Source organism: Motacilla alba, chromosome 14 (assembly GCF_015832195.1).
Source record: "Motacilla alba alba isolate MOTALB_02 chromosome 14, Motacilla_alba_V1.0_pri, whole genome shotgun sequence".
NCBI classification, from domain to species: domain Eukaryota; kingdom Metazoa; phylum Chordata; class Aves; order Passeriformes; family Motacillidae; genus Motacilla; species Motacilla alba.
The window spans coordinates 2,425,382-2,630,363 of record NC_052029.1 but is presented as its reverse complement, the minus strand read 5'-3'; the positions used below and the strand labels follow the sequence as shown (position 1 = coordinate 2,630,363).

The window sequence follows — 204,982 nt, the reverse complement described above, 5'->3', positions numbered from 1 at the left end:
GTACAGGGGGACAGCCATCTGCTGCAGAGCCCTGCCCTGTCACCATGCCAGTGCTTGTTCACAACACCCAAGCCCTGCTCCATCAGCACCTTGTTCATACCTGGGTGCTTCACCATCCCACTATCCCCCGACCTCCCCTCATCCTCCTCAGAGCCACCCACCATTGTTTATCCCCAGCTCCACCAGCTTGGCATGGCGACAAAATCCTGGCACACTGAGCTGCTTCCAAGTGGGGATGTGCCAGGTCTGGGCAATCCTGTGCCCAGCCTGGTTCAGGCACCAGCTGTGGCACAAGTGGCTCCTGAGCTGTGCCCAGAGACTGTCCTTGCCTTGGTGTCACTCCACAGCTGCTCTGCAGCTTCCTGCAGCCGCTCCAGCACCTCCCTGCCAAAACCCAGCCCCTGGGGAGGACATATGAGCCTGTGAACCTGGGGGGCTGCAGAACCTAGGCAAGGCAGGGAGGTGTGTTTATGGTAGCCCAGAGTGGCTAGTGAGAACATCCTGAGAGATGCCCCAGTGTGTTCCTGGCAAGTGGGATGTGGGGTTGCAGCCCCCAGGCCTTTGAGCTCGTTCAAAGCTCAAACCTCCTGGGACCATGGGCAGTTGGGCACCTTCTACATCCTGCAGCTGCTTTATTCTCACCCAGCCCCTTCTCCAGACGGGCAGCCATGTCCTCCAGGTCTCTGAGCTGGCTGAAAACAGACACCAAAGCTTTGCTCTGGGCAGTGCCAGCCCCTGCAGGCCCCCAGCAAAGCAACATCCCATACCTGGGTGGGCTTACAGTGGAGACCCTCTGGCACTGCTGCCAGGCCCTGGGCATGGCCGGCACCGGGGTGCCACAGAGGACAGTGACCACGTCCCCCCAGCCGCGTCAGTGCACAAGGCAGAGGGACAAGGGGGCTGCCAGTGGCCTGGGGACTCAGATGGGCTGAGTGTGGCCCTGCCGTTCACCTGGCAAAGGTCTGGTGGCACAACCTGTCACAGTGGCCTGGCATGACAGAGATGTCCATGCCCATGGAGCTCTCGTGGCTGACAGGTCCCTATGGCCTCGTGCTGCTCCAGCAGTCAGCCCAGCCTGTGTGGGGCCTTGTGGGCCAGCACTGCAAGCCTCAGAACTGACCTCCCAGCCAGAGCTTCTGAAACCAAACAGCCCCTGAGGTTTTGGGAAGAGAGAAGAGCCCCAGCCATGCTGGAGCCAAGGGGCATTACCAGCACCTGAGAGCCTGCAGCACCTCAGCAGTGAGCACCTCACAGAGAGCACTCTGGTACAGCTCCTGAGACAGCTCCACTGTGACCAAGAGAGAAATCAGCCCTTCCACCCTGCTCCAGGAGGGAGAGCCTGGGCAGCCCCAGGGATGGGGCAGGAAACTCCAAACCTTGACACCACTCCCAGTGCCATCTCACCCCCAGCCCTGTGGGTCTCACAAGTCAACATTTTAGAGAGCAAAATCCTGCCCTGCAGGAGGGACAAGAGCAGTGGATGTGGCCAGGACACTGGGATAGCAGGGGTGAGTGGCTGCTCCAGTGGCTGTGAGACACTGACACAGGCAGGTCACTGAAGCCAGAGCAGCCTTTTAGGAGGCTTCAGTGCATTTTCCATAAGGATTTGTGAGAGCTTGTCATACCAGTCATCCCATGCACCTGTGCCATCCAGGTCTCTGGGGAGCCCAACCTCTCTGCAAAGAGCTCTCCAGTAACTGGCCCAGCTCTGCTGCATGCACCTCCTGGAAATTTGTTGCAGCTGGGAGCCCTCAGCAGTGATTTTCAGGGAGCAGAGGGTGGTGATCATCTGCAGCATGTCTGTGACCTGAGGAACATGGGTTTGACCGCTGGTACCAGGTCCCCACAGGCATGGGAACATGGAAAGAAGGGAAGCTAAGAAGTGTGTGGAGAAGACCAAGGGTTGGGGTTGTTTCCCTGGGACCCCCAGCACCAGCCATACCAAGCCAGCCCACAGTGGTGCCCATGGAGTTACCCCAAACTGAAAGATGTCCAAAGGAGAGAAATGTCCCTGCTTCAGCTTTGTCATGCTGGCAAAATGCTGTCGCCTTTGCTCTGTGGTTGTGCTCAAAGCCAAGGTCACAACATGTGAGGTGGGACTGCCCTGGGGCTGCCAGGTCTCACAAGGGATGAAGTGCCAAAATTGCTGCAGGCCAGACCTGTGCTTCCTGTGGAAAAGACAGGAAGGCACAAGGCCACCACAATACATTCTTGTGCTGCAAGGTGTGAGCAAGGCAGATATTTCTGATCTTACATACAGCATTTCCCACTTAGAGTCTAAACTTTAACTTGGTGCTGTAGCAATGTCTCCCACTTGATTGTGCCTTGACATGGGGACAGCCTGCTTGTCCCACTGTCACCTGCACCTCGGCCACTCCCTGTGACACAGGGAAGAGAAGAGGAGCTTGCAAGGCACATGGCTGTTCCTGCCTGGGGAGTGGGAGCTGTGTGCTCCAGCCCAGAGGGACCCCAGGCAGAGCTGCCAGGGCAGGATGGGACCCAGCACACCTAAATCTCAGAGCAAGTATCTCTGGAGCCCTAGGGGCAGGTGAGAAGTGACTGAAAACATCTGTGGCCATGTTAGAATACTGCTCTTTTAACTAGTCCTTGCAGTGCAGCTAAGACCACTGGAGCCAGAAAGGTGACTTTGTGATTCCACAAGCTCCCTGGTCTTGGGGCAGCCAGAATCCATTGCAAGGGCATGTCACTGTGTGGGGCAGGGCATCATGTGGAGCATCAGCTGGGACACCTGGTAGAGACGGCACCATCGGGGACGGGGGAAGAGACAGTGCAAGGGAGACCTCAGAGCCCCTTCCAGGACCTAAAGGGGCTCCAAAAGAGCTGGAGAGGGACTGGGGACAAGGGCATGGAGTGACAGAACAAGGGGGAATGGCTTCGAACTGCAAGAGGGGAAATTAAGGTTAGATATATAGAAGAAACTCTTCCCTGTGAGGGTGGGCAGGTCCTGGCACAGGGTGCCCTGAGAAGCTGTGGCTGCCCCTGCATCCCTGGAAGTGTCCAAGCCAGGGCTCGGAGCAGCCTGGTCTGGTGGCAGGTGTCCCTGCCCGTGGCAGGGGGTGGAACGGGATGATCTTTACGATCCCTTCCGGCACAAACCGCGCTGCGATTCCGTGAGTCTGCGGCTCCCCGGAGCTGTCCGGTGCAGCGGGAGCAGGCCGGGCCCGGCCCCCGGCTGGCCCAGCGCGGCCCAGGCCCGCCCCGCCGCGGCACCGCCCGCCCAGTCCGGCCCGCCCCGCCCGCCGCCGCCAGGTGCCGGAGCCGCCGCCGGGAGCCGGTAGGTGCCTGTGGGCGGTGGGGATCGCCGCGGGGCCGGCGGGACCAGGGGGGCTGCGGGGCCGCGGCGGGAAGGCGGCCCGGGCCCCCTCAGCCCCGCACAGGCCGCGGCGGCCGCCCCGCAGCGGGGCTGGCCGGACACACCGGAGGGAGACACTGAGAACCGGGGGTGACACCGAGCACCGAGGGGGACACGGGGGGACACTGAGAATCGGAAGGAGGATACCGAGCACGGGAGGACACTCGGCACTGGGGGGACACTGAGCGCAGACGGGGACGCAGGCAGAAGACCAGCACTACGCTCTTGGGGAGAAAAGGGATGGAAATCAAGCCGTGGTTTTAACTCTGTGAGGAGGAACCAGGCCGGGGGAGGGCTCGGTGCTCGGCCGTGGCTGGAGCGCTCGCTGCGGAGCCGGGGAGGCACGGCTGGATGGGGACACGGGCCCGGAGAGGAGCGGCAGGCAGCCCTGGCCTCGGACGGGCCTTTGACGCTGACCGAGTGTCGCAGGGTACCGCTGAAATCTTACAAAGCTTCAGCTCTGTGCCCTCAGCACTGCCGGGAAGGGTTGGGACGGGAGGGCTGGGATGAAATTTAATCGGGTGGAAAGCGAGGTCATGTACTTGGGAAAAGACTTCCCCGTGTAAAGCGAGCGCTGCTGCCCGGCCGAGGTCATGAGCTGGCGGAGAGACCGGCGGGAGCTGCAGGGAGGGCACAGCTGAGAGAGGAGCAAATGTGATCCACACAGATCCCAGGAAAGCAGGGGAGCAGGCCTAGGAACGAATGTGTGTGTTTGCAGTTATCCCTGCTCGGGAGAGACTAGCTCACCCAGTGGTCAGGGATGATGAGCCCATTTTAGAGGAGCCGAAAGAAGCTGAGATGTCTTGACAAGCAGGAAGAGAAATGATGATGGTGAGGATGATATTGGCACACTGGCAGTGTGAAATAAAGAGAGTTCCTTCAGTTAAGGAATAGTGTGGCACAGCAACAAAACAGGGAAGAAACATTAGTGGGAAGTTGTGGGGTTTTTAACCATTAAAATGGTGAAGTCTTGGTTCTCCCTCCCAAGGGGACTGGAAAGGCAGAGGGTAGCAGCTGTAAGGCAGTGAGTGTTTGGTTGCTTTAGGAAAAGCACAGGGGGTGGTGTTGGTTGCTGCTTAACAGAGGAATCAGGTTGGGATCCTGGGGAGAGCTCCAGGGCTGTATAGAGGAGTAGGAACATGCAGGCTGGGATGGACACGGCCATGCCAGTGTCCTCTGGATCCTCCACATGAGCCATGCTCAAGGTTAAACTTCTCCAGGTCCCTACAAGTGTAGGTTTGTGCCCCTTGGCCGGAGGAAAAGCTGCTCTGAGGTGGTCTTCTTGCACCAGTGAGAACTGGGGACTGGCAGTTGTCAGTTCTAGGCTGAGCCTAAAGTATCAGGTGGTAGAGATGAGGTCAGGCACAATGATTTTAAGTGGAAATTTTTGAAATTATTATTCTAGTGGGTTTGGGCTGTGTGTAGAACTCTCTGAGAAACTCTTTGGGAATATGCACAAGAGCCTTCTGTTTGTTGCCTTCACTCAAAGTACTTAAACTGGGCTTTAATTTCAGCAGGGGCCCTGCTGATTTCAGAGTGTGACCGGAGTAGACAGCAGGGAAAACTACAGTGAGTATTAGACAGACACAGCGTGGTATATAACCACAGTCTGCCATTCAGTCATGTTCAGCAGCTACACAAACTCGTGTGGAAGCACAGGCTGCAAACTTCCCTCTCCCAAAGGCTTCTCTGTCTCAACGTTGTGGTGACATCCATGTGCTCCAGGAAATCCCCAGAAGTGTTCAGCCATGTACCCGCTCTGTTCTCCTCAGGTGTTATGTGAGCAGCTAATTCCTGCTTGGAGGCAGGCAGGTGGTGACTTCATGGCTGTGACAGGGGCGGGGGGATGGAGCAGTGTCCCCAGATGTCCCTGAGCAATGCCAGGTGGAGCAAACGTGGTCAGTCCTGCCCAGCTGCTCTTACAGGGGTGGTGGAGCTGCGGTGGCCGTGTGTGCTCAGGGTGGTGCTGGGAATGGGATGTGTGTGTTCCTACCGAGTACAAAACATCCTGCCACAGGTGTGACAGGGACAGGCCACACTGAGGGAGCGTCTCTGATTTCAGAACCCTTCTGAATAAGATGGAAGACCGTGCTGAGCTTCTTGTGTTCCCTCAAGAGGTTTTGCACCTCAAATTCAGTTCTGAAACTCACTTCTTGTGTTCCTGCTCTGCTGTGTCTCAGCTGCAGTTACCAAGGGAGGGAGAATGTCTCCCTCAGCACCTGGTGTTGGTTTATGAGCATGTTTGTGAAGGCCCCTTCCAAATCAACTCTTTCTGTGCCTGGGAAGCCACAATGGGCACTGCTTTCCTTCTGGATGGAGCAAACATGTCCTGGGAGCACAGCTAAGGTGCTCCTGTAGCTGAGGGATGTTCAGGCAGGGCCCAGACTAAAGCCTGTCCACAACACCTGTATGTTTTGGGGGGAATTTGGGTCCTTGTCATGGTGTTGGCACCTGCAGAAGTGTTGCCACTGCCAGTCTTACTCACTAACACAGCCAAAGAAGGGATGAAAGTAATTTTATTATTTAAAAGAATATTTTTTTTTCCATTTCAGCTGTGAATTTAGCAGATAAATGCACGTGTTTAAAGGATGGTGTTGATCTTCCAGTATGTGGATGAGTGGTTTTGGAAGGAAATACACAAACTTGTTAGTATCTGCTGTGATCCAAGACTTGTTTTCTGCTTGTGGGTAAAGAGAAGTATGAAATTCAGTGTTCTATGTCTGTGTGTGGTACATTGTACAGCCTTTTATGTGATTTCTTATGATTGCTTTAATCAGGAAGAGACTATCCTGGACGGAAAGAAACTATTTTTTTTTTAAATAGTGGGTTTTGTGGGATCTGCAGTGGGGCTGGTGCTTCACTCCTGCCACTATTAGCAGGGCTCTGTACCATGTGACAGTTTTCCTGAACCTTTCCAGGAAAGGCTGGTGGCTGCCAGGTGAGCCAGAGAGGCAATAAATAGCATTTGCATAATGTGGAGATTAAAATAATGACAAAGGCAGCAGAACTAAATGTCTCTGAGCTTCTAGACAGGTGTGCCAGCTTCTCAGAAGGTGTTCTCCCACAGTGGGCTGTGCAAAGGTGCTGAGCACAGGCTGGGCAGGAGAGTCAGGAAACAGCAAACAGATGCTGATATGCCTGGTGGCTCTTAGCAGCAGTCACTGATGTCCCAAAAGGACTTGAATTGTGCACTACTCTCCCCTTTTCCCTGATACCAGAACAGTAATGGTTTGTAGTGGGAACTTTAGTAATTCTGCAAGATGCTGGAGGTTTTTGGTTGGTTTTGCTTCCAGGACCTGATTTTGCAGCTCTTATGCAGGCAAAGGACTCCAGCCTGGAGCCAGTCAACTCTCCTGAAGGTTTCAGAGCAAGGCACCTGAGCACACAAGTGTGCAAACGCAGAGGTCTGTGTACACTTTTTCCTTCAAAAAACACACAATGAGCAACTTCTGCCTTGGGATGGGATGTTCACTTGCTGTTTTCCTGCTGTTCCCAAACAGCACAGGGTATCCGTCTCACAGCTGGAGAGAAGCAGTGCCACTTTCATGAGCAGTGTCAGATCTTCACATGCTCTGCATAGAACCTGTCTCCTCCTCTGATCAAAGGGAATGCAATTGGAGCAGCTGCCATAGGAAACCACAATCAATTTTCTCACCAGAATAAAGTCTCTGAGGCAAGGGGAGCTCAGATTTTATTTCTGGCATGAAACACTCAGGGAGACTCTTGGCTGCTGTTACAGTTTTGCTTTGGGCCCCTTAGTTCTGAGCTGCCTTGTGGCTTCAGTCTTAGATTTGTGTGTTTGTGGTGCTGAGAAACAGCTGTTTGAGAGCAGCCCTGTTCTGGTCATTGATCTGCGTGGAGGATGGGGCAGGAGCAAAGTGCTGCATGCTGCACATCTCCACGTGGGGCACTTCAGTGCAGCTGTCTTTAATCTGGGCTCTCTTAGCAGGCCTGCATTGAGGGTAAGAAAATAAAAGAAACAGCCCCAAAAGGTTGCAATGTGATTAACATCTTAGGAGCTGTGCAGAGCAGCTGCTGGCAGAGCGTGTTTGACTTTGTACCACTTGGCATGATGGAGCCTGAGATCATCAGAGAATGAAGAGCTGACCTGGGGCTTTCTGTGCAAATTAAGTGATATATTTCATTTTTACTGGAATTAGTAAAATTACTGTGTATTACTAATAGTTCTATCCTTTGCCTCCTTTATACATAAGATGGAATATTACCCAGCTCTCCTGTAGATTTTAGGAGAAAGCATTTGTGCTGAGATGGGGGTCCCACTGCCCTGAAGTGTCTCTCCTGTGCATGCTCCTGAACCTTCTCTGATACCCAGTCTCTGCATTTAGAAGGAAAATCTTCCCTACCCTGCACTAACAGCCTGGCTCCCTATAAACAGTTTTGGAAGATGTTTTTGGAAGAAGTATTCTGCTTTAAACTTACACATTTACTGTTCCATCCTGCATTCTGTCTTACAATCCTAAATTCCATCCCTCCACCTTACTGTGATTCATGCACATCAGCCCATGCTGCAGCTGTGTTTCATCTTTCTTTGCTCCTTGCCTTTTGCAGAGAAATGAATTTCACCCACAGTTTGAACCACGAGAGCCTGTTTGCTTTGGGACAGTTTCCTTGAGCTGTCATTCTGGAGTTTGTGTCAAGGTTGGCTCTATATATGAAGGGCTTGTGGTTTTCCCAGCCATTCCCAGAGCTGGGAAGAGGTGAGCACTTACACCTGAGCACAGGTGATCTGCCTCAGGCTGGGGACAGCAGGCTTTGTCCTCTGGGGACCTATTCCCCACAGGCAGCAGCTCTGAGGAGCTTCCCACTTCCTACCTGTGCAACTTCAATCTGACAGTACCTTACAGGGCAAGATAGAATGAATTGAAAGGTGTTTTCCAGATATCTTTTCAAGCATAGCTGTTTGAGTGAAAAGATAGATGTGGCAGCAGCGCTCTGGCCACAGAGAGCAGCAGGCACCACTTTCCCAGGCATTGTCCTGGGGAAGGCTGTGAGAAGATCAGAGAAAAAAAAAAAGATAAGCAATTCTTATCTTCACTTGCTGCACCTGGTGCTGTGAACTGGTGGAAGGTGTTATGGAGATTTTTTCACCAAAGGGTGATTTCCTAATTGGCCAGTGGTGATGGTGTTTGGATCCAAGAACCAACTGAGTCCACCTGTGTCATGGCTGGCTGGAAGGGCGATGGGTTTCTTAATAAGTGTAGTATAATAAAGTGATTGATCAGCCTTCTGAGAAGCAGGGAGTCAATGCTAATTATTACCCCTTTAGGGATGCCATGTTATGACAGATGGACACCCCCCTTTCCCTGATTTGTGAGGGCTCATCAAGGAATTGTATGAAAAATAAGCCCCTCATTGCTCAGAAATCTCTTCCTCCCAGAGCCCCACAGCTGGAGAGCAGGTGTAATCTCTCAGATGATGGGTGAGTGAACAAGATTACTGTCCTGGGGAGAATTATTGTACAATTGATTTGATTTAGGTCACAGAACAAAGATTGTCGTGTGGGAAGTTTTGCTGGGGGCCAGACAGGCTGTGCTGAGGCTGGATGTGAGATGGGAGCTCTTGGCTTTGGCTCATCTGTTCACAGAGGTGTGGGAAGCCTGTGCAAGTCATGTTTTACCTCGTGCCCTTCCACTGTGGGGAAGGGAAATGGCTCCTCACCCTCTGCTAATGGCATCCCTGAGATGGATGTGCTTTTCCACAGGGAAAGCACTTGCCCAGCCTGTAAATCTTTTGGATGCTAATGCTGCAGAGGAACAAAAATCCGGGCAGAAACTCGGAGCAATTTGTGTCCTGGCAGCCAGGGGCTGGTGCTGGGAAGCACCAGCAACTTTTCCTGGTACAACAATTTGCTTCCCACAAGCAGAGGGAGGGTCAGATGAATTTAATGGCAGTGCCATTTGTTTGCAGAGCTTTTGAAAATAAAGATTGACTAATATGTTCTGGATTGACTTGTTCATATCTCCAAGACTCAGAACAGCTGCTGTCCCATGGTTTCTCTCCTTCCCTTTTGGGTTGGTTTGTTGTGGGTTGTTTTTTTTTTTCCAAATGGCCATGACTCAGCCCTTCCTTGCCGCTCTCTGAGTTTCCTGGTTTCTGAATAGGCTATTCTTGGGACAGCAGTTCCTGACGGATAGGAACAAGGAGAGTGTTGTGTTGTTTTCTTCTCTGTTTCTTCTGTGACCTGCGTAAATGCTCTGCTTCCCTCTGATTTTTGCATTTTTCCCACGTTACTGAATCCTCCTAAATTGCTGGATGTCATCTGGGGCACGTTTTTGCCCTTGTAGCAAAGGAGCCCTCTCAGACAGGATCCAGGCTTGCACAGCAGCAGCTTTTCTTTCCCAGCAGGACGGTGGGGACAATCCTGAGCATGGAGGGCTAGACTGCTACAGCTCTGTCTATTGTAAAGCTTCAGTCTGCCTTGGTGTAGCCCCTCTGACTCCAAGGAGCCGTGCTTGGCTCTCCAGTGATCTCCTGGGCAAGGAGTAGATCCAGCTGAGGACCAGCACGTGGTGCCACGTCCGTGGAGGGTCAGGTGGCTCAGCCTGGCTGTGAGTACACGCTGCCTTTGTGTGTACTGTGACGAGTAAAGGGAAAATACTGCCTAGAATTTAAAAACAATGAAAAAAACCTTCTGATGGCTTATTATTGCACCCCTGCAGATGGCAGGGGCTAGGAAGCTAAAGGATGCCCTCTCTGGAACACTTCATGGTGCAGTTACTCAGCCTTTTGAAACAAAAAGCTTTTGGATTTGTCTGAAGTTTATTCCTCTGTAGTATGGGCTGGGGAAAATCACCTGCTGTGGCAGGGAGCACCCCCAGGCCAGGTGTGCTGGCTGCTGCTCTTGATGTGCAGTTGGAAGGGAATGAGTTGTCTAATACTGAACAACCTTTGCTGGGTTTTAGTTTTTTTAAGAGCCCAGCTCTTTCTGTCAAGACAGTTGTATGTGAGGGGGAAATAGCCTAAACTGTTGTATATTTGCCTTGAAATACAGTTGGCTTTTTGAAAAACCAGAGGGACTCTATGTTTTCTCAAAGCCTGTAGTTACCAAGAGAAATTTCTCAGACCAGAGGGCTCAAAACACAGGGGCAGTGTTCTTCCTTAGCATCCCTCCACGTTTTTGGATATGCTGTATTGTTGTTAAGCCAACCAAGAGAAAAGCTGCTCTGTGTGAGGAGGCTTTGAGAACATTCACTGCCAGATTAAATTAGCCTTTCTGAGAATAAATTAGTCGTTGTGATGCAGGCAGCCCCACTCTCTCCAGCTGTAAAATCTGCGCGTGCTGGTACCCGCAGCAGATAAATGATGTGTTCAGGGCTGTGCTGTTAACAGGAGATTACATTTCTGGCTGGGGATGAATGAAAAGCAGCCTGTTAGATTTTATTGATTATTTCTCCAAATGAGAAGCATTTCCTTTTACAGCATTTAATTTTAAAGCATTTTCTTTTAAAAGGAGGGAAAGGAGCCCATGGGATTCAGTGTCGCTCCATTCTGGGAGGAAATAATGGACTAGAGCCAAAGCTGTACCCTTGCTGCAGTGACTCCAGCCTGGGATGCCTTTGGGGTCCTCAGGGGTCCCAGTCACCCAGCTCATGACAGGAGGGGAGCTGGATCTGTGTGTTGGAGGGAAGGATAAAGCCTGGAATATGGAGTAGAGGAGTGCAGTGGGGATGGGATTTTGGCTGCTGCCCACTCTTCTGGGCTTGTGTTTTTAGCTGAGCACTGGATAAAAAGCTGCTGCTGGTGTGTGCATGCTGCCCTTTTCTAAGAGGCATCTTTGGTTTGTCTCCTAATTAACTAAATGCCTTTATTCTGCTTTGTGCTAGATCAGGAAGTGCTCGCAGGAAGCTGGGCCTGTGCTGAAGCCTCAGCTTGTCATTCCCCCCTGTGCTGCTGGGACCATTCAGCTCCTCCAAAATCTTCACATAGGCTTTGAGCATGTGGGGACTACAGACCCTTTCCTGGTGTTAAATATCAGCTCTTTCCCTGGGCTTGTTGCAGGTCTTCCACAGAGATGTCATCTGGAGCAGATTTGTGTTTTGGGAGCAGAGGTTTCCCCCAGTTTGTGGCTGCCACAGGGGGTGTTAATTTAGCCTTTCAGACTCTCCTTGCTATGATTCAGGATGGTTTAGCATGGTGGGAGCTCAGTTTGGAGCTTCCTGCTGAGCTGTTCTGATGCGAGAGGAAACACTTCCCAGCCGGTTTAGTGTCATAACTGTGGCAGCTGCTCTGTCTTCCTCAGGCTCAGGAGAGGATTTGAGCAGCTGAGCTGTTTACCTGCCCTGAGGGCATCCTGCTATTATGGGCTTGAATCTTCCCGTCCCATCCTCTGCTGTGGGAGCAGTGACCCTGCCTCAGGACTGCTCCAAACCCCTGAGCAGCGATGATTTTCGTGGAGCAGCAAGGCAGTGAGGTGTTGCTGTGACAGAGAAAGGGCTTGAAAGAGCCCAAAGCAGGGCCCTGGGGAGGGCTGTTCTGTGTGTCAGGGCTGCTTGGAGTCCAGCTCTGTCCTAGATTTTCAGTAGGAGCTTTGGGGAGGGGGTTATTGAGGAGCTGGCAGGAACTGGTGCTGCAAGTTGAAACCACAGTCACGGAGGAGTGAAAATTACTCACTGGACCTGGAAGTCAATGTGGACTAGCCAAGTCAGGTGGGAACTGGAGGAAGAATTGGGGATGGCAGGAGCTCTGTGTCACTCAGGGGTGCCCAGCACTGGGCACACTCAGTGGCTGTTGATTATTCCAAGGGTTTTCCCCTCTGGGACATCATCATCCATCTTTGAGCAGCCAAATGAGTTGGGCTTGGGAGCAGGGCAGTGCCAGGTACCCTCCTCCTGTCCGAGTGCCATGGGACAATCCAGCCCCATGCTGGTGGCCCTGGCAACTCCAGGAGAGGTCGCAGTCTGGAAGTGGGAAGTTCTGTGGGAGCAAGGAAGTGAGTGTGGTAACAGGAATGGCCTCAGCATGGAAGAGTTCCTCCAGTGCACATCTTGGGATGTGTGTGGATGCTCCTTGCTGGCAGTGGGACTCAGGAGAGATCTCAGATCTCACACACACGATCCTGCTGAACCCCAAACCACACTCCTTAGCAAAGAGTGAGCCTTGGCCTTACATAAAACCAAGTGACACGGAGTGCTTCGCGCTTGTCCTCAGAAAAAGCGCAAGGTGACATTGTACCAGTTAAATCTGAGTGTCAGCAGCTTCTGTGGCGCCGAGGCAGGGGGATCTGTGAGCACGGGAAATGCTCATGCTGGAGACTGGAGCCAGTGCTACAGCGAGCTGCTGCTCTCCTCGGGTGAGGAAACATCAGTGCCTGGCATGTGTTTTGTACAGCACTTGAAAATGGATCTGGAATCACCACCAATGGATTCAAAATTATTACATTGTGTTGCAAAATCTGCAAGGGAATTCTGAATACACTCTTGGGCTCTGATTAATTCTGAAACTGAAATGCAAAACTGCTGATCAGCTCTGATTCTTATTTCCTCCTCCCTTGGAGCTCTCTGTGTCACTTAATGGACGTCACACATGTACTCAGTCTGATTCAGCAATGATGTAGCTGTGTGGACTTTCTCTCCAAAATTCTGTAGAATGAGGGAGAAATGAAAGAGTGAGTGTTTAAAGATATTTTATATCTTTAATTTGATGCTGGTAAGGGAATCTACAAAACCCTGGGGTTTGCTGTGAGACATAGTGGGCACTCATTGTATATTCACCTTCTCTGTGCTGGTCTCCCCCAGATGGGAGGCAGCAGATGCTGACAGCAGGAGATGCTTTTTTGTGAAGAGCCATACTTGGTGCCTGGGAATGACCTGGGGTGCTCCATGGAGAACCTCCAGGCTGCCCAGTCTCCAAAACCATGAGTGCTGGGAGTGGGAGGGACTGACAGTTCTGCCTTTGATCCCTTCCTAACTCATCCTTAAGTATCTGTTCTGGGCTGCCATCGGAGGTGAGCTCGGATCTGTGACTGTGCTTAAGAGCTGTGAATCTTCTCCCGACCTCCCGAGGCTTCTGCTTCTTGATAAGCTTCTTGAGCTGGGGTATTTTTGTTTGCTTGTTTAAAGGAACAGCTATTCTTGTGGCACAGTTGTGTTTCATGCTACATTAAATCACGCTGTTGGAGTAGATGTTAGATTTAGTTGCTTGAGATTCTGGCAGGTTGTGTTATCACCATTATTAACAGATATCAAAGGGATGATGTAATGCAGGATGTATCCTCTCAGGGGAGAAATTAAGTAGATACAGAGGACTGGAGGCAACAGCTGCTGCTGTCACTGGATGCTTTCCCATGGATGTTATCAAGTGTTAGCTTGGATTCTTTGTGAACTGCAGTGAAAGTCTCATGGAAAAGCTCTCTGCTTCCCCAGGGATTTGGCTTGCAGCCCCCTCCTTTTCTCATCTCTCTGGAGCGCATTGGTAGGATGCAGAGGAGCTCAGCTTTATCTTTAATGTTACTTTAATCACATCCATGAGCACACCTGGTGTTTTGCAGCCCGTCTTCTCCCGTGCAGCCAGGAACCTGCTGGAAGGGTCTGAACAGCGAGCACCTCCTGAGTGGGACAGTGGCAGCCTGTGGGGCAGCCCGGCTGCAGTGTGCGCCCTGCTTGCTCCGTGTTCACAAAACTGGCTTTTGGAAGCCAAATTCAGCTGCCCTGGTGGAGCAGAGTGCTCTGTCTACACCTCAACTTCTCCCATTGTCCTGGCACGTGGAAGAGCTGGGGTCCAGTTTTGAAGTGTGAGGTTGTGACCCCTCCTCCCTTGCAGCCCCTCGTGGCTCCTGGATGTCACCGTGAGCTCTTGCCAGCACGTGATGCTTCCCACAGCCGTGCGCCACATCTTGGGAGCCAACAGCAGAGAGAACGAGCTACCCTAGTTTGTTCTTTTCATTTCAGCTGGTTTTTCTTTAAATATTCAGGTTAAGCAGGTCCTGACAAGGCTGTTTCTGCAGCCCAAGTGTGAAGAGCCAAGAGCGCTTGGTCAGCCCATCCGGAGGCGAAGGCACTGGAGAGAATCCCAGAGGCAGCAGCAGGTCCTGCAGGCGCTCCTCCCGCACGTAACCCTTTGTGGGAGTCGCAGATGGAGCCTCCTTGTTTTAAGCAGGGAGGATTTTGTGTCTGGTTTTCCTGATATCCACGCAGAGGAGCCGCTGGAAGCGGTAATTTGAATCTCTGGCCAAGGACAGCTGAGCCGGGGCTGTGCTGTGGAGATTATCTGCTTGTGCTTTGGATTTAATGCCCTGAGAAATCTTGCTTTGGATACAGCACCTGGCTGCCAGCGAGGATCCTGCTCTGAGGTGATTTGTCTGCTGGGTGATGGTGGCACACAGAAGGTCAAACGATACGTGCAGGGTCCCCAGGTAAACAACTGCAATGGAGAAGCTCCTCCGGAGAGTCACGTACTGGAGAGCAGAGCAGGGAGCTTTGGCTGTCTGACATACCTGGTTCAAATTATGAAAAATCTTCTTCTCCAGCATTCCTTTGTTTTAAGAGAGAGCTGCTGGCCTGCCTTGCCAGCTGAGCTTGCTGTGCCTGCACTGAAGAAACAGCCTGACCCTCCTGGAAGAGCAGCAGTTTTCTGCAGCTGAACTCCTAGTGCAGAAGTGTGGAAGAAATCTGCTGTTCTGGGAGCAGCCTGGCTGTTCCTGAACAGTGGGTTTGTGCTCCCTGGCAGTGACTTGGACTTGGGAAAACGCAGCTGAGTTGCTCAGGAAAAGAACAGAGCTTTCCTTCAGGCCTTCGCTTGGGTTTCCGTTTCCATCGGCACCTTGCAGAGCGTTGCAGGCATGCGCCCTCTTGCTGCCTTGGCCGAGAGCAGGATGAGGAGTTGAGGAGGTGCTGCCAAGGTTAACAGCGGGTAAAGGAGCGGGTACATGGTCAAGGATTGCCAGGACATCCTTCTCTCTGAAGGAGGCTGAAGCACTCTGTGCTGTTTATTCCTCCCCTCCTGGTTCCGGGGAGGTGATGTGCAGGCTGGGGGCAGCAAATGCGCATGGGAAGAGGCAAAGCTGAGGGGGAGCTTCGGCTTGTAAGCATGGAAAATATCTTTTTGTTGTTCTGCATAAAAACCAGGCAGAAATAACCACTGATAGTGCTTGTTCAGCAGAGATTTATGCTGTCTTTCCTTTGGAGGTAAGAGCTGTCCGGTGGGATTGCGCGTGGTGGGAGCTGAGCCACATCCTGCACGCTGTGCCAGCGGGCACAGCACGGAGAGGGCAAAGCCTGTGAGCGCTGGGCACAGCATGGAGAGGGCAAAGCCTGTGAGCCCTGGGCACAGCACAGAGAGGGCAAAGCCTGTGAGCTGGAGAGGGCAAAGCCTGTGAGCTCCGGGCACAGCATGGAGAGGGCAGCATCCCTGTGAGCTCTGGGCACAGCACGGAGAGGGCAAAGCCTGTGAGCCCCGGGCACAGCATGGAGAGGGCAGCATCCCTGTGAGCCCTGGGCACAGCACGGAGAGGGCAAAGCCTGTAAGCTGGAGAGGGCAGCATCCCTGTGAGCCCTGGGCACAGCACGGAGAGGGCAAAGCCTGTGAGCCCCGGGCACAGCACGGAGAGGGCAAAGCCTGTGAGCCCGGGGCACAGCACGGAGAGGGCAAAGCCTGTGAGCTCTGGGCACAGCACGGAGAGGGCAGCATCCCTGTGAGCCCCGGGCACAGCACGGAGAGGGCAAAGCCTGTGAGCTCTGGGCACAGCACGGAGAGGGCAAAGCCTGTGAGCTGGAGAGGGCAGCATCCCTGTGAGCTCTGGGCACAGCATGGAGAGGGCAAAGCCTGTGAGCTCCGGGCACAGCACAGAGAGGGCAAAGCCTGTGAGCTGGAGAGGGCAAAGCCTGTGAGCTCTGGGCACAGCATGGAGAGGGCAAAGCCTGTGAGCTCCGGGCACAGCACAGGCAGAGGGCAGCATCTCTGTGAGCTCTGGGCACTGGTGTAACACAGGGTACATGCAGCTCCAGGCTGGGTTTGGAGGTGCCATTCAGAAATGCCATTGTGGAGGAGGACAATTGGGATTGCCACAGTCAGGGTATGGCTCTGTCCCCCTCAGCACACCCTGCTTGGTTCTCCCTCCTTGCTGCTCCTAAAGCTCCTTTTGAAGAGTAACAGACTTTGGCTCAAATGACATTTTGCCAGCATCTGACTGGCCTTTTGTGCCTTCCTAGTCTCAGTATTTCTCAGTTTCTGGAGCACGTAACCTGTGGCACACAGGTGTCTTTCCTGGGGCCAGGAAAACTGAGATGGTGTTAGCCACAGTGCTGTTCCTATTTCTGAAGAAAGGGTGCTGGGCTCAGTGAGGGCCCAGCATCTTCAGGACTCTTGGCTTTTAAAGCTGTATTTCCAAAAGCCTGGAAGCTGCAATCTGCATCTCTTTGATGTGCCGTGAAGCTGAAAGTGCTTGTATATTTTCTCTTATTCATTCATTGAATTTTAGTGTGGCTTTTTCCTTTTTCAAATATCAGGAGGTTTTTTTTAATGGAGGAAGAGCTCCAAAAATGTGCAGCAGCAGCTTTTGAAGTGTCAACGTCACTGAACGTGGCTGAGTATGAACAAATGCTGCTTCCTGTCTCAGGGGCTGGAGGTGCTGCTGCCATGGAGGAAGCAAAGCTGAATTGCTGTGCATCTCAGTTACAAGTGCAGCAGGAGCAAGGACAGCACAAGCTGTTTCAGCTGTGGGATGGATCTCAGTGGTGCTGTGAGGCTGACTCAGAGCTGCTGGGGCCAGCGCTGCACCACCAGGGCTCACACGTGAGTTGGACCTGCCAGCATCTGCTCTGCCCTTGCCAGGTTTGTCTCACCCGTGGAGATTTCATCTGTGAGGAGGCAGCTTGAAGCACAAACAGCTGCTGCTGGGGAAGAATGGCATGAGCAGACAAAATCTGAATTATCTGTGTCCATCCTCTTTGTGGCATTATCTGTTTGATGGTGTTAGGAGCTGTTCTGGTGGCACGATATTCCCTGGTCCCGCTGCACACCGGTTGTTTTTGATGAGTGGTGCCCACCTTATCTGTTTGGAAAGCAGGTGGGATGTGCAGACCTTTCCTCTTGCCATGTTTGAATCCCAAACTGCTTCCGCAGTGATGTATCAGAGGGAAATAGAGCCAGCATGGGACGCTGGACCCTGACACATCAGCTCCTCTCATCACTGCTGTGTCAGTTTTGTGTCAGTTTTGTATCAGTTTTGAACATGTCAGTAACGGGATATTGGGATATTGATCGGTGCCCTCTGGACAAGGGCCTGCAGTGGCAGGACAAGGGGAAACGGCTTCACCCTGACAGAGGGCAGGGTGAGATTGGAAAGTGGGAAGGAATTCTTCCCTGGGAGGGCGGGCAGGCCCTGGCACAGGGTGCCCAGAGCAGCTGTGGCTGCCCCTGGATCCCTGGCAGTGCCCAAGGCCAGGCTGGACAGGGTTTGGAGCAGCCTGGGACAGTGGAAGGTGTCCCTGCCCACGGCAGGATGTTGTAATGAGATGGGCTTTAAGGTCCTTTCAATCCAAACCATTCTGGGATTCTACAGTCTCTCTTCAGCTGGGTCAGGGCTGCTGAGCACAGGAAGGAGGTGGGTTAGAAAGCACTGTGTTCCACAGGCAGGGCTGCGTGCTGCCCCACTGTGCTTTGGCTGTGGGAGAAGCCTCAGACAGACCTCCTGGGGCTGAGAGCTACACCTGTGATCTGAGCAGGGGACCTAGAAATCTGCTGTCATCTTCTCACCCAAAAGCTGCCTGGAACGAGGTCAGGGAGCAGAGAGCCAGGGGAGGACACAGGGATTGAGGCCACAGCCAGGGTGGGCCAAGCCCTTCCTGCGTGGAGGCTGTGATGGAGCAGTGCAGTCCTGGCTATGTCTGTCACTCTGCTGTTCCCCAGCAGGTCAATGGGAATCTTTTTCTTTAGCAAATATCAATTTCCTGGGGGACATGGGGGTCCTTTGCTTGCCTTCTGTGTTTAACTGATTGCTGTGGTTCTGGTTCCATACTGGATTTATCCTCTGTAGTTAGTTTGCAGAGGAGACCAGTAAAAGCTGTTCTTCCAGTTGAGAAGAGCTGATCTGCATTTGTAGCTGGAAATAGCATCTCCTCTCTCCATCCTGCTATCATAACCAGCTCCTTTTGAGTCTCAGGTTCTTGCACTGTGTCCTTGCTCCAAAGGACCTGCACAAGACACTGGTGATTCCATCAGATCTTAAACCTGGTAATTTTGGAATACTGCAGGGCTGTCAGTGCTGGGGTGGTGAGGGATGCTCTGGGGCAGCTCAGTGCCAAGGGAAGCCAAGTGCCCTCTGGTATCCCATGGAGCTCTCTGTCAGAAATGGGCTGAGTTTTGTGCTGCTCACATTAAGATGAAAGAAAGCACAGGAGAGAAACAGCTTCTAAGAGGCTTAAAAGCAACAGGCTTTCTTTTCCTCCTGGGAAGGGCACACAGCCAACATCTTGCTCTTTACAGATCTCTCTTAATAAGCAGAATATTGCATTAGGAGCAACCGAGCCTGCCAAGTACGAGCAGAAGGGCCCTGCATCCCACAGCTTCCCTCATCCCAGGGCACGTGTGGCTCTGGGACCCGGGCTGGCACCCTCGTGGCTGCCATTCCCTCCGGGGCAGGGTGGCAGCATTCAGGGCTGCCTCACCCTGGGGCTGTTGCTTCATCTGATGGGTGTTGGTGCAGGGGCTGGCGGAGGCCTCCTCCTCTCCTGCCTTTTCTTGCCAGCTGCTTTGATGGGGGGAGTGAGGCTGGGAGTGTTGAAAGATTATTATGGGAAAGCAGCATCTGAGCAGGAATGGGAGGAGATCTCTTATGTTAGAAAAGCTGTGGGCACAGTTGGCCTGTGAGGGAAGGAAAGCTCCCTGGCAGGCTGGTGTTCCCAGGTAAGGACCGTGGGATGCTCTGGTTGGGCTGGGCTCATCCAGAACCCCTGCAGGCATGGGCACAGGAAGGTCTGAGGCTCCTGGATGTGCAGGGTTGGCTACTTTGAGAAGAATAAATCCTCCTTTTCTCACATCCCCACTGAGCTAAAAGGAGCACGGCCCAGTTTGAGCTTTGTAGGTCACTGAAGGACAAGGCAGGCTCTGCAGTGTGCCTGGAAATGCTCTGTGCCATGGCAACTCTGCTTGCCTGGGCTCTTAAGGAAGAAACTGGAGTGAGAAGCAGGAGGAAGATGACCCTCAGCTGCCCTGGTGTTACTCTTTGAAGCTGGGTGGCTGCAACTTTGGGGGAGAAATTCTAGTCAGGAAATCTGGACATCCTGGGGGCAACCCGTGCCTGTTAGGAACCCGCTCAGCTCCTGGGGGGATCAGTGTGCTCCTGTGTGAACAGCAACAGGTCAGGTGCTCCTCCAGGCACTGATTAAATTTCCTGCTAGCTTGCAGGAGGCTGCTGGGTGGCAGGAGCATGAACTAGGAAAAAAGAAGCAGAATAAAGCAAAGCCATGCGGGTGAGGGAGGGATGGGCCTTCCTGCCTTGCTTGCCAAGTCTTTGGCTCTGCTCGACCTGGCAGCTGCAGGTGGAGGTGGCTGAGCCCCATGGGCACCTCTGTGGGCACACCTGCAATGCGGGGCTGGGGCAGCACTGGCTGCCTGGCCTGGTGCCCGTGCAGGCCGTGCCATGCTGGGGAGGTTGGCATGCTCTGGGCTGGCTGCCCAGCATGTGGCTCTGGTGCCAGCAAACAGGACAAGCAGGGTTACATTTGCTCCTGGCCCGTTGGGGTGAAGGATGGAGCTCCCAGCACTGCTCCCTGGGCTCTGACATCAATGTAACCCTGTCCCATGCCTGATGACAGCTGTCCCAAGCACGGAGTGAGCACCCTTTCACTTGTATTTCACAATTTAGTCACATCCTACCAGCTGTAACTGAGCCACTGGAAATGGGGAAATCAGGTTTCTTGATGTTGTTGCGCTTGCTTGGATCTCAGAGCGTGTCAGTGGGGCTTTGCCACGTCCAGGGACACAGAGCCTCATGCCTGCCATTGAGGGGGCACATGGGGAGAGAAGGGGTTTGGTGTGGCAGCCAGGACAGTGCTGCAGCTGTGCCTCCTCTCCATCTCTGTAATTCACTTGCTGTCTCCTTTTACACAGACCCAGTGTGTTCCAACTACGCTGCGCAGAGGAGCTGCTTCTCTCAGCTGTCAAGGCCTCTGAGCTGTTCCTGCAGGGAAGAGGACAGGTAAATTCTACTCCATGTAAAGGAAAAGCTCCAGCCGTTAAATGTTCTTAACTCACTGGATTTATTTAGAGATTTATTTAGAAATGCTCCGTGGGTTTGCACCCTCTGTCCCAGAGTTTGCGCTTCAGGCTCAGGGCAGGGGTCCTGCCATCCCTCGGGGCACAGCACTGTGTCACTGAGGATGGAGGTTTGGGGCTGTGGGCAGCTCTTCTCCACCTGTGGTGCCCCAGTGATGCAGCCAAGTCTTGGCACAGCACATTCCAGCCCAGCACTGCCCCGGAGCGTGGCCACACAGTGCAGAGCTGCCCTGATGAGCTGCTGTGCACCGGGTGGGCTTTACAGGGAAGCCCCATGGAGCTGGCAGGAAGATTTTACACCTTGGAGTTGCTGCCTGCTCAGAGCCTGTCCAGCTTTGGGGCCATACCCTGGTTGTGCCTGGGGGGGAAGCTGAGGCCGGTGCCGTGGTGGCACCAGCCCTGGCCTCCTCCAGTACCTGTCACCTCCATCCCCAAGCACCGTGCCAGCTCCATGTGCCTGTGGCACCGAGGGCTGCTGTCACCTCAAGGCTTCTGTCCCTGCAGGGCTGCCTGGAGCAATGTCCAACGACCCTCCCCCTCCCTACCCGGGGGGCCCCTCGGCACCGCTGATAGAAGAGAAGCACGGCCCCCCCTCTGCACCAGGTACTGGGGTGACACTGCCACACACACAGGCCCCAAGGAGCGTGGGTTCCCTGGGACTGCCTGCCTCTGGCCTCTCCTCACAGCACGCTGGGAAGGATGGTGTAATGCCTGGCTCCCTCTGTCCCTGTGTCACCCTTGGGGGAGGCAGGAGGGGTCCTAGGGGCAATGAAAAGAGCAGGAAGCATCCCAGCTCAAAGCCTGGCACTGCTCCCTGCTGTGGGGTGAATTTGGGTTTCTTGTGGCCCAGAGGAGGATGCAGCTTAAGGGGTTGCCCCCCCACCTCTTGTCTTCCTTCCCTGTTGGGGTTGACACCCTGAGCACACAGTCAGGACACCATCTTCCCCTCAGTTGTACTGCTTCCTTGGCTGCTGACTGCATTTCCTTTCAGAGGGTGTCACCCCAGTGGTGGGACAGCCCCAGGGGGTTCCTATCCCCCCTCCTGAGTTCGGACCCCCCCCATATGAGCCACCCTCGCAGCCGGGGTTCATTCCCCCCCACATGCCCACGGATGGCTCTGGGCCCTACGTGCCACCAGGTGAGTCCTGCAAGGGGTTGGGGGACAGGGGGTGGGGATTGGCAGCAGCACGTGTTTCCCGGTGCCCTGGGGAGTGGGAGGGACACAAGAGGGGGTTGGGGCTGCCATTTGGAGCTTGCATCGAGGCTGCTTGGGTCTGTACTCAAAGGGTGGTGTTGCAGCAGGGTGGGGGCCTCCCCAGTAAGGATCTGGGCTCTCCTGCCATGTTCAGAGGTGCTCACTTGTTTGTGTTTGTCATTCACAGCAGGATACTACCCACCCCCAGGCCCTCACCCCCCCATGGGCTACTACCCTGCTCCAGGCCCCTACCCCTCTCCTGGTGGCCACACGGCCACAGTGCTCGTCCCACCGGGAGCTGCCACCACAGTCACAGTGCTGCAGGGAGAGATCTTCCAGGGTGCCCCCGTGCAGACCGTGTGTCCCCACTGCCAGCAAGCCATCACCACCAAGATCTCCTACGAGATTGGGCTCATGAGCTTCCTTCTTGGCTTCTTCTGCTGCTTTGTGGGGTAGGTGCTGCAAGCAGAGCTGGGGCTCGTGTTGGGTGCTCAGCCTGGTCCTGGGCAGCCCCAGTGCTGGTGGCCTTGGCTGAGCTGTGGTGGGGACCTTGGCACAGAGGTGGCACTGGAGCAGCAGAGGTGTTCCTGGGGTGGCAGCCCCTACAGTTACACACCTCTCTTGCCCGTGGCCCCATGCACAGGGGCTGCCCCAGCTCAGCATCTCTGCCTCTCCCTGTGCCCCAGGTGTGATCTCTGCTGCTGCCTGATCCCCTGCCTGTTCGATGACTTCAAGGACGTGACACACACGTGTCCCAACTGCAAGGCCTACATCTACACGTACAAGCGCATGTGCTAACGGCACCCGGGCGCCGCTGGAACGCCGCCGGCCCCGCCCCGCCGCCGTCCGTCTGTCCGTCTCCCGTGTGCATCGCCCCTCGCTTCCCGCCGGTGGTGTGTATGTGTTATCCCCGGCTCCCTCCCGCCAGAGCTGCCTCCACTGCCCCCAGCTCTGCTCCTCACCGGGAATAGTTGGATTGGTGACACTGGGGCCCAGGGGAGGTGGGCCCAGGCCCCAGACGCCGTGTGGGAGCTGCCCTGCAGTGCACAGGAGTGGGGGGCGTTGCTCTGCACCCCATTACGCTCCTGGTGTGAGCGAGGCCCCTCTCCCCTGGAGCAAGCCTGGGAAGAGCAGCAGCTGCTGGGGGTGCCCACCCCAGTCCCACAGTGCAGAGGGTGCCTGGCTGCAGGGATGTGCTGGGATGGGAGCCCAGGAGGGGACCCAGGCAGCCCACGGTGCCCTCAGGGGCTGCAGCACAGCCTTTGTGGCACTTTCAGGAAGGGGCTCAGTGACAAGGAGACAGGGCAGCGCCACACACCAGGTTTCCGTGTGGTTCACGGCCCCCTCCAGCCCCGTGGCAAAACAAAGCCCCTTCCCGAGGGGAGGCAGAGCTGCCTCTAAGCACGGAGAGGGGCCCGGCAGCAGCACTGCACCCTTATCAGCACCTCCGTCCTGCCCGGTGGCCACGCCAGCTGCATGCGCCTCCTCCCCGCCCCGCCGCGGCTCTGGGGACAGGGACAGCCCCGAGCAGCCCTGGCCCCCCAGCAACCTGAGAGCCAAACCACACCCGGCATGTCCTGGCTGCCCGGCACGTAGAGTAGAGGAGTTTGTGACCAGGCTGCAGCTCCAGAGCCGTCCTGGGCCCGGCAGGGTCTGTCGGGTCTCCTTGCATGTGGTGTAGGGGGTATTTGTAGCTCACTCACCTGAGGCAGAAGGAAGGGGCAAGCAGGCAGCGACAGGAGCTGCCAGCAGCACTCCCACAGCAGGGGTGAGAGGACCTGGGAGCCAAGTTCAGCCTCTCGGGGCTGCTCCTCCCTCCCCTGGCCCTGCAGCTCCCAGAGCAAAGTGGGGGGGGTCTCTCAGTACACAGGTCTGCAAACACAGCCTGGCCTGCACAGGCAGCTGCTGTTTGCTCAGGGGTGGAACTGTGGCACTAGTCGGTGTTTTTATGTAAATAAATAACAGACCCTGAACTCGTGTGCTTCTTTTCTTCTCTCCTGCTCAAAATTCCCAGCAGATCTGCCTGCAGGGGAGCTGAGGATGAGGGCAGGGTGGGGCAAGCACAGGAGGAAGAGCAGCAGCTTCCCCACCCTACCAGGAACCCCCTCAATACAGGAAAGCCCCCAGCCCTGCTGGCACCTGGCTGTGTCCTCAGCAGGCCAATGAGCCTCCCCCCATGGAAACCCCAGGGGAAACAGCAGGGACAGGGGGGTGCCAGGGCAGGAGTTTCTCAGGGACTGCATTAGTCAGAGACAAGTGAAACAGTGTGGGATGGCTCTCCCTTTCTCCGCCTTAACCCCCTCCCCAGCCTCCCTGTTCTCACAATGATGTGCTTTTGGCTTCCCCAGCTACAGCATTGCAACTTTTATTCCAGTCAAGGCTTCAGGAAAGATAACCAACAACCAACCCTCAACCCCGAAGTTGCACAATACACATCTGTCACCTCCAAACCCCACCACGGTCCTGCCCCCCTCCCCAAGGAGCTCCCTCCAACAGGAGTCAGACTTGGTTCCTCAGACATTGCACCAAACAGGACACTCCTCTGAGCTAGCAGCCCCATGGCACAGCCTCAGCTTCTCAGGGTAAGAAAGCAAGTGCTCGTTGTTTGGAAGGTTGATGACACATTCTGCAGATGCAACCCAGGGCAGGAAACCCCCTCCAGACACTGCTTCAAGGGATGGAGATGAAAAGCATGTGAAACCATTGCCAGGACAGGACAGGACAGGACATCTCTAGCCTTAAAAGCTGCCCCAGCCTGGGTAGGGCAGTGCTGCAGTGGAGGCCTCACCCCCTGGCACTGACCAGTCCATGCACAGCTAAAGACGTTGTGTTCCAGCGGTGTGCAAGGAGGCTTGGACAGTCCCACAGGATTCCTGTTTATTTCCTTACTCCACTCTGCAGCCAACTCACCACCAGCAAGGGAAAGGTCGGAAAGCAGGCAGGGCACGTCTTTCCCCTTGCCCCCAAGCAGAGCCACACCGTGCCTGTCACAGGATGTACCAGGCTGCAGCTCCCGCTGCCACGGCCATGCAGGCTGCCAGCACCAGCTGCACCAGGGGCTGCCTGGCCAGGCCCACGGCAGCGTGGAAGGGGCAGCTGGGGCTTGCTGTGCCTGCAGGACACAGAAAGCACCGTTAGTACTGCCGCTCCTGTGCCACACACCCGTGGCAGCCCCCTCGTTGCCACCACCTACCCAGTTTGTCTGCATAGTAAGGGCATTTGCGGATGTCTCCTTTTCCATCGTGGACTGGAAAGCCTCCATCTTGGGCTTCTTCTCCCAGCGACCTGCCAATCTTGTCCAGCTCATCGAACACCTGCAAGCGGTCACAGCGAGCACATGAAGCAGGCAGAGCCAGGCAGCTCTCAGCCAGACCCCTGCAATCATCTGGGGAACAGGCCAGCACCACTCCTGCTTCCCTGTCCCCAGCTGCCTTTCAGGGCATCCGCTGCAGAGCTGGGGAGACACCTGGCACATGCTGCAGCTCCAGGAAGGCACAGCCCATCCCAAGAGCATTCGGTCAGAGCCAGGAGCAAGGCAGCACCACCCTGCTGCTCACTGGCCAGCCTGCTGTGGGTGGGAGTGTGGGGCAACAAGCTCTCCCCTCCCGCTGCAGACCCTGGAGGATCGCAGCTCCTGCAGCGGTCAGGCAGCCCCTCTCACTGCCATGGGATTCCCTAAGGATCCTGACAAAGGAGCCAACCACACCTCACCGTGTTTCTGGCCAGTTTAAATCCCACTGACCTGCTACAAGCACAAGATTAAAACTTCCATCCAGTAGCTAAATCTGTGTTCATCCCCTGGGGCAAGCAGCAGCTCAGTCAGGTTTGATGAGAGGCAAATGCTACGGGAGGAACAGGAGGCTCCAGACATTTTTGACCATGGGCAACAAGTCAGACCTGGGACAGGAGATGAATTGTCACCAGGGTGGTGCAGCACACTCAAACTGTTTGAGGCTGTCCTGGCACAAGAGCTCTGCTCCCCTCAGTGCTTCACAGCCACACAGCCTGTGGGAATCTTCAAGTCATATTAATTTTGCCTTAATCAAAGCGCTTGGCTGTTGTGTTGGAGCATGGGAGGAATTCCTGCCTGAAGCCAGTCAAAGAGCTAGTTCAACTAGAATCCCAACTCCTCAAGGAGGGGCTGTGGTGGTCTGAGCCCCAGACCACTGACTAGGTGAGTGGTGTGACGGGATTAACCTGGGCCAGACCTAAAAGCTGCAGCACCAACACATGCAGAAGATCAAGGGATTTGTTTAGTACCTGCATGTTAAATCTGAAGGCTTTGTTGGCCTCCTCCACGATCCTTTCCTTGGTGTTCTTGTCCAAGTCCAGAGCATTCATTCTTGCTCTGTAAAGCTGCTTGAACTGCTGTGCGTTGGAAATGTTGTCAAACACGTAGAATTGGATCCCTTCCTCAGTACTGGGCAACTTCAGGGCCCTCTGGGCTACCTTCTTCAGCACCTGGCCACCTGAGAGGTCCCCCATGTAGCGTGTGTAAGCATGAGCCACCAGCAGCTCTGGCTCGTGTTGGCCCACATGATGGATTCTGTCCACATATTGCTGAGTTGCCTCTGAACACTGGATCTTTTCCTTCCAGTCTTCCCCATAGAAATATTTGAGGTCTTTGGCCAAAGCTTCTCTCCGGTGAAGCTCCACGGGGAAATACAGAGGAGCAAAGAGTGGGTTGTCCTTGTTGCGATCCATCTCCTCTTCCAGAGCAGAGTAGGTGAAGTAAAGGGCCACAGTGGCCAGCTACGGACAGAGCACAGCACACGTGAGAAGCTGCTCACTGGATGGGCACAACTCATCTCATGACTACTCCTGCCTACAAGGAATTTGGGTAAACAAGAGCAAACCCCCAGACCTGGCACACAACCAGCCTGGAGAGCCTGTGCCAGGCAGGCACTGCCTGAAGGAGCCAAGGCTCTGCTCCACCTACCACCATAGCACCCAGGGCTGCGAGGCTCTGCCTTGGGAGTCTGCAGCAGTCACTGGGTGCATCAAAGAGACGGGGAGCAGAGCAACACCCACCTTGAAGAGCTCCTTCTTGATGCGGCCCTTCAGGAAGTCCTTGACAAACTGAGTGTTCTCCGCGCGGTCGTGCGATTCCTTCGTCCCCTCCTTCAGCAGCTCCGAAAGGTCCATGGGGCTGCAGGCAAACAGGGAGCTCCCGTCACCCCACGGCCTCAGGCAGCAATGAGTTTGTCCCTGCTGTGTTTGGAGGGATCCCCCACCATCAACCATCCCGGTTCAGAGAATGTACAAGGTGGCACCCTCAGCCACCCCGCGGGCTGAGCTGGCACCTGCTGGAGGGAGCAGCAGGGTGGCAGCAGCCCATGTGCCAACCAGACTTGCCACTCCAGGAGGGCTGGGGCTTACCAGGGGCTCTGGCCCAGGATGCAGAAGCAACTGCCAAGGACCTGCTGATCCCTGCGCCATGACTTTTGCTTCTCATCCATGTGAGCCAACAACACTACACAAGGAAGCCTTGAGCGTATGGGGAGCAACTATCAGGGCAGCCCAAAGGGCTTGGGGGCCTTGGTGGTATCTTCTGCTGGAGAAGAAAAAAGGCTCAGGTAGGTCCCCCACCTTTCCCAATCTGGATATCAACTGCTGGTGAAGAGATAAGAGCTGAATGGTAAAGCAGGGCAAGAACACCCTTTACAAGTTTTTCTCCTGCATTACACTGTTTTTTCAAGTTTCCACAAGGTGTCTTGTTTTAAAAGAGACTCAAAACATTAAAATCTATGATTTTAAGCTACAGGCACTGCACCCACCTGGACACAGGAGCACAGAATGAACTGGGTTGGAAAAGACCTTTGAGATCACCAAGTCCAACCTATGACCTAACACCTCCTCATCACCTAAAGCACAGCACTGACTGCCAGTCCAGGCTGTCCTTAAACACATCCAGGGACAGTGACCCCACCACCTCCCTGGGCAGACAATTCCAGTGCCTGTCACCCGTCACTCTTTCAGTGAGGAATTTTTTCTGTTGTCTGACCTAAACTTCCCCTGGGGCAGCTTAAGGCTGTGTCCTCTCATTCTGTCAGTGTTCCCTGGGAGAAGAGCCTGACCCCCTCTGGCTACAGCCACCCTTCGGGAACAGCATCAGGCCACTGGTACAGTATCAATACTCACTCAAATCATGCCAAAGTGCACCTCACAGTTTTTATCTCTAGTTTGCTATAGCTAGCACACTCGTGTTAGCTCTAAGAGAGGCTTTGAACACTCCAGACCCACTCAGTGTGCCAGCAGAGCCAGCAAACATTAACCTCTCATGAAGCCGAGCCTGTCAAGTCAAAGAAGTTGACCAGCCTGTCTAGATCTTCTAGAAAGCACCCTGGCTCACCCTTCCTGTTTTCCAAGTCTGAAGCCTTGGCTTTTAGAACATGTGTGTGAATTTGTTTTTTAAAGTAATGTCCTAGAAAATGTCCTTGCCTAGACCTGGGTATTCTGCAAAGGCAAGAGCTCACCAGAGTAGAGTTCACCTCCAGAGTCAGTTTTCAAAACAAGAAGCCTGCCCAGCGAGCCATGGAAAACTGGCTCCCCTCGGCCAGGAAGACACAAACACAGCTGCCAAAGAGTCAAGAGTGTTTCTGACATGTGACTTTCATAGTCAAGACTAGAGAAACAACTGTTTGTTGTCAGCCCTGCCAGATCACTCTTGCCCATCCCTTCCACCCTTACAGTACAGTTTGGCTCAAGGTTTCACAGCACATGTATTTGACTGATCCTTTTTTGGGGTCTCTCACTTCTTTCAGATGAGAAGGATCACTCCTTTACCTGGAAGATCTCTTGCCTTGCCCAAGGCCGTGTCTGTGCCATTGTGTGGGATAGAACTCACCTGACAGCATCATCTTCTATCTCCTCATAGTGCAAAACGTCTTCCTCTCCCCCCTCCGGGCTCTCCAGGGCTGATGGCATTGTGGTCACTGCTGGGATCAGTCTGAAAGGCAAAATCAGAGAGAGGCTTTCAGGGGAAGCTGCCTTAGCAAAGGGATGGGTGTGAAATGCTGAACAGTACAACCAGGACTTCTCTGAGCAGCCCTGCCAGGCAGGGCAGTGAGGAGCAGCCTCTGGCTGTTTCCACCTCACACCAGGCACTTCCAGGGATGCAGATTTGCCTGTTCAGTTCAGCCACTTCAGGTGAACCTCAACACTGACAGCCAGTTCACAAAACATTAATCACAGCAGCCTGCATTCCATTTCCCCCTTCAGGATGGCTCCTGGCTGAAGATGAGACCTCCATGCTGGCAATCTGCACCCGACTTATGAGCAGGCTGCTTTCCCTGGCGCTACCAAACATTTCCCCCAATGTCACACTGAGCAGAGAAACTGGAAAGGGAAGACCCTCTTCACTCAAGAGGAAGAACAAGCTACATGTACAAGAACAAAGCTTCCTGAAGTAAGCAGTGGTGAATTAGGCCAGCTGAGCTCTGAAGTCAGGCAGCTCACAGGGGAAACAAGAACATTCCCTGTGACAGAACAGAGGAACAGGAACTTCCAAAGCAGGGGCAGATTTCACTGCTCTGCATTTCCTGGGCCACTCTCCAAGCAGAGTGAGCTGCAAACAGCTCCTGCTCCCACTCACACCCCTCCTCACCTGCCTGGCAGAATTTGGTTCAAATCCCATAAGTAACTGGGCTCCCCCTCCTCATTTGCAAGAGGAAATAAAATGTCCTTGAATGTAACAGGGTGCGCAAGCCTTACCCGGGAGCAGGAGCAAGACACACCTGGATTACATGGGCTGAGCACAGAAATCCAGGCTCCTCATTTATAAAATGGACCTGTAATCAGCTTTGTGCAGAGCAACACCACCACCACCTTTCAGGCAGCCTCGGGAGAGGAGCAAGGAGCCAAGCTGATGCTGGCTCTTCAGAAAGCACTCACCAAGGGACATTCCTCGTGCTCCCCACTTCAGTTCAGCCCCCCTTGCTGGGCTGCATCCATGGATTCACTGCTCAGCCCACGGCTGGGGACTGGGAGAGCCAACAAGCAGCTGGTCAGCACAGGGCCAGCGCTGGCACAGCAGCTCACACCAGCACACCACTTAGAAATTAATTGCTCTCCAGTTCCTCAGCCCAGAGTTTCTAAGCCCTGCTTCACAGCCACCCTCAGTGCTCTCCACACCCCAAGCAGGAGCCAGGGCTGAGCCCCACCCTCAGGTGCAGCCCAAGGCCCCCCCAGCTCAGGCACAGCAGCTGGTCTGGGGCACTCATCACCAGCTGAAGGTTTCCCCTGGGATCACAGAATCTTCACGTTTCCTGGGACAGAGCCCTCCCAGGGGAAGGCTGACCAAGTGCAATGTTTGTGATGCCAGGAGCCCAGGGCTGGGACAGAAGTCATTCAGGGTCACATGGGGTGGCAGTCCAACAGTCTCACCAGCACTCCCTTGACATGGCTCCGTGCAGCCTCCCCAGCCCCGGATAAAGGTCAGGCCAGAAACCAGCCTGGGGTGCTGTGCTGCGGGATCACTCACCAGGAGCTCACCTCGGGGACACACCTTCACCCCTCACACAGCTGCAGAGTGGGGAAGGGAAACCAAAGCACAAAGACAAATGAGCCAGCTGAGCTCAGCCAGGAGCCTGCTGTGGGCACAGGAGGAACAGCACGCTCACCACCTGTCAATGTCACCAGCTCTGTGACACCCTGCCTGCTCTGCTCATGGCAGCTCAGGACCTTCTCAGGAGATGTAGATCCCAAAATGAAACTAGACAAACTAGTTCAAATTCATCTTATACTCCCAGAAAGACAGAGTCCTGGAGGTGAGGTGCCTGTCTCCACATGCCTGAAACAGCCACTGGTACAAAGCAGCAGGTGAGAGCAGAGCTACAGAGCACTTGAGCCACACTCATCCCTCGGGAGAGGCCTGAAGGCTGACATCAAATCCAGCCCAAAGGAACACACCAGGCCAGGCCCCAAAATCAGTGGTTAACAGCAGCAATGGCTCAAGGCTCCCCACGGCCAAAGATGGCCCTGAGATCATCACCTGCTCACTCATCAGAGCCTCACTGCCACAGCCTGAGCACGCTCGTGTTCAGCGGGGTCTCAGCAGCCTCCAGCCAGCCCTGTCACTGGTGCTGCAGAAGCACAGCTAATGGGAATGGTGAATGACTGTCCCAGGAGCACAGTCTGCTGCTGGGAGCAGGGGTTACCATGCAGAAAGTCACTGAAGGCCTCTGGTGCATTCTCAGACCTGCATTTCCCCTGGCATGTTTTGCAGGGCTCAGCCTGACAAGTTCTTCTCGTGGCAGGGTTACACCAGTCCCTGTAGCCCCAGGTGAGGGCAGAACTCGTGCAGGAAAACGTGGAAGCTGAGATTTTTCCCAATACAGTCTCTAGCACAGACACATCCCCAACAAGACAAGTCAGCACAAACCCCATCCTTTCCCTGGTGGGTCACTGCAGAGCTGGGGGGAAGGCAGAGCCACAGTGTCTCACAGCAGCACACACTGCTGCTTTCACTCCAACACTAGAACTGCAAGCCTCAGTTCGTGGTCACAGCCCTGGTTTCTCTGCTCCTCTGAAAGGGGACACGTCCCACACGCCAAGGAGAGGCTCAGGCACTGCCACCTCCTCTGCAGAGGCTGGAATGCCATTTCATTTGCTGCAGGGAGCTCTGCTCATCCAGGACCTGGCTGATGTTCAGGGTACCTCCCAGTGCCCAGACACAGCCTGCCTGGGAGCAACCAACAGCCATCGCCTGGGACAGCAGGGCTGGAGAGCGGGGAGGAGGTTTGGTACAGGACACCTCAGCATTCCAAACATTTCTTCCCTAATGACAGTGTTCAAACTCCCGGAGAAAACACCTCTACCTCATTTCAGTGAGTACAGTTTGTCCCTACACACATCTGCTCACCAAGCTGCACGCCCCAGAAGCACAGCTGGTCTTCTCAGGGTAGGGAAACATTTAATCCAAATAATCCCGAGCCTTTTGAAGGAAGAAGACACTGCTGCTGCAGGGAAGGAGGACTGGGAGACCTAGATTTGACTGGGCACTCTGGGAGAAGTTTGGTAACTCCCAAACACCCGGGCAGTACAGAGTTCATATCTGCTGTTTAATTTGCATGCAACTTCAAGGCATTTCCCCACACACAGAGCTCAGAGTGTAGTTGGACCTACCATCACTGCAGTGGAAACAAACCTCAGAAACCCAGGCCTAGAGGCTTGAAGAATCATCCCAGAGATTACCTGGCAATCCAGCAGGAGAGATTCTCATCTCCATCTCCTTCTGGGATTTGGCACTGGCTGCTGCTGGAAATGGAGCCTCAGGCTAAATTACCATATTACCTGATCCCAGGAAAGTTAAGATTTCACCTGGACACAGCCTAAATTTAGCCAGTAATTCAAGTCCCAGACACTTCTAGCAATGCTCACACAAACACTACTTGTCTTCTAGAGCTGCAGCCCAGCACCTCAACAAACCGACCAAAGGAAGCTCCTGGTGACCTCAAAGACCTTGTCCAGTGCTGCCCTGTGGTAGTGGCACTTGTGTCAGCCCATCAAGAACCTATTTTCTCACCCTGGCTACAGGAACAGACAAGGGAAAAGCCAGGGTTGGATGTGGGCTGAGAAAGAAAACATTGTATCAGACACACACAATTACACCAACAGCCTTTGTTCGGCGGAGAGCCAGAGCCTGTCCCGGGTCGTGTCGGCTGTCAGCTGTGCCCGGGACACGCCAAGCAGGGCCAGTGACAGGCACTTAGGGCTGCTCCGTGCAACGCAGTGCTGAGGCCTGAACAGGACAACGGCCAGGACTGGAAAAGGAGGAATAGCAAGAGGCCTTCAAGGCTCTCCAAGTGCTTCTCTGAGCTCGGCGGGGCCGAGGAAAGCCCAGCGGCCCCGTGGCCACCGGCAGCACGCAGCGCAGGGCTCCGGCTCCCGAAGCCCCGGGCGCCGCTCACGAGCAGCCGTGCAAAGTCACGGCGGGGCTGAGGACCCGGTGCTGGCACACGCCGCCGGGCAGGCGCCCGCTCGCTCGCGGGGACACGCGGCAGGACCGGGGAGGGCTGCGAACGGCCGGCCCGGCCCCGCCCGGGCGCACGGCTCGCGGCGGGAGTCGCGGGCCCGAGCGGCCCGGCCCGGCCCGCGCAGGGCGGTCACGCCGGCCGCGCCGGCCCCGGGCCCCGGCGGGCGGCGGCCCGGGAGGGCTTCCCGGCCCACCCGCCGCCGGGAGCGGGCAGAGCCCCGCCGGGGGGGCCCCGAGGGAGGGATCGGGCCGCGGGGTCGGCCCGGCCGCGTTGCCATGGGGACGCGCCGCACTCACCGCTGCCGCCGCCCTCGGCCCCGGCGAGACAAAGCGCGGCCCCGCGGCCCCGCGGCCCCGCCGGCCAATCGCGAGCCGCGCACCGCGCGCACCGCACGCGCCGCCGATTGGCCAACGCGGCCCGGGCGGCGCGCGAGCACCCCCCCCTCCGGAGGCGGCCGGGGCGCGAGGCCGCGCAAGCGCAGAAGCGGCCAATGGAAGGGAGGCGGGAGGGAAGTCACGTGGTGCCCCGCCCCCCGCGCTCACCTGGGCGGCCCCGCCCCCGGAGGGCGGCGGGAGAGCAAACGCGCGCATGCGCAAGCGACGCCGCCAAGGGCGGCCGAGGAGGAAAGGTGGAGGCGGCGCTGCGGCAGCGGCGGCTTTATTGGCGGCTGCAGCAACGGCACCAGCGCAGCTGCCGCCACACAGCCCCTGCAGGGCCGCGGGCACACACGGAGAGCCAGCGCACAGGGCCGAGGGCACCAGGCCTTGGGCTTCTTTGGGCTGCGGCTCCAGCCCCTGGAGTGACGGAGGGAGCTCGGCGCCTCTGCACACAGATCAGGAACTCTGGCTGCCTGAATGTTGCAGGCTCTCAGATGGTCCGTGTGCTTCAGACTGTCAGTTGTCCACTCTGTGGGCACGGAGTCATTTACCTTCCTCTGACATACACGAAGCACATTCCAGCCTTTTCAAAGCACGTTTCTCTCCCAAGAGCTTTCCGTCCGAGCACCACCAACTGCCCCTGCTGTGTCCCTGCTCCTCTCCAGACCTCCCGCTCCTCTCCCCTCATTGCACCGCTCTCCTTTAGGACTCATTCTCTTCAAGGAAAGAGCCTTCTCGCTCCGTGAGCAGGGCGGTCGGTGAAGAGAACGGAGACACCGTGACCGCGGGGATCAATCAGAGCCGAGGGCTGCCCGGCCCTGTGGCGGTGCCGGTGCCGCCGGAGCGCGGAGCTCACGGCGCAGCCCCTCCCGCAGGCGGCACAGGCGCACGGCCGCTCGCCGGTGTGGGTGAGGCGGGCGCTCTCTCTGAAGCTGTCCCCGCAGTCGGTACAGGCGTACGGCCGCTCCCCGCCGTGCACCCGCCGGTGCCGCAGCAGGGCCGACCGCCACAGGAAGCTCTTCCCGCACTCCGTGCACTCGAAGGGGCGCTCCCCGGTGTGGAAGCGGCGGTGCTGGATGAGGTGGGAGCTCACCGTGAAGCTCTTCCCGCACTCGGAGCACCGGTACGGGCGCTCGCCCGCATGGAAGCGGCGGTGCTGGATGAGGGCCGAACTCAGGGTGAAGCTCTTCCCGCACTCGGAGCACTTGCACGGCTTCTCGCCGGTGTGCACCCGCTGGTGCTTCATGAGCTCGGAGCTCTGGCTGGAGCTCTTCCCGCCCTCGGTGCAGCCGTAGCGCTTCTCCCCGGTGCGGAGTGCCGGTGCCGCGCCAGGGCCGAGCTCACGCTGAAGCTCCTCCCGCAGCTGCCGCCCGTGTAAGGCCTCTCCCCGGTGTGCACCAGCTGGGAGTTCCACAGAACCTCTTCCCGCACTCGGCACAGCCGAAGGGCCTCTCCCCGGTGTGGGAGCAGCTTGGAGCTGCCGCTGAAGCTCTTGCCGCACTCGGAGCGCTCGTAGGGCCTCTCCCCCGTGTGCACCCTCTGGTGCTGGAGGAGATGGGAGCGCTGCCCGAAACGCTCCCCACACTCGGTGCACGAGAAGGGTTTCTCTCCAGTGTGGATCCTCCGGTGCTGCACGAGGCTGGAACTCACACGGAAGCTCTTCCCGCAGTCCCCACATATCATCAGTCTCCCCACAGAGGAATTTCTCTGCTGGATAATATCTGGTAGCTTCCTGAAACTTTTCCCACGCAGCATCACTCGGCTTTGCCTCTTCTCGAGAGGTCTCTGAACCCTTCCTCATCTCCGTGGAATGACTGGGTCCTGTGCAGGACTCTGGGAATTGTTCTCCTTGGAGAGTCCTGAGACTGAAACCTCCAGCTCTGCTGGCCCAGGGATGCCCTGGTGGGGATTCTTCTCTTTTTTGCTCACAGTCCCATCTTCAGCTGCAATAAAATGAGAATCTAGATAGAAGTCACAGACAGGAAACCTTAAACAGGGGAAATCAAAAGGGATCAAATTCTAAAGATTCACCAGATTGACTCTTACAGAAAGGTCTGATATTTCCCTTCAAACTACACAGTGGATTTCTCAGGATGTTCACAGGAACAAACCCTGGGACAGCCCTGTGTGCTCTGACAGAGCCTGACTCCACTGAAATTATTGGCATGTTAGAGGTAAAAGTTTAGTGCTTGAATGGGAAAGATGGCTGCTCTTCCAGGACACTGAAAGGTTATTAAAAGCTGAACTGAGAGTCATGGAAGTGCCACAAAGAGCTGTCCTACTCAGCAGAACAAATGCAACATCCCTGATCTGCTGCTGCTGCAGAGGCACTGAGGGATGAAATCAGACACAACAAACATGGCTTATGCCAGTCTTAGAGGCAGAAGAAAGGCAACTGTGCTCCCATGGATGCATGGGAGAGCACTCAGAACTGGGATGAGAAAGTGCTGTCTTGGAGCAGGAAAGGCACTGCAGAACTAAGAAAGGAGAGTCCAGAATTACAGCCCAGATTATCTAAGATCACATCTGATCTTCCTCTTTCTGGCAGTGTAAGAAAACACCACAATGTGATTTCACAGTGGACTCCTGAGATGCCTTTTACAGTAGCTTGGTGTGGCATTGACACTTGATACAGTTTTCCTTAAAATTGTTCCATGAGAGCAACAGAAACTGGAACTTTGATAGCCATGTGTCTGCAGCTACTCCATCCAGGTGGGATCTGGAGGAAAAGAGAAGAGGGACATCCAAAGACAGGATAAGGACATTTCTGGCAGCCCAGCCTGAAGCCCTTGCCCTGTGGGTCAGACTTACTGAGCAGACAGTGGAGCTTGGGAAGTTGCTCCGTTGCTGTTGTCTGTAAAGAGTTTGATCAAAATCATGAGGACAGGACCTCACTGGAAGTGTTCAGGTGAAAGGTGAAAAGAGAATAAGTTCACAATGTTCAGGAATTCATACTGGAAGTATAAGGCTCAACTGGCAAAAAATTAGTAAGCAAGCAAGCAAGCAAGGAAGAGTGTGGTTCTTCCTCAGCCCATGCTGTAGGAATGTGCCCCCTATGGACAGAGTGACAGAACCTTCCTCTGTCCCCCAAAAAGGAAAGAGCCCAAAACTTTCTCCCAGTGATCAGGTAGAAAAGTCACTGATAGGACCTTGGGGCTTCACCTCAAGTTTGGGGACAGCTAATTGGCCATAAGCCAAAAGGTCCCGCCTGGGCCATTTAGTAGAAAAGGACAGAACAAAGAAGCCAAATCGCTTTTGTGAGGTGTCTCTTACCAGGAGCACAAGTCTGTGGCACCTGGATCGGTTTGAGTTTGTTATTTTGCCTTTTATTAAACCTTTTTTGTTCCTGACGCTGTCACATCAGCCTCCTGCTCCTTTTATGCCTCCCAATGAATGCTGAGCTATTCTGGCGTATAATGTTGGGGTGTTGAGAGCAAAACCCCCGGGCAAAACGTTATACCATGCCATTTGAGTTGATCTCAAGCCTCTGATGTGCCCAAGACTGCCAGTGCTAAGATCTGAGTCAAGCTCCAGGTAAGCAGAGTAAGTGCAGACATTGGGAAAAAGCCTAAGTATCACCTTAAATGTACCCTTGGATCTCTTTCTCAAGAGAATCCACTTGGAGTTCTTGAGAGATGTCAGAAATTTTAGCAGAAGGAAGGTCTGGAGTCCAAAGGCATTCTCAAAGACATTCATCCTTCACCAAAACTGGCAAGGAAACTCATCTGCCATGGGAGGAATGACCTTCATGAGGTGGGGAGGAAGGCAAAGGGGAAGTGTTTATGATTCTGCTATTCAGACACAAAGCTGACTATGAACTGTGTCACAGCCTGGTGATGCTGACCAACCAGGCGACAGGGGAAGGACAGAGGACATTCACTGCAGGTAAACAAAAAAGTGCAGAGGGAAACAGCCTCTATACCAGGAGGTGGTATAGAGGGCTCCTCTATGGATGGGCCTAGGATGTTCTTGACATTATTCTGGAATAGCCCCTTGGAGCAGATGGATGAAAACTGCAGCTGCCAGGCAGACAAAACAGCTCATCAAATGTTAATGATTTTCAGGAAAAAACAGAGAATAAAGAGAATGCAATTGTGCCCTTGCAGCTCAAACCCCACAGCTTGACTGTGTGCAAGGGCAGGGATGGATCCCCCATTTCAGAGAAATTCCAATAGAGCTGAGGGGGATACAGAGCATGACATGAATAATAAAAGGCATAGAACAGCTTCTGCACTGGAGATAAAGGGTGCAGCTGACAGGGGTATTGCAGAGGACTATGAAACCACAAGTGGCCCGTGGGGTGGGGATCCCTCCTGCACCATCAGCTCTGAATTAAGAACAACTGACATGAAATGAGCTATTAGAAGGCAGCTTCAAAGCAAACTAAAGAAGGCAGAACTCTCACAAATCAGCTGAATATGTTGTGGAACTACTGGCAGCAAGCTGTCACAGATGTTAAAACATGCACAACTTCAGACAGCAAGAAAATACAGAGAGATGGTGGGACATTGCATATTTTTGAAGCCACAGAGTGCCAGGGCCTGGGAGAGCATCCAGGAACACACCTCTGTCTGTGCCTTCTCTGGGACCCAGCACTGGCTGCTGCTAGGGACCCCTGGGAGGACAGGGGTCCATCCTGGTATCACCACACCTATGCATTCTGGTAGGGTCTGGGAGTCCTGGAGCAGTTTTTTCTCACACAGATGTGCTGGGTTAATGGTCAGACTCCACAATCTTAGTCAGCCTTTCCCAGCCTTAGTGACTGTATGACTGTACCATCCCCTTACCTGCACAAGTGCTGCTCAGCACTGTCTTGGACATCCCTCGATAGGCGCAGAGGTGGGAGAACCACAGTTCCTCCTTCTGATACATGTGGGAGATCATTTCCAGCTGCTTTCAGGGGACCCGCTCCGGGGGGAAGACACGGGGCGGCTCAGACGGGCCGGGATTTCCCCGAGCGAGCAGGGGGTGCCTCTGCGGGCTGCAGCAGAGCCCCTGAACCGCTGCGGGCCCGCGGGGCTGGAAGGGCTGGGAGGGCACGCGGGGCCTGCCGGTGTCCTGTCCCAGCCCCAGCGGGGGTCTCGCCCCAACCCTCTGGTGTTCCCGACCCCAGTCCCACCGGGGGTGCCGTCCCGGCCCCGCAGCTGTCCCCGATCCAGCCCCGCCGTGTCCCCGTCCCGGTCCCTCAGCCGCGCCCGCCTCCGCTCGGGGCCCCGCGGCCGCTGAGGCGCGGTCTCGTGACGGCCAATGGCGGCCAGTGGCGGCCCCGCGGCCCTGAAGGCGGCCCGGGATGGCGGCGGCGGGGCTGAGGCGGTGGCGGTCTCGGCCTCTTGAGGGCTCGGGACCCGTCACCTGGTGCCCGCTCCGTCCCCAGCCTTTCCCCGTGTGCTGGCCGAGCCGCCACGGCCGCCGGGGGTTTCCCTTGTGGAGCTTAGCCGGGCTTTAGGCGCGAAGGGAAAGCCCGGCCCGGGGGAACGCGGAGCCTTCGCTGCAGAGGCTCCGGCAGGCAGACGCGATGGCAGCCAGCGCTTCCTGAGGGAACAACATTTCCAGATAGCAGAGCAGAACTCTGGAGATCTGTATCCGGGCTCCATGTCCTTCCAGGACATCGGTGCCCAACCTGGGCACTGCCAGGGGCTGGAGCCACCCAGGTCTCCAAAGTGTTGCGAAGGGAGCAGTGGGATTGTGCTGATCTTGGGCATGAATCTGAACTCTTAGCAATCACACATGGTTTGAGTTGGAAGGGACCTTAAAACCCATCCCATTCGACCCCGTGCCATGAGCAGGAACACTTTCCACTATCTCAGGTTGCTCCAAGCCCCATCCAACCTGGCCTTGACATCTGCAGGGATTTGGGGTCCACATCTTCCCTGGGTAATAACAGGGATGGCTCTGCCAAAGGCTGCACCACCTCTCCCAGGCACTTTGTGTTCCATCAGATATCTGACATAAAATGCCTCTAGAAGAAATTTTATACTGGAATGGTATGGAAAGCAAACCAGCACATTTGAAACGTGCTTTCTGAGCAGCTCCAAGTCCCCCTGAGGAACTGCAGGAAGGATTGCTCTTGGATTTATCCCTTCCATATCTAAACGCTGGCACTGTAAGTGTGGATCTGTTGGCCCAGTACAGGGGAAAGGCACTGCAGTCACCACTCTGGGCTTTACAGCATTCTCTTATTTTTTTAGTTCGACTGCATCCTCCAAGGGTCTTGACCATTGAAAGGGATTGCAGCCACTCATGAAATGCTGTCAAACAGGGTGACTGTGCTCACAGAGCTGGGCCTGTGTGAGAAAACAGCTCTTTTCTCACATCCAGAATTATTTCATAGGCACCTGCAGCACAGCCTTTCAGAATAAACCTACTTCGGCTGTTTTTTTCAGGCAGGAAATGTGACAAAACACAAACTATTATGGCGTATCCCAAATCAATCCCACTGCTCATTTGATTGCCACAGCAAATTTAGAAGTTCACACGGTGCTCACATAAGACAAACTTTGTGCAATGACAATAATATTTCCTTAATTAAAAAAAACTCCAACAAATAATTTAGTTGATTCTTCTTGGCAGCATTGAAAGTGTTAAAAGCAACAGAAGTATAAAACTAGTTTTGGTAACGTCGGAAATAAAGAGAGCCCTGGGGGAGCAGAGCTGGGCGGGCCCGAGGGCGCTGGGCCGCCGGGGCAGCCCTTGGGCCGAGGCGCGGAGGCAGAGCGGGGCTGAGCCCGGGGCGGGGCAGGAGCGGGGCCCGGCTGAGCCCCAGCGAGCCCCGGCAGCGGCGGCCGGAGCTCTGCTCGCTGCAGCCTCTGCCCGGGGCAGCCCGGCCGGGCCCGGGGCTCTCTGTGCAGGCGAGGCCAAAGGCTCAGCCCCCTGAGGCCCCCGCGCCCCTTCCGTGGGCTCCCTGGGCTGCGGGGCACAGGAGCCAGAGCGCCTCGGCCTCTGCCTGGCCGGGCTGCCGGGGCCGCGGCTGCTGCCGGGAGCTGCTGCAGCGCTGCTGGAGGAGCGGCCCCGCCGAGGCGCTGCCTGCGCCCCCGCTCCCGGCAGAGCCGCTGCCCGGAGGGAAGAGGCGAGGGCAGCCTGGCACGCAGGAGAGGAGGAGGAGTGACGCTTCTCACCTCTCCTCTGACTCCCCAGCCCCAGCTCGTCTCTGGGCTTGCTGGACATGGCAGGGAATGTATGACCAGTGCTGAGCCCGGGCACTGGGACATTCCTGCCCACAGGTGTTAGGAACCCCTTTGTTATTAGGAAAATAGGTTTCCCAGAAGTCTTCCCCAGCTCCAGTTGAAGTTTTTCAAAGAGTTTAGGTATAGGCATCCCAGTCATGTTCTCATCCCCTAGCTGAAGATGGGAAGAGCAGTCTAGTTCAATAAAGTTCATGTTTTCTATACAATCCTGTGTTTGTTTACTGTTCCATATGAGAATGGACAGGATTTAAATTGTTTATTGTATATAATGTAAATAAAAATCAAATTATGTATAAAAAAAATGTCCAACATATACAAAGACATCTAGAAATCTGACCTCTTTTTGTGTTCTGTCCCTGTTTTTCAGTGAGCCTTTGCACACTCAGAACTGCCAGAAGTCAGAAGTTGTCATGAAGGTAAATATTCAATATATAAAATACAACAATTTAGGGTCCAAGACTTCTCCAGAAGTCACAGACACTTTACAACTGGGACCAGTCCAGTTTGGCAATGGGACTGATCCAAGCAGTAGCTCAAGCTGTGAGAAGTGCTGAAAAGTTCCAGTGCTCACTTAAATATTTTCTTAAAGACACCTCTGCCAGGGGCTTTCCTGTGACATCAGGTGTCAGGGGTGCTTTTGGGAGGTGTCACAAAGGGAACAGAACAAACCCCTGCCCTGTTCTGCAGCCATTTCAGAAACACAGATTTAGGAGTTTTAGTAGAGATTGCCAAGTGAAGCAAGAAAAAAAGCCTTTTCTGTATTTCCAGAGCATTCCCTGCCTTAAAAATCAGCAGTGCAAACTGTGCTGAAGAAGTGAGGATGGAAGTCACAGGGGTGTAAACAGGCAGTGCTTGACAGAGTGGATTGAATCCTGGAACGTGAAGGGTGAGCCATTTCACAGCCCAAATCCAGGAAACAGGTCCTGGCACTGAGGGAAGCACCAGCATAAAGAGAAGTTGAGGAGTTAAGATCTATTGGAATAATGGAAAGAAAAGGCACAAGAGTCAAACTGGGTGAAAAGAGGTTGCAGGTGAGCTGTGTGCTGAAGGCAGGGCAGCCACGGGGCGTTTGTGCAATCAGAGCAGAGGGCCGGCAATGGGAGCGCAGCTCAGGCCCGTTCTCCAGGATGTCACCTGGGATCAGGCCACGAGGAGCAGCAGTGCTCCACCCATCGCCTGCTGCCGGAGCAGCAGCAGCAGGGAACGGGGCTTTCCAGCTCGGCAGCAATCCACGTACAGGATTTTCAGCACGTAGGGGTGGGCTTCACTCGGTATCGCCGTCTCTGTTTTCTGCTCTCCTTCCTTTTCTGCTCCTGCTCTTTCCGGGCTCTGGCCATGGTAGATGTGATGCACTGAGAATCCAGAAAGTCCAGCAGCTTTGCCTTGGAAATTTTAATGCCATTCTGTTTGAGCTCTGCGTGCAGATCAGCCAGCTCGATGGGCTCGTAGAAGAGAATCCTGTTGTACAGGGCCGTGTTTGAGCGGATGTAGCACCTGACTGCCTCCAGCTTCTCCTCTTCCCGAGCTGCTGCTTGAGATGCTGGAAATTCCTCTTCCTCCTCCTCAGATGTAAAACCACGGGTTTCAAATCCATTCACAAAGGAACTAAAAGTAGGATGAAACAGACCAGAGGTCAAGGAAAGAACAGGCCAACAAGGACAGGACCAGAGCTCCCCAAATCCCTGATGGTGAAGCCCTATGACTTCCCTCTGTGGGATCACAGACTCTGCACCACCAGCACCCACAAAATGAATGAGGCAGAACATGTCAGGGCTTCTGCAAACTTCCCATCCGAGCCAGGACAGCGCTGGTCCAACCACCCAGCCCAGAGCTGTATGGAATTTCTGGCTCCTGGCCCTTCCCTCCTGGCAGGTTCTGCCAAGGGGTGCTGTGCTGTCCTCTCCCAACTCCAGCTGCAGGTTCTCAGGCAGCATGGAGTGCTCCATGTCACTGACCTGCAGACCAGGCATGCCAGATTTGGGCCTTGCTCATAAGCAGCCCTTTATGTTCTGGGAATAGTTCAGTGGGAATTAGGCTGAAAATCCAAAGCCTGTTTCTTTAGTAGGAGTGTGCTGACCTCCACGTGACACACTCAAGGAGGTAACAGGGCAACTATAGGCCACAGGGACAGTCACCTCTGTTTGCCTCATTCCTACCTCATCTCTGCCCTGCCCTCCTGAGTGTTTTGTCTAGGATTTCACTGCCTCACCTCTGTGAACCAAAGGAGATGTCACTTCCATCCAACGAAGAACGTGCCGACTCCTGGGATGCCGGCAGCTCCTCGCCATCAGCTGCCAGGGACAGAGATGGCCTGTCCTGCTCTTTGGCTCCTTCTGGGTGATGTGTCACTTTAGTTCTGTTCTTGGGTGCGGCACAGCCTGTTCCATGGGATGCACCATCGGCCTTGACAAGCTGCTTCCTCTTGCCCACAGCCCTCGGGGCGCCGGCGCGATTCCTGCCCGCAGCCTGGCCTGCCTTTGGCTGCCTCGGGGACTTCTGTGGGAGGGGCTGGGAATAGGAGATTTCATCCTCAAAGTCAGAGTCCCCATCCTGGTGAGTGTACTGGAATATCTCCTTCAGCTTCAACACCATCTGGCGCTTTGGGAGAGCACGGACACCGAATCTGAGAGAGAAGGAGGGAGTTTAGGTTACAGTAACGTGGCACCTTCCATTGGCACAGCTCAGCAAGAGGTTCAGGCCAGAAGTGCAGCTGGAAAAGTGTGATGTGGCCTCAGAAAGCACTGGCTGGAGCTTCACCATGGCTCCCCTTCTTTCACACCGCCTGCCAGCAGGTACCTCTTCTAAAGAGCCATCCTGGGGGAGGTAATGCTCACCTGCTCAGCTCCTTCTTCAGCTGCGGGGTCTCCATGATGGAGTAAGCTGGCATGGGTGTCACTGGAGTGCTGGGGGACCTGTTGTTCTCCTGACAGGAAGGTTCTGCAGCAGAATAAAATTACTGTGATGAGAATCAGTACAGAAAGGACTTAAAATGGCTGGTAACTTCTCCTCTTAGTGGCAGAAATCCAGTATTATCTAATAATTGTTTAATATTTCCTTATAAGCTGTTTTAGTTATTACTCAGCTTCATATTGGATAGAATAGTCAGCACTTTCCCCCCGCCCCCCCCTTAATCATCAGAAAACAGTTTAAACTGGGACATATGTCACATCTGAAAATGAGGCCATTCAGGGCTTTGTTAGAACAGGCAACATTTAGAAAGCAGCTAAAACCAAGTTTACTGAATTCTGTGCAGTGGTCCTTCTCCCAGGAAGCATATTTCCTAACAGAGTCTTGATGCATAAAAAAATTGAGCAAATCAAGCCACTGGGGTCTGCAGTTAGATACTAATTTAATGATACCAGTTTACTGAGACTGTGAAGCACAGCCAGTCTCACACATCGTGTTCTAATCACCCCTTAAACTAATCATTTAGTATGGCATAATTTAATTACATACTGCAACATCAGTTACATTAATCCACTGGCAAGCAGGCCTGTGTTTTGTTCTGCTTTGGTTGTTTTTTCTCTATCCATAAACCCACAGCTTCTGCAAGGAGCACTGTCTCTACCAAAGGGCTGGTGAAAATGAAACTCTCCAGGAGTCCCACATTTACATAGGCTCTTTCCCACAGCAAATGCCTGCACCTTCTTTGTGCCTGGCCCTGCCAACTGCTTTGCATCAGAAAGCCCAAAGACCCTTTCAGTGTGTCAAGTGCATCCCAGGTAAGATAATCACTAAAATAAAAGCAGTCTAACCTAGCCCAATAAATCTAGTATCAATACAAGCTCTCACCAGGAGTCTTGACAGGATCTGTCCCACCGGCCCCTGCTGCAGCTGCCAGCCTCTGAGACAGAGGCAGAATCTCTGGAAGTTCATCTTCCTTCTCTTCTCCATTCCAGTCATCCCAGATTTTGGAGTCCAGGTAACTGGCTCTGCTGCCCACTGATGAGCAGGGCTCAATAGGGCTCTTCTCAGGGCAGTGCAAAGTTGTTCTCCTGCCAGCAGGACTTCCTTGGAGAGGGGTGCTGCCCTGAATTCCCTGCACCTGGACTGGGCTCTCCCCCTGCTCCTGCCAAGAGCCAGGGCTGGGGCTGCTGGCCATGCTGGTCTTTGCACGGCTGACCTGGCCGGAGTCATGGCTGTCACCTCTGGCTGGTGACAGATACCCAACGTGCCAGCAGTCATCAACAGGGATTGGGGGCTCCTCACACAGCAGGACACTGCTACCCAGAGAAGGCAGACTTACTTCCCGGTCACTGTCCTCCAGCTCAACCACACTGATGTTGATTTTATCTTCCAGTGGCTGCTCCTGGCACGGAGGCACCAGTGTGGGTAAACCTGAGATAGTGGCACATTTGCCTTCTGTGCTGGTGTGGCCAGGGGAGAGGAGAACTGGATCTACTGGAGAAACTGGATGGGGGTTCTTGGAAAAGGATTCTGCTGCTGGGCTGCTGGGTGGGCTCCTTCCACTGGCCAAGGTCTCCATAGGCAAATGTTTGTCTGACAATGTTGTTTCATGAACTTTAATTAAATTTCCAGCCATTTCATGGTTACTATTACCTGCTACTAAGTTCTTAGTGCTGAGTTTAGATCCTGGACCCTTTAAAGAATTAATACTTGTGACCAGAGTCTGTGTTGAAAAGCTTCTGCTTCTGCTCAGAACAGGTGTTCCTGGCACAAGCCAGGAGCTGTCTGTACCTGGAGACATTTCATTACTGGGCCTCTTCCCAGGACTCAGGTTCGGACTCTGTTTGGTCTCTCTACAAGCACCTGTTTGTCTGCTGAGAGGAAATTCAGGGGACACCTTTACATCACCACTTACACACTCTGTGTCTGTATTGCCACATGAGACCTGGGCTGATCTCTGCTCTGTTTCAGGGACTGATGAGTTATGGTCAGGTTTTGGTATGTCAGGACCTTGTCCCATGTCTGTACACTTCAGGTGCCCAGGGACTTCCACTTCCTTCAGAGCAGAGTCAGACTCTGGCAGCTTCTTGCCTTGTTGTAACTCCATTTCATCATCAGAAGAAGATAAAACAATAACATCACCCTCCTTGATCCCCTGAGCTGCAGCATCCTGAGTCCTGCCTGGTGATGACAACACTGGGACATGTGTGTGCTTGTTTGATTCACTGGGAGGAAGCTCTGCTGGAGAAACTGTGATCTCATTTTTTGATGCAGCACCCAGCTCCATGGCTTTCTGGGAGTGTATTTCATCAGATGGGAATGATTTTTCCTTTTTGTTTTGCTTTGGTGTTGACACATGCTCCCTGGCAAACCTTCCCTCTGATTTTGGAGATGCAGGTGAAGAGCCAAGAGCAGGAAAAAGGGACACATTAGGCAGGGGAGTTGGACTCCCACAAAATCCATTCTTACATGGAGAGCAGTCTTTTTGTGACTTGCTGAACACAAGTGAATCATTAAGACCAATATGTTTTTTACTAGGGGATTTTCCTGATTCTTTGGTAACTCCTTTCACTGGGGAAGGTTCACAGTGATTCCCCTGAGAGGCAGAAAACAAACGTTCATAGCTGTCATTTATACCAGTATCACCCTGGAAACCAGGAAACTGCTCTTCACAGTGATCTGCCTTGTCATGTGAGACCTGAGGTGACCTGGAATGCTTCACATCCTCACATTCCCCAAGAGCCCCTCCTTCATTAGCACCATGGGATGTTCCATCCCATTTCTGAGGTTTAGTGTGGTGAGGCACAATAGAGGTCTGTGGATCATTCATGCTCTTGCACCTATTTATATTCTGTATCTTCTCTTCTTGTGCAGACAAGTCACATTTAGATCTTTCCACACTGTTGCCATCTCTTGGATCTTTGAGGCTGTTGCTTACTGAAACAGATTCAGGTCTCTTTACCTCTTCCTGCTCAGTTTGCTGGTTTGTACCTTGGGCTGCCTCGGTGTCACTGCAGATGCTGCAGACTGTTCCCTTGCTCACCTCTCTTTCACCTTGAGCCATCTTTTTCTGAGTTGCAGCAAACTCATAGATTTCCTCCAGCTCTTGTTCTCCCACCTCACTGTCATCCTCCTTCTGGCACTCAGGGCTCAGCATAGCTCCTTCTTCCTCATCTTCACCCACCCACACTGACTTCAAGAGGTCTTGGAAGTTCTCAGCTCTGTCCTCACAATCTTCATCATCCCTCACAGAGATAAGATCATCTTCTGAATCCACTCCGAAGGACACCTGGCTCTCTCCAGTGCTGCTTTCACACTCTGCCATCAGTTCCTTCACACCAAACCTGCAGGGATACAATAGCAACACTAGTATTTCCTCCTCCAGTATTTCTTCACCATTTGGCTGTCAGATGACTTTTGTGAGCTTTGTAAGGAATTTACAGGAAAATGTTGACTTTCTAAGATGTACAAGATCCAGTGTACTCCTAAAATTCCAAATACCCTTTTTTCAGGTGTTATTAACATGAAAGTATCAGGCACATTCTTCCTCTTCTCTGTTTGAGACTGACTACACTAAATCCCCGTGGAAATGGGAAAGTCCCATGGAATGGCTGGGGCTGGATAATATCTGCCATGTGCAAGATTCCTGGCTTTTTTGAGGGACAGGGCACCTCTCTATATCCATTTGGCAAGCCCCAACCATGTCCCACCCATATCTCAGCAACTGCTCCTGTTTCAAGCTCCTAGTGCCTGCCTAGGACAACGACTGAGAGGATGGCTGACACAACACATTAAAGCCTGAGCATCCAGTACATTCTACAAGTATTGTTCAGATGAAGTGACAATCACATAACAGTAGTTGTGCTCAGCATCTTCAACATCAGCTGCCAACAGACATCCTGAGACAAAACTCAGCCAAGGTCTGCTGAGCATATACTGAACACAGAAACTCTCATACAGTTTTTCAGCTGAGGGCAGGATGTCCTTATGGGCAAGCTCCATTTAAGATGTAGCAAAGGACCGTGGAATTTCGAAGTCCCTAAAACTGCAATGGAAGATCTCAAACTGGGGTCTGTGTGGCTGACAGCCTGAGGGGCTCCAAAACACGCTCAGGGTACACACCTGGCAGCCAGAGCCTGCAGCTGGGGCCGCAGCCCAGCAGGGAAGTTGGTGTCAGCAGCATAGAGGTACCGCAGGAAGGCAGCCACAGCCTCGGCCGACACATCGCTCAGCAGCGCCCGGCGCGTCGGCGCGGCCCCGTCCTCCTCCACCAGCAGCCCCTCGCTGTGCACCTGGGGCAGAGAAAGCAAAGTCTGTTTGCTAATAAAGCAGCACAACACCTACCTTCATCCTTGTTCCCATCAGCTCGTCCCTTCACTCGTGCCCGTGCCCAGCCCCGGGACCAGGATGCCATGGCGGGACAGTTACGCAGAGCTCCCTGTGGAACAGGCCATGTCCTTCCTGCCCCTATGGCTGTTAACTTTAACTACTTGCTTTAGTCACCTGTATAAAACATGGTCTTAGAGTTCTCCGCTCAGTTTTGCTATCAAATTACTTCCCAGCCCAACTTCCATCTACACCTCTCTGTATGAGCTTCATCAGCTCTGTTTTGAATTTACCTGGAAGCTGCACAGGAGCAGGCTGGGCACTATTCAGCCTAACATGCTCTGGGAATGTAACAACTCCCTCAGCAGCCTTGCAAAAAGCAAAGTCAGTGCAGGTACCTCCAAAGCAGGAGTGACAAAACCTCTGTGAAGAGCATTTTAAAGTATTTCCCAGAAACTTCCGATTCCCTGCTCACACTTCCCAGCCTGAGTGACAGGCAGGACACACCAAGATGGACAAGGCAGTCTGTGCTTGCACAGGGACAAAAATGCAAGGTCAAGAAGCACTTTGAAAGCTTCCTTCGTTGCTCATGGGTGGAATGCAAGGATCCTTGACTCCCCATAGCCTCCCTGAATAGGATAAAGTAGCACATCTTTCACCACTTTGTCAGGATTTATTCTGGTTTCCTAGGCTGAAACACCGCTGCAGGTCCTGAGGCATTGCCATTAGGGCCAGCAGTGCTGTGTGCTGGTTTGGGGTGCTGGCTGGCTGTGGGATGGGGCAGTCTGGGCTCTCCTGAGCAGGAGCAGAAGGAATGCCAGCAGCACTCACAGCCTGAGCCGCCGCCGGACACCGCGCGTACAACACGAACAGGTGGGCGTAGAGGACGTCCCCGCTGTCCACCTGGAACTGGACATCACTCAGGTGGGGGTTGTTGACCATGGCACCAAAATCTTGAGCCAGCAGCCCGAGAGAGGACTAGGACACAGAAGGAACGCAAAGACAGGCATTATGTTACAGATGTCAAACTCAAACACTTTCCCAGAAAAATAAGAAGGGAGTAACCCAGTTTGTCAGCACTGCTGTGCTGTGGGCCCAGCCTGGACATACCACCTCTGCTTCCTGAAGGCAATCATCAGCTTTATGAACTTCAGGTCTTCCACAGGACAAGCACACAAGTCTAACAGACATTCCTGCTCTGTTTTCCTCTAGTTTTTCACAGCCTGCCCACTGTGGAGAAAGGGCAGTTGTGCTGTATTCTGCTGTACTAGTGTCACGGCACATTATCACCCTCAGATCTCACCACACGTTTCCTGCTGTGGTCTAGCCACAGCCTAGGCTGGCCTCTTGATCTACTGCCTCCCACCACAATTTTAGCAAACTGTAACTTCCACTTCAATAGACTGGAACTCAATTCACTATAATCAGGGTAAGAGGAAAGAGGATGGCTCAGGAGGGGGTAATGAGCCTTTCTTCTCTCTTTTTACTGTCTGGCAATGACAGCCGAGAAGAGCAGCTCTGCAACAAGGGGCCCCACAGAATAAAACTAATGTGGGCATCCAGTTCAAAGGAATTTATGAGCATGCCACTGAAACCTCTTTTGTACATTCCACTCCATTTTAAAAAAGAAACACAACTTTTATTATCATTCCAGAACCCCTGGCTAGAATTTTGGGGAGGCTGAGTTACCTGTGGCTGGTTGTGGTGGCTGTAAGGTCAGGCTTGGGGTACGCTGCCAAAGACAGCAAGGATGGCAAGACAGCTCCTCTGGAGCTGCTCCCAGGCAATATCCTGAAGACTCAGATCCCTCCTAGTGTTGCAGCTCTGGAGGTGGCCCTGGAGTGCTTCAGAGAAGTGTGAAACACCCTCAGATCACAGCTGGGTTGAGAAACTGCCTAACTGCACGTGAAAACCAGTTTATGGTTAACACCCTAATCATTGACCTCGTGCTTTTCAAACCTACTGCAGAACTGAGGAACTGCAAGTTTTATTCCAGGGAACATCTGCAGGACATGCAGTTCCACCTGGAACAACACAGCTCTTCGTTTTCTTAGCAGGTTTCTACATTAGCAGTGGGCTGTGGAAAGCCAACCTTTCGACTTGCTCCATCCAGCAGGAATTAGCAGCACACACCAGAACACTTCTCCCAGCCTTCATAGGTGGGCTAGGGAACATTCTGCATGTTGTGGCAGTGCTGTGGACTGATCTCCAAAAGGAAGGCGGGAAACTCAGTTTGGAAACTAATCTGACTCCTCTTGTTTTCTTATTCTTGGCAGGTGGGATACCTGTGAGGCTGCTCTGGGGCTGCCAGCAAACACAGGCTCCAGATGTGACCTTCCAGGCAGCGAGCCCAGAACAGCTTTCCTGCTGGGGCTCAAATTATCAATCAAGAATGGGGAAATTAAACAAGGCCAGAAACCTCCTGACTGCTCCATTCTCTGTGCAAGGCAAAGAAACCGGCCAGAAGGCAGCTCTGAGCAGGTATGAGCTGTGTGCTGGAGAACACACCAGAACATTCTCCCCTGCTGAGGAGGCCACCGAGACTGGAGCCCACTGATGTGACCAAGGGGCTTCAGCACAGGGGGTGTGTTACCAATGCAAGGAGTGCATTTGCTCTACATGGTTACACTGTTTGTGCTCATATAAGGCACAAATGTCTCCCACTGGCAATCCAGCACTTCAAACACTTCACTGGCTCAGGAAAACTATAATGGAAACAGACAGACTGAAAAAACGACTATACTTGCTTTGCTGGGAGCAACTGAGTTTCAACAACAGTGTGAGAACAGTTTCTGTATTGCTAAAGGCCTCTGGTTTAATAGAAAAACAAAACAAGGCCTTTTCCTGCTAAGGATATATTTTTTTAATACTCCCAAAGAATATCTGGAGTTTCTGTACCAAGTAGCTGGGATCCTCAAGTTTAATATCAATTCTCACCTCAAGGAATTGTCTCCTTTTAAAAGTATCTTAATTCCTTAAGTACAATATGAAAGTATGTTGTTAGAGCATCAAAAATTATCCAGCACCAAAATGTACTTCCTTTCAGGGCAGGATTATTTATTATCAAACAAAAGATAGTAAGTTTCATCAGATAAAGTGGATGACCTTGGTAAGAAAATTAATTAGTTTTACTTTGTATGAACTTCAATTGAATAAAACTGATTATACATTCATGGAAAATTCCACATCCCCTGGTGCACGTGGGATAAGATGACATCTACAGAACACCACAGGCTTTGTAAGAAAATCATCTGTGACTTACTAGGCTGTGTTTCTCACTCAGTCACCATAGAGCACACACTGATTTTCAAACTAGATCCTCTGTGTTCCCACAACTGAGGGCTTTCTACACCAAACCCTTTAAAAGTTCATTTAGCATGAAAACCTGTTCATCTTCCATGGCCTTCACAACATTCCATCATCTACCAGGCTTTTATGCCAGGATCTAGTACAAGTCAACCAGTCCTTGCAAGAACTCCCCCTCCCACTGCAGCACCCGGCGTGAGGAAGGTGCCAGAGGAGGAAGGAGCTCCATTCAGAACCAGCCAGAGCTGGGTGTGTGAGCCCAGAGGGAGCAGCAGCAGCTCTGTCTCTCCTGGATAACCTGGGCATTAAAGCAGAGTACTGCATAACATTCTGCAGCTGCATCCCTGCTTCCTACCCCCAAACGCTCTCAGTGCTACAGCTCCCTCACCTGCACAGCCTGGCCTTCTGTTCCCTGGCATTTAAATCATCTCTCATCAGGCAGGACAAGTACTGAAAAATCCCCAGGCTCTCGTGGGCAGGGATGGAACAGCCCAGGTGTGCTGATCTCACCCGTGCCCATGAGGAATCCCCAGGTCACTGTGAACCTTAAGCACCACTTTGTTTCCTCAGAAAGGAATGGGAAATATTCCACACTTCTTTAAATTGCACAAAGGCAAGAGTTTTTAATTGTTATAGATGAATATATAAAGAGTGGGGAAAAAAGGTTATCCTTACTCTTTTACTGCTGCTCCTGAGGAGGCTCTTCTTCTTGGATGGGGGCACAAAGCCACTAAGTGGAGGATCACTGGAAGTCAGTTCTTCTCCTCAGGGAAGAAAATGCACATCACAAATCACATACAACTTCCTTGTGAGACAGAATGATCTAAGAACTCCTGAGAGGATCCTTGCTGTGACAGCTGCAATGAGCAGGCTGGCTGGGCTGAAGGCTCAGCCTCTCCCTCATGGCTTTTTGCAAGGTTTGGCTCTGGGTTGTGACAGGCTGAGGGTACCTAAGCACCATTTCAATGTTATTTATATACACTAAAGGGCCAGGGACCATTTGCTGCAGTTTAGCAGGGGAAGTGAGGAGTATTATATACAAGTGCAAATGCAGACAGCTGAACTTAGGAACAGTGTTCTCTTTCACAGAGGAACAGGACACACAATAGATTCTGCGGAAGAGCCAGAGCACTTTAAGGGGTACCACTGCCCTCAAAATGTGCAGTTGTGCACCACATGCAACTGTGACTGGGGACATTAGAGAGCTGCCCACAGAGGAATTGCAGGTGTTGTATTTTTTCAACCCTGAGTAGGCACTGATAAACTTCAGGTTTGTGTAATCGATGTCCAACACAAAATCATCCCTCTTGTGCATCTCTCATCTGACTGTCTCAAGACCTGAAAAGAGAGTGCACAGAACAGAAAGGCTGTCCAGGCAGAATCATGGAATCATAGACTGGTTTGGGTTGGAAGGGACTTTAAAGGCCATCCGTGGCCACCCCTACCATGGCAGGGACACCTTCCACTTCCCCAGGTTGTTCCAAGCCCTGTCCAACCTGGCCTTGGGCACTGCCAGGGATCCAGGGGCAGCCACAGCTGCTCTGGGCACCCTGTGCCAGGGCCTCAGCACCCTCACAGGGAGAAATTTCTTCCCAGTATCTAATCTAAATATAAGCTTCTTCAGTCTGAAGCCAATCCCCCATGTCCTGTATGCCCTTGTGAAAAGTCCCTCTCCAGCTCTCTTGTATGCCCAAGATAAGCAGGAATGAAAATTTTGTTCCAGCTGTTGAACACATCCAGGCTCCCTCCTGGCAGAAAATACTTTGATTTCTTTAATTTTAAAATAAAATTTAGTATCTGCTGTCCAGGAATTCTCTTAAAAGCTGGGATTTATGAATCATTGCAGAAATACCAGGTTGATTGTATTTACATCTTATTGCAGGAAAATGTGCCTCCACTATATCACCTCTTGGAACAACACCAACAGCCTGTGGGTGCTGCTGTGGCTCTCTGACTCAGCCCAGCCCCAGCCTGGCTCTGTGTAGCTGAAGGAACCAGGGCCAGGGCTCACAAAGCTGCCAGAACTCACCTGGCTGCTCTGCTGCCTGAACATGGCCAGTGTCAAGGTTCCACTGAGTAAGGGTGAGTCCTTCCCTGGCCAACTCCACCAGGTCCTGCAGGGTCTGAATGTCCTTCTGGCTCGGGGATAAAAGCTGCCCATCTCCTTCAGGGCCTGGCTTGGATTCATCAGAAGTTTGGCCTCCAACTTTTGTGCAAGTGGGTTCCTGAGAACTGAGGTCAGGCTGAGTTTGCTGGGATACTTTTGGCTGATGAGATCCCAGTGATGGCTGAAGGCTCTCTGCCTTATTCTGATCAAGTGAGGAGGAAAAAAGACACCAATAAATTAGGTCTTCTTTCATGTATTTGCAAAGGTCAGAGTACAGTGTCTACTTGATACACCTGAAACACCTATGAAGGATCACAGAGCACTGCCCAAGCACAGGGGATTCAGAGGAACAGCTCTCTGCAGCTCTATGAAGGACTCTCCACAGATAAGACAGCTCTGAACAGAAGAAAGAAAACTACAGTGGAAAATGCAGAAAAGTTGGATTCTCCAGGAGCATGTCTGTGCAGGCAGCTGCCAAGCAGGGAGAAAGGATGGGGAAAATGCTCCCAATTCAACATCTAAATATTTAATTATAGCTGGAGTTCCTGGCAAAAGTCACGGCTGAAGCTCTCAAGGTGCTTCTGTTCTGACTTCTGAAATGCTTTTGCAGTTACATGTAACTAAATCAAACTTTCACCTTGGAGTGAGTGTTTTCCAGGTTTGGTCTTTTTTTCCCAAAAAAAAATTTTGCTTGTTTATTTCTAAGTAAAAATAGTTCAGCCATTTCTGTGAATGGAAAGAATCAGAGGAAAAACACACTCTTGCCATGATTTTAAAGACCTTCTTGCTTTTTATTTTTAAACTTCTCTGTCAGTTTCTGGCTTGAATGGAAAGTCAAAACTTCCTAGAATGGAGTCCCTCCTCTCCAGCCTCAACCTGCAACAAGCCAGAGAAACATTGGGCTTTGACTAGGGAAGAAGTATTAAATAAAGCACCTAAATATGCACAGTAGATTTTGAACAGGTGTTTTGAGCACCAAACACTTCTTCAAGAGAGCAAAAAGGGAAGAAAGAGAAGTGTTATCCTTCTTGGAGAAAAGAGATTGAAAGAGCTTTGTCTGTTTCTGTGGGCATTTTTTATAATAATACAGAGCACTGGAAGAGGCAGATCCAGGTGGAATCAAAATGAAAGAGTGGAACTGAGACCTGGACCAAAGCTCACATGCAGCAGGAGGCAGTGGGATGCACAGGGGAAGCCCGAGTGCAAATGCTTTGCTGTACAACTCCAGGCACCCCCACCTTCTCTGTGCTAGTAAATATCAGGTTTCGGTTTAAATTTTTCTCCCCAGCCCTTTTTGAGTGCAACATGGGCAAAGTTCACACTAGAAACAACCAGAAAGAAGTGCCAAGTACAAAAACAAGAGCCAAGCTGCTGTAAACATGGACAAACTAATGGCACAATGAGCAGGATGGGGTCCCTTTACTCAGTACTCTCTGTTACCATCCCTTTTACTTTCTGAAAGCTCAAAAACCATGGTAACAGGAACCTTGTTCTCCTCTCCAAAAGGCAGAACTGAAAGTTCAAGATCCTCAAACCTTACTGGGTAAAACCAGGGGAGAACAGGTCACAGGCAGTGAGTGTGCAGAGAGAGGGGATCACTGGTTTACATTCCAAAACAGGAAACAGAAGAGACACAGGGCAAGTATCAAGAACTAGGGCACACACATATCACAGCAAGGACAACAGAGCCCCACCTGCACAGGCTTCCAGGGTACAATTGGAGGGGTTAAGGCTGCAGTGTAGAATGATTCAGGGTCACAGGGTCCTGTCAGAGCACTGATGTTCCATAAGAAGCATTTCTTGGCTTTGCACAATGGCATGAGCCAGGCTGCTTTTCCAGATTTGTCCTCCAGAATCCTGCTAGTGGGCAGCTGAGGGGTGGGAGGGAATTCCACCTCTTCTGTCAGCATCATAGCTACTCTCTCCTGGATCCTCTTGTGGACCTTCTCCGGGTCCTGGAGCAGCAGAGGTGGAGGGGCACTGGTGCCTTTCCTACGCCTTTTTTTCTCTTTAAAAAGAAAAGGAACCCAAGTAAGTAAACAGCTGAACACACAGGGCAGAGCAGATCAACACAGCAGCTTCTTCAGGGCTGTAATCAAAACAACCAAAAGGCACACAATTCTTAAGATTGTGCAGGTAGTCCAAAACCTCACATGGCCCTTACAGGGGAAATTAACTCCACCAATGCACCCATGAAAAGGACTCCTTTTCTTGTGTTCTGGTCATGGGTGATATCAAACCACAGCTCACACAAACACTGGGAAGCTTTCATTTGGAAATGCTGTGTCTTACTACCTTTGCCTTACTAATGCTTAGCCCCAAATCCAACTGGCAGTACCAACGGGCAGGAGCAGGGCTGTGAAGAGTGCAGTCTCCCCTCTGTACAGCTCTCAAACCTCTCCCCTCTCCCCAAAGGCCTTTCTAAACCCTTCTGCACTCTGGAATGGTGAGGCCCTGCTCAGCAGCATGTACTGGACACACATGGCACTGCAGAAAGGACTAAATTATATGACATAACACTGGAAAAGCTGCATTAATCCAGGCTGCAGCAGGATGAACAGGAAAAGAATCTACTACAGGAGAAATAACAATCAATCATATTTTCATATTATTTCTCCTCACTTCCACAGTTTACAAGAAACAACAGCTTAAGACTATTTTATAGATTCAAACAAACAAATCAGTGAAAAAAGCACATAGGATTCCTGAAATCCATGGACATCCTGCTGTCACTCTTGACTGCATGTGGATACTGCATATTGTTAAAGCTCTGACAGCTTAAACCAGAAACAGGGCTGTCATCCCTCCTGTATCCAACAGGAAGTTTTGGTGGAGAGCAGCCCTGTTACTCCTGCAATAACACAGCCTCAGACACTAACTTGCTGTAACACATACCTGATCCTGGCTTCCATTTGATCGGGAAAGCAGCCACTGCTTTCACATTTGTAACTGATTTTGCTTGTTCCTGCTTTTCTTGCTCCAATAGAGAGCGTGACATTGCCATGGCAACCTGCAAATCTTCATCCTTAGGCTCCATTTTGGCCCTCTTCTGTGTTTTCCTCAAGTCCTCGTTGGAGGGGCCTTTCCGCTTTGCCCTGCTGGGCTGATTGCTGAAATCCAAGAATGCAGCAGGAAGCCCCAGTTAATGTGGCTGGATCAGAGACAACAATCACAGAGTACTCCAGAGCAGCTGTTCCATTTGCTCAGAGAGATTCCCATGTCAAGCATAATAAAAACCATTCAGTACTTTCTTTCCTACCAGAGAGCAAAGGATTTCTTATCATTCATGGAATTAAGAGCAATTTAGAGAAGTCTTATTTTGGGATGTAAGCATCTGCTATCTCTACCTTGAATGACTTTTTCTACCAAAGGGGAACAAACAAGTTGAAGCAGGGAGAAAACCAGATCACCAGAAAATGCTTTCCCACCCCTCTGCTTGCATAGGGAACAGGAAATGGTCCCTCCTTGGCACAGCAGGACTTATGAGCTCCTCCACAAACTCACTCAGGCACCACTTGGTGCACTCTGAAGATTCTGCTCAAATTCAAGCGAGCAGCTCTGTACCAAGCACATTCCAAAACATCACATCTGCTTCCTCTTTGGCTCAGGATGAAAGGATGTTCCCAGGACAGCCATGAACTGAGGAGCTGAGGCACTGGCACCACAGATATCAGGAAAGGCTCCACACTCATACTCAGTGGTTCACTCAATAAGCTCAAACACACCCATTCAGCTTTACTGAGCAATTGCCTCACAGAGCACAAATCATTCTGACAAACCACTGCGAAGTTTACTCCCCATTTTGCTCCTGCCTGCTGGCTTTTAAAGTCATCCACCACCTGACCTCTTCTGAGGGAAATTCAGGTGATTTCTCCAGCTGACTGCCACATCCTCCTCACTGGGTCATGGCTCTACTTGACCTGCTCTGGGCTCAGGGTTCACCCAGTGTGTGAGTGAGCCTTGCATTTACTGCTCTTCCCAACCTCCAACACCTCTCAGGCCAAAGGAAGCAACCAGCATCTTTTTCTTCCCTACCAGCTTACCTGGGACACTGAAGAGCAGCGTCACCAAGCGTGGCCACCTGCAGCTGCACTGCCTGAAGCAGCAGGCTGGGAGGCACATCCATCTCCACAGCACAGCGTTTCAGGTGACTGACTCGGCTCTGCGGGGTTTGGAACTGCTTCCCACAGATGGGACACTCAGGGACCACTGGTTTGCTGGAGGACGACATCTGTGCTTCTTCCATCTCATCCAGACACCTGGGAGACAGTGGCAAAGCTTACCTATGGAGACTTTGAAGGGTCCATGCTAAGACTGAAGCCATTAATATATTAATATTAATATCGATGTAATTAATAGAAAGCACAATCACTTCTAATATCAGTAACAGCCATGAACATCCACTAAAGGAACAAGAACTATGAGCCCACTGCTGTGATGAACACAACATGGAACAGTTACATGGACATAACGGTCTCAGAGGCACATTAAAAACATATTGCTCAAAGGCAAGTGCAGCAAATAACTTTAGAATCGTAAAATCCCACACAGTTTGGGGTGGAAGGGACCTTAAAGGACATCTTGATCCATGTCCCTGCCATAGGCAGGGACACCTTCCACTAGAACAGGTTACTCCAGCCTTGCCGTGAACTCCTCTTGGAATAAGGAGTCCACAGCCTCTCTGAACGACACACTTCATGTGTGTCCAGCACCCAGTCCCTCCTCCTGCACTCATTCTGATACTCCAGCTCATTTATTATTCCCTGTTAACAGAAAAGGAGCAGCTGAATTGACACCATGCTCCAGAGTGCAGCACGATGAACTTCAAGCAACTTCTGGCAGGCCAAAACTGTGTAAAAATTTGTACTTGTTCTTTTTCTGTTCTTTCCAAAGAGATTCAGGGTATAAAATCCTGGATCTGCAGGACTATTGCAAAAGTCTCTCCCTGGTTAGATAATGACACACACAGGGCTGTGCTAAGAGACCTTTCAGCACTGGTGATTACTGGTGTGCCAGTGCATCTGTCCATCTACAGCTCCACTCTTGGGATGAAGGCTGCTATAAAAATCCCTGGCTAGTATAACCTTGTGATCTCAACACGTGATTACATGTGAATAGTTCAGAAAGCCTGACTTTCCAAAAAACATAACTAGCACTGTCACTGTTTTATAGCTTTTGTCCTCTCAAGCAGCACAAATTGTCTGAAAACAGAAACAACACAACACCTAGAAAGCTGCAGGTGCAAACAAAGCTGATCAGTGGGAGCCAGTCAGTAACATGATGCAGGACTGGACAATTTACATCACTCCTGCTATCTGGAAGTGCTTGAATTAGGAATACACAGTCATTCATATGCGTTGTTTCTGATATTTTGTCAACAGAAAAGCACAGTTTCAATTTCCAGAGAGCTGCCTGTACATAATATATAGTGTTTGATTTTTATCACTAAGGAAATTGTTAAGTGAAGGGCAGTAATTTCAATTGAGTCCTCTCTCTGAGTAGCATCACATTTCCCTCAGCAAACAGCTCAGATACAGTGACATACCAGATGTCCTTAGATGAATTTTAGCAGAACAGAGCAAACACAACTTTGTTGGCTGAAATCAGTAGATCTCAAAATTTTCATTAGGGAGTCATCACTAATAGAATCACTAAGGTTGGAAAAGACATTGAATATCACAAGGCCCTTTCCAATGGCAGCTCCTCTGCCACACTGCTAATGAAAGCACCTGGCCATACAAGCAGAAGCCCTGCAGGGCAAGGCAATCAGCCTCTGCTTTCACACCAAAATGACTGGTTAATTCAAGCCTTAAAGGCAAAGACCCTTATGCAGAATCCCTGCTCCCAGTTGTTCCCTGGCTGGGCTGAGTGAGGAGTCTCTAGGGGCTGGATGGAAAGGACAGGTCCTGCTGGTGTTTGACCTGTTGACGTGCTGCTCTCGCCGCAGGGTGTTCATGGCTGTGAGATCCTTCTGGCAGATCTGACAGAAGAACAAGCCCGCATCCTCCAGGCTTGCCAGGGCTTCCTCCTTGGATTCCTGCTGAAGAGCCAAAGCCAGAACACTGTCGTGTTCCACGGATGGGAGATGGTGGGTATCTGGCAAAGAAGGCAGAGATGATGTAAGATGGAAAACTAAATCCTGTAGAGAAGGTGAGAAACTGGTACACTTGTCATTATTAAACTAGACACACAAAAATTCATGGCAATCTTTCTCTTGCATCTTCACACCTGATCTCCACGAGGAAAGGTACAACCTGCTCCTTTCTAACACTCCAAGACTGAACCAGCCCAGGAGCAGGAGGTGACAATTCACTCACAGTGCATCACATGTCAGGGAAAATAAAGGGACAGTTTTGGCTGAAGTCTCTGGGGAAAATATGGACTTTTATACATCAAATGTATAACACAGCAGATTTTCATGTCTATATTGAACCAACAGGGACTTGATCTATAAAGAACCAACCAGAGTAAATTTGCTGTGAATTCCATTTATCAACACAGAACATAGCACCTCAGAGAGTGCTTGGAGATGTATCAAAGATGGGGCTACCTAAGAGCTTACTAACACTGTCCCAAGGGAAGGATGACCAAGTTCACTGATCCTGTTGGAAATTCAACCTGTTTCCAAAAGACAATTATTCCTCTAGAATTTACGTGAGGTTAATTCAGCCTTAGAGAAGAGCTGGGAAAAGAGTACGGATAAACCTTTAACAAAGTTTTCTCAGGGATCTGGAGTGATGTGAACTGCAAGGAACAAAGCCCTAGGATCCAGGACTGCTCCTCAGGCAACCATTCTCACCGGCCACTCATTCTGCACACACCAGAGCCAAGAGGAGACACGTACCATCCTCAGGAGGCTTCTGCTCCTGGCTCCAGGCAGGGCAATCCCCGCTGGCCGCAGCCTTTGGCATGCTCCCGTCCGAGCTGTGCTTCAGCTGCTCAGGTGCCACCCTCTTGAACTGCTGCATTCTCTCCACCACCAGCTCTGCCACCCGCACCTTGGGGGTGGGTGAGGAGCAGGATCCTGGAGGAGCAGCAGGAAGGAAAGGTAAGGTAGCCTGGGAACTTGGAGGATTTACTAGAGGGGGAGAAAACACCCCTTTTACCAGTTTTAAACACACTGAGAGCTGCTGGAGGCCCTTCCCTGACAGCAGCCTGGGCCAGGCTCAGTTCTGCAACAGCCCTTCTTGGAGAAGTGAACAATCTGTGCAGCCACAGTAACAACACTGGGGTTCTGTGCTACAGGGCCATTTAGAGACCTCTGTATCCCTTTTATAGGCAGGAATATTAAGGAAGCCTTGCATGGTGTCCAGCAGGGACATGGAAGGCAGTCCCACAGCACTGCTCTCCCAGCATTCCCACCACACAATGTCCCATTCCTGACTGACCTAATTTATCAGTTTAAGGACCTCCATCACTGGTGACTGCATTCTGGCCATCATGTTTAACAGCTACTGAAGGACTAATCCTTCATGAATTAATCCAACACCCTCCTTAACTCATTCATGTTTTTGCCCTTGACAACATCCAGTGACAGTATGTCACCACACAATGAAGCACTGAGTGAAAAAGCACCACAATATACTCTGAGCTTGCTTCTAGATGATCTGAGAGTACTTTCCTCAGCTCTGATACTGCAAAAACAGTGAATAATGACTGGCCAATAAATCACTTTGTACCAAGGCTTCACCTTACTGAGGGACACCTGCCTGAAGCACAGAACACACTGCTAGGTTAAACCTGTGTAAGGTGCAAGCCTTCCAACAGTGCTACTGCATGCCCTCTGGATGGGCTTATCAAAACCTTCACAGGGCTACAGAGTCCTTCCAGTCCTTGCCTATCTTCTGTTTGAACTGTTTCAGGTCACTTACCTGCCAGAGACCTCTGGCTGCACTCAGAGGTCCCTGTGCTCAGCTGGCTGGCAGGGAGAGGGCTTCTTGCCCCATCCCCCTGTGCAGTCTCACCACTCCAGGCTGCAGCATCATCATCTTCTTCGTGCACCAATGCTTGCTCCTTTGGACCCAGATTTTGAAGTAAGTTTTTCTCCTTCACTGCTGGTAAGTGATGATGGGTTTGGCTCTTAGCAGCAGCTTTGCCTCTTCTTAATTTGCTTCGTGTTGTGGTGCTCTTTGGCCTGTTCTGAACCCTCTTTGCTGCCTCAGCATCCCCAGCCTTTTTCTTTGCCCCACTCAAAATATTTGCCCACAACTCTTTAAAATCATTGTCCTGCTCATCCATTGGCTTTCCAGGAACACTGTGAGGACTGTAGGGCAGGGGAAAGCACCAGAATCAGTCAGATTTGCATCAGCCCTTCCAGCACCTCAGAGATGTCCATTCTCCAGACTCCAGTGAGGTCACCAGACAGAATGGGCACTTCCAACAGTTCATTCTTCCACACTTAATCCACATTCAGCAGAGCATGTTTTCTCTCCAAGGACCTCACCTGCTTTCGAAGCTGGTTCTACAGAAGACTCTGGATCATAAGGTAGGCACCTCAGTTTGTGCAGAGCACGTGCAGGACCATCATGGTAAGCTACAGAGCATCAGAGGGACACTTACGAAAGCCCTTAAACCAAGAAACAAAAGCAGGTGGTCATGCACGATGGCACAGGCAGATGCACTGTGGGACAAGGTGTAAATTGCTGAAGGAGAAGAGAATTTGCATGAAATGCTAAGATTAGAAACAGCACATATTGACCCCAAAGAGTGTCCCCATAATTGCACTACAGACATGCCCAGGCCACATCAGCAAAGGAGAAGAGAGATTTTAAAACAGGTATCTGATACGGGGTAGGTTTTTGTCTTGGAGCTCTGGATTCAGATAGTCCTTCTGTTATACAACATTCCTACTTATTTATATAGCACAAGACCAGCAAATGCAGCAGGGAAAAACCCCATCCTTCAGCTCATGCAGTGATTCTTGGAGTGTTAAACTCTGCTTTGAGACACTACAGTTTCAGAGAAGAGAGCACAATCTCATTTAGAAAAGTAAATAAATGGAGTTTCTGGCACTTCAGAAGGGGTTTTAGGACAAGTCAGAGAACAATTCCATTAACCACGTTCACCTTTTCTCTCCTCTTACTTCCACTGTTGCTCACTTAGGATTAGCTCTCCTGCTCCTGCTGAATTCTTCCCCTGAGTACTCAATAAACCACAGCACTGATCATGTTTCCCAAACTGCTGTCACATATATGAGGTAAACAGACTAAAGAAATGGTATTTTTAAATGAATTTCTTAATCTTTTCAGCTACAGCAAGAACAGCAGTACTAGGCAGGGATTACCTGGAACAGCACTGGGTACAGTGTCCAGATGGAAATGTCATCAACTCCCAGGCAACATTAAAACTAGAGCTCTATTCTTACATGTTTTTATTGTCCCCTTCTTCCTAGTCCTGAGTTCATGATGGTTCTGGCTATTTTACCAGGGGTTTTTACTGCTCCCAAAACCTACTTCTTTCAAACCTAAACCAGAGTGTTTCACTTGGAATGGCAGCAGCTGCGCTCGAGTTACTCCAGCAAAGCTCTGGGCACAGAAAGACTCAAAAAGCAGGAAAAACACATGGGGGATTGTTTTCCCAAATGGCTTGGCTGCAGACACGAGAGGCTGAGGAACACTGGTTCCACACTTCCATGGGTCAGCCTTTCCTATAAGCAATTACAGATGTTAATGGATTTATTTATTTTAAACTCAGGCTCCCAGACCTGCAGAGGATTTTGCTGTGAATCTTGGAGTAATTTTCTGTTAGAGAGAAACAAAGGTTTTATGTAGCTGGTTCATAAATTTACTTTTCTGGACAGAACACTGGGGTAGTTATAACTGTAAACTGACCATTTTCTTCTGAGGAGGAGACAGCATGTGGAGAAGTCCCAAATCTCACATCCTACATGGCTTTAAATACCTCAGACACATCTGTACTGCTGGATTATTTATGGTGAGCTCCTGATACTAAACTTGGAAACAAATCAGCACTTTGGCATTTGCCATCAATGGTCAGTGTCCCAAGCAGATCAGATCAAACACATCTCTGATGCAAAACTAAGAATTTATCTGTATTACTCCTCCCTTTCCAGACCCACAGGTTCCTATTCTGTTCAACATCTCAGTATTTCTGAAGCTGCTGCTGTTACTGCCCCTAATAACCAGCTTTGGCACCAATTTATTTGGCTCAAAAAGTAATGTTTTGAAAGTAATTTCTTTCAGTATAACATTCAATTCTGGATGAATTTAGGACTCAACAAATCACAAATAAAATAATCAGCAGCACTTACCTGTTCAGTGAGGTGCCAAATCTATAGCCCAGCCGTGCCCTTCAAGTAAACATGGATCAGCAAAATGGTACAAAGCAGGCCCAGTAAGAATGAAAAACAGAACCTGGAAATGGAGAGGAAAGGATGGATTTAGTGTATTTCAAAATGACAACTCTTGATGATCCTTTGCACCATTTCAATAGGTACCTGATGGGAGCCTGCAAAAAAGATGGAGAGGGACTTTGGGCAAGGGCCTGGGGTGACAGGACAAGGGGCAATGGCTCCCCACTGCCAGGGAGCAGGATTAGATGGAATATAGGGAAGAAAATCTTCCCTGTGAGGGTGGTGAAGCCCTGGCATAGGTTGCCCCATCCCTGGAAGTGTTCCAGGCCAGGATGGACAGGGCTTGGAGCAATGTGGAATAGTGGAAAGCGTCCCTGTCCAGAGCAGGGGGTGGAACTGGATGATCTTTAAAGTCCATTCCAACTCAAATTATTCTGTAATTCTATGACTTAAAAGTATGCACCTACTACATACCTTCAATTTACTGCCTTGTAATTACTTAGTTAAATCATAAAACCCTTAAAAAACCCCAAACAGCTAAAACATCTGTCACCCTCCCACTTCTCAGAGCAGCCTCTCTTTTAACCCCTGAAAACATTTTCCCACCTGCAGGCCAACTTGACACGCTCTCAAACACACAGCATTTGGGCCTGCTCACTGGCTGTTTACACTCTCTGCCTGTTCCAGAACAATTCTCCTGCCAGCTCAGTCTCCAAGAATATGTCAGCACCGTGGCTACAACAGCCCATCCGTGCTGGGCAGGCCTCCACAGCTTGCACACAGCAGATAGCTTCTCCCCTCCTGAGCACCACAGCGGTGCCTCAGCACATCTCCTCCTCAATTCCTCATCTTGAAAGAAAAATTCACTTGATACTTCCACAAGCAGGAAAGCGCCTTGGAAGCAATCTCCTGTATTTCACAAGAAATGCTAAGGGAAATGGGATTATTTAACATTGGAAAGTGAGGCAAAAACAAAACCGGAATTATTGTCTGGGGTCCCCAGTACAGGAAGGACATGGAGCTGCTGAAGGGAGTCCAAAGGAAGCTACCTTCCTACCCCACCCCTCCCTCCAGCTTCACCTCAGTCTTCAGAAATCAGCTAATTGCCAGGGCCTGGATGACCCTGCCACTAATTACAGAGTGCTGGCAGCAGCAGGATGATGGGATGCACCACTTTGGGTTGGCACTGGAAGCTCCATCACCTTCTTCTCCTTTTGTGGAAGCTGCAGCCAAAGATCTGAGGGTTAGTGATAAAACTTCCAGTCAAGTCAGACCAAATACTGCGAGAGGGAAGAATTTCTGCAGTGTTTTTTCTGGCAGCCACACTGGAAGGAGGTCTCTAGGGATTCCTCCAGACCAAATCTTGTAATAAGAAAAATCTTCCTACTGGTTCCTGGTGGAGAAGAACCTACATGTCAATGGTGTGACTTCTGAAAAAGCACATTATCCTCCAACCTTTTATGGATTATTCACTAGACCCTGTTCTCTGCAGGCTGCTGCACTAACCAACACCTTTATCACTACTTTATAGAGACATGACACTGCATCTGTACAGTGCAGGGTCTCTGTGGCTGCAAAAGTGCAAAAAATTTAACACTGAGGACAACGGGGCTTAATCTGTGAGGAGGGAACAGATGAAAGTGCAAAACATGAATCCAAAGGGGTACAACTCTCTTGTCCTGGCCTCTGCCAGCTTCCACGTGCCAGAAAAAGGTAACAAAACCAGATGTGGAAAATAGGAAATGAGAAATTGAAAATTAAACTTGAAATTAATTCAAGTCTCTATAAACAAGGGAATGCAAGGTAGGAAAATCATACTGAGACTGCAAGGAGCAATCTTAGCAGGGATCAGCATCAGTGTCCATCCAGCACCACCCACTTCCACATCTGATATCCCTTCAGTCCTCACATTTCTGTTCAGGGCTACACCTCCCCCTGCCAGCGCCCTGCTCATACAGCAAAGCATTTCAAAGCATTTCACAGTCACTAAAACATCTATCACACTCTAGACAGAATCTTAAATCATTACTTACACAACAAAGTGGCCCTCTACCAACACGTCTCCAGAATAAAACATTCACTTTATATCTCCTCTGGAAGGACAAAGGGGAAGTGAAGAGAAAAATAAAAGCTAACGGTCACTGCGGTGCAAATGCTCCTGGTTGTATGCAAACACAGCAGCACACAAATCACAAAGAGAAGCAGCTGGTGATGCAAAAATCAAACTGGTTTGACTGAAAACAAGTTATTAATTTGAAGAGAATAATCCAATTCAAGGACCGAATAAAAACATTTCGGTAGAGGCCCCAAAAATCAATAAAGAGAACAATGCTTGATGAAAACTCACTTGGTTTGCAGAGAAGGAAAAGTAACCAGAGTGATAATAAAAACAAAGATGTAAAATAATATCATGGGGATGGAATTGGATTCTGAATATAAACAACGCAATGGATTAAAACCAGGAGGTAAAATCACCTTGTCAGAAAAAGTTAAGGACTTTCAAAAAATACCTTTTTTGGTCTACATGAAAACCAAGAAGAAAAACCTAGCAAAGCCACTACATCAAACTGTGGAACTGTTAATCCTGCAAATATGAAATGTTTCCATAATATCCAGCCCCTGATGGTGCTGAGAGCAGCCTATTTTAGGAGCAATCCAAAGCACGCTGAAATGCAGCTGCTGAAGGTGTTTCTGTCAACAGAATCAGATCACTTGCAAGCAGAAGTCACCGTGATTTTTCAAAAAGGACAATTAGGGAAATAAACACCCATCCTGCAGACTGAGCTCAACACCAGGCTGATAAAGAAAGGGCTTATATGGAAACTGATTAATAAAGAGGGATAATAAAATTAAACCAAATCAACACAGTTTATAAAAACCCAGACCTCCACTCAGCTAATAATGAGAGCTCTCTGTGTCATCTGAGGGGTAATTCTCCTGTAAACCACCAAAGAGTACCAAGGGACAATATGATTCATTAAAATCCAACAAAATCAATACAAGGCATTTAAAATTATTAAAATGCAGCTAGATAAGTTTCCAAGTGCAGCTGCAAACAGCTGCCATTGAGCACTCACGTTTCTAGTGCCACCCCACAGAGATGAACTCTCTGCCTGTCCTGTTTGTCTGTTCTTTACCTTGGGAACTGAGCTGGGAGAGATCCCAACCACCAGGATCAAGCTGACAGGAAAGGGAACCCCTGGCCAGCCCAGCATCCTTCCAAACCTCAGTGGGAGCTCCTCCAGGTGCCTGACTCCACTCCAACAGGGATAACTGTGACCATGTCAGCCAGCTCTGCTATTCTGTAGATCAAGAACGGAGCAGTGATATTTGTGGCAAGAGGATGAACTGAATAAGTAATGAAAAAATTAAAATAAGGAGAAGTAAGAACATTCCCATGTTAAACATTCAAGCCATTCCTTCCCAAGAAGGCAGTGTTATTCTGAAGTGCACATTCACTTAAAACAAGGGCAGTTCTACTGACTTTTTCCCAAAAACAATGTCTTCTGATTTGTGATTATGTTGAAGCCAAATATTAGGGGAAATTTAACAAAGTATCCTGATTTCTCTAAAACAGGAAGACGCTCTCTTTGAAAAGGTGACCAAACTCATCATGGATTTCTTCAGGTGACCTGATAATGCATCTTTCTCTCCATTAATTCATAGCAATGAATAACTTGCTCTCTTATCAGCTAAAATCACACAAGAGCTACACTGAACCCCTCAACACTCTGCACGTAATGAAAATTGACCCAGTGGGAAAAGCAAAGAGTCAAAAGAACCTGAGGTCCATTTTCTTCCAAATGTAAAGCTTATGGTAACAATTCTTTGTTTCCAGTTTGCCTCTGACATACCTTTACTGGTGTCCAGATAACTGTTCTCATCCAAGCACCAAAATCAAAGGGCAGAGAAGAGACCAGGACAGGAAGAACAGTATTTTAAACAGATACAAAAGCCAAGCACATAAGGGCCTTTTTTTGTAGACAAAATCCAGTTTGTGATTTTTAAGAATTTGTACAGAGTCAACACTGAGCAACAGCCAATGTCACTGCCTTTAGGCTTTATTGGAGTCAAACTGGTTTTGCACAGCTGTAACTTTGGCTTTATCTAAAATCTGCATGGTTTAAATAAACACCTGTGTGTCTGCACGTTCAGGGGCCAAGTGTTGTCACTAAAGCAGCTGACACTGCCTCCCTTCAAGGCAGGCCCACGTCACAGAATCATGGAATGGTGGGGCTGGAAGACACCTTAGGGCTCATCCCATCCTCACCCCCTGCCATGGCAGGGACACATTCCACTGTCCCAGGCTGCTCCAAGCCCTGTCCAGCCTGGCCTTGGACACTTCCAGGGATCCAGGGGCAGCCCCAGCTGCTCTGGGCACCCTGTGCCAGGGCCTGCCCACCCTCCCAGGGAGCAATTTCTCCTCAAAATCCCATCTAACCCTGCCCTCGGGCAGCAGGGAGCCATCCCCCCTCGTGCTGTGGCTCCAGGCTCTTGTCCAGAGTCCCTGTTCACCCTCCTGAATGCGCTGCTCCTGTGCCCCTGAGCCTGGAAACAACAGATAACATTCCACGTGCTTCAGCGACAAATGCATCAGAATTGCTTTCCCTGGTAACCCTGCTAGAGAGAAGTCTGCTTTGAAGCTGGGCCCGTTAAACGTTTCCAGCGAATCCTACCGGCTGTCAGGGGAAGAGCTGCTCGGATCCCTGCCGCCCTCGCCTCCTCACCCTGAGCAGCTCTGCCTCTGCTGCGCCCCAGCTGCTGCCTGGGATGCCAACACGGAGGACGGAGCTTCACCCTCCCGCACCGTTCGTCCCCGGTGCTGCCCCGGGGCTGAGCTCCGGCCCGGGCCCCTCACCCCACACGGGGCCCGCCCCGTGCGCCCCGCCAATGACGTCATGGATGACGTCGCTCCGTTGACGCCATACCGGTGACGTGACGCCGGTGATGAGGCCGGCCCCGGGTCCAGCGCCACCCCCTCCCCGCCACCAGGTGGCGCCGCGTGGCGCTGAAAGTGCCGGCGTCATGACGTCACACACTCCCGCCTGCCCGCCTGCCGCCGCTGGGAGCGCTTCCCGCCCGCCCGCCCCAGCCCGGGCAGAGCTCGCCGCCGCGGCCCGGCCGCCCACCCACCCACCTGTCCGCGGCCCGGGCTGGCGGCCCTGCCCGCGCCACCGCCACGGCGGGGAGCCCCGGAGCGCGGCGGGAGCGCATGCGCGGGGCTCCGGCCGTGTCGTTCCGCTCGCTGCGGGCACGGTGCGCACGCGCAGGCCCGGCCGGCGGGACGTGGACGGGGCCCTCACGCTACCGCGCGTGCGCACGGCCTTCCCGCCGTCCGTTGTAATGGAGCTCGTTCCCGCCCGCCCCCGCCTTCCATTCCCCTCACGGGGCCGGGGGGCTCCTCCCGCCCCGCGGCGGGGCCGAGCGGTCCGGGGCGCTGCCCCTCGTCGTCCCCGGAGTACAGCCTGGGCCTCTCTCCGTCGGGGCGGCGGTGTCTGCTGAGGCGAACCTAGCACGAAGCGGGCGGGCCGCGGCCACCGGCGGCTGCCCGGGCACCACGTCCCGCCTCACGGCCCCAAGGAGCCCGGCGGGAACGTAAAGTAAGAACATGGAGGGCGTTCGATCAAGTCCTTGGCGCCTTCTGTCACTGAGGCGAATGGCCAACACCACCGAAAGAGGAGAGCATATGGTACAGCACGGCTCGTTTGTATTTTTAAGGAGTTCCAGTATATAGAAATCAAGCAATCTATTGATAAAAATATAAATTTTAAGTAGGGAGAGAAATACACAGCACCTGCTCGTGAGCACGAAGCTACCATTTAAAATCACTCGTCTCCACCTTAAACCCTCAGGCGCACTTGTGCCGGCTGTGCAGCTGCAGCTGAAGCCCGTTACAATTGTAACGTTTTGGGGTTGTAATCAATGCTGTGCTGCTCATGTGGAAATTGATGGCAACACTGAAATTTCACGGTGAGCAGTGGCATAACTCGAGCTTTTCTGTCAAAAGAACATTGCCTCTTTTTTTGTACTTTTTTCTGCTTGGAGTTGAGCAGGAAAACAAGTGCTCTACTCACTACATTATCTCCTCAGGGCTCAGGATCCTCAATGAGTATCACCTTGGAGTCAGGATCAACAGTAATTTCCTCCAAATCATTAGCTAATTGTGGCCAGAGGTTTGCAGGTGTAAAATCACCTGAGATGGGGTGGGAGGGTTCATATGCTGGATCTGCATTTTGAATGTGTGGTTGAAATTATGATTTCAGTGTTGAAATCAGAACTTCTTTCTCAATGCTTGGTCTGGCTGTGGCAAGAACCAAAATCACTCCTGAGCAGCATTTCATAACAGGCCAGGAGGCAGAGGAGAGAGGCTTGGTGGTACACAGAACATGCTGGAGCTTTGAAAACATCAAGGCAGGCACTTCACTAATAACTGCAACTCAGTTCTAATGGTGAACGGTGTGATGTCTCCTTTACACATAACATTGTCCCATAATTACATCTCACTCCATGATTTGACGTCACCAAAAGAAGCTGAGGCTGTTATGGCATTGCCTGTTCGGAAACCTTAAGAGAAAGGAATCAACTACAACTTTGAGAATGAAAGAAGCTCTTGAAGCACTGTGAGTTTTCACTTCCAGCAAAGCAATTTAATTTTGAATCTGTCCAAACCATTTTAGCTGGAAACCCTTGAATTTTAAACAAAGAATGGTTATTTTGGGAGAACTGAGGGGTGTATTTTCTGCAGTGAATCTCCCCTGGAGATGCACCGTGCCCCTGTCAGTGCAAAACTGAGGAGAAGAAATCCTTTGGTTTGTGTCTTTCAACACTTCTGTTGGTTTATTCAAGCTCTTGCTCAAGTTGCTGCACTGATGGGAATTAGGAGCCCTCAGAAGAAAATCCTGCAAGAACTTGCAAGAGCCCATTGCACAAACAGCCTGAAAATACTCCAGTTCTGAACCAAGACACAGGAACCACAGCAAGGCACAAGAGCACCTCGTGTCACAATGCCCTAAACTGAACTCAGAGGCACTCAAAAGCCAGATGAACTGTGGGATTCCCAGGGAAGATGCATCCAGAAGCACTGGCACTTAACGGTCCATCCTGGCTACCAAATGGCCATCTATCTCACAGCACATTCAAGGCAGCAAGGACGTGGTTCTCTGGTCACTATTTGTCCCCAACACCAGCTGCAGGATGCAGCAGCAGTGACAGCTGCAGCGAGGAGAAGCAGCCCTCCCAAAATCGGGCTGCCGATCTGACTCGCACTCCCAATTTTTCAATAATTCACTTTTCCTCCCCCCCAGGGAGCTGCTCTGTATCAGATATGGCTCAGAGCTCCAGTGGTTTAGGCTCCGGAATGAAAATTTTGGTTTAATTGGACGTGTGCACAGCCCTGAGTCACAGCACTTGGGACACGCTGTGAGAGGCAGGATATTTACTGGCACCCTGGGCCTTTGGGGTGTCTCTGCAGACACCCACCACGATGGGACTTGTGAACGTTATTGCTGACATCAAAAGGTTTTCAAAATAGCTGCTAGGAGTGGCTGTGCAGTGGGATTGATAGTAAATATTATCTACATATCTATAAATAGACAAATTACATGTTATACAGAGTGTACATACTCATCCCCAGTGTGCTGCAGTCAGCGTTGCTCAAAATTTTGTTTCACTTACTTTCTGCTCAGTTTAAGAGCAGATCCCCCGCTTTCTGTTAAGAGTTGTAACATGTTGGCTCTTTGGCATCTTCAGATAAACTTTTCATACAAATTGATTCAATTCAGGAAGCAGCCACTGAGGCCATTCCAATGAGGAAGGTTTGGGTTTGCATCAGTTTATTGTGTTAATCTCCTTTCTGGATGACAGTTCGGTGCAAACTCAGCACAGAGGCTTGAAAGGGCCAAACAAAGGAAAAGGCAGCATTTTCCTCAAGAGCAGCTTGGTTTGTTTTCCTCTCAGGTGTGAATTTTGGGATGGTACAGGCCACTATATCCATCTCCTCTTGTAGGCCTGCCGGGAAAACAAGCCTGTTTCCTTTCAGTAACTCACATGGCACGAGTTTGAGTGGTATAAACCAAAATCCATCTGGTTCTCCTGGGAAGTGAAATGAATTACCATTTCCAAGAAGAGTCACCACCACTCAGCCAGGGCACTGGGCATTAAAGGATCTCTAAACACATTAAAAATACAGTTCCCATCTAAAACCCCTAATCCCTGTCCTTTGATTTCCTGCAGCATGGTGCAAGGTAACTTTGAACACTTGTTTTATAAAATACCCGCTAAACTGCTTGGGACGGAGCAGGGCCAGGGACTGAGAAACAAAACTGCAGCTGAATCTCCCTCTGCCTCCTGCCTCAGCTCTGCCTTCCTGGGTTTCAAAGGCTTTCATGTGGCACAGTTCCACGAAGGACTGGTGTATTGGTCCAGCTCTGGACTGGGTTTTAACCACAGTTATGCCTTGTTTACTTGGGCTGCAGAAGAACAAGCTCTGCTTGGCTCCTCAGTCTGCTTCTGGATTAACTGACCCCAAATCCCCTGCAGATCCTGTCATGGCATTTGGAATAACATTGGATGGATGTTTAATGGACAACTCATTACAATCCCTTTTGCCATGTGGATTTAAAAAGAGGAAGAAACTGCTTCTTTCCCTAATTTTTCATCTTTCCTGCTGCTGTAAATAGATTTAACAATGAGACCATCAGGAGTCTTTACAAATTTGAGTACTTACTGAAGCTTTTGGTCCCTGTGCTCCTGCCAGCTCTTCCATTTCAGCCAGGACTTAATGGCAGACTTTACTTATTCCCACTTGTTTGCGTGTCAAACCAGTTCCAGGAGGGATGTGATGGGAAGGATTTTGTGATTTTAGATGAAATTCTTGCGAGAAGGAGCTCCAGTACCAAGGAACACCTCTTATCCTGGGAGAATGAGTGTCCAGGCTGAGAAAATCCTCTCCTGGCCTGGGCTGCACCAAACCACAGCATCACCCATGGAGTGCCCCGGGGAAGATGCAGGTGAAGTGTAAAAAGGGAGGTAACAAAGAAACAAAAGATCATTCTGAGAACAGAGGGAGAACAAATGACCTTTTTTTTTTTTTTTCCTGGTAGAAAACCTTCCTGCTGATGAAAGAAGAGGAGAACCCATGTTTCACTCACTGCAGAAGCATCAGGTGCTGAGCAGTACTGGGTAGAGAGCAAAATAGATTTTAATATCCTTTTCTTCCCAAACAATAGGGGAGAAAACCAGCTGGAAAGGACTTAGTACAGGGTAATTCCAATATGCAGCAAAGCTTCCATAGATTCTCTGAAAGCTCAGGAATTTATGAACGCAGGAGTTACTGGGAAACAACATGATTTCAATGGGTTAGGTTTGGGCAGACCCAGAACTGCCCTGGGAAGAACTTTCAGCTGAGCAGGTGTTGGGCAGAGCCTCTTGAAGGTGCTGTAAGTTTGTGTTTACTGCCTCACCCAAATCCAGCAGGTATTTTTTCTCATGCCTCTGCATCCTGGAGGGGTCTGTTTCACTTAGTGCTGGGATTCTGGAGTCCTGTGCTGTGTCCTTAATGCAGATTGACTGTGTCTCTTAAGGAAATCTATTTAAGCTTCATGCAGACCTTATTTGTACAGTAAGAATGATTCTGTCTCACTTCACAACAAGAGCAGGAGGATTAATTAATAACTGCAGAAGTGCTAAACATTATTAATGGCTCCCAAGTTTTCTTCTCTTGGAAACAGTGGCCATTTCTTCCCATAATGTTTTAAACAGTTGCTGCTCAAGGAGCTTAGAGTGCAGATTCCTGGCTTGTGGTTTGTCCATAAATCACAGACCTGGAGCCTACCCAAGACACTCTTGATGGTCTCAGCAGGAAGTCTGGACAAGAGAAAACTGTTCTCAGTCTGGCCCCCTGAACCGCTTTATGGCCAGTCCAGTTTCAACGTCCCACGCCAGACGTGAGAGGGATTCTGTCCAAGTTTGAAAGCACGAGGTCTCTGGAATGTCCTGTCAAACTGCATTTCACTCCCCATAAATATTTTCCATCCTCTGCCCTGGAGAATATAGGTTTGACTTCACAGATGAGCCTGGGCAGGGCAGGAGAGTTTATCACCAATGGCTTTTCAGCACACAAAGTTTAACTTGCAGTGAAAAATGAACAACCCCCCTACAAAACCCCAGGAACCTAACACAAGATAAAGTCAGGCAGCTGTAAATAAGGTCCCAGAAAAAAAATTAAATCCGGTAGATCAATTTTCTGCACAAAGCAGCACTGCTTACAGGAAGCTGTTTACCAAAGAGCCTCTGTTGCCTTTTCAGACGTGGAATCATCATCCAGACACCAGCTTTAGAGCAACTCGCCTGTGTTCCTATCAGCACTTCGGTTTGTGTTCATCAACATGATGCCACCAGGATCTGCTCTGTTAGCCAGGAATATCATCCTCACACACCAGCATTCCCTGCAGGTGTTTGCAAAAGGGAGAGCTGAGTCCCAGAGATGAGGAGCCAGTGGCTCAGACAAAGCAGTGATAGAACGTGTGAGATTTGGGCCAAAGCACTCTCCTGATCCTCCTGCTGTGGCTCATTCCTGCATCCCAGGACCATCACCACCTCTCACCATGTTTGATGGCACAGGGACACAGGGGAGGTGTGCACTCCAGTAACAGACACCTTATTTGACATTTTAGTCACAAATCCCTCATGGCAAAAAAAGAGCATCTGAAGGGCTGCTGGGGTTCCTGGAGGATTCACAGGATGGGGAGGTTAAAGATGTGTCAGGCAGCTCATGGCCAGCTCCAAGCACGCTCTGCTTCTCAGAGCAGTAAAGGTAAAGGTTACAAACCAGCATCCAGCCTCAGCTCATTGTATCAACACTATTTTAGGCACTTTATCAGGTGTGCAGCTTGCAGGATACCACACTCACTGCTGTGCTGCTTGCAGCACAAATCACCAAAGGTTTTAATTGCTTCAGTCCATGTTACAATCACAGAATCATTTGGGTTGGAAAAGATCCTCAAGTCCAGCCATTAATGTAGCACTAGCCCCTGTCCCAAGTGCCACATCCACATGTCTTTTGAATCTCTCCAGGGATGATGGCTCCACCACTGCCCCGGGCAGCTGTGCCATTGCCTGACCACCCTTTCAGTGAAAAATTTTTCCCAATATCTGATCTGAAGCTGTCTTGGTTCACTTGGCTGTTTCCCCTCATCCTGTCCCTTGTTCCCTGGGAGCAGAACCTGACTCCCACCTGGCTGTCCCCTCCTGTCAGGGAGTTATGCAGATCCAGAAGGTTCCCCCTGAGCCTCCCTTTCTCCCCAGCTCCCTCAGCTGTTCCTGGTGAGGGGCTCTGTTCCCTTCTGTGAACGCGCTCCAGCCCCTCAGTGTCTTTCAGGACTGCCCCCAGGACTGGAGGTGTCTCAGCAATGCCCAGGGGGACCGTCACTGCCCTGGTCCTGCTGGCCACAATGTTCCTGACAGGTTGTATCACCAGTGCTGTAGGATGGAGAAAGTGGCTCCTTGATTGTCTCAATACCCTCTAAACTGTCACTATTTTTTTCCTCTTTCACATCTGAATAAAAATGAAATGATAGGTGATGTTAATAAAACTTCCCAAATGGTCCCCAAGCAGCAGGAATTTTTCACTCCTCTGTGCACAGCCAGGCTTCCTGTAGCTCAAAGAGCTGGAGGTTGTCCCGTCCAGCACAGCATCCAAAGAGTTAACCAAACCCAGTCCCAGCATCTTAATGTGGCAATTTAAAGATAAGCTAAACAAATACCAGGGCTGCTCAGAGCCCCACTGAGCAGGAGAAAGGATTCTTATAAAGCATTTGCATGGTGTAAAGCAGACACAGAGGGAATCTAGCACGGCATTTCTGTCTGAACAGCCACTGCTTGATTCAAACCAAGGGCTACATCCCATTTTCAGAGACAAAACTAACAGGGTTCACAGCTACAGATTCTCCTGCTTTCCCTCTACACTCTTGTTCTCACATCCCTCTCCTGCCACCATGTCCAGTGCTTGATGCCCTGAAGAACCAAACAGCATCTGAAGAGAGACAAAGCAATATCACCAGCTGGAAGACATAAAGACCAACAAAATAAAGAGGAGAGTGAAGTGGGGGGATGTCTGGAAAATAAGAACTGTTTATTTATCATAAATACAGATCAGCTAGGTGTGCAGTTTATGCCACAGACTCTCCAGAAAGCCAGACAGTAGAAAGCTGCCTCCCAGTTACTTCCCTTTTACCACAGGACCATGATGAATTCACTTATCCAGCAGCTCAGTGATCTTTGCTGCCATGGGATTGCACTGACATGTTCCACCAACAGTATCTGTGTCTGCCAAAGCTGTCTCCATGCCAGCAAACTCCTCCTGCCTGGTCAGACCTGGAGGTTTCTTAACTAATTAATTGATTTTTCCAGTGCTTGTTCAGAGCACAAAGGTGAGCAGGGATTTTGTGGATAGGGGGGTGTATTCACAGACCTAACTGGGAATCTTGCTGCCAACATCTGTTTTGAGAAAGGCCATTTTTAGAAACAGTATGAAATGAGGCTCTTCGGGCTCATGTCAGAAATTTGGGCACATTATTTAAGCAACAACCTCTGGATTTTGTCCCCACTAAGAGCACTGCACTTTGAACAAGCTGATGATGTGGCATCTGATAATTACAGGTGGCTCCTCCCCGTCAGGGAGGGCTGGATGTCCCCAGCACTGTCCCTGCCCTCTGCCCAGGAACCTGTGCTGGACAGTGCCTGCAAGCAGCTTCTGAGAATGGCTGTGCCTGAGGCAAGAGATCAGCACAGAGTTCATCCTTCAGTCCTTCGGGCTCAGTTCCTCTCCAGGATTCTGGTGAGGAGTTCGTTCAGCCGGTTCACCATTGGCCTGGGATCCTCATTCAGCCCTGCTGCAATCATGGCATTCTCATAAATCTGAAAAAGAGAAGAAAGCACTAAATAAGCACCAGAGCAACTTTCCAGAGGGAGGAAGGGAATGTCCCTCCCAGGACCTGCATGCTGAAACCAAGAATGTTTTCTAGGGCACCTGCTAGGAAAACATCGACCACAAGTCCCAGAAATACCCAGGGGCCACAGAAGGATGTGACTGCTGCCCACTGTAATGGTTCACCCTGTTCTCTGCCATGCACGGTCTGCAAGCTGGTTCTAGGAAGGATGGTGCTGCTTTTGGAGAAGGTCTGGCTCTTACCTGGTCGAGCAACATCTGGGCCAGATCAGGCTGACTGTCCTTCAGCTCGCTGAGCTTCTTAATCAGAGCATGCCTGTAAGGGAGAGATTAACACTGAGACTTGCTGATTTAGGACACAGTGAGAAATTTATTTCCAAAATGAGCAGCTAAGTCACAGTGGGTCACCAAAGTCAACTTCCCTGCTCCTGTTCTGGGGCTTCTCTTTTCTCTCCTGTCTGTCCCTACAAACCCCATGGTCCCCAGAGGGCTGCACACTGTGTGTGGGGGGGCTCACATTGAAGGTGCCACGCAGCCTCACAGATTAAGGCTCTGTGGCACTGACTGCACTTAATGGGGAGGACTCTGCTAATCGGCAGCCTTACGCTGCCTCCTCTCTGCCTCCACCTCTGAGAGGCTCTGTGTCCCAGGCCTAGGGCTGGCGCTGTCCCCCTTACCCTGTGTTGATCTCCAGGGTGGGCTGCAGGAGCTGGGCTCGCTCCTCCTGGGTCTTGGCCAGCTGCTGCATGCGCAGGAAGTGGCGGGCGGCGCCCATCTCCAGCACGGTGATCATGGCAGGGTGCGTGTCCAGCCGCGTGGTCACCTGGGGCACAAGCACCGGTCAGGGCTGCCATGGACAATGCACGTCCAGAGTGCAAAAAGGTCACCCGAGGCTTGCAAGATCCCCATCCTGCCTTGCCCCAAATGACAGAGGCCTGCAGTAAAACTGGCAGCCCTCAGCACATAGCTACCATTCAAGCAAACGCTCTGGGAGAGAGACTTGAGAAAGCTTTCACAAATCAAACAGAAGCGAAGGATGACAAACTTGCGAAAACCCTTGATGTCCTCAACTCAACACTTCAGCAGAACAATATGAGACATTGCAAAATGAGACTTCCAAAAGACTGTTATCAATGAGGAAAGCCTGGACATGTGGGGAAAGTCTGAGGATTTGCAGTCTCCTCAGCACAGGTCCACACCAAGCCTCCACATGATTCATTCCCATCCCACAGGAGCTGCCTAGACCAGCAGGAAAGATGGGGGCCCAAATGGCCCCACAGTCCACAGGCAGTGGGCTGCAGCTGGACCCAAAGCATTCCTTTCCAATACACCTTTCTAGTCCACAAGCAAGGAAAGTCACCAGCCTGTTCTGGCAACCTGAGCATCGACTGCAATATGGGCTTTGCTCAGTACACAAGGAGATGTGGTTCTTCTGCTGCCGCACTGACCATCCAATGACAAATGCCAGCATCCACACCACGTACACACAGGAGGCACAGAGAAGAATGCCTTCCCACAGGGTCCCAGCAGTTCCCCATCCACCTGTCATCTTTCTTCCCCTGGATTGTTACGTACTCAGTTACCCAGACACAGAATACCCACCTTCACCCCAGTGACTCGAGAGCCTAAGGCATTCCTCATCCAGGCCATCAGATCCTCAGCCTCCTTCTCTGTCAGACGTTCTCCAGCTGGCAGAGAAAGAGGGCACATCTGAGTGTGCATCTATAGTGTGCAATGGACAATGAGCTAAGTTTTCACTCTTCCATTTCACACTTTCGTTTATCAGTTCTCTTGTGGGAATGCAGCACCGCTCAGACACACCTCCATATCCTCATCCCAGACTGTGCCATACCTGGAGAGGGCAGGCTCATGCCTTGCCAGGGGCTGCCTGCCTCTGTCTGGGCACCAGATGTATGCATGGGGTAGAAATAAAATCATGGCAATTCCACACATGACATTCCATTTAACTTTGATCATGTGAGATGAATCCAGTCTGCAAAAACTCTAAGCTGCCTCAGACCATGAGAATGGGAGGGTGGAAGGCTCTTGCTCGGGAGCAGCAAGAGCAGGGGAGGAAGGTGTCCCCTCACTGCTTGCTCAGAGTAGCAGGGCAGTGCGCAGCAGGAGGGGACAGGGGAGCCTCACGGTACCTGGGCGGCTCTCCTCAAACTTCTCTTCCTTATAGTGATCAACAACAATGTCTGTCTCCACAGAGATCAGCTTCTTCTTGTCAAACTCCCGGAGGTGCAAGAGTGTCAGCTCATCAAACTGCTCATAGCAGAACAGCACCTGTGCCAACAAAGGGACAACAACACGTTGTTTGGGATGTAAAAGCATTCCCTCCTTCCCAAGGCAGCTCCCTACCAAACAGCAGGAACATCACACAGGAAACCCACAGGTTCAACCGCACAGTGACTGTCACTGGACTGTCACTCAGGGCCTGACAGGAAAGCAAACCCTTGGAAGGATTTGTTGCCATGGGTGGCAGGTCTGCAGCTGAGCAAGTCCTGCTGCCCAGGGAAAGTGAGAACCAGCACTGACTCCAGTCCTGAGAGGGCCACCTGTCCACAGAGGACAACTGTAACACAATTACAGCCCTGCACAGCAGCTCCCAGGCTCCTGCTCTGGGCTCCAGCAAAGGCAGGAAACAGATATAAGAACCAAGTGTCAGTACAAGTACTAAATCACAGAATATGCTGAGTTGTAGGGGACCCATCAGGATCATTGTCCCAACCCTTGTCCCTGTGCAGCGCACCCCAACAATCCCTGTGCCTGAGAGCATTGTCCAAATGCTTCTTGAACTCAGACAGGCTTGGTGCTGTGAGCACTTCCCTGGGGAGCCTGTCCCAGTGCCTAACGTCCCTGGGTGAAAACTCTGTCCTGATACCCAACCTAAACCTCCCAGCTGAGCTCCAGCCATTCCCTTGGGTCCTGCCACGGGTCATGAGAATGAAGAGAATGACACCTGCCCCTCTGCTGGCCCTTGTGAGGATGTTGAAGACCACAGTGAGGTCTCCCCTCAGTCTCCTTTTCTCCAGCTGAACAGACCAAGTGCCCCCAGCTGCTCCTCATATGGCTTCTCCTCCATGCCCTTCACCACTCTCATGGCCCTCCTTTGGATACTCCTAAGAACTGAATGGTTTTTTGTTAACGTTGCGGTTAAGAGCATGTGACAGGTCCCTCCTCATGCCACAGAGCAGAAGCCGAGGGGGCCAGGCAAAGGCAGCGTGCTGGCAGGGCTCTATCACAGGCCTCGCCGCCCTGCTCAGCTCTCAGAGCCAGCCCCAGCCACTGCTGCAGCAGCTCAGGGTGTTCCCCTGGCTATGGCACCACTGCTCACCCACCTCCATGTCCTTCTTCTTCATGGCCTCGAAGTAGGGCGAGTGCTCGGCCAGGTGCCGGTTGGGGGCACACAGGTAGTAGATGTTCCTGCTGCCGGCCTTCATGCGCGAGCCGTAGTCGCTCAGGCTGGTCAGCTGCCCCGCGGGCAGCGCCGACGACTCGTAACGCAGCAGCTTTGCTATGTCCTCCTGCAAGAAACGTGCTCCTGTGAGCCCAGCTGGGTCACTGAGCTCCACCCGACCCCTCCCAGCCCCAAGGATTCCTGTGCCTCTTGGGAGCCCTACAAAATGGCTCAGGGGATTCTGAATCCCTCCTTTCCTGCTCCAGATATTAAAGAGACAGAAAAGTGACCTAAAGAGGATGTAGGTCAAGCTCTCCTGGAATGGGAATCAGGCAGAAGACAACAGGAGGGAAGGCCCATCTTTATTGCCTGTTGTAGTTGACATTGCACCAGGGAGGGGTGACAACAGTGTGGGTACAGAGACTCTGCGGGGTCTCAAAATAAATGGGAAGCAGCACCAGTCAGAAAGAGTGAAAGTTTAGGCACTAGAGAATCCACAGGTCTTGGTAGACCCAGGAACACAAGTTCTGGGTGTGCAAGTTCCATGGGATGTAGCAGTCTCCCTCATCCCAGCTCACGGTAATCTTTCCCATCAGCTGCAATGTTTCAAGACTCATGGTACCTTGACGTCCTGCTCTGCTATCGTGACAATCCCCTCTCTCATGAATACCCCGTACTCCTCAAAGAATTTGGCATATTTCTCAGGGTCCTTCTTGCTCTGGTCAATGAAGAACTTGATCAACCTCTTCTGCAAAACATCACGGAGCTTCCTGCAGGAGGAACGAGCCTTTTTTAAGACAGCTGCTAGAGCCAGACAAGAAAATTTAGGTGAACATCTCTCTGTGCAGGGTTGTAGTAAGTCCACTGTCCCCTTTCCCTCATGGCTTGACATCTTTTCCTTGTATCTCAGTCCAGAGATACTCTTGCTTACCTGATCAGGGCACTCTCCTGCAGAAGCTCCCTGCTGAGATTCAGGGGTATATCCTCACTGTCCACAACACCTGGAACACAAAGCAACCCTTGAACAGTGATGCAAACACAAGTGTCAGGTTCAGGAGAGCAGCCCTTGCCTCGTCCCTGTGGAAGCCATCATTCACAACCTGCTCTTCCTGGTCCCACACCCACCTCTAAGGAAGCGCAGCCACTTAGGCAGGATGTCTGCAGCTTTGGTTTGGATGAGGATTTTGCGACTGTAGAGGGCAACGCTGGAGCCCATTTCCCTGCTGATGTCAAACATGGATGGCTTCTGCAGGAAAAGAGACAGGAGGTAACAGCGGCACTGCGCAGGGTGCCCACATCACACTGTGGTCTACCCAATGAGAGCTGAAGTCTTGGCTCTCTTCCCTAGGGACCTACCAAGCCATCCCCCTGCTCCTGTCGTGGCTCAGTATCCCAACTACCCTGCGGCACCCAGCCCACTGCAGAGATTCCTCCCTGCAGCCATATCTGCCTCCCTTCCCTAGGGAGCTCTGCCATTCTCCCCTTTCAGAGCAGCTGGGCAGGTGTCCCACGTTCCAGCACAGCGCACGTACTTGCTCGGGCACGTAGAAGATGCTGCGGATGTTGAGGGGAGCGTCGGTCTTGTAGTGCAGGACGTAGCGGGGCTTGTCGTAAGCCTGCGCTATGAAGCGGTAAAACTCCTCGTGCTGCCACTCGCCGATGTCCTTGGGCTCCAGCATCCACAGAGCCTGTGCAGGAGCAGGGAGAATAGTTCCCATCAGCTCTGTGGCCTCCAGGATGCCAGAGCAGGGAAACAGAACCTTTCAAACAGACTCTTCTGCACAGCCTGGGAGCGAGACGTGGCTCAGGCCACATCGATAAACAAACTACTGCCCCTCATCTGGCCTCGGGCCAGCCCTCAGAGGTAACTCTTGCCCTGCAACATATATAGGGCAGCTTTGTCCAGCCCAAAAGCAAAAGGGATTTGGCTAACCTCCTTTGCCTCGCACTTGCCAATGGCCATCCTGGGCAGATCCCACAGCTCAACTGACTGGCAGTGCTGGTTAAGTTCTCAAGGCCTAACCAGCAAGCAAAGGAAAAGCAAAAGTTTTAGTGAGCCTTTTGCAACCAACCTGCCTCTCTGATGGAGGTCACTGTCTCAGCTAGCTAAGAGCTTGTGAAGCAGCTCCTGTACTGCTTTCTGCTGATTTGTTCAGCAGCTTGGCAGCTGCTTTGTGAACCACTGCAGGGTCACTGCTCCAGCACTGTTTCCCACATGAACACATGCCATGAACTCTAGCTTCCACCTGCTGCTGTTCTAACTCCCCCAGTGCTTTCTGAGGCACTCAGCCCACGCTCACAGCACGTTTCAGTTTCCAGTACCTGAGCAAAGGACTTGCACCCAGCAAAGATGTGGGACTCAATGCAGAACTGTGTGTTTCCAGCTGGGTGGAGCCCATCTCAGTCACTGCCTCTCTTTGCCACTCCAGCCCAAACGAGTGACAGGAGCGATTTCTGGGGACAACACCAACATCCAGCCCACCCTCAGAGCCCAAGGGTTTTGGGTCCCTGGCAGCCCTGAAATCCTTAATGATTCCTCTGCCTCAGAGGCTTGTTCCACAGGTGGCTCCCCCTCATTTCCAGCACACACAAGTGTCCCGGAGGGTTTGCAGGATCACAGGTAGGATTATGGACTCACTGGGAGCTAAGGTGTTCTACAGAAGCTGTGTTAGGGAAAGTGCTGCATTCTCAGGAGCTCACTTGTAGCAGCTAACTGTTATCCCAGTTAGACCAGAGAAGCCCCCAGCTCCATGCTGTGAGCATTCAGGAGCTCATTGAGGAGAAACCCCACCAGGGAACCAGCTGTGGCTCTGTTTGCAGTGAACTGATGCTGATGTGTGGAAAAACACAAAGCCAAGATCCTGGGTAAAGAAAAGGCATTAAATGGGAGCATAATGAGAATCAAGCTGTTGCTGTAACCCAAGGGAAAACAGACTTTCTGATAAGAAGATAAAAGTCCATGACTCTATTTAGGGCATTTCACCCCTTGCTCTACTACTGCTCTTCTCCAGGGAGCCTGTTCTATTGATTGTCAGGCAGAGAGAGCAAACAGCTGTCTAAAGCTATTTCTGGTTTTGTAATTTAAGGGGCACAGCTAGAAAGCCTTTGGAACAGAAACACTATTATGCAGGAATCCAAATAAATAATCAGTGACTAATAACACCGATTACAGAACCTTAGATAAATTAACATGGTAAAATGTTTAAACACAGTCTTGAAAGTCTGTGCAGTCAGTGCCACATTCCAGGAAACAAAAAAGCCACACACATGCTCTCTATCTGCTCTCTAGGTGAGAAAGCTTTAAACAGTCAGAAGAGGAGATCCTGGAGGAAAATGATTCATAGATTTCAGTTTTAAAGATAATTAATTTCTCCCAAGTGATGCCTGCAATTGGGCCAAGAACATCTGAGTAAAATAGATCTGGCTGCAGTATAATGCCAGTGGTCAGAAAATGCCAGCATCAAGCAGTGCTCAGCTAGGAGCTGGGAATAAATCAGGCTGTGAGCTGCTGAAAAACCCCAAGCACTCCCTGGCAGTGGCTATTCCATGTAAAGGACAGAAAGAACTGCAGTGAGAGGTGTCAGCACACCAGCAATATGAGCAATACCTACAGCACTAACACGTCACATGGCTTGAACAGAATAAGCATTATAAAGCACTGAAATAATAATTCAGGACAAGGGAAGATACAGATCTTGCTGATCTCCAAGACTTTTCCACAATAAGTGCAAAGAAGCTGTTGCAGGTATGACTTCAGCTGGATTGTCTCCTTTTGTTCTAATTAAATCATCAGTGCAAGATCTGTGATATCCTGGACAACCCTCCCCTGGTCCAGGGACAGCTTTATGCTGTTTCCTGTCTCCAGTGGAGCATTACAGTGGCTCATCTCCATGAGTGACCTGCCTGTGGCCTCCACCTCACCTGTAATGTGTTAATTCTTCTCCCATTGAGGTACAGGGGGAAGCTGATGAAGTTGCTGTATTTTGTCACCACCTCTGGAATGGAAAGAAGACACAGAAGGGTCACCTTTGTGGAAACAACACAGCAGGAATTCCCTCAGTAACAGCAGGTGAAAGGAGTTGCAGGAGAGGAAAAACCCTGTAAATTCACCTCCCATCTGTGAGCACCAACAGAATTCACAGAGCCCCAGGGACAACAGATTCCCCTCCTCTACTCACCCTTGACTCGGTCTTCATTTGCAAACTCTTTGCAGTCTTCTTTGAGGTGTATAATAATCTTAGTCCCAGTTCTGACCCCAGATGCTTCTGCAATCTCAAACATCCCTGAACTAGGATTAGAAACAAACACTGTGTCAGTTTGTGCCTCAGGAACACTCATGATAGCACAGAGAAATCGTTTTTTCAACTAAGAGGACACACAACACACACTTCAAGGCCAAGAGGAAAAGGCAAAAAAGTCTTGAATGCTCCTTATGCCTCTGAGAAGCCCCAAATGCCATGTGGCTGTTTTCCCCACACACCCAGGACACACTGCTCTGCAAAGACACTAGCTACTGAAAACCCAAACCAGTCTGGTGTCTCAGTTTTCTCAAGAATTTAAATAATGTAGTACATTCTTTATTCGGAGGAAATTTTAAGGGGATGCTGAGCTTGTCACCCTCGGAAGCTCCAATTCCAACACGTCCAGCAGCCCACAGCTTTGCCATCACGGATGTTTGCAACTTCAAGCAAAAAGGAAAGGATGAGCACACAGCTGTGACCCACGGGGAGATGTGCCTGCAGACCCAGTGCTGCACGAGCTCTGCTCTCTGTGGGTGCCTCGAGCCAAACCTCGGAGGATGATTGGAGCAAGGAGGTTCAGTTTGTCCCTGTGCTGTGGGCCCCCTGAGCTGCAGGGATGGAAAGAAGAGGCAGGTACTCTGTCCACAGCATGCCTGCTCTGACAAACCAAGTCTGCCCTTGCAGTTTCCACGCTGGCACATTTGGCCATGCTTTGCTCCTGTGTATAACTAGAGCAGGACCTAAACCAGCCAGCCAGGTCCTGAAAGAACAAACAAGCCCTGTCTTTGCAGGGCTTTCAGGCCATGCCTGGTCTGGACACAGTCTCCCATGCTGCCACCCCACCCTGCAGCCTCACCCATCAGATGACCAGTGGTAGCCCGGGCTGCCTGGCTCTGCTGACTGTGAGAACACCTCCACTTTATCAGCCACCATGAAGGCTGAATAGAAACCCACTCCAAACTGGCCGATGATTTTACTGCTGGCTTCAGCTTGGCTCTGCAGAGCTTCTAGAAAAGCCTGCAGGAACAAAGGAGACACAAACCAGCACACAGTGACTTCAGGTATTGCTGGAGGTTGTGATCAATCCCCAGCTGGGCTCCTCAGGCACTGCAGCCTGGCAGCCCAGCACCCTCAGCCCATGCTCCTGCATCAGTGCTCTGAGGAAGGTTCCCAAGGAAAAAGGTTTCTCCACAGGGACTGCACCTCTGTGCAGAGCAGTAAAAAGAAAACAAGCAAGAGCTCGGTCATCAGGAACAGGAAACCTTAAAACGGTGCTTCCAGAGATGAAAACAAAAATCAGGTACACACGTACAACACCTTGCTGTGGGGACGGAGCTGCTGCTCCCCTGGACACGGGGTAAATGCCAAGTGGGTGGGTGCCCCTCTGTAAGGATGGCTGGGCAGGAGGGTGTTTGGAGTGAGGGCAGTGGGTGCAGCAGTGCTACACACAGGGCCCGTCAGCACTGCCTGGGCTCCCTGGGCCTCCCGCAGCACAGCAGGGACCATTGAAAGCCAGAAGATTCCACAGGCAGGTTTCACCTTCCAAGAGAGGTGTAATTTCACAGCTGGGCTGAGGGCCAAGGGACAAAACAGAATGAAAAATTACTGGGAGAACAAAAGTGGTTGTAACTGGAGAAGAGTTTTCTAAGGGAGGGAGAAGGGTCCTCATCCCATGTTACCTTTGAGCCTGATCGAGCAATGGTACCAAGGTTAGAAACCAGCTCCTCCTGGGTCATCCCAATACCCGTGTCCTGAAAAGAACCAGCAATTGCAGCTGAAATATCAGCAGGGAATCATTGCTCCAGCAAACAGCACCCAAGCAACTTCTGCCTCCCAACTCCCACTCTCTCCTTCCCCTCTGAGTAGTAAATCCAACAGCAGACTTCCAGCTGTGACTGCATCTGCCCATGGGCAGGAACACAGACTCAGAGGGCACAGAGCTCCAGGGGCTGCCACAGCTGCCTACAAACCACCAGAAAGCTCAGAGACTCCGGCCATTTCTCAAGGAAAGACAAAACCATGCCAGGACAGGCTGGATTCTACATCCCTCTAAAAAGCACAGGATGGCAGTGCAGGAAAGAGATGTCAACCCAGCCACGGCCCCACAGTGCCAGATGTCACGCACAGAGACACCCTCCATTCCTGAACTGGTCTGAGGGGGAGTTGAGGAGCAGAGAGAAGCAGCTTGTTTGCAATCTGCAGATGTGGAACACTGGGAATCAGCAGCAGAGCAGCAAATCCCTGACTCTCAGGTAATGCAGACCCTTGTCTGCAAGCACCCCATGAACTGATCTCCATCTGCTCTGCCTCTCCCTCCTTCCTCTCCCCCTCACCCCGTGCTCCACGGTGTGAGCACGAAGCTGTCAGTGTCCAGGAGAGCTGGCTACTGCATTCCCATGGGAACAGCCTGATCCCAGCCAAAATACAATGCACCAGCTACACTTTGTGATGCTCTGCCCAAGCTTCAGAGGCACACAGCTCCTTGTCATCCCTGGGTTATTCCAGAATTGCACTGCTGCATGCAGATAAACATCTCCCTGCAGCTCACACATCTCAGGCAGCAGAGCCTGCAGCAGCACCACCCAGAAAAGGCTGCAGCAAGTCTCAAACCTGGCTGCAACTTCAATTTGCATGGCACCCCAAGGCAACAAAGGTCACAGCAAACCCCAGCTAGAGATGGCCACCCTCTCACACAGGGCCCCAGCAGAAATCTTTCCCTTTCTGTTGTCCAATGTGTTTTCAGACTTGCTCCACACACATTTTCCACAGGAGCAAAGGGCAGCCTACTGCCTTCAGGATGCCACTTGCAGGAAAAAAGTGCCATTCCCCCTCCCAAATTCCAGCAGCTTCTCTACCTGACAAGCATCCCAAGAACCCATTGTTACATGTTCTCTGAGCCACTCTCTGAGGTCAAAAGTAGCCAAGTGAGATGTGATTCTCATTCCCATGAGGGATTCAGCTCTACCTCAGTACCTGTGAGCATTGTTATCGCAGCTGACAGCACCTGGCATGTCCAGAGTGGGCTCACACATCCCCAGTGCCTTAGTAGGGTGGGATTTGGTTTGCAGGGTCAGCAAAATCAGCTGCAACAGAGCTGGCAGCTGCTAGGTGGCTCGGAGGTGAGGTGCCAGAGTGACCTCTGCCACCCATGGAGCATTTACTGGGCTTGTTTCTACCAAAGTAAGGTAATGGCAGTATGGATTTCTTAATGCAGTGTTTAACTGCACCGAAGGACTGAACTCTTCAGCTTGTGAGGTGCCATGTGGGTAAGACATTTTCCTGCCCCCCCACAAGTCAGGGCACAGCAATCCCTTTCCCTTGGTTAAATACAGTAAGGCCAGTCAGCCCTCCTGGCTGAGAGCAGGGATGATGCCCAGTACGATCTCAACAGCGAGAGATCAAAAGCCAAGCAAAACAAACAGCGTATGGCAAAGTCTCAGGAATCTGACATGGTCCCTTCCCCCAGGGAAGAAAAAGCCAGAAAGAACAGCTTTCAGCATCTGGTTCAGTTTTTCTTCATGCCAGACCCTGAACAGAACTCTGATCCACTTCTATTTATAGCACAGCATGTCATTCCCAAATTCCAGCGTGTTAAAAAAAATACATCCTCACCCCATTAATTTATTGGCTATTGAATTCCTAATGCCCTGCCAAACTTACTGCAGAATGCTTAATGACAATTCCTGGAGACTGCTTTGATGAGGGTGAATCTCATGAACAAAGAAAGCAGCGCTCAGACAGCCGGGATGCTGACAGGGAGAGCAGAAAGTGAAGATCCTGGCAAAGCAGACATTCTCTACTGCAGGAAAACACCTGGGTGGATTAGGATGAAGGCTCCATCACGATTCAAGCCACCCTTGCCATGTCCACATTTCCTGCAGCTGCCCTTTGGCTCCCTTCACCACATGGAGCTGCTCGGGGGAATGGGAGTAACGCGGCAGCAGAGGAGAGATGGGAGCTGGGCTCTGCAGAGCAGGAACTCTGCAGCCATGGGAAGCAGCTGAACCTGCCCGTGAGCAGCCCACCTCAGGCTGGGCCCACACAAGTGCTGGCAGCTCCAGCTCCATGAAATCCAAGGAAGCAGCTGGTGGAACTTCTCCTGCCCTTCTCACACCGCTCCGTGCTGCACCAGCTGCTGCCTGGCTGCTGAGCATCTTCACCAGGAACCACCATGGCACCACCCAACCCCTGCAAACTCCTACACACTCCTACACACCACCATCCAGCCTTTGCTCCACCCACAGCACCACAACGTCTCTTCCCCTGCACACAGTTCTAGCCCTCCCTTCAGCCTGCAAGAAAAGCTTTATCAGGCTGACCACAGCCACAGGAGAGCTATTTGTAGCAGCACAAAGCAAACTGTATGTGGGGCTTCTCAAATTACAAAATGTGAGGGATATGCTCAGAGTTCCATGTGCCAAGTGTTTCTCTACAGCTTGGAGAGACCAAGACACAGAGTTCAGTGCGCTGACCCTTCGTTAGCTGAATGCCAGTTCCAGAAGACCTGCTGTCACCCAGCAGAACCACTACCTCCTCACCTGGCTGAATTTCTCCTCCGGTACTTCTCAGAGTGCAGAGTAAAAATCCTCCCCCAAACCATCCCCTATAAGAGACAACAAGGAGGCTGTAGACCTTCAGACTATGAAGGGCTAGTGGCCACAAGTTTTGAACTAAACTCAGTAACATTTACCCCAAAGACACATCAGCTGAACTTTGTTTCTAGCCCCTTTTTATGTGTGGACACCTCCAAGGTACCAAAGCTGCTGCTGACCTGCACCTTTGTGCCTTCTGAGCCCTTTATTCTAACCCTGTGGTGGGGGTGCTGCATGTTTGCAGAGACCTGCTGTGTAAGATTAGTTTAGTTTTGCTCATTACCTGAGTCCAATTTAAAGTATTGCAGAGCTTCCTTGCACCTAACAGCCCATTAGGCAGCCATTACCTGCTGCCTCTGCCGTGACTGCATGGGAAGGAATGCTCCCAGTTAGAGGTACCTGGTTGAACTAGTGTGCCTTTCACTTTGCTTTGTTAAAAAACAAACACTTGAAACATTTATTTCAGTGTAAAACCTCAACGGGGCATCAGAAGAACACTGACTATATTACAAAGACATGCTGCTTTCACCAGTTGATAAGGTAATAAAATCCCAAAATGTCTGATTAGCAAATGTGCCCACTGTTATTTCAATACCTTGATTAAAGACTTGAAATTCACAAGACCAGGACAGCAGCTGCACTAGACAAAGTTCTGGTTTAGAATCATTAAAGCATCTGCAGCAGCAGCAACCAGCAGATGAAAAGCCAGAATAAAACTGATGCCTGTGAACACGAGGTAATCTTGGCCTAGTGCATGGAAGTTGTCCAAAACAGAGAGCCTGAGCTTTCCTTTGCAAAACCACAGGCTCGGCCTCCACCCATCCAGGTCTAAATACCCACTGTCCAGAAAAGTACTGCCTTTCATCCACTCTGAATTTCCCATTCTTATACAGGATTTGCTCTTATTCTGCTGCAAAGAGAACTAAAAGATTGTGCACTTCCTTCCTTGGGCCACAGGTTATTTGAGATGTGTTTATATTTCTGGGTCCTGGGCTTATTTGTTAAAGATGATGCAACCACTGGAAGCTGCAGCCCGTCCCTGCAATCTGTGGCACATTTCTGCAGGTTTAATTGCACCTAAGACTTGCTAAAGTACAGCCAGATTTACCCCTCTATCTCCACCTGTCCATCTCCTGCTTCCCCAAGTCCAAGTGACACACAGATGCTGCAGTGCAGGTCACTCTCTCTGCTGCAGCCTTGTCCCACAGGGGAGAGGGACCTGCTCTCCACCTGCCCCAAGCTTTGTGGGACATGAGGGTGCATCTGCACTGACCTGCTGCAGCCCAAAGAGCCCAATCCTCACTGGAGCCCCAGCACAGCCCAGTCCCTGTTCCAGGCTGTTTGTAACTGGTGAGGCAGGAGAGATCTGCTCAGCGATACAGGGAGCTGTTGCAGGGAGGAGTGGTGTTTGCAGTCATTTTAACTCCTCCCAACACAGCAAACTGGTGATTTTGTGGCTTCACAGACACCGATTTTGGATGACGGCAACAGAGAGATGAAAGCCCAACAGAGGGAACTGAGCAGCCCAAGCTCTGGCAGAGCCACACTGCTCCCCCGTGCTGGAACAGCAAGCACACTCCCTCCCCCAGCAGAAGCAGCCATCAGCTCTGTAAACATTTCAAACCATTTCCTCTAAACTGTCCTAGCCCTAAATTAAGCCTCAGCGAGGAGCAGGGCTGCAGCCCTGAGCTCACACATCAGCACCAGGCACAGCAGAACTGCACAGCTCCAACACCACCACAGCACAGCCAAGCGCCTGTCACCTGCCTGTTACCTCGTGCAGCTGCTGAAGGTGAGCTCTGTGCTCACTGAGCCTTGGGGTCTGTAAGAGGCTCTCTGTTCCCACCTCAAAGGGTCCAAAATCACATTGGTAAAGCTTCAGCACGGGGAACTGCAGAGCTCTGCAGAGCTGTTCTCACTGGAAACACACCCCTCACATTTTCAAATGGATTTTCTTAACCACTCTGACCTTGCAGGCTGTGGCTGCTACAGATGGAGCTGTCCTAGAAACATGAGGCAGTTTTCAAAGGGATGCAGGAAATGGTGGAATTTGCTAAAACAACAGGACTTTGGTGAAGGAAGCGAGGTGGTGGAATTCAGTCAACACGTCCCTCTTAGCAGATACTACACTGCAATGCTCAGGTGGAATATCTCTGGATGAGGACATCCATCAGAATTCTGAGTCTTGCTGTGCTTATGACGGGAATTCAGTGCTGGCAGAGAACAAGGAGAACTGCAGTCACTGAAGAGAGATGAGTGCAGTCCTATACCAGATCTACATAATCCCCCAGCAATGTGCCTGTAATGGCCACCACACCTTACAGACCTGCCTCTTCTCAGCTCAATGAGATGCAAAGAGATGCTACAGGGCTTGGAAGAGGAGGGGAGAGATTCAGCAGATCCAGAGGCACAGAGCAGCATGAAGATCTGAGAAGGATCCAGGGGTCAGAGTGAGACATTGAGACCTTTCTAGGAATAAAAAAGGGGTGACTGTTGCTACAGGTCATGTATAAGGGACCTGCTGCCTCTTTTTTGGAAGGTCCTAGTAGGTACAGAAACAAAACAGTGGCAAAGGGAAGATCCATCTCTGCCTCAATCACTGCAGAAAGCTTTCTTTTACCTTTGCATTCCTGAAAGGCAGAGAAATGTTCTGAATGATGCTCGTTCACAGTAATCATTATATGCAGTTTGCTTCTTCAGGAAGTTATAAATAACCCCCTGACTGGAGGTAAGGAGCTTTGGGCACTCTGGAGAAGGCAAAGCTATTAAAGAGATTGGAGCAGCGCTGTTCTCAGTGCTCCCCACAGCCCAGGACTGCTGCAGTTAAAAGCTTCCTAGTTAAGACTCATTTAATGGCATTAGAGAGGCACTGGCAGCCAGGCAGGGGGTTATAAAAAGCCCAATCCCTAACCTATCTAACTGGGATGGCATCAGAGGCACCCTGCAAGGTGGGCAAGCAGCTCTCCAACCAAACTGCCAAACAACGGGAGAGCTTCCACAGGGTCAGGGCAGGAGAGGTAACAATGTCTTGATGGAGTCGGATGCTTTGTGTCCACTACAATCACAAAAGGGAAACATGAAAGGCAGGAATGACCCCCTGCCTGGGGCTAAGCGAGGGCTCCTTAAGCAATTGGTGTTACACAGGAGTCAGAAACCTGCAACAGTGTGACAGGAACAGCAAAGCCCCTGCACCATGGTTTGAGAATCTCTGCTTGGCGATTGTGTTGCCCACTGACAAGCATTAACTTCCCCATGGCAACTGCAGCACTTGCTCTGCAGAGGAACAGAAATATAAAATAACTGTGCAGCCTCCAACAGCCCTCTGTGCTTTTGTCCCACGTGAAAAATATCAGTCTGTGTGCAGTGTCTGTGCCACATCTCCCCTGGACCTGCCATGGTCACTCAGGGCTGCCTGCTTCATCCTCCTCCTTCTCTGCTCTCCTAGGAATGCCCACAGCCACACTCATGGCCGACACAGCTCCACAAGGAAAATGACAGTTTGCCTTCTGAACATTAGGAACTCTGCCAAGAGAACACCAAAACTGAGGCTCAGCCTTCCCCCCTGGACAAGAGCCACAAGCAAGATCCAAGTACAGAGAGAAGGCTCAGCTCCATGTCCCTCCCCACGCTGAGGCCCACAGGTGACTGCTCTTACAAACTCAGGCAGCATTTTGTCACCAGCAGGGACAACCAAAACCCGGGCACAGGTGAGTGCTGTGGACTGCCCAAATCCAGAGTCCCAATTGTGCCTGAGGGCAGAACCTCAGCAGAAGCTGGACTCAGCCTGTCCTGGAGCAGGAAGAGAGAGAGACAGGCAGGAATGGGAAGTTCTCACAACCCTAGCACTTATTTTCCCTCTCACCCAGGAAAGAAAGAAGGTCTACAAGCAACCTCAGACTTAAGGAGGTGCATGAAAACCTCCCCAAAGGTCAGGAGAAAACCAGATTCACAATTTACCCACTAGTGAGAAACTCACACAACCTGGGAAGCACGCTAGGCAAGGGTACGGGGAGAAAAGCCACCAGTACTTCCCAGTAGGGAAAGAAGGAGCAGCAAATTTTCCTATGGCTACAAGTGGGGAGCAGATAGCATTGCTGGTTTCTCATCAAATCCCGAGGTTACAGCCTCCTGAACCAGAGCCCAGCTGAGGACAGCGTATTTGGACAGGCTTGGGGACTGTGCTGCCGCTCAGCTTCCAGTGACTCTCCACAGGACAAAGGCCAGCGATGAGAGCAGCAGGGAATAACACCCTGCAGCTACCAGAGGGAACTACCTGGATGGTGATGGTTCCCTTTCCACTGTCTGTCTGCAGGTGGATCTCCAGCTCTGGCAGGGCCTTCCCTTCTGTCATCAGGCGGTGCCGCAGCTTCTCCAGCGCATCGCTGCCGTTGGAGATCAGCTCCCGGATGAACACCTGGGGACGAGACACAGCCCGACCCTGCAGCCTGGCCCTGCCCCCTGCGCAGCCCTCCCACAGGCCTGGGAGCTCAATGGCCCCCACAAACTAATTCCCAGCTCCCCAGACTGTGCTTCCCCATTATCTGCCAGGAGAACAGTTGGTCCAAACTCCGTGTGAAACTGCAGAGGCTCAAGGCTCAGAGTCACTTGGCTATACCTACAAATTGTTTCAAAAAGACATTTTCAAGGTGTCTTAAAAAACATCATTCAAGAAAGTCTGACATGGATGCTCAGGACTCACTGGGAACTGAACGGTTATTCTCCCAGCTCAACCATTTTGGAGGTATTCCTTGACAGAGACAGGGCTTTGCCAACAGAAAATCCCCCAACAAGTTGAGGGTGTCTTACCTCTTTCTCTGAGTACAGGGAACGGGCAACAATGTCCAGCAGTTTCTTTGTTTCAGCCTGGAACTCATGTTTAGAGGCTGCACCTGGAATAAAGGTTAGGGTTGGGGTTGTTCAGCTTGGAGAAGAGAAAGCTCAGGGAGCACTTGGAGCCCCTTCCAGTGCCTGAAGGGGTGCAAGGAGAGCTGGAGAGAGACTTTGGACAAGGGTGTGAAGTGACAGGACAAGGGGGAATGGCTTTACACTGCCAGAGGGCAGGCTTAGATGGGATATTGGGAAGAAATTCTTCCCTGTGAAGGTGCTGAGGACCTGGCACCGGGTGCTTAGAGCAGCTGTGGCTGCCCCTGCATCCCTGGAAGTGTCCAAGGCCAGGCTGGATGAACACATCTGTACAGCCACCCCTGCAGGTAGGGAGCTGTGCCCAGGAAGAGAAACCTCCTCAGAAAAAACTAAAGCTACAAAACATCTCAGCTGAAAGACCATCCTTGGCCTTTTAAAAATAGCAAGAGGCATTAGAGAACGCCTTTCTCCTGCAAGAGGCATTAGAAAACTCTGGGAAATACACAGGGAAAAGCCACAAGTCCCACATCACCTCTGCCATGCCCTGCTGGTGAGGACGTACATCCCCCCGGGATGGGGTGAAGCTGGAGTGTGGGCACTCAGCACATCAACCCCACCAGGGACTTCACAGCCTGGCAGTCTCAAAAGTAGCTCCAGGAAAACCACAGAGGCCCAGAGTTCAGATGCTATTTCTGTGCTGGAATAACTCATTGCTCAGACTGCTTTAGAGCACCTGCCCCTGAAGCTGTGCAAAGCCATTCAGTCTAGCTAAAGGGCTGACACCAGGACTCTCATCACACCTCCACGACCCACAGCAATGACCTGGGCAGGCACAGCTTGCTTCTGGGACAGAAAATACTCTTCAGCCCATTCCAGTGTCAGTGGAGCCTCCACACACACACACATGACCATCAACTGCCCAGCCAAGCCCTTGGATGCAGGCTTGATGTCCTCGTTTCTCAGTAAAGGCCATGCTGACCTCCACACCCAGATTTTGGGAGGTGATGGTGCAACACAAATAGAAAGGATGTGGTGAGCAGTACCTGCACTTCCTCCCGAGGCAGCAGCACTGCTGAGGAGGGCTCACCCGCACCACACCTTGACCCAGGAGCACCCCAAGAGCATCTCCACGAGACACGTGTGCCAGGCCCACCTTTCACGTTCTCTGTGTTGCTGATGATGGTGTGCAGGGGCTCCTCCTCCTTGCTCTCTGCTGTCTGTGTGCTGTACATCCTGACAGCAGCAATGCTGGAGGCAGGAACGTTGTGCTGGAGGCTCCAGCGGGGGAGAATTTGTCTTTGCAGACATGCTGCTCCTTTTGCTAAAGACACAAATGAAGACATTTCAATACACATCGCAAGTCCAGTACCAACAGGAGCACTCCTCAGAGGTCCCACCTAGGTAATCCCATGGGAGTTACACTGTCTGAACAGCTCCCTCACAATCCAACACCCACCATTCCTTTCCAGAATTGCCTTCACTGCATAAAAAGGGCAAGCTACTACTTTGGCTCTTCTGAATTAAAATTTTATCCAGGAGATGACAATTAGCAGCTTTCCCATTGAATTAACCACTCAGGAAGAGGCAGTCTGCAGCATTCACTACTGTTTCCTGGCTAAGCTGAAGACAACTCTCACATCACTGCCTGTGAAAATACAAATTGGCAACAAATATTTGGCTTTTGACTGTCCAAGCACAGGGATTACACCTCCCAGCAAAGCGGGGTCCAGGGCAAGCAGCGCATGCAGCAGCAGCAAGGCCACCAGTCACAAAATAGTGGGGAAAGTGAGACCAGTCAGGAAATGGCACAAACCCCCTTAAGGTCAGGGATTCCCAATTCTCCTCCTTTCATTATGCCCAGGTGAACCCAGCAGTTTTCTCTCTGTTGGGGGATGAATCAAAGCCAAACCTGGTCACAAAAAGACCGTGGCAGCACCGCAGACCTCTGTCCAAAGCCTGTTCCTTGGAGTGATTTCTGAATTGCTGGGAGAATGCCAGAGCCAGATCCCAGAGGGTGCAGACCTGACCCTGCAGCTGCCCTGGGGAAGGCAGCATCTTGGCCTCCCCCAGTGCTACAATGAACATAACAGGCTGGATGATCTGGAAGTAGAGGAGGCACCAGGACAGCTTGGGCAGAGCCAGGAGAACATGGATAAGCAGCACAAGTGGCTGGAAGCAGTGGCAAGCTCAGGTTTCCCTTACAGCTCACTCTGTGCCTGTCGGCTGTTTCATCCAGCAAGGGAAGGAGGCAAACCCTACACCTGACGTTCTCAAGGGATCCTTTCTTCAGATGACTGGGTACAGAAACAGCCAAAGACTGAACCAAACCCCATTAGCACAGTGAGAGTCCCAAAGCACATCTGTGACCTCCTCAGAAACAGCTTCCAAGGCCATTCCCTGCCCTCCAGGCCAGCTGACATGCTGAGGGAGCTCAGTCCCTCCTGAACCTTCCTCCACCTTGCCACAGCCCTGGAGTGAACTCTGCATTCCAGCCTTTTCACCAACATCCCTCATCCTCGAGCTCAGGCTCACTTCACAAGCGCTCTGCAAACCCCCTGCCCCCCACAGCAGGTCCTACAGTCAGTGTGGTCATCAAGAACAGGTCTTGCTGCTCCAGACCATCATGCTGGGCTCTCACTTGCTCCAGATCAGGTGAACATGAACCCCTGAGCTTTAGCAGCACTTCTGTCTCCTGCACCTCATCCTCAAGAGCTGACAGAGGAGGCTGTCAGTCCTCGTTCTTCCTCCTCCTCCTCCTCACAGAAAGCTTTGAATTAAGATCCACTTCTCCAGCCAGAAGCTTGAATGACTCCCCAGTCATTCTGCCCTTAAAGAAAAGAGCCCACAAATAGTTCTAAATGCATCTGAACACCTCCCACACACATCACTGTGCTCTCTGCGTCACAAACAGCTCTGCTGCATTATCTCAGGACACCTTCTGCAACCTCCATTCCACTGCCTGGGAAAGTGGCAAACAACCCTGGCTGAGGTGGCGAGCAGCAGAGCACTCACTGAACAGCCCCTCAAGCTTCAGAGGGAAAGGGCCTGCAGCTCAGGTTTATATATATTTTATTTAGGTATTTATGTATTTTATACTAATTTTATGCTGGGTGCTGTAGGATACTGCATTGTACATAAGCACACACACAGACACACACACAGATCTCCCAAACAGCAGAAATAAAAGAGAATTTTGCTCCCTCTCTGACTCCAGGATCCAAAAAAGACACAGATCAGCAGCAGCTTAAAAACCCTAAGTTCACTTCTATCATCAGACGTCCAGGCAGCCAAACCCCAGAGCCCCCATACAGGTCACTCCCCAGCCCATGATCAGCAGCTGACTCTAGAAACTACAGCTACTTATAATTTTATTTCTGGCTATTTCTAATTGTTGATGTATTCACATTTTTTTGCCTCCCTACCTCCAAAGCACGATAACAAATCACCGCCCATCAATTCGGAAGTTACTGTCAGATTTGTGCAATGTTTGGTCTCATCATCCTTAATTAGCAGCCTGTCCCATGCCAGGGAGACACAGCTCATTAAACACAAGCTGCAACACCTTCAGCCCATTTGCCTCTTGAGAGTCCTTGCCTGGAGCAAGGGAGCAGAAAAGGCTCCTGGCTATTCTGGGTCTGAAACCACAATGATCAGCACACAAGAGCTGCTGAGAAGCACCTGCTGAGGTAACAGGTTATGAGCTACTCATAACGAACCTCAGAAACAAATTCCTAAGCCCAGGCAACAAAGAAGGAATGGCTCTTGCCTAAGATGTGCACTGTGATGTGTTGGGGCAAATCAGGGCTTTTGACAGTGAGTTAATCAAATGTTGGGCTTTACCACAGCCCGCAGCCCTTCCTGTTCCCATCGCCGCACCGTGAGGGTGGAGAGACCCACAGTGCACCCCAAATTCCTCTCTGTGATCCCAAGTGATCCCAGCGTGCCACAGACCTGCCTCACACACTCACAGCAAAGCCCTCAGGGGCTCCTTTCAATCCAGACACCTCAGTGATCCCCCGGCCAGCCCCCCAGGAAACACAGCCCAGCCTCTTCTGGACAAACCCCTGCAGGGAGCAGAGCCCAGCACCAGGCAGAGCTTTAGGGTGGGAAACCCTGCACAAAGCGGTGTGTGGCTCCAAACAAAAGAGAAGAATTTGGGTCAGCAGGAGCCCGGGGAAGCTGGTGCAGGAAAAAGCTCCAGCAATTCACACTCCCAGCTCAGATCTCCTTACACAAAGGGCTCCCGAGCTGGGCACCAGATCCCCGAGAATGTGGGGAGAAGAGATTCCCTGCCTGACCCACTCACACCAGCACACCTCCTGAAAAGCTCTGCACCAGCTCCAGCCTCTGAAACGGTGAGAGCAAACACTGCCAGCCCTGCCCGCCGAGGGAAGGGAGGGCTGTCCCTGCAGCCCGGACCTACCCAAAGGGGAATCCTGCCCCTCCCTCTTCATCCCCACCCCACACAGCTCCTGCTCACTGCTTTTTCCCTGAGGGGCTGAATGACAGGTTAAGGGATAAAACTTGGGCTCTGCTGGAGTATGTCCAACCCACCAGAGGCAGCAGCTTTGTTCCCAGACATGGATGCTAACAAGCCTCTGGGGATTTCTGTGGAGGAAGAGCTGGATTGCCCAGAAACACCCAAGTGGCACTCCATGACACAATAAATCTGACAACCCGACCCTGAAAGTGGCCCTATTTGTCACACAATTTCCCCTGTCACATTTTCTCTTCATAACCTGCAGGGAAACCACAGACCACACCAACAACAGCAGATCTGTCAGTTAGGGGCCACACAAGAGATAAGGAAACACAGCACGGGCTGCTGGCAGCCAGGACACTCCTCACCATGCTTCGGTTAATGGCAGCTCACAGGCACGTCTCCAGCCTGCAAGGGCCTTCATAAGGGAGCACATCCCATAACTGAGGCCTCAGAGTTTGGATTTTCTTGGCACTCACTCCTGTCAGCTGTCTGAGGTGAAACTTCAAGTGCACCCCTGGCAAACGCAAACCCTTCAGGCTCATCTGTAGAGTCCCCTGGTACTGACTGGCCAGAGAACAGCAACTCTGCTGCCTTCTGCTCTCATGCAGGTACTGGGCTGTGCACCCTGTGTGAGCTGGGACATGCACCAGGACATGAGACAGGATGAGAATATGCTGTGCAGCCTGTATGAGCCAGCAGCTACCTCTGGATGTCCTGCACACCTTATAAAGGCCAGGAGATGAACCAGGACATAAACAGGGACATGTTACATACCCCCTACACGAGCCAGGGCATGAACCTCACCATGCCGCACGATCTGAGCATGCTGTACACCCTGTGTGTGGCAGGACATGGTCCCGGAGCCGCTGAGCGCGCTCCCTGCCCGACACGAGCCCGCGCAATTCCCGGCACAGCCCCAGAGTCACTCGCTCCTCCCCCGGCAGGAGCGCTGGGCGTCCTCGGGTCAGTTCGCCGGGCGCTGTGCGCGCTGCTCCCGCTCTGCCGGGCCGCCGCCCGCGGCCGGCACCAGCCGAGAGCGACGGGGCGCTGCCCGTGGGACACGGACCCTCCGCACCTCCAGAGGACGCACAAGGCCGAGCGCAACTGCGGGCAGGCGCGGCCGTCCGGGCCGAGCCGTGGAGGTCCGGCCGCCCCCTGAGCCCGGGGGCCCGCGCCCCTCGCGCCGCCCGTCCCCCCTCACCTGCGGGCGGGCGCAGCCGGGGCGCGGGCCCGGAGCGCCGCAGGGCCGCGAGGAGACACCGCCCGCCCCGCGCCGCCGCCATGCCCGCGCTGCCCTCCCGCGGCGCGCCGCGATGACGTCACGGGGCGGGGGCGCGCCGAGTCCCCCGCGCGCGGGCTGTGCTTGACGCGCGCGCGGTGACGTCAGGCTGCCCCTCGGCCCGCGCGCGCTGCTCCCCTCAGGGTCCGCCCGGGTCCCCTCACGGCCCCGGCCGAGCGTCAGGGGACACCGGGGCTCGCTCCCCTCACGGCCCCGAACGAGCGTCAGGGGACACCGGGGCTCGCTCCCCTCACGGCCCCGGCCGAGCGTCAGGGGACACCGGGGCTCGCTCCCCTCACGGCTCGGGCCGGGTCCCCTCACGGCACGGGCTCTGTCCCCTCAGGGCCCCGCCTGGGTCCCCTCACGGGGGCCTTTCCAGGGCTCTGCCTGGAGGTCGGACGCCAAGCCCAGGACGCCGTTGCCAAACCGCTCCTGTTGTGATGGTTAAAATCCTGTTCGTGTTTCTGAGGACTTGCTAGGAAAGGAGTCAGGCCCAGGTTACAAACGCACCCGGCTCTCCCTGTGAAGACACCCCCCGATGTCTCCCAGTGAGCGGCCTCGGGAGCGCATTCCCCGGGACGGGCTGCGGCCGGAGCTCGGTGATCGCAGCTGGCGGAGCTCAGCGCGCCGTGGCTCTCCCCGTTTCCAGGGGGCTGAGGGCCGAGGAAAGGCTGCGCCAGGCTGGGAGCAGCCCTCAGGAAGCCCCTACGTGCTACACCTTGGCCGGGCAGCCTGCTCGACTCTGGGCCAATTGCTTAACATTCCATTTTTCCCTTTCTCTCGAACTCCTCATCTCCCAGGCTGTTTTAGCGTACATCATTGAGATCTAAGGGGCCGAGGTTCTGGACAAAGGCTTTGGATGGGATGCGGGTGAGCGAGGAAATTAACCACTCTGGTGAGAGCCGAATTTGGAATGTGTGTGAGAGCAGAGCCTGGCCTCGATGAGCACCACCGCCAAAAATAAAAGATGGAGCAGGTCTCTTTCGGTGAGCGCTAACCACTTCCAGACCGAGGAGCTTTCAGGAGGGAACCGTGCCCACCGAACAGAGCCAGCTTTGTAATCCCAAACCCGGGGGAGCTCGCTGGAAAGCTCCGTGTGCAATTCACTCGTGCTTGCAGCTGATCTTTTGGGACTATGCCGAGCCGAGTGTGGTTTTAGAGGTTCGTATCTAGGAAACACCCGCACGGAGTGGGGTTTGGGGGGCACTCCACGTTATGGATTAGGTGCAACAAACCCAGCACGAGCCTTTGCATCACTCTGACACCCTTCCACTGGCTGCATTCCCACCTGGAACCAGCTCCAGCCCTTCATCGAGATTCCCTGTGCCGCAGCCAAAACCCGAATGACTTCTGAGCCGGTTGCAAACGCTTCCCTCCTCTCGCTGCGCTCACTGCTCCCTCCCGCTGACCCCACGGCACTCCCGAGAGCGGCGCTGCCCCAGAGCTCTGGTCCCTGCCGTGGAACACCTGAATCCTCCTCCCGCCACCAGCCACGAAGCGAGCTCCTGCAGGGATCGCGGGGGATCTACACAGATCCTCCCTCTGTCCAGGCTCGTTTCAGTTACCGGGGGCTGGCTCTAACTCGCTCCATCCCTGCGCTGGCAGCGTCCTGCTCCGCAGTTTCAATTCCCGGCTGCGGAGAAGCGCAGGGAAGCGCAGGCTGCCCTGCACAGCACCCTCTGCAGCGCTTCCCCAGCTCCGGGGCGGCTGCTCCAGCTTCCCTGCCCTGGAAGAACCATGGGCTGAAATCTGCTTTGGGGAAGCACCCGACGCACCTCCAGATCACCCTGTGAGCCACGAACTGCTGTTACTCACTGCTGTCACTCACTGCTGTCCAGTGCCACCGGCTAGAAGGGACAGCACCTACTGCTGCCTTGTGACAGTGACCGAGGGGGGACCGTCCCAGCCTGTTTGGCCAGAGGGCTCCTCTTCCTCCCGCTTTGCTCCAACGCATGCGGGGGGCAGAGGCGCGGGGAGCCCTCGCACAGTGCTGGGGGCAGCTCTGTGTCGCTAGGACAGGGAGGAGCCATGAGGGAAAGCTCCCAGCCTGCGGCAGCAGGAGGCAGGAGCCAGGGCAGAGCGGAGCAGGGTGGGCAGCCTGGGAAAACAGCAGGGAACCATCGCTGCAGCTCGACATTCAGATTGGAGCACCTTCTTCCACTCCAGAACTCGGCGAGGAGAAGGCCTTACCCACCCTCTTCGGTGGTGAAGCTCCCGCACCAAGCTCCGGTGCACTCTCGCCTTATAAATTCCCATGTTTCTAGGATGCTGTTCCTCACCGAGCTCCCCGTCAAACAGACAGGGACTTGGAAAAGCCAGGCCCATCCAGATATGCTGAATTTTGTATCAGCACTCACAGGAGTGAAGCCCCCCGAGGCTGCAGGGCCTGCACCCCCAGCCCCTCCTCAGGTTTGATTTCAGCTCTGCGTTTCCCTTCTCCTGGTGACACATCTGCTCTTACCTAACACACCTGGCTATCGGGGCTACATGGATCCCGTGGCGCTGTGATCTCGCCACAAACGATTCCAGTATTTGCTTCCCGTCCGTTGTTTCTTTCCACTCTTCCCCGGCCTGGGCACCCCGGGAGCTGCAGCCTGGGCCGCAGCAGCTCCGTGCCGCACAGAGGGCTCGGCTTATCCAAATCCGGAGCGGCGGCGCCGCCTTTAAAATGGAGGCTACTTAAATGGAGAGCAATTAGTGAGATTGAGCGCAGCGATCTTAACCTCGGGCGTCAGGCTCCGCTGATCCTCACGGCCACCAGCCAAGTGGAACCATCCTTCAATCCAAGCAGTTTTACCAGCTTTTATTAGAAACACCAGCACATTTCAAGTTTCCTCTTTTTGATCACAAATATAGTGTTTTTCCTCTTTTTAAGTACACAGCATGAGACACAGCATCAGGGCTTTCCATCTCTTTTTTTCTGTTTGTTGTTTTTTTTTACAGCAATTTCTTTTGGACAAGCTTTGGGTTTAGTGTTCACTGACCTCACCCCAGCCCCAGATTTTGACATCTTGGATTGCTGAAGACAATTGCGTGGGCAGATGAATCCAATGGTAGTGAAAAAGGTTCAAGAGTTAAAAGTTTGCAAGTAAAAGTTGAAGCAGAGACCCTCTCCAGTTAAAAAGGATGAAGTGGCGCCGCAGTGCACCATTTTCACAGAACAGGGACAAAAGCTGAGATAAAGATTTGCTCTTTCCCCCCGTTTTCCCCGAGCAGTGTCCCGATAAAAAGGTTAAGGCTGGAGGAAGCGCTAGCGGGATGTGACAAGCCTCGTGTGCCCGGGGCTCCCGGGACAGGCGCTGGCTCGCTGCGCTGCCCACGGCACACGGAGCCCAGGCGCCGCGGGCTCTGCGGGGCGCCGCTTCACGCTCCTCCTGGTCTGAGCTCACACCTGCGCTGGGAAATTTCCCCTGGGCTTTTTAACTCCGAGAAAGCAATTCACTGAGGGGAGGAGGAGTGAGCACCCCGGGGACGTGAGGGCATGGTGACAGGATATTAAAGGGAACATGTACATGATTTGTTATTTTTTATTCCACAGAAAACCCTCAAATCTAGACTCAGAGTTAACAGCAGAAAAATAGTGTTAAAGTCAATAGGTTCATATTTTACTGTAGACTAAATAAATTAGCCTAGAATTAACTCAATACTCTCTATTTTCCTTTCATTGGTGATCCTTCTCTAAATTAATGCAGTTTTTAAAAAGCAACGGCTATTAATAATTTATTCCAGTTAACCCTTGTGGATGAACACCTGCGAAGAGCCGATGTGTGGGAAGCATCCCCTGTCCTGTCCCTCCCCTCCAGGAAGCAACCGCTAAGGGCGCTGTGACACAGACACGCCAGCTCCAGCATCCGCGGGTCGCGCCTCTCCTACCGCTGCCTCTGGCTGCTCCGGGTCATGAGTGAATCCTCATAGCTATGTCTTACAAAGAACATGATCGAAAAAATATATAAATAAATAAAAACCTTAAACATTCTTACATGGATTTTAAAGAACAGAATACATGTTAAAAACTTCAGTAATTTATATCAATTTTAAGCAATACTTTATATACAATGGAAAAAAGACATGCATAGTCCAAATACAATGTTGAAAACAGCATTTTCATAACAAAAAACCCAAACACTAAGTGTTAATACCATGTACATGGATTCAAGAAGGACCACCCTTTTTGTCTGTTGCACACAGTTTATTTAACAATATGATATTATAAGTAAGAAATGAGTTTTTTTTTTCTTTTTACCATTCTATACAGTGATTGAATCTTCTTGGATTTTCTTATTTATAGTAATTATAGCGCTTGCATGATTTACACTAGAATTGCTTTCCTCGTTTCAAGTTTCACACAGAAGAAAGAAAGAAAAGAATGTTTCTTCTCTATCCAGATCAGCACGGCCTAAGAGTGATCATCCCTATTTTCATCTAAGACCAGTTTTATCAGAGAAACAAAGCAACAATTTCTACATCTGCAAGACAAGGATTTTGGCGTTGGCCAATGTGTGCAAGAGTCAATTCCTATCTTCCCAGGGGTAATACTTCAAACGCCTGCAGAGTTCACTATAGAAAACAAAAATCTTCCCGCCATGTGTCAAAGTTACCGGGATACGCTATAATGTTGCATTATTTCAGGAAACAGTTTCTGAATATTATTTTTTTTTTCTTCTTTTAAACTCAAACGTTTAAAGTCTTGAAAATACAAATAAAAAATATGAATATAATGAACTTGTTTTCCCCGTTAAAAAAAAGGTATGAGTCAACAGCAACAAAAAAATAAAAACCAAAAAAACCCACAAAAGAGACCAGATATTTTAACCGCCTGGCTTTAACAAAAAAATATATTCTTTGTATTGTTTTTTTTTTTTCTTTTTATTTTTAAACAGCAATTAATTCTTCCATCTGTAGGAAGCAGCAGTTCCATCTAGGATTCAAAACAACCCAGATGTCTGAATTTTTCAGTACAAAATATCCAAGAACACGAAAGGAAAGAAGAAACAAAAGTGATGCTCCCATAATGCTACAAACCCTCCACAAATTTCTCTAATGTGTCCCCGGTGGTGTCACCGACCAGAGACAATTCGTTAGACAACGCGCTGCGGTTGGGGGTGTTTAGTTGGGGAAGCATTGCACTCTGTTCTGGGTTGCCCAAGTGTCCCTGATCCATGGAGCTGGCCATAGTGACCGCGAGTCCTGGGTGGGGGGAACCAGTCTGGGGAGAGACGTGGTGCGGTGACGGTTGGGGCTGTATCCTGGGTGACGGGCTGGAATGTGGCGGCTGGGACTGGGGACGGGGAGACTGAACGGGCGCCGGGGACCGCACCTGGTTGCTGAGGGAGGTGGCGATCTGCTGGCCGGGGAGATGAGACGCCTGCGGCTGTCCTGAGAGCATGTGCTGCTGTGGGCTCATGGGGTTGGGCTGCCCGGGGGACCCTATCTGCTGCTTCATCTGCTGCTGCTGCAGGATGCGCTGCTGCAGGGCCTGCTGGATGTTGGGAGCGCCGTCCGCCCCCAGGCCGGGCTGGCCCATCTGGTTCAGCTGTCCCATCTGAGCCATCTGTCCCATGGAACTCCCCTGTATGGATAGGTGCTGCTGCATCCGCTGCTGCTGCATGGCTTGGGGGTAACCTCCCGGGCCTTGGGGCTGCTGGAACTGGTTGTGAGCTGCCATCCCTCCTGCCATGCCGGCCCCTCCCTGCTGCTGCTGCTGTTGCTGCTGCTGCTGCTGCTGCAGCAGCTGCCTCCTCAGGATCTCGCGGTACTGCGGGCTCATGTTGGCCATGCTGGGGTTGTGGCCGGGGTTCATGATGTTGATCGCCTGTCCCTGGGGGTTCATAGCTCCGATCCCTTGCTGCTGCGGGGGGACGCTCGGTCTCTGCACTCCGGCTTGCATCGCGTTCATGTTCTGCAGTCCCGCCTGCGCGTGCATGCCCGGCTGTTGCATGCCGGTCTGCGGCTGCTGCATCCCGGGCTGGGGCTGTATCCCTGCTTGCGGCTGCATCCCAGGCTGGTTCGCCACGTATTTGGCCGTTCTTTGCTTTATAAAAGCTGCCATAAGCTGAGGGTTGGATTTAAGGATATTAAGAACCTGCTGTTGCTGCTGCGGAGAACTCGGCGATTTCAAGGTCCTCAGCAAGTCCTGAAGTGCGTTGGGGGGGATGCTCCGCGGCGGCTGCTGCACGCCCGGCATCCTGGGCCCGGCCACGGCTTGCGGCGTCGCCATCGGCATCACCGGTCTGGCCATTCCCGGCTGCATCGGCTGCTGCTGCGGCATCGGCGCCGACTGCCACTGCCCGGGCTGCATGTTGGACATGACGGGGCCGCTCACGGGGTTGGGCCGGGGTACATTCATGCTGACTTGCGGCATCTGGTTCACCGAGCCCACCGCGGGGTTCACGAGGCCCGGGCGGCCGGGAGGCAAACCGTTGTTCATGTTGTTGACCCTGTAGAGCTGCTGCTGCTGCTGCTGGGCAGCCTCCCTCTCGATCTGCCGAGCCGCTTCCACGGCGGCCGGCGGCGGCTGGGCCGGGGGCGGCGGCGCGGACACCGGGTTGGCGGGTTTTCCCGTCGAGACGGTGGTGGGGGGCTGGGTTCTGGACACGCTGGGAAAGCCGGCCGGCGACATACTTACAGGGGAGGGCTGGGGCTGGGGAGCGGGCTGCGGTGTCTGCGGCGTGCTCGGCTGCTGCGTTGGGGTACCAGGCGTTGCTGAGGTAGGAGAAGGCAAACTTTGCTGAGGCACGTTTCGGGTGTTCATGGTAGCCATCCTTCTGCGCATGAGCTGAGCCTGCTGCAGGCGGTGCTGGATCTGCTGCTGTCGGAGCTTGTGTTTGATATTGATACAGAATGGCACGGGGCATTTGTTCTCTTGGCAGTGTTTGGCGTGGTAGCAGCAAAGAGCGATGAGCTGTTTGCACACCGGACAGCCACCGTTGGTCTTGCGCTTGCAGCCCTTGGTGTGCTGGACAACCCGTTTCATCTTCTGGCAGGACGGCAGAGAGCAGTTTGCGTTGCGGCACTGGCAGGCGTGGACGAGGGACTGGATGCAGCGCTGGATGCTCAGCCGTCGCGACTCCTGGGGGCTCTTGGACTGCTGCTCTCCTTGGTTGTTGCTCTCATCATCCAGACCCAGGCCCCACTTAACCATCTTGTGGTCGTGGCTCTTAGTGTTGTAGCAGTTGATGCAGAGGTCGTAGTCCTGCAAGAAAAGAAAACGCAGAGCTCAGCCGCTGACAGGGCACGAGCCGCACGGCAGAGAGCAGCGCGGTGCCAGGGAGCAGCACCAGCCCCTGCGGGGCACACGTTGGGTGCTTGTGGGTACAACCACGCAGAGCACAAGCAGGGTGACAGTCACACGCTGCCAACAGCTGCCACTTCACTTCACACCTGTACTCGGCCAGGGAAGTGGCTGCACGGCCGCCCCGGGCAGTGGGAGTGGGCTTTGGGGCAGGGAGAGCAGCAGCCTCAGCAAGGGCAGCCTGCAATCACAGCCCTTCACTGTGGCACGTCACAGGGCAGTCAGGGCTATCATTGTGTCATTTTGTTACACGAAAAAGTCTCGCAGGAATTTTTTTTCCCCCAATTTTTCCCTCTTGATGACATTAACTGTTTATTTTTCAGTGATGCCTACTGGGGTGCCAACACCTCCAACTAGTAAGATAAATCTATGGTCACTCCAAAAAAGTAGGGTCTGGCCCTCCATTTATCCTTAGTGTAATTACTGACTAATAATTACCACCCTTAAGAGTGTATTTTTAAAAATCTCTAAACAAGAGCAAGTTTCATGCAAAGACAGACACTTACCTGAAAACCCCCACATTTTTGCTGCCCTGTCCCTTTTGTGGCTGGAGGAAGGGCACTCCCTTACACAGAGGTACCCAGGGGCAGCCTAAAGGCCCTGCCTCCTTCCACCACCTCATTCCCCGTGTGTGTCCAATCCATGTCCTGCAGCCTCGCCCCAAGAAGCTCTGCTCAGTGCTTTCCTCAGAGGGATTCATTAAGATTCTTCCCCCACAAACCTGGGAATAACTTGCGGTGTGAAAACGAGGCTGCACTTATTCAAACTTCTTTTGTTCAGCTGCAGCCAGAGGTGAACACGAGCCCTCAAGCCTCCCAGTACAGCCCCGTGGATAATCTCTCTCTAACACGGGCCCTAAAATTTGAGCAGCCTGGGCTAGGGGAAGGTGTCCCTGCCCATGGCAGGGGGGTGGAACAAGATGGTTTTTGAGGTCCCTTCCAACCTAAACCATTCTAAAATTCATAATTCTTTAAAATTAAGTTTAAAACTTTTCTATGCAGAGGAGCAGTAGCAGAATAAACAACGCAGCAGGAGCTGTTCCAGAGCAGTGGTGTTTCCCATGTTGAGCAACTAAAGTCACTTATTCTACAAGAGGCACCCATCTCTTCTACCCACCCGGCAGCCACCTCCCCTTAAGGCTTTGCAGCCTTTTACAAGGATGAGCTTAATTTGGAGGAACTTCGGGCAATATCCAAAAAAACCATCAAACTCAGCTGTAGGACAAGAGAGGGCCGAGTTCTGAGGCGCCCCACAAGTATGTCACAGACAGTGCCATGCCAGCATCCCTCAGACAGTGCAATGCCACCATCCCTCAGAGACAGAGCAATGCCAGCATCCCTCAGAGACAGAGCAATGCCACCATCCCTCACAGACAGGGCAATGCCACCATCCCTCAGACAGTGCAATGCCACCATCCCTCACAGACAGTGCAATGCCACCATCCCTCACAGACAGGGCAATGCCACCATCCCTCGCAGACAGGGCAATGCCACCATCCCTCGCAGACAGTGCCATGCCACCATCCCTCGCAGACAGTGCCATGCCACCATCCCTCACAGACAGTGCAATGCCACCATCCCTCAGAGACAGTGCAATGCCACCATCCCTCACAGACAGTGCCATGCCACCATCCCTCACAGACAGTGCAATGCCACCATCCCTCAGAGACAGTGCAATGCCACCATCCCTCACAGACAGTGCCATGCCACCATCCCTCACAGACAGTGCCATGCCACCATCTCTCACAGACAGTGCCATGCCACCATCCCTCACAGACAGTGCCATGCCACCATCCCTCGCAGACAGGGCAATGCCACCATCCCTCACAGACAGGGCAATGCCACCATCCCTCACAGACAGGGCAATGCCACCATCCCTCGCAGACAGGGCAATGCCACCATCCCTCACAGACAGTGCCATGCCACCATCCCTCACAGACAGGGCAATGCCACCATCCCTCACAGACAGGGCAATGCCACCATCCCTCGCAGACAGGGCAATGCCCCCCGTGCCACACGTACCTCGCAGACAGTGCAATGCCACCTGGTCTCCACGTGGTGCTTGCACTCGTTGCACGTGTAGACGAAGCGGTCCTGGCCCTGGGTGTGCAGCTCCACCAGCATGCACAGCGTGGACCACTTGGAGCGGCGCAGGGAGGAGAACTCCCAGTGCTTGTCTCTGGCCAAGGTGAGGAAGGCGTCCCGCCCGTCCATCAGGTCACAGCTCAGCAGAGGATCCGGGTCCACAATGGGGTGCAGAGTGTTAATCACGGGCCCCGCGTGTAAATGAATCACAAAAAAGACCTGCAGGCAAATGGGGAAGAAATAAAAAGCGAAGAGGTCAGGTAATGTCGCAGGAAAGAGCTGCTGTCCTCTGCAGTGAGAACCTTATCTAATTAACTTCGTTTAGGCTAATCTCTTCCAATATGTTGTTATGCAACAGAAACATTCCTAGCCCAACCACAGGGTTTATTCCTCCTGATTTTTCAGTTCTGAATATCCCTGTGCCTGCATTTACAGGAATAAATCCTACTCTTGTTACAGCGGATTCCCACAGTACCTCTTTATGCTTCTCCATGGTGGCGTAGAGCTTCTGAGACAGGTCATTGGACACGTTTGGCATGCTGGGCTTCTTCTTGTTAGCTCTGCTGATGCTGCTCTTATTCTTGTTGGTTTTTTTGTTATTCTTTTTCTTGGCATTCTTGCTGTCGCCCTGGCTCCCCTGCAGCAAAGGCACGGGAGAGATGTTACACTTTGGAGAGCTCTCTCCATTCACCGGGCTCACAGTGACACACTTCTGCTGTCAGGAATAGAACTTTGTTCCAATGCCTGTAAATCAGCCCTCCTGTGTTAAATATCTTCCAGGAAAAATCAAAAGCCAAACTGGCAGGCAAACAAATCCAAACACTGTTTAAAAATAAACTTTCAAAGTATGTATACGTTAAAAAATTCCCATTTTACACTGATTACTTTTCCTTCTCCAACATCATACTTCAGCTTCCACTGCTTTAGATCTTGCAGCTGATGATAAAATGACACAAATAAGATGGACTTAAAATTCCAGGAGTGCAGTACTTTGCCTTACTGTGCATTTGGTGTGTCACATACTTGCTTGAGCTCTGATTTAATGCTTGTTTTCACTGAACAGATTTAGGGCTAGGACACAGACAAGAACATGCAGGATTTGAACTGAAACCAACAAAACACATTATTCTCCATCCTGCAGACTTCCAGCTGCATGTGCAGCTCCCAAAAAAAAAAAAAAAAATCTCCAAAACCTCCACTTGTGCCCAAGTTACAGCACAGACCACAGTGGCCATGCACTGAATGTTAGATGTAAGCAAAGTAGATGCAGATGATGCTATTTAGATGACCTGGGAAAACAAAAATAACTTTCAGAGTTCTCATGTCCTTGAAAAAATCAAACCCAAGCCCTCGGCAGGGAGGGCTCAGGAAAAAGCCCTCTCCAACTTCTAGAATGTTGGTCATCATAAAATTAAAAATAAGCTACTGAAATACTTGGATATATATATATATATAAATATAAATATACACACATACACAAGCAAGTTCCATGAACACTATGTACAAGCAAACACAGGGTTTGTCCACAGGCATATTTATTCCAGGAAAACAAAAATATTCCAAGTGCAGAAAGCAATTCTATTTATGGACTGCTGCCATCCTTCCATTCCATTCATTAGGCTGGGACAGGGATTCCCTGTCCACTCCTGGTTCTCTCTAACTAATTTTGAGGATTTTCTGACCAAACCTGTTTGGAAATGAAAATGAGACTCTTTTATGGGGTACCAGATGGAGCTCCAAGTGACTTGAAGGGATTCAGAAGTGAGCTGTTTTATGTTCCCACCTTGACTGCCCCCAAGTTTCCTTCCACTGATGGACCTGGAGCCTGCCCTCCTTTGCCTCCACATCCTGAAGCACCAACTGAGATCTTTAAACTTAAACACCAAAAGGAAGAACAGACTAAAACTTACCAAACAAGCCAAGTCTAAGTTTTCTTTCTACTCCACCTTTAGCAAGTTTATATTTGGCAAACTGGACAAAGTATTCCAAGCTGTTTCAAGAGTCGTAGGGTTGTGTTTGTACCATTTCATTCTGACATTCAGCCTCACCAGCCAGAGATGCTGATGGGCAGTTCCTGGGGGAGCCTCACCCCTTCAGAACCTTTGCCAAGAACTCTGAATATTTACCAGCTCTTTACTCTCCCTTTGACTGATACCTGCAGCACATGTTCACTTGCAGAAGTTTTCTCTTCTCATGCACAAAATTTAGGACAGAGAATGTCAGAGAGATTCTGTGCCATTTTGGTACCAAGATCCACGTGGTGCTTGTACCCACGGAGATCCCCATTGCGGGGCAGTTTCCTCCATGGAGTGACCCAGTTTAGGTGTCTGCATGGGGGAAGTTCCCATATTTCAACATTTGCTCCTTTTCCTGAGTCAAGAGGCAAAGACCCCACTGTGCCATGACTGGGTGACACCTCAGCAAGCTGGGTGCAGGTTGTGTCCCCCTGCTGCTGCCCCAGGCATTAAGGGGGAGCACAGAGATGTTCCCAACCAAGGCTGCACCGTCTCATTTCAGGCCACAACTGTCTGAGTTCCCAGTGAATTGTTCTGGGCTTTTTCAAACATCTTTTACCCCCTCCTAGATGCAGAGTAAATGCTCACACAGCTGTTCTCCCTGATTTACTGCAAGTGATCCTGTTAGCAAGAGAGGGCCGCTGCCCAATTCCAAGCCTTGCTTTTCACTTCTTTTTATACAGCAGTGCTTGCTGAACTATCTCAACATTCAAAGCTACATTCAGAAAGAACAAAATGAAAGCTGTTAACTTTGTGGTTCCATTAAAACATAGCCACAAACTATATTAACTTTGAAAGAGCTGCTAAGGTTTAACAGAAGGAACTTTCTGACATCACAAAATTGGTGGATTAAGGTGCATCCCTCCACATCAATCCCATGTAACATAGACTGAAGGCAAACAATCATAGCATCTAAGCTTCAAGGGGGCTTTCCCCAGGTAAAGCTTTTGGTTCTACCTCAATCTATTAGACTTCAGATTTTCCTACAACATTTATTTTCAAAATGTCTTGCTGCAAATCTCAAGCGAAAGGGACAGTATAAAAGTGCTGAGACCATTTGGTTGCAGATAAAATCAAGATGGAAATAAAAATGAATGATGACATTCTGTCCAGGGCCCTGAAAGACTTGGTTGTTGATTTTTTATGGTTTTTTTTTTGGCTTGGTTGGTTTTTATAGACAAAGAGAGGATGTTGGTGAAGGAACAGCACCATCAGGATCAACTTTTCCCACCAACGCAAAGCCTGCAATAAACACTTTCAAATTTCAGCCCCTTACTGTTGCAAATGACTACAAGTACCTGTGCTTAAATAACAGCTGTGTTTCATTCAGCTTTGAAAAATCCAGCACCTTTCAAAATGCAAATGCTGGAGGTGCTTTGCAAAGGTGTGAACCAGAAGCTCAGCCAAATGACTGCGAGCAAATGTAGCGTGGCAAAAGCAGCTTAACACATTTCTCTGAGAAGAGAGATGAGGAACTGACATAAGTGACTTCTGAGTCTGTTAAAAAAACCCAAACCAAGCCATCAGTGATTTGTTAACCAAGAAGAAAAACAGAAATGCAGTTAAAGGGAGCCCTGGTTTCATGTCTGCTGTAAATGATCTTTTCTGGTTTATCTGGTGTGAGTTCTCTATATTAAAGCATTAATTACCAGCTAAGGGAGAATATAGCACATAAAGCTAACCCACCTCTGTTGTTTCACTAGCTGCAGTGCTCTCTTCCTTCTTCCTCTCCTCCTCCTCCTGCTCCAGCTCCTTAATGCTTTCCTCCAGCACATTAGGCCAGAAATCACCTTCAAAGTAAGGCAGCTCCTTGGCACTGGTCAGCCTGTCCTCAGTTGCTTGTTTGAAGATGTCCTGTTGAGCACATCACACCAGGGCAGGAATAAATAAATGAAGATCACTTAGGAGAGAGAGGAGAGAGCCAGAGACACAGCCCAGAGCTGCACGGAGCAGCTGGGCCTCACCCACAGGAGCTGCTCCTGCCAGGGCTCCTTTTCTGGGGCAGCTCCTGAGCCAGCCTGGCAATCCTGGCACAGCCCCACTCCCTGCTCCATCTGAGGATCAGTGCTGAGGCTTTCCTGACCCCTGTCATGCCATCAGTTCATGCTCCTGACATGATGGGAGATACCAAGATATCCCTGGAAATTGCAACTGACCCCTCCCTGGTTTCAAAACCCCCTTAGCAGGAGGCCCAGATTTCCCAGCTCTCTGCCACACTGATGACAAGGCTTGTTAGAGGCTGTTCCTATTCCACACATTTAGGAACTGTCACTTGCCATCAAAACATCAATTTTTCCCAGCACTGTCACTACCATTAAGGAATTCTTGTACATTTTAGCATGAAAGGAGTGGCAAATGCTCCCTTTGCCACCTTCTACTTATTTCCTTGGGTACACGTGTGATATTCTGCAGTTATGAAAATCATTCTTGTCAAAAGGAGCTCTTTTATTTCACACTGATGGGGTCCAGCATTTCACCTGCTCCTCCAGAATCACCAGAAAGAAACAGCTTCCATAAACCTTGACAAGCTCCATATTTCCTTGCCTAGAAAATGCAGTGAAAGAAAAATACACAAAGGCAGGTTCTGGCAGATTTTCCTTCAGGCAGACACCAGACCTAAGGAATTTTCAGCCTGAAAGGCAGGACCTCAAGAAAATCTAAGAAAATGAAGACACTGGTTGAGAATTAAACCTCTTGTACAACATTACTCCACTTTTCAGGCGTTATGAAACAACAGTAGCTCCCTTCAAATGAGAACACTATAAAAATGGAATCAGAAATTAACCAGTAACAAACCTTGTAGTCGTGAATGATTCTCTCAGCAAATGCCTTGTCCAGCATCTTCTTATACCATTCTTGCAAACGTTTGGGTTTGGGTATTTTCTGGTCAGGTGGGTGGCAGTGAAAGATGTAATCATCTCCTTCACTGGGGGGACAGGCCCAGATGTGCCCTGTCACATACCTGTGTCACACACAACAAACAACATCTGTGATTCCCACCAGAAAGCTAACTCAAACCTCGTCACAAATTCAGGCCTTTATTTATTAAATTTTTAAGATTTTTTTCTTTGTAGCAAAGATGCTGAGGCAATAACCTGTATTTTGACAAGGGATAAGGTCAGGGCTATAATAATGAAGCTTAAACAACAAGTGAACCTCTGACCAGAGGAATGATGTGCTGTCGTTTTAGGAATCCCAGCAATAAAAACCACCTTAGTGACGAAACCCCAGATTCTCTCTTCACTGCAGAAGAGATGCTTGCTCCACACATCTCAGAGAGGTCAGAAGGAAGCAGAGACCACCCCAAGTGAAAATCCACTGAAGCCCCAGGTTTCTCTGCTGGCCCAGCTCTCACTCACCCCAGCTTCTTGACGTACTCCAGGTAGCCGATGAGGATCTCGTGGTACACGGCGGTGCGCAGGCAGCGCGGCCGGAAGAAGTGAATGCTGTCCAGGTAGGAGATGTACACACGCCTGCAGGGACAGAGGGACACACTCAGGGCTGCCTCAACACTGCTGTGCCTACTGACAGCTGACTTCTGCACTGGACAGACGTGCAGAAAGACAAACAGATGCTGATGGCGTTTTGAAGCATATTCAACCGTCTTAACGTGGTGTAAACAGAACTCAAAAGCAAAAGAGGGGCTGTATTTCTTTAGACAGCAAGAATATACATTGAGAGGCAAAATTAAAAGCAGAATGCAAAAAAAAGTAACATTTTTGTTTGTTATAATTGTATCTTTTGTAATTCTTTTGGACTTATTATTTTGGTGGATATAGGAGGTTGTTTGAGTTGATGATTAGGATAAGTATTTATCCTAATAAATTCCATTTTTTGCTATTTGTCTTTCCCTTCAAAGTCATCTGCAGTCCTACAGCAGGACGGATTTGTGGCCCAGCACGGAAATGCAGGTGCCAAGTGTCTGCAGTGACAGGCCAGGGGCTCTGGGAGGATGCCCCAGGAGGGTACCTGGTGTTGGGAGGGGGGCAGTCCGAGCCGTACTCCTGCACGTGCATCCCAAAGAAACACACGTCCACGCCATCGATCTCCTCAAACGCAAACAGAGCTTTGGTACGGTAAGGGAAGGATTCTGACATCTCACCAGAGTCCACAAATCTGCAGGACAGGGCAGCAGGAGAAAAAAACCCAAAAAAAAGCAAAATTATTAAAGCGGTGTCCTACAGAACGAGGGAATCGTTGTCAACCTTATTTTTAACTCCTTAGGAACATTTTTAGGCAGGAGTTAAATGGGGTCAGATCAGAGCTGTAGTAAAACAGGGAATCCTGTTCCTGCAAATTCAGGGAATGACTGTTTCCATATAGAACACAGGGCTGAACAGGCCAGCATTGAGAACATGAATATCCTCAGAGACCACAAGCCTTTAAATAGGCTACAGAGCAGAAAATGTGATGCATTAGTATGAAGTGATGTCACATAAACAGTTTTTATGAATTTAACCCAAAATACTTCACGGACTAAAGATTTTAAGCTTTTCATTTATAATGGAGCAAATTAAAAATTACTCCTGAAAGCTGAAGTGTTTCTAAAAACACAAAAAAAATGAAGGAAGAGTAAGGAACAGAATCTCAGCAACAGCTCCAAACTAAACTATGAGTTCTGTAACCAAAATGTGGTCACTCTCAGGATGGAGTGACTCAAAGTGCCAGTACTATAAGCAAGCATGTCCCCACTGTCCCCAAAGCAGACACTTCCTCTACATTTTTTAACCTTTCATAATCCTAAACATGCCCAAATTTCAAAAATGTGGAAAGGCATTAAGGAGCGAATTGGCACAATTTTACCATAGCCCTACAAAGAGACTTCAAAGTGAAATAAATAAAAAGGATTGCATTCATTATGATGAACAGGACTAACCTGGATTTCATTCCTGGTTTAACTTCCACTGTCTTATCTGAGCTTGCTACCACTCTGACAAAGACCTCTCCAGCCTCAGGATGGTTCTGACGCCGCAGGAATTTGTTCACTCTGTCTTCCAAATGGTTCCCTAAACGTGTGGTCTGCAGCCCTGCAAGGGAAGGGGGAGAACCACCATGGAAATGTTAACACTGGAGCTGGCAGGCTGGTACTGTGCTCCAGAGCTCTTTCAGCTTCCTCCTCTGGATGGAAGTAGGATTTTCCCTTTTGTTTTACCTCTGTATGAAAATTGGATGGTTTTATTTATACAGTCAAAATGAAGAGATGCAAACCCATCCCTGCTTTTCCCCAGAAGCAAAACCCCCCCTGCTTTGCACACCCCACCGTGGCAGCTGAACCCACTGGAGTGGCACAATTACCCTGTAAGTGAACTAACAAAGGCAGCTTTACGTAGCATTTTTCAATTTCAGCCTTATTTTATGAACCCTGCCAATGTTTTCTCCTCCCAGCCCCACTCTGGCTGGCTGACAGAGATTACATCACTTCACAGATCTGGCTCCATGCCACACCTTTTCAAGCGAAGCAAAGCAAATCAACAGAAATGAAAAGCCTTTTGACTTCAATGGAGATTTCATTGCTTTTGCTTTTCTTTTCAAGAGAGCTTTTGGGCTGCAGTTGCAGCAATCTGCACATCAAGGTTAAATAGTTCCTGCCCAGAATGGAGCTCTCGGGGAGTTCAAGCCCACAGATTGTCCAGGTGCCCTCACTCCATCTTTACATTCACAACTGGCTTTTGTGGGGAGCTGGGTTTGTGGTCTGACAGGATGTGATGGTTTTCAAATAAATCCACAGCAAATTACAGAGATCATGATGACTTTGGGTTAAAGTAAGAAAGCAGAAGGACCCCACTGTTTTGACTTGAAGATTTATGACTATTTCCCTTATCCTGCTGTACTTATTTTACCACTCATATTTCTACTTCACTGTATGGTCAATCTGCTATCTTTTCCACAGTAATGGTGTCATCTACAGATGATAATTTTAATAAAATGCCTTTAATTTTGGCTCTCTGTAACTTGATTTTTCAGTTGATATTTGGCTCCTGACAAAAGGCCCTTGGTTCCTCCCTGACTCTGAGCCTGCACACAGAATTCCGCAGTGACATATCTGTGCTAAGCATTACTTTGGGCTCCAATACTGGGGAAAAAACTCACATATACTCAAAGGACTATTTCACTTTCTAAGGGTTTTATACACTTAACATTTTATTTTATAGAATCATGGAATGGTTTGGGTTGGAAGGGCCCTTAAAGCCCATCCAGTGCCACCCCTGCCATGGCAGGGACACCTTCCACTGTCCCAGGGAGCTCCAAGTCCTGTCCAGCCTGGCCTTGGACACTGCCAGGGATCCAGGGGCAGCCCCAGCTGCTCTGGGCACCCTGTGCCAGGGCCTGCCCACCCTCCCTGGGAACAATTCCTAATTCCCAATGTCCCATCCAGCCCTGCCCTCTTGGCAGTTCAATTACAATCAGTTTACAGAAATTGCCAAAGGCAGCAATCTTGATTTACACCTTTTAGCTTGTCTCTCCTTGTCCAGTGAGATTCTGTGGTCCTAACCAGCACAACACTAAGTATCATTTACCTGGCAGGAATTAATAATTTGAATTTAAAAATGAAATTTGAAGGCAGGTTGAAGTAAAAACACCATGTTCTTTATCAATTCCAACACACTGAGCCTTTCCCAGGATCTCCCACTCCAACACACTGTATTGGCCTTTACATATGTAACAGCAGGGGGATGACTCTAAAGGAAATCCACAAATACTTCATGAGGGAATTGTTTTGTTCTGTTCATTTTTCTGAAGACAAACAGAATAAGAAGAAAGGGCTCCATTTCAGCTGATGAGTGGGAACATTTTCAGAAAGCCACTGGAGTTAACTCTACTGTCTTGTTGTGTTTTCATCTTTTCATCTTCCCAATGCTAAGCAACCAAGGAATATCTTCTTCTTTCCTTATGCATTACAGCTTGGAAACCAACAAACCCAAAAAGACCAGATAAGGAGATAAAAGAAATAGGCAGCATTAAAATTACATGTACTGTAAGAAGAGAATCTATAACTTGCATATTTTGATCTCTTAAATGTGAGTGAAAGTTGGTTTAGAAAGCAGTTGGATTCTGATTCTTGGGACAGTTCTCACATATGCACCTCTAATAAAGGCTCAAAGCTCAGTGAAAACTGCAGTGCAAACCTGGGAAAAGGCATCCAAGCTGCTGAGGAGAAACCTCCAGCACAGGTCTGTGACAGCAGCAATGGCCAGACCTTTGTTAGTGGCTGAGTAATTGGACAGAGAGGAAGAAAGTCCAACTCCTTCTTGTGACTTCTTGTCAGGAAACTACTTTGGGTGACTTATTTGTCAGGATATCTTTTGTCTTTGAACCTCTCTGCATTGGCTACTGGTGAGCTAATATTTGTAGATTTTCTTAGCAAAATAAATACTTCAAAAGTTCAGGGTTTTCCAGCAGAACCCAGCTGCACACTGGTTATATCTGGCAGGCTATCAGTTAAAATAACCAATTTTACTCACTATACATTAGGAACATGAATGTTCCACAAGAGCTGAGCGATGTGCTGTCTTGGTTATCAGCAGTTGTGCCATCAGGCTTGAAAGAGTGGAGAAATTGATGACAACTTGGGCAGTAAATGTTTTTATAAGTAGAGGGAACATGTTCATGTTTCAAACTTGCACTGCTTAAGTTTGCTTTCAGGTCAGCAGCAAGACCAAGGTTTTGATGACAAGAACAGACTTTCCTTTCCCTGCTCCTGCATTCCCACCAGAGCACTGCTGAAGAAAGCTGATCTCCAGAGCTGAGCCCACCAGTGGGTTACAGCTGGCAGCAGGACTCAGATCCCCAGGGGAGAAATTCAAACAGCAGGGAAAGGAGAGGGACAGGGAGGAAAGGGAAAAAAGCACCATTATTTCCCTGTCCAGAACAGGATAGTTTCCTTGAACGACATGGCTGGTTACTCAAACTTTAACCAGAGCCACAGAACAACTGCAGACATCCAGGGAATCACACACTTATTTTAAGGAAATTTACATCAATCCATGCTGTAAAGTCAGCACAGAACAGAGGAGACATCCATTTAAAATGGGTGTCTAACACTACAGTTGGATTTCATAATTTTATTAATGTTCTCCTCCAATTTTAATCTGTCTTTAATGAGTCTAATTTAGGCTCTTTAACAAAACTCTCTTGAGTGCATCAGGTTACTCCAGAGACTGCTCTGATTGCTGGAACCCACCATGCCTCACACAACATCATCATCATCTGCAAACCACCCCTTTCACACCTCCTGTTACAATCAAGCACACGTGAAGTTATTAAGAAGTCACATTTTTAATGCAAAACCTTGCCTTTATCCCAGCTTGGAAGTTTCAGGCTTGTGCAGGCACAACATCACCCAGTAATGCCCAGAACTTCTAAGGATCAAAGAAGGAATCAAGGGATCAAGGGAGGAATGAAATGTCCCTGCAAGTTCTGCTTGTTCAAGTGCCTGAATCACCCCCTGGGTGTCTACACTCACTTTTATTTTTCTGCCCTCTGACTCTGACTCTCCACTTCCAACACCAGCCCCTTCTCTTGCCCCACCTGACTTGCATGAATAAAAATGTCCCAGTTTTGTTCCCTGTGTAAGGATTCTGGAGGCTGAGCCAACCCAGCCTGGCATCTCCTGGCCCTCTCTTCAGTGCCCACCTCGACCAGACCATGGCAATGGTTACTGCCAGGAGCACCCAGTGCAATGAGTGACTCAGTTCTTACCCCACCACTGTTCTGGAGGCAAGAAAAGCTCTTCCCACACTTTGGTGCTTGGCAGCAGCACCTGCACTGCAGCACAATTGGTTCCTACAGGTTATGGGAAGGGCACAGAGGTGGCAATCACGTCACCACAGCTCCAACCCTACACGGAGACCTGGCTGAATGCAGCCAGTGAAGCACACACAGCCCAGTGCTCCTCCTGTTCTATTTGTCCCTTTCTGCTTTTAACCCTAGAAAATAATGACAAAGATGTCAAACACACCAAGCAGCAACAAGACTGACCACAAGCACATAAACAGCAGGGCTGTCAAATGTTGATTAAAATTCCAACAGCCCCAGGCTATGCTGCTCCCCATTTTGCAAATGTTCCTGTGCTGTCTGTCATGACAACACAAGTCTCAATCAAAAACCCATTAGGGGTGGCAGGGAGAAGATAAAGATAAAAACAGGAATACCAAACTCACTTTTAGCACTGAATTTGTTTTCTTTGCGTGTTCTACCAGTTTTCTTCAGACAATTATCACAGACAAACCTATTGAGGAAAAAAAAAGAAGACAAACATTTAGCATAAACCCATTATTGGTGAGCTTAAACCCAATGTTTGAACATGTAATTTAAATGTCAGAGTACAATATATTTTTCTCTGGCTTTGAACAGCTTATTTCACTCCATTTTTGAGAGATTTCAAGCAGGTTTAACTCTGCCAAGCAGTAACACCTGCATTTATGTTCTGTGCACACAAACTCCCCTCCAGCCCGCTGCCCTTGGAGTTAGAAAGAAAGCACACAAATCTGTGTGGATGAATATATACATTTTCATCTGAATATACTGAACTAAGACCCCAACCACACAAAGAAAAGTATTTTATTTAGAAATGCTTTCTGCCTTTGTACCCAGCTCTTTAAAGGGTTGTGCCCACATATTAAAGAACAAAGGCTTTATTTACATAAACTACATCGGTCGCATTATACAAGGGGTAAAAAACTAACAAACATCTCTTACCCTGAAGGCCAAATAATATCATAATGTAACACACAAATCTGGTGCATCTTCCGACCACATTCTTTGCAGTCAACAAACCTGAAGAGAAAAAACCAGCAGCAAATTACCTTTGGTGTTAGGTAAGTAATTCTCCAGAATTCAGAATGAAAGAAGGAGTTGCCAATCCTCTGCTAAGAACTGAATCAATTTCACCAGGTCCAATTTACATCAAAGTTTAAAAAAATACTCAGAATAGATTCAGATGTACATCTATCAATCCACGTGCAAGTTATACATATACATCTATACCTATATATAAATTGCAAAATGTGCTGCTTTAAAAATCTGAAATGGGCTGTCATGCACAACTTTTCCTGTATCTTTTCTAGCCTCTTCTAAGCAGAATCCCAGTTTCACAGAATTCTCAACAATACCTCCACAGATTTAATTCTGAATTGCTGCAACAACCACAAGCTGAATAAATGGTTGCTCAACTTACTGTAAACCTAAGAACTAGTCATTCATGAACCACCCTGCCAAAAAAACATGTATTAACTTGTCTTTGCCTGCATGGCTCTGGCTGCAGTCTTGTTTTTATCTCTTGTTTTCTGGTCAAAAAACTGTATGTCAGAATTCTTTTTTTGGAAGGGAAAACTGTTAGAGGTTTTCCCAGTCCAGAATGTAGTGCAGGTTAGGAAGCCAAAAGCACTGGGGTCTGCCTCAGCCCAGCCTTCCATGCTGGGGAGGGGCTCTATTTAGAATTTGCAAAGATAAGCAAAGGAATCAAAATGTGCTGTGCCTCAAACTGCCAGAGAACATGGAGCAGGATGATAAAATCCCACTGCAGGGAAAGCAACCCCACGCTCCTGAGGACAAGTTCTCCTGGGCATCCCCTGAGCCTCCCAAGGGTCACACAGGGTACCTTGGCCTTTGGGTGGGCTCAGCACTCAGGGGAAAGTGTGGTTTAGAACCATCAGGGGAAAATGCAGAAATGCCCCAGGAATGCAGAGCCCAGGGTGAAAGGCTCTGGAGGAGGGAGGGCCATTCCCACTCCTGGCAGGGCATACCCTTGGAATTACCCAAATATCAGAACCAGGAACTGTCTGTGGAACAGGCTCCGGTGTTCCTCTGGGGTATCATATCAGACATCAACTTTGGGTGCTGTGCCATGAATTTTGGGGAAGGATTCTGCAGTCTGTTTGGGCAGGGAAGGGGGAACAGAAGAGATCTTTACTCCCTGCCCCATTTCTGCCCTGCTGGCTGAAGGACAAGTGGAAGCAGAGAGATTTTGGGAAGGAAAACAACAGCCTGGTACTTACGGCTCCGGATCCAGGGTATCGTTTTTCTTCTTTTCAAACTGATCCTTAGAGATGGTTCTAGAGACAAAGAGTTAATATGAAAACTCAGTAGCACCCTCACATCAGAGGCTCAGACAATATCATGCTTTGCTGAATTGCAGCAAACCTCAAGTCTGAAGAAAGCACCTCAGTATTTATTTTCTGGTCAGAGCAAGCAATTCAGTTAATTGTATTTTAAGCTACAGAAAATATTTTTCCCATTTCACTCTCTGTGTAAATTAAAAGCAAGAGATATCCAAGTCTACACATAAAATTAAATCATAAAGAACAAGGGAGGCTACTGTCAGTAAAGCAGCCACCTTCCAAACCAGCTTGTAAGCCTCAAATCTGATTTTTCTGGCCAGGTTAGAGGCAAGCCTTTGGTTTCAGAAACATGAGCTGTGCTTCAAAAGGTGAGGTATCAAAATTAGATGGAGGTTTTCCATTAGAAAAGGTGATGGATTAGTGACATTTATTGACACTGCTCCCCTCCAAACACATTATCCAGGGTCTGCCACCCAGGAACGGGGAGCAGTGCTGGGCACAGCAGCAGCGCTGGGCAGAGAAACAGACCCAACAGCTCTTAATCCTGTCCCTACAAATCTCCCGCTAAGAAGGAATAAGGCATTTCCCCCAGATACCACCCACAGGTTTGGGTTTTACTCCCAAAGCAGGACACCCTCCCCCTGCCCCACTCCAAAACTCAGGATGCAGAGGAAAGGAAGTGACTTACGTTTGAGGCTGGGAAGGGTCATCACCCAGGGTGACATTCTCCCCCTGGATTTCAGTGAAACACTTCTCACAGAAGTGATACCTGTCAGCAAGAAGGCCATATTTGGGTGAGCTGGTCCAGCACAAACACAGCCACCCAAGCACGGAGCCACCAACCAGGGCAGGGCAGATCACCAGGAGCACGACGGAAGGGGGGACGTTGTTGGTTGATTGATGGGTCAGTGTGGACAATGAGGAGGCACAGAGGGAGGGGAGGGCAGGATTAGAGAACAGGGGAGGGAACAAACAGCACAGACGTAAGAGGTAAGACGCAAACACCAAGACAACACAGAGCAGAAAGCCAAGGCAAAGCACAGATTAGCATTCGGTCTCATTTCACACATCGTAACAAGTGCTGGGCCTCTCTTCCCAAAGCTGGGCAGGATTTGTGCAGTAGCCACCAAGAGCTACGTTTGTACAGGCTTCACATTTAAGAATTTGGATTTGATTTGCATCGCTCAGGGAAAAAAAATACTCTGATTCCAGGCTTGCAATTGATCCGAGTTTTCTTTGGGTAAAAAGGAGCCTGTCAACAAGCTTTAAGGACACGTTTATTACAGATTTAAATAATTAGGAAATATGCTGAAAGCATTTACTGATTGTGAGTCAAAACTGCAAAAGCAGAAACACTTGATACTGAAAAAAATCAGTAAAAGCAATAAGTTCAAAATTTGACTGTAAGATTAAATGTGACCAATTGCTCAGCTAACATTCTTTCATATAAATGAAACCAAATCCATACTCTAGACAAACATTTAACAGAAATGCAATTATGGGTCAGAGTTTCCAGCCATTTATATATATAAATACAATATATGTATATATGTGAACAACATGAAATATTGTACATACATACAATATATTTATCAGGTACATTAAAGATGTGGAATTAATTAAGCTTTACAAATTGAACATAAGGCTAGGTACAATTTTTGGTGACCAGACCAAGAGCCAATCCAAGTCACACTCAGCAAAAACAATTCTGCAGTTTACCAAACCAAGCTGAGTAAACTGGAATACAACTCTATGAAAATACAATCTGCATTTGAAAAAATAAAATAACATCAAAGTTACATGGATTTGGGGGTTTGGGGGGGGGAGGGGTGGTGTTTGGTGGGGTTTTCGTTTTGTTTTGGGGTTTTTTTTGGTTGTTTGTTTCAGATGAACTGGAACCAAAAAAAAGAAGAAAAAAAAAAAAAAAAGAGTCTAAATGTTTGGAAAGGATATGAATTCACACATGAACAAAGGTAACAGAGAGGCCGCAGCTGTAAAATGCAGGAAGGCCACAAAGGATCATCAAAATAAAGGAGCTTTATGGAGAGTGAGAGAATGGAAGCAGCGATGGCAGCACAGAACGAGGCAGGTTTAGTACTCAGACACCGTGGGGATGGGAGTGTCAGAGGCACCAAGGGGACTCAGGGCCACAATGAACCAACAACTCCAGGATGGAGCCTGAGCAATGGGGCAGCTCTGCCCCTCAGCCCACCCCGGACACCTCAACTGCTCAATCCCAGAGAGCCCCCGCTGCGCTGGCCTGGAGACAGCACCGGGCATGGCAGGCCCTGATGGCATGCATGGATCAGAATTCCTGCTGGGACACACTGGGGCCATCCTGGGCAGTGGAAATCTTCCACGAGCCATCCCTGAGTGCCCTCAGCACAGCTCAGGAGCCTGGAAGCTCCTGCAGGTGCTCCAGGAGCTGCTGTGGCAGAAGGAGCCCAGCGAGCCCTGCCCTGCCCTGCCTGGAAGGGCTGGATCCACTGAACCCAACCCCACTGACACTGCCAAGGAGCCACCTGCCAGCACTGCCAGCCTAACCCCTCCTAAACTGCGCCCAGCTCCTCCTAGGGCACTCCCCTGGCATTAAACACACGGCCCTCCCAAGGAAAACCAGGCTTTGGGAGCTGAGAAAGCAACACAGCAAGGCCAGGAGAAAAACAAATGTATTCCACTCATTTATCATTGGGGATGATAAATACGTTGTGGTTATTAGAGAGGAGGGTTTCAGGAGTGGGTACAGACACAGCACATCTCATTTCCACTGACTTCCCTTGCCCCTCACACCCCATCCCTAAGCTGATAACATAGTATCTAAGAACTTTCTAAAAATCCAAACATAAGTGGTTCAGAAGCTTATATCCTTTCACACATCATTCATTTCTCTTTTTCATATAATGTGCTTCTTTAATTTTTTCTTAAATTACAAACCCCCACCACTACTTTCCTTACTGACACAGTTGCTCATCATTTTAAGAGTCAGACTGGGAAGGATTGAAAATCAGGAGGACCCAAATACAGGAGAGTGAAGCCAGAAAAATCCACGGCCAAGGTTCCTATTAATAATTTCCTACATTTAAACAGTCCCAGAAAAGGTTAATTCTGATCCATTTTCAGAATAACTTATGGGCTTTCAAAGCACTCTAAGCTTTAATCCATGATATTAAAATGAGGAAATAAAAACTGAAGTACAGTGAAAATGAATCACCCAAAGATCATGAACATTTGTCCATAAAATAACCAAGGTGAAGCAACAGCTGTAACTTATTATGGATGTGGACTCTCAGAAACAGAGACCTGCCTTTTGCATGCCACCACAAATATTCAGCAAAACCCATAAAAAACATACAATATTGTAGTTACAGCAGCCATAGAAACCCCAAAGAATGTACTTATTGCAACACATCAAACATGGAAAGCTTTTCAAATGCAGACTGTTCAGGGCACTCCTGTTTATTAAAGAGCAACATTATGGTTCAACAGCAAAGTCCAGAAAATGCTCAATCTCACATGAACAGGTGAATTCCCCACTGTAATTAAGTGCAAAGGCAATTCTAAATTCATAACTGGATGGCAGTACTGAGCTGAAACACCACTTGGTTTTCTCAACTGGATATTCACACATGCAGCACATTTTCTGAACACTTCAACCTGAATTTCTGTGTTATTATGGTTCTACACCAAATAATTAACTTAATGATTGAACTGTAGTGCCTGAACTGATTTATTCAATGGTGTCTAAATATTCTTAGTTGTAATTTAGTCATGTGATACTCTGGACTTCAGGTGCATACAATTTTGCCTGCTCTGTACATGGAACATTCAAGAACATTTGACCAATGAAAGATCTGCTGGAAGCATGGAATTTGTTTTTCACTTGATTACTTGTTTAGAACATCTACGATTTGAAGATCACTGTCGCAGGAAATTTGAGTGGTTTAGAGCTGATGAACAGGAGCTTTCTTTGCAAAATGGACTATTCCTTAACAATATGGTGATTAATCTTTAGAAATACCTTTTTGAAAGCCCCAATCATTCAGCACTGCATTTAGCGGGCCTGAAACAGAAAACCTCACACTCCTCCTGAACTCAACCCCACCCCAAACCCTTACCCCTTCTCAAGGCAACTGGATGAGCAGAAAAATATGACTTAAATGGACTTTCATGTTTATAATGGGCAGAAAAGTGGAATATTACAGCCCCCAGTGCAGAGGAACCCTCTGCTCCACTCACCCTGGACTTCTTGCTAGTGACCAACCTTGCCTTCTGTGGGATAATCCAAATGATTTAACACAAACTTAAACCAGGAAGGCACTTTTGAAAGAAGAATGAGCCCTTCTTCCATTCAATCTGAAGTTACTATTCTTTCCAAATACAGAATGCATAGCACGAAAAGTATTTTAAATTTTACCAGCATTTAAGGGTATGGGCTATTTTTCCCCGATGCCAGTACTGAAGTGTCTCTTTAAATACATTTTAATTGCTTTATTTCTCTTCAGCCTGACTTTTCAGAGTCCACAGTGGCTGTACAAAACCTTTTATGAGAGCTCACAAATTTATTCCTGCCTGCCAATACTTTCTGCCTCTCAAAGGCCACCCAAGGCCCCCCACACAAGGTGGGATGACACATTTTCCTCTCCCAAATTGTGCTGCTCCAGCGTGGGGCTCAACAGGCTGAGAGCTTCCCAAGAGCATGTTTGGAGAGAAGGGGTGGCCCAAAAAGATGAAATACAAGTGCTGGAAATCTGAATTGGTTCTGTGACTTCACAGCTGGCAAGGCTTAGATGCTGCCAAGCCTCTGGAAAGCAATTCATAATTTCCTTTTCCCTATTTAAAACAAAGCTTTTGTCTCAGCCCATTTGTACTGGGTATTTTACTGGGGGGGGGGAAGACAAATATCACCTAAGAAATAAAAATTAAAGCCAAGTTTTGAGTTTGCTTTGTGATTTTAACATTGGTGATTTAAGCATTACATGGAAAATTAATCTAACAATTATTTATTAATAATAATAGAAGCACCAAGTCCTAATAATAATTAAAAAATAAGAGAAATTTTAATTTTTTCAGCTTCTTATGGAGTCTCTGGGTAGTTTTTAATGCTATTCCAAGCTAATTTAAATATAATGAAGCACAGACTAGGAAGGGGAAACATAAGACTTGCAATCAATCACTGTATCCTTTACTTGGCAAATTCTGGCACTAACTTGTAAAGAAACCTGCATATTTTCACAATTCTCTTAGAACAAGGTAACAGGATTTCCCAGTACCTTTCTGCAGTCCTGCCCTTCTCCCTCCAGCAAGCCCTGCCCCTCATTTTATGGGAAACATGGACAACTTGACCTGCACTGAAGCATTTCATGGGGCAGCCTGGCTAAGAGCAAGCACTAAGGAACAGAGTGCCTCCCACTGCAGCACAGAAAACAAAGAGTCACCTGCAAAAGGACAGTGTGGAAAGGTAAAAAAAGAACTTCTCCCTGACTTGGCTGACAAAGGAAAGGAAAAGTTAGAAATCCTCCTCATCCTCTGTATGTGCAGAGAACTCAGAAGAGATCTCACTTCCTGAATGAGGGAAAATCCTGCATTCAAGGACTTACCTGTTCTGGTAGCTGTAGTAGGCAGCGTCCCGGGGAATAGTACACAGCTGCTTGCCATAGCAGCACAAGGTCTGGGGAGAGAACTCATACTGCAAAACAAGGGAGAAAAGCAGCTTTACAATGGGGGATTTTGTTCAGTAGGGGTCTATAAATCAAACCTGGTGCTTGTGGGTATCGGAGGACACTGCCATGGCCATCATACTTTTGTAGCTATTGTCAATGCACCAGCACTGCCCTCTCAATCTGGTGACAATCATCAACTCTAAAAGCAGCTGACCCTTTCACCTCTGTTTTATGAACATGGGAAACCAGGGAAGTGTTTTAATATTACTTATAACTAAATAAGGTGTCCTCTGAGGGAGAAAAATACAACAATAACAACAGAAGGGCAGAACTGCTATCAACCTTTTTAGCTCTGAACATATTTATAATAAACCCAAACTTTCTTCAACCCTTCCATTTAGTATTTCTATTTTAAAAACTAAATCCCCCAAGCTGAAGCTTTGTGTGCTGACTCCAGCTGGGCTGTTGGGAAGAACACTCCTGGGACACTGGACACCCACCTTGCGCCCGCAGCAGTAGCCCAGGGACTGCATGACTGGGTCAATCTCCTGCTCAAACACCTCTGCCAGCTTAGTGCAAAACTTGTAGACCCGGGAAGTCTTGCGGTTGTAGAGCCAGGCGTTGTTGAACATCAGCCACACATCATCCACGTACTGCCAGGGCTCCTGGTACTGCCCCGTGTCCAGCTTGCGCTTGATGGTCGACAGATCCATGGGATTCTTCACAATGTCAAAATAATCCTGTAAAAACACCAAAAACCTGAATTTTTAGCAGGTTTTTCAAGATGTTGAAAAAAGGTAAAATGTTTACCTGAGCAAAGATAAAATAGGAGAATATTTTAAAATAAATAAATAAATATTTTTAAACAAACAAATAAAATAGAATATTTTAGAGGGTTTTTTTAATGCCAACTCACCGGAATCCCTAGAAGCTGGGGATCCACAGGCTGTCTGAAAGGAAGGGACTCTGGGTCCTGCCGGTACAAAGCTTCCAGGGTGGGCATGAGAGCCTGGCGCAGCTCCTCGGGCTTGAAAACTGGTAATGGAAGTCAGAAAGGTTAGAAAATTGCCCTCCTTGTTTCCTCATCTCTTGACTCCCCTAAAAAAACCCCAAAGAAATATGTTAACTAAAACTCTGCAAAGGGTTTTCCTGATCAGAGGCAAAACCTGACTTACAAGAGGCAAACACAGCCTTGTAACAATCACTCAGATCACAGCAGCGATACTCCCAAAACAGGGATATGGGAACAACTCTAGCCCATGATGATACATATTCTGGAGCATTAAAAAACCCCTCCAAACTTACACAGAATCAAATTAAATCAATTGTTTCAACATGAACGAACCTTTTTTCCTCAAAGGAGAGACTGAGCATTATTTCCCCTCCCTCCCTTCTAACCTTGCTCGCTATTTCCAAGCCAAGATTCCTCCAGCAAAACCCACTGCAGTGGGCAGGGGTGAGGAGCCAGCTCTACCGAGAGTGACCAGATGTCCTGAGAGCTGGCACAGGAATTTTCCTGGCCACGGTGTGCAAACAGTGCCGGTCTGATGGATCGTTAATTGATTTTGAAAGTGTTAATACTTGCAGATTTCTATGCCACCACTTGGCAACAGTGGCATGGCAACAGCCATGATTCTTTCAGGAGTGGCTGACAAGGACAAAAAAAAGGCAATACATTTTCTGAAAAATAATGATAACTTGGAGAGCTCTTTGAACGTCTCAGCAGTGTAATTACATTTATTTCCTTAGGAACAGTGTCTTTAAATAGGGAAGAATGCCTATCAGTGAGGAAAAAAGACAACTAAGGAAAGCAGGATGGCATTTAATATTTATCTACCTGGATGAAATGAGAACAATACCAATAAAATGGAGCAATTAATTCTGCTAAAAGCACTTGAATCAACAGGGCTCAGTGACCCCTTTGAGGCTGATCATTGCTTTTCTCACTCAAATGGTATTTTGGTATGATATAAATTGCTTTTTGAGACATCTAGATCAAAATCTATGATTTTAAAGAGTACACACCAAAGAAAAAAAAAAAGGAAGACAAATTAAGCTGACACCACCCCATATTGGTTGTATGATCACTTCAGCTGTTGCCATAATCTCACCCTCAACAAAATGGCAATTCTCTTCCATATTTATCAATACCATACATGCAGGCACTTTTCCCTACTATAGACTTCCAAAGTTTTATAAACAACTCTTGCACATTGTATTATGGAATCCTCAAGAACAGAAACGAATATTACATTCCCTTAATGAGGAACACTATTCTCTACTGCTCTGATTCACAGAGTTCGTAATGTGATAATCAGAATTATCTAATTTAATGAAATGTAAAGGTCAAAAAGTACCTTTTAATAATCTATTCTGGCTACCTGCTTGACACTGCTTTTAGAATTTTCTCCTGTAATAACATACCACTAAGCTAAAGTATCTTTCAAAGTAAATCCAATCTTATTTTAAACTCAAACTACAGAGATCCAGTGTGACTTTTGCCAAGTTCCTTAAAGCCTAATTATCTTCACTGATAAAGTTTATAACCCACTTTCATTTTGAAGTTTGAAAAAAAAAAATCAAAATTAAAATCCAGTTGTTATTTCCATTTATTACTTTACCTAAAAACATACAGAAACCTTGCCTTCATCTTCAGCTGCTCTGCCTCTGAGGACTATGACTAATACCAGCACATTTGATCATAGCATCTCCCTGTACATGGATTTTACAAGGAAGTTTTGTTTTTCCCACTCTCCTTTTTCCAAAATTAAATGCTCTCAGTTCTCCTCCAGTAGCTTGAAGACCTTTGCAAGGAGCTGGCATCCAGTTATCCCATTTTGTCTTGGATGTGTGGGTGGTAAAAAGAAAATGGGATCTTTGCCTGACTCACGATGACGTATAGCCTACCAAAGAAGAGTACAATGCTACCTTTTTAATTTTTTTGCTTTTTTCAAACACAGGCAAGTCTGCTTATGATTACTAAGGAGAAAATTCATAAAGGAAGGTAAGACATTTTCAAAATTACAAGGACAGCACACACAAATACACCTCAAAACCAAGCTCCTTCAAGTTTACCATTATGCCTTACAAAGAAGCGAAGAAACCAGTAAAACTCATCTTCAAGGTCAAACTAAAGCTGCCACCTACAAGGAGACAGGAGCTGCCCAAGTGAGTATTATAGTGGGTTTTTGAGACTGCAAGGCAAGGAACCATGACCGCCCTTTCTTGCTCACATTAGATTTGCAAAAAAAAGGCAAAATAAGACTCTGCTTGCTAATTTATAGCACACAGTCCAGGCACTTCCCCTCAGTGCATGCTATGTCCCAGCTTACTATGGCATGGCCCTCAGGAATCTGCCTGCATGGGAAGGAGGAAGAATTCCCAATACTTCTGCAACCCATGCAAAACTCCTGATCAGTCTCTTCAGTAGTTTTAAAATACCACCTATCCCTTCAGCACACTTGGCAGTAATTACTCTCCAATATCTCTTGGTTTATTCAGCATTTTAATACCAAAGCTCAATTAACATTGAACAAACTCCTTGGTGAGAAAATGCCACCCTTTAAACTCGTGTCTGTGGCTGTACCTGCCCACACAGCACGTGCTTTGCACTACACAGTTACTGGGTGACAAAGCTTCCAAGATGAAATTGTGTCACCAAAGGAGGAATTGGAATACGTGGTGACCCAGCCTGAACTGACTCTGCAAGAACCCTCCCTGTGCAAGCACGTTCCTACCAGGCAGCAGTGATTCCTTCCACTGGGAATATCACTGGCTCAGAAATGCTAATAAGCTTTTTTTTCCCACTCCCTGTGTTACATTTGGGGTGGAAAAGGCTCTGCCAGTTGGTTCTGCAGTGGGCTCTCATTTGGGTGTCCCACTCTGCTGCCAGCTGGAAACATCAATCTGCCAGGAAATGTGTTTTATAGTGATTTATTACAAAAAGATTATGGTTAGTAACCAAAGGCAACTCAAAGCCCATCAAGAAGATGAATTTTTTAGACATTTGCAGCATGTTGAAAGCTTCCCTTTGGTTGAAAACTAAAAACTAACCACAGAAAACATCACCTCAATAAAGCAGATGCCAAAAAACAGAGGCCTCAAAACTGCTAAGGTTTTTGAGTCTGAAAACTTATCTTGCAGCCTGTCACAAAGCCTGTACTGCAAGCAGAGAAATATATTTCTGTTTTAATAATCTTATTTATTTCTTACTAACACAAGGCACCCAAACATTTATATAACCTGCAGCACCATGAAGTTTCCTTGAGTACAGATGCAGTCTGTACTGACACTGCAGCTTAATTTAAGACACTGCTGAGCAAATGAACACTACACTGAAAACTTTCAAGTCCTGAAAACACAGGACTCTAAAATAAATGTTAAGCCTCTTGCAGCAGTCCAGCCTAGAAGGAACAGAGGTTCAGGAGTGTTCAAGTGCCTGATTCTCAGAAAAATGACTGACAAAACTCAGGATAAAGGTGGTGTGTGCAGCCTCTTAACAGAAGAAGAAAAGCAATGGATATCCTTGGTTACTGAAAGCACTCTTATCTGCACTGAGCTCTCCTCAAAGAGCACCAAGATGTACAGGGAGGGATTTATGTATTTAATTCCTCCAGCAATCACTGCCTTACTGCCTTGGCCCTTCTGGGCAGGTGCTGCTGAGATCAAGGGCACAGTGACTTGCTTTTCTCACCTGATTCATGTAACATTAAAGGAATGCCACTTTCAAAATTAAGTTACAGAGTATTGATCTCCCAGAGCTCCACGTGCTGGAAACACAAGTGTAAAACAAACCTCCCAGCAGGAGCTGAGACTGTGGAAAACAAATGTTAGTGAAAGCAAAGCACACAAGGGAGCTCAGTGTTCACACACGTACTTTTCTTGCGGGGCTGAGATGGTGATGTGGATTGTGAAGTAGTTCCATTAGTGCCACTCTCCTCTTCCTCTTTAGCCTCTGTTTTTATTTCAGGCTTCTTTTCTTCAATCTCCATTGGCTCCTGCTTCAGTTCTGTTCCATCTGTTTCCTCTTTTATTTGTGAAGATCCTTGTAAATCCTCCTCCACCTTAAGAAAGGATGCAACAAGAGGTGCTGTTACATCTACAACCCAAACTCCAGCCATCAAAATATTAGTTTGAGACTGTTGAAGCACTTTCCATCCATGGCTTTCCTCAGGAGTTACTTTGCAGTAACGACCCTCCTCTCGCCCCTTAGCTCACCGAGTCAGACACATCATTAAGTGCTTTTATATCTATCACTGCTTTCAGTTAAGCTGTAGAGAATCTCATTTACCTCAGTCTTAGCTTCCACTTGTGTCTCACTAGTCTCTGGCTCAGTTTCTTCAGTTTTAACTTCTGATTTGCTTTCTAGCATTGGTGCATCTGGTCCTAGTTGCTGGGAATTCGTATCAGCACTAGCAACTGAGGCAGGGGTGGGGACCCTGTTATCAATACTAGCTGCTGCCTGGGATAGCTGTTGTAAAAACAGTACAAAAGAAAGACACTGCATATATAGAAATATTTTCCTTTACTAAAAATGAACAGCACAAAAGAGACATGAGATGATATTCTACAACAGTGCAGAACATGGATACAGGTCACTGTAGCCAAGTTTTGATATTACACATTTAATAACTCTGCTTTACAGAGGAGAAGCCAAGGAAAAATTTTGCCCCAAAGAGGCTTCTTTTACAGAGAAAACACCTGCCCAGTAAAACACTGTACATCCCTTGAAACGTGCATTTGCCCTGGCTGTATCTTAAAAGGAAAAAGACTATGCCAATCTGTGGATCAGAAAAGATTCTGATTATGGCCAAATAGAGCATTACGCCTGTTCCACCTCATCTTGCTGCACACTGCTGCCAATTTTACTTTGAGCAGCCTGGCCATTCAACCCCCCCTCCTTCACACAAAGCTGAGAACATCTGAACACACACACACACATTTTACACACCTCTAACCAACCCCCTGGTCTAAAGCAGAAGCTGCTATGGACAGCTATGGGCTCCATACATTCAGGACATGGTGCTACAGACGGGGACACTCGTGGGATGTCACAACACAAGGCACGGGGGACTGGCCGGTACTTACTGGAGTGCCGGGTGGCTGTGCCTGCACAGATGTTGGCTGCTGCTGGGCTGGCTGTGGGGTTGGCACAGACTGGGGCTGGGCAGGGGTCTGTGGCTGCGGCGTCACCTGGGCCTGGGCCGCAGTCTGCCCCGTGGGGGTGCTCTGGGTCTGCGTGGCCGTGGGAACAGAGCCCGGCGTCGGGGTCGGAGTTTGTCCCGAGGACGAGACCGGTGTCGATGGCTGGGTGGGTGCCGCTGGCTGGGGAGGAGTCATTCCCGGGGGAGTTGGGTGCTGCATTGGCGGCATCCCGGCAGCAGAGGACACGGGAGGTGTGGTCTGGTGCAGGGGGGGCTGGGTCACCGGGGGACACGGCAGCTGCCCGCTCTGCGGTCCCAGCATGTTCATGGAGTTGGGAAGAGCAGCACTGGGAACCTGCCCCTGCTAGGGAGAGAGAGAGTCTTTCAGAGCCTGCAATCACACTTATCCCTTCAATCACAACCCTGAAGCCTTCTCTGACAGGATCCCGTCAGTGCAAGCAGATCAGCCACAAATGCTGCTGCTGCAAGTGACTGCTCTGATTTCTGTCATTGCTGCCATCAGCTCTCAAGGACCTTGTTCCCAGATCTAGTTGTGCCGTGCATTAATTCCACTGCCTGAGAGAGGGAATCCTCCCAATGCCAGTAACACAGAAACCCACAGGCAGCCTCTAAATTGTGCCATTAGCTGGGCAAAGGTCAGGCTTTGACATAAAATAGTTTTGAGCAAATACCCATTTTTAGGCCAGGACTCTGATGCAGCTCTGCTTTAGAGGGCAGGTCAACACTTAATGCTGGCGTCACACAGAGCAAGACCTAAGAAGAGTCTTTTTGTTTTATCTTTAATTCTAATTAAACTGCTCAAGATGCTTCAGAAAACCTGGGATTTGTTTTTCAGAGCAGCAACAATAAAGTACTCTGGATGTACTTAATCCTTTAAGTGATACATTTTACTGAAGATTGCATCAGATGACTGGTGATAAAAAAGAATACTCCATTCTCAAATGTAACTGTTACTCTTAGAAATACAAATCAGTTAATTTCCTGCAGATGAGGCTTCAAATTTAAAACACGCTTCTATATTGTCTTTACAGAGGCAGTTTTATGGAACTAAATGCATTGGGAAAAAAATGTTCACAACAAAGGCAGTCAAACAACTGAGCCAGGGCCCGTGAAACTGTAGATATTCCATCCTGAACATATTCCAAACTTGACTCGACAGAGCCCTTCATAACTTGATCTAAATAATCTCTCAGAAATCTGGAGGTTTTAACTAGCATTAATTACTTGGGCTCTGAGTTAAACAACAAGCCTTTCCCTCTGGAAAAGCAGATACTTTGGCGGAGAGCTGCTACTTCACTGACCACTACTGCAACAGAAAAAATGTTACAGGAAAAACCCAACAATTTTCTCTCCAGAAGCAAAGAAGTTAAAACAAATTTTAGAAGATCTTGCCCAACCACTTTATTATAATCTTAGATTTAAAGTTAGCTACGCCGGTCCACACAGAGACAAAACATATGTTCAGAGGCATCCCATAAACTGATTTCTGATATTTCCCCTAAAAATCTCCTCAGCATGCATTTTTAAGGGATTTAAATCAGGACTTGCAGGGCGTTGCGCCCCCATTAACAGATGTCGATAAGTTATGTAAGAGCTTCTGAAGAAGGCAGATGTAACACAGGATCCCCCAAAGTTGGGGTGACTACATAAAAAGTGGATATAGAAATACAAATAAACAAATAAGTAAAGTAAATAAATCAGAGCGAAATAATAAAGAGCAAATAACTCTTAGAGAATCCATCTCACCTGTGCCACCCCGGCCTGGGCTGTTGACTGACCCATGCCCACACTGTTCACATTCATAGCTCCAGTGGATGCTGGGAACTGGTTTTGGGGCAGGAATTGGTTCTGGGTAGGAGCCTGACCCATCATGTTGTTGGAATGAGCTCCCATCATGTTCTGTGGCTGAGGCATTCGGGAAGGAGACATTGCCATCTGAAAATTAACACCCAGATTAACTAATTACCATTTAGTACTATGGAGCAGGACCAAGGAAAATACACTGAAAACAATCAAAAGATAGGACCAAAAATAAACGGAAAATTGGCTTAATTGCACTAAGTGGAAGTGGGCATATGCCCATAACTTCAGCATTTGCTCCACAGCATTCATTATTTTTAACAGGTAATAGTCAGAGTGTTATCTCTGTTTTGTTCCCTGGGTTGACAGAGAGAATCCAGGGAAACTAAAAATATTTTTGTTTTTCTAAAGAATAAAACCATGTTTTCATGTAGGAACAAAGAAGGTTTATATGCTGCAAAGACAGCAGATGCTCTTCCACAGATTGCTGGGGATTACTGCACCTGTGGCACGTGCCCCCCCTTAAGGTCTGCTCGGAGTTTTTGGAACAGGTAAATATTGCAAACAAAGACCTCCATAAAATCCTGTCACATTTGCTGCGTTCCCATGAAATTATCCCAGAGTTTGCAGCACTGCTGTGTGGCTTGGCCTTGCCAGGGGGGCTGAGGGGTGGGGTGGGGCTGTGCTGGGCTGGGTGTGGGGGTACGAACCGCGGGCACGGCGCCCATGTTGTTCATCTGCACCGGGTGGTTCATCGGAGACGCCGCCCGCGGTCCCAGCGGTGCTTGGGGCATCTGTACATTCCCTATGGACATGGGGTTAAACTGATTCATTCCTGCAAATGCACCCCCAAAACAACTCATTAGGAACAAGTCAGCACAATTGGTGGATCTATATTCTACTAGAAAACTAACAGTTATTACGACTGCAATTCCACCGCCCTGAGCTTTACCTTTTAGTTACTTGACTTAACAGACAAATCAGGATGCAAGAAGTGTTTAGAACAATGCTAGCTATGGTGAAATACAAATTTTGGTGTCCTAAGAAAATTAAATGCAAAAGATGAAGAGTAGATGCTGGATGATCTGCAGAGACAGGATGCTATTTTTAAATAATACCTTAGGATGGTTTCTTAAAATCAGGCATTTGCTTTGAAACAGCAATGTCTTATTCAGGGCTCACTGAAATGGTTGAAGTAAATATGATAAAAATTCATATGGGATGTATGAAGGCAACTCCAAGGCTCAAATCAGGACAAAAGCTGGCAAAATGCTTTAACAGGGGTTGTGCTTTTCACACAAAACATTGAATCCCTCCAAAAAACTTGTCTAAAGCTGTAATTACGGAGCTATACTTGTTATCAACTTGTTCTCCTATTCAAATGAATTTTAAAAAGATTTTATTTCCCAAGGACATTTCAACACAGATTTTGACTTAGTACTAACTCTGAACCAAGAAATAAAATAGCCGAAGACACTTTTTAAAAGGAAGTTGAAGCACCTAAAAGACATGGGTTTGTTTTTTGGAAAAAAACACCCATGAGCTCACAGCAGCCTCAGTGAGTAATAACAAGTGCTGTGAACAAGCTCCAAGGCTTTTTTAGAAGGCTTTTTCCATCAGAAACCAAGAAAGGCTATCATTAGTTACACAGATGTTAGGACTAATGTGCTGTGTTTCCAGCTACAGGTGTATTTTTGGCTAATTAACTGATGAAAACATGCCAACATCCTTCCCCCTTTACAGTGTTTTAAATGAGATTATCCACAGTATTCTTGCTTGAGCTGTCCTCTCTTTGGAAGAACTGAATTAATTCCCAATCCCCAGCAAAGTGCTGGATCCATATTGTTAGCACTGCACTGACACACAGAGCAATGCTGAAAAAAAGGCAGCCCCTGTAGTTCCTCCTTCCCAACACCAAAAAAAACCCAACATAAGATCATCTTTTCCCCCCCCCAACAATTATTTTGAACCCACAAATTGCAATTAGAGAGGAAAACAGATACCTTGAGAAACCTGCATACGACTGATAGGCACCGTTGGCATGGACATAGGCCCATCTGCAACACAACACAAGAAAGGTCAGCAAAACCAGTTTCACACACAACCTCAGGATTAACTGGAGTCCAAAGACTCCTGAGGAGCAGAGGCAGCTCCAGCAGCACTTACTGGGTGGCCTGACGGGCTGTGCCTGGCCCATGGCAGCAGCCACCTGGGGAATCCCTGGGGGCTGGGGCCCGGGGGTCTGTAAGGCTGCTTGGTTCCCCAGCATCCCTTGTTTATGGAGACGAGACCTCCTCTTCTCTTCTAGCTCCTTTTGTATCTTATAGATCTTTTCTGCTAATAAATGATAGTATTCATCCTAAAAGGGAAAAACAAAGAGTAATCAGCAGCAGCAAAACTCATTCAGTCTACTATCATCTGTTTTTGGGTTGGGTTTGTTTTGGTTTTTAATGTATACACCTGCCTAATTGAAAAATAAATATTTATTTTCAGAATCCTGTAAATTAAGACAGCCTTTTCTGCTTTACTGCAGAACAGGAAAAAAAAAGCTTCCAGAAATTACCCTTGTTTATGGCTACCCTGCATGACTACTCTGAGTAAATTAGCAGGCAAAGGAGAAGGCTGGAGGTTCTCTGTTGCTTCAGCAAAACCCAGGAAGCTGTGATTTAGTTTCTAGGTGTTAATGATTTTTAAATGTTATTTTCATAATGAACATTTCCGCTAATTCACAGACAAAAGGAAAAAGGCATTCCCAGCACAGTGTTACAGTGAATAAACTTTCAGGAGACAGATGTTAAGCACAGATCAATTTTTACATAAAGAAAGGAACTGCGCTTTTCCTAAAGAGTCTATCAACAATCATGGCAAGGGATAAACAAAACCAGACAAAACCTCAAAGGAATGGAGAAAATTCAGTGAAAAATAGTCCACAGGCAGAGACAAGTAAACACTATATCTGTACAAGATGAAAAATCCATTTTACTCAACCCACACTGACAACAGACCCAATAAGACAGTCACAGTGCACACCACACAGACAATTTTGCTTGTCAAGAATTGCTGGACACACATCTGCCAAGTGATTATGCACCTGTTAAAGGCAAAAAAACCCCACAAACCCTCAAGGCTACATTTTATTTGTGGGGCCACCATGCTCTTAGAACCCAGGGTTACAGAGAGCACAGGTTGAGTGATGCTTGCCCACAATTGTTTTTATTCAATATTCATCAAAACCAGAATTTGTTATTCCAGCAGGATTTAATTAATTTCTGAAAACTTAATATGAGATATGTATTCCTCAGCAGCCTTGGTAAGGAAGTTCAGTCTTGCAATATAAAGCTTTGTTTCCCAGGTCACTTCTCTGAGTTTCTCAAAAATCAGTGCAGACACTTTCTGCTGTCCAGTTTAAAAGCTTTACAGCCCCTCCCCTGCTCAAGCCACTTCAGTTGTAATCTCCTATTTGGAAATTTAATATTGTGCTGCTTTCCCACTGCAAAGATTCCTGCAAAGCCTGTATTCACAAGGAGCACACACTGCTAGAACAGCCTTAAACTCCTTACAATGATGCCTCTTACTAACATGTTTTTCAGTGTCAAAGTAGAACGGGAGCTCCTCAAAAAGAAGGATGTAATTCCTCATGGCATCGTTAACACATTCTGAATTACTGCCTTCTTCCAAGTTTGCTGCTTGGAGCCAAATACATTAGATGAATTCCAATAACAGAAACTTCTGGCCATGAGGCTCTGACAGCTGTTTTGAGGGGTGAGGAGAAGATACTTCTGGGTGTTTGTCTGTCAGAAGGCATTTAATTTTACAATCAGGAGTTTGCTATGCTCATCCTTACTGAGAAGCTATTTAGACAGCCAGGTGTGACCATGAAATCCTCCTTCTATCTAAAATTGGTCTCTAAAGCTGCCAGGGTAACCACGGCTGAGCACACCCAAGTCTTCCTTGTAAACAACCTCTTGGTAGCTACAAGGAGGGTACAATGTGGTTACTGACCAGCACTGACACAGCAGCACTGCAAGAATGGCCACGGCCTATCTGCCTCTAAGAAATAAAACCTGCATTTCCATCCCCAGCTCTTCTGGCAGGTGAGCTGAGAGGGGCAGAAGTGTCTGACTGGATCATCTGATTATCACCTGAAATGCCACTAACTGCTCTCTTTAGATGCTCCTCCCTTGTTTAAGAAAGGATCTCGAGTTTCTGATCAGGTAGGATCTTGCTGGCTGTTACTACTGGCACTAATATTGCTGTCTTTTCCCAATGAAAACTTCCAGGGAGTGCTCCCTTTAGGGTGGAATTACCACCATGTCATACTCTCAGCCTGTCAATCAACAGGGCTTTGCTCCCTTCAAGTAAGAGAGATTTGAGCTGACATCTCTGTGCAGACAGAGCAAAAATCATGAACTATAACAGGAATTCTGTTTTTTTCTCCCATCCACAAAGAAGTCAAATGGAGTTCTTATGTCTTAGCCCAACTACTCCTGGTGCTGCAGAGTAGAGGAGTATTAATTCCATCAGTTACAGGTGGAAGGTAAGCAGTGGAACAGCACTGGGTCCCAGAGAAAACCTCCAGTGGTGAAGAGGCATTAAGAAAAATGTAAAACTACTGCTTACACAGACTTTCAAACAGGGAGGAAGTCAGAAGGGAAACATTAAGAACTTCAAGCTGTGCTCCAAGCTTCTTGCATTTCAGGAGGATGCAAGTAGGGATGGAGGTGGTGTCTAGAGCTGAATTAGCTTGGAGTGACATGAATCACATGGGACTACACAAACACTGTCACAGACTGAAAACACGCCTTTCCTCACGAAGAGGGCAGTGAAATGATTCTCTGGGTTTTTTTTTACACTTCTAAGATTTGTGATACTGCTGTTCTTTGACATGTTGGACTGAATCCACATACCCTACTATTAGCAGATTCATACATATCTCCTTCCACTTTCCTGGCATAAGCCACCAAGTTCTCCATGCGGCGATCCTTCAGCGCTGCTGGATCAGGAGTGGGGAAGATGGCTTGGACACTGCAAGGACAGAGCAACAATAACAGAAAAAGATCTTCAGAAAAAACCTCCAAAATCAGTATACAGCTTTATGATAATCACCCTGGATGTTTCCTTACACACCAGATATGTAAAAGCATATCAAAATGGTTTAAAAAATAGTATTTTACTATTTCTCACAAGATAAAAACAAATGATGAAAATAAAGTGAGGTTTAACAGCCCGGAGTCTAAATAACTGTTCATCACAGCAGAGCAGATTTACTAGCAATAGAAACTAATTCCATGCCCACTCCTTAATGAGCACGAAGGACAAACTGAAGAGGAGGATTAAAGGTAACAATTCATCCTGAGTGGCCCAGCACTTGAGAACCACTACTGATAACTTTCTTTTCAGCTTAATAGCAGAACTACTGTACTGAAATTCTTTAAAAACATTGAGGAAAAAGGCAGCCTTGGTGAATACTTACAGTTTATGCACTAAATGATTGCGCAGGTCCTGAGTGACATGTTCATGCCATGCTTTCCTTACCCCGGTACTCGAAGGAGGCGCAGCCGTTGGCATTGAGCTGAGGTTTCCAACATTGCCAGAGTTTGTGCCATCATTCATTAGTGGGCTAAAATAAAAAAAAGGCACTGTTACAATACCAGAATGCAGAGTTTTGTTATAGGTTTGATGCCTGAAGTAATTTTTGAGTTGTTGCTTTCATCACTTTTAGCTATTGCATCAAACATTCTCTTCAATGAAATTCTCGCATCAACAAACTGCAACCCCTAAAGCAGCAAAGCTCAGGAATTTACAAGGCACATTCACAGTGTGAATGGGAAAGAATCACAACTATGAACTTAAAAATACAAAATAATCTTCCTTTGGGACTTCATTTAACAGCAGTAAATATTGTGGGGCTCTCAGGAGGCACAAAGTGGCAGCCCTGGAACTGAAACAGGAAAGAGAGCAGAGCTCTACATGTGACTGACCATCTCCATGCCAATACAATCAGTTTTTAAAGCATGCTCTTATTTACGTTCATAAGCATGGAAATAAATGTTTAATTGAGCAACAATGAAAATGTGTGCATTACTTATTTGTCCCAAGGGATGTTGGAAGAGCAGTTTCAGAAATTAGACCCGGTTGCTGGTCTGTTGTTATTCCTCCTGCGGGAAGGTTCATCTGGTTGGCTCCTTTGGGACAAAATTAAACATCGTTGGTACACAGTTCACAATTTTGACAATAATATGACAAAACTGCACTTTACTGACCCATCTGGCTAACTAAAGAAGCAATTTATCAGGTTAAGTATTTTTATAACAATACCTGCTGTGCTGCACATATGTGGCTATTTATGGAACTAAGTTACTTTCAGTCTGAACTACAAAAATTCATCCATTAAAATTTTAAATTCAGAAACTCTTAAGATTAGATCAATAAGCTAGAAAGAAGGTAATAGTAGCAATTAAGATGCAAAAAAAACCCCAAAAGGTATTTGAGACAGAATTATCTGTTAGAACAGGGAACAATTGTTAAACCAAAATCCTTCAGAAATTCTGTCTCATCACCTCAGAGAAAGAGCTATGGGCTATATTTTAACAGAAACTAAAGCTCCTGCTATTTGTCAAAAGCACTACATTCAAATCTTTCTAATATTCAAATGTAAATGAATGGTAGTGCATAGAAATAGTGTATTTTTAACTCACTAAACAACATGGACAGACAGTTACTACTCTGACCAAACAAAATACCAGACTGTCCTAAAAATTCAACATCAGTTATTTTAACTCTCTTTTTTCTTGGTCTTTTCTCCACCTACCCAGTGCATTAATGGTCCTCATTTGCTGGTGAGCCTGGGGCTGTGCTGGCTGCTGGCCTTGGACCTGGGGCTGCAGCTGTGTTTGGGGCTGGTTGCCATATGGCAGCCCCAGGGCAGCGTAGGCTCGTTGCATGGAGCTGGGGTCAATTGGGTTGGGATTGCTTAGTGCTGGAGTGCTCTGCTGGCCCGTGCCAACAGAACCGATGGAATTCTGGATCCCACCAGCTGGAGACCCTAAAAGGGCTACAGAGAAAGGATAAGAGAAAATTAAAACTCAATGAGGATAAGGAGTAAAATCAGTCATATCAAGAAGTCACCAGAACATGCACATATTCTATGATACAGATATTTTTCTGCCAGAGGACAGAACAACACCCGAGATGCCAAGTGGGAAAACTCAGCCTTCGATTCTACAGGACAGAACCCACCCTGGCTATTAATCCATGCAGTCTAAAGAGAAGTGCTGTAAATTTCAGGCAGATAAGCCCATAATTACTTGTAATAGATCTATAGTACAGGCTCCTACATAAGGCTAAATAGGATTTTCATGCTTGGGGACAGTAAACTAAGTGGGGGAAAAAAATTAATTCCTCTACTTCCCTCTTTCCCATCAATCCCATTTTAGGTCAAAATATTTGGCTGCAGAACAGAGATCCTGAGTTCAGCAGAAACACTGTGTCCTTGGACACAAAGGTAATACTCAAGATCTGTTGGTAGAAATTTTCATTGTGAGCAGTCACCAAATGAATCCTCTGAAGGCCAAATTACCTTAAACCCCAAGTTACTCAGAGATACGAAAAACCCTCATGAGTCTCAGATTGTACTGGCTAAATCTAAAACAAGTTGGAGAGTCAGTAAGGGGTTGAACCCTGGTAAATAATTTAGATGATGTTTAGGTATTCATTAACCTATATGGCTACCAGAACCAACCAACCTCTCCTACCACACAGGTGTATGGGAGTCATTTTCCTTGTAGACAGGAAATGGAAACAACAGGGAAAAGGAGTATTTACTTGATCCAGAAGAGAGCAAAATTTTGCATTCTGGTTCTCATTTTAGCTGCCATTCTAATACCATGTTCCCTAGTGAATGACCCATGGAGTACAACCCTCAGCACAGAGACACTGCATTCTGATAATCAGGACTCTGGTAGAAGTAACACTTCCTTCACATTGTCCCCCTCAAGTAATTAAATACGTAATGTGCATTACAAATGTGTGAACTAAACTTAGCAACAGTAATGGCTCTTAATATAGGCAACAATAACTGTTTTATTGAAATATTAGTAGAGGCACGTGGTTAGATAAAAAAGTCATGAAAACAAGCCTTCTGAGACATTAACAGTATTATCCAGGATTTCTTAAATCCTTACCTACTATGGAAACCAAATCACTGAAAGAGATACACAGGCTCTCAGCTTCCACCCAAGAGAAAACACACATTGCAGAGTCCAGACTTCTCCCTCTCCAGATGAGAAATCAATTTGATCTCATTTGCCAAAGAACTACAAATAAATAAACTCAGCTATCTCCCTCTCCTGAATAAGCAGCCCTAGAAAGAACATCTTTTTTTCCCCCCAAAGGACAATCCACAGTATTTTAAATGCTGTGGATTACCATGGAAATGAAGGCTTATGTATATCTACACTCTGTAGACACACTCACAATAACTTTTGAACTCACTGATCACATCCAAGAGAATTTAAAAACAAAAGCAGAAGCTGATTAAGATCCTATCGGCTTAATTAACAAAAAAGACATATTAAAGAGCAACTCTATGAATTCCTCATTGGACTTGAATGTAGTACTCTGGAATCACACAACCTAGGAGAAAGATGCCTTTACACTACTGCAAGCCAAGGAATAGGAAGGTTAAATAGCACAGAAGTTGTGGCACCCTGGAATTCAAAAGGCTTCAGAGGCTGCTGTGACAGCACAGATTGATTCAGGAGCTAGTAAGAATTTCAGCTTATTAGAGGATGATATTCTACTGGAAAAATTAGGACAAAACCCCCCAATCTGCTTTCAGTGCTAGAAGTGTGGAGATGGCAGAATGCCCACAGGTGGTGCCAACGTTTGGGAAGCAGGGAAAGGCTTCTGGCCATCCCACTGAGTAGAGCCCAGCCTTCCACCAGCCCTCCCGTTCTGAGGAAAACCACTGATTGTCTGAGACTGCAGGCTTGGCTTGGAGCTCACTTGGGCATGTTCAGCACCTCCAGCCCCAGCTCTGGGCTGAGCTTTGGCAGCAGCATCAGTCACTACAAAGCATGAGTTCAGCCCTGGTGTTAGAACAGTTTTAGAGTACTTGGCCTCAGCTTTTCTACAATTCACCACTCAACAGGATCCTGTTCTGAGTATTTCCCAACATCAGGAACCTGGCTTTGAAGGAGTTTGGTTTTTTTTTGTCTGTTTGTTCACTGGTTTTATATGAAGGCATGACATTATCTGTCAAACAAGAAGATGGAGGCAGAGAGTATTAAACTTCCACTCTGGAGAGACCCAAGTGCAAATGCTGTCCCTCCTGTGGCAGATACTGCAGGAAATAAAGTCAACTAAAATAAATACAGCCCTGGAACAAACACATTATGCCACTGCTACGTGAGGCAATGTCTACTGCAATTTATTTTTCTTAACTGGTGCTTCAGATGTTGAGGAGCCCATGACAGAAGTTACAAGTGTGAAGTGAGCTCTGTAATTCACATTTTAAATGCTGTAAAGACAACTGGCTCTGTGTGCCCCAGTGTCACTTGTGTTTATGTATCTGAGGAGGGAAGGTTCAAGCAAGCACAAGATAAGCAGCCCCAGAACTTCCTGAGCAGCCCCAGTGACATCCCAATACCCCAGAAGGCATCAAAACCATCAAACAGCAGCTCCCCTGCAGGATTCCTGTCTCAAGTAGTGCTGTTTAATGACACTGCACTCATGTCTTCTAGAGGGGAACCCCTCCGGCTAATTAAATTAATTTTAAGCACAGATCCCTAATGCTACTTTAAGAATGAATGCCCAGCACTCCTCTAACCTGAGCACTCCAGTGAACAAGTTAAACCATTCTGGAGAATTTTAAATTCCTAAACTCTTAAGATTAGATCAATAAGCTAGAAAGAAGGTAATACTGACGATTAAGATGCAGAAAGAAAGTAGCATTTGAGACAGAATTGTCTGTTAGAACAGCTGGCAATTGTTAAACCAAAATCCTTCAGCAACTCTGTCTCATCACCTCAGACAACAAGCTATGAGTTGATTTAAATTTAGCCACTCTGGTTTAAATGTTTGATTTTGCTTCTGAATTCTTTAATTGAGACTTGTTCTGTCCTGTTCCTCACTCTGATCATCTCACAGTGTCTGGAGCAAAATTTGTGCTGGTGCCCTTGACTCACCTCAGCACAAGCCTGTCCTGCCCTCAGAATTAGGCAGGTACACGAAGATAAATGCACACAATCATTTAATTAAAGGCTGTATCTTGAATCAAATCATGGGGTAAAGATTTTATGAGGAACCTGAAGCAGGAAGTGTCAGTTTTAAACTTCACCACCAATGCCATTTTAATTTTTATTTAAGTTAGGCCTTCAGTACAGCACTGGATCAGTCAACCAGTGGAACTCCTTAGTCCATGGACTGTTATCCACCATGTGGCTCTGTGGGATAACTGATGGGTCACCATTATATGATTTCCAGCAATTGAAAAAACAAGAGACATGTTTTGTTTGTAGATCTTACAGTCACTGACAGTAAGACTTGAACAAGCTGGATTTCATTTTGTTTCCACAGGAAAAAGACTTCACTGAAGAAGTTGCTGCCTTCTCCTCCTGGACACATTTCCCTGTGCATGGGTGCACTCGCTCCTTCCTTCTCTGCAAAGGATTGGCTCCCAAAAGCTCCACATCCAGGTTCTCTTCCATGTCCTGCCTGTACTCAATAACCTGCCACATCAGCCAGCTAGATCATGGTCCCTGCTTCCATTTCCCTCATCAGATTCCTGCTCCTTCTGCCCTGACTTCACGTACACCAGAATTTCTGGTGTTCTCTCTAAAATCACACTTTTAGGTGAAAATTAGTTATCTCAAGTTTCATCTTTCTTAATCCAGCTCTTTCCTTGCTGCATTTTATTTAAAATTTTCCTACAAGGAAAGTCACAGAGGAGACAAATTCCAAGTTCACAACCTCCCTTTCAAGTCTCACTCATCTGAGTGTGGATCCCAGGGGTTTTCCAGGGTCCCCTGGTCCTGGAATGATGCACACCAAGTGCTGCACATGGGGATGGCCAGGACATTACAAATGGGAGCAGATCCAGGAGCTGTGGCACAACACACTTGTCCAGGCCAGGAACAGAAGAATTAAGGAGTTCAAGCAAGTGGATGACAATATGAATCTTCAAAAAAATAACTTACACAGCTACAAAACTAGGAAATGTATCAACAACTGTTAGCAAGAGTTTGTAACTCTGTGTTGGGCCCAGCAGGGAGCAAGAAGAACTTCCTAACAAAAACAAGTCTTCAACCCCAAAATATTTCAACCAAATTTCAAGCTATTACTTCAAAACACAGGATTCACTTGCTTATTCAAAAGGAAAACTTAATGTTTTACCATGTGCAAAGTAGTATTGGTTTTCCAGTTTCCCCTGCTCCCTCAAGGGTACATGGGACACACAATAAGAACCGTGTGGAACAGAAAGAATTTTAAATTTGTCCCAATATGTCCTATTGACAAGTCAGGTCACTATCAACCATTATAGTAAAATATAGTTCAAGAGTGTTTTGAAATAAACAAAGAAGGCAATACAAAAGAAACTTAACACAATGTTCTTTGCAAAAAATCCCAACACTAAAAGACCTGCACAGAAACGGCTCCATGGCATTAACCTAAACCCCAGGGCTTTCCAGGACTTGCAGATCCCCAAGGAGTAGAAACAGAAAGCTACAGAAGTACAGAAATGACTGTGCATGGAAGTGAGGCACCACCTTGTAACTGCTCAGCATGCTCAACTGCAGAATGTTCTAAGAGGTGGGCACCCTTTGAAGCAGCTTCTTGAAAGCCCAGCATGGCCACACCAGGACTGAAATAACAACAGGAAAACAGGGATGGGCTCAAGAAGGAGGGCTCTGGACTCTTTGCAAGGCACGCAGCCCTGCAATAGGAGGAGGATCACTACCCTCATTCCTTTTTCCCTTTCTGAATGTTCTTTGTGTTCTGCCAAATGCAGACTCTGTCCTCCTCCCAGTTTAGCAGAAGCTACTATGATTTATTTTTAAGAAAGACAACATTTTCTTCCAGTCTAAAACTAACCTAACTGGTTAGTATCCACCTGATCAGGCACAACATTTATAAATGCACATACCTATGCAAATAATTTCACAAACCTTTCTGAATGTTAAAAAGGGGTACTTTTTATAATACAGCTAAACAAGTACTTTAAGTGTTCCTCTTTCACCTCCCAATAAACCATGAGGTGTTATGTGTATGACTCATACATAATCCAGGACAAAGAACCCTGCACCACTGGATTATTGATTAACTGAATAGGAGAAGGAGATTTCATATTTATCTCCCTCCATATGCAATGAGACAAATTCTACACGTAGCCACTATAATCCTGTTGCAGTCAGACAATATCATATTTGATCCCATAGAAAAATTATTATTAAGGTTTGTTTATGTTCCAGTTTTTGTTCTCTTCTGATCATCTGTATGAGCAACCAAACAAACAGTGCACAAACTATTTTTCACCAGCAACTCGTATTGAAAAATACAATTCTGTTCTGGTAGAAGTTGTTAGCACTTTGATAACAACTGTGTAATAAGGATGTTAAGCACAAATGGACCATGTCATATTAAAAAGCAAAGCTTTCAACACATTTTTCAAGGGTCAAACAAGTAATCACTTGCAACAAATTACTACTTTCAAAGCACAAGATTTATCTTGTTTACCATGGAGAAGTTTGGTAAAATGAAAACAAAATCCTGACCTCCAAGTAGCTCTAAGTTGTAATTTTTTCAGTTTGGAGGAGGAAAACCCCTACTTAAACCATAAAGAGAACATGCTCAATGGATAACTTTGGTCGTTTTAGCAGCTACTCTCCCCCCTGCCTTAATCCCACCTAACCTAGGAGCAATTCTCCATCCTCCAAGGTTTACTGGTGTTCCACACTGCAGTCTCAGCTTAGCTGGAAATTAGCAGAATGCTTCCAATCCAATTCCAATGTACAAGCTTTGCAGGTCCTGCAGCTATTTTCCACTTCTTAACCCTTATTTAAATATACTTAGGCATAACATTACTTAAGACTTCCAGAACTTTACATCGATGCTGTAAAATGTTCCACCCTGGCATCTTTTCAAAGGACTTGATGAGAAGCAAACCTACCAATATAAGTTCAGAATTTTCTTTTTCAGAGCAAGAGGGAAGAAGAAATAAACTCCAAATGGACTGGCCCCAAGGTTCAGTAACAGCTCAGCTATTATAAAAACCAGGCATGATTCGCAGAACTACAGCTGATCTATACCAGTGTTAAATGCACTTAATGATTAAGACACTCAGACCTTTTTACAGGAGAGAACTGTTTTGTCAAACATTTTTTATAATTTAAATCATTAGCATTTTGATTTAAGTTGTTTCTAGCAGCAAGAAACACAACCAAGTAGCTCATCTCCTCCCCAAGGCCCCACCTACATCCAAAACTGTTTCATAACTGGAATCTACTGACCTGCCTCACAATGGAACACCAGTTAGAAGTTGCCACACCCTTTAGAAAAGATGTGTGCTTGAGCTCAGACTTCCCCAATTACTGTGTATTTAAGTACATTTATGTATTTAAGTATTTAAGTAATATGTATTTAAGTAATAAATTGCATTCAATGATCAGAAATGGAAATTCACTGGTATATTTATCCTTGTACAAGATTGTTAACAGCTACTGAGTTTGTTGGGACACTGTCAAGAGTTTATTCCTCCATTGCACACGTACTCAACTTTGGTTTAACAGTTTCAATGGTGACAGCAGTAAGAGAAATACTCACGTTGTTGGTTTCTTTTGTCACTGGCATTTTTCAGAGGAAGGCACACGGGACAGTCGTGCCGAGTACAATTCTTCCAGTGGGAGATGATTTGTCTCGAAGATGCACAATGAGCAACTGCAGCAAGGGAAATCAAGAGTTAAGAGTCACTCCTTGGTTAATTTCTTTTGAATTATTTCATTTTTAAGAGTAACTCTACTCTTTCTCCTTTCACAAGCAATACTAAAACCACAAACAAGTAAATTTTTTTGATCCACCAGCAAATGAAGGAAACTAGTCCTAAAATTTAAGGCAAAGACATGGTGGACACTACACCCTCCTTATCTAACAGAGATGAAAAGGATGATTGCAAGGCTACACTGCTACCATCCTACTTCCAAAAGGCAAATCTTGCAATACTGTACATATAACTAAGTAGAACTGAAATGTCTTGTGATCCAAGTGCAAATAAAGGAAACTAGTACTGAAATTTAAGACAATGACACGGTGGATATCACACTTAATACAACAGAGGAGATGAAGAAGATGCTTGCAAGGCTATACTGGTACCACCCTACTTGAGGAGGGCAAATGTTGCATTCTGTTTTCTCAACGGGCAGAGCTGGGAGCAGCTTAACCATGGAGCCAGTGCTGACAGTCCCTCGTGCCAGGCACAGGGGACCCTTGGGCCGAGAAGAGCAGTGTGGTATTTTTGGGGTCCCCCACGGCAGGAAGGAAATAATGAATCTGACTCCATATTCTTAGAAGGCTAATTTGTTATTTTATGATTTATATTATATTAAAGAATGTTATACTAAACTATACTAAAGAACAGAGAAAGGACACAGACAGAAGGCTACAAAGAACGATGATACTAACGAAAAACCCGTGACTCCTTCCAGAGTCCCGACACAGCCTGACCCTGATTGGTCATTAAGGTAAAACAATTCACATGAAACCAATCAAACAATGACCAGTTGGTAAACAGTGTCCAAACCACATTCCAAAGCAGCAAAACACAGGAGAAGCAAATCAGATAATTATTGTTTTCATTTTTCTCTGAGGCTTCTCAGCTTCCCAGGAGAAGAAATCCTGGCGAAGGGATTTTTCAGAAAATACGACAGTGACAGAGCAAGGCTGGGGACAGGGAGGGCTCACCTTGGCAGGCCTTGCCAGCCTGGCAGTGCGTCATGTGGTTGAGGACGTTCTTCATGGTGCGGCAGTGCGGCAGGGCGCAGGCGCGCACCTCGCCGTTGGCCTGCTCGCGCCGCTGACACTTGTGGGCGTGGAGCAGCAAGACCAGCTGCTGCTGGATCAGCTTGCGCTTCTCGGGGTCTGCCGTGGGCCCGGTGGCCATGGCCTGCGTGGGGACGATTCCCACTTGCTGGACTTGGGTTTGCATCTGGGACTGAGAGAAGAAAGGAGAGTTCAGCCTCGTGCCGGCGAGCGGCGGTTCTGGTCTTCATCTTGTACAAGGATTTGAGTATCACAAAAGTGTTCACTGTGCTACAAGGGTTATTGCACCACTCTCTGCAGTGTTCTCTAACACTTCTAATGCTCAAACAACATCAGTGTATTGAGAGTTAAACACTCTGTTAAAACACTTACGTGAACAAGAGTTTAAATTATAAGCCATTCAAAATACTGTTTATTGGAGACACCATAATTCCAACAGCAATGAGCTCTTATCACATTCAGAGGTGGAATTCTTTAAGGTCCCTTCCAACCCACACCATTCTATGATTCTATGAATTCGAGCTTGTTTAGTACTATATTTTCATACTATAGATCAGATTTTCATATTACAGGTTTTACACACATCAATCCTAGTTCCTCGTCCCTAACCAAAAGAGAAGTCCAATGGGAGAATTCAGTCAAAATTCTATGACTGTCTCCATGTATTACAGCAAAAGGCAGAGCTGATTTTCAAAGCCTAAGTTAATCCTTTTTTTTCTCCAAGTGATATTCCTTCCACAGAGAAAATTCCCAAGGCAAGCTGGATATAGTTTTCTCCTAGGAAGGGCCACCTAAATCTGGGTTGCATTATGGCTACTGAAGGGAACTAGAGCTACCACAGGGTGACACCGGATTCTATCAGCTTTAAAATCCAGTGTTTTCCTTCCAGCACCCATCCTTTATGGACACAGTTCTACACCAAGGCCTGAGCTCTGCCTGACAGCTGCAAACCCACTGAGCTCTTCAGTTTAAGGCACAGCTCATAACAGTGCAGAGGAGAAACAGCCTCTTTAACAAGTCAATTATTCAGACAGATTAGGCAGCTTTTCTACCTTCCTGGACAAATGTAGAAACTTGACTTTCAAAATTAAACATATCCACAGCCTGCAATGACTCCTCTAGCAGGAACAGATATGGGACTGCAAAAGTGCTGCAATCCCTGTGATTTGCAGCCTGAATTGATCTTATGGACAAACAAGCAACTGTCCTAAGAATCAATCTGATCATGCACTGTGAAAACAGGTTACCACAGGAAAGCTCACCAAATTCCAAGCTACCTAAGGAAAACCAGCCCTAAAAAACACTTTAAAATAGAATACAGGAACATCAGGATTATGCTGGGGAGGTAAGAGAGGAAATAGTTCAGTAGAGCCTGCAGAGCTACTAACCTACAGCCTACTACAGCCTGTGTAGAAAAGAAAATCAGGTTTAAGTGTCAGCAGACACCATTTGAGCCCATTCTACTTCTGACCTTTGAGAAGGATTCCCCAGGAAATTCCACAGCCGACAAAATCCTAATTTTCTCAGATCAACACAAAGTTCCCTGCACAAGTTCTTCCTAATCCAGCAGCAAGCTTTGTCCCTGCACATCAGGTTTTGGAGCTTGCTTTTCTTCTGGGGAATGAAGCACACAAGATCACATAGAAGACACCATGTCTGGTATTTGATGGAAGTGGAGACTCTGCCACTTGATAATGATTATAAGTCTTACACAAAGAGGAATTGCTGAATCTGTTTGTCTTGAACTTTCAAGAGAAAGAACAATAAAAGGAATAAGGGGGTGAATGAAGAAAACCCAGGAACATCTGCTCCCACTGCATGCAGCTGAAATTCAGTCTTCCATTTCTCCTGTGAGCAAATCCATAGAGCAGAGAGGTTTTGCTGAAACAATTCTTGGGTCACAAATAGGAAACAATTAGTTCAGCTAATCTACAGAAAAATACAGGGATCATGCCAAAGAAAATCTTGTTGGAAGCGATGCTTTCATCCCAGTCAAAGAATTGTTTCCCAAGCCAAGTCCTCCTTTTGTTACTACCCTTCCAGTTAACAGACACAACTGCAGCTGTATCAGCACAGATGTCCTGACCCAGAAGGGATACTTGAAGACTGAGTAACAAAAAAGGCAGAATTGCAGAGTATCAGTGGTTTGAAGAACAAAGCAGTCTCACTCCAATCAGTGTGTTGCTGGTAGGCACAAAAACCCCTCAAAATATAAAGCTTCTTCAGGTTGCTTCACCTGACTGACTGACAATGCTCTTGCTGAAGCAGGAAGTTCAGGCACTTTTGGACCCACAATTAAAATAAATAATTCAATAGTCAGATAAACAAGGCAAAAAAGGTATTTTTGTTTCTCTTGCCACCTGCTCCACCATCAACAGAGCAAATGGATCAGGGGTTGGAAATCTGCTAAAACCTCTGACAGAGATGGGAATGTCAATAATCACTTTTCTAGAAACCGAGTAATACATACTTCTGTAGGGTAAGGCAGCTGTTAATACCCTTTAAAATTATGGAAACTCATTCACAGAGGAAGATGGTTCTGCCCTGTCCCTATCCTGAAGGGCAAAAGCTTCCTGCACGTCTGGGCAGCACAGATGCACAAGTATCTCGTTCTTGTGGACTTGGATGGACCCAAAGTTCCCTGGTGGTTTTACTTTACTGAAGTGGCCAGCAATTCTCAATGTTTTTATGCATTTTTATTCAAAACCACTCGACATGGTCGAGATGGAACACTATGTACCTTTTCTTAGAAAAGCAGGCAGTAGTCTCAGCAGCAGTGGCAATCTTACAGCAGGTAAACAGTGCAATATAGAACTCTGCCTCAGCTCCACTCTACAGAGCATTATGGTTTTAAAATACTTTCCTTCTGTAATTTCTGCTTATTTCCATGCTTTTTTCCTTCTCCCTGATAGAAGAATGTGACTTTCAGTGTACGAGGACAAATCCTGTGTTTAAAAAATGCCTTTTAGCTCTAGAAAAGAGGTTTGTAACCACCAGCAGATCTTAGTGAGGTTATTAAGAATCCACTGCCACAAATCCCACACACAGGTACATTAAGGTGAAACTGCCCCAAACTTCTTCAGTTCCCTTCCAACCACAGGCTTAAAGTCGATCCTGAAGGTCCCTTCCAGAGAAGGAAGAGCAGGCACAAAGTGGATACACACATGAACTGCAAACGTTTCAATTTGCAATACATATAAAAATAGAACTTTCAGTTAGCAATATTTCTATCTGAGTTAAGTGTTCATAGTGTGACCAACTCCAATAATGAGTATCCCAATACTTTTCCAGCAAGATTCAAAAAAGTCTTTCCTGCCCACAGGGTTTGCAGGGACGCTCTAGTAAGTGCTGAACCAGCTCTGTAGAGCCCAGGGAGCATCATTCTGTCCCAAACTGAAGGACAGCTCAAGCAGCAGCTACTGGGGGGCATCAAGGCCAAAGGCATTCCCAGTGCAGTCACTTGATGACAAGAACTTCCCTGGGAAAGTGACACAGAACCTGTTTACACTTCTTGCAGTTCACGTGGATGGTGTTTTCCCTGGCTCCACAAGCATGGAATGAGCAGCCTGGTCCTGTCCAAACAGGAAGGATCCTTGTGACACCAGGAACCCCAGGGTCTGCTTTGGCCCCAGAAGCTGGAGGCTCACATGTGCACAAATGGGCTGAGATGAGCACTGCATGCACCAACATTTGCATTTGTGCCCCAAAACCCTGCAGGGCTGCATTTCCTCAGCCAAGGAGCAGGAGGAATCAGAATCTGAGTCGGAATGGTGGGCAGAAAGCTCCACAGGAGAGGAAAGGAGGCTTCCTGAACTGGACACAGCCTCAGAAGGCCATCCTGCTGTCCGGAGGGAGATAAGTGATGTCAGCCTATAGCACCAACCCAAGCACTGGCAGTGCTCTAGGAAATGAGGAGAGGTAGGAAGGTATCCAGCTCCTGAACACCAAGCCAACAGAGTCCCAGAACCATTTCGTTTGGAAGAGACCTCTGAGATCATCAAGGCCAACCTGTGCCCAATCCCCGCTTTGTCACCAGCCCAGAGCACTGAGTGCCACCCCCAGGCCTTCCTTGAACACCGCCAGGGATGGGGACTCCAGCACCTCCCTGGGCAGCCAATTCCAGTGCCTGACAAACCTCTCTGGGAAGAAATCCTCCCTGATGTCCAACCTGAACCTCCCCTGGAGCAGCTTGAGGCTGTGGTCTTAACATGAAGAATGTGTTTAGAGCTCAGGATTTATCTCAAAGCTTTGGCACTGACATGGATAAAGGCAGAATTTCCATGTCAAGGATAAACAGAAATATTTTCAACTTTCAACTTCCACCTCTGAGGGTGGCACTGGCAAATGAACCTGCAAGCCCATGACAACCTCAAAGGTGAGAAGACTCCGATGGTCAGGCCACAGAAAGAACCTGAGTACTTGGTCAGTGCACTTCACTTATAATTGCTAATGGAATTTTGTTTTAAAACCAGCAAAGGTCTCAATTCTATGCCATTGAATCTGCTAGGTATCAAGGCTGGATAAGCATCTTTCTTAAGGATACACTTCTGGAGTTTTATCTCATCTTTCTGACTTGCAGGACCAGCAAATACAAAGAAACATACACTGAAGGAGTGTTTCAAAGTAGAAAAAAGGGACAAAATACAGGAAGGTGTAGACAGATTCCAGCTCTCACATACAGGAAATTGCCTGAGCAAAATATTGAGGGGTTATATACCCTACATAAACCTCAGTATTTTAATGGGGGACAAAACAGCCTGAGGAATGAGGAACATTAAAAATCCCAGACAGCAAATCCTGAATAGAAGAAAGGATAAAGCACAAATGAGAAATTTGTAAGGGAAGGAAAGCCATGCTGTTGGAGTGCTGGCTATGGAGCACCTCAGCTGCTGGAATAGGGCAGGACACAGCAATGGATACTCTCCACTGTTCTATTTGCATATGGGGGAGGGGAGAGTGGAACACAGGCCACAGCATTGGGAAAAGATTAATTCCTCTTTGTCAGCTTTTGCCAGCCTGGCACTGTATTTACAGATGATGCAAAAGCTAAAATATTCCACCATTCAAAGCAATCCACATCCCCAGGATGAACTCCTGCACTAAGGCAAGACACAGATGCTGTGCTCCCAACAAAACATCCTTTCCCTGGCACTGAACACTATCTGCTGGATTTGTTTCCAGGTTATTAAGATCTTCTCCTTTAGACCTAAGTAGAGCCTTTTCCCAGCTGTCCACTGTTGTAAATCAGGTGGGATTTTCTTAAGGAAGGGAAAGAGTGAGCTCGACTGTGAACGAGAAACTGAATTTCAGCGTGGAGGTCAGGGCAGGCACAGGGAAGGTGAGCACAGCTGACAGCAAGCCCAGCAGAGACTGGGAGAATGCTGAAGAGAGCAGCAAGCAGACACTCAGCATACTGCCAGTGCAAGAGCCACAGACCTTTCCACAGGGACAGAGGAGAGTGGCTGTGCTGCAAGAGAGGAAAAATCACAGAAAGGGTCAGAACACAGGTCTCCCTCCCTGGAAGGGCACAGGAGTTAAGTGACTCTTCATAAAGCCTTCTCTTTCTGGTCTCTCGAATAAAATACCAGTTGTCTATTTTAAGTAGCTACAGTTCTACTTGCTCTAATTAAACCTGGCCTCCCAGTTTAAAAGCTTTCTTCCTCTCCCTCAGAGGTCTGCAGCAAGGCACACCTGATACACCCTCACCCCCCAGTCACTTCTTCTGTCTTCTGATCAAAATCTGTTATTACAGAAATCCATAGGACACAAAAAGAAACAAAGAAGAACACAACAGAGAGTTCCTGATGCAGTTTAGCAAGAGATGGGGAGGAAAAAAAAGCACAGGAGAAGACATGCTGCTCCAATTCTAAGTCAAAAATTGAAGAAAAATTATTTCCTTCACTCCTAAAAAGCAATATTCTCTCAACTCCATCTGCTGGTCATAGGGATAACTGTGAAACCACGCTGGTGTCTGGAAGCCAAACTTCCCCCATTGTGCTCCTAAGCCATGCAGAAATTCCAGATTTACTGGTATGCCCACAAAGGAACCATCCACCACCACCCTTGGAACGGGCAGCACTGCAGGGAGCACAAAGCTCCAGCAGCCTTGATGGAAAAGCCTCACAGGGCTCCCCCCCCCAGCAGCTCCTCCCAGAGCCTGCACACTCCAAAACCAGAGGCTGCTGGCTCCCAAACTGGCTGCTGGCTCCCAAACTGGCTGCACACCACGCTGAGAGCCCGAGAGCAGAGCGTGGCTGGCATCCACAGCCCAGGGATTGTGCATGATCTCACCAGCACAGCACTGCCAGTCCTCCAGCAGAACCATTTCAGCAGCACTGAGGCTCAGCAAAGTGTCACCAAAACTTCCAACATCAGAAGCAATGTTTTTCTTTTGGAAACAAGCCTTTCACTCAAGTTTTCAAGCTGCCCATTCTGCCCATTACCATTAACACAAAACAAACAAACAAAATCAATCCATCCTGCTGGCACTGAAAATTAATACCTTAATGCTGACCTCTTAATCATTTTAATAGCATAAGGTTTGTTCTTCTTTTCTAATTAAAGAGATTAATCCAAACGTGCTTCTCAGGGTGTAGTGTAAGGTCATGCCTGGAACATGGGCTGCAGTGAATTAACACTTCAGAGACCCACTTTACTGGGCAGGCGGCGGGGGACTGGAGAGTGCTGCTCTCAGCAGAGTGGTAGCCTGAATTTGGATCAAAAATCCAAATCCACAGCTGCAGCACATTTATCCTGGCAGCCAGGGTTATGCCCGGCAGTGGGAAAAGTCCTGGTTACTGTTGGGGACAGGGGTGTCACACAGGTTGGTGTGAATGGTTAGAATAATGTGGGTTAAGAAACTTAACCATCTTTTACCTTTGCAGCACACATATAAGGTGTAAGGCTAAAGACTGAAAGGAGTATTTAAAAGTATTTTGCTTTTCAGGACATAGGAGTCCTCAGACAATGGCTGCACTTTTCTGCTTCCTCTTCTGTTGTTTAAATACCCCCTGTGGTAACCACAGTGCTCGGTGCCATGCTGCAATCTGGTTTCCTGCCTCACACCACCAGTGATCTCATTCACGTGGGTTTGTCTCTCACATGGAATAGTACTTTGGGGGCCCTTTAAGATAAGGACAGTATAGAGGGCTGGTTTAGCAAGATATGTGGTTGCACTCATCCCACAAAGGACCCTGTATGGGGTTTTTTTGGTTTTTTCAAATATGCAGTTGTCTTTCACTGGCTGTAGTGGATGGAGCCTGAACTGACCCTGCCCAGGTTCATTTTGGATGGATGTTAACATAACACAATAGCCTTTTCCACATCACTGCTGCCTCCCTCAGGGAGCAGGACAGGCCGTGTCTCCAGGCCAAGCACATTAAATAAACCATCATCTCCAGGGACTAAAGCATCCCAGGACACAGAAATGGCAAGGGGATTGCAGCAAGAACACACGGCACGATTGCAGCTCTGCTCTGGGGACCTGCCTCTGTCACCAGCTGCTTTGCACAAGAGCCACTTGGGCCACATTTTGGTTGCCCAATGTGAGTGACAGATGTCACTTGGATGTGTGTTTCTGTAACTCATGGCACTGCTGTGGATGTTATTTTACCCTTAGGTAATGCCTTAACATATCAAATAAGATTTAGCAAGCCAGAGCCTACAAACCTCAAGTTCTGAGTCAGCAGATTCTGTCAGTCTCACTTTCCTTGTGCCTCTGTGCTTAAAACTGGGGCAACACATCTTTATCTCAGAGATGTGCTGTGAAAATGAACTAATCCAAAGTATAAACCTGCTCCAGTGCTGACTGCCACAGGAAAGAGCATTTGGAAATGACCAAGTGAGATATATTACAACATTCAGCCAGCAATGCCCACAGCTACACACCGAGCTGCAAAAATAGAACTAAATGTTGACTGTGTGCTCTTTCCAGGGGCTCTGTTCATATTGTTCACTGAATAAAGCAAAGTCCCTGTGGAAGGAATAACATATGGCCATGGATGTGCTATTATCAAATAATTACACTGCCTTACCCACTGTTGCCAAATAAAGGTTAAATTCTAACAAGTGTGACATTTCTTTTTAAGTTCTTGGCTTTGCAATAAAAATGTTCAGATGGAAATTCAGTTTTTGAAGTTAGACCCCTGTCAGGACCACCATGCCTCTAACCCCCACAAGAGCTGAGACCTTTGGGCTCCACAGTGCCAATGTCTGTTGGCTGAAATGCCCATTACTCTCTGTGGTGGTGTGGGAGAAAAAAAGATATATTGCACATGCAAAGCTTTTGACACCTGAGAAACAAAGACAAACGGTTCTGATTGTTCTCTCCGTTGGTATTTTTGACATTTTGAAACTGCAATTGATACTACTGGGAAAGTTTCCCTTACTTTCCTCTTTCTCTTGGACAAGATGGGAGAAAGAAAACAGTTTTTGATATTTCTCTCCCATCACCTGACAAGCCCTGATGGCAAATGCCTTTTTTTATTCCACCTGAACATTGACCACTATGTTCTATACTAGTAAGTGAGTATATTAAGACTTAGATTTTCCCAAACCTGACTTTTAAATGAGCACAAAATTAGGCTTTAAAATCACCCAGTCCCTGAGATGAACAGAGCATTTTGACCTGCAGGTTTTCTGCAGCATCAGGACAATAACTCACTTGCTTTACACCTGATCCAAACACTTAACACAATCAGAGTAGTCATGCAGCAAATTGTCTTTTACAAATATTCTGCATGAGTGCAAGTGGTGTTCTGAACATGGTGTTAATCCAGTCACAAGCTCCTTTTCATAATCATAAACAGCAAATGATGATATTAGAGAAAGATTTCACAGCGTAACTAGAGGAAAATTAGGAAGTGATTCTCTAAAATCAGGAGAAAAGAGGAAGTTTATTGCATCCTCTTGCCTCTCATACAGAGCTTATTAGTGACAGGCAGGTAGCAAACACAGTGATGGAAGAGCAAGCACCGGTTGTGCCAAAAAATAGTTTTTTTGGATTTAAATTAAAAAATAAGCAATTTGCAGGTCTCACAAGTTTCTATAGTAACTGCTATCATGTATAAGGATATAAAACGCAACAAGCTGGAGTTTCCATAGAAACAACACAAGCAGTTTGATTAATACGCAACATCCTGAGACAAATGGGAATATTTAATTTAACTTTATAACGAGAACTCTGGTAAACATCAGACTATAAACTTGTAAGGTGTCCTAATAAGAACTGTTCTTGCAAGTTTGTGACATGCAAGTCATGCACAGTATAAAGTGAGAAGCATCTGGGGTGTTTACCACATCACTTTCAAAGGATATGAGGTACTATTTAGTTTCAGGAAGGTGGTGATGGACCCAATACATTCTAATTGACCCAACATATTCTAACTGACACACAGAGCCTGAAGAAGACATTTTTATCTGGTTTGAAATGAAATATACCAGCCAAAATGAAAGGATCCAATGCAGTTTTTATAACTGTGATCCTTGAGAAAGTATAACTACTGCATAAACACGGACAGAAGTTTTATATACACACTGCAGAGTGGAAGTGAGGAACCACAGGACAACTCTGATGCTTAAATGACCACGGAGAAGTAATTTGATAGTGTTGCAGAAGGTGGATCACCCAAGAACTTAGAAAGCACTAGGAAGAGGTAAAGAATGCTGGAAGCAGCAGGTCCAACTCACCATGTTTGGCACACTGGTGACGGGAGTACTCTTGATGTCGGCAGGGAAGGGAGACAGACTATTGGCCATGCCTGGCTTGTTCGGCAACTGAGGATTCACTCCTGCAGCTCCCATCTGCTGCCCTCCAGTTTGACTGAAAGGTTGCCCAAAGGGAGTAGTGTTACCTGTCATTCCCAACTGGAAAAGAATGAATGAATGAAGTGATTAGAATTTTTGTGATTCTAAAGGGAGATTAAAAAAATGCAAACATACGTCAAATAATCCATCTTTGCATTCGTAGAGATCAAATTCCAGTGGAAGTTTCTCAATATTAAACTCTCAGTATTAAATTCACAATTTCACAACTTTTACCAAGTTAAAATATATCCTAAAAAGATGTTTTACAAATATATACTGCTGTGTGGGGCTGAAGTCTTGCAATTCAACTTACAAAATCAAAGGAAAATACAAGCTCATCCTTCTCAATCCACATGAATAGAAATTGCTTTTTCCAACACTACAGGAACTTTGGAAGAGCAAACAAACTTCAAATGCTGTGATACTTTGTGCATTGTGAGCACAAAGCATGACTTTGTACACAGACAGATGGGAAGGGAGGGGAATATATAGAAGCATCGAGCAAATGGTTATCAACTTATGTTTTGGTACTTGAGGAGAAGTGTCTGAGCAAAATGATGTCTAAGACTGACAAACTTGATAAATGACACCCCAAGAACTTCCCAAGACTAGAAAACAGACACAACTCCCCCTGAATGACTGGAGATAACATTGTACATCCAAAGAGCCCCTTGGCCTGCAGGAGCCTCCCCCATGGTGAAATCTCCTCCACTGGAACCACAAAATCACTGAGGCTGGAAAAGACCTCTAAGATCACTGAGTCCAGCCTGAGACCCACTACACCTTGTCACCAGCCCAGAGCACTGAGTGCCATCTCCAGGCTTTCCTTGGACTCCTCCAGGGATGGGGATTCCACCACCTCCCTCGGCGGTCCCTTACAATGCCTGACCACCCTTTCTGGGATGAAATTCCTCCTGATGTCCAACCTGAACCTCCCCACACACACCTTGAGGCTGTTCCCTCTCATCCTGTCCCTTGTTCTGTGGGAGCAGAGCCTGACCCCCACCAGCTGCCCCCTCCTGTCATGGAGTTGTGGAGAGCCCGAAGGTCCCACCTGAGCCTTGTCCTCTCCAGGCTGAGCCCCCTCAGCTCCCTCCCATAGGATCTACTCAATAGATCACTTTTGTTCACCCTCCTGCCTTGCACTGGGAGGATTTTTAGGTGACTTTATGACCTGGTCCTAAATATTAATCCAACCACTGAGAAAACTCTTTATTTGAAATAGTAAATCCTATTTTATTTTCCTCCTCCCTTTACCTCTCCAGCCTTTCCTTTGTCAACACAAAAATGGACAGAACGGTGCTCTATGGTCCTGGTCTCTTCCCTTCCCTTGCCAGCAGGGACTCAGGGACTATGCCCAGAGCTGGAAGAAGGACTGCTCCCATCAGCTTATCACAGCAACAGCCTCATAATGAGGGATTATTCAGGGGTTGCTTTTTATGCTTACAGGAATGGGGCTGGACGAGCTGTTGAGGAAGCACCAGTTACAAGCAGCAAATTACACTGGGGCAGAGTCCAATAAACACAATTTGACTGGGCCTTGTCCTCTTTGTCCCTGTACTTTGTACCCTCTGGTTTCAGACAGCTGGCCCTGCCACTCTCCAAGCAGCTTTCTGTTAGGAAATGCTCCCTTTCCCTGCATCCTGCCCAGTGACTGTTGCCAGATTTGGGCCTTTCTTCACTGTACAAGACGTTCTATCTTTACACATTAAAAAAATCCCAAAAGCTGTTACTTTGCAATATATGAGGTTATCAAATATGTGCTGTGTCCCAGAGTAGAGCTGAATAATTCAAATAGCAAGTAAGACCAAAAATTAGCATCTAAAGTTTAGTCCCAAGACTGCCTTTAAAGAGAAGTGATGTTAGCTGCTATGACATTGCACAAATATCAAGAATTTAATTTTCTGTATTTCTGTGTTTGTTTTGCAGACTGCATGTTCAGAGAAATTATTTTAATTATTATTTATTACACCACAGATTTTGGCAGCTTTCTCTGAAGAATTAATAGCAAAGCATTTAATAAAATTACCCACTCAACCCACTATTTCAGACAAGGTATGAGAAAGTGTCATCTGACAACGACAGCTGTTCATTAATGCTGCAGGGGTCTATCAGATCAACAGCAAAGAAAATTTCTGAAACTAAAAGTGACATTCTGAGAAAGCTTAGGAGAACTACTGAAACCTTTCAGAAGCCAGAAATAGGAACATTAACTCTGGGGCTGTTAGTCAGTCTCCTCATGTCTAATTCCTAACTACAAACTTTGTTGTTGGGAGGACTTTGCCCTTCCAGTCTTCTCTGAACTTGCTTGAAAGTTTGGAGTTTTTTGAATGGAATAATATACAGACTTCTCTGGCAACCACCACTACACTTCCTGCAGATCTTTACAGTCACCACCAGCACTGGGAGAGCCATGGGGAGCCCAGACTGGGAGACGGGAATGCTGCTCAAACCTCTGCCCACGGCTCCATGGGCCAGCCCATGGCAAGCAGAGCAGAGCCCTCCCAGGGCCTGGCAGCTCATGGATGGAGCAGCCTCAGACACCAGGGAGGAGATGGAAAAGGTCAGGGCAGGCAGTGAATGCCCAACGGATGTGCTGAGCCTGGAAGCCTGGTGTTGAAAGCTTCTGGCAGAATTTTACACAGCTGCATTTTCAAAGAGCAGAAGAGAGATTTTCTTTGGGCAGTGAGAATGCTGAGCAAATTTACCTCAAATTTAAGTTCTTGCTCCAAAAAGAAACGGAGAGGTGTTCTCATGTGGTTATCAGGAAATATTAATGCTTTTTAATTAAAGGAAGAATGTTTAAAGATAGGTTTTTAGGAAAATTATTAGAAATATTTTGGGCTTGAAAGACAGTTTTAAAGTTTGTTAAAACTCTAAATGACTAGAAGATCCCTAAAGCACCGAGGCTCTGCAATCCTTACAAGTACTACCACATGGTTGTTTCACTTTAACATTTCCTTTTCAACAGATCTTGTTATTAGACAGATCACAACTCTGTACAACAACAAAGCAACCTTTCAAATCTTCCAAGCTGAGTGCTTAATAGATGAGGATACTTCTTCCTACTCTAGGTGGTCATTAAGTAATAAATACTTGATTGAAATGTTAAGAAATGGTTTGCTGTTCTTTGAAATCCAGCTGGAAGCAGAGTAGCTTCCATTTGAAACCTTGTATTTTGGTTAACCTGCTATTGTGTTTCAGTGTCCCAAGCTGTGCTTTCATAAGGGAAAGGAACCTAAAGCTAAAGCATTATACCAGTCTGTAACTTTCAAAAACTAGCAACATTTGATAATGTGGTAAAACAGCAGACTTGCCTTTTAACCTACACTTCACTTTTGTAAATTACTGACAATGAAACAAAGTACTAAAGACTCATTTTTTATTTGAAGTTAATCTTTTTTTTTTTAAAGAATAGTCTGAATAAGTGGAAAAACCTTTCTTAGGTGGCAATCCCTGAAGTAAATATGGAGACAAAAATAAGGAAGGATCATCCACAAGATGAGTTTATTAAAACTGATAGATGTTTGTGGTTTCAGGGGGGTTTAAAGTCAGTTTTTCCTGGGAAAACTTCAAATTAACAGGACTGTCATTTCCAGAGACTAAGAATGCACAACACAAGGTGAGACCTGCTTGAACAAACTCTTATCCATTTTTAACAGCTTCCAACCAAGTCTGGGATCAGTGAGGAGTTTCAGTGGCTGAACAACCTGCTGACAAACAGCACTGAGATCCAGAGCTGCTACTGGTACCCTGAGGAGCAGCTGGGAATTGATTCCAAACACAGCCAGGTAGGGACTCCAGCAAAGCAAACCACTGTCAGCTCCTCCCTGGTGGGAAGGCAGCAAACAGGAGGGGGAAGGAAAGGAAGAATCAGGCAGATCTCTGGGTATCACACACTGAAAGACACAGGCACAAACTGCAATTCCTGGTTAATTATCTGAATGCTGAGCCCAGTGACTTCTGTGGAACTTCAAACCATGGCTGACTGAACTCTCAAAAAACAACTGGCAAATATATGCAGAAGACTGAGCCTACATATTGTAAAGAGTTTATCCTGCTTGTTTATTCTGCAAATGGAAACTGGGAGCTCCAAGTAAAGGACTCTGAAGGCTCGAACACCCCAACTCCTGCCTCTGCTTCCAGATTGTTTTCCAGGCAGGTAAGGAAAGGCAGATACTCACAAGACCTTTGTTTTTATATTTCCGAAACAGAACTCTGATCCCAAAAGAGATAGTTCAGGGGAAGATTACCGGGTAATTAAAAGTCACCAAAGAAGATAAACCAGCAAGAACACTGGAGTTTACAACCTGGTAAGAATGGTCATTCTCACGGGGAACTCTGAGCCATCACAAAGATTTTTATTTGGCTTAAAGTTTGTTGACTTTTCTAAAAGGAAGGGAAGCTAAGAGCAATCCAGTGTGAGCTGTTTCTTTTTTCACCTGCATGCAGCAGGCATGGATGTGCATCACAGGGCTACTCCACCTTCCATCAGTGCATCTCCATGACATCAACAGCTGAAAGCTTCTCTCTGACAATTTGGGTTATGTTGCTAACTCCCATTTTGTTCTAAACTCATGGATGTTCCCTACATGCTCCCTTTGCTCCCCTCCATCATTTCATCTCCTTTCTCTTTCTGCCACCATTTTCAGCTCAGTTCCCTGCACTCCATCCCATGGTGGCTCCTTTCATCCCACCTCATCCTCTGTAATTCATGTCTGACCCTTCTGTTTCTGTGCTGCAATTTTGGGAAAATCTTGCTTCTTTTGCCCAGCTCTTTGTGGTCACAGCTGCATGAATTCTGATGGAGTGGAGCAGACCTTCCCAAGAAAGGTGTTGCTCTGTTCCACCAGCTGCAGTGAGGGAGATAAAGGGGTGTATCCCAAGTGCAAGTTAAGGCTAGGGGTGCCTCAAGAAGGAAGACGATTAATGCAGGACACCACCTTAAACACATTATTTCTGCTCTAAAACAGTTCTTAGAAATATGATAATGACACTCTCCTTTAATGGAAAAGAGGCATTTAATTTAATAATTCTGCTATCCCAGGAAGACAAGTAGATTCTGTTCCCTTTTTTATCACTATGGCAACTCTCTAAGATACTGGAATCTATTACTGAGCGTGGATAGGAAATAGGCTGTTTCACTCTACTCTCATAAGCCAAGGAATGTACAAACTTCCAAGCTGAACCCCCCCCTCTTTCCCCCCAGCACTTAAAACCTTTGTTCAGCTGCCTTGGGCTACAGGAGCCATCACACTGCAGTGCTCTGAGCAGCAGCTGTGGGAGGTGCTTCTCCTGTTTTACTTACTCTCTTCAAAGCAGAACAGCAATTCCATTTCCTCTAGTTCCTGGAGTTTCACAGATTTTATAGAGGAAGCCTGTGACCAAACCTACAAACCTCACCTGAGGGTGCAGTTCAGAGGTGATGTGACACAAGCGAGAAGTTCACCACTCTAATCCTGAAGACACCTTTCAGAGCAGACTGGATCTCCTCACTGTGTTGTTCCTTCTGCTTTTAAAGCTTCCTTTTTCCCTCCCTTCTTTAGCAACACTGACACACCACAGTACTTCCTCCTCTAGCCCAGCATCAAGGGGATGAATTCTGCTCCCTCTTGTACACCAAGTGTTCAGGCTGTAAACAAACTCTACCCTTCCCTGATCCCTTAACTTTCTATCAACTGTCCCCTCACCCCCACCACCACAGCTGTGACTCCTGCAGTCCAGGGTACTCCACCACCACACTCCTCCAGGGCTCCCAGGACATGCAACCAACACAAACCCCACTCCCTGTTACAAGCACATCATTTCCTACTCCCTTTTTAGCTTCCTCTCCAAGACACTGTCAGAAACCTCACAACTGCAGGCAGCTATGCTCCCTGCAATCCCTTTTCCTTTGGGAAATTCTGCTCTCCTCTGTTGCTCCAGCCCACTTTTCACTCCAGGGTTTCCAAATTTAATAAAAGGTCTTGCAGGACAGACTGAGTTCAGCCTCAATCTTCCTGTGAGAGAGAAAGCACCTCCATTTGTAGGCATGTGCCAAGGAGCAGCACCCATCTCTGATAACAGTCCTGGGTTTGTATCTTGTATCACCACTACCCACCTAAAGTTAATGTCATAATTATCTTTATTTTAATTAACTGGTCCAGATAGATTAGTCTAAAAAACCCTCAAAACTACCCAAACCAAACACCGAAAGCAACAAACTTCTCTCCAAGTTAAATGTTGATTTTCATTAAATTTTGAAGCACTAACTCTGTAAAAAAATGGAAGAATGTTATTCTGGCCAAGTACTTAAAACCAAAACAATACCATGAGATTTGGACTGAGCTGACAACAGAAAAAATACTGAAAGGTTGATATGAGAATCAGAGAACTCAGAGCAGCACGGGCTCAGTGGAAAATAAGCCTGGCTGAAGTAATCTGATTATGATCCAATCCCATAAAATAAAAATAGTTATCATTAATATTCAATTCAGTATCTGCTGGATTTTTTGACTAGAAAACAGCCTGGAACGAAAGGAAACAAACGAGACAAGCTTGGCCAGACTCTGAAAGCCATGAATCTGCAAAATGCTTGAAGAACAAATGTGAGCTCTCAATATGCCAACAGGAGGGATGAAAGACAATTGGCTAAGGAGAAAGTGCCATTATTATGTGTCTGGAGTGATGGGAATGCTGCTGTAACAAGGACCAACACGCTGCAGTAGTTCAGGAATGACAGGTAAAAATGACAGAATCCAGAGAGGCCTCAAGCAGTGTTCAAAGGACTAATGGGCATGGCCAAAGACAGGCTAATTGCAATCTAATAGCCTAATTAATTTAGCTTACTATTTAGCTTATTAATTTACTTATGTTATTAGGGCAAGGGCCGATGTGACTCTAAAGTACTGATTTTGAGAATAAAAAGGTGATAACACAAATATTTTCTATTTAGCAAAGACAGATCAACAGGTAGGAGCTGAAGCTCTGTAGCTTCAGAGCCAAAATTAGAAAAAAAAATGGAAGTGACTACCACTGAAATCGTTAAGATTACATTAATGCTTTATTTAAGTAGTGTGCACTTCTACTCATCAACAGGAGTTAGATCACAAAAATCATAAGGCCTCTAATCAGAGGTGTCCTGTCTTTGTACCACTGTTACTTCCTTATGCTCTAGTCTTTATAAAATGGATCCTTATAATAGAAAGAGAATTACAAATTCTCTTCTGCTTGTCCAGAGACAACACCAAAAGATGAAAAGAAAAAATTATCTCTGGAAGCAAAAATAATCGGAGACTCTGACTAGAATCCATTAACCAAACTCAGGGACCAAAGTCCAGGAAGGCAGAGGCATAGAAGAGAAGCCAAAAAATGAATCAAACTATTGCACCCTCCTGTGTGCCCCAGAACTGTGTTACTGAGCATGGCTGAGTGCAGCTCCAGGTGATGGCTCCTGTAAAGACATGAGATCACAGACAGGATGGACTCCAGCACAGAATTCCATCCACTCACTCAATCCTGCAGCAATTAAGTTGCCTCTTCAGACTGACATTGATTGCAGGATCACAAACCAGTTATACTGTTAGTCAGGCATCCTAGGGAAACTGCACATCTCCTCCCCCTCCCTCAGATCAATTTTTCTCTAATCACTTTGGAAATCACTGGTCAATTTGACCCATTTTTCTTAATGGCCTCACAGATAATTAAGTTCCCAAGATTACCGAGCAGAGATGGACAGGTAGATTATGACACAGTCCTGGTTCCGGCCAGGACAGATTTATTTTTTGCAGGAGCTGGGAGGGGGCATGTCCAGGACACAGAGGTTATTCCGTACCACCTCCCATCACTGCTGAGGGCAGGGGAAAGGGAGTCTCTTCCAGGGAGAAGGGGTTTTCTGAGCATTTTACATGTGAATCATTGACCTCTCTTTGTTTTCTTATCTCACGGCAGTTTCTTGCTCTTATCTGAACCCTGTTCTTTGCCTTTTGTGCCTCTCTCCTCTCTAGCCCACCGCCGGGGGAGGGGGTCAGGGACAGTCTCAGTTTCGAGCAGGAATTGGGGAATCCCATTCTCAAACCACAACAGCCTCATCTGGCGCCCAGCGTGAAGCTCCGAGGGTTGAGATAACAGATCAGCCGAAGCGAGTTGGAAACAAATTTACCTGAGCATTTGCTGTATTAGGGATGGAGCCCTGGTCACAGGGCTGCTTTGCCTGTTCCTGCGGGTGCGGTACTTAACCTGCTTCCTTAAGGGCCCATCACGGTGCTCTTCTTCAGAGCAGGGAGAGGCAGCAGGATGGCTTTGTTGCTGTTCTGTGGGGTATCAGTTTTTGATAACATCGAGAGCAGTGAGGGTTATTTGGGATGGCCGTTCAGTGCTGCTCTCCTGCCCTCACCTCGGCACTACCTTTGGGAATCCATTCACAATCGTGCACAGGCTGTGGGGGAACACGAGAGAATGGTTTTCCCCAGCTTTGCACCCCCATTTCCTCCTTCAGGCCTGTTACAAGAGTTTTTGAGGGTTTTTAATTTCCCTCGGATGTTCAGCACACAATGCACGTAGTGGAAGTTTGCGTGGAGCGCACCATGGCCATAGGCCAGCTCACTGGCAATGATCTCAGTGAAATGAGAACAGGGCTTCAGGGGACTCCTTAACTCTGCAAAATGAAGATCATCTTCTTTCCTCCCCACCAACCTGTGGAAGGACTGGCCAAGACTGTGGACAGATCAGATGGAGCAAACTGGAAAGTAAAAGTCCCACATGGACACCAGTACAGACAAGAATCTCTGCTACTGGGAGCAAGCTGCCCCCAGCTTGAGAGGGGACACACCACAAGGTAACCTCTGCTTCTCCCTGCATGGTCACAGAGAGGACATGAAGAGGTGGGACAAAAATCCCACCTGTGCCCTGGCAGCACGAGCATGAGAGCTGAGAGGAAGAACACCACCACAGGAAATTCTTGAAGGATAAATGCCCCTCCAGTTTCCTGTGGGCACATCCTCAGCCAGAACGAAGGGCTGATGTTACTTCACATCCTCTTGAAAAGACCTCTGGCTCATATTTGCAAAAAGAGAGAAACAAGTACCATGATCAGAACTAGAGGGGCCCTGCTCCCCATCCAGATGGAGAAAAGTGACTGTGTGGATCCATGGCCTAGCACACCAGACACACAAGAATGTAAGGCTTTAGTTGACACTAGCATACAATGTCCCCTGATGCCACTGAGATCCACAGGGACAGAATCCATCTCTGTGTTTGGGGTGGCAGGGGGATCCCAACAGCTGATTGTACTGAAAGCTGAAGTGAGCTTGACTGGGAATAAATGGCAGAACACTCCATCGTGACTGGCCCAGAAGCCCCAGGTATCCTTGGCATGGATCACCTCAGGAGCGGGTATTTCAAGGTCCCAAAAGGGAATTGCTGGGCTTCAAGAAGAGCTGCCATGGAGACTGAATTCGACAGCTGAATTCCTTGTCTGGTCTCTCAGAGGACCCTTCTGCTGTGAGACTGGGGAGGGATGAAGAACAACAAGCACTGATCACTGCCACAACAGTGCCGTGTTGGCCACATGGCACCAGCCAGCCCTGCGAGACACCATCCAGGGGATGGGCTGTGGATTGGAGAGCTCAGTCAGACCCGCTCCCCCTACAACAGCCCTACACAACCAGTGTGCCAGTCCAGTGGAAAGTGCAGACTGACAGTGGACTATGGTGGCCTGAATGAAGTCACACCATTACTGGGAGCTGGACATGCCCCAGGGGTAGAAACAGCACCACTACTTGTCATGGACTGATCCAGACTGCACTGGAAAGAGTGAGGCTTCAGAACACTTACAGCACCTTGGCGACATCATTGCGTGAGAGAACAGGGCAGAGGAGGGTTTTGATAAAGGGGAGAAGATAATCCAAATCCTCCTGAAGGCTGGTTTTGCCAGAAAGCAAAGTAAGGTTAAAGGGCCTCACTGTAGGTTTTTGAAGGATGCACATCCCAGAGTACAGTCAGATTGTCAGCTCTCTCCATCTTGTGACACGGAAGAAAACTGATTTCAAGTGGAACAACACTTGAAAGCAAACAAGAAGAAGCTTTGACCAGATCAAACAAGAGGGTTGTTCAAGCAGTAGCCCCATGGCCAGTCAGGGCAGGACAGGATGTAAAAACCTTGCTCTACAATCATGGAGAATGGTCCTTCCTGGCACGTTTGGCATAAAGTACCTGGGGAGACTTGAGGACCACCCCATGGGTTCTGGAGTCAGGGATACAAGGGACCTGAGGCCCGATATCCCAAACTGAAAAAGATCCTGGCAGCCTATGAATAGGTTTAAGCTGCTTCCAAAGTGACTGGCCCTGAAGCACAGCCTCTCCTGGAACCCTGACTACCAGTGCCGGGCTGGATGTTCAAAGGGAAAGTGCCTTTCCTACATCATGCCATGTGAGCTCCTGATGCAGTTTGCAACTGGCCAATATCAGCCCTCCTGCCCTGAAAGACACCTAGGACTGACAGAACCCACAGCCATGGACAAAATGAACTCAACAGACATCTTGGAGGGATGGCCACTGACTACAGAAGTGATATCTGTGCTTCTGGGAGATGTGTATACATATAAATATAAATACAGATGTATGAGCTAGTTGGAAGGTGTAGCAATTGGACATGAGTACGTATGGAATAAGGGGTAATGTCCTGGTTCCAGCCAGGACACTGAGGTTACTCTGTACCACCTCATGCCATTGCCAAAAAAACAGGAGTCTCTTCTGGGGAGAAGGGGCTCCTCCTGATAACCCTGTGAGCCAGCAGGAGGGAAGGGGGGTAACGCTGTTCTGAGCATTTTGCACGTGAATCACCTGCCTCTCTCATATACTTCTGTTATTAATACCCGTTGCTGTTCCTGTTTCTTATCTCATTGGTGCTTCCAGTAAATTGTTGTTATCTCAGCCTGTGATCTCTGCCTTGTCTGCCTCCAATTCTCCCCTCCATCCCACAGCAGGGAAAGGGGGACTGAGTGAGTGGCAGTGCGGGTTGGAGAATCTCAGTGGGAGCACTGAATTCAGGAATAAACCACAACAGACTCGCAGACTGACATCTCCATGAAGGAAGGCACAGAGACCTCTGCCATCACCCTCTGCATTAGCAGCAGACACTACCCAGGGCCCTTGAGGAGCCACCACCATCGCCAGCATCGTCCTGTCAGCACCTCAGAGATTATCTGAGGACACGGGAGGGAGCTGAAAGCTTGACAGGAAACAGTTCAGAAGACCCCCGTGGTGGGGGTGCTGTAAAGAACTGCAGCTTCGACAGTGGCAGTGTGAGGACACACAGCCCCAGCCTACTGGGTGTGCTGCTCTGATCTGTTCTGACAATAGAAAAACAGGAAGGCCAGAACCACCTTTTTTTCCTCACCACACTCCTCCCACACCTCTGAACCTGAAAAAATAACTGTAGGACGAAGTCACAAAGTCAGCCTTTTAGTGAGCCACCACTATCCCTGTATTCTGGACTTACTCTATGGTATAAAAGCTAAAAACCAATTAAAGTCCCAGATTAATAATTTAAATTATTTCAGAGAACAGAACATGCCTGTCATAGTTAAAGATGAGAGAGAGCAGAGGCATCCTAGATCTGATCTGTTTTGATAAGAGGCCAGATCTTCACAAACTAACAGCAGTGTTGAAGAGTTGCATACGTGAGAGCTTGGCTGTTCAACAGTGTAAATTGCTCTAGTAAAACACATCTGCCACTCACTACTGCTTTCTTCTAAATCCCTGGATTTGCAAGGAAGGACGTTCTCCCTACTTCCTCCTGCTGTATCATTGACACAACCTTGTGTGATACAAAACACTAAAGGCTGAGGAGACAGTAACTATTCCCACCCTTCCAAAGCTGCTGTAAAATAAACTCTGATGCCATTTTCTGAATGCCTGAGCTGGAACTTCAAGGTTCCACTTCATCAATAGCCTTAGGCTGAGAGCAGCTGTGCACAAACACCCCCAACCCTCACAGAGCCACAGCTACTCAGCATCTCATGCTTCACCCAAAATCCCCAGTTACATCACTGAGATGTTGGGGACACTTTTCTTCTTCTCTCTCTCTAGTTTTTATTTTAGAAAATAGAGTAAGCTGGCAGAAAATGGGAATTCTGCACTACCCACTATGACCTACATATCCAAGCAGTATCCTCTGGGTTCAGCATGCAGAGAATGGCTGGGTACAGACCCAGTTACCTGCTCCTGCCTCCAGGCAGTCGCTGTCCACTTCACTACAGGACAGGGATGACTCAGAATTTCTGGACATGCCATCCCAAGCACCCTTTACTTCCTTCTTTTATGGGCCTCACCAAAATCAGCCACTTCATACTCCATCATTAGATTAAGCCTTTAAATCCCCTGCCATCAAATTACCACACCTACCTCAAATCTGAGCTTTCAACACACGAGTTGGTTACAATGCTCAGCATTTTGTTCCCTTTTTCTCTCTTCCCATCCACTGCAATGTTTTTACAAGCAACACGTCACCTTGCTTGGCTTAAAAAGTTTTAACTTTCTTCCTTTGGATGTTTATTCTCTCTCTCAAGACAAGGAAATCAAACAGTTGGGTGTCTCAGATGCTCAGAAGTTACAAACTGAAGTCTACAAAGTACTGTGAATGAAGGAGTCAATCTTCTCTAGGTAATGGAATACCTAAGAAATTCAGACTGACAGGCAATTCAGCTGCTTTTAATGCTGTTAGTGACAGTGAAAGAGGACAGGACTGCTTCCATAATGCTGACTCCTGCTTCCCAGAGAGGTAACACACAGAGACAGGGAGCTGTGCCTTGACATCTGCACACTTCACCAGCAGATCCCAGGTGAGCAGAACACACAGAGCTCCAGAGCTGCTACGGTCTGGCATCACCCCTCTGGAGTTAACCCCTGCTCAGCCCCTGGGTGCTGCTGCCCCGACTCTCAGCAGCGCTTTGCTCACAAACTCGATACCAAAGAGCAGCTTTCCACCAAGCACAGGCCGAGGACTTTGCTCTTTGGACTCTTATCTCCCTCTGGAATGAGGCCCAAGCCTCCAGCACGAAGCAAGGTCCACCTCACCGATTAGGGCTCCCGGAGAAGCACAGAAGACAGGTGCAGTAGGAACTCATGCTCATTTGTGAAGGGGAAAGACAGGCTTTCTTTACTACACTGGCATCATCTTGCATCTGTTTACTGACAAAAAAAAAGTAAGTCTCTACTAATTGCTATTTCATCCTATAGTAATGTGTTCCAAAAGAAAGTCACCATGGCACTGGAATGTATATGCCAGAGGGACAGATGGAGAGGCAAGGAAAAGATTAATCATTTTATGGCAGAAAGCCAGTGGTGTTACCAAAAAAAAAAAAAAAACCAACCAAAAAAAAACCCCAAAAAGAAGTGAATTCAGTCCCAGTGCAAGAATGGTGGCAATGATGTTATCTGAGCTGAGGTGAGAGCGCTCACCTAAACCAACCTGCAGGTTTGGCAGTTTGACAAAACATTCAGTTAAAAATACTCACTTTGAAGTCAGTAACAAGAAAGCCTCAAAATGTAACATTTCAAGAATCAGATTTGATAATTAAATCATGATCTGGCTACCACTGTTCAGAGGAAGCCAAGCTCCAAGTCTCCCATCACTTTAAGCTAATTGCTATAACCAAGGCCTACCACAACAGATTCATGAAGCAATTACTGTCTTGTTCTTCAGCAGTAAATTGACTCAAATTAAAATACTCAAATGTCCAGGAATAACTGTAATTTACTTCATCCTTTATTACTAAAATTTGGTAAAACTAGAAACAAAATTTTTAGAACCCCATTAAAAAGAAGCCAGGTGTTTTATTACCACTTGTAATAAGATGTGAAATTCTCTTCCAAGCATTTCACAGAGGCCAAAGAAGAACTTCAGTATTCCAAGGCCTTTAAAAAAAATGAACCCATGTTTCCCCACAATTACTGAAATACAAAAGACAAAATTTCATGGGAAAACCTTCTTTACAAATGACTGGATATATATGGAGAACAGATTCTTAATACATTTAACTGGAAATCAACTTTTCCCAGGAAAAGAAAATCAAATGATCATATGCTTACACTGTATACATGCCTGAAGAAAGAAAATGTCTCCAAAATTCTGCACAAGCCTGAGTACAAACACAATGAAATCTACTACAATTTCTACACTCAGTATCACTGTTGTACTTATGAAGCAAAATAAAGCTGAGAAGGTTTACTTTGTAATGAGTGTCACCTCTGCAAATAACAACTTCAAAGCTCTAACGAATAATTAGCCACAATTGATCAATGCATTCCAATTGCTTCAAGAGCTTTTATAAGTGCCAAGCAGAGCAAGTGGCTTTCTTCAGATAAACAATAATTATTCTTGGTATACAAGAACAGAAACTTAACCAGAACCACAAAATTAACTGTAGATGTTTTAAAGTTTTGCTTCATCAAGAAAATCTAGTTTGGACACAAAGAATAATTCAACAATACTTGAGAAGAGAACTGTGAAAGACTGAAATTCAGTGAAGATATGCCTCAACAGATACTCAACCATATACTCGCAGGCCAAAATTTTTATGAGTTAATTCAAGGAGAAGCTTCAGCATGCACTAAAACACATTTATGGTCAGACCAAAACACAGTTTTCTAACATAGGTTCCCAGCTGAGCATCCCTGTCCTCCCCCAGTTCCTGCACTTCATCACCATTAAGCTGAGTCCAAGTTTAGGAACAGCAGTGATAGGCAAGGAGCAATGGCTTCAAAGTGAAAGAGGGGAAATTTACTTTAGATAACTCTTCCCTGGGAGGAACCTGGCACAGGGTGCCCAGAGCAGCTGTGGCTGCCCCTGCATCCCTGGAGGTGTCCAAGGCCAGGCTGGATGGGGCTTGGAGCAACCTGGGACAGTGGAAAGTGTCCCTGCCCACAGCAGGGGGAAAACTGGATGAGTTTTAAGGTCCCTTCCAACCCAAACCATTCCATGATTCTGTGATTCTATAAATGCAGATTTCTATATCAAATCCAAGCCAAAGTCTGCAGTCCTTCCTTTATTTCCTGTAGCATGGATATCAGCCTTGCAGACTGCACCCAACAGAACTGCCAGCTGTGTCTGCCAGCACCTCAGCAGTGCCTATAGTTGGCTGGAGACAGCCAAGGAAAGGGGGAGCACGTCATGCTCCAAAAATTTAGTATTATAAGGAATAAGCTGTTTTGGTAAAAGAAAACAGTAGCACTATTTAAGAGGTTCTTTCCCCATTTATCTCCCAGAAGCTGGCCAAGGATACATTAGCAGGCAGCCCATGAAATGTGATACTCCACAGAGGTGGCAGAAAAGGCAACAGTAGCTCTGAGGAGGAACAGCAACAGGAAAAGTATCTCCAAAATATAATGAAAAGAGATATTCTGTGTCCTTCCTTTACAGTGTATACTCTCCTTGATAGACATGAATCCTAAAGGAAAATGGGAAACACTGAGGGGAGAGGCTGTGACTCTAAAAGTAACTATACTTTTCAAATGTAGACCAAGGAGAAAAATCAAACAGACAAGAAACAAACTCACACTACAGGTTACATTAAATACATTAAAAGAAACAAAAATCAATATTGCTTACTTCAAGCAACTACTTAGCACAAATATCACAGCCTGATATTAACTATGGTGAAATGTAACTATAAATAATTTATTATGTTAAAATAATTTTAAAATAACTTTAAGAGCCAAATATGTTTGTTTTGAAACACCACAGTGACTTCCAGGACTACTGTGACGCTTCCACTCCGATAAAACATGTTCTCCTTGAAGATTTAACAATACCCATGAAGCTATTGAGACAATTCTGAACAGGCTTTTAAACAAGGCAAGATCTGATGGCTGTCTTTAAACAGGATTAAAATTGAACACTTTAACAAACCAGGCCTGCACACACATTCCTCACTGACAGCAGCTGCACAGAGGATGATCCAGAAATGCTTTTTAACCCAAATGCCCCATATCAGACTAAGGGAGCCACCACTGTTTATTCCAAGGGAGAAATCTCATCTTCAACTGGTGGTGTTCCAACACTTGTCCATTAGCAGGGTACAAAGATCCTCCCGTCCTAAAGGCAGTTATTTAATTAAGTCAATTTGCCAAAAGCTTCAAAGGGCATTTGTTTTGTTTCCAAAACTCCCCTGACAAGCAGAGCAGCCATGCAGCCAGGGCAGCATTGTGCTGCAGTCACTCGGAGAACACAAATCCTTTCCATCCAAAACAGCAGCAGAGTGCTAAATAATCTATTTACCACTCTTCAAAAAATCTATTTCATTTCTTTTGGCAAGGATGGTCCTATATTTAACATGCTGTATTTTCATTATGATTCACTCTAAAACAAAGGCACTGTTGAACCTTTTTTAGAGCACAGGACACTGTTATTTCCCAAACCTAAAAAGGGTTTGTACACAGATACCAAAGAACACGTCCATCACTTTGGGATTTGAGAATCAGAACATGTAAGCACAGACATTTCCAGGTGCCACTTACAGGTAGTTTTTTGTAGCACCAGGAGTTCAAAAATCATCTCAAGTCCATATTAATCTAAATCTTAATTCTGCAAAGTATTCCTGGCCTTAGAATTAAAGCCATTGCTGAGATTACACACAAACAGTTAAAACATAAGCAAGCTGAGTGTGCCACTTCACAGTCAGTAATTTCTGGAGTAAATAAAAATACTCTTTACTGTAATAGCAAGGAGGAGGATGAGGAGGAGAAATGAGCACATACTATTTACCGTCCATGGACACAGTTACAGCAAACTGATGCCACACACAAATGGACTTCAGCTTCCAAACAAAAACCAACAGGTATATCCTCCAAACATTCACAAGAAGAAAGGAAAATGTCCTTATATTCTGCCATTCCTTATTCTCAGCCCTGCAGAGTGAACTAGCAATTGTGCCAGTAAGAATTCAGAATTATTTTTCGACATACGGAGGGGAAATGTGTATTGAAACAACTTTTGTAGTTTAAATGTTAATCAAAGTGAAGAACTATCTGCCCACTACAAAGTAGATTTGGGCATGCTTTATGTAACCTCTTGTATCAACACTTAACCCCCTAAGGAAATGAGTGAATTTCAAAATTCCAAAGTGCAACTTTCTAACATGATCTTATTTTTTTGCCTGGTGGTTGAAGTGTCCCGTTTTCCTTCAACAAAGTGGTTTTCGCTTGTGGAAGCTGCAAAAGGAGAACTGCCTGCTCTCACTGCTTCCACTCCTGATCCATTTCTCAGGAAGGCTGACACAGTTTATCAAACTCTACGTAATCTCCCAAGTTTCCTGCACTGCCTTTTTTCTAAAGAAACAGACCACCAGCATTTAGATTCCAACCTTAGCACTGCCTGCTTTGACACATTTCTGTATGTCCTTCCAATTACAGGATTCCCAATATAATCACAGCTCACTGTCAAGCACAAATATTAAGTTTATCTTTTAAGTAAGGGCAAGATTTGAGACTTGCTAAAAGGTCTTTTGATCAGAAAGGCTCCTGTGAAATCATATCTACATGCATGATTAGAGTCTATTAAGAAAATTACTGTGACAAAGATTTCCTTCTGACTGAAGGAACCAGGCATTTCATAATTTCTACACACCAACGTTTCAGTTGGCAGATTTTTCTCCCTACCAACATCTGAGTCATTTTTTACCTGGGTATTAAAAACCCCAAACTACAAACAGCAGCAGGAAGGTATGTGAAAGCAGTCTGAAAACTGGAAAGATGTCATCTCAGTTACATCTATCAGTAAGGACCTGGGAGTTTCTGTCATTTTGACTAACCCGAAACAACATTGTAAATCCTGCTTTTAATCAATGGCTTCTAAAGGAACTGGTGAATTTGCTAGTTTCAGTCCCAAAATCTTCTTTCAGATAAACTTCTTAGAAATAAACCCCACTCTAACAACAAAAACTGAAGAATGACAAGACTCTTACCAATATAATTGATGGTTAGTGACAAAAACCTTAATGTTTGTGGTGTGTTATCACAGTAGAAGATAACAGCACAATTCTGCTCTGAAGAGATCCCATAACACTTAATTTTTGTCTGCTGGATGATAAGCCAGTGCAAGTGCACAGAGAGGCTTTTGGGTGTGAAGCAGGAGGAGAGGAAACTGAGCTGTGGTTTGTCCCCAGCAAGGCTGAGTGCTCTGTTTCTTGCAGCCCTGGAGCCAAACTGAACCTTGATACCCGCATAAGCCCCATCCAAGTGCCTATCACTGCAGAGATCTTCAATTACATTGCACAACTGCAAACAAGACTTAACTCATGTACTAGAAACAGGAAACAAGTGAATTTCGGGTGCCAGGAGTAAGAGCTGTGGGAAGTGAGCTTTTTAAGTCACTAAATCTCTTTGACGTATCAGCAAACTCATCTGTGGAGCACCACTTTCCACGGTCATGTTTCAAAACAAAACTGCCTCGGAGACTTTCATTTTACTCCGAGTCAGTGAGTTTTGCTATTATGCGTTTCTCTGTTTTTACAGCTTTCTTCTGTTGCATTATTACAAAAACACATATGTCTCACCTCAGTAAAAATGCAGTTTTGGTGCTCTTAATTTATCAGAGAATGGAGCGGCTACAGTGGAGTCTGTAACATTATTAGGAGTCCCCTGGAACTGGGAAGCAGCTCTGTTTGGAATATGATTTGGACTGGCTACTGGTGTTTGCCAGAGGCATGGTCTGCTAGGAGACAGGCAGCTTGGCAGCCGAGCACGGACAACTCCGTGGATGAGAAGCAAATTAACTGCAAGTCATGTTAAAACAATTCAGGCAGAATTCAGACAGATTGAGAGCCACCACAGAAACAAACAGCACCAGCAGTTTGCTAAAACACACAGAGCTGCAAAGGAATGAGAACATCTTCAGCTGACTTAATTCACAATCAGCAAGCGTATCTAAATCTGGTACTCAGCAAGAGCAACTGGGGGATCTGTTTAAATAAATAGTTGGCTTCATTTTCTCCCATCAGAAATTTTCCTTACCACAGTTTCCTCAAACACCAAGACAAGTAATGTAACCACATACACTGTGTAAGTCCTGCTCTTTAACACAGCTCATTATCATATTTAATTTACTCAAGATTAATTTCCAACACCAAAACACCACTCAGTGAACAGCACAGGGAGCAAAACTGTGAATGTGCTTGTCCAAGGCACATGTATTAGACAGACACCCTGCCTGGAAACAACGACAGAATTCACTCCTTTTATAGCTCAACGTTAAAAAGCCCCGAGACAACGGGTTATTCTCTCAGTAGAAATAAAAAATGGTTTTACTGGTTTCTGAAGTTCACTTCTGGTAAGAATTCCTCCTTCTCTTTAATCTGAACCTACTCTTACTGAAGCAAACACTGCCATGTGACTATTTTGACTGAAATAAAGTTGAAAACATGCACTGTCCAAACAAATTAGGCCAATACCATTTAGAGGAAAAAACTTTCTGCATTCATAGGCAAAAATCCAGCAGACCAGATCTAGTTTTGCAGTTAGTGATTGTTTTGAGCCTGTTCAGGTTTTGATGCCAATGCCACTGCTGGTACCAGCTTCCAGTGGGGCATAAATACATACACAGAGGAAAGGAAAACTCATCTCTTGCACACAGCACTTGGAACTCTGTATCTAAACTCCCTGCTGCCTCCTGGAACACTACACTGGAAGATCTGCCAGCCAGATCAGCTTTTCTGTCCGTTTCTCCCTGCACACAGGTTCTAGTTCATATCAATATTAGTATTTTCCTTCAGAGTTTACAAAATAGGTAGACTGAAGTTACTCAAAATCTTCAATCTTCAAAAAGGTATCTCAAAAAAAAAAAAAAAAACAAACCCAAACAACAATGCTGTAAACCTCATAACTAGGTATGAAAATAAACAACCATTTTCTTCTCGTCTCTTTATAGATTCAGTCTGACCAAACAATTAAATCTTTTTCTGAGGCATACAGAGCCCAGTAATGTTTGATTAAACTGTTCCTGCCTTTCAGAAGGAAAGCTGAACTCGGGGTAGGTTTAATGGTTCTGTAAAGAAAAACACTTTGAAAGGAGCCCCCAGCATGCTGTATCTTTACTGCAGGTTAACAGCAATACCTTCTGCACATTATCAGCCATGCACAACTCCAGATTTTTTCCTTAATTTCTGCTGCTGGGTACCAGAATATCCTTGTTGGAGTGACAGGACTCAAGTCACTGAAGAAAAGAGGGTTCCTTTTACAGAATTGTATGAGGAGGCATTATAGCTTGGACACACACGGAAAAGAAAACATTCAAGAGTCCTCTCATCTGAATGGGACTTTACCACTTCTTAAGGGAGAGAGCAGAAGCACCAGGTAGGGGAATCACAGTCCGAAACTCCTAACACAGGGCAAAAAGGAAGCCTGAAAACCATACAAAGTAAATGGGAACTTCCCAACATTTTTTTTCTAACTTTCCACAGGCTTTGACAGCTGTACTAGACACAGGGAATGCATCTCAGCAAGAGACTCTCTAACAGCTCATTGAAAGAAACTCAGCTTCCAGCCCTTGCCAGCCACAAAGAACAGGAAGGTTTCATCTCCTTCACTTGGGAAAGATGAGCTCCCAAAGCAACACGAGAGTGTTAGGCACGAGCATGTCTCCAATGAAGTGCTCATTCCTATGGAAGCAATGACCATCTGCTGAGCTTTGCTACTGCTTCCCACACCCAACAACCAACAATCTTAGAAAAACACCTCTATCAAGATGTTCTAGATGGTTTGAACACGGTACAAAACAAAAGGGCCATTCGTTACTGCTGGAAAGGACTGTGACAAGATGATCCGTTCCTCTACTCCCATCAAGTAATAATTGTTCAAAGATAAATCCTTTCCTCTTTAAAGCTGATTTCCTAAGGAACTTCAACCCAGTCCAATAAAAACTCTCCTTGTAGTGTCATCCAAGAAAACAGGGCCACAATTACAAGCAAAACTGTTACAGGTAAGGAGACTGCCAGTGAAGGGAACAGAGGTACACACAGTACCATGGAAGAGATAGCTCCTCAGAGGTTTCCAGGTATCTCAGCAAGAAAAATCACTGATTTTTGGAGTATCACATGGAATCTTTGCTCATATCTCTACAGATTGAGGAAGTATTTTATTTTAATCTCTCCTTGCCAATGGAAGAATAATTGTCTTGATATCAGCACCTTCTTGCCCTCTGGCACCGGGAATTAAGTTATTTTCCACTCTTGTTTGAAAAGGTTAGAGGTAAGGTTTATCTCCACCTTTGGCTCATGCAAGCACAGGAACATAAACCTCAGTCACCCTGCTCAGTCCTGCCTTAAAATAGCAAGTCCAGACCAAAATTAACAATCATAGTTGATGATGATCCAGATGAAATGAATCCTTGCAATTTCTGAGATCAGGTGAAGGGACCAGATTCTGGATAGTTTTCCTTCTTTTTCTCTTAATAGAAAGAATGCATATATAAACACACCACAACAAACAAAGCCAGAAAAAGGAATGGATTGATTAGTCACACACTAAAAAAGGATTAGAACCAACCACCACAGAAGCAAGGTCTTGCCCAAAAAACTGGTCCCAAACCATAAAGGGTCACGAGTTCCCCACACTGCATATAGACACACTGAATTGAGAAAAATGGGCTACTGAGCTGTTCTTGAGCAAGGTTAGTCAGAAATGCACATCACTTATTCTTAATGTAATTAGAAGATCTTGCTTTAAATAGTTCTTTTAGGTATTTTTTTCTGCATTTGTACTTCACAGCTCTTTCTTTCTCTTAGGATATTGCTACAGTCATCACCTAGAGAATTTCCTTCCAGCCTTGATACAGATACAGCAGGATGGCAGCTACATTTTAAGCCCTTGAATCAAGTTGGACACATTCACTATTAGGTAGATCAGCTGCCTCACTACTTTTATTACAGCTCTTTAAATCCTTTAAGCTGTACACATTAAGTAGTAAACACCAGGGAATCAGGAGGTGAAAAAACAAACTAACCCAAATTTTCCTTCAGCAGAAATTTCAGTTTCAGAAGAACAGACAAACTCACTGAAGTGTTTCTTTGCTTTTCTTAAAAGCTTTCCTGAAGCATCAATAAGAAAAAGCTAACACACAATCATGGCTGATAATCCTCTTAGGACAATAAACTGGGGGATGGGGAGAGACTGGAAAAGGATACCAATCCTCAAATGCCAACTAAGAAAATGGCAAAGATAGAGAACACTGCTGCTCGGCACAAGAAAATTCAGGGAGCAAGTATTTGTTCCAAAATGAAACACAAAATTTTTGTGTAAAACACTGAGCTCACCTGCTCTCTTCACTAAGAGAAAAACAAGCTGTATATAAAGTAAAACTTTTTTAAAGAACACAATGCTTTTAAGCTTCATCTTATTCAACAAGAGATGGAGCCCTGGAAAACACCAGTTCTCCTGTTTTACTTGGCCAAATTTAAAAAATTATTTTCTTTTAAGCGCACCTTCAAAGAAGCACCATTTTATCACTTATGCTCTAGCATGAAAAGTCCTTTCACTTTTCTCTTCCAGTGTATTCCTTGCTCAAGCCAGCTTTACTTTGCTTCTTGCACATGTGTAAACTGAGGCAGTCTCTTTCCCGAGCTGGTGAATCCATTTGCAGCTGGCAACAGGCTAAGCCTGAAGTCCTTGAAATCTGGAATTTGTCTGAGATCTGCCCTGTTCTTTACCAGAGGTGGGAATAAATCAAGACCTCACAGTACCTCCCCCATCGCGCTCACACAGACTCTGGCAGCAAGTCCTTTGTTTTGGGGTAATTCTACTTCAGTTGGTTCACATAAAACTGAATAGTGACTAGGAAAAATCTACTCCCAGGAACTTAGGTATCTGTAAATTCACAGAAATAAGCCAGATAAATAGAATTCCTCACTCTTCCCACAAATTTCAAAGGAAAACAAAAGAAAGATAAGCTGACTCTCTCTCAGTGCAGACCAATCTGCTTCCACATAACAAAATTAGCTGTCTCCAGCTTCCAAAACACTTATGTCAACTTTCAGATGCTCTGACCTTCACTCGTAACACAAGTATCTCTTCCTTAAGCAGAAGCATCTCTTCACTGCAGAGAGAATGCTTTTTATGGTTTTTATTTAAAAAAAAATTAAATTAACTATACAGTACTCCAAAGTGATGTGAGCACCTCTTCAGAGTACAGGACACACACTTTCATGTCAGACAATGCAATTTTTTCCACAATACTAACACATCAATGAATTAACATTTACATGCTAATAAACTACAGTGACAACAGCTACTGATGTATGAATAGATAAAATATCAGAGATAAAAATTGACCTTTTTTCTACATATCAGAACATGGTAGGTTTGCCATCAAAATTTCATGAAGGAACTGTATTAAAGCAATCCAAACAAGAGATAAGGCACAGGACAGGAGGAGCAGCAGTCAAAACACTGCTCTAAGCTCACACCTGGAAAACAAAGAACTAAAAAGCACTAACTGTATCAAACAGGGAGCCAGAGCAGTGCCCCATGACAGAAGCAGATACTTCCAGGTATATATTCCCTGCCCTGATCCACAACGGCCACCAAATTAGGCTCTTGCCCTCCCCTTTCACAGTTTGCATTAGCTTGGCAATCTATGTGAAATTTGATGTTTCCAGATCAGTTCCTCCATATTTAAAAACATTCGCTGCACGGCTGCTGACAGAGGTCCTTGACAAAAGGAGCAATTGCTACACCTCCCTTCAATCTCCAAGTGTTCACATTGCTTTAGAAGATGGCGTTGTCTGGCAGCTAAATTGAGATCCTGCACATGAGAAGTCATCTGCTTCCTTTCTGCAGGATTATGCTACTCTTTTCTAATTCGCTCTGCTAAGACACTCTCCAACTTTTAGCTTCGAGGATATCTTTTTCAACAAGCGCTTTCATTTTTGATTACATGAGAAGAACTGCTTCAATTATCTCCTTTTCACAATATCACTGGTGACTGAAATGGGTAACTACAGACTCAAGAAAGCACATCCTTTAGTTCTGTCCCAGAAAAGGATCTACTGCATTTCCTAAACACCTGTATGGAGAAAAAACAGTGCAATAAATAGAATACAGTAAATGGCATGTACATACTTTAGTAATTGCTCCTGTCTGTGCTGTGTTCAGCCCGGTGTGCCCAGCCATCTGTGGAGATACTTGGGTTAAAGTCTCTGCCAGCACACTGCCTGCATTCCCCTGCATGGCAGGGGCAGAATATTGCATTCCTGCTCCCCTTCCTCTTCCAGCTGCCCCAAGAGATCCATTCATTACCTGCCCTTGTCCTTGCTGAGGCTGATTCATTAAACTGTGACCAGAATTACTGTTGAGAAGGCTCTGGTGTGTCTGACTGAAATTAGTATTCATACATATCCCAGGTCCAGTCTGTGATGTTGCAGGGCTGCTCGTCACCATTCCCACTTGTTTTTGTGCTTGAGAGTTCAGAGTTTGGGATGCAGGTGTGGTAGGTCCAGAGGTGCTGGCTGCTTGCTTGGCCAGGCCGGGAGCAGAGGAGTCTCCCGGGTTGAGCGGGCTCTTGCCCATGGCGCCCAGACTGCCGATGTTCGCGCTGTTCGGCTGCCCCTGCACCTGAGCACCAACTCCCTGCTGCACGGGGCTGCTCGAGTTCACATTGCCAATTCCTGGGTTTAAGGAAGAGCCGCTGCTTCCCCTCAGAAGTTCAGAAAGTTGTTTGTGTTTGGAAGCCGCATCTGGAACGAGGTTCCCACTGCTATTTAAAAGGCCCAACTCGCCATTGGGGATCAGCTCATCGGGAAGATCATTTTCCAAGTCAAACAAAGATCCGAAATCTACAAGTTAAAACAGAAACATGGGTGAGAAAACATGACAAACGAGTAGCTAAAATATTTATCTTTGCTACTTTGTCCCAGTGTTAACAACGACAGGCATTCGGGATGTCTTTACCCAGGACTAAGAAGTGAGTGGGGGTCCCCGTGACACGAACTCCAGAGGCTTTCAGAGCACAGCCGTCACACGCTGTGCACACACAACCACACAGGCACAGCGCTGACAATAAACAGGTTATCTGGCAGGAACTTGGACAAAACGAAGCTTAAGAAAACTAAGGTAGCACGAATAAAATGATCTAACGTAATGCTTAGATTTCCCTTGTTTTGGCTAAAAGATGAAGGCAGAAATAACAACACATTTTTTTCCTATTGATTTACGCTCCCAAAAGAGCAATTACATCACCTTTTCCAACCTCCTCTGTAATCCCAAGCCACCGCATTTCACCCAGCAGTTCTACCCTGTCATTTATGTGCACACATGGCCAAAGAACATCTTCCAGCACTGCTTCAAAACTTCACCAAAGAACAACAATGATTTCCACAGCAGTTTGATCCCAGTCTTGCACATAAAGACATTTAAGATCAGCTTCTAGTCATTGATTTGTACCATGATCTGCTACCTCAGAAGATCCTGAAAGGGACTCAGCATTTTCTCCTTGTAACGCCTCTTGAATCGAGTCACTGCTCGATTCCTGAACGGCTCAAATAATTCAAATTGCTCTGTAAGTGCCCAGCCCTCATTTATCATGCCCAATATTGACAGAGGTAATCCACGCACTCTCCAGATGAGCAAAATAAATCAATCAAATCTTCATTAAGCCACTTGAAGGAACAGCTCTGCCTGGCTGCAACATCCAGACTAATAAAAAGTCGTGGGGCTTTTTTTTTTTCCTTTAAAGGACCAGCTCAGGTTCACTAAAACATTTTATTGCACATCATAAGCAGCATCTGGTAACAAGGTTATTTTAGCATGTAACTAAAAAACAGAACGTTAATTCACTGTATATAGGTACTTCCATGAGAAAATAAAAGTTAAATATTTGAAGACATAAGGACAGGCACATATTTATAAACATCTAAGCAGACCAGCCTCAATACACCAGAGTAGCTGTTCAAACCTGCACCACATCTTGGAAAAGTTTTCCAATCCAAGGATGTGAACTAAAACAATCACTTCTCACTGTAACATAAATGTGTAAAAACATCATTTTGCCCCCCAAGCCAGCCCTGACAAACCCCAGTCCTTCACACTGAGCAACAAACCACATTTTTTCCAGGTTAGAGCAAAGAAGAGTTCTTTACTTAAGAAGAACATTCCAAAGGCTTCATTGTTTTAAAGTTTAATTCACTCTTCAACCACAAAAAGTTGTTGCAAGATCCAGGCTGCAAAAATTATGTAAGATGGTACATTGAAAAGAAACAACAGACCTCAAGCAACACAAACTGCATCACAAAGCACAGATGCATCTCCAAGCCATCTCAGTACACTGCACTTATGCATTTTATCAGCATGTGCATTTCCAATTCAACCTAACTGAATAAAAATTAATAAAATGGTCAATGCCTAGTGATTTACACAAATAGGCACAGTAAACAAAGACAAAACCATTAAATTCTGGCTGTTTTGAGGTGCTCAAAGCACCATGTCCCTCATGGGCCCACACCCTGCCATCATCACCTACTGGAGTCTATAATCCCTCCAGGATTGCATGATGTCAGCAGTGACAAACACACCCTGCTCAGAGCAGAGCCCCTGCTCCCTTCCAAGCAGGCAAGGAACAAGCTAGCATTTCATTTAGCTAGATTCATTAAAGTATTTTTAATTTCTCTTACTTGCTGCCTTTCTTTTCAGCTCTTTAGTTCATCTTTCCTGCTTGTCTTCTAGAAAAATTCCTGGTGTACCTTTGACTCCACGATCGCTTCATCTCTCCTCCACTTTCCCACACAACATCTGGACACTGACCAGGCTGCAGACTGCCACTTCCTCTACGGTTTGGTTCTACTTTCCCTCTTCCAAGGTTTCCCTATTTCAGCTGGGAATGCCAGGAGGCTCTGCCACTGGGGGTGGCCACAGCTGGAGCCCGACCAAAGCCACCTGCCTGTGCATCACCAAGGGTGGCACTCGGGGTCGGGGCTGAGGCTTCGCCTTTGTTAAACTGCTCTCACCACCCCAGCTCTCCTCAAGTTCAAGGTTTCCAGTGCTCGTTCACACAACTTGTGTAAATCCCACAAAAAGGTGTTCTTCCAAGCTTCTGCACCAAAACTGTTACTGTTTCATGGACAAGAGATGTGTGGGTGCGGGGACAGGGGCAGAGAAGAAGAGACAAAATGTGAAGAGGGAAGATGTTGCTGTGGCTTAAAGAGTAGTTTTTTCCAGCTGTATTTCAAAATGGGATGCTGGAGTATAAATGCTCAATTTGTTTTTTTTTTTTGCTTGGCTGGCTGGACTCTCTCAGTCTTGCCAGAGCCAAGAACTGGAAATGTTTTTGCAGTTTACAAAAAAGAGTGAAGAAAGCATTTGGGAATATTGCCACTTGAAACCTGAAATAATCTACCACTCCTAAGCTCCTGCAAGAAGGCTGTACATTAAGGTTAGACATGGAAAATGTACAGCTCTGCCAGCAGGAAAATAAAAAGCAGGTAAACAACTTAACACAATGGTCCTGTAAAAATTCACCAAGAATTCAATTGTTCATGCAATGATTAATCATCTTCTTTTATATTTCATCAGAGTCATGCACATTAAAAACAGCAACACAAGGCACATTTTACAACGGTTATAAAATACAACAGAAAACAAAAATCTACTTGAGCATGTCTGCAACAAATCCATAAAGATAAGAGATTGTCTTGGCAGTTATAAAAAGAATAAGTATATTTACACACATATAAAAATCTGCCATAATAAGAACATGGCCCATTTCTACTGACAGAGAAATGAAAAGCAACTGCAGTCCCTCCATCCTCACAAGAAGAACAGAATTGATCCCATTCTCAATGCTTCAACTGTTTCTCAAAGGCAGTTACCAGGAGGCTAAAAACCAAGGGATGCCTTTGCCTTTACATGCAGTCACCTGAAGCAATGGTCAGGGAACACCTTTGCCGAGAAGTCCCACCAAGCTTTAACCTGTTCCATCCTCAAAGCTGCCACGCACCCAGCACACATCACGGCAGGAAAAGTGGTCTGGATTTTAAAGGAGTACAGACTCCCTAAACCCAAAAGGCACATACCTCTAACTCAGAGTCCATGAAGCAGCAGAGCTAAGGCTGCGGAGATTCACCTCGTCGTGTCTTGTCTCTAACACGGCACCTGTGATCCTGAACCTCATACCTTTCATTACCTCTGACATAAACCCAAACGTCCTCTTAACAGCAGAGCACCAAAAAAGCAGAGATTTCATTTTCTGGAAGGCATGGAAAAGCACTAGGCAAGTACCACACCCCCACTCTTTCTAAAGGGCTCCTTCTCCAATCTGAGCATTCTGCGTTCCTCGAGCAGCTATTTTCACACATAGAAGATAACCACACTTGAGACAGTTTCTCTCCTAATTTCAGTCTTATGAGCTTAAATGTCACAGTTTTCTGCCTTCCTGGACAACACTTTCAGCAACCAGAGTTAAAAAAAAAAACCAAAACAAACATGTTCTGTTTCCTTCTAGGCCTTCTCAGAAGAAAAAAACCCCAAAACTCTGCTGCATCCTGAAGGCAGAACACTCTCATCTGTACAACTGCTTGTGACTGTTACTGGGAGACTTTCCTAATATACATATTCAATCAATTAACTTGTTTCAATGTCACCATTTTTCCCCTTTAGCTCAGCCAAGAGAGGTGACAAACATCCTAAGGTGTTTCATTATGTGTCTTATTATCTCAAATGTATCTCACAGCAAGCAGGAGGAGAACTATCAAATTCAGTATCAGTTTTTTACTGTAAAATCTTTGCTTGAGACGTGACTGGGAGTTGCCCTGTCACAGAATGAGTGTTCATGGCATGGAGCAGCCACTGAAGTCCAGCACACAAGCAGTATTTTCACCGGGCCTTTCTTTCATGCCAACATAGCTGTTACATTTCAGTGAGCCCAATTTTGTTTTGTAAGGCTTCTTTCAATCACGCCAGACCCCAGCAGACAAAGCCTCAACAGTTCAGAGCTGCAGCCATTCCCTAAAATTCACTGTCAGGTAGCTCCCCTCAATAGCCACACTGTGTGCCACAGTCAGCAATTACCACGTCCATTCCAACTTCCTCTCGAGGTTTGAGGATTCTGTCATTTATTGTTTCACAAAAGACAATTATTGCATTCAATGTTTTAGAACAATTAAACAACGCGTTCACGGAAAATCTAAAATTTCCAATAAGGAAACTTCAGATTTGTGTCTTTCCCTAAGCAGACATGGAAAGTTGGGAACTGGCATGCATCTGACCTTGACTTTCAGCAGAGCAGCATCACTTCTTCTGAACACCATGTTTAACAACCAGGTTGAGAATGATGGTGATGAGGGACCCGGCTGGGTTAAGGAGACCCTGATGGCTGAGTGGAGGGTGATGAGAAGGAATAAGAGATCCAACACTGAGGATCTGGATGAGTCTCAACAATTTATGGCTTGAATAATAAGAGATTTGAGTATTTAACTAAATTTCTACCTGCCTGATCATTTAAACTACTTGCACTCGGGATGAGAAAGGAATACAGTCTGGGTTGCTCGTTCCTAAGTCATTGGAGTGGTCAAAACTCAAATGTGTTGATATGAACATCACCTTTTGGAATCCTTGGGACTTATCTCCAGAAAACTCATTGGAATCATCATCACAGCTCTCTCTTGTTGACAGGCCCAAAGTCACTCAGGTTGGAAGGGACATCAGGTCTGACTGCAGCCCAGCCCGCCACCTCCTCTCAAAGAGCACATGCTCCAGCCCCCAAACTCCTGAGCAGCCCTTCACTGAACTCACTCCAGCTCCTCCATGACCTTCCCAGTGGTGGAGAGGAGGCTGAACACTCTGTAGCTGACTGTCTTTTAACCCTTTTTGAAAATGGGTTTAACACTTGCCTTCACTTGCTTTCCTGTGGCTGGGATTTTAGAGACAGCTCCTAATATCTTCCCCAATCCATTTTGGTAAGACCTCAGCAATGACATGACTTTTCAAAACCGAAGTTTGTTACACAAACAAATCATTAAACTAATGAAAAAAAATCAGTTCTCTTCTAACCTCTACTGCAGTACTACCTATATTCCTGACTCAGCTCCTGACACCAGCTCCACCAGCAGACACACAAGGCAGGACGGGGAAAACGCACTTATCCACATCCTTTCTACCACCACTAAGGTGTGGTAACAACTACCACCTGATACAGGAAAAGTCACCTGCTCTGTCCCTGTCCTCCTCCTCAACTCCATGAAAAGACAGTAGTATAAACTGAGATTCTTCCTTGGTCACACCAAGTTTAGTCCCCAGCCTCTCCTTCCACTTCCATGTTTTGTATCACGACGTTATAACCTCAAGGTTCTCTCTGCTCTACTTGTCCAAGTTGTCTCCACCATAGCGACAACACAACCTAGAAAAACCTGAGATACTGGTTTATTTCAGAAGTAATTGGTGGGTTTAGGGATTATTCTAGCCTTTCATAAAAATAAATCACAGATTACTTGAATGTTTCCCTATCAATTACAAAGCAGCATATGAGAGAACATTAAATGGCCCTTGCACCTGGCACTAAGGCTTATATAAAGAATCAAATATGAAAAATATCCAGATAAGAAGCTAGTCTCTAATCTCTTCCCAGAGGCCAGAGGGGAATAAAGCCCAGGTAACCCCAAAATGTCTGGCAGAAGAAGCCCAACAAGAGTGCTCACTCTGGTCTGCTCTTAGAAGCATCAGATGGCAAATGGTGGATTGCCTTCGCCGTCCTCTGCCCCTCTCCAAAACCATTCTTCCTCTTCATTGTTTCCCAAGGTATCTTCACTATTTTGACACAGTTGCCACGGCTGCTCTCCTGCAGAAGACTAAATCCCACCCAGCAGCATCCACAAAACACACATGGCTACTGTCCCAGTGCACACGGCTACCAGGCAAACCCTCTTAGGGATCAGAAGGCTCCAGTAAATTTATTTACCATAAGAAGAGAAACCCAGGCAGAAGGAAGAGGAGGCAATCTGCCTATGGGCTGGGAGACAACACACTGGGAACATCAGCTTCTCATTCACAAGATCATCCTGATGAAGATTAAATACTTTAAGGTTCTTGGAGCACGTTAACATTAACAGAAGTGAGACTGCTTTCTCATCCTATCACAAACACACACATTGTGCCTCCTGCCCAAATTTAACAGCTGACAGAACATTTAAGTTCCGAATGACCCTTTTAAAAGTAATCATCTAAGAGTCTGGTAATTAATAGCGGACACTTGCTTAAATCAGCATGACATGCACAGTCTGTACCAAGTCAGTGTCTGCTTGTGCCTGCCTTGAGATGCTCCCACAGCTGCCAGAGCCACAGCTCCCCTAAAGGCTGTGCCACCCTCACTGCCCACCTGCAAAGGGAATTGCCATGCCACACACACGGACACCAATTATCTTGACAAACAAACTTTAGCTGTGACACTCCCTGGCCAGAGACTTCTCAGTGAATATACTGCCAACACAGGTGGTTCAGGTTTTGAAGGGCTCAGCTCCTCATGCTCCCCACAATGACTGACAGCGTCAATGGTGAGAACTCCAGCTCGGATCTGGCTCAGGAGCTCCCTTCAGCTACACAAGTCCTTCTATGACAATTCCCACTTAACACAGCTTCTCCACAGAGCCACAGAACAGGCCTATTCTGGGAAGAGTGAAATACAGAAATAGGTACTTGAACTAATATTATGAAACAAGGAAAAAAACCTTAAGCAACATTACAATGAAAGAGGCAAGTCTGGGGTCTCCTCTGTGATGTATAGAAGCTATAAAAAGTACAAATTCCATTCTTTTTAATGCCACTTTTCCCTCCCTATTTCTGATACCAAATTTAGGGGAACTATCTTCTGCTTGGCAACTCAAATTCAGCTGTGCAAAGACATTCAAACCAAAACAGACCAAACATACATGAGGAAGCAACAGCAGACAAGCACTTAAAACTAACAATTTTCATATATTTATGTCTAAAAAGTTTCCAACTGTAACTGACAATACCAAAAAAACCCCAACTCTCTCATGAATCTTTTATTTTAAAGCACGGATTTCAGTGGGATGAGGCTCTTTTGAACCATTCTCATTAATACTTTCCTTTAGTGAGTTTATGAACTTAGGAAAAAACTTCACAGCAACCCCAAACCAGACTCATACTCAGTACTTAACTCAAGCCACTTGGTAATTTCCCCATCTCTTTTCTCCATGAGATGATGACACGACACAAGAGATGACACAGAAGTGATGTCATCAGCCACACCCACTAACCCAGCGACCAGGTACCCGTGGTGGCAAAGCTGGGCAGAGCAAGAGAGCAGCTCGTGCTCTCCTGGTGACACACACGGGCAGGGGCTGCAATCCAATGCCCCATTTTACCTCTCACTCTGCAGCAGAAGCTCTGATTCCTGTCTCTGCCGTGTCCAAATGCAGCAGGAAAATGACACGTGCCCAGGAGACTGGGAGGAACAGACATCCAGGGAAGAACAACTCTTTTTCCCAATGTTGCTCTTCCCAAGGAAGCTTCCCCAGCACTAAAGGTGACCAGCAGGGAAGCTGGGGATTATTTTACAGACTTACAGATGTATAAATAAAAATATATGCACACACAAACTGCAAACCAAAGATACTATATTTATCCAGTGTCATAAATAACAACCTTATTTCTCAGTGATGGCAAATGAGAAAGCAGGAAAGGAAGAGTGTGTTAAGAGATTTAGATTAAGAGCTATAATTATCACTGCTAATAGAAGTTGCAGTTTTCTTTTAATTCACACTTATGATTCTGCAAAATACTTAATAGTATTTGTTGAAGCATCTTTATTAAAGAGTTTTCCAAATAAACAATTTAGGTTCTCTCTGTATCTTAGACATCTGAGAAGACAGATGGAAAACATAACATATGTTAAAAGGAAGATGTACAAAGCAAAAATTCTTGAAAGTGTAAACCAAATTAGGGTGGAAGTGTCAGATTTCTAAGTTATCCCTCAATTTTTTTCACTGTATAAGAACAAACCCCAGAATTTCTCAAACTGTGTTTTTCAACTACCCTTTCCACCCTGGTTTCACATTAACTTGCAGTATGTTGTTAATAGGGTGAGGGGTTTTTTTCATGTTCTTTCTTAGCAGATAGCAACAGTAAGTAAAATATCTAATAAAGATCAACACTAAGAATATGTGGGGGGTTTTAATGTGAAGCTGCAGGCATAATAAAAAAGCACAGCATGTTGCTGTAGAAATAATTAATGGCACTGGACGATGACTCCAAGGAATGTCCAGCCAAAATAGAAAGTGAATAATCTGCAGCAGAAAACTGGGAATCATTTCACAAGCTACCAAGAGATCTCTGGAGTACAGCAAAGACACAGCTTCTATTCCTGCCTGCTGCTGGCAGGGCTTCTCCAGGAGCTCTATGGCACAGCACTTTCCTAGTTAACTTTAAGTCACTGGAGGGGAAATAGGTTTGAAGTCCCCAGAACATGTGCAATTATCAAAGTATGAATTTCAAAAGAATAAAGGAATGGGCAAAATGGTAGGACTGTGGACTGTCACATATGATCAGGTTAGCACATCATCTGCTCAACTTTTCATCCCACACAGACACAAGTGTCAAACTCCTTGAAAAAAACTGTAAAAGCCCACAAACATTGAGAGAGTACAAAACACCCTGCTATCAGCAGTGCCTCAGGAACTGGTAAGAATTAGCTGTGCTAGACGCTATAAACGAGCCCATTTCTAATCTCAAAAATCTCCTGTCCCAGATCACAAACGCTGGCATCAAGTTATGCAGGTCAGTCACTTCAGATGAAAAAAATGTAAGAGTTTGTATCAAGCTTCTAGCTCAAAGTAAACATCTTGCTTGGCATCATCCTCTCCCACCCCCATGGTTCCATGAGTCTTAAACAATATAACCATGAAGTATTCTACAAGAAACAATATAGCCATGAATATCCCACCCCATTTTCCCATTGCAGATAGTTAGGGCACAAGCACCACAAAACAAACAAACAAAAAGGACACTCCTGTGGAATAATTACAACTATGCACACTCCTTCACCTACAGCTTCTCAGAAAATGAATTTCTTCCCTAAATTTTCTGCCTATAAATGAGAGTGTGTTCACTTAATGAAATTATCTTTACCCTTGTTCCAGAGAGAGATTAGAGAGTGAGTGTGTAACTGCGATTCTTACTGCCACAGCACACACGTGACACTCAAGTTTTGCAGGTATCACACAAAACAAGAGCAGACAGATTACACACGTTTCCATAAAGCTTTTCAGCCACGCAGGAACGAACCCTTTAAAACATCCATACTAATGCTTTCACGTGCCCAAACAAAATCTGGGTTTAGATCACCGAGACGTCACTCCATCTGAAGTCTCTGCTAAGAATGTGAACACAAGCTTAGAAAATCTTGCTGTCTTTCCTTAAGCTACTTTGCTTTTGTCCACCTCTTTTCAAAGTAAAACCTAAATCCAGTGCAATACACCTATCTGGTTTTTGGCAGGAGAGCAGGATCAAATCAGGCTGCGCATCGACAGGAACTCCCTTCTGTGAAGTTCTGTGGCTGGCTGGGAGTCAGCCAGAGATCTACTTATCTGCACGTAGGGAGGCACGTGCAACAGGGCCAGCCTTTCCCCAGTGTAAAATCCGGGCCCTGGATGCCAACACACGGGCCAGGAAGAGAACAGGAGTTAGGGAGTTATCGGGGAGCTTGGCCCGCAGCTTTTGCAGCAGCAGCCACGCGGCTTAATCTGCGCAGGATCAGAAGTTACGGAGGAAAAGGAATCAAAAATCAACAAAACCCCCTACACAAGGAAGTGTGAGATGAAAACCTAGCTCTAATGGACTTCGGAAGCTGCTCATCTCACCTTCTTCCCAACTTCACCTACTTTAGGAATTTGTTAACTCCTGGTGCCGTCAGGGATACCCTCTGCTCTGGCCCAGATTACGCTGTGTTGTTTCTGGAGCTGGCGCAGCACCACAGCAGCAGAAGCTGCGGGGAACACAATGAGCACAGAAAGAAGCATGAGTTTAGTGAAACTCAGACCCTCACCGAGCTACCTGCAGAAGGGACCACAGTCCAGGGGCCCCTGAACACCTCCAGCTGTGCTGCTGCTCCATTCAGGCTGGTTTTCCCCAACCAGCCCGAGACCAGCTCGAGAACGCTGCCAGGTCTCTGTATATTCTGCTGCAGGACCAATGCCAGCAATGTACAAAACAATCACAACGCTCAGTATTGAAATAACACGCTGCCATAAGCAAAGTTACTGTAATTCTACTTTTTGTAGGAGTCCCTTGTTTATTCTGCAGCACTGGATGAGAACATCTCGTAACAGCCACAGAGGAGACAAATGTTTAGGTATGAAAACGCCTGTGTATCCAATAAAGCCGTAATTAGACAAAAGCACTACTCCTACCTGGCTAGACAAGGAAAAATCTTTCCCACGGACATTTTACCACAGGAGTCAGCTCGTTCAATACAGCACAGCAATGGCAAGCCAAGTTAACAGCCAGGAGTCTTAACCTTCCTTATTGATACAAAGAGCAGCAGGGCAACTGCAAAATGAGACTATCATGAAACTTAACGATGGTCACAGCACCCATTTCTGTTATCCTTTCATCTCTGCACCCTTCTGCAAGACCAGACACTGGATTTAGCTGCTTAGGTTAAACAGAAAAGGCCATATTTTCAGAAGGTAAACAGACCAATTTCAACGGCACAAACTTTGCCCCGGTAAGCTGAGGAGCTATTTTTATCAGAAAGATTAAAGGCAGCTAAAACTTACCCTGACAAAAGGAGTTGCTTAACATCACCGCATCAAAGCATCAAGAGAAATATAAACAAGGAGGAGAGCAGTTGCTTTCTGCCCAATGTTCAGGCCTGCCATCAGAGCCTCGGGTGTGAGCATTTGCAGGCTAGAGCCAAACTGCTCGGCCGGGCCCAACGCGCGGCTGTGAAAGCACGTCCCCCTCACGGCACCACAGCACCCACCCGCGCGGGGCTACCACTGCAATTACAGCAATTCTGTTCAACTCACTGCTCACCCAGGGCAAAAGACTCAGACCCATCTCCCTAGGCTCCCCCGATCACAAAGGCCACTTTCCAGGTTGCAACAGAACTTTTCCATTTAAGCCCCAGCAGCAGGGAGCAGCCTGGTTTAGTTCCAGGAGCAGGCATTTGACAGCAATCACTACTCAAACTATTTGTATCGCCTGCCACAATGCACGGAAACCTTCAGCGATCCTTCAACAAGCGGCATTAACTGCTGGCAACAAACCTAGAAGTGCTTTTCCTAAAAACAACCCTCTCTTTAAACGCACAAACATCACCCACACCCTTGGCAGGGAGGTATTTTTGCCTATGGAACACCAGGACGATGCTAGAACTCCCTGGACACACTCATCCAGAATACAACTTGGGGTTTGCCATCCCAGTGTCCCCAGGCCCCCTGAGCCCTGCAGAACTTTCTGCAGATGCTGGAGTTCACACATCCAGCAGCACACAGAGCTTCCCGAGACACACGAGAACTTGCTGAACAGGACGTAATTAAGACTGAAGCATTCCAGAACAGCCCAAGTGAACTTCAAAAAAGAAAGAAGAAAGAAAAAAAAAAAACAAACCCAAGACACTGGCTACCAGGAGAGTCTAAAATGTCTCGCCGAAGAATTAAAGAACTATAAACTGTATTTGTCCTGAGTTACAAAGAGCATTTTGCAGCAACTTGTGTATCAGCCTTCCATATATTCCAGCGCTTGCTTCCACACAAGGGATTAACATGGTTCAATTACAAGACCTCACCTAGATATTCCCTGACAATTCCTATTCGATACTGTTTCTTTCTCGCTTGTTTCATTTATTTGCAGGCTGAGAAGAGAAGGTTGCCATAAAAAACCCCTAAAGGACCGAAGCATCTGTAAAGTGTTGCCAAATGCAGATTGAGCAAGACGAAAAAACCCACAGAATTTATCAGCTCAATTATAGTAATATTTTTTTTTCAGTCTATGAAAACACAGCAGGCACAGCATGATTAACTTATCACTATCCCTTCCACAAGATTCATTAATCTCTGAAAGCAGAAATTCAAGTGCAAGAGACTTTGTTTTCTTCTGAAACCACTCTTTCAGGGACTGTAACAGTCGGAACACCGGGAGAGGCCGGTCCAGGCACACATGCTCTTGTGCACACACGTGTGTATTTACAATGGGCACACACTGGCTGGAAATGAGACATTTGGATGTGTTTTATTATCTACAAACCCATCGCAATTGAAGAAAAAGGCACGCCAGAGACACTACACGACACAGACAAGTCGCAGTGACTGCCAGGCTGCCGGGCATTTCGGCATGCGAGCAACCCCACAACTTCAATTATCGGCAAATCGTTTGGGGTTTGAAGGAAAAATGCTTGAAACAGTTTAAGCCAAATACCTTAAAACCTCGGTCACAGGTTGGGAGTTAAAAAAAACCAAAACATAAAGTATTAACTGGAGGGTAAAATTAGATGGTCTTCAAGATCCTTTCCAACCTAAATCATTCTATGACTAAGAAGCTGTTAAGGAGTTTTTATTCCGTAGTGTGTCACACACAGGGGCACAGTGAAAAAGCCTGTACAGGGCTATTAGGTGTCGGTAATCTGTGGGGTTTAAGGAGTAGACAGAAACCTCAGCTACCCTTCCAAGAAGGCTGAAGGAGGGTAGATTTAGATTCTGTATCGAGGAGAAATTCCTTCCTTTGACGATAGCGAGGCCCTCGCACAGGGTGCCCAGCGCAGCTGTGGCTGCCCCGTCCCTGGAAGTGTCCAAGGCCCGGCTGGACGGAGCTTGGAGCACCCTGGGATAGTGGAAGGTGTCCCTGCCCATGGCAGGAGATGGAACAAGACGGGCGTTAAGGTCCCTTCCAAGCCGAACCACTCCATGATTGTACAATAAGCAGGACGGTCGGTGCTTCCCATGCCTGGCCCTTCTCCTTCCCTACCCACACCCCACTCACCTGTCCACCCTCATCACCCAAACCGAGGCACTAAAATCGAAGATGATGGAGGAAAAGAAGAGGAAACCCAACTCAAAAAACGTCTCTTTCCAACCGCTATTTATAGCCGGGACGGTACTTGGCGTACGGGTCCCGCCCGGTAACTTCGACTGCAGGAGGCCCAACCCACCCCCGCCAGGAACCGCGGCAGGGCGGGCGGTCCCCCAGGCCCCCCCTCCGGCGGGGCGGTAGGGGCGGGGGGGTGTGGGGGGAGAACCGCCGTAGAGCCCCACCCGAGCCACCCCCGCGGCCTTACCTGTGCTATCGCTGGCGGAGAAGCCCGGCGAGTTGAGCTTGGCTCGCTTGGGGTTGGGCGGCCCGTCGAGTAAGTTCTCCGCCATGGTGGCCGGAGCGGCGGAGCCGGTGATCGTTGTCCGGGGGTGCTCGGGGGGGGCCGAGCTCGCCGTCCCCGCTCCTCCGCCGCACGGGAACCCAACAGCGCCGCTCAGTGCCCGGCCGGCCGCCCCCGCTCCCCCATGCCGGGCCGCCGCAGGCCGCAGGGAGGAGGGCTCGGGGCGGGGAGCGAAGGGCCCAGCGCCCCCTCCCTGCCGGCCGCGCTCCTCCCGGGCGCTCCCCCCGCCGCGGTGCCCGGATGGCGGCTCAGGCCGTCACTCGGGGCGCATTCCGCCCCCCCACACGCTCCCCTCGCCTCGCCCCGTCCCCTCCCCTCCGCGGCGGCGGCTTCGCCCCGGCCCCCGCCCGCCGCCCGCCCGCGGCCGAGGTAGGGGAGGGAGGAGGGGGGGGGGAGGAGAAGAGAAGGGAGCGGGGGGGGGGGGGGGGGGGCAAAAATTAAAAAAAAGGAAAAAAAATCACCAAAAAGCGGAAAAACGCGCCGACCCCCCAAAAACGCCCCAAAACAATGAGCGCGGCGCGGCGGCGGCGGCGGCTCCCGGTGGCGGCGGCGGCGGTCGGTTGGCTCCGGGCGGCTGCGCCCCGCTGGCTCGAGCCCCCTGTGCGCGTCGGCGGCGCTCGGCGCGGCTGCCCCGTGCGGCGGCGGGGCGGCCCCGCTGCCCCGGCCCGGCCCGGCCCGGCCCGCTCCGCCCGCGCCGCGCTCCGGCTCCGCGACAAGATGGCGGCTGTTGATTCCTCAATTAAAAAAAAAAGTTTTTTTTTCTCTTCTCTTTTCCAGAGCCCTCGGGGGCGGGGCGGGGGCGGGGCCTGCGCGCTGCGTCACCGCGCTCGCGGCGCGGCCCCGCCCTGCCGGAAAGGCGCGCGCGGCGCCGGAAGCGCCCGGCGCCGTCCTCAGTTGCTCCGCTGAGGGGCTCGGGGACGGCGGGGGGGTCGGGCGGCCACTCCGCTCCACACACCGTGCCTGGAGTGCTGTGCGCTCGCTCTCCGCCACTGCCTCGGTCTACCCTGTTTGCTTCAGTCGGGGCTCCCTTCACAGCCCCCCCTCACAGCGTCCCCTCTCCGTCTGCCCTCAGGTGCCTCCTCCCGGTACTCCCTCATAGTCTCCCTTCAGTGCCCTCAGAGTACATTTCTCCCCCTCCAAGTCCCCGCCTCGGTCTTCCCTGTTTGCTCCTGTCGGGGCTCCCCCTCAGGGCGCCAGAGCTGTCCCCTCACAGTGTTCCGACTCCCCTCAGATGTCTGTTCCCCCCTCACAGCGTCCCACGCAGTCTCCCCTCAGTCCCACCAGAGATGTCTCAGTGCTCCCCTCACAGCGACCCCTCCAAGTCTCCCCACAGTCCCCCTTTCTCCTCAGTCCCTTCGTAGTGACCCCCACAATCTCCCCTCGCAGTCCCACCATGGACGGCTCATTTGCCCTTCAGTCTCCCCTCAGTCCCTCAGAGCCCTCGCTTCAGTTGTTCACCGGTCTCCCCGCACAGTCCCTTCTCTGACTCTCCTCAGATGTTGCAAGGCCCCCTCACCGTGCCCCCTCCACGTCTCCCCATGATCCCCCCTTCCCCTCTCAGTCCTTTCAGAGTCACCCCCACAATTTCCCACCACAGATGGCTCAATGCCCCCTCACGGTCTTTCCTCCCCTCCTACTCCTCAGAGCCCCCAGCCCAGTCTCTCAATCCCACCATGGATGTCCCGTCTCGGTCTCTTCCTGAGTTGTCCTCAGTTTTCCCTCACAGTTACATTTCCAGTCTGCCTTCTCAGTCTCACCATGGATGTCCCCTCTCAGTGCCCCCTTCACAGCCATCCCCCTTCTCAGTTTCCCCTCAGTCACCTCTCAACTTCCCCTCTCAGTCAGTCCCACAGAGATGATCTCTCTCAATGTTCCCCTCAGAGTGTGCCCTCTCTGTTTTTTCCTCTCTGTCACCCCCAGCAGTTTTCCCTCTCAATCCCACTGTGGACATTCCCTCTCAATGTCCCCCTCACAACATCTCCTCCCAAGCTCCCCCTCAGTGCCCCCATTTTTGTCCATGCCCTCAGAGCAGCCACACACAAGGGCAAGTGTCCCATTGGAGCTGTCCCACTCTCAGGCACCAGCATCAAACCCAGCCTCACTTTACAAACACCTTCTACTCTGTCTAGACAGACTTCCCCAGCCCAAAACAGGTTTAGAAGACTGGAGCTCATATAGTTCCATGGATTTCCATACTGGTTCCCAACCTGTGAATCAGGTCGTATAAGCCCTGGTGACGTGTGTGGCAGCAGAGCTCCTTGTACCCAAACTGGTTGCTTGGGGCTGTTTTCATTACCTTCATGTTGGATTATCCTCCAAGGGCAGCCACAATGGGAGGAGAGGCTGGAGAAGATCTGGACACAATTCTGAGGATGTGTTGATGAGCTCCATAAGCTGAGATGGATTCAACAACAATAATTTATTGGTTTAAAGGAGATCTATGACAGATTCCTTTGCAAAGAGTAAGTCTGCCTTTTGTTTACTGCAAAACTTGAATTCATTACATTGACTTCTACATTTACATGAATTTCATTACATTTACTTGCAAATTCTGTATTTATTTACATGGTGCCTGTCCTTGCTGAGGTCTGGCTGTAATCACGTGGAGGTCTCTGTCAGGCCTCTGCTTCTATCGCTGTATTACTCATTAGTTACACAAGTAAGGGCTCTCTGGTTGTGCCTGCTTTAATTTCCTTCCAAAGCAGTGAGTTCCCATCTGTTTCAGGATGTTTCAGTGTGGGACAGGTTCAGTGTCTCACAGTGCCTCTAGATGTAAAAGCAGCAGCTCTCGTCCAGCAGCATTTTACTGTGATATAAAGCATTTATCCTAGTTTAGGTCAAAGGAAAATGTTTTGCTCTTGGAGGTGAGGGGTAGGAGTCAGGTCGGACTTCAAGGCACAGCTGAGGACAGCAGTGTCTTTTTCTGGCTCCTGCTTGAACTTTTAAACAAGTTTGGTTGGTATATTTTGAACTGCATGTTGGATCACTCTTTGTGCTTGCCTTTCTCATTACAGCCTGGGCAACTGGAGCTAGTGGAAGGTGTCCCTGCCATGGCAGGAAGGTGGAATGAGCTGGTGTATAAAGTCCCTCAAACCCAAACGAGCCTGTGCTTCTACAATTACATCACTTATGGATATGCTGGAGTGGCTGACACCAGGAGCCCTCCATAGCACTTTGCTCCCCTCATGACCCCTTCCCTGGTGCTGCACTAACTCTGCAGCTCTGGGATAAAGTCAGGACGGAGATTTACCACCAGGGACAGATCCTGAGCAGTCCCACAGCTGCTGCCCCTCTCCAGAGGATGTTCATGCTGCTGGTGCTGGGCAACACACCCGTGTTACACCAGTACTGCAGCCCTGAGCACACAGCCGCCGAGGCAGCGGCCCTGACAGCCCCAGTGCTGTGACAGGAGCTGCTGTGTTGAGGCAAATGCCGTGTACCCACTGCTGGGAGAAAAGCAGAGGACGAATGGAGGCCATGACTGGCTGGGAGAGCTCCTCTGTCTTTACAGCAAGTGCCAGGCTTGCCACATCCGTGAAGTCAGAGTGGGGCTGTGAGTCCCAGGAGCAGAGTGGGAGGGAAAGGAGGTGCTTTGGAGGGAGGGAATCCTTTACCCCAGCCAGCAGGGGCAGAGGAGGAGGATCCTATTGTCACTGTGTCCTGCAGCTTCTCTGTGCTGCAATGTCCCCTTAGGATGGCCCCATCTGCCCCTGCCATGGGATCAGAACAGCACTGGGTTAATGGCAGCAGGGAGAGGAAGACCTTGGCTGTTATCCACTGCCCCTTGGAAAGAGGGAAAGAGGGCTATGATTCAATACCCTGAGGGCTTAAGAGTAGCCTGGGTACCACAGCCCTTTGGTGTCAGTATTGCAAGACTTGGATGGCCTCACCCACTAGTAATGCCAAACATGGAACAAGCTCAAACAGAGTAGGAGGATTTAATGAAGAGAGACCCTTTGAAAGGCACTATATATCAAATACACCAAAATTCCCAGTCTGGACCCCAGTGCGTGGCTCCCTGCTCCCCCGCTGATGGGTAAGCTCTTGAAAAGATTCCTGAGACCTTCGTTTGAGGTGTTCAGGAGGGAGGGTGAAGCAGGTGCTTAATGGATAACTCCTTTATTCAGGGACTAGTTCCAAGAGAAATTGCATAATAAAATCTGCACTGCTGCAGCCCATCGCCAGACTTCCTGTCTCCAGAACTAAGCTGCTTAAAGACACAGTTCCTGAGATCCTACCTTCCTTCCCCACCCAAAACATGGAAGTATCATTTCTATAGCTTGTGACCTCAAAACCTTACAGCCAAACAATTAGGAGTGTTTGAATAACTTCTGAGGAGCTCTGCCCTGTGACTTGTAGTCACTGTGGCACCATCAGAGGAGTTCTCATTGGGAATGGGAGTCTGTTTTTCCTGGTAATGTAATGTCCCAGCACCTGGTGGCCTTACCATCCCCATGTGCTTCCAAAGCTATTCCAGGATAGAAGCAAAGCCCAGAGGCCGTTGTCTCCTCTCCTCCCGGCTGCTACAGAAGGTGCTGCCTATTCTTTCTCCAGGCATGTCTGGTTACACACACCCTGCACTCATGGGATTGTGGAGCAATTTTATGTGAAATAACTGTTGTTTCTGGCTTCTGATTTTCATTGTGTGTGTGAATTCCGTGGTGTTCAGGAAGTGGTGGTAACCCAGGGACCGCAATCACAGCACTGTTTTGTGTTTAGCTGTGTGTCTGTGAACTTCTGCAAACCCTTGGCTCCTTGGGCTGCAGAGATTGACACACATCCTGAAGGGTCCCCTTGCTTTATTTCATGCAGAAAGAGTATTTGCAGGTGGCTAAACATGTTCTGTGGGTGATACCTCACAAGCACCAATCACATGTGATTCTGCTCTCCTTTTCATTAAGTATTCATTAACGTAAAGCCATTTCCTACCTACTTGTTGAATAGAGTCTCATGGGAACTGGATGCAGACTTGGACTTTTCAGCAAATTGCTCAGAATCCTGCCCATCATCTGTCAGGACCATCTAACTCTGATGTGGAGAAATCCCCCAAGTAATGGGTAAGGCTATCTCACCAAAGCAAGAGTAGCAGTTCAGGAAAAACAGTCTTCTGTCATCAGCATAATTGAATCTGTCACTCTGAGGGGTCCTTTCTTAAGTCCCAAACGTGAAGCCTTTTTGCTGAAGTTGCCTGTAACTTTGCCATGCCTGACAAACTATTAAGAAAAATCTCTATAAATCTTTGTGCTCTCACTCAGCGTTGTTGCTCGACGAATTTCAGACTTTGTCTGAGACACAACTGTTCTTTTGCTTTATTTTTAAAGTAAACTGCTACCAAAAAGTATCTGTCTTTGGGCTCTGCTACATTATGGTTGCTCATCTCTCTGACACCAGTTTGCAACCTGCCCCAAAGTCAGTTGGAAAATCATATTTCTACCCATAAAATAGTAATCTGGGTAATCTGGGCAAATTTCATGTCTGCCAGCTCCCTTTTAGCAGTGGCAATTAGTGGTTTATGGGCGGTTTCAGCCAACATGGGCCAAAGAAAAGACACAGAACATTTTTTGGCCACAGATTATGGTGAAAGATGCCTTCCCTGAGCACAGAGAAAGGCAGGATGCCCATAGATACACTCTGGCCACTTGAGATGGGAAGATTTCAGTGTTTCCCACCTCCCTGCCTTGTCCCCTGGTTAAAGATGTGGCCTTCCCATTGCATCAGCAGTAGGAGAGGGCATTCACAAGCTCTCCGGGTGCTGCCACTCACAGCTTGGCATGAGCTGAATCCCAGATGCTCAGCCTGAACTTGGGTGCTGAGCTGTGAGCTCGGGAGTGAGCACTGCTCACACTCCCCTCTGCCAAATTCACACAGGCTCCACCTCTTGCTTGAACCTGTATCTTGGAGCAAGACCTCATCCTTCCCACCAGGGCTGGTGCTTCCCTCCATTCGTTCTGCTCACACAGCTCAGAGCAGTGGCCTGTCAGCATCTTCAAATCCGAGGGATTGGGTCATTCCTCATCCCTTGAATCATCCCTTGGTGTCTCCAGATTTCTCCCATGCCGTTTCTGTCCTCTGCTCATTCCATGACGGCAGCACAGAGACAAGGTCTTCCAGTGCCTACAGGGAACCGAAAGGAAGGATGGGACAAGACTATTTACAAGAGCATGGGGTAACAGGACAAGGGGGAATGGGTTCAAATTGAGAGTAGGTTTAGCTTAGATATTAGGAAAAAATCCTTCCCTGTGAGGGTGTGAGGCCCTGGCACAGGGTGCTCAGCAGCTGTGGCTGCCCCTGGATCCCTGGAAGTGTCCAGGGCCAGGTTGGATGGAGCTGGGAGCAGCCTGGTCTGGTGGAAGGTGTCCCTGCCATGGCAGAGGGGTAGAACAAAATAGAGTATAAGGTCCCTTCCAAACAACACTATCCTTGTTGTAATCAAGTGTTCAGCACTTTTGACCATGCTAGGCATTACTCCTTTCAATTCAATGCTGTCCAAGCATTTATTAACCTACTTGGACGCACTGCATATGTCTTTTGGGGAAGTAATTCATTACTATAAATCTCATAGTTCTTTTTTTTTTTTTTTTTCCTGTCTCTACATATAGCTTGCATTTTTTTTTTTCTAATCAGT

General features: G+C 48.2%; 6 protein-coding genes across 31 annotated transcripts; 1 reads left to right on the top strand and 5 right to left on the bottom strand.

Annotated features, from left to right (window-relative positions):
• The first annotated feature begins 3,042 nt into the window (after positions 1 to 3,042).
• Positions 3,043 to 23,773, top strand: CDIP1 (cell death inducing p53 target 1). 10 transcript variants are annotated; one of them, XM_038151160.1, is made up of 7 exons: positions 3,068 to 3,295; positions 4,888 to 4,942; positions 20,441 to 20,528; positions 21,110 to 21,208; positions 21,597 to 21,743; positions 21,988 to 22,252; positions 22,487 to 23,773. In XM_038151160.1, exons 4-7 carry the CDS (start codon positions 21,124 to 21,126, stop codon positions 22,596 to 22,598), a joined length of 609 nt encoding a protein of 202 aa, XP_038007088.1. In that variant the 5' UTR covers positions 3,068 to 3,295; positions 4,888 to 4,942; positions 20,441 to 20,528; positions 21,110 to 21,123; the 3' UTR covers positions 22,599 to 23,773. The 10 variants fall into 10 exon arrangements, with proteins under 10 accessions (XP_038007095.1, XP_038007088.1, XP_038007085.1 ...); XM_038151162.1 differs by lacking the exon at positions 3,068 to 3,295 and adding an exon at positions 3,632 to 3,803; XM_038151167.1 differs by lacking the exon at positions 4,888 to 4,942 and having other exon boundaries at positions 3,043 to 3,295; positions 21,991 to 22,252.
• A 367-nt stretch (positions 23,774 to 24,140) lies between these two features.
• Positions 24,141 to 33,197, bottom strand: HMOX2 (heme oxygenase 2). Its single transcript, XM_038151156.1, has 6 exons — positions 33,073 to 33,197; positions 28,648 to 28,749; positions 26,832 to 26,949; positions 26,061 to 26,552; positions 24,994 to 25,114; positions 24,141 to 24,912 (listed from the first exon to the last, which is right to left on the bottom strand). Exons 2-6 carry the CDS (start codon positions 28,725 to 28,727, stop codon positions 24,788 to 24,790), a joined length of 936 nt encoding a protein of 311 aa, XP_038007084.1. The 5' UTR covers positions 28,728 to 28,749; positions 33,073 to 33,197; the 3' UTR covers positions 24,141 to 24,787.
• A 145-nt stretch (positions 33,198 to 33,342) lies between these two features.
• On the bottom strand, positions 33,343 to 38,529 carry LOC119706912 (zinc finger protein 22-like). Its single transcript, XM_038151155.1, has 2 exons — positions 37,941 to 38,529; positions 33,343 to 35,096 (listed from the first exon to the last, which is right to left on the bottom strand). Exon 2 carries the CDS (start codon positions 34,952 to 34,954, stop codon positions 33,872 to 33,874), a length of 1,083 nt encoding a protein of 360 aa, XP_038007083.1. The 5' UTR covers positions 34,955 to 35,096; positions 37,941 to 38,529; the 3' UTR covers positions 33,343 to 33,871.
• A 2,021-nt stretch (positions 38,530 to 40,550) lies between these two features.
• On the bottom strand, positions 40,551 to 72,893 carry SLX4 (SLX4 structure-specific endonuclease subunit). 13 transcript variants are annotated; one of them, XM_038151569.1, is made up of 19 exons: positions 68,433 to 72,893; positions 67,150 to 67,169; positions 66,433 to 66,597; positions 65,329 to 65,388; positions 63,254 to 63,356; positions 60,855 to 61,549; positions 59,828 to 60,007; positions 58,905 to 59,079; positions 57,027 to 57,242; positions 55,879 to 56,093; positions 54,678 to 54,991; positions 52,906 to 53,185; positions 51,552 to 51,640; positions 48,402 to 48,548; positions 47,367 to 47,536; positions 44,130 to 46,588; positions 43,172 to 43,274; positions 42,547 to 42,960; positions 40,551 to 41,942 (listed from the first exon to the last, which is right to left on the bottom strand). In XM_038151569.1, the coding sequence occupies exons 6-19, from the start codon at positions 61,219 to 61,221 to the stop codon at positions 41,582 to 41,584; spliced, it is 5,490 nt and encodes a 1,829-aa protein (XP_038007497.1). In that variant the 5' UTR covers positions 61,222 to 61,549; positions 63,254 to 63,356; positions 65,329 to 65,388; positions 66,433 to 66,597; positions 67,150 to 67,169; positions 68,433 to 72,893; the 3' UTR covers positions 40,551 to 41,581. The 13 variants fall into 13 exon arrangements, with proteins under 13 accessions (XP_038007497.1, XP_038007494.1, XP_038007498.1 ...); XM_038151566.1 differs by lacking the exon at positions 68,433 to 72,893 and adding an exon at positions 67,972 to 68,304; XM_038151570.1 differs by lacking the exon at positions 68,433 to 72,893 and adding an exon at positions 68,023 to 68,304.
• Positions 72,894 to 75,396: 2,503 nt separating this feature from the next.
• Positions 75,397 to 99,178, bottom strand: TRAP1 (TNF receptor associated protein 1). Its single transcript, XM_038151577.1, has 18 exons — positions 99,025 to 99,178; positions 94,494 to 94,661; positions 93,284 to 93,366; positions 92,751 to 92,891; positions 85,565 to 85,636; positions 84,742 to 84,902; positions 83,823 to 83,932; positions 83,566 to 83,639; positions 81,177 to 81,332; positions 80,770 to 80,890; positions 80,576 to 80,645; positions 80,267 to 80,414; positions 79,586 to 79,771; positions 78,392 to 78,530; positions 77,844 to 77,929; positions 76,919 to 77,064; positions 76,485 to 76,557; positions 75,397 to 76,210 (listed from the first exon to the last, which is right to left on the bottom strand). The coding sequence occupies exons 1-18, from the start codon at positions 99,104 to 99,106 to the stop codon at positions 76,109 to 76,111; spliced, it is 2,118 nt and encodes a 705-aa protein (XP_038007505.1). The 5' UTR covers positions 99,107 to 99,178; the 3' UTR covers positions 75,397 to 76,108.
• A 2,701-nt stretch (positions 99,179 to 101,879) lies between these two features.
• Positions 101,880 to 198,785, bottom strand: LOC119707065 (CREB binding protein). Of its 5 annotated transcripts, XM_038151560.1 has the most exons (32): positions 198,262 to 198,785; positions 184,281 to 184,816; positions 184,104 to 184,154; positions 159,897 to 160,073; positions 150,132 to 150,381; positions 148,998 to 149,111; positions 141,988 to 142,230; positions 141,262 to 141,361; positions 140,650 to 140,796; positions 140,084 to 140,201; positions 137,343 to 137,535; positions 137,180 to 137,233; positions 135,887 to 136,011; positions 135,123 to 135,311; positions 133,300 to 133,719; positions 132,503 to 132,682; positions 132,089 to 132,275; positions 128,129 to 128,247; positions 127,713 to 127,952; positions 127,150 to 127,238; positions 122,241 to 122,321; positions 121,490 to 121,546; positions 120,192 to 120,269; positions 119,654 to 119,721; positions 115,369 to 115,519; positions 114,462 to 114,608; positions 113,852 to 113,965; positions 113,289 to 113,454; positions 112,179 to 112,346; positions 108,953 to 109,114; positions 108,415 to 108,696; positions 104,117 to 106,294 (listed from the first exon to the last, which is right to left on the bottom strand). In XM_038151560.1, the coding sequence occupies exons 1-32, from the start codon at positions 198,344 to 198,346 to the stop codon at positions 104,117 to 104,119; spliced, it is 7,269 nt and encodes a 2,422-aa protein (XP_038007488.1). In that variant the 5' UTR covers positions 198,347 to 198,785. The 5 variants fall into 5 exon arrangements, with proteins under 5 accessions (XP_038007485.1, XP_038007487.1, XP_038007489.1 ...); XM_038151557.1 differs by having other exon boundaries at positions 101,880 to 106,294; positions 184,104 to 184,816; positions 198,262 to 198,346; XM_038151559.1 differs by having other exon boundaries at positions 101,880 to 106,294; positions 135,887 to 135,981; positions 184,104 to 184,816; positions 198,262 to 198,346.
• Between the last annotated feature and the right edge of the window lie 6,197 nt (positions 198,786 to 204,982).

What these genes read in the sequence shown, in the direction of transcription:
- CDIP1 (XM_038151160.1), top strand. Translation starts at nt 21,124, where the DNA reads ATGTCCAACGACCCTCCCCCTCCCTACCCGGGGGGCCCCTCGGCACCG. An exon ending in CGGCCCCCCCTCTGCACCAG is followed by an intron (nt 21,209 to 21,596) that starts GTACTGGGGTGA and finishes ATTTCCTTTCAG; the next exon opens with AGGGTGTCACCCCAGTGGTG. An exon ending in TGGGCCCTACGTGCCACCAG is followed by an intron (nt 21,744 to 21,987) that starts GTGAGTCCTGCA and finishes TGTCATTCACAG; the next exon opens with CAGGATACTACCCACCCCCA.
- HMOX2 (XM_038151156.1), bottom strand. Translation starts at nt 28,727, where the DNA reads ATGCCATCAGCCCTGGAGAGCCCGGAGGGGGGAGAGGAAGACGTTTTG. An exon ending in TCAAGAAGGAGCTCTTCAAG is followed by an intron (nt 26,553 to 26,831) that starts GTGGGTGTTGCT and finishes CTCTGTCCGTAG; the next exon opens with CTGGCCACTGTGGCCCTTTA. An exon ending in TTACTATGCAGACAAACTGG is followed by an intron (nt 24,913 to 24,993) that starts GTAGGTGGTGGC and finishes TGTGTCCTGCAG; the next exon opens with GCACAGCAAGCCCCAGCTGC.
- LOC119706912 (XM_038151155.1), bottom strand. Translation starts at nt 34,954, where the DNA reads ATGAGGAAGGGTTCAGAGACCTCTCGAGAAGAGGCAAAGCCGAGTGAT.
- SLX4 (XM_038151569.1), bottom strand. Translation starts at nt 61,221, where the DNA reads ATGGATGAGCAGGACAATGATTTTAAAGAGTTGTGGGCAAATATTTTG. An exon ending in CAGCCAGAGGTCTCTGGCAG is followed by an intron (nt 60,008 to 60,854) that starts GTAAGTGACCTG and finishes CTGCTCCTCCAG; the next exon opens with GATCCTGCTCCTCACCCACC. An exon ending in CGAGAGCAGCACGTCAACAG is followed by an intron (nt 57,243 to 58,904) that starts GTCAAACACCAG and finishes ACTGTCTCCCAG; the next exon opens with GTGTCTGGATGAGATGGAAG.
- TRAP1 (XM_038151577.1), bottom strand. Translation starts at nt 99,106, where the DNA reads ATGGCGGCGGCGCGGGGCGGGCGGTGTCTCCTCGCGGCCCTGCGGCGC. An exon ending in CCGGCTGCGCCCGCCCGCAG is followed by an intron (nt 94,662 to 99,024) that starts GTGAGGGGGGAC and finishes TTGTGTCTTTAG; the next exon opens with CAAAAGGAGCAGCATGTCTG. An exon ending in GAAGAATTAACACATTACAG is followed by an intron (nt 81,333 to 83,565) that starts GTGAGGTGGAGG and finishes GCTCCTGCACAG; the next exon opens with GCTCTGTGGATGCTGGAGCC.
- LOC119707065 (XM_038151557.1), bottom strand. Translation starts at nt 198,346, where the DNA reads ATGGCGGAGAACTTACTCGACGGGCCGCCCAACCCCAAGCGAGCCAAG. An exon ending in GAGGACCATTAATGCACTGG is followed by an intron (nt 141,362 to 141,987) that starts GTAGGTGGAGAA and finishes TTTGTCCCAAAG; the next exon opens with GAGCCAACCAGATGAACCTT. An exon ending in GATACCCTGGATCCGGAGCC is followed by an intron (nt 120,270 to 121,489) that starts GTAAGTACCAGG and finishes TTTTCTCTTCAG; the next exon opens with GTTTGTTGACTGCAAAGAAT.